This window comes from Candoia aspera, chromosome 4 (assembly GCF_035149785.1).
Source record: "Candoia aspera isolate rCanAsp1 chromosome 4, rCanAsp1.hap2, whole genome shotgun sequence".
Taxonomy (NCBI): Eukaryota; Metazoa; Chordata; class Lepidosauria; order Squamata; family Boidae; genus Candoia; species Candoia aspera.
Genome location: NC_086156.1, coordinates 39139299 through 39383091, shown reverse-complemented (window position 1 = coordinate 39383091; position 243793 = coordinate 39139299). Strand labels below are relative to the sequence as shown.

Here is a 243793-nt window from a genome sequence, read left to right as displayed (position 1 = left end):
GAGATTTAAATCAGCAACCATGTCCGGGTGCATTAGGCACCTGGAACAGCCCGAGTCTATTAGGGCCCAGACTTCAGCCGACTTCTCAGTGGAACTTAACTTAACTTTTATGTACAGGGTGGGACAGTTGGCACTCACCACGTCGCTGTGCTCATTCTCCTCCTCCACCTGCCCTCTGGCGCTTCTCAGGGCAGGTGGCTGGCATTTCCCGCCGGTTCTTCCTGGTCGTTCTCCTCCTCTTCACTGGAGTAAGGTAGTTCTTTTGCTCTGATCTCTCCCCTGGCCGCTGGCATCTTTTTGGGCGCTACGGGTGGTTTGCCCGGCATTTTTCCTGGCCTGTCAACTACCTTTGTTTTCGGGCACGCCGCCGCTTTGTGGTCCTCTTTCCCGCATCAAAGTCACTGCCCCTTGGTGAACCGTTGTTCCCTCTCCTCTCTCCAGGGTTGGGATGTTGGCCTCACCGGTCCTGCAGCGGTTCGGGGTCCCTTTACCATCGCCGCTTGTTGCGCCGCCCTCTTGGCTTGTAGGAAGGTTTCCTGGGCATTTTCCGCCTTACCGGCCAGCAGTATCCACTCATGTAGAGTGTTTGGGTCGTCTCTGAATAATGCCCACCTCAGAACGTCCAAGTTCAGGCCCTCTTTGAAACGTTCAATTAGGGTAGACTGCGACCAGTCCACCACCTTTCCAGCCAGTGCTTTAAACTCCATGGCATAATCTGCTACAGATCATTGCCCTTGGCTGATTCCCCTTAGGGATCTCTTCGCTCTCTCCTTTTCTAAGGGGTCTCTGAAGAGCAGATTTAGTACCCAGAGGAACTCGTCGAAGTTATCGAGCTCTGGGGCTTCTGCCTGGTATAGCTGCACATACCAGTCAGCTGCCCTTCCTTTAAGTTTGTTAGCAATGGCATTAATTTTGCCCTTTTCTGAGTGGAAATATGGCCCAAATTCTTCCATGTAGTTCTTGGCATTTGTTAGGAAGAAGGATAATGTTGCTGGGTCCCCGTCGAATTTGACCCTGAAGTCTTTCACCCCCGCTCCTGGTGGGCTCCAAACCACATCTGGTTATCTGGACGTACCTCGGGCTGCTGGGGTTCTCCGGTCTCAGTGTGGGGATTCCTCAAGCCGGACTCCAGGCGGCGTTGCCTCAGTTTCGTGCCAGCTCCAGTCTCTTCCCAGCGGTCACGTCTCCAGGGTGGGAGGGGGGGAAGATGACCTCCTGGCGGATTCTGCGAGGTGAACTCTGCCTGGCGCTGCCTCAGCCTCCTGCCATCTCCTTCCTCTCCCCGGCTGTCGCGTCTCAGGGGTGGGAGGGGGGGGGCGATGAACTTCTGGTACCTGTTTCCACCTCACCCCTTCCTCGGGATTCCCACGCCACCGACCATCGCAGGAACAGCTGTTCAATTGACTCCAGCCTCGCCTCCATTATCCTCAGCTTCTCAGCTGTCTGGGAGCCTTCCTCGGTTCGTCCGATCTGGCGCCTTCCTTCGGCTCCTGCGATCGTCGAGGACAGCCGGTCCCGTGGCTCCCTAGATGCCCCGAGCGTCCCTGGCAGGGATCCTGGCATCTCGTCCAGGGTGACCCACTCACCCTGCGACTCTCTGGTGGCTTCAGGTGTCCTGCTCCTTCTGGCCTCCTCCTCCTCCGAGCTTGATCTCGAACCCTCCTGGAGTCCATACCATCTGGGAATGGTGTTCTCACTGATCGCCTGTGCCGTGGAGTTGGGTGCCCCGTCGCCGGTCCTCTGGTAGCCACCTCTTCGTGGGTTGAGTCTTTCCATTGCCAGCTTTGATCCCTCACAGACGAAATCTGGAATGGTGCTAGCGGAAATTTTTTTTTGATTCCTGTCTTTATGTGATGGTTGCCTTATTCAAAAAAAACACAGACTCACCAGCCAGGGCTAAGGATATCTGGTTTATTAAGAATAGAATGCAGACACAGAGAAAGATGGGAATGAGCACATGACATGCGTGGTAGCCGGTAAATACCCGCGGTGTGGATCTGATCCTTCCCCACCCCCCATTGTCCCAAAGTCTTGACCGACGGTGAACCCGGAGTCTCGATGGGTGATCAGGGGGCGATTCCGGAGTCTCGATGGGCGATCAGGGGGATTAGCGCTGATTACCTCTGTCCTCTTCCTGTGTCCAGAGCAGGTGTGTCCCCCGTGGTAATGCAGAGATGTCAGGGAGATAGGATAATGGTTTCCCGGGTCAGGGCAAAGGTATGGCTCCTTTGTCCTTTATCTGTTTTGTCTTTCAGTGCTTATGGGATTAGCACTGATTCTTTCCTCCCCGCTCCCCTTCACCGGAAAGGCATGTTCCCTGTTGTGATGTATGTATACATCGCAACGGGGGACATGACATGTACATTCCACTAGGAAGAAACCTACTTTGGAATCAGTGGGTGATTTACTATCAACCCACATTTGATAGTCAGAAGTATTTTTTTCAAGATCCAGTAAGGGAAGAAAAAAGGAAATACCCTTTCCACATCTGCAGTGATCTGGAAATCTATCTACTGCCCCTGGTGGATGTCATTTTAACATTTTTTAAACATTTTTTTAAAAAAAATCCTGAACTTCAAATCCATATGTGATAAATATGGTTTGGTCCACAGACATAGAGGGTGTATTTCTCCACATGCTTCCTTCCACCTCCAGTTAACTGAGGCAGACAAGTTAGGGGTCATTGTATGCAGAAAAACTTACAGTACTTTAATTACTAAGGCAATATTATGGCATATCCTTTTGCAGACCACAGATCATTTCATCGGGTTCACCTATTCCATGAATATGCCAATATTCCATAAATTAGAGCCAGTTTGGTGTAGTGGTGAAGGTACTGGCCTAGAAACTAAGAAACTGTGAGTTCTAGGCCTCCCTTAGGCATGAAAGCTGCTGGATGACTTTGGGCCAGTCACTTTCTCTTAGCTCAATCCACCTCATAGGGTAATTGCTGTTGTGGGGAAAATAGGAGGCATTAGGAGGTGGCATTAGGTATCTTCACCGCCTTGAGTCGATGATATATACAGTAGATATAGATACAGATATATAGATATAGAGGGATAATAATAGCAATAATAATTGTTAGCCATTAAAAGGACAGAAGGTATTTGCAGCAGTAGATTAGCATGGTTGGTCCTTTGCATATTATACAGCATGAAAACTAATGTGGTATAATATTTTTAATATTATATTAGGACTAAAGAAACTCAGGTTCTATTCCTTACTCAATCATGAGCTTTATTAGCTGACTTGCAGTCAAATAACTCTGTCAGCTCAGTTTAGCTCACATGGAGGATTACATAAGGGCAGACCATATATACTGCCTTCAGTTCCTTGGAGTAAAAGTGGGGTATGAGTATAATTAATATAACAACAACAACAACAACAACTGTACTCCTTCATTCTAGATGCTTTAAGATTTGATGGTCAATGCATTGTCTTTGGGTACATTCAAGTCTAATGTTTTCGAGAAAGCAGGAGTATTACCAACAGCATGAGATTATCTGACCACATACTTGTTTTAATGCCAGAAGATTTTAATTTTTTAAATAAAGATTGGAACTATCTTTGAGAGAGATAAAAATATTGTGCATCTCTATGGCCAGCCATAATGTGTAAGTTATATGACAATTTCTTGATTGTTTTGGACCCTTCACTCTAAATCACTGGTCCTATATTACTGATAAGGGACACTAGATTAGCTTTAATTCGCTTGCAGAAATTACCATCTCAGCGAATCTATCCTGAGGTTAATTAATCTTGGAGTGAAGTTGAAAAGAATTTTAAGAGTATTCCCATTTGATTGCTCTGGCTCAGCTTGTGGCTTTCTCAAAGCCAAGGAAGAAAGATGAAAAATTGTTAATATCTCTTAGAAATTTGTGAAAGGGGTCTGCACAGTGGGACAATTTCCACAGCTCTGATGATTTAGAGTTGTGAAGGATCCCCTCTAGGGGATTTTGTGAACCATGCCATGCTAATTAACTCCATTGTTATGTTTTGTTTTGAACATTAAAGTCCCTCTGGGATTATGGCACTTCTGTCTCCAGCAGAGGATTACATTTTGAACCACTGTATAACATCCATTTGACATCATACTAACAAAAGAGATTAACAATAAGGGGAAGCATATATGTATAATTTGATGATAGAACTGATGAGAGGCCAAAACTACTACTTCTGTTACTACTACTACTTCCTTTTCCTCTAACTAGTCCTTGTCACAGGCACCTTTCACATGTTGTATTTTTCTTTTTTACTTAGTCAAAATGTTGGAATGCAATTTAGATACATATGCAAGCATTTATTTTGTAAACAGCATACAAATAAGGAATATACCCAACTTCTTGTTTTGGTTCTCTAGCTCTTTCAGTATTTCTGAAGGGTGCCAAAAGGCTGGGAGATGGTCAGAGGAGAAAATGCATCCAGATTGCCTTCTTTAGAAGGGCAAGATGCTTAGGAGTACAAAAAGTATGATCTCCACTTCAGTACTGATCTTTCTAAACTGGGATATTTCCAACCAAAAGTATGTACAAGGAGCCTTGGCTACCATTCTCCTGAGAAATAGTCTGTAGTTCAAGTCAAAGAGAGCTGAGTTTTGGCCTCTACAAGGTGACAAGAGGATAATTCATTACTTCTACCATAATTCTTGTATGGGAATTAAATGAGGGTATCCTGAACCCTAAATAGCATGGTGAATGCTATTTGATTCTATTTACTTATTTATTTACTTTTATTTTTATACCGCTATACTTTACATAGGTTCTTGGCAATGACAGTTGTGTTCCAAACATATTTTTGGAGCATGGGTAACGTACTCCTGGTTTGAAGGATATAAGGTTTGACAGAACAAATCCTCTTACAATTAATAAATTCTGCAGTTGTTTTGAATGAATCTTGGATGGCGGACTATTAATACAGTATTTCAACTCTTTAAGCTTCCTTATCAGAAAGTATCTTAGGGGAAAAGAGGATGTTGCATATTCTAGGAGTCCTGGTGGCCATGAGCCACTGGTATATCTGCCTATGAACATTGTACACTAGACATAAGCAGTCTTTGGAAGAGAGATGTCATTGTTTGCCCTTCATGCCAGGAGAAACTACACAGAAGTTGCCTGTCTTCAGTGAAATGAAGCACAGGATTAGGCAAAGTTAGATCAATTTAGTTAGAGATTCAGTAGAGATGTATATCAATAGCTTTAGCGTTAGGTGTGGAAAATCAGTCTCCTACACATACACACACGGGGGGGAGGGCAGAATGGTGGAAGATGGGGATTAAGAGCTGTTACAGCTCCTACTCTCTTCTTCTACAGTATATGCTAGGCTTTGCAGCAGTAACAAAAACTCCCTAGCCACTTAAGAATATACAAAAATGTTTATGTCAAATCCAGCCTTCCCCAGCCTGGTGCCCTTGCAACTTGCTGGATTCAAACTCTCACAATCACCAGCTTTTGGTAAAGCTGGCTAGGAATTCCTGTAGTCCCAATGCATTAGGAGGGTGTCAAGTTAAGGGAAGCAGCTGTAGTGAATCAGAATATTACATATAAAGTTATTTCTTCTCAAGAACTATGAGAAAAATAAGATTCCATGGCAGAAAGTTGGATAGGAAGACAGATGGAAATACAGCTTCATTCAAAGCCTAGTTGTTGGAATTCATTGCTGGAAAATGTGAGGCTGATTGTGGTTATTTTAGAACAGCCTTCCCCCATGTGGGGATGGGTGGATTTCAAATCTCAGGATTCCCAGGAGGGTGTCTCAACTGGGAAAGGCTGTCCTTAGATGGCCTTTTTAAATGAGTAAGTCTTAACTTCCCAACTGGTGCTTTTCATATATGTTGAACAACAAGCCATATAGCTATTCATACTGAGGATTATGGAAGCTGTAGTCCAACACGGATGACACTGGGTTGGAGAAGGTTGGGATAGGCTAATCGAAGAGATCTTTCATAGGTTATTTGCCAAGATAACTAAATAGAACATTCATATTCAAAGACCATATATCTATAAATATTTGAAGCTGAGAACATAGAAAGGCTACTGTTTGTGGGTGTCCAATCACCACTGAAAACTAGGCAGAAGCAGCCCATTTTGGCATAGTCAATTGAATGCAATTAAATATAAACATGATAAAAAATTTTGGTTAGTGTGATGCATTAACTGTCTGAAAATTTTTGCCTTCCTTGGCAAAAAAATGTTTATTTTTTAAAAGTTGTATTTGAATTATTTCTCTATATCCCACAAGTTTTTATTTTAAAGCCCAGTTATTAAAAGTTAAAGTCAAGTTCCAAGACACTTGAAAATAAAAAAATTAGAAGAAAAAGAAAGAGAAAATAATAGATTCCACTATGCCTGTGGATGCTTCTACATAACCAACTTTGGTCTTCCACAATTTCAAATGCAACAGCCTCTGGCAGATGAGCTCCATTTTATTCTCAAAGTGGTATCATTAGTTGACCTTTTGAGTTGGTCTATGATTATAATAAAGTACCGTATCTTGTCATTAACTGATGCCCCAAAACTGATCAATAAGATTTAATTTAAGCTGACCTGATGAGATAATGCTGTGCTTATAAATATGATGGCCACAAGAGGTCATAACAAGTTCTGTGAAAGGCCCTCTTGCAACAGATATGCCCTGAAAAGACTCTGTGCCTGCAAGAAAGTGTTTAGTCCCACATGCTACCAAACATCATGTGGGAAAATATTTATGGGAAGTGATTGTTGTACAAAACTTTTTGTTGTGAAGTGTATCGGTGTGTCAAAAGCAGCTGCAGAATGAGAAGAATGTGCATACTGAAGTGTAAAGCACATACAGAGAGAGAGCGAGAGAGGTCAATATAGATGACGACATACACTAGTCAGTCCATTGTCATATCAGATCTTCTTGGCCAGTTACGATACTTTATGATTAAAGACAAAGCAATTGAGAATGAAGAACAGAGTCAGTAGTTCTGATGTGCTCTGATTGCAAAGACCTGGATTCAAGTTAACTTGTGCTGAAACTGCAGGACTGTGTGTGTGTAGTCTAGATGTATATTTATATTTTTACAGCCAGTAGTCCAACATAAATAGTCCTACAATGCTATGATGCAATTGATCTTCCAGTTCTCAAGAGTTCCATTTTTTTCTGCTTTTCAACCTAACTTTGAGCGTTAAAAACAATATTTCTGGGGCGTATTTTTGACTGGGCTTTCTTGTGTGATGATGACTGGTGCTACTTCTGGCTTTCTGATATCCATCTCTCCATCACCTTGCATCCTCTTGGCTTCCATCTCTCCTAATCAGAAAAGTAACTTTTGGGAGAGTTCCCTCATGCTGTCTTCCTGCCTTTGGGATTTAAATGAACCAGGAGAAGTGAGAGCAGGCCTGCACAACTTGTAGAAGGGAAAGGGCCAGATTAATACCTTAAAAGTAATTGTGGGCCACAAAGGTATAGGTGGCCCGCTAATCAGCTGTTTAGCAGCTACCAGCATGGTGGCAAGGATGGAGATCTGAAGGCATTGGAAGCCCTTGGCAGCATGCCTGTTGGGGAGGAAGTAGCTATGAAAACCTAGGCGGCGGTGGATCCTTCTTGTCAACAATAGATTGGTTATTTTATAAAAAAAATGATGGTGGGCCGCATGTGGCCTGTGGATCATATGTTGGGCAGGCCTGAGTGCAGATTAGGGCTGTGCCAAGCTTTTGAAAGAGGATTTGAAAGAGGTGCTTTCTCTTGAAGTATTCAAGCAGCCAAATCCTTTGCAAAGTATGCATGAATACTTTGAAGGCTGTCTTCAGCTGTCTGTGCAGGACAGCTGTTTCTTTCTGTTAGTGACTCCAGTGGAAGTGTTGTGCTTGTGTGCGCATGCAAGCCCAGACAGCTAGAGGAGACAGCCACATGAACCTTCCAGAGGACACTGTTGTTTTAAATCAGGTAGAGATCCATTTTTAAGATTTGTTACATAGCCCTATTACAGAGTATCGGAGTGAAAAAAAGATTCCCTTTGAGCATCTTGTTACTAACCTAAATGCAAGAATTGCACTGACATTTTCTGCTCTTTGGGGGCAAACATGAAACAACGTGTTTTCTGTGATCCTGAAGAAGCAAGCGGAAATGAAATGCTTTTCATGGCATTAGTGGACTATCTCCTCAGACACTAAACTGAGTGATTTTTTCACCTCTTGAAGCTTCATCTAGCTGAAACCTAACCTGGTTTAGGGATTTCAGACAGAGAAGAAATAAATATCTAGGGCCAAGTTCCAAAGGACCACTTGCGACAATACTGTTTCAATCTCATTGTTCTCTTGCTGTCTTTAAAGATTAACATTAGATACTTTTTAAAAAATCACCACCATATTAGTAAAATACTTTTAAAAAAAACCTATCCTTTCATTTTTAATCCTAGTGCCACAGGGTGTAGCAAGTTGCAAATGGTTTAATGATGGAATTGAAATTCAAACAGCTAAGAGGACAGGTAAAATGCTGAACTGCCCAGTTGCATACAAGCTCCAGGATAAATTTAGGGAAGGTGTGCCAATGTGGGTTGAAGCCGAGAGTTCAGGGATCTAGAGCCAGAGGTCCACAGAGCTCAGTCCAGAATTGCAGCCATAAGAAACAAGAGCTAGAAAGCAGTCACCCAACAATGTGCAGGTCCAGGAAAATGGAATGAGGCATCAGCAGCGAAGCAAGAATGTGTGTTAGTCTAGGATTCAGATGCCATAGAATTCCGCAAGCTGGCCTGAGTCATGAAATCTAGAACCTGAAAGCAGAGCAAAGATACTATCCTGTTTCAAGCTAAGCAAATACCCTGGCTCAAGTGGTTTGCTGATGAGTAGTATTGCAGTCAATTACAAAGATAGGAAGAGTTGGCTGGGCAGATGCATGCATACAGGAAAGTGAGGTCTTTCCTGAAAGCTGGATGCAGCATGGGTGGTTTAGCATTCTGTCCAAAGTCAAGCTGTAGGAGACAAATAGAGTACATCTTCTGGAAAATGGAATGTGGCAGCGATAGAGAACCAAACATGGTCTGCAATAGTGCAGAAGTCAAATGCCCAAGAGATTAGTCAACCAGCCCAAGTCACAGAGCTGAGAGACAAGAAGCAGGGCAGGAAGTAAGGACACAGGAACACTGATCCAAGGTTGGTAAGTTGTTTCCAACAGGGTAGTCACTGGCATGACTAATTAAGAAATTAGGCTGTTCTTAAATAGGCCAGATGCAGGTGTGACTTAGTTACAGGCATTGGCGTTCTTGCTTCTTGAGGAGCCAAGCACAGGGTCAATGCTTGGCTCCCTGAAGCTGTTGATGTATGCTGGGGCTGGTCTCTCATCACCTGCCTCCTCCGGCTCCCAATCCTGCTAATTTTCTGCTGAGTAAGCTTCAAGTGATAGGTTGTCTGCTGACTCTTGGGGCAGATAACCTTATGGATCAGGCCACTCAGCCTCTGACTCAGAGGAGCCCATGGCAGGTATAAGAATGCAGATATGATATTGGAAAGTTGTTTCCAGTTGAGTGCAAGGTCCTGGCTGCTGCTCCTAAATAGCCCCAGCTACAGGCATGGTGAAATTGAGGTGTGGTTGCCTCTGCTTCCTGAAGGACCAAGCTAATTGCCTTGGCTCTGTCCTGGGCTTAGGTCCCCTGCCAGGATCTGGTCCTTCCTTATCTGAGTCTGCCCTCATTGTCTCCTTGGTCTTCTGGAGATGATGGGTTGCCTGCTGGATTGCCATGTGAGGCTGACAGCTTGTCACATTGGACCCTTCAGCCTCTGACAGAGGAGGCAGAGGAGATCCTAGCAAATGGCTTAATATTTCTGTTTGTGTAGGACATTAACTGTGCTCCTCATGACCCAGTTAAGCATGTTGCATAAACAGGACTTAGAAGTAGCAAATCCAGTGTCTATATACATTCTCTCTCTCTCTCTCTCTATGTGTGTGTGTGTATATATATATATATAATTTAGTATATATATTATTTATGCCACAGTATATATAACATACACAAACACATATAATTTTTATGAAAGATTTTTAAAAAGGAAGATAAAGACTAATACAAACCAATATAAACTAAGAAAAATAAAAATAAAAGAGAAAGCTAAAAGTGCAAGAAAGGAAGAAAAAGAAAAATAGAAAAGAAAGAGAAAAGATATGAAGATCTTCTTTATAGCAGTTATAAGTACAATTATAAATTTACCTCTTACTCTATGGTTACAACATAATTCCCTTCTTTCTATATCCTCAAATCCAGTATCTCACATAGAAGAGAATAATCCTATTGGCTCAGTTATAGGTGAATCCAGTCAACTGTGGCTTAGTCAGTAAGTCATGATGCAAACTCAGAGTCATTAGCCTTACACATAGGAGAAAGAAAATCCCAGTGAGAAGCTTCTGGATAAAATGGGAGATGGCTTGCTACCTGAGATCCTTCCATATTGACATAGGAAAGATTGTATCAGGGTTTATGACAATTGTTTTTATAGCCATTAAAAATAATCTTTTCCAAATCTAATGTGAGCTTAACTGTGTAGGCAGCCCCAATTGCTAAAGTAAAATTTGAAATAACTCTGCTGTCCCATGTGAGATCTTACTTCCTAACCCCTTGAATGGTGGCCATTATTTCACTTGAAATACAAAGAATCAGGTCTTCTCATATTTTTTGAGCCCAAGTCAGTGGTTGGTGTCCATGGCAGATAGACCAAGGGAAAGAACTACTGTTAACTGTAATCTTTCATCAGCCTTCCCTAACTTGAAAAGGTGAAGGGTCCCCTGTGCAAGCACCGAGTCATGTCTGACCCTCTGGGAGGCCGCCACTTTCGCGGCGTTTTCTTGGCAGACAATAGCAGGGTGGTTTGCCATTGCCTTCCCCAGTCATCACCTTCCCTAGCAAGCTGGGTACACATTTTACCGACCTCAGAAGGATGGAAGACTGAGTCAACCTGAGCCGGCTACCCAAGAGAAAATCCAGCTTCCGCTGGGATCAAACTCAGGTTGTGGGGAGAGTTTCGGTTGCAATACTGCTGCCTACCACTCTTTGCCACACGTTTTCCTAACTTAAGCAGCATTAAATCTATCAACGGAAATACTTGGTTTCTTTAGAGCAGTGTTTCTTAACCTTGACAACTTAGCTGGCTGGGGAATTCTGGGAGTTGAAGTCCACATATCTTAAAGTTGCCACGATTGAGAAACACTGCTTTAGAGGGTACAATGTAAAAACAAAGAACATTCAGTTTCTCTTAGAAATCCCCTTGTGAATTTTTACTGTATGTATGCTGTGGAACAGTTACTCAGTGTGCAGCCTTCATCTGCTGGGGAAATTGGACAGAAAGAGAGAATGCTCATTCCTGCTTGCAGCTCCCTGGTACAAATCCAGACTAATGTGTCTGTAACCAGTGAAACGGTTTCATTGGTTCCAGATTTAAAGCAGCATGACTGAGAGCCAAATTCAGCCCTGGATAGTGAAGTGTATCTTAAGTGTTGCAGGTGATGTGGATACAGCTGTGCCTGCAGCTATTCTAATCCTTTTAGGGTAGACTACAGCATCAGAAAAGAGGGGAGAGGGAAGAGATGGAGGAAAGGAGGAAAAGTATTAATCCAGAGGTATGCCAGTAGTTTCTCTCTCTCTCTTTTTTTTTTAGGAGAAGATAGGCCATTAGCAGAGTAAAGGATTAGAAATGCAGTCTACTAAATATACTCCAAGGGTTGCCTGGATTCTTGGTTCTTTATAAATATTTAGCTGTTTGCTGAAATATTGAACACTTGGATTGCAGGTTGAACTAGAGCTATCTATTCAAGGCTGCAAACCACTAGTCTAACCCTTTGCTGCCATCCAGTGGTCATCTGGGGGTTGCACCTCAGATCTGGAAGCACTAGCTAAACAGAATGTGCTTTTTAAGTCTCATAGATGCTCATTTGCTCATCACTGTAAGCCATAGCATGTTTTATTCATGGTTACTGAGCAAGCCAAGTGGACTACTTCATACATAGGTGAATTCACACAACTCTGATTTGTTTGTTTGTAGCTAAGCATGTTGTGCAAACCTAGCCAGGTTCTGAATTAAAAACAAACTGGTGCTATAATTTATTTATTTATTTATAAAATTTATATGACTGCCTATCTCAAGTTTGTGACTCTAGGCTGCTCACAGCATACAAAAATCAAACACAACACTTCATAAAAAATAATAGAACCATATCCCAATCATAATCCCATGCATGCCAGCTCAACTAACAGTCTCATCACAATGCCTGAGGGGGAAAACCAAGTCTTCAAGGCTTTCTGGAAGACTATCATGTCTGGATCTTTGAGTGGGGGGATTGTTCCATAGTGCAGGTGCTGAGTCAGAGAAGATACACTTTCTAGATGACACTGTTTCACAGAGGGGACATGGAGCATGCCCACACTCCCATGTCTAGTGGAATTAACAGACACTCTTGGGGAGATGCAGTCTTATAAATAATCTGGCCATATGCTTTATAGGTGACCACCAACATCTTAAATTGCACTGGAAGCCTACTAGAAACCACTGTAGCTTGCAAAGTAATGGTGTTACATGGGTGCAGTGTGGTGTGCCCAAAACTGACTGCACCATTACATTATAGACCAGCCGCAGCTTCCAAACACTCTTCAAGAGCATCCCTATGTAAAATGCATTGCATTAGTTTAAATAGGAGGTGATTAAACCATGAGTGACTTGAACAGAGCCTCCTGTTTCACTAATGAGTGCAATTGGTGCACAAGATAAAGTTGTGCAAAGGCCAACTTGATCATAGCTGCCACCTGGTCACAGCTGGCCATTTAGTTGCTTTGAGTCCAAATTGTGCACTTACTCTGTCTGGGGGACTGCTAACTCCTTGAGAGTCATAGATGGTAAATCTCTGGAACAGGGGTCCCTAAAACACACAGATATTCAGTCTTGTTAGGAATGAGTTGAAGCCTGTTCTTCCCCATCCAAACACTAATGGCCTCCAGGCACTGGGAAAGAGCCTTGATGGCATCACTTGGACAGTCTGGGAGCAGAGATATAAAAATAGTGTTATCAACATACCAATTGTACTTAACCCATGCTGCTGGATGACCTGGCTCAGGGGCTTCATATACAGGTTAAGCAGAAGTAGAGAGAGTAGGGAGAGTGGAGAGCCCTGAGGGGCCATGCAATGCAGCAATCTAGGGCAGACCCCTTCCACTCTACCAACACCAACTGAAGCCACCCTTGGAAAGAGGAGAACTACTGTAAACCAGCGTCCCTTATTCCCAACCCCCTAAATCAGTCCAGAAGTTTACTGTAATCAGTGGTATTGAAAGCCACTGAGAGATCAAGGAGTACCAAGATGGATGCGCTATCCACATCCTGAGCCCACCAGAGCTCATCCAGAAGTGCAATCAATACCATCCTGGTACTATAAATCAATCTGGAACCTGACAGAAAAGGGTTTAGATAATCTGTTTCTCTAAACGTCCTTTCCGGAAGATTGTTGGAGCTGTCAACAACCTTCCCTAAAAAGCGGTGGTGGAGATTGGATGAAAGTTGTCCAATTCTGTTGGATGTGGCAATGGATTCTTCAAGAGAGGGCATGCCACTGCTTCGTTCAAAGTGGCCAGTACTGTCCCCTCCCTTACCCTAATCCACCATACAGATCCAGTCTCATGTTGGATCTTGGGAGACCTTAACCAATCAGGTGGGACATGGGTCTAAAGTATAAAGGCAGAGCTCAAAGCCCCAAGGACCCTTTCTACTTCCTCAACCCTAATTGGTTCAAACTCTTCCCAGAAAATAGAGCAAAGCTTATCAGTTCCATGGAACCTTTGCAGCCAGAGTCTAATTCTGAAGCAATCGACACGATTTTATCCACCAGATGCCTGGAATAATCCTCACAGCAGGACTGAATTACTTTAAACAAGGTCACCTGCTTGTTGTCTGTGGATGTGATAAGAGCAGAAAAATAAGCATGTTTTGCCATTCTTATCACAAGGTAATCACAAGGTTGCGGAGCACCTGAATTTCAATCACGTGACAGTGGGGATGCTGTAATGGTAGTAAGTGCAAGGACCAGTTGTAAAGTTACTTTTTCAGCGATGGTATACATTGCCTCTTGTACAGATAGTCCTCGCTTAATGACTGCCCTGTTTAGCAACTGTTCAAAGGTATGCCATCGCTGAAAAAGTAACTTTACAACTCAACTGGTCCTTGCACTTATGACTGTTGCAGTGTCCCCGCAATCACGTGATTGAAATTTGGATGCTTTGCAACTGGCAGGCGTTTATGACCATTGCCCCATCCCATGGTCATGTGATCGCCATTTGAGTGCTTCACAGCTGGCTTCCGACAAGGAAAATCAATGGAGAAGCCAGCAATAAAATTGCAAGTTGTGGTTACATGATGTTTTGCTTAATAACCACATCACTTAGCAATGAGTTGTGGGTCCCAATTGTGGTTGTTAAGCGAGGCCTACCTGTACTATTTCATTCCTGTGGCTCCTCTGAAAATCAGAGAGCTCTTCAGGATCCATGCATGCAGAGAGTCTGCACAAGTGTGATCCAATTCAAGATCTTTGTCACCTGCTCATTCTAAGCAGCAACCAAGTCCTTGCTCAAGTTGTGCAACATAGCTTCAGGAACAAACTGCCTGAGGTGGACTAATCAAACAGGTCCTTCCTCCCTGCACTGGAGAGCAGCCAAGTGGGTGGCAAGGCTAACAGGGAATGATCTGTTTATGACAAGGGACTGATAGTAACCTCTCCCAACTCCAGATCACATTGCCACAGTCCCAGAACAAAAACCAGATCTAATGTGTGACTTGTGCAGTGGGTTGGGCCATCAATAACTTAAGACAGATCCATGGTTGCCATAGTGGCCACTTCTGACCCTGGAACAGAGTAGGCAGATAGAAGCCTCTTAGTACCACAAGTCTAGGGAACTATACCACTAACTTAGCCCAGTGTCAAGCAGCTCAGGCAGGGAGGCCACTAGACAGCAGGGAGGCTGGTACAAGCTCAGTAAACCCATCTGTTCCTTCAAAACCAACTTCACAAAATTTCACATCTGGTTATTTGCAGAACAGTGCCCCTGGCAGCCACCCAGAATCTCTTGATGGCAGTAGCTGCTCAACCACCCTTGCCCTGGAGTCACAGCTAGTTCCATACATGAAACCTAAGTGGGCACATCTCAGAGGGGAACCCCCCCATGCCCAACCAAGTTTTCAGAATGCATACCAGGTTGGCCTGTCATCCAAAATTAAATTGTGGATCAGTCAGGCTTCATTACAGACCAACTTTATTATTAAGAAGTAACAGTCGGACACCAGGGGCACTGAAACTCTGAAGACCAGGCATGGGGGCCAAACAGGGGCAGGAAAGCAGCATTGATAAGAAACACTGAGGCCACCTTTGCCCAGAGAGCCCCCCTCCCCGATTCCCATCATCTCTCTCCATGCCCATCATCACCATGATGTTATTGCCTCCCCTCTTCCCACCGCTAAGTACCACACCCTCTTGTCCTCCCTCCCTTAGATCAATGGGCCTCATCATACCAACCCGTAACACACTCTTCCAAATGGCCAGTCAGTGCAGACCTTCAGAGTGTTTCTGCACAGCACTCAGCATCCTAAGTCCAACCAACAAGCCTTCTTACCCTGCTCTCACCCAGGTGACCCAAAAGAAAAAGCACAGTCTCCTGCTTATGAGATAGGGCACAACCAGGAGCATACTTGACCACTCCTGTCTCCCACCCAACAAGGAGCAAGCAGCCCTTGCCCCCCAACACCTTCCACCCAAACTAACGAAGTTCCTTATCAAGAGTGTGGCCAGATTTCTCTTCTGTCCTGCAGAAATAAAAATGTAAACCCCTCAGAAGTAGCACCAGCTGTAATAAACAGACTCTGGTCCCTCCAAGTCTAATGGCTGCTGAGCAGCAGAAAGAAGTTGGCCCACATGGCAGCTGTGCAACCTGGTAGGCCATATAGCAGCCACAAAAAACTGGATGGTTCTCATGCAGGGCCACTATTCTACTCCTGCTCCTGCACAGTCCCATTGGGGAGCACAAACCCTCTGGGGCTCCTTTAATTTTTTTTAAAATTCCAAATTGCTATAGATAGAAATTTCAGACAACTAATTAGATGAAATTACCATAAAGCAGTAATAGTAATCTATACTGTCACAGCATATAAGGCTATGAGATTCTCTGATCATGGTGTAGTCTTTAACAGACTGGTGCCTTCTTGAGTCACACTGGCTGGGAATTCTGGAATTATAGACCTAATATATTTGGCAGCACTGGACTACCATAATGCATGTGTAATAGAATATATACAGAGGTATCTTGCAGTATGATTACGGTAGCCACAGAAAATAATTAGATACACACACATATATATACATATACATACATACAACTTCAGAATTAATTATTTTGTAAACATAAATCTAGAATTTATTTTGTTTTCTAATATATTCCATGTGGGATTACATTTTCAACAATGAATCTATTTCAAGAGGGAAGTAAGTCAAAATTGAGCTTCAAAGTCAGCCATCTAAAGAAAACCTTGCCTGGGATATCTCTGCATATTGCATTCATTAATAAGTGAGATTTTATGTAGCAGAATCAATTTGTCTGGCACTTTAAAAACCTAATTTAACTAGACTGTGTCTAAAAGCATATCCCCTGAAAATGAAAGTGAAATAACCATTTACATCATTTCTTACAACCAAATTTCCATAACAAGACAGATAACATGCACTAAAAGAGTTATCTCTTTCATCTGCAGGCTGAACAATTTTATGGCTTAATACCCTTCTTTTAATTGTCCCTTATTAGTAACCCAGCTGGAATTAGCCAATTTCCACTCTTTGACCTGCAATCTCAGACCCAGTTCAGAATTAAATTTATGGCTAGGAAACTAAGTGGGGATATTTTCTTCCTGTTTAATATCTAAAGCCATGCCAGAATTTAACTGCCTGAAAAACCAGAATTGGGGACAGTTATCATAACGACTTCACGTGGACAGAGTTTCAGTATAGTAAGAGAAAGATTTCTAGGATGGTATCTTTTTGCAGTTTAGCAAACTAATCAACAACAACCAAGCATGTAAGCAAACAAAAAAAGAGTCTGAAAATGAATCAGTTCTTTGGAAAGCTGCTTTAATCTGGAGAAGCATGTTTTTAATTGGAGCCCCATAACTGCTTTTTCTTCAAAATAAAAGTAGAGATAAAATAAAAGCACACTATTTAAAGCATGAAAAAGTAACATGTAGTTTGGCCTCAGGTGTATGTACATAACTTGTATAGGTTCATAGTTACGAGTGGAACTTTTGTCACTTAATTCAACAGTCTCACTTATGTACCACAAGATGCCTGTCCTTTACAAGTTTTACTGGTGACAAAACTGCAAAATCATTTTTATACATACCACAATAAGGCTTCTATGGTGGGGCAGATACTAGTTTAAATATCTAAATTAAATATCTAATTTAAACTCACTTTGTTAATATGTATATAACTGTTCTCCTTTACTGGTTCTGTGAACATGGTGATATGGACAAGAAGTTTCTTAAACTACTCTTTAGTAAAACATACAATTTTTTTTTGTAAAACTAGTTTAAGGTTCAGTGAATGCTAAAACTTGTGGTAGATTTTCCACAGATGGAGGTAACATACAGCAGTTAAGAAACTGCCATATTCTCTTTTTCCTGAGCCTTTACTATATTTTAAATATTTTCATGAAGCATACATTGGCTTCATGTTCCTTAGATCAAATGCACTTTATGATTTAAAAATAGCTGTTTTCTTTTCTATCCTTCATTAACAACATTCACATAATGGGCTCAAAGACAATTTAAATCCTGTGTGGGAAACAGCCACTGAAGGCATCAGGCTGAAAAGAATGTCATTCATAGTCCTGAATCTCATGATTTACCAAATATATGTTTGAGAGAATTTACCAATTCTCTCAAACATATATTTATCTGGGAGAGGTAGCCTTAACACTGTCTCCTGATTCTCTTCTGTGATATAATAGTTTAAATAGGTGACAAACCAAAACACCACAGGTACAAATGCTCTCTGAAAATGCTGGTCTCTCTCTCTCTTTTAAATGAAGAATGAGTTTGGGAATGGTTCAAGAAATCATACAACTGGATTTGTTTACAGGCAATGCTCTTTCCTGTCACCTCTTGAATTTGCAAATAGTTGGCAGCAACATCAAAGGATAGGAATTTGGCATGAAGGTTCAGTCCAGGATGTCCTTTAACTGTCTTTTAACGCAGATTACTAGATCCTTTTACCAGAATTGAAATACAATGTGTAATATTGTGAGCAACTGGAACAGTCTCCAAGCCACATAAATAATAAACACATTTAAATAAATCTAAATAAATAACTTTCAAGAGTTACTTCTAAGTAGGCCTTTTAAGGTATCCTATTCTGTATTGTTACCTCAGTGTTCTAGACAGAATTCTACAGTTAATAAAAGGTACAGTTGATTGGTATGTAATCACTTTAAAATGAGTACTGTATGTACTCATTTTAAAATGAGTAATTTTAATTCCCTCAAATGATTATTTTTTTACATTGATTTAATTCTTTAAAATGCTTTCTGCTTTCTATTAAATGACTCATATAGGTTTCACCAGCTCATAACAGAATTTGTTCTGCTTACTTAGCTGATATGACCATTGCTTACAGAGGAAAGAGTATAGGAGGTCCTTCTCATTTGAGGAAAGTCCAATTCCCACTTCAGGGCTATGGATAACAAAACCACAGGCAATGAGACATTTAAAAAACATTCTTTATGCATGTACAAAGGCCTGTCTGCCATTTTGTAGATGTGTGAGTAGAAAAATCAAGGCAAAAATCACGTAAGTTGAAAAACCCTTAATGTGTATACTGAAGTCTGGTCCACTTTTAGCAACGATGGATCCATGGAACTGCAGATAATGGAACAGCAGAAAAGGACTACCTGCACTTTTTGTAATCATTGCATACATGAACATTACTTACATTAAAGTCATAAAAACAATGAGTCCATGCAACTCTTGCTCAACTTCAAACTTCAGCACACAAACATCCAGAACTGTGGGGACCACAACAATCAGAACATGGTAGAGTCAACCATTTAAAGAAGTGGACTTGTTTCTCTCTTGGAATGTCATTTAGAACTTTAGAAGATCAAGCTATTAGGATTTTCAAGATGTTAACCTGATGGAATGACAAAAATACAGATAAAAATTACACTGATAAGATTCAGTTTGCTATAGAGGTTTACCTGGATTAGGAGTAAAATTGTTTGTATGAAATAACTTGCTGAATTTACATGGTATTCAAATCTTACAGTTGAATTGTTTTTCATGACTATCAGTCTCATTATATTTCCCAGAGGCTAATAATGGGACAGCAGGAACTCTGATGAACTATTGCAAAGGTGAAGTAGATAGCAATGGTACAACACATTGCTTCCATAATAGTTTCTCTTACTACTCTGCCTCCTGGTGCATGCCTGAACATATTACCTTGATGCTATTTTAAATGCTGACATATCCTTTTCGATCATCACATAAAATAATGAAAGTGCAGAGATGAACTGTGAAAACCTGGCTTGTAAATGTGTTTATAATAATAAATAAGAGGTAAAGAATAGCTTTTGAAAAGCAAGTATAAATACTGAGAACTAATCCAGCTGGAATATTTAAAAGTGCATTTCTCTCTCCTAATGCCATTCCAAAGTGTATAATTTACAGCAGTGAAATGACAATGATTCCAGATCTCTTTTAAATCAGGAAGTTAAAAAAAAAATAGACAATTACTTCTTAAATGATTCAAATTTTCATATACATACACATATTTCTATACTCCTAAATACAACATTTTGCCTTTTAGAACAGTGGATTTAAAATTGCAAATAAAATATTTTGTTCCTTTGAAACCACATTTTATGGAAAGGATATAAACACAGAATATATATTTGAACAGAATCAAATACATGGTTTTAATTAGCAATAAAATACTACCACACATATGCCTGGTACAGTTTCTAAAATAATCTTATTTAATATGAAACTCTGTTGTTTGTATAATACATCCACATATTTTGATTTGGAAGGAAATTTCAGAATTCAGTGAAGTATACTACCAAGTAAATCTTTACAGGATTGCAGCTCTTGGGTGAGGCAATATTGTGCAATTATAAGTTGCAGAAAACAATGTCAGTTTGAGTAGCAGAGCTAGAACCTGTATTTTCCAAATCATAACACGCGCTCTGCCTTGGAAGAGCAAAAGTCTTTCTTCTAGTTCAGCGTGTCTAAAATTAGCTTGATGGTCAACTCTGAGCAGATATACTCTGATACGATACATGTTGAAACGTTTAAGTCATGATTTATTTTATATAATTGCATAGCACAACCTGGACTTATAAAGGAAAAATGTTGGTTTCAAAACATAATGTAGATGGAAAACATAACCTGACAGATAATTTTTTAGTATATGTTACGTGAAATGTTCACACACTACATCTATTTGAATGCTAGTGAGTACAGCTACTATTCTGGAAGTGGGGTGGGGGGTATAATTGACAGGATCTTTATTATGCGGTAATTATAATGCCCCACTATTTAGGATAGTTGATTTGTGGCTATCTGCTGAATTAACCTGCAATTTAGCATATATGTGACTTGTAGGATATAGTTTAGCAGCCTGCACTGAGGAATTAACTGAATGAATTATATATAATTTCTCCTACTTGGCATTTGTGTCTCTCTCTCTTTTCTCTCTCATTAAATGCCCAGGTTCATGGACAAGATCATGAATATGATTAACTTTTAGATTCCTTTCCTTTATCTGGCACGGAAATGGTATATTCCCTATTACCTATAGGTAATATTTTGCTATGGCCCCCGTTTATTTAAAAGTTCTGCTGCAAATATACCCAGTGTCTATAATGCTTCTGAGATTTCCTGGAGGTCTTCTGTCAGCTATTTAGGTATATTCTCAATTTCATTTTCCACCAAGAGTTATTCTTGTATTTTGAGATCTGCCAACATCAAGTTCTACAGACTTCCTTAGATAACTGCTATTCTTGGGATGATCTATCCAATATTAGTAATTCTTACAGCTGAGTGATTCACAGCACTTGTATCCTAAACATTTTTTGCAGTAGGGTATACTGAACAAGAAAAATGCATGTCTTCAAAACAACAGAACTTTACTCATAGCAACACCTGCCCTCATGAGTTTGTATGAATCTGAAATGTGCTGCAATGGCTTCAAATCATACTGACGTGTGATAAATAAGTGATACATTTTAAGAGATGACTGAATATATATAACTGATACTGTAAATAAAAAACTATAAATCAAAGTGCACTTCCCTTTACAAATGCACTGGCATTAATATTTTGTCTGGCATCAAAAGTGAATGATACAAGCCAGTCTTTATTTGAGATATTGTTTTCTATAAAAATGGTTATTCCTTTCTTTTTTTTAGTCCTACAGTAGTAAACCTAGATATATAGTATAGACTGTAAGATCAAGTTTTTTCCAGATTAAGAAACATAGGTGACATATAGCATGAAGATTTATAACAGCATTATTTATCCATCCCAATGTTTCTAAATGCTAATCAAACAGATACTATTTCAGTTAAAATCAGCCTGCACTTACTTTCATATGCATTTGCATTTTAGAATAGCAACTTGTAAACTGAGATTTGTAAAGCCATGAAGACTGCTAAGATGCTGAATCCTGCTAATATCCTTTAGGTCAGGGGTCCCCAACCCCAGGCCGTGGACCGGTACTGGTCTGTGGCCTGTTAGGAACCGGGCCGCACAGCAGGAGGTGAGTGGTGGGCAAGCGAGCGAAGCTTCATTTGTATTTACAGCCGCTCCCCATCGCTCGCATTACCACCGGAGCTCCGCCTCCTGTCAGATCAGCGGCAGCATTAGATTCTCTGTTAGAATGCAGTCTGAGTTTTGCAGCAATGGTGGGAAAAGTGCTGAGCTCTGCAGCAATGGCAGAAATAAAGTGCACAATAAATGCAACGCGCTTGAATCATTCCGAAACCAGTTCCCAGTCCGTGGAAAAAATGTCTTCCATGAAACCGGTCCCTGGTGCCAAAAAGGTTGGGGACCGCTGCTTTTGGTGATATACAGTGGTGCTTAAAAGTTTGTAAACCTTAACTTTTCAGTATTTCTGCAGAAATATGACCTAAAACATGATTTGTTGTCCACACAAGTGCTAAACTAGATAAAGAGAACCCAACTGAACAAATGAATCAAAAACATTAAAAACCTGGTTAAAAACCTGGTTCTGCCGCCTCGCTTGGGGTGGGAGGGGCACCAGTTCATCTTGGGGGTGGCTATTATAGATCTCTCCCCAACAAACAAGATCTATACTGCTGGATTTTATATTTTCTACTGTATATTTATTTTATTTTATAGAGTATTTATATTGTAATTTATGTGTTTTAATTTTGATTGTAAACTGCCCAGAGTCCCCTTTTTGGGGGAGATGGGCAGTGATAGAAATTTGAAATATAACCAAATAAATAAATAATACTGGTTCATTGATTTATTGAGGAAAATGATTCAAAGCGACAGATTTGTGTGTGGCAAAATATGTGAACCTTTGCTTTCAGTAACTGGTGTGCCCCCCTTGGGCAGCAATAACTGCAATTAAATGTTTCTGATAACCATTGATCGGTCCTGCACATTGGCTTGGAGGAATTTGAGCTAATTTCCCCTTACAGAACAGCTTCAACTCAGGGGTGTTGGTGGGCTTCCTTGCACGAACTGCCTGCTTCAGACCCTTCCACAATATTTCTACAGGATTAAGATCAGGACTTTGACTTGACCATTCCAAAACATTAACTTCTGCTTTAACCATTCTTTGGGTGCATGACTTGTGTGTTTTGGGTCATTGTCTTGCTACATGACCCACTTTCTCTTGAACTTTAGTTCATGGACAGATACCCTGACATTTTCACGTACAATTTGCCAGTACAATTCAGAATTCATAGTTTCATCAGTGATGGCAAGCCATCCTGATCCAGAGTCAGCAGAGCAGGCCCAAACCTTGATACAGCCACCATGATTTTTTACAGACAGGATAAAGTTCTTATGCTGGAATGCACTGTTTGCCTTTTCCCAAACATAATGCTTTCCATTCAAGCCCAAAAGTTCTCTTTTGGTCTTACCTGTCCACAGAACATTCTTCCAATAGCCTTCTGACTTATCTACGTGGTCTTTGCAAACTGTAGACAGGCAGCAATGTTCTTTTTGAAGGGTAGTGGCTTTCTCCTTGCAACCCTGACATGCATACCATTACAGCTTGGTGTTTTACTGATGGTATTGAAATTTGCCAATGCAAGAGAGGCCTTTAGTTCCTTACACATTATCCTGAAATTCTTTGAGACCTCCCAGAATATTACGTGCCTTGCTCTTAGTGTGATCTTGCTTGATTGACCACCCCTGGGCAGGGTAACAATTTTGAATGGCCTCCATTTGTACACGATCTGCCTGACAGTGGACTGGTGGAGTCCAAATTCTTTGGAAATAGTTTTGTAACCTTTTCCAGTCTGGTGAGTATCAACCACTGTTTTTCAGAGGTCCTCATAAATCTCCTTTGTTTGAACCATGCACACTTCCACATATCTGTGTTGTGAAGATCAGATAGTGAATACCCAGAATTCTATTCTTTAAATAAGGAAGGACTTCCCACACTCCCACCTGATTATCATCCCATTGAATGAAACACCTGACTCTAATTTCCCCTTCAAATGAACTGATAATCCTAGAGGTTCATATACTTTTGCCAGGCACAAATCTGTAGCTTTGGATCATTTTCCTTAATAAATCAATGAACCAGTATAATGTTTTTGACTCATTTGTTTAATTGGGTTCTCTTTATCTAATTTAGGACTTGTGTGCAGAACAGACCATGTTTTAGGTCATATTTATGCAGAAATATTGAAAATTCAAAACGGTTCACTGACTTTTAAGCAACTCCGTAAAATTAACCAGGAGTTGTAACAAAATACACATTTAAGAATTTGCTTGTGAGATAATTTTCTACGATGAGTCTGCAAATGCCAACACCGGAGTTTTATCTTCAAAAAATGAGTAGCTCAAAAGAAAGCACAAATGAAACACCCTTTAGTTATATCTAGGCTCAGATAAATGCAGGGCCAATTTGGATCTATTCCACAAGGAGCAAAAGCACTCCCTTACAAGAAATGCATATTATTAGCCACAGTGTTTTTATTGAGTGTTTTAATAATACAAGTGTACATCAACTAATCTGTAATCAAAAGTGGCAGGTCCCTAAGAAATTTACAAGCACTTTTTAATATAAGTAAATCAAAATACATATCACCTGGTTCAATCCAGTAGCCTTGTGTTAAAACATAGTCTTAATAATGCACAGTGATTCTTGATTTTATGCTTTTTATAGAAAACCTGTTCCCAGTAACATGCACCCACCATTAGAGACTTCCGTAAAAAAAAAAAATCTTCTAAACACTACATTTAAGTAGAAACAATATATAGTTCTGAGTTTGCTTGCTTTTCCCAAAACACACAAAAGAAAAAGTACATTAATACAAAGCTTTGTGACAAAGCTCTATACTATTACAGATTCAACATTCCTTGCACTGTAACCCAAATTCCCAATCTGTATTTTAAAGATACATTTTTCAAGTTCAGCAGAAAAATAAAATAAAATAAAATAATAAAATAAAAAGGGAAAGGGGAAGGGGAAGTATAATCGACTTTATCACAAAATACTTCAAAATTTAATAAAAATTAAAAGGGAGGGTTACTGATGCACTTAGTGAATGTGCTTGCACAGGTCCAGCATGTTCTACAGCAGTTTCCTATGTGGCATATCTCTTGGTCCACTGTCTGGCCATTCTGTCATGCTCTGCTCTGTTTGTCATATACTGAGTAGCAATACTTCCAACCAGGGGATCAGCTGCAAAGAAAGTAACACAGTCAACCACTTGCCATACTTTAAGTTAATTGCTCATTCTGACCATAAATTCAAATTCAGTTTAAGAATTAAAAGAGAATATTGATCTGCATCCTGATCCTAATCTGTAACAAGGTCAAGTTTCAGGATTTGTTGCATTCTGCTGGTGCATTTTGCTTTTTGTTTTGCCAGGTGTCCAGGCAGTGATCAGAGGCCCAGACAACTGGTTCTTTCAGATTCAGAGATAATTAATATATCAGTAAGTAAGGAGACTTTAAGCTTTATTGTTTAACTGTGGCAGGCAAATTAATCAGAAACACAAGAAAGCATACAAAGCCAGATGATAACCAATCTCCCTTCAGCTGTTGGGAGCCCCAGTAAATGATCGGGGAGACACCCCAAGCCAATTTGCACAGCACCCAGTGCTAGGTCTGTGCCCAAGCTCAAAACTCAAGAGGCAATCTTTTTTTTTTTAAATCAAAGTCTGGCACTAAACTTCATGACCCTATTTCCATGGTGCTGAGACTGCAGGGCCTGACCTTGACTATATGGTGCACCTGCTCATCATGTGACCTGACTGAACCCTGCAATGTCTGGGAACTATACAGATAAGCCAGTGCTACCCTAAAAAATCTTGAGGTCTTCCTACAACCGTGTGAAGATTCCTCCCCCTTTTCAAGCAAGAGTGAAAAACAAACAGGTTAAACATAGCTCAAGATGAACTCTAAGCTTCTCAAATTTTCTTAATATGAAGGAGAAATTAAAAGATGTCACTTAAACTCCTCGAAATACAGTGGTCTTCCGCACTGCCACTACACTCTTATAACTGATTGCTCATTGAAACACCCCATCCCCTTGATTCCACTTCAAATAACATAAGGAAGACTAATGGTATTACACAAATGAGTTCCTACAACAAAGTACTGAAGTATATGGTACTGTGCTTCTATATGATTCTGATTACTCTATTCACCTCTCTTTGTGATTTTTCCATTTTCCCATTTGTCCAAATGAAAAAATCCCAGAGAGAGTTGAATGGAGTAATTCTATTTGTATTAAGCATGTTCTGTCCTCACTGGGCTATTTTAGATTTGCTCACTCAAGCTTTTCAAGGATGGAGACTAATTAGATCAACTTTGCTTTAATATAATATCCAAATTCTCTTTTGATGTCTATGATAGTTTTTTTTTAAGATCCTCAGTGTGATCCAACATTCTATTCCAGGTTTCCCAGATGTGCTGAAATGATTAGGGAATTCTGGAAGTTTCAGTTTCAATATATCTGGAAATTATCTAGGCTTAGAACTATCCAGACAATGAGGTGATTCTTAAAAAAAAATAGTTACATGGATATATATTTTACTTGTTTTTGTCTCTCATTATTCTATTATTCTTCCCAGTAATCATTTTTATTTCTTTTACTCAGCAAATTTTCACGTCTTTTCGTTCTTGTGGACATGTTTTCAGAGTCCTCCAGATTGTTTTTTTTTAAAGTTTGTTTGGTAGATTTGCTAACCTCAGAGCTGCTGAAATCTAAATACTTATTTCATATTTCAAGATGCAAACATCTGATACTTCTCAGTAGTCTTAGAATTTACTTCTGATAACTAGAAAATGGCATTAGGGAAGTGAGTAAGCAAGCATGGTTATTTCACTGTAAGCCTAATTAAAGACTTGTTACATCCTGTGAAAAATAATTCTTCTAATAGGACACACAAAGTTTAACCTCACAGAAGGAGCTATTTGTTTTTCTTATTCATTAACCAACATTCACTGGATGGATTACAAAGTTACTAAAATCAATGACAACAAAAATAATAACAATAACAAAAATAATAACATTAGGTAACATGTGAATTGTAGATTGTAGACTCAATCTGCACTCAGACCATTATAAATGTGCTTTTATCCAAAGATATGTAAAGGTGATTATTTAAAGTAATTCATAAGTTTGTTAGTTAGAACAGCTCCCATGGCCTAATCACCTTCAGAAGATTGGTGTGATTCTCAGAATTCTGGAATTTTTCTGCATGGATATTCTGACAGTTGTAAAAAGCAATGCATCTGAAGGAGGCTAGGTTGTTAGAATAAATGGCCAGAATGAATTAGAATTCTTAGATGGAAGCATAAATGCTAACTGGCATGCTTAATTAATTAACCCTATTCACCACAAACAGTGGTATGCATAATTATCTGTTATTGCAACAACCTTGTGAAAAGGCCGATGTAATGTCTTCCACTATACCCAGTTTAGTTATCTGGACCTGGTTATGATATAACTATGGCTGTCTGTGTGGTAGGCGGGGGTGTACTCAAACCAGGCAAGATGGCAAATACGGTGTCATGATGCAAGCCCTGCCCATTTTATATGTGCATCACCATACAAAATAGGCAGAACTTCCATTGCAATGTCACATCCTCTTCTCCCCTGATGCCACTGTAACTACTTTTCACATACCCTAAGAATTTCTTTCTCATGTGAGATCAATTGTAAAGTCTTTCAATGCCTTCTAGTAAAATTAATTCCAAAGTCCCCTGGGAAAGATATCCTGAATCATAATAGATAGACCCTTTAGGCATTATAAATGATTGGTCCCTGTGGATAACTTTTCCAAAAGCTCCCTGTGGAAGCTTATACAAAACTGAGGGAGATCTCCCTATTGATATTCTGATAAACTGATAAATAGGAAAACAATTTATTTTATTGAACTACTTCTGTTAAATCTCAATGTTTGTTGAAATATGAACAGAGATCATTTAAAACCAGTGATAAAATATGGAAATCAATTCACTTAACAAAGAAAGAAACTATTAAAACAAACATACTGGAGTAAACAAGCATCACTGCTTCCAAAGAGATTTTCTATTCCATGCATAGAAAACATTAAGAAACTTTGATTTTGCTAATTATATGTACTCTAAGAACTTAATTAAACCAGCTGAGTACTCTAAAGGGAAATGCCAGTATCAGTTAAGATCATGGAATAGGGCATGTCACATATTAAATTCCTTCTTGCTTATATCATCCTGATCAGATTAAGATCCATCTTAGAGCCACATACTGTTTTGCCCAGGGGATCACTAGATGCCTCTGGGATGCTGAGACATACCCCTCTGTAGCCATAGACACAACACAGCCAAATGGGAAAAGGTAATTATTGGGGCGTGGGGTGGGGAAGTAGGCTAGAATACTAAAATAACTCCAACTGCTCTTTGGGTACACTTATATATCAGTGCCTGAGACTGATATAACAACTAGATTTTTAGATTCTGTATTCAACAGTAAAAATATTTTTGTATCTCTCTGATGAATAGTAATTAAACTGGCTATCTATTTTTGTTTGCTGACTAATCTATAAAATATCCATGCTTGTATTTGGACAAATTTTGTTTCAGTTTGGCTTGATCTGCAAAACTCAAAGGTATCTGAAATGATGTTAATTAAATTGTTGCTAGGTTTTCCTGGCAATACAGATCCTAAAAACACTGAACACTGCAATTTATTTATGATGATGTTCCTTTATAAAAAACAATACACTCTTTTAAGTATATTATTTTAATTTATTAGAAATAGACTTAATTGCAAAGACAGATTCCAAAACACATGTATCTACTGATCAGGTAGCAGCCCTTCTAAAACATGCACACCCACTCCTTGTTTAGCAACCATTTGCACATATGACAGTAATAAAAAATTCAGTTTCTTTATGACCAAATTTTGGGCGCCTGACAAAAATGCATGAAGGAGTGAGAGTAATGCTGGCGTAGCTGTACAAGAGAACTTTATCTGAATGGGATGGCAGCAACCAGTGATCTTTGCAGCATCCCTCTCTCTCTGTCATGTGTTCAGTTAGTGACCATTTCACTTGTCATTAATTTTAGTTCCATTTTTTTTCACTGTGCTCCTTGACTTTTCAGGACTTCAAAGTGATTCCTCATGTTCTCCTTGAAAATGGTGGGTTTGCTCAAGATCATATTGTGGAAACTGACTGGCCTTCTTCTTCCTCTTTAGCTTAACTAAGCTGGATTATAGGCTGTTGTTATTTTAACAACATAGAAATGCAAAAACAACTTCACCTCCAGATCTGATTCATTTAGTACAGCAAAATTCCTTGAGTTTGGATTCAGTTGTAAAAGAAACTTTTCCTTCTACGTTCTGTCTAGTTAGGTTAGAGCTTTTGCTGGTAGAGGGAATCAAGTGCAGTGTATCAAACTGCCTTCACTATTTTGATGTTAATGACTAATTAGCTGGGGATCTCAACCACTCTGACTTATCATTAGGTCTGAACATATGCCTTACATCCCTTAAATTGTCTTAAGTGGAATTTAGTTTTTATTTTTGAAATTTTTAAAATTCTACAGTGTGAAATTTTAAGGCTGAAATTCCAGTGAATGCTAGCCCTCCAGTAGCTTGCATAATAGGTATAACCTAAATAAATAAAAATACTGCAGCATTAATATAATAATAATTTATTAAACTTGTATGCCGCTTGATTATCAATGATTCTGGAATTTTATTCCTCTATTTCTATCTCAATTGTTTCATTAAATCCCTTCCCTGCAGTACCATGCATTCATGTATGTATATCTTCCTCTCCCATCACAGATATAGTCATCCAGTTAACACAATTCAGGTAGTCTGAAATTTACTGTCTGAAACACAAAGCACAAAACAGGAAAGCTGAGATCTATTTAGAAGTCAAATCTCACACCAGTTGTTTAAAATGGGAGATGTACCTATCTTCAGTGATCAGAAGCAAAGGGCAATGATGTAACTTTCTTTTCAGTATCTTTTGTAGATTACTAATTACTATTCTTTGGTAGATTACTATACACATGTCAGAGGAGCAAACACCTCTTTTCATTTCTTTGTCTTGTTTGTAAAGAAAAGCACTGCTTGCCAGTGAAGCTGCAGCTGTGCATGAAACTGAGATTAATCATTATATATGGCTGGAAGTTAATTAGCTGCCATCCTTATTACAATTTGTTTTATTCTAATGAAAAATTGTATAAATTTAAGTCTACCAGGTAATAACACTCAATTTTTCCTTTCATAGGGAAAACCTAGTGTGCATTTTTTTTCTCATGGAAGAACTCACAGTTCCCTTTCAATCTGAGCTGACTTGCTTCTCCCCATTAAATGGGTGGTGACTATACAATAAAAGATTGCTTATGATCCCTGCCAGACTTCTGTCTTCAAAATGGGCTGCAGTAGGCTAAGATGAAGTGAAGATGGAATGCACTGATAATTGCATCCAGCTGATAGCAAACAGAGGTGTGTGTAATTTTTCAGATGTGCCTGGGGTATTTTCAAAGAATTTCACTCATAGAAAGGTAGTCAGTTTTCTTCGCCATGATCAAAAACAGATCACAAAGCATGACTAGCAGACAGTTTCTTAACTTCTTCTGGGTCTAAAAGAATTAGGTCTAAATTCATGAGATAACACTGCCAGAAAAGAAAAAAAACTCATGACAACTTGTATTATTCTACTGAAATAAAAACTGAAAACAGTATTATAATTATCTAGACACTTTATGAAGCAACTTACATACTTGTTCAAAGATAACTGGTGATTTACCACTAGCAATTTATGAAAGAGTATATTCTTGGATGTTAAATAGTGGAATTCTATAACTCATGCAGCTTAAAATACCATGAGTTATCCTAATATGGTATTTCTTGAGGTCAGTTAGGGTAGAGAGAGGTTTATTGTCACTTTCTAAAAAGTTATAAACAGAATAATCCTACAGCTAACATAAATCTAGATTCCAATATCTTTTGTAAAGTTCTTTTTGTCTTACCAGGATTGCAGTCTGTAAGAAGTGAACAGATGGAGAGAAGGACTTTAGATATAGTTAATGCTGGGCTCCAGTTGTCTTTTAAAATGTCCAAGCAAATCACTCCTTGGCTGTTAATATTACAGTGATAAATTCTTGTCCGAAATGTGACCTGGAAAAAAGAGGTCTATATTACTCATATTTTCAATGTTCAGGCTGTGAGTAATGTTGCTTAAATATCCAAAAAGGATCACCCACACAAATTAAGCCAGCATTAGGTAGCTTGGAGGAAACACCAAGATTTATCAAGGTTTGACTACTAAAAGGTAGCAGTGGATACACACACACAAAATGTGAGTAAAAAAAAAAAATGAAGGAGCTCAACAGCTTGCTGAAGTGACACACAAATACACCTCAGAGACAAAAAGCGAGGCAAGTCAATGCAACTAAATAAAGACAAATTAAGTGCTGGATGAGAAGGAATACAGAAAAGTAGAGGGAACAACAGGACAGAAACCCTGAGAGGTTGATATTGTTGACATATAAACAATCTACAATAATGTGTAATACATTAAAAAAACATGGGAGATAACTTACAAATAACATTATAAAATTACACTTTGAATAAAATAATTTAGGATGGTCAATAGTAAAACAGGGTAGGCAATCTTTTGATGGCCAAGGAACCCAAAAATCTGAAGGAGGGCTGACGGTGACAAAATAAATGCACGCTTTATATGGGTTGGATCTGGGGGCAATTTTCAGTTCAGCTGAAGTTTATTCTGATCATTGGCCAATTTTTCATACAAATCTAAAATTGTAAAATGCCAAAAGGAAATGAAGAACCAAAGGGAAAAGTAAAACAGATACGTGAAGATATAAAAAGAGTTTAACTGTAGTCCTTAAGAAACTAAAAAGGGAATAAAATAATAAAATAAAATACAATAGTAACAATAGCATATTAACAAAATAGAATTACTTGTGTATTAAGAGCTAAATTAAAAATCCCAAAATATTAGTATGTTAAAAAAATGTATAAACCATAATCTCCCAGAAAATCAGAGTTAACCATCCATAAAATCAGACGTATTCAATTAATGTGCAGAAGGGTGGATTTAAGCATAACTAGATAAAATCTGAAAGGTATTAGTCTCTACTGCAGTCCATCAATGATTGTAGTAGTTCATAATTAAAAATAGATACAAATAAAGATAGAAAAGTGGGATTCTCAGTGAGTTAGTTTGCCATGCCCAATACCCTTAGTTATCTGTCTATAGATTTTAATTGCTGCTACACAAATCTGGAGACATTATGTGTGATAAATGGTTCCTTATCTGAGATGAGGAAATCAAGAAAACTTTCATTATGGCATATAAAACATGTCAAAAAAGGCAGAACAGGGCCATTTTCTTTATTGTTAAACAGTGATATCCCAATTTTTTAGATTAACACCAGAGTTTTCATAATACTTGCCACCTCAAGATAGTGAGAAATGATCATGTAAGTTTTTAGAAATCGTAATGAAAGAGTCCTTTGGGTTCTGTAAAAAGGGAACTTGAGGTTATAGTTGCTTTACCCAAAATAATGAATGAATGAATGAGTGGATAGGGCTAAGTAAACCACTAGGTTCATAGCAAAAAGTACCACATATTCTAAATGCCAAGGGATCTTTACAATTTCTTATTTATTTATTTATTTATTATTTATTTATTATTCAAATTTTGCTACTGCCCATCTCCCACAAAAGAGGAACTCTGGGCGGTTTACAATAAAATTAAGACTATAATAATAAACAATTAAGATCTTATAAAAACAATTTACAAATATAAAATACAGTATAAATAAGTATAAAACCCAAGAGGTTTATTTAATTTCTATCCCGCCTTTATTATTTTTATAAATAACTCAAGATGGTGAACATACCTAATACTCCTTCCTCCTCCTATTTTCCCCACAACAACAACCCTGTGAGGTGAATTGGGCTGAGAGAGAGTGAATGGACCAACGTCACCCAGCTGGCTTTCATGCATAAGGTGGGACTAGAACTCGCAGTCTCCTGGTTTCTAGCCCTGTTGCCTTAACCATTAGACCAAACTGGCATTAAATGTTGTACAGTGATATCTTCATAAACTCAGCCCTCAGAGGTTTTAAAATGGAGTATGACACAATGAATTTTAAAAACAGCACAACTGTACTGCTGGTACTCAGAATTTAAGGCCCTTGAGTTTTGGAAAAAAAAAGTTTAATTTGTTTTCCAGCTTGGGAAAAAAACCAGACGTTTCCAGAATGAAACATGGCATATTTGTTTAAGAACAAACTTTATACTTCAAATTATTTCAAGCCTGAACGTGTCCCACGGAATCACATTTAATAGCATAGTTCAGCTGAAGAATATTTAACTTTAAAAGAATTGTGACTGAAAATTGGAATCATGGGTAGTCCTCAACCTATGACCATTTGTTTAGTGACCATTCAAAGTTACGACAGTGCTGAAAAAAGTAACTTACAACTGGTCCTTGCACTTACAACTGTTGCAGCATCCTTGTGGTCATGTGATCAAAATTCAGGCACTTGGCAACCAACATGTATTTACGACACTTGCAGCGTCCCAGGGTCACGTGATCACCATTTGTGACTTTCCCAGCTGGCTTCTGACAAGCAAAGTCTATGGGGGAAGCTGGATTCACTTAACAACCATGTGATTCACTTAATGACTGCAGTGATTCACTTAATGACCACTGCAAAAAGTTGTGAAATTAGGTGTGACTCACTTAATGACCACCTTGCTTAGCAATGGAAATTCCGATCCCAATTATGATTGTAAGTCAAGGACTACCTGTAAAGGCACCAGTTATTTAACAATGAACTGATGTACATTGGTATTAATCACAGAATTATGATTAAGAGTAAAGGAGAGAAACTCTAAGTCTTTCAACAGGATGTGCCTGCTTTCACCTGCCTTGCTCCACCTTTTCTACTGTATAAGGTTGGACATTTGAAATATTTTGCACGTATGTGGAAATGGCAAGGTCTGAGGTCTGACATGGACGATCTTTCCCCTGGCCTTGCTTCTATGCTGAGTGAAACATCCGAGTTGCTCCCCTGTCCTTCCCTCACCACCCCCTGCCATTAAGAAATTTCAAATTTCAACCTTGGTTCCAAAGCAGCCAATTGCTGCACGCCCCTTGGGCCTTGCCGCCAGCCGACTGCGCGAGGCAGTGGGATTGGGAGCTGCTTACGATTTCCCCATTGATTTTGCTTGTGGGAAGCTGGCAGGGAGCATCAGAAATAACTCCTCCTCCTCCTTGGCTGACCTGCAGAACTACCTGCCACTTTGCTGGGGGAGGGGAACAAAGAAATGACTGTGGGTGGGCAAAAAAGCAGTAGGAGCGTGAGCAACGTTGGACTTCCTGCTGGCTTCCCCATTGACTTTGCTTGAGGGAAGCTGGCAGGGAGCGGTGGAAATCACTCCTCCTCCTCAGCTGGCCTGTGGAACTGGCTGGGGGAGGGGAACAAAGGGAGCTGTGGACTATGAGGAAAACTGCACCCCTGGTCCTCATCCCAGCATGTCCCCAAGGAACCCATCCCTCTAGGGAGGAAAAGGACTCACCTGTCTATTGATGACAACCACCAGCCAGCCTACTTCGCCAGCTGGCATCTGAGTCACCCCCTCGTCCTTCCCTCACCACCCACTGCCATCATGAATTTTCAAATTTCAGCCTTGGTTCCAAAGCAGCCAATCACCGCTTGTCTGTCAGGCCTTGCCGCCAGCTAGTTGGGTGCAGTGGCCAGAGGGAGGTAAGAACATGGGCAGGGATACACCCCTCTAATCTTCCCTTGTGCCACACAACAAGGGCATTGGGAAGTGTAGTTGAAAGGCACGGTAGTGCTGAAGCAGCCACAACTTCGCCAAATTTCAATCCCATGGGAGTAATGGGTCCTAGATTTTGGACACATTCTGTAAGCCAGCCCATTTGAGGTACCTTGGTTCAAAAATTGTTGCCCTAGGATGCACCATTTCCCCCAACTGAAGGTTACAAACAGACATGAGAGTTTTAGTGGTATGTTCAGTAGATAATAGCACCAACTGCTGCTCAAGTCAAGCACAAGAATGCAGTCCAATTTATTACATATACCACTCTTTTTTTAAATGTTTTCTACTGCCAATATGGGTTTGAATCAAATGGACTATAACCGCCTTTCCATACTCTCAAAATATTACCCTTAATATTTTATTGTTTTATTACTGGGCATATGGGAAGCTTACGTATATAAGCATTACCATTATTTATAATGATGGGTAAAGACAATTGACATAAAAATCACAGGTATGAGAGAGATGACAGTATATAGGTAATTCTGTAATGAGCTCCTCTATGATAGTTCTTAGGCTTTAAATTACTGTGTATCAGTTATGGATATCAGTCATCCTACAACAACTTACAGCACAGTGGGATGTTCACATTGAAGTGCTTTTTTCCAGTGCATGAACCAGCTGTATATACTATGGGTAGAATAATCCATGTAAACAAACAAGAAAACAAACATACAAATGAACAAGTTGCTCTGTCCTTGTTGCCAATGCATATTCAACCTCAGTAATAAGTACTGTTTTAATGGGGCGGGGGTGGGGAGTCAAGGAAAAGAATTGGTGGATTCTTCTGTCTTTGTTTCTTCTGCTATGGAGTGTTACTGGCTACAAAGGAAAACAATCACCAATTGCTCTCTTTCATGTATGCCTGGTTGGGGATGAGTGAATACAGACAGGAGCTCAGAATGTATGGTATAGCCACCTGTCAATTGCCAACTAAGACTACATAGGTAAGTTACTTTATAAGTGTGACTGTCAATTGGGCTTTCTCTGACCTAGTGGTCTTCTAAAAGAGGCATAGAGTGGAGGAGGGCCACAAGGTGAAGCAGAAAAAAATGATAACTCACATGTGAGCTCTGTCCCTGGCTAGTACAGCAGGCTAATGGCAATGCTGGTAGTGAATGGCCATGTGAATGGCCATGTCCAGCAGAATCAGAAAAATGCCCAGCAAAATGATTTTTTATTTTTACCCACCATATAATCATAGGGTTGGAAGTGTTTTTCTAGTTTTCTAGTCCAACGCCCTGCCCTGTGCAGGTATCCTCATAACATTCCTGACACTCTTTTCTTGAAAACTTTCAGTGATAGAACACCCACAACTTCAGGAGGAAGGTATTCCACTGTTTATGTAGAGAGTAAGGAACTTCATCAGATTTACAAGCCTAAAAAGATCCTAGTATGTTGGCTTACTGTGTGTGTGTCCATGGTTGTGCTACTGTACATGTTATTGCCAACGATACCTGCAAATCAGTGGCAGAGTGCCAACATTTTAATGGATGACCAAGAATGTTTTTTCAGCTCTTAGCCCCTGAAGCCTCTCCTTTACTTGAGATTCATTGATGACACTTTCATCATCGGGATATTTTTATCATGTGGACCCATGGGAATGCATCTCTCATCATGACTTCAATAACTTCCACTCCACCATCAACCTCAGCCTTCACTTATCTACAGAACAAATCCACTTCCTTGATGTCACAGTAAAACGACACAAACTCTAGTGATTAATACAGAAGTTCAATTTGTTCACATTAGTATAGAGTATAGCTTCAGTCAGATGTATTGGTGAAATACAAATTTCTAACTGAAATTTATGGGATAAGTTATTTATAAGTAACTTAAATCCCACTGACTTCTACAGAATATGCTGTGACCAGATTAGACAGCCATGTTAATTTTACTTTTCTTCCTTACCTTAGGTGGTTTAAATGGATAGTCTGGCGAGAAGGTGATATCAAGGAAAAAAACTCCTCCCTCATACACAGAACCTGGAGGCCCAAGTATAGTTGATCTCCATTCATAAATGTTGTCTCCCTTGGGTCCAGCACTGTAATACAAAGTAGAAGATATTTAGCACAAGAAGATTTTCATTAGAACTGAAAAAAACTCTTTTCCTTTCTAGTTTACCATGTATCTGAATTCATTTGCTGTTCCTTTGCTTAAAGTAACTTTTAAAGACACAAATCCTTTTCAGACAACATTTAAAATACAAACAACGTTCATGAAATAAGACGTATGCACCAAATAACAGAGGCACCCATTCCTCCAAATCCAGCTAATGACTGCAAGGATATGGCATTTGCTTGGAAATTAATGAATATAGAACTGTATGTTTCCTTCATAAAAACATTGAGTGCTATGTTCAGATGGCTCTAGAAGAGTGTTGTCATAAGTGATACTAAGGTAATAGAATCGAATTGCAATAATATTGTTTTCTAGGATATATTAATCAGAGTGAATTTTTTTCAAAAATTGACACATTATAATAATGCACTTTAAAGCCAGGATTATCACAAGAAAACAAGTTTACATTTTATGTCCTATTTCCTATGCTATATGTTACTGAAATGTTTTTCTTCTAGATTCTAGTATTTTTTTAATTCTACAGGTATCTCATTCATCTAGAGAACAATTATTATTGGAAGGACTGGAAAAAAATAAAATCCACATACATTAATTTATTTACACAGACATTTATCGCTCAAGCAAATTATGCATGATGTTTACAATATGACCCAGAGCTTGTCGATTTTTCAAAAAGAATTTTGATTGCCTTGAGTTATATCTAAATTCGTACTCAAAGGACTGATCTGGTTGAGTAAAAACTAATGATAGAAAAATCTTAAAAACTAGAAAGTATGTTTAGAAAAGAAGCAAATCATTTTTACACTTGTCATCTCATAATTTCATTTTGGAAGCTTTAGTTCTTGCCCACAGTTTTCAGTTTTGGGAACATTAACTTAATGCCATAAACTGCTATAAAGTATAAATTAATATTAATTGTATGCAGCTAAAATACTATGTTCATATGCCTCATAACATACTTTTCTTTTAAACGCCCCTCTTTGTGTTTTATAAACATAGTCATAACATTTTATTTATAATAATGAGATACTTGAAAAATGAAACTAAAACCCCAAATGGGCAATTTGTAAAATGCCTATAGATAATAAGTCATTATGCATTTCTAATGCTGCCCTTATTGTTGATAAAACTGCCCATATAGCTGAAGTTATATATTGCTTTGACTGTTTAATATAATACTATTTCTAATATTTAAGAATAACTTTTTGATAGTGATTGTTAAATAACTTTAGATGTTATTTTTTCATGTCTAGACCCTCAATTAATCCTGAGCAGCAACACCAGACCCTTTTCGTTCTCTTTTGACCTGATGCAAAAGAATTTAATATAATCTACCTTAATATAGTTTACTCTAAAAACACACTTTTATTCAATGGGCAAAATTAATTAGTTTCTTTTGCTGCAGTAAATAAATTATTTGTTTTTGTTGTCCCTCTCTGCTAATTTTGTTCAGTCAGGAATGATAAATAAAATAGTTCTCTATTCATCAATATTAAGCTTTGTACTTGAAAACCTAGTATTTGAACGATTTACAGTATGCCTCTAGGTTTGTACTGCACAAGATAAATTAACAAAATTTAATATCACTATCAATTCCAACAGTAATAACGGATTTAAAAAATGCCACACAGTATTTTTTCCAGAGTATTTCTTATGTTTCCTACAATTTCAATATTGCAGTTAAGAAGGCATGAAAAATATCTACAACAGACAAAGGCTTTACTAATACTTCATGCCTCACACCCAAGGCATTCTATTATCATACTGTTTCATATTGTGTTCAATACTTAACTATTCATTTTGTTCACTGAATGTTAATAAAACCCCTCTTTACCTGTAACTCCTTAGGGTTCTTTTAATAAATTAAGCAATGCTTGATTCTTTCAATTTAGCTGTATTATGACTACTGTTTAAAGCAGTCTATCAGTTTGTTAGCCACAGTATCAGCATTAATTTTTTGTCAGAATTCATATTGTTTCATAAATGTCCTTACAGAGCAAGAGAATAATCCTACTATAGTATCAAATCTTTTAAAAGAGAAATGATTTTCTTATTTGGAAGGAGAAAAACTGGCATATTAGACACTGAAGCAGTGAAAACATTACTGCTCAACTGCAACCCACAATGTCTACATCAAGTCGCTAGCTGAAAATGAACTTAATTTACCCAGTTCTGTTTGCATTAACCTTTGAATAATGCAACACAGCTGTGACTGCTGTAGGGAATAAGCCAGAAAATTAATAATTAAAAGCACTACTCCTGTCCATGGAAATGTTGTTCTGAGGAATAAAACTGAAGAGCAGCATAAAACAAAATTATTATTAATAATAAATAAAATGATTATAAATCCCAACTTGTTTGAGGAAGTTCAACTGGCATTGAATTAAGCATAAAACTGATTAATTGCATTCTTTATCAAATGGAGAAGTGATGTCCTTATCATACTTCATTAATGAACAAGGAATACAATTAGCCACATACATATTTTCTAAAGAATGTAAGACCTTTTACAGCGTAGTCTCCATTTAGTAGAGCTTAACTTCTGGTGACCTCATAGACACATTGCACAGTTTGTTTTCCCTAGCAACAGTATGGATATGGCCTGCTATTGCTTTCAACTTCCCAGTCTAGCCTAGAGCCCTGGTATTCCCTAGAAGTCTCCAACCCAAATACTAACCAACCCTGAACCTGCCATAGACTGAATATAAAAGCAAGTGAGCAGGATGAAAGTAGTACTTTCAGATGGCTGGCTCCTACAGAGAAAAGATTATGAGGACTGAATCACAAAGCAAAGAATAAATGGGCTGAGAAGATAGTTGAGCATGAAGTTGATGACATCCTGAAAAAAAGTAGGAAGTTTGAAGAACAAAATGAAATGTATGAAGTGATGTATGGATATGATGGAAGCAAAGATGGTTTGCATGGATACTGTCCTAACAGTCAGGAATCACGCTGAGACGAGGAATAGGTCTCTAGTGTTTATTACTGCTACATAAGACAGAAAATCCTAACAAACTGAAGCAGCGTGGGAAAAACCCAGATAGATAAACCCCAAAAGTTAAGGCGGGTCTGATCTGTGTCTCTTTGAATGGCTGCTTAACTCCTCAGTACTACACACGCGTTTTCCACCCTGGATAGAGGCCCCCTCCTGCTCGCCATCAGTACTCATGACAGATACGTGCAGTATAGTGTTGGTTTAAATTAGTTTGAGCTATGTTTTCTTTTTGTTTTTCTCATGCCTTTTAGATCCTTGGTGTACTATTTCTTACTCCTTTTATGCGTAACACTGTTTACCATAAAACAGTTTACCATAAAAGAGCATGATGGACATGTATGCATGACAATCTAGATAGTTAGGAAAAAAAAATATTAATATCAGATGAAGAATTTGGATCTTTAGAATGCTTACTGATAAGCTCTGTGTTGGTCTCAACTCTTTGGGTATTCCAAGAGCTGATTATGAGATGCTAGCACTTATATTTTACATCTGTTACTACAGCATTTAATTTTAAATTAATTGTTATATTTAGTAATTTAACTGCTATTTCATTGTGTTAGATTACAGTTTGTTTTTGTTTTATTGTCAATAATTTTGAACCCATATGGTGAAAAGCAGCATATAATCTGATTGGTTAAGAAATAAAGCTGTTTTTGTTATGATACTCTCAGTTCCAAGGCTAAGCCTCCCATTATAACTATATTTTATTCTGTTAGTTACTATGCTGACCCATATTAAAAGTTACACTTTTTCTTTATAAACAACTGAGCATGTTGTTTATGTTATCTATTTGTTATTTGTTTTTATTGAAATGAATCACCCAATCCACAAAGGTTGGCAAGGGTTGTAATTCAATGAAAGAGCATATGCTTTTTAGTTCAATCCAGTTTGATGTAGAATTGCTGCTATCAGCACAGACAGCATTAAATGCCTCAGTAGTCTCAACTGGTATAAGGCAGTTTTCTGTTTTACTATATTGGATGTTTCTGATGAATACACTTAATAGACACAGTGAATAACTTCATAATGTACATCAGTATAGTAATTAAGAATACAGTGGGACAATAGGAGTGTGATGTTTTTGAGTATTTACTTGGGAATAAGTTCCACTGAAGTAATGACTTTTTTTCTGGGTAAATATCTATAAAATTGTGGTTATATTTTCCACAAACATGAACAAATGGGTGAACAATAAAAATTTATTAGAATTGGACCCAAGATCAATCATAACTAAGTTCACTTAATCAGCTTTGTTGATTTCAATAGATACACTGAACAGAGATCCAGCCCAGTGGCTCCATTCTAAAAAGCAGATAAGTAGCTCTTCTTTATTTTCATAAGTAGCCATTTAGGATGATACTCTAGAGGTGATGGGCTCAACCTTGGGGGAGCTGGGGGTGTTGACGACCGACAGGAAGCTCTGGCGTGCTTCCTGTCGGTGGGCTGGTCCATGAAGTCATGAAGAGTTGGAAGCGACTGAACGAATAAACAACAAGCCATTTATTTACATTAATAAGCATTTATTTTCTTCTTTTGTGCTTCTCCATAAGCGTTAAGCAAATTGAACACCTACAGTCCTTAAGGCAATGACAATTTATTGGGCTTCTCCAGAAAAAAATGTTCTTATTACAATCTTCAGCAAGAAAATAATTGTGTAAGGTTTACAACCCAGAAGGCATGTCTTTTCTGGGTGGACGTCTGTTGAATATGCTGTATTTCATGAGACGTAGATTGTCATTCTAATCAATTATGCTGGCATATAAACTGCAGACCTCAATGAAAATAGAGAAATCATCTCAGTATTTGAAATATCATCTTTCATTGGACTGATTCAGAGAGATACTAATTTTGAAAAAGGGCAGGCTAATGCTTCTAAGACTGAACTGCCCACGTGTGCTGCTGCTCTCAATCTTGCTAAGTTAATGTGTTTTAATATCAAGATAATATTGCCCATTGTAGATCCATTTAGAAATAGTTGAAAAATAAAGATTTATGTAAAATGGTTTATGTAAGAACTAATTAGTTTACATGTCTTTTTTCAGTAATTTATAAATTAAGTTGTTTACAGCAGTAAATGGAGTGTGATAGTATCTGATAAGATTAAGGGCATGCTTATTTCAAATTTAAGGAATTCAAAAAATAATACAGGCTGTTGTTCTCTATGCTTGCATTCTTGTGGAGATGCCTACAATGAGAGTCACAGTGAGATGGCAGTGTGTTCATGCTGTATGAATTTGTGAACTTGCTATAAAATTAAGACATGAATTAGCAATTTGATGCCAGACCAAGAATCAGAAAAAGAGATGTAAAAACAAATACTTTCACTATTACAGAAACAGCCAGTGTTGAATATATAAGGAAGGGATAATATGTGATTGGGCTTATTTAAGAGATTTATGTAACACTAAATAAAAATGAAAAAGTATACTTAAACAAAGTATTTAAGTCTGTCCAAAAAGTGTGATTCGTTTGTTTTGCTTTTTATAAGTGGCTCTCTACCCGATTATTTCACACACATTAATATATTTATCTGGCATAAAATAATTATGGTTCCCCTGGTTAGCATAAGATATAAAAACATACTATATATTTGAGAAGGCCCAACTTATCTTTCCAGTGTTCAGCTATGGACGTTCTAGTGGCACTCAACAAAAATATCACTAATTCTTTACAGTAAATATTTTCATTAGTCCCCAAAAATATATTTAGCATTGCAAGTTGTGGACACGTATTAATTAATTGATTTATAACTTTATCAAACTCTGAGTCTACCTCAGATCTGAAGGAAAATTCATGATCACCACAAGTTAAAATAAGTTTTTCTCACAACCAAAAAGAGGAACTTTTTTGTCCATGCATAGATGCACAGATGCATCTGAACTATGCATCTGATGTATAGATGAAGTTATATACCATCTATGGAATAGTTTAATTTTTTTTCTTTAATTTGGGATGAGGATGACGACATATTTTATTCTACTCTTAATTCTTAATTTCTTGTTGGAAATCTTTTTTCCCAAGCCATTTTCAAACCAATTTGAGGCTGGTATGTATATTCTGTGATAATGTTATATAATTTAGAGATAAATCTTTTAGATGAATCTGAAAGATTCAATACCACTGTTTCAAAGTTTGTCAAAGGTCTATTTGCTTGAGCTTTTATTTCTGAATTAAGAAGGATCTAAACTGTAATTAAAATACCCAAGCCCATTTTGAAGAAGTTAACTCATTAATTATCAACTCTAAATCAACAGGATTGTCATAAAAATCCTGCACTCTGTATAATCTTTGGCTTATAAAAAGTAGTAACAGATATAAGGAATTTAGGATGCTAAAAATAGAAATAAGAGGAGAATAAGAGAGAGCGATTTATTTGTTAAGGTTTATAGCCATTTCATTTATCAAATTTTAAAATTAGCACTCCAAAAAGCAGTCATCAGCTTTAAATCTTTTAACAGTGTCTGGGACGAATAAAGAGTTTTTAGTATCCCAGTGATATTTTGGGGCTTCCATTTCAGCCTAGATTTTGGTTTCCAGTTTTGCCAAAACAAAACAAAACAAAACAAAAAAAAACCCACAATATTTTTTAGTGAAAAGTCTCATAATAAAAATATAAATTTGGAATTCTAAACCCACCCTGAGATGTTTTTAAATATATCACTTAAAAAAAGTCTCAATCTTTTCCCAGCAAGTAAAAAATCAATGATTTTTTGCAATCTTCTAAGAGTGAGTGAAGATAAATGAATTGGTAAAGCTTGAAATAATAAAAATAATAATAATAATTTAAGGAGTAAAACCATCTTAGAGGCTGCAATTCTTCTGAGCCATGCTATTTTATATTTTCCCATTTCCTGACTTTCATTTTAATAGATTTTATTACAGTGAAGTACAATTTACCAAGCCTAGGTAGTTCTTTTTTTTTTTTTTTTTGAAAGAGTGACTCCTAAATACTACTTTTTTTTTTTTTTTACAAGTTTTGGAATACTAAGAAGTTTTAAAAGTCTGTGGGAAATTCCTTTCCTTTTCTGCTAACTGAAACCACAAGGGCACTTAGGGGCTTATGAGAGAAATGACTGACTGAAGATGGCTCTGCTTTTTGCAGAGCCGATGGCTGCAACAGATAAGAAGAGCCAGAGAAGCTTTTGGCTCTTCGGAACCCTCTTTGGATCAAGGAGAGGACTGGATTGCCCACACATATTTCATACAGAAGCTACCTGCGTAGAAATCACTCAACTGCAATCTCCAGTGGGTTGAGTGCTCTGGAAGTTGATGGAAGAAAAATCCTGCCAACGCTGTGGTTTGGAGCCTTCACAGGGACCCTAGATTTGCTTTCACTTCTTCTCTTAATTACTAACAGATTAAATTATTAAAGTTGCCTTAGATATTAGGAATCTTCCGAAGGGCAAGTTCCAGCACATCAGGAGAATTTCCTTCGATCCTTGCTGTAAGAAGATTTTTGTAAGTTTAAAGATTAAAAAGAACAACTCCGACTTCTGAAAAGAGCAAAGGAAAGTTAGAATTGGCTTTGAATAGCTATAGAGGCAGAAGGTTTTGTAACAAGTTTTTTATGGACTGTTTAATTTTATAGAAAAGATACTTTAACAGTTTGAAATTAACTGTGAGAACTCTCTCCTGGGAAAGTCCTGCAAGTGAAAAATAAACGTATGATAACAGTGGACTTTGAAGCTTAACTAGAGGGAACCAGAGAGCATTTAAAGGGGAAGATACCTATTAATAAATGGAACAGCATTATCTTAAGTTTAAGAGAAATTAAGTCTATTTGGGAACAATACACTCAGGACTTACTTTTAAAAATATCTGCTACTACAAAAATGGATTTAACAGAGGCTAAAGAAGAACAGATGCTACCAGATCAAAAAGAGACTGAGGCAGTTTCAGATGTGGATTTGAAGCAGAATTACAAAAGCGATATGAAAGGAGATGCTGTGGTTTTGAAAATTGATTCAGTATTTGATGTGCAAAAAGATGTAAAAATGGAGACTCAAAGGAAAGGGATCATACAAATTATAAATCAGAAGAGTGACTTGGAAAGATTTTTGTCTTGGATTTACAAAAAGAGTGTGGTAAACCAATGAAGTTGTTTCTGGGAGGAGACGAACAGAAATTACTGAGACTGTTCTTGAAAGAAAACAAAGACATGATAAGAAATGAACACGGGGGACATTATTCAACAGGGTTAAAGATTAAGCTTTTTAAAGGTAAACAGAAGCTTTATAAAGTGAATTTACTTGAACAGGGTTAAATTTTATGTGTTCTCCTGTCTGGTAGTTATTAAATGTTTTTTTTTAAATCAGGACTGTAGAACAAGGCTTTAAGGATTTGTCTATAAGTGAAGAGCGTTTTCTTTTGTTTTACTTTTTAGAGAAAGGGATTAAGTTAGATTATAAAATGGTTTTATTAAGGTTAAAATTTGTATGCTAGCTCTTGTAGCTTTTAATAGATCTTTGCTAATTAAGATTAAATGATGATTTCTTATAATTAGATTATGCGATGTGGGAAGAAGATATTAATTTTTTTCTTAATAGAGGAGGTGTTAACTTACTGAAATTGTTTATACCTCTCTGGAGGAGGGGGGGGTCATCTTTTATATATTTTCTTTTTTCTTTTTCTCTATTTCTTTTCTTTACTTTTTAATATTTTCTTAATTTGTATTAGTTTTTTATCTTTGGATATGTAAACTTTAATAAAAATTATTATTAAAAGAAAAAAGAAAACACAAGGGCACTTTAAACCTGGTATCTGGTAGTTAACCTGGAGCAGGTTAGACTGGCTAAGAAATGTTATCAGATTACTGTCCCACCAAAACGCAAGTCGGCAAAAAATTATTTGCTTAAAATTGTATTTAGAATTTATAACGAACAAAAGCAGCAAAGAAAAGCTTGGACTGGTGTGATATTTAAAGAAAAGGATTAGGTTTTAAAAGAGGAAATATGAACAATCGATCAGCACATCTGAAACTGAGAGCTTAAACTAGTTTTGAAGGAAACAGGTAAGATTTACAGTGAATACATGCGAAGTAAAATTAAACTGAAATGCAATCTTTTCTGTAGTTATTCACAAAAGAACAAAAGCTTCTAGCCTCTTCACTATTTAACTACAAGGTATGGGAGATTTTCTTGCTTAGGGGTTTAGCTAGCACTCACAGACTTATCTTAGAGAGAGAAGGGATTAGTCTGTAGGTCAGTTATAAGTGTGTTCTGACCTAAAGAGGCTTGCATTGCTACAAGTGCCTGTAATAGCTACATTATTGTGGGCAGTTCTGAGTCTGCTCAGGGAGTGCTGAATAGGTTTTAGCTGAAGAAGTTATGGGCAGTCAAGCCTTTGAAGCCAATCCAGCTGGCAATCGTCAGGAGCAGCTGTGCCCACAGAGGATAAGAAAAAGGAGCTGCAGGGTCTGCCCAGTCCATGAACATGCTGTGTGCTGCAGCAAGAACCGTGCTCCACACATCTCCTTATCCAACAAGGATGTTCTCAGTTTTGACTGGCTTCAGTGGCGTGGGCTGTACTTAAAAGCTCCCACTAGCCTGGTTTCCCTTGCTGGAAAAAACTGACCAACCTACCTGGACTCTGTACATTTGAAATTGTGATTTTCTGGAATCCTGAAACTGACCCTGGACTGGCTGCTGACATACTCATGATGCCTAGACCTCTGGACCATGACATGATTATACTTCTGCTTGCTACTTTGGGCTCTGGATGCTTGAGTACTTGTTACAGGCAAGCTCTCTAGGAATTTGAAACTTTTGCTTGTACTGTGAACACACTTGGACACATACCCTGCCCACTGCTGCCTGTATCTGCCTGATTCTAAGTAAAGCTTCTTGCAAACTACTCCTCTCTGTGTGTGTATGTTTGGCCTGGAACTGGACACGCTTATTACCTTAAATAACTCTCTTTACTATATATTATTAGATCCAGATTTTATCAGAATAGCACTACTGGATTTAAGTTGGTTGTTACTAAGTCCCATAGATATTAATGAGTTTACTGTATGACTAAGTCTGAATCTAAACCAAAGTCAATAATCAATTAATAATATCACAGAGAAGCTTTTTAGTATTAAATTCTATTAGTGTTCCACAGATGGGAAGTCTCTGCAGGAAGATTAACAAGGAAAATGGAAAGGAAGGTATCAGCAAAAGTTGCTATTTTTTCTATTTGACAACAGTCTTCTTAAACGTTTTGACAATAAGCTTGACTTTTAAAATACTGCAGACCTTCAAATTAGACTGTATCAAAGCTCTGGTGATTTCAAATTATAATCTGGACTCCCTCTAGAACTGTTGGGATATAGATGCAAAGAAACAATTTGTAATCTTCCCTTTTGGAAAATATAAAATCCAGATGATGCTGATGCTCAGAATGATGTTAACCACATTTGTTTAACATCCAGCCTGAGGAACTGCTATATGAAACTTCAAAGCCTCTACTTGTTTTGTGACACTGAACTTGTAACAAAAATTTGAGTTCCTCCCTCCAGTACCTCTGAGTTTTATATGAAAAATAATTAAACTACTATATATAGTCCTGGTTGATTATGATTAATTATATAAAATATAATGCTCTTCATTGACAGTATTGTAATAAAACAATAAAAACAGTAAAAATAAATGCATGAATGTTATTTTTAAATGAAAATCTTTATTCTGCTTTAAAACAATAACTATTTGCTGCTTCTAAGTTCTATAGTAGAACTTAGTATAAAATAAATTAACATCATGGTATCTATGTTGCTGATATTTTACAAGAAAGAATTATCTAAGGCCAATTAAGCCAATAGTTGAAATGAGGCTTAGTTCAGAATCTCTTGAGACTATACTGCTCTTACCTAGCAATCACACCGAAACAACAAACTTATATTAAACCTCTATTATTAGGGTCAGAAGTAAACAATAAACTTATCCAATGCTCCTTGTAATTCAGTGAAAATGTACTGCTTTTCATTGTATCCTTCGACATGTACATACATGAAAATAATATGTAACTGAGTATTTGTGGTACAATTTCTTATATGAAGTGATATCTAATTAGTGATATCTAATTCCTAATTATCAGGGATATACTATCAGGGATATACTATGGAAATACAGTTCCAACCTAATTAAAAAGCTTCATCTTAGCATCAAGCTTCTGTTTTCAGTTTTAAACAGTGGGATTTTTAATTGAGAATGTTCCTGTATGTTTTCAAATCACTAGATAATAAGATTCATTTCAATGATTTAAAACATGATTTATTCACTAGTCAAGAAAATTCTACAATAATCACTTCTAGTAGAAGTCAATATTTGTTGCTTCATACAACCTGAATACTTTGGAAATACGGAATTCTTTGGGGGGAATTTATATATCCTGCCTTTCCTCCATGTGAACATGGTGCTCCTTCCTCCAATGTTTTCCCGCATAACAATCTCTAAGATTGGATTGCAAGCAGTTAACTGACCCAAAGGAATCCAGTGATCTTCCACAACAGGGTGGACTTAACCTGGATTTCCCTAATGCCTGTTGAATCCTTAAGTACTATTTTTTAATTTTTTAATGTTATTTATTTGTTATTCGATTTCTATAGCCTAACAGCTGACTGCTACAAAAAAGAGGCACCTGCATACAACCACAATTGCTATAACTTTTCTCAGTAAGAAACCATTATAATTTTCCAGTACAGCCATGCTGGAACCTGTATGAAGAACCTCTTTTCAAATGGTTAAATCAGTCACATCTTTTCCATAAACTATTCCCATCTATTACTACATATGTGTACATGCACTGCAGAGATAACTGGGAACAGCTTTCAAAGGAGGTATTAGAGCCTGGAAAAAACGGTGGCATTTACAGTTTATCAAGAGGTGCCTCATATGTTTTCAGAGGATTTGCCCTGCCTTATTATCCAGAAGCTTATCAAAACACAGTCTCCTTCTTCACTGCCAGCAGCTATCACTTGATAGAAAATAGACAGATTTTCTATCCACAGAGCTAATTCCAATGGAAGGTACTTCCAAATAGGAGTGCTTACTATTCTGGACTTTTATTGTAATTCTGTCATGTTGCACATTTTTATCTTAGTATGACACTGATAGTATCTTCCTCATTAATAAAATATTGAAATGGCAGTTACTTACACTGAATATTTTTGTAATCTTGTTTATTGCTTTTAGTTTCCCACAATCACAAGAGATGTCTACTCTTACAAATAAACCTCATCACATTGATAAATTTCATGTAAGGGTTCAGTAAACATTTTTTTCCCTAATAAATCACTTAGATAGCATCTTCTGTTCATTAGGGAGGAAGGAAATCAGGGGTCTTTACTTGTGAATTTGCACAACTCTTATAAAGAGAAGATGACACTATCTCATCCTTATATGTAGCAGTAATGAGCAGCCAATCAAGAGATTTATCTATTATATTATCTGTATTGTCAAGAGAAGCATGGCAAAAATAACTTTTACTAAGCCATATTAATTCTTACTAATGCAATCTCATAATGCCCACCTGAGAAAATAAAAACATAGCTGGATTCAGATGTGCCTTTCCAAATGTTCGTTGTTTATTCGTTTAGTCGCCTCCGACTCTTTGTAACTTCATGGACCAGCCCATGCCACAGCTTCCTGTCGGTCGTCAACACGCCCAGCTCCCCCACGGACGAGTCCGTCACCTCTAGAATATCATCCATCCACCTTGCCCTTGGTTGGCCCCTCTTCCTTTTGCCCTCCACTCTCCCTAGCATCAGCATCTTCTCCAGGGTATCCTGTCTTCTCATTATGTGGCCAAAGTATTTCAGTTTTGCCTTTAATATCATTCCCTCAAGTGAGCAGTCTGGCTTTATTTCCTGGAGGATGGTGTCCTGACTCCCAGGAAACACTCTGAGACAGGGAACTGTTCTCTAATGTTTATTTGCTAATACATAACAGTAATCCTAACAAACTGAACAAGCGTGGGAAAAACCCAGCCATATAAACCCCGCAGGTTAAGGCGGTCCCAATCTGTGCCTCTTGGAATGGCTCACCAATTCCTCAGTGCTACGCATGCGCTTAACAGTCTGGAAGGGAGCCCCCTCCTCGCCATCCTTACTCATGACAGATGGACTGGTTTGATCTTCTTGCAGTCCAAGGCACTCTTAGAATTTTCCTCCAACACCACAGTTCAAAAGCATCTATCTTCCTTCTCTCAGCCTTCCTTATGGTCCAGCTCTCGCAGCCATATGTTACTACGGGGAACACCATTGCTTTAACTATGCAGACCTTTGTTGTCAGTGTGATGTCTCTGCTCTTGACTATTTTATCGAGATTTGTCATAGCTCTTCTCCCAAGGATTAAGCGTCTTCTCATTTCCTGACTGCAGTCAGCATCTGCAGTAATCTTCGCACCTAGAAATACAAAGTCTTTCACTGCTTCTACATTTTCTCCCTCTATTTGCCAGTTATCAATCAAGCTGGTTGCCATAATCTTGGTTTTTTTGAGGTTTAGCTGCAAGCCAGCTTTTGCACTTTCTTCTTTCACTTTCATCATAAGGCTCCTCAGTTCCTCTTCACTTTCAGCCATCAGAGTGGTATCATCTGCATATCTGAGATTGTTAATGTTTCTTCCAGCAATTTTAATTCCAGCCTTGGATTCCTCAAGCCCAGCATGTCGCATGATGTGTTCTGCATACAAGATGAATAGGTAGGGTGAGAGTATACAGCTGTGCCGTACTCCTTTCCCAATCTTAAACCAGCCCGTTGTTCCGTGGTCTGTTCTTACTGTTGCTACTTGGTCGTTATACAGATTCTTCAGGAGGCAGACAAGATGACTTGGTATCCCCATACCACTAAATGTACTTCCAAATGTACTTCCTGATAAATGAAATTATGCCTTCTTTTCAGAGGGAAATGGAATCCCAGGGAGGAATCCAGTGAAGGAACAGAATACTCCAATCCCACATTCTGTTGCTGCCCACAGTACTACTTCTTATATAGAACACCATTCTATATTTAATTTGTTAAATATATTGAGATCAAGGAAGGAGCCTGAATTTCTTAAAAATGTATGCTTCCCTAATTCCACCAAGAACTTGAATTAACATGCCACTTATTTCTCTAATCCTAGGTATATTTATAAGATACTCAGAATAACAAAATAACCAACTACATTTTAGCTTGATAAATTATATAAACCCCAACCATAATTAATGGTTCAATGAGAAAACTGTGGACAAGTTAATTATGAGTCAGTGTGTCATGCAAATGCAACCACTTCCTCAGTTCCGATTATCTGAAAACATCTGAAAATGACTAATGACTCCTTGTTATATGCCATAGTCCTCATGCCTGGACATTATTCAGTAAAATGTAGATCCAATCATTTGGGATAATTACTCTCCAGTACCTTATCTTATTCTTGGACAAAGTAAATAAATACATTTTTCATTTCTTTCCTTTTCAGTAAAGTTTTAAACTGATGCCTAGAGGTGGTCTAGGGATAGCTGAGTGTAAACCAAGTGAAACTTAATCCAGATAGTGAAAATGCTGAAGATAGTGAAGAAGCTGGCTATTCTGGATGGAGGCCTACAATGAGATCTCAGATGTGACTACACTTCCCTGAAGAACAATTATACATCTGAAATCAGAATGGCAAATTAATTAAATTTATCGATTTAATTAATTAATTAATTAAAATTAAGATTTATACAAATTCCTGGAAATTTCAGATTAGGTTTTTCTTCCTCTAATTAAAATTAGTTCCTATATAGCTCAGTTCTGAAAGAGAAAAATGAGCTATCTGCCTCTTGGATATCATTGCCTCTGGCCACATACAAGGACTGCTGGATTTATGCTATTGTCTGAAAACTGCCTTAGAACTACTGGCAATCTAAGCAGCAACTGGCTGATTTGTTTTTGCTTTTTTACCAATTTCAAGAGAAGATACATCCTGATGAATAAGGAGTTGCAGTGTCAGTGTCGGCAGGATTTATTTATTTTATTAAAGAGACTTCCTGACTCCAGATGCTGCTGCGTGACTTACGTTATAAAAGACAATAAAAACACAAAAGAAAAATAATGAAATATCCTAAGAGTCCAGGGGGATTAGTACAACATCCCAAAACACCCCAACGAAAAACTAGTAGGAGCTCAGGATGTGGTGAACCATGGAGAACACAATTCTACAAAATACAATAGGAGTCCATTGCTGACATTGTGACAGGGTGAATATGGTCTGCCTTAAAAATCCAGACTCATTTCTCAGGCTGCAGGCAGCAATAGTCTATACTAGCATATGATAGAGTAATTTCTACCAGGATTCAAAGATGGCTAGTCAGTTTCATTGTTATTCAGGGGTAGACATCAATGATAGATGTTGATGAAGTATTCAATGAATTCTATGAAAGGTTATAACAAGAGATCAAACACCAAAGAGAGATAACTTTAAGTCAAAAGTCCGAGAAGAACCCATGTTGGAAAATTAGGAGATGGAACCTGTAATGATGCAGGATAATTGATAGACTTCTTAATAGAAAGCGGGCTGTGTGTTGCTAACTCGTTATTTCAACAACACAAAAGCTGGCTCTATACCTGGATTACAAATGGACAACATCATAATCAAATAAATTACATCTTATGTAGCAATAGATAGAAAAGATCTATGTTGAATTGCAAAACACTCCAGTGCTGACTGTGGATCAGACCATCTGCTACTTTCCATAGGAATACACATCAGACTGAAAAAGACTTAAAAAAAAATAATCCAGTCCCGATTATGAGATATAACCTAAAACTCATTCCAGAACAAAGTAAGATTGAGGTTAGAAACAGATACAAAGACCTGCACCTACCTAGATGACAGAGTTGAGAAGTTAAAATGATTGTAAGAAAGCCAGAAAACATATAACAAGAGCCAGAAGGAAATGAAGAACACAACTAGCTATCAAACTAGGCCACAAAAACAGTCAAGGGGGGGAAAAAACTGTCAAAAGCCAGGGGAGAGCCAGAGAAACTACAATGATAGGTGAGAACGTATTTATTAAATATATTTCTGTTCTGCCACGATTTTAAAAAGGCACTAGGGAGCTTACATTGGATAATTTAAACATGCATTATAGATCTAAAACTTGACAATCATAAGTAAAAACAGTAACAAGCAACATAAACAAAAAACAACAATACTGTAATACCATAAAAGTAGAAAATAATAATAAAGATGTACCATATGAGGGACAGCTTTCCAAAACAGTTTGGCTTTCAGCAATTTTTTAAAAAATCAACAAAGGGAGGGACAGCTTAATTGTCAAAAGGAAGCTATTCCACAGCGTCAGCTCTGCCATGAAGAAGCAACACCTTCTTGCTTCACCCCCACCCCCAACCTTCCAGAAGTGAGAGATTTGTCGCAATTTCTCCTTAGTAGATCTAACCAATCCAGCCAAAGCTGGCTGGAAAAGAGATAGAGGTATATTTAAACTCAGAGTGTGGACAGACAAATAAGAGAAAATAATAGATCTATTTAAGAAAATCAGAGAAATCTCAGGAACATTCCAACCTTGTGTCAACGTCATTAGGAACAAGCATGGAAAGGAGTTAACAATGTAACTTAATGTGAAAACAAGATGGAAGGAATACATGGAAAACCTGTGCAAGATCAACTCAGATGACATGGTATTTGAGAGAAAATAATGTAAGGAAGAACCAATGATAATTGAGGAGGAAGTCAAGCTATAAAAACAACTGGCAAATAGGAAAAGGATTTGTATGAGGTCCCATATGGTTTTTAAGAGAGACTGAGAGGGAAATAATAAAATGACAGCCCTCTGCCAACAAATATGGGAAAAAGTAGCATGGCCTTCAAATTGGAAAAGTCTATCCATATACCAATCTCTTAAAAGGAAGATTTAAAGGAATGTTCTAATTGCAGGGCAATAGCTCTAATACCACATGTCAGTAACATACTACAGTATAGACCATTCTGCAGAAGAGGTCAGAGCCCTGTTTGAAGAGGGCTCTCTTTAGAAGGAAATCTTATACTGTAATAATTTATCTTCACAGCAGGATGATTTATCACCTAGTTTTCTGTAAAGAGCTTTTCTTTCATGTAGGTACCTCATTCTGAAGAGTCAGACACAACTGAAAGAGATTATCTTGCTACAGATTTCTGGTGTTTGAGAGTAAAAAGAAGGTAGACAGAATACTGCTTTGTTACCTTTTCTTCATAATGTTCTTCAGGCACATTCAGAGTTGCAAGATTCTGTTACTGTAGCCCTATAACAAAAGTAGTTTTAGTATTCATGTCTTTGGTGTTCAAGTCTGGGCTACCCTGAAAGGCTGACATCACTCTTGCAACTCTGAATGTGCCTCCCCACTCCCTGCCTTCACCCTAAAGAGAACTAGGGAGGGTGAAGTATGAGGTGCTTTCTCAAATTCCATTCCTACTTTGGACTCAAATTTCTCTTATCGGATTTTACCTTGGCTGTAGCTCTTCTTCCTGTTCCTCAAGGTTATTCTCATAGTTCATTACAGGTGCTCATAGACAGGATGAGGAGACACACCCATCTCCTGCTATTGTTTCCCTACAACTAGTATTAGGAGGCATGTGGCACCTAACTCAGAAGTAGTAAGTCTCTAGAATAAATAGCTCTTGACAGACCTGTCCTCCACTAATTCTCCAATTTTTCTTTAAAACCACGTAGAGAGGCCATCCACCACATCCTGTGGTAATGAATTAACCTGTGGCCAAAAGAGTACTCAACCTAGCTCTCTATTTGAAACAACCCATTGAAGGAAACAAAATTGCTGAATCTTTGTTATTGTAAATTCAGAATCTTACTGGATTCTTGAACATTGACCCATATTTTTTTACCCATTTCTATACTTACTCCTCTAAATCTATATTACCTCAGGTATTTTGAATCTTGACTGGACTAACCTTGCTATGTTCTCTTACCTATACCCCTTGAATTGAACACTGAGTACCTAGGAATTGCAGTTTGGAACAAGAAATTTATTTGAAGTTCACTTGGACTTTTTCAGTTTCTTGTGAATATTAGAAATATCAGGGATAATAAGTTTTACTCAATTACCTCATTCTCCTATTTCTCTCCTTGAATCACAGGAAATATAAAATTCAATTTCAGAATATGAATCTAAAATAATTGAATACAATTTGATTAAAATATTTTAAAATACACACTTTTCATAGAAAATCAACACTTTACTGACTATTTTTAGTATGCAAAGCTTGAACTAAGGCAACTACAGTTGTATCCTCTGTGATGGAAAACTCTCCTGAAAAGGTTCACTGTGAATTGCACCCATATTATGGTTCTGAAATCACTTTAATATAGGTCAATATAGCTCAAACATATAATTTATTTGTAACCTTTGCAGAACAAAATCCTCATTTCTCATGACAATAACTGCAAGTGATGCTAAAAATATATTTGATGTTGCTACATTTAAAATAAAGCCTTAATCTTCAATGCTTTTAATGAGAGGCAGGGTACCAGGAAGTAAAGTATTTTCTTTATTTTCTTTTTAAACTTTTTTTACTGTAATGTTGAACAAATATTTAAGTATCAGCATGGAACAGATTATTGTTAACATGTTACAAGAAAACTGCACACTGCTAAAGCTTGCAATAAAAATGAGCAGAACAATCACTTTTAATACACTGTAGTTAAGTGCATTTGCCACCTTAAGAAGCTTTAACTCCCACTGAAATAGCAATAATATTTTGTCTAATTTATTACACAAAGACAACAAAAAACCACAGTTGGGATTATCTTAAATCTTTAAGTCCCTGAATAGTATCCTCAAACAAAATTGTTTTAATAAAATTGAAAATAGTCTATGTGCAGTATTCCTTATTTGCATAAACCAGGGCAGATAAAAGCTCAAATATTATACATCTCTTTTAAGATTCATATATCATTTATCTCGTTTTTTCCCCAGCTTCTTAAGTATATCATGCCATATTTTCTGCCATACCAGGGTTTTTCAGCCAGGGTTCTGTGAAACCCTAGGGTTCCATGAAAGGTCACTAGGGATTCTGTGGGAGATCACGATTTATTTAAAAAAAAATATTTCAAATTTGGGCAACTTCACATTAAAGAGGTAAGTTTCATTCTTTATTTTTATTTAAGAACACTGTTAATGCATATATACAGGCCTATGCATGAAACAAATATTATAATTTTTTAACTTCTGGTGCCTATATTTGAGCCTGAATGTGCAGGGGTTCCCCGAGGCCTGAAAAATATTTCAAAGGTTCCTCCAGGGTCAAAAGGTTGAGAAAGGCTACTCTATGGCATGAGAGACACATGGCAGAGGCATTCAATGCATGCTCTGAAATGTCTCTGATTTATTAACCTGCTGACTTAGTAGTAAATGCAGCCCTCCAAGACTTATGTTGCCTTGGTGCCACAATAATATCTTGCTGCCTTCCCATGTCAGGAGTTCTCTCCTTTAATATTCGTTTTTCTTGATTGTTTCCCATTTTTGTATTGCCTTGCTAGAGAAGCTATATATACACATATACATATACATACATAGTGTATGTGTGTGTATGTTTATACTGTATGTGTGTGTGTGTGTGTACAAACACACACATTTTTTCTCTGATGTGTCTTTTGAGTAGATTGGAAGTTATCCTTGTTTATCAGAGATATCAGCCCCACTGGGGTAAACATCAGTTTCAACCAGTACTTGAAAATGTCAGTCCAGATCCTGGATTCTGTCCTTGTGGTTCCTAATTCTAAATTGAAAGCTGCACTGGAGACACATCTAGGAATTTGTATAACTGTTCTTATAAACTTAAACTGCAACCTTTCTGTTAGGCTGGAATAAGGCCTTAATTGAGTACCATACACTAATTATATGACTGTGGCACTCCTTTGAGCCACTTGAGATACACAGACCTTCATACCTTATGAAGGAAAGGTGATTCTTAGGTAATTAAAGCATTTAACTTACTGTATGTAACAACTAACAAACACACTGCCTATCATTTTCATGGCAAATCTGTTGAAGCAATCTATAACTCTTGGAATTGATTTTAATCTTATTTACTACAATATTTAGTGTTGTGCGAGCACTGGTTCTCACTTTGATTATAAGGTGCAGGTCGGCCAACCTCTCAAAAGACAGGCCTCCTCATTCTACACTGAATTTGTCTATATTCATGTTTCTCATTTGGAAAGTAAAGATCATCACCAGAATTCCCATGTTATTATTTCAATCCTTTTCCTAATAAATTACTAATTTAAGACTTATATGGTTTTAGCCATTCGGCGGAGTCTGAAGACCTGGTTCTCCCGCCTCGCTTGGGGTAGAGAAGGGAATAGAGTTACATGGGCATGGTTGTTATAGACCACTCCTCCCACACTTTTTTAGATCTTTCATCGCTTGGATTTTTATTCTTTATTTTTATTTCTATTTATAGTATTTTTATTGTATTTTATTCTGATGGTTTTAATCATTTGTTGTAAACCGCCCAGAGGCCTCTGACGGGAGGAGATGGGCGGGGATAAATTAGATAGATAGATAGATAGATAGATATTATGATATAGGTGATACACTGTAACACTTCCAATAAATCAATTAAAAATCATTCCTAATACAAGCCCCAATATAAAGAGGGTGACAAAGCATTGCACAAGTTAAGCTTGCTAAAAGTAACCCCAGAAATATCATGGGATAAGGCAAACAGCAGGAAATAGAAAAAAGAGAAGTTGTGGCTAGAGAAGCTGATGGAAGGGGCACATATATAGTAAATATAGATAGGCTTAGATTGAGTACGTAATCCAAATATGTTAAAATGTTGCTGATCGTTACAAAATATGTATTTGAACTAGCAAAACTATGTATGTGAAAAAGCTAACCTAGCAGTCAGCAGATCACCGTATAAGGAAAGGTCAAGTGGTGACTAAGGAATCAGGTCTCTGTTTTTTTTCTGCACAGAATAAAGCTTTGCTTTAATCTCCACAAAGTACCTGCTTCTGGGGGGAACTCAACCCCACCCAGGGTAATTATTGGCACTGATGTTATCAGAATGCCAGATGTTTACTGACTAGGAACTCCACCTTGGTAGGATTTAATTTGAGCTTCTCTTGCCTCATCCAAACCTTCACAGTCTCTGAACACCAGTTCAAGATTTCCACTGTACTTCTGGCTTTGATTCCTGGGAAGTTGGCATACAGCTCACAGGCTATGCGTTCAGCATCCATGCTCTAAAACAAGTATGTGTGTACATGTTTATTATGAGATGTGAGAAAAAGCATTCATCCATTCGCTTGAGGTTATGTATAAGATAACCCAAAATATCTTCTCCAGCTTCACTGGTGCCATTTATGCTGGAAAATGGTTTGTCGGTTTCTTTTGGCTGAGTTCACATAACAGGAAGCAAAGCAATCAAATCACATTATAGATGAGAGTCTAATGTGTTTTACGAACCTAGCCACTGCAGTTTGTACAGCATGGTTTACAATATAACATGTTGTGTGAACTCTATAAATAGGGGCTTATTCAACAAAGCATGGTTAAAAAAAAGGTCCTAGCATGGTGTCTTATTAATAGGTAAATGCTTTTCTTTCTTGTTTCTAAAATTGTATTGTACTCTTCAGTTTCCTCTCTACCAACATTCATGTAATCAAGTTTCACGTATATCAAAATAATGTGTCTTTTATCTATAAAGTTGAAGACAATGTGAACTAGAATGCAGATGTTAAAATCCTAGCAGACAATGAAAAAGACAGAGAGATCATGACCTACAGATCTTGTTCTGTGCACCATGGCATGAATATCAAGTATTCGTTTTATCAGCCATCTCTCTTCTGAAAATGGCATTAACTTTAATGGAAAATCTATTTTTGCAGTATAGTTCCTGAACAATATATTATTCCTATGCTGGCAGTAATTTACATTCAGATATTCTAAGGCACCATTCTGAAGTATATTAGACTATTGTCTTGAAAGATATAGACTACAGTTCCTAGCAAGTCCAAAATGCCATATACATCTGGAAATCAGTATTATTTGTAATATTTATGAGTAGAAATGGGCAAATCTAATTTAAAAAAAAATCAAGCACCCCTTCCTAATTGGCCCCCAGTATTAGCAACCAAAATAAGAAAACTCATTAGATTTTTTGAAGCCAGGCTAGAAACCAGGAGACTGAGAGTTGTAGTCCTGCCTTAGCCATGAAAGCCAGCTGGGTGACTTTGGGCCAGTCACTCTCTCTCAACCCCAGCTCGGGAGACAAGCCAGTCAGTCGATTCCTGTTGCAACCAATGGATCAAGATTTGATCTGAAAAAAGTGGACCCTGCACATGCAGGAAAAATGCTGGGAAGAAAAAAAAATGGGTTGAATAAATAAGGGGAGAGTAGGCAGCCTTGTTGCACTCCTTTGTCAACCTGGAGACGGTCTGTTTTGCCATGTTCTGTCCATACTGTGGCTTCCTGATCTGTATGTAAGTTTCTCATGAGGACAATGAGATGTTCTGAGATTCCCATTTTTCTGAGCACTTTCCACAGCTTGATGCGATTGCCACAATCAAAGGCTTTTCTGTAATCAATGAAGCACATACTGACTTCTTTTTGGTATTCTTTGGCTTTCTCAGTTATCCAGTGTGCATCAGCAATAAGCACTCTACATATACCCAAGTGGTTTTTCTTATTCATCCCCATCACATCTGTCTAGCATTACTCTCTTGTTACCTATATCAAAGCATTTCCCTATGCAACCTCTTTTCTTTATTGTGATTGGATGAATTATTATTAGCAAGTTATAGCTCTAACAGATACCTTTATACTAGCTCCTCTTCAAATCATAAAAAATCTTTATATCCATAAGCATTTAGAAAATTTCTGATTAAAAAATTTCATCATTCATAATACATGTGGTGTTCTATCAGATACTTACGATTTGCACTGATCTTCCTACAAGGTCATTGGGGAAACAGTAATGGGTCCAGGGAAAATAAGGCAATTAAGAAGAACGTTAAGACTTTAAAATAAATGTTAAGCCTGTTAAGTCTTAACAGAATTAAGCTGCTACTATAATAATGATAACAACAGCTTGACTGAATACTTATTTTGACATATAGCACCAGTTTTATTGTAAATGCATCATAGGCCATTTAAAAGGATTCTGTGCTTCCATTTTATTAACAATAATAGAACATTGGAGGAGGTATTTAAGCAAAATTTATATTAAGTACATTACCTGCCATATTCCAAAAACCTTATCTGAACCCTGTGAATGCTCTTACATAAATATTATTGTTATAGGATAGTGATTTCTGTGCCCCATATGAAATCCTCTTGCTCTTTTTTTTAATGACTTTTTATGTTCCCTTATCTGCTTCGGTGACATTTTCCTTTCTTCTTCATCAGATGACTCCAGAAATCAAGGTCATGTAATAAAAATGATGACATTGTGGCATAAGGGAATAAAAGAAAAACAAATTTGACTGAGGGAAAGTTTTCTGTACATTCTGCACATTACATTCATCCTAAATGGTCTTTAGGAAAAAATACAGTTCATCAGAATAGGCTAACATAGTTACTTTTTCACCTGAGGATAACAGCTATGTGCTGGTAAATGATTCTATTATATGGTTGAAATATTGCTTAAAGTGACACAAACAGATCTCCAAATCATGGCAAATTTTGTGGATGCTATAGGACACAAAGACAATTACTTCTGTCTCTCTGGGTTCATAGATTAGCTATATTCCAAGGCAAGTATTTCTATTATTTTCATCTTTTATTAGAATATGAAGAACTTTCGATAATCTCTTTATCTTTATTCTGTAAAGAAAAAGGTACACACATAACTTGGTTACTTTTGGGAACAGGTCAAATCAATTTTGTGGGAAAGACTGGTTCTAGTGTGGAGAATTTTTTCTTAATTCTCTCCTGTTTATCATATGGGGTGCTGCTCAAAAAGTCATGCAATTTACACAACAATTAAATCCAAGGTGGAAGAATGATAAATATAAAATATCTGATAGACATAACTGAATTTGTATGAATACTAATCCTTTTAAAACCCTGTAATTAAAAAGATTATTTGCCAAATATTGTTTCTTTTTTAAGCATAATGAAACATCTATGATCCAATTGAACAATGAGTGCTGTCAATTTATCTATCCATCTAGAACTGTCACAGCATGCAGGTTTTGAAAAAAATATATCCAAACACATAATTTAGAAAGGGGTTTCCAAAAGGATAGTTAGGAAATTTAAAGTGGCAATCATGCCAAATCATTTCCTTTGCAGTACATGTTACTTTACATGGCATTGGTTAGATCACCTCTTGAATTACACTTCTTGTTAGTATATTTCGGAAATCAAAAAGCAAACTGAAAATTAACCAGATGAGAAGCACAGATATGATACCAATTTTGGAAAACTAGCACAGGATGAATATCTGACGTAACTAGTCTCAGTTCTGAGAAAAAGATGACCCCCAATCTATAAAATTTTAATAATTAAGGTGCATGACAATATTTCTCTTAATATTAGTACTGTATTTAATATTGATACTATCAAATTCTTCCTAAAATCCACTAAGACGAAGTATGGCTCCAAATAACACACAATTAAGAGTTAAATATATAGAATTAAATTTTAAATAAACTAATTAAAATATAATAATTACAATTCAAGCTTAGTATTCTCTACCACCTCCATGTGCTGTTTACTATGACAATTATTTCAAATTGCAGTAAAACATTTAAATATAACAGCCATAAAAACTATCTACCTTCTTGTATATTGGGGGAAAAATGATTAAGACAGACAGCATTAAGAAAGATTAATCTTTTATTTACAGCAAAGACCTGGATCTAAAACGTGTAACTTCTGAAAGTATTTTCTATGTTGTTAACAATAGGAAAAATAGGAATAAGAATCTGCTCTGTTCAGATACTCCTAAAAACTGAAATGATGTCACATTTCCCTGAGACTTTACTGCTATAAAAAACATTAGCTAAAACAAAATGTCTACTACTACTTATAATTGAATTAATATTATAAAAAGGAAAGTGTAAAATAGAATTATAACTTCTCAAAACATATACTGGTAGTAAATCAAACATAATTGCTACCTGCCACTGAAGAGTCCTTTGATTTAACCAGAGATCTTTCATAAATAGTTGTAACTAAATGCTAACACTGTATTTTATTTATTTTAACAATGTCAAAGACATATTAAGGATATTTGAGCAATTCTAAATAAATTTGAGCCCTTCTAAATAAAGCAGTTAAAATTGGAGAGATTTAAGCACATGCTGCTTTTTCCTACTGAAGCTAATGAGGCTTAAAAGTAGTGAACATTAGCTGGATCATTCCAACTAGATTAAAAGCAGTTTTATATATAAAATAATTAAAGCAGGAAAAAGCTGTAACAAGTTTAAGCAATATAAATAATAATATATATTAGGGTACTTAAACTATAAAGTAACTTGATTCCCTTAAAATTAACGTGTGCAACCCCCCCCCCCGCCCGAATAAAATTAATGATTTCATTTTGAGGTAGGGATGGACAAGAACTAATTCTGACCTCCCATCTAAGTTTCTTGTGACTCCTCTGTAGTTCATAATACTTGGTAATACTATCCATAGTAAGAATATTGTACCAACCAAATACTTTATTTTTAAACAGATTTGATTCTGGGAACTTAAATTTCAAGTAAGTGCTCTTGGTCACTGCTTTTAAATATTAGTGGAGTACTCCTATCCTTATTTTCAAAATTTCTAAGCAGATGTAAATAATGCAGTATAAGGACACAGGGTTCATCCACACAGCTTGTTACCCCAATGTAAGAAGGCCCATTTATAGTTTGCTGACCACATGTCTTCACATAGAGTCTTGTGGTGAGTCTGCTACTGAGACCAACTGAAGCCAGTCCAAGATGTTCCAGTTTTAAAACAGTACGTTCCTTGAGAAAAACAGAAGGTCCCCTCCCTTCTAGACAACCAATGGAGCAGGTGGTACACAACTGCAGGATGGGGGTGGGGAAGGAATCTGCTTGCCCACAATTGGCTTGAGAGGTCTGCTCTGGGAGAGACTGAAATTCTCACTTCCACAATCAAATTATTTTTGTTGTTGTTGTTTAAATAGGCTGGTTGACCTGTCCACAAATCAGTGCAAGGTCCTATAGTTATTAGTTTAAGACATGTAATTGAAAGGACTTGGCCAATATGCTTCTGCAGCCTGCACAGTACGGAATTCTTTTCCCAGTGGCAGCTGCTCTTAGGGAAAAGGTATGGCTTCTCATGTCCTCTCTTCTTAGCATGCAACCTGGTATAGATATGGCATCAACTTACAGCCAAATTTTTTCCTCACCTCCCTTTCAGATAATCAGAGCTGCATGTATGCTGTGATTTGACACAAGAATCAGTAAAATGGTTCCAGCTTTTCAAAACAGTGGCTGCATTTTGGCTGCACAAATCCAGTTGAGCATTAAATGGCAGCCAAGGGACACAAAAATCTAGGTCTCTGCCATCACCTTGAAACTGCTATGTCAATAGAAAAATTGGATAACCGGACAAAATTTATTTCGGGGAAATTATGTTGGATGTACCAAAGAGTACCCCACAGCTGAAAACCTCTCCCTCATATACTAAATTCCATTTTTAAACTTCATCTACAAGAATGCTTATGCACCAGCTACATCTGTGCTAGAGGAATCCAGGTGATGACTAAGTTGCTTTTAAGACAAACTCTTTCCAACTACAGCGTTATGTGGGGAGTTGAATGGAGAGTAGCATAATATAGCTCCATTCTGGATGTGTTAGGCACATGCTGTGGGGATAGCACAATTTATGCCAAAGTAACATCCTTCCAGCTTTAGGATGGGAGGAAAGCACAGTGAAGCAGCTGTGTGGATGAGTCCATAACTGCATAAACAGAGGTTTCCATGGTATGCTCCCTAGTAGCATAGAAAGTATACTAAATTGCAGACAGGATGTTTGGTTTGGTTTTGCCAACTAATTAGAATGCATGCTTAATAAGAAAATATATGGATTATAAACTACATCTATATCAGCCATTTATGCTTTGTTTTAACACCAATCCACCCTGCTTAAGCTTCCATTTAACTAGCATAACTATAATGAATTTAACTTGCAATGTTTTGAATGTAAGACTATAATTTACAATTGACATATAAGTGTTACCCTGTATTTTAAAAGATGCATCTCTTTATGTTTCCAGGAAGAGCTTTATTCAGTAACCGCTCTATTTTTAATTGGTGATTAGGATATTTATCAACTATTGCTTTCAGACTTCTCTCTGGCTTGGCAATGATTCATCACAAATTACAGGATGAAGATCAGATCTGAAAAATGAATTCAATCTGGTGTACAAATACCATCTTTATAGACTATATGATTCCTTGAACACAACTACTATACTGATTTTGTAACTAAAATTGCCAAATTGTTCTTTGATTCGTTCTTTAATATTCTATCAAAGGACATGTCTAGTCAATACAAATTTTATCATAGGAGTTTACATTTACTGAATGGATGTATGATTTATTGTGGACAACACTACAGTCACTAAAAGTTAGAGCAAATGATCACACCAAGTTCAAACACGTATTTCCAGCCAAATGTATCATGGATGACAAGAAGAGTGCACAACAGCATGAACTGTTGTATTTGGGTATCTAAACTTAATGGGTCATTCTGCTGGATGTACTTTACACTTTTAAATATACTCTGAAGTCTCCACAAACAAAAGGCTACAAGACAATGCACAGATACAATGTTGAACATCAAAGTCAGTAGCCAACCAAAATTATTCTTTTTACTTTTTCACATGTGTTCAAAATGAAAAAGAGCTAATATTCAAGCAGCAATTCTAACCAAAGCAAACACTTGAGAAAAAAAAACAGATTCTTCTAGAATGTACAAAGGCACTTCAGATGTATGTTGGAAATGTGAAAAGGAACATTTTATCATGCTTGGTGGACATGTAAAAAAGCTAAAAAATTTTGGATTCAAATACATATTTTGATAGAGAGGATTTTAAAGATTAATATTCAATTGAAGCCAGAACTTTTCCTTTTAGGACTAATGGATAAACAGGAAAAAAAAACCAATGGAAGATTATTCAATATATGATTACAGCGGCGAGATTACTATATGCATAGAAATTGAAAGATTCGACATTCCCCACTACATGGTTGGTGAAGTTGACGTCTTTTGCTGAAATGAATAAATTGACTTCTTTGATTGGACAAAAGACATTATCTACATTTATTGATGACTGGAAACCTCTTATAGACGTTTTGCGTAAAAATGAAAAAAATGAACTTGCAATTTATGGTTTTGATTATTAGATAGAATAGATTATAGAAAGAAGAGTAATATGATATAACTTTAGAGAAAGAGGTTAAAGTATATTTGTTCTTATAACTGTTGTGAAGAACATCGGAAGCTACTTCTTTATATCTTTTTTCTTTCTTTTCTATTTTTCTTCAACTTTTTTCCTTTTCTTGCACTTTTTGCTTTTTCTTTCTTTTTCTTTCTTTTCCCTACTTTGTATTAGTTTGTGTTAGTTTTTATCTTCTTCCTTAAAATTTTCAATAAAAAATATATTAAAAAAGAGAAAAAAATAGATTCTATGTTGAAATGTTTGCTAAACTTACTACTGCATGGACTCTGTGTGCATGCTCTTTTGTTCTGGTGATTGTGGAGTTTTCCAAGTGCCTATGAAGTTGAAGATTCACTGCATTTATAAAACTGACTCTCAAATCTGCCCATGCACACACTTAAACAGCAGGCCAATGAAATCAATACTATTCCTGGTACTTTTTCATTTGTATTCAACTAACTTTTATTTTGAAATCCCTTTTCCCCAAACTGCGGATGAAGGAATAGGAACACACACACACAGCAAGTGTGGCTTACCTTCTAGGCAGTCAGGCAATGGCATGATGAATAATGGAATAAATAGCTCCCTCACTGTGCCATACATTTCTTAAAACATTGCCACTTGTCTCCAAAACTCTAGCACCAGATTATTTACCATCATTATCCCCTTCTAAGCCAATAGTAACTAATGGTTTTTCTTGCTGTATTGGCTCAAAGATGAAAATTCAGTAGATGGCATTTTAATTTTAAGAGGCAAGACAAAAACAGAACACTCCAAATTTTGTATTCAAAATAAAACTCACTAGATATGTTTTAAGTCTGAATCATTCTGCACAACCACAGATCTATGTGACATTAACACAGCTTTTTAATTTCTTGTTGAATGGCAAGAGTGACTGAAATAATTTGTATTAGTGTAGATAGACAGCAAGGTACCATTTATGTGTTAGAGTAGGCTAATACTCAGGGGACCAATAAAAATTAGTTCTATTCACTGTAATAAAGTAATTGATTTTTTGTTCAAGAACTACGAACATGCTTTCATCTTCAACCAAAGGAGTGTGTTTTGTGTATTTGCAATATTATTTGCTATATTTAACACTATTCCAAAAAATGTAATCAGGCTGTTCAACAAAATAAAGGATTATGAGCCATTTTCACAGCAATAACGATTGAGACCAATAACAGGATGTTTCACTAGCCATCTGTTACTTTAACTAGTGGACACTTAATGCTTGCAAATGCATTCATTTTCAGGAATGTTTTAAAATAATTGCGCATATTTTAAAAATATGGCAAGTTGCCATGTCAAACTCTTTTGACAACTCTTTTATTAGATCATGCTTAGTTCTAGGATTCTTCAAAGATACTTGCAACATTAACAGTAGGTATTCCAAATATAGCAAATTATTTCACACAGAGTATATGTGGAAGGAGAGCCTTCCAGCATGCGGAGTGACCTCTTCTTTCCTTTTTTTCTTTTCTCCCCCTCCAGAACTTTACGGCAACATGAATAGCTAGACCATTCTGTGGTCCAACTATAAAAGGAGGATAACTTTAGCACCTGAGTGTGGGTATGAGGGTTGAGAGGAGATTGGTGTCATGTGGGAGAGCAGGGGGAATTGCAGGGGAAAGTGAAAGAAACAAGACAAAGTGCAGTGGGTGACTGGTGGTATGAGAAAAGTGGGAGTAGAATTTTAACGAATCAGCAGCCAGAAGTTGAGTGTAGCAGCAAAGCCTGACAGCTACTTCACCTTCTCCAGAAATGCTGACAAGCAACAGCAGGCTCCTAGACAAAGACTGAAAGACTAAGAGATGGTAAAATTCCTTTTGTAGTTCGGGATGGCAGCTACTAATATTTGGTAGAAATATTAAAATACCAGTGAGCAACAAAGCAAGCTAAAACTAAGGTGGTAAGAGGGTGGTGTAAGAGGGGGCTAAAGAAATGGCTTAGGAGTGTTCCCCAAAATTCTCAGCTGAGAAAACAGCCAAGGACAAAGCTAACTAAGCCTGTTACTTTATGCAGGTGTAAAGAGTTCAAGTCTACCTGTAAGAGAATGGGGTAAAAGACCTGTAAATATGAATCTTTAGAATTTAGACACCTAGCCACCTAGGTCAATAGTACAGGTATAGTGATAAGAGTTAGGAATAAGTCAGTACTTTAGGTAAAAAAGAAGTTAGTTTAAGCATTTTGCACAATGAAATCTCCCTTGTAACAAGGGGAGGGGATTTTTCTTCTCTGTGATTTGTATCATTCTGCTAAAGAGCCTGCCACACTAAATAATATGTATTCAAAATAAAGTGATGGTTGGTCTAGTGTACTGAGTTATTATCATGGAATAGGAATCCCTGAGATCTTATGATGTTATTTGATTACCCTGGGCTGCTCATATATGCTGTAATTCTTGCAAACTTACTGGAATTAGTTCTTAACAGAAGTTTCAGTAAAGCAAGCAGCAGAAAAACCTACTCCTTAACTCAAATACCTTTTTGTAGAAAAAATACAACAGGAGTGACATTCTAAGGATGGGATCATAAGAAAACAACGCTTCTCAGACTGAACTGGCAAATAAAGACAAAGCACAGCTTTACCAGGAAAATTAATGTATTTGATGGAACAGAGAGACTTGAACAACTTTTTTGAACCAAAAATTACTTCCTGCAAAAGGATACCTATTTAACTGAGTGTTATGGCAAGCAAAGTGTATAGCTTATTAAGAAGTTTACTCCATAAAAACCCTCACAATTCAGGTTTGCAGAATGAGTAAAAATAAAGAAGTGTTTGGTGCCAGATCCATTGTTGATTTGCGGAGCATTTCAGATTTTTCAAATACAGACAGGAAGGAATGCACCATATGCAGCTGAACTTTAAAAGTTGTGTGATCATTGCAAATTTGATGAAGGGCTAAACACTATGCTGAGAGATCAGCTGCTCTGTGGACTTTCGAAAGAAAACACTCAACATTTTTTAACAGAGGCAGGTTTAACATTTAAGAGAACGTTTGAAAAGGCTGTCTCCATGGAAACTGGTTTAGAGACACTATAGAGCTGTAGTCAGGAGTAAAAGCAAATATGAATAAGCTTCTAACAGCATACAAACAGAGTAACAGGTCAAAATGAACTCTGCTACTGTTGTGGCAGAGGCTCGTGCACACTAGCTCAGTGGAGATTTAAGAAGAAAATGCAATAACATGCAACATACTCAGCCCTATTGCTCAGGGAAAAGCAAACAATTTACTAAAGATAAACAATCAAGCCACTAATTAATAAGGAGTGCAGTGGTACATGCCACAGATAATCTGAGCAATACTTCTTACTTGGAATTGAGAACACTTTTGCTAACCTCACTAGGGACATTTCAGCAAAATAGATTTAGTGCATACTCATTTACAGATGAAAATGGAGGAAAATTCTAAAAGCATTTCTCACCATAAACATACACAAAGGATTATATTGTTATAAGAGACATATTTTTGGATGCCAGCACTTTGGCAGACAGCCAGATACTGCGCTACACAATTGCCCAGGGACCCAGTACTATTTAAATGACATCACTGTCCCTGAAGAATACACACATGCACACCCACACCCATACCCACTGTCTGGAGAAAATGGAAAAAAAGAAGTCCTTATTCCTGTCTTACAACATTTGAACCTTACATCATTTTATGAAGCTGAATGGTAAGAAATTTAGGATAGGCAAAAGGGAGTGCTTCTCCACATCTGTAATGATTAAAAAGAAATTAGTCAAAAGATAACTGTATAAATTCATGGAGGACACTACTGAAATATATAGTCATGTAAGCTATATATATTGCTCCAGAATTAGAAGCAGCAGCCTTCAAAATACCAGCTTCTGGGGCAACAGCAATACCTCTATTGAACTCATATCCAGTTTGTAGGCTTCCAGAGAAGAAAGGACACCATGTGAAAATAGAACGCTGAACTAGTAAGGCTTTGGGATTGGTCCAGCACAGATTTTTTGAAATGAAGGTTTGAATAAAAGTTGATCATTCTCATAGTTCGCAATACTTTGACCTCCTAAAGCAGGGTTTCTCAACCAGGGTTTCGTGGAGCCCTCAGTTTCTGAGAGTGGTCACTAGGGGTTCCCTGGGAGATCACGATTTATTTAAAAAATTATTTCAAATTCAGGCAGCTTCACATTAGAAAGGTAAGTTTCATTCTTTATTTTTAGTTTAAGAACACTGTTAATGCATATATACAGGCCTACACATGAAATTAATAGTTTTGTAACTTCTGGCCTATATTTGAGCCTGAATGTGCAGGGGTTCCCCGAGGCCTGAAAAATATTTCAAGGGTTCCTCCAGGGTCAAAAGGTTGAAAAAGGTTATCCTAAAGTGATACAAAACTGTGAGACCTTCTCATGAATAAAAATGACTAAATAAACTGACTTCTATGGTTGACAGATACTTCTGACTGCTGGTTCGACTCGTGTTTTAGCCGTCTTTCAAAACAAGCTCTGCACATTTTTCCTGTTTGCCTGAGCGAGCCTCAGAGGGTTGTGACCTCCAGTTTGAGAAACCTTGCAGTAAGGCAAATAGCCCCATTGTATAAACAGCATAGTAAACATGACATATGAAGAGAACATCTTCATTTCCTTGATCCCTCATCCACTATTATTTTAGATGTCAAAATAAGGAACACCTAACTCCACAAAAATTGCAGAAATTACAGCCAATAGCTGGTAGTGTTCATCAGGCTAAAGTGGTTTAACATGATGTGCATAAGTCCTAGAGGTTCCAGCCTGCAGATTATCTTCTCTTTCTGCCTAACTGGAAGGCTGCAGAAACAATTGCCTCAGCTTTTCATTTATAAACATTCAGATTAATTTATTTATTACATTTAGGTATGCGCCATAGCATCCCCTATTGATTGTGATGCTATCTCCTCTTGGATTTTATATTTATTATCTTATTTATATTTTTAGATTGTAATTTAAGTCTACATGTTTTTACTATTACTTTTATTGTAGACTCCCCAGAGTCCCCCATTGGGGGGAGATGGGCGGTGATATAAATTTAAATAATAAATAAAATAAATAAGCTTTTATGCTGCTTCATTTGTTCTGATTCTAAACAACCTTGTGCATCTCTGATTATGGTTAAAGACAAAAAAAGTTCAAGAACTGGTCTCTGAAACCAACTTTGGGCATTAAAAAACCAATTAAATTAGTATTAACTACAATTTGCCATGCCAGGCAAAACAAAATGCAATCAGTTAAAGTTAAAGCAAATACTGCTGGAATATTGTTTCTGGCCATGCTAGAAGGGAGAGTATATGAATTTAAGCTCATTGGAGTTCTCTTCTGCTCATGTATATTGTATTAAATAATGCACTCCGAACTGAAAATCCAAATATTGAACTGGGAAAGATAAAAAGCATTTACAAATATTTCAAACAATCTCATCTGTGCCATATTTCCAAGGCTGAGAAATGTACATTTAAAAAAAAAAAAGTATGATAGAGTTTATTAGAGTCTTTAAGTAATGCACAAGTTTTTCTCATAAACGTAACCTACAAATTCCACATTTTATTGCTACAAAATTTAATACACCAGCAAATCAGCACATGTTTGTCTTTACAGGTAGCTGCATGTACAGGAAAAGGTAACACAAAATTTAGCTACACTGCTGGAAATGTCTGGATAATAATAAATAATCCACATAAAAATCAAATTCCTTTCCTGGCAAATCTTGTAGTACAGATGCATTAAGTTGGAAGGGACAGTGTAAAAGAACATAACACTAATTTCACCTCTCTGGACTCACAAGGACAGGTACATAGAACAAAAATGGTGTTATATTTTTGCCCATTAACACTGCTGAAGGAAAAACTTTAAGTTAAGTCAACAGAAAAACTTGACAATATTTCACCACTGTAACACTGCACAAAAATGAGGCAGGAGTAAATTTGTTCTTAGTAATTGCTTCATAGTAATAGCCAGAAATTGAACTTCGTAAGCCCATGTCCCAAATTTTCTGGATCCAATGCAATGTCAAATACATATTTAGACATTATTTATCCTTTCGTGGTAATTTAAATATATTAGACAGAATTAGCATGGCCAAATCTAGTGGAGTAAAAAAAAGTTTGAGTCAAAAATTAAAGCAAAGACTTCAGTGAAAAAAGATTGGGTATATCTCTGCTACTGCAAGGATAGAGCATCAAAACCTGCACTATACTATTTCAACAGATTGCAATTATTGTAGGATCTAATCTATACTCCATAAAGCAGCTGTGATAGTATCTTCTCTTCAAAAACTTTTAAAGCAAGCAGCAGAAACATACTGTTAGTCTGTTGTACTTTTCTAAGTGCATTCGACATATATGTAGAATGTATGTGTGCTATCCCAGACATGAGGGCCAGGTAATAACTAGGGATATTTTTCCCCAGGTATTTGAAACATCTCACATGTTCAGTAAATTGCTGCCTACTTGCCATCTATGAATTTTTAGGAAGAAGGCTCTTTCAAAAACTGCAACTATACTGCAAGGACTTGCACTTTTACTCCTTCTCAGCATGCAGAAAAAAATCGTATGTCATCCAAATACTTTGCTATATATTTGTCTAAAATGTCACAAAATATGGAGAAGACTGCCCTACAAATCACTGTGTACTCAAATTTATCATACCTAGTGTCAAATGCTATATAGTATTCATGTCCTTCTTTCATTCTGATCAAACGGTATGTCCAGCTTTGTGAAACTGTGGGCCTTTTGCAGATTGTCTAGGAGATCTGAAATAAGAGGTGGTAGGCAGTAATGCCTAACTTGGTTCAAAAGTTCAAAATAATGAACAGCCCTAAGAGAATTACCCTTCTGGGGCATCAAAATAGTAGGTTAAGATGTTGGAGATGTGGAAGGGCAAATAAATCCTTTTTTCAAATTATGCAATATTAAGCAACTGAACTCCTACTATACAGTGCTCTTCTATCCCTCTATCCCTAATTTGTTCCAATACTATCAAATAAAAAACAAAGCAACAAAAGAATTATGGAAATGGGAGAATATTGAGAAACTTGACTGGATTTGAAAATCATAAAACTGAACATTTGTTAGGGACAATTTATAATTTATTAGGGAAAAAAACAAATCATACCCAAACAAAGCAAAGACTGAATGATTAAATGGATGCAGAATTTTAATATAGCTAGAGATGGAACAGTGGGAATTTCAATGGAAAAAGAAGATTAAATTTATCTTGAATATTATACTCAGAGAGAACTGGCATAAGATGTTTTAGCAATGGTACATCTTTCTAGTCTTAATTGCTAACATGAGTACTATAATTCCTTTTCTGAAAAATGCTGGAAACGGAATGAACAGATTGGAACCTTTTTCCATATGCGGAGAGAAGGTTGTAATATCAAACAATACCAGAAAATAATCTATCACAGAATGGAACAAAGTTTGAAAGTCATAATCCCACTTCATTCCAAGATATTTTCACTAAATTTCACTAAAGCATACATTTCTTCAAAATATACTGAATTGGCATTGTATATGCTAACAGCCGTAAGAATTTTATATGCCTTTTATGGGAAATGATCTTTGATTCCGTCTATGGGAGACTGGCTATCCAAATTATAAGTGTATGCTTCAAAGTCTAGAATAATTTTATATTTAAAAAGTAAATCTGATGTAGAATTCAATTCTATTAGGAAACCAGTTTTAGACTACAATTGTATACATGGAATTGGGCCACATCCAAAATTTGGGTTTTGGAGTTTATATTTTAACTTGACATATAATCTACCTATCAGTTACAGTTAATGATTGTTTATCACCAATAATCTAACTTTTTCTCCTTTTTAATGACTCCAGTTGTGTTAACCAAGGATCTTTAGAGACATATTTTGATTAGAAAACAGATCTGAAATGTCTTATAGTAGTCGCTGAGAGCTGGGCAGCATATAAATTTAATTGATAAGAATGATTTTTAATGATATATTAGTAATATATTTTAGATTTGTTGGCTATCTGCTCGTATTTGTATTATCTATTTTTATATTCTTTTAAACTATACAAATAGTTCAGAAATCTATTCATTTGGCTATAGAAATCAAATAAAAATAAATAAACATATACATATTTGTATTATTTTCTTCCTTTATTCTTTTAAAATTTATGACAATATGTTCTTTGTAAAAAATACAGCAATAGCTATTTAAACAATTCGAGAAATAAAATCATGCACATGGATTCTTATTTCATCATGGTTTAATATTTTGTCTCTTTAACAGGCATATAGATTAACAATTCACTTTGCAAATGACTATATATAACAAACAGACTTCAGCTTTTCAGTTAGTAAATATTATGTAAGATATGTAAGAAATATTTATATAACTTGTCTGGTGGATCACTGGAATCAGGGATATGTGGAAACCTGAAAGCCAATATAGGAAATGATAACATTTCACTTGGCTTTCTTGAAGCACTGTTGTATGGCCCACGAAGAAAGTGACCACCTCCTTCTTGAGTTACTAAACTAAAACATTATTAAATTGCAGGAAAGACAGCGTTTGAATGATACTATGAATATTTCGCATCAAACCCACTTAGGTATGGTGTGTTAAAGTACCAAAGAGAGGGATTTTGTTTTTTGTGTTTTTGATCCACAGGAATTCCTTGCATCCACAATGTTAAGAGCCATAGTTGAAAGACTCTGAGATAGTACTAGTCCAGTCTGAAAGCTGTAGTCACTGAATTGTTAGTATTCACCTATATTTCTACAAATGCGATAAAATTAAGATCATCATGACTAATCTTTTATTTTTCTTAATTGACTTACATCATTTCCTCCCCATATTACCATGTGATTTAATGCAAAGATGGGGTTGGATGATGTCATGAGCACTGATGGTGAGCAGGAGGGGGCCCCTATCCAGGGGGGGAAACGCATGCGTAGTAGCGAGAATTTGAGCTGTCATTCAAAGAGACAGACCCGCCTTGTCTTTTGGGGTTTATCTGTATGGGTTTTCTCATGCTTCTTCAGTTTGTTAGGATTTTCTGTCTAATGTAGCAGTAATAAAACACTAGAGACCTATTCCTCGTCTCAGAGTTGTTCCTGACTGTTAGGACAGATGATGTCACCCGATATATGAAATGTATCTTCCCCAGGAGAATCACTTCAGAGTCCTGCCCTAAACACTATAATGACAAGATGTACAAGTATGATTTTTTTTCTAGCTATCATGAATTATTAAAGGAAAGGATTTCTGTAAGTCAAGGTATGAAGCATATTTAGAATGGCCTTTGTATAGAATCAGAATGCTATGTTATGACACTGTATTTCAAATCCCTCATCCTCTAAAGCACACACATATGAGAGTGTCCCATGTTCCAGAACCATTCACATGACTTTCAGTAATATCTCATCATCAAAACGGTACATCTAGAGGAATGCCCAGCTTACATTTCTTCACTTCTTTTGTGGAAAAATACACCATGAACACTAGTTAGAGCATATTCAGTTGTGGAAGTAATATAGACAATGTAACATTTCTGTTATTATTTGCCCAAATCAATCCACTGCAGGATCAAGCCCTCTTCACTGACAGTTATGGACTATAATCTACCATGCTGGTCCAGTGCAAGTTGGTAAATATTTGCTGACCTCCCAGTCTCAGGCTGAGAGAGAATGACTCATGGAAAATCACCCAGTTGGCTTCTATGCCCAAGGGAGCACTAAAGTCTGGCTCTCTCCACTCCTAGTCCACCACATTAACCACTATACCACGCTGGCTCTCATTTCTGTATATATGATTCCTTAAGTTAAAAAAAATAGATATGCCTAAAGAAAAAAAGTTCCTATCATTTTCTTCTTTTAGAAACCATTGAAAGAGCATTCGATTTTATTATATTGTTATATTATACTCTAGTCAGCAAAACAGAGATAAAAGAGGAAAAAATCAAAATAGATAGACACACATAAGCATATACAGAGGTCTGTCTTAATGCCTACTATGGATCCCCTGCAAAAAAACCCTGATGGTAATTAACAAAACTTTTCAACATTGTAGGTTGTATAAAAATTTAATTAGCAAGCAGAAAATCAATGTAGAAACTGCCTGATTGTCCAAGGACTGCTGCTAAAAGGTGAAAAATAAGGCTTTGACTTAATGTCATATGAACCCTGCAATATGAAAGATCATGTCTTATTGATTCTACCTCTTGTGTGCCACAGGGACAGAGACAATGAGCCATAGGAAGTTTGTGATATCTACCCGGTAACAATGCTGAAAAAATGGTGTTAGAGCAAGCCCTGGTAAAAGCCCAGGGAAGTTTTAAAAAGTCAGGGAGTAAATATAGGGAGCCATGCCTCTTTGATTAATTGTTTTTGGTAAAATACAAATGCTGGGTAGTCAATTCAAATTATACTGCCAATCAGTTTTGGGGAATTGGTGGGCAACCAGGATTTTAGCCTGAGACCAGCCAAGTTTACATAAAATGGTCTGAGAAAGGCCACATGAAAGGAGTTTCTGCTTAAGGAATTTCTTCCAAGCGCATTGGAAAAACAAAGCCCAGCAGTCCATCCAGCTTGCTGAGCCGTTCAAATCCTTGACTGTTTTAGATGGGAAGTCAGTGTTTGTTTTTGTATCTTGCAAATTGTTCTGAGAGAGTAAAGAGCTATACTTTGTAAATTTTACTTTAAACAACCATTTGCTTAGGACCTCATGATACAAAACTTTACAATATGTTAGTTTTGAAAGGCATTTTAAGATACATGCCAAATAGAAAGATTTGGGGGACAAAGTTTCAGCTAAAATAATGCATATTGCTGACTACGGACACTTAATATTCAAACAATTACTAATCAAATACATGTGACATTAATTATAACATAGTTTGGAAACAGTTTGTTTTTCATTGATTTTATCTGTACTGATTATTCTTGCTTTCCACCTTTTTGTTTATTTTAAGTTCACCTTTATAGGCCTTGGGAAGAGAATTACATGATAAAGAATGCATTTCAGTTCTCTGTAATTTGAATAGCTTCTATGGAAGTATAAGACAACAGATTTATCAAATGCTACTAGGGACAACACAATTTAGCCAAATGAAAAATATAACCCAGGTTCTTAAGGTGAAAAACATTTTCATCCCACTTATTAGTATTTTGTACATATATGCCCATCACAGAGAGTGATAAATATGGATTATATAACACATAAAAATAGTCTATGCTGGAAAATAACTTGCATCTTTTTAGGTCAGCCTTCCCCAAACTGATGCCCTAATGATTTTTTGAACTGTAACTGCTATTTGCCCAGATGTCATATTCAGTGATCATGCTGAGTATTGTAATTTATAACTTGAAAGGCACCAGCTTTGGGAGGCTAAACTAGAAAAATAGTATTTACAGTCAATTCCGGTTATTTGTGCATTTCTGGTCTAGAACTCACAGCAACAAAATTTATGGTAAACCTACACACACACAAACACACACACACATACATACTTTGGAGAATAGGCTGGATTCTCTTCCATACAAAGTAAGACTAACACCCCCTGCCCCAATAACAGTAATAACAGGGGAGAGTGATAGCATAGGCTGTCATGTCACAGTAGATTCAAGGTAGATTTATAGTTCCAAACCAATAAAACACAAGTACCGAATTTAAAATACAGAAACACCCATAAAACAATAACAAGAAGTGGATATCACTCAGCTTCTGCAAGCCACAGCTACTGCAAGAAACTTGACAACCTTTGTAATGGTTTTCCAAGTTAGGCATTGCAGAAGGAAGTTTGTAATTTCTTGGTCCGAAAGACAATTAAACAATCAGGTTTATGAGTGCCAGATGCCATGAGTGGTACAATGGGCAATGTAGCAATACATAGATTACGGACTCTACCTTTGTTAGAAAAGCTTATGATTGCTGTACAGAAGACTAGTATATTTATCTACAGCCTCCATGGTAGGTAGTGAGCCAATTCAAGCCTAGGTAAAATGTCTCCTGTGTGAGATATTCAAAATGTTATAGAGGTAGGGATCATTCATGGAAAATCCAAAATAAAAAATATATAATAAATAATTGCACCATGATAGAGATGGATAATTTTGGCCCTCTCATTTTGTAAATCTGAATCCGAAATCCTCCATTTGAGTTTGATTAAGGCTTTGTTTGGGCCAAGAGATGATATTGCCTGGAATGAGATGCCACAATATACTAGTTTGGAATCAATCTGCCTCCTCAGTCATGAGGAAAATCTATCCAGTAGGGTGAGGTGAACCAGAGACTGACCCCAAAGGCTTTGTTTCAGCCATAACCTCAAGCAGCAATGTCTCAGGTGGGCCCCAAAAGAAATGCAGCCAAGCTGTAGCTGAGCATGGGACACAGGTATCACTTTCAGAAACAGACTAAAGTAGGAGCATCCTTATATACACAGAATTGTGCAACATGTAACAACAAGCTCAGGCCCTTTCTTTACAGTTTTATTGCTGCAGGATTGTGATTATTGTTGTGGTGATTAGCATATTTTAAAATTGTATTAGAAACTTTTTGAGCTCTAACAGAAAGCTCATTCAGTTGGTTGTTCCAGCGGGAGGGGGGGTGTTGGAAGTGGATGCCTAGTTCTTGAAGTCCTTTACCTGATTAATTGACCTCTTGCTAATTTCCATGCCCCTGCTGGCCCTGAAGATGTGGTTCTGTGCTCAAGCCTGTGGCCCCAGTTTTGGGTCAGAGCTTGTGGCTTGCTTATGTTGAATGTTGGATTGTGTCTTTGTATTTTTTTTCTGGCTGTTATGGGCTTAATGTTTTTTCATTATTTTTAATATTGTGAGCTGCCCAGAATCACTTAAGTTTTTAGTGTAGAAATCAACAACAAAATTTACTATTATTGACGTTAAGGTAATTGGGCAATACGTTAGTTGGATTTTGCCTATCACCTTTCTTGTATAATAGGAGAGGATAGAATTAAGCCATTCTTTGGTGACTAGTAAAGAATTATTACAGCAGTAAATAGGGAGGCTAACACAGAAGCCTAAAATCAGGATCTGTTTTCAGCAATTCTGGCAAAATCTTATCTTTAGTATGTAGTTTACAATAGAGGTTCCTCTGGAGTCCCAAAGGTGAGTTTTTACACTGTGTCACCTAGAGTAGATACAATGAGGATCTCCAGGCCAAATTTTGCCACCAATTGGAACAATCCCCATATTGATGCCTTCATCTTTAGATGTCCAATAAGCCACTCTAGTTAGGGAGAAACATGAGATGTTAAAATGCTGGAACAGGGCCTAATTGTCGGGTTCCATCCTAGCATCAAAGTCACCTGTGATTCTTAATACTGAGCTTAGAGACTGGGTCATTAGATCGAAAAGTCAGTTTTCAAGGCGGTCTCAGTCCTCAGTGATTTGACAAATTACTATGTGGAAGAAAACAGATGCTAATAAAGAGGAAATTAGTAGAACTACTTGATAAAGGGGAAGCTATGGCTGATTGCATATTAAAGCCAGTGAAATGTGAGTATGCAATTTAGTAGTGATTAAGGTGCTGTGATGATTGCCTATTCTAATGCACATCAGACTCATAAGCAGGGTTTCAAAGATATCTGATTTACTGAAGAATAGTATGCAGGATCACAAAGAAAGCTGAGAATGGTGAAAGTGTGGCAAATTCAAACTAAAAACCCTCCGTGCAAACGAAATCCCTCCCCCCTTAGAATCTTCTCAAGTCCACAACCACAGGTGCTCCTAATGGTTTCTGATGGTCTGCGGGAAAAGACCTTGAGCAGAGAAAATAACCCAAACACATTCCATTGTCCTGATTCCACATACAGAGCTTGGTACAAGGTTTCACGGCAGCTCCCTCCCAAACAGAAACACGTGTCAGCGCCATGGCATGAGAAACGTTACGATGTTTGAAATACATTGAAACAGTGAACATGACAGGTGCTTATACCTCCAAGAGCTCGGCCTTCTTTTAGAATGGGTCTAGCTGTGACAGAGGAAGAGTTAAAACCTTGAAGGTCTAAGGGTTCTAAGTCCCAGAGTCTCTTGTAGAAGAAGAATTTCAAATTGATGTAAAAAAGCTAGCCTGCGATGTTCCAGTACAGCAGGCACGTACTAGAAGCTATATGGGAGGTAGAAACAGTCACTGGCATTGGATTTCATGAAGTATATGCAGACACAGGGCAGAAGCTTAGATGATGGAGTCTGTTGACTTATAAGAATTTAGAATAGGATCCTTGATAGAGATAACCACCTTCCTGTTGAGAGAAGTCAGTATTCCTCATAGGAGCATCAGTGAAGGCTGGTGAGTTAGAAAGTGAAGGCTTTGGAGGCAAATGTTCAGAGGAGGATATGATGAAATCTTTGCTTCAGCAGAAATGAACAATGGAAGACCACATGCAAGCTTGGGGAAGCTTGAGCAGCACTTAATAAGTTGCTGGAGAGAGAAACTATATAATCATTAGAGTGGCAATGTAGATCAGACAAATTATAAGGCTCTTTATTGGATAAACTGGGGTCCGTAGATAGAGCTGTAAGACTATTAGAGATCAGGCTAGAGTGATTCTATCTTAGCTCCTCAAGTGTTCAGAGGCAAGATCTTGTTCACTTCTGCTTAGTACCAATTCCTTACTTCAATTTCTTCTGTCAAGGCGGAAGAAGAAAGAGGAGTTTGGACAGCCAAATGAGAGTCTATATTTTCTTCTTGAAGGTCAGATTATCTGGATTTCTTACCATGCTGTTTGATAGACTTGTTTTTTCAGTTTTGCTCTTGGCAGTAAGCCCAGAATCAAAGCAGGGCAGTAAATGTTTGATTGTCAGGTCTCTAAAGACCTGATTGGGGTAAATCTGAAAGGATGCCAGATAATTTCTCATCCTAATTAACATTAGTGAAATTGTGGGAAAATTAAACTTTAGTAGAATCCTTCAAATATCCCCTGAGCTTTGGAGACATTAAATCCACCTGAGAGGCTGGAATGCATAATAGCAGACTTAAAGAAAGTGCAGCATTTTTATAGAAGTCCCATCAGTGACTGTTTATACTATTATTCTAAATAGTGAATATGTCATGAACCAGCTGTAAAATATAGCTTGATGATAAAAGTTCTGACTCATAGGAGTTGTTCCATGTCATTCCTGTCTGTTAATATTCCTTTTAGTGATTATTTTAAAAGCCAGAGAAATATGTCTAATTTCTCATTGATGGTGTTTATATTCAAATATATTAAAGACACAAAGGTAGCTATTAAGAGACACTATTTGCCAACAAGTCTGTCTGAGAAGGACCTTTAAATGATTACTTATTTCCTGAATTGTCTGTCTGTTGATTTATAAAGGGAATTTCCTCTGAAGAGGGAGCAGCAGACATATTATGGTTGTTTACAATTTCTGTCTCTAATTCTGGCTCCACTTCCGAGGCTGCTAAAGGCTCAAATTGACTGGATACAACAAACGAAACTTCTGTGCTTATTGGCACTAAGTCAGGTCCAGGAACTAGTTCATTGATCCTTAATTGTTTCAATGTTTTGTTGGGGCTTGCATAGCCAGAGTTTGAACCCTTTTCGTCGTCTTCTCCATTGGAAGGAATATATAAAAGTAAATTTTAAGAAAAAACCTTACTAAAACAAACCAAATGATAATAGCTAAAACTCTAATTGGCTTAAAAGTCAGATCAAAACTAAAAGGGGAAAAAAACAAAATACTGATTAGAAAACTAGAGGAAGTGGAGATAAGAGATCTTGTTTCACTGCCCCACCATTGTGGGCAAAAAAATGAAAGGGTGACCTGCTGACTTGGCTGTGACATCTATCATGTCACTAATGTATATCATATTTTAAAATACATATTTTAAGAAACATGTTAATTCTTACATACTGTATATCAATAATTAACAACTAAAGAATGCTGGCCAAACCTGTCACTGAAGGTTGTTATCTGGTGAGAAAAATATCAAGATAGTGATCTAAGAGGAATATGGAGAGCAGGCAAGATAGTTGTGCTAATAGTAATCCTCACCAGACTAGTTTGATTTGATGTACTAGCCCTATGTTAAAACATTTCAAGACCATAGATTACACATTCTTTTTACAAAATGACTATTTCCTAAAAAAAAGAAAAAAGTGTATTGAAATAAAATTTGTTTTTATAATATTCTTTATTTCTCTTATATTTAATACATTGCTTATATATCTTAATAGGGTGTAGTAATAAACATTTAACACTACAGGTAGTCCTCAGTTAACAACAGTAATTGGGATAGAGAACTCCGTCGCTAAATGACAGGGTCATAAACGTCACATGACTACATTGACTAATGATGGCACTTTCAGCAGTTCTAGTTGTGGTCATTAGGTGAATCCCATGCAGTCATTTTTGTGTGATGTCATGTGATCGCCACTTGTGACCTCATGCTGGCTTCCCCATTGACTTTGCTTGTCAGAAGCCAGCAGTGAAGGAGGCAAATAGTGATCATGTGACTGTGGAATGCTGTGACCGTCATAATTGCAAGCTGGTTGCCAAGAGCCCGAATCACAATCATGAGATCATGGGGATGCTGTGACAGTGTCAGGCCCAGCCCAAGAACTATGAAGAATCAGTCCAGTAAAACTTCAGTTCTTTATTTGCTCACACCGTAAAGACAGAATCTTGCCAGACTAAAGCTACTCTACCTAACCCAAGGGGGAATAATCTGGGAGAGCTCTAGGGCGGGGCTATTTTGAACTTCTTCGTTTTCCCACTACTGCTTCCAGGACTGTGCCTCCTCTTATCTCTTCCACTTTCTTGGAATGTGCTCCTTCCTTCCTGAGAACCAGCGGCACTGCTAAAATCCACCACAGACAGCTGTAACTTTGAGGACCAGCCGTAAGTCTCTTCGTTCAGTGTCATCAAATGGTTGCTGAATGGTCATTAACCAAGAACTACCTGTATATGAAATAATTGTACTAAATGTGTCATAATCTCTCTATCATGTTTGTTACAGTGGAGTTAAGAGAAGTTATTTATAAAATTTATAAAACTCTTGCATTACAGCTATTAGACCTCAGCCTCTGAAGTGACTTCCTAGTTTGAAAAACATAGGAAACCTCCATCAATATTGGTTTATTAAGTTTCAATCATATCTCTTCAGATAACAGTTTCAGCCTGTTTTGATATTTGGTCTTGGTTGCAGTGAGTGCTGAATATCCACTTTCACAAAGATAAGAAAAGGTAACAGAATTTCAGTGCCCTTGCACTTAAAAGCCATGAACATTTTATATTAACATCTACTAGTGAATCCCCTCTCCTATTTTTTCCAAAGTGACATCTTAGAAACAATCTGACATCTACTCTTCAGTCATGGATAGGTATTTGTTTAGTGACCGAAACTGAATGGACCCAAAATCCATAAAAATTCTCTTGGAACTTGATCTGAAAGAAAATATCCTTTGAACTGGAGTGACATTTTCAATTAAATCATAAACAATTTAAGTAGAGAGGAAAAAAACACAATCTTCATTCTTCTCTTTTGATTTGTTTGTAACTTCCAGTACAGTTAAAGTAAGTCAACAGATCAAAACAATCCTTTTCAATTCTTTTTAGTGGCTCATGAAAAGAATGAGAACAATTTGCTGAATAACTTCTGAAGGACAGTTTAAGAAATACTGTTATAGCTTTCCTTTTCAAATGCTGATTCTCTGGCAAAATACTGCTCTCCATAAAGGCATAGGTAAACAAAATGAATGACATTTTATTAAGGGTCTGACAAAATGAAAATATTTTATTTAATTATACATTTCTTAAAGAGCAAACAGGCATTGCTGCAGAAAAATTAAAAAGATCTTAAGTATGGTAGAGGAATAAGCTTATGAGCAAATTACAGCTTAAAGCTATTAAGGTATATTATAGCTGTTAAACGCTACTGTACTGATTAGTGGAACCAAGCCTCACTAGAAATGTAAGATCAATGGAGATGCCAGCTGCCTAATATCCACTCAGGATTTATTTGTTTTTGAGTCAATATTACAGCTTTTAATAATAATAATAATAATAATAATAATAATAATAATAATAATAATAATAAAAAACACTATATACAGTCTTAGTTTATTACATACTCTACCACTACCCCTCTATCCCAACAGTACTTGGCATCAAAAATAATGTTTAGAGTTTATTAACAATAGATAACAGCAAAGAAAACACAGACAGGAGTTAACTTTAAAGAAAAGGAATGTGCTTCAAAAGAAGACACATGAACAAAGGAACAATCAGTATACCGATCTAAAATGTAGATGGCTTTAGACAAAACCAGCTTTAAAAGAAACCAGGCCAGTCTTGCCTTAAACATATACAAAATAAAATCAAACCCTAACATTACTTTCTCTCTAGTTCTTCTCTGCATCTGGAAGTCTATCTGGATTAAATTCCTCCCTGTGTTCTGGGAGATCTTCCCTCCCAAATTTAGCAGCTTACATTCCTTATTCGTTCCCTATGGCCAGATATTGCTCTCCTGGGATATTCAAAAGAACAAAAATAAGCATCCAGCAGATTCCCCCATCTCTATTTAACTTCAAGGGAGGAGGGGTTGCTCAAGTGATTTAGCTAACCAACTCCTATAGAATTGGTTTCTAGAGATAGAAGATATTGACTTCCTGCTCTAAAAACAACAAACCTTTTTTAAAATAATTTTTATTGAGAATTTTTATTTGAATAAAATAAAAATAAAAAATATATAAAAGGAGGGAAAAAGAAGAAAAAAGAAAAAGTGCAGGAAACAATACAGTTAAAAGGAAAAGAAAGAAAAAAAGATAATTAAATAAGTGACTTCCAACCTTCATTATAGCAGTTACAATCAAATTAAAAACAACGAACTTCAAGCTGTGTCCTTACAGTCATATTATACCTCATACCGTAAGTAGCACTGTGTAAAAAGTTCAAATGCTTTACAAAATACATTGGTGACAAAGTGGCTTTCCTCAAAAAAATTCAAAGTTGGCAAAAATTATTCCTTACCTTCATACATGTAAATAAAAATCCAAAGTTTACATGCTATAAAATGCAAACTAATGAAAAGATGCATTGGGTATTCCCAATCTTAAAATGTATCATGAAGCTGCATAGATGAGAAATATTGTAGGAATGGCAACCATCACAAAACCCAAGTCATGATTTTCTATGAAACTTCATGGCAAATTAAAAAAAAAGGATTAAAAGTTTACCTTTTTGTGTTGATTATACTAAAGAAATTATCAGTTCTGCATTCATTTCTGAAGTCAACTACAGAAATTTAGGAAAGAGGACAACCTCACATTTTCCCCTTTGTTTCACTACTTTTATTAGTTGTAGATTATCCTTTACGGTGAGGAAATACTTGGATAGAATGAGAGGGCAAAGGATAACCATGTCAGAATGAAAGATACATATATATTATAAGAGAAATTTATTTTCCCTGGAGCAGATAACAAACATTTTCAGTCATGCCTGATTTAACTTGCTACAAATGTGTTTTTTCTCCTCCCAACGTATCAATCAAATTATTAAAGGCAGCTTACTAAATTTGAAAAAGTAATTCAAACTATTAAGAAGTTAATGACGACGTTAACACCTAAACTTTATACTCCTTGATTGAAGTACAAGTTCCTGCACTTAGGTGGCTTAAAAATAGTTTGGGGAAATAACCTGCAAATGGAAGGGGACTGAAATAAAGTTTGGATTTCCAAGCCTATATTCTCATCCTCGGTTCAGAATAAAGAAAATTATTTTAAAATAATCTATAGATGGCACACATTCTGGTGAAACTGTCACATATAACTAAAAATAAATCCATCCTCTGCAGAAGTAACTGCAATGAAAAAAACTGATTTTCATTTGACATATGTCCAAGGATTAGAAATTTCTCAGTATCATCAACCCGGAAATCTAAACAAATCACAGTTAGCTTTGTTAGGAACATTCAAAACAATATAAAATTAAGAAGATTTGGTGATTTATATGTTGATAATAGCAAAGTAGTGATAACAAAAAATTGGAAGCTGGGAATTAATCCTTAGATGAATACTAACTTTAAATATTGCAATGACAGAAAAATTAACCCATTTGTGACACCTTTGAATAGGGCAATCTAAACCATATTTTTTTGAGATACATGTAATCCTTGCTTATCAACCCTAATTAGGACCAGAATTACCATTGCTAAGTGATGAGGTTCATAATCAATCTTTAATACGGTCACAGACCAGAATTACAAATTAAAAAAAAATACATTGAAATACGTTAAAATACATTAAAAATACATTAAATGAAAAGAACAAAACACGGTAATATATTTACAGATTAATAGAGTCGTCAATGGGCAGTTGAGGTCTGCCTAATCTGCAGACAGTATAGCAAAATTTAGCTACGTTCAGGGAAACTAAGTCATTCTGATCAGATAGCAACAACTGAACATAAAAGAGATCAGAATTTCCTGGATATTTTATCAAATGAAGGGTTATTAAATGGGTTTGTGAATCCTTATAAAGAATATAGTATAGCAGGACATGTTCTATAGTTTCAATAGCCCCTTGTCCACAGGGGCACAGTCTCAACTTGTATGGGACTTTTTTGTAGTGGCCCTCCAAAACTGCTGTGGGAAGCACATTACAGCGTGCCAAAGTAAGTGCCCTCCGAAATTTGGAGACAGGTGTATGATTTAGGCATCTCACTGGCTTACAAGAAAAGGCTTGATCGCCCAAAAAAACACTCTTAGGCAAAGCTGACTGGTCCTGCTGGATTTCCAGGTCTTTGATACGCTGCTTGAATTTGCTAAGTGCATGCTCATAGCCCATCAGTAGGAGTGCCTCACTAGAAAAGCTGAGATGTTGTAGTTTTTGTGAGATGGTCCTGAACCATACTGATTTATAATTATCCTTAGAAAGGAAAGAACCCGAACCCGTAGGGAAAAACAGTAGTTTCAGCCAATGTGCTATAATACAAGTCCATGCACCTGTTTCAACTTTAGGCAACCCTGCTTCCCTGCTTAATACTACATTTGGGGTACAGGGAGGTACCTGAAATATGGCCCTTAAGAATTCGGATTGAACCCTTTCCAATGGTGTGAAAGAAGGATAGGGTCCTAGCTGGGCACCGAAGAGTAATTGTGTGCGGGCCTTAGCTGGATATAACTTCAGTGCTACTGGAATGTGCTGTGCTCCTTTGGTAAAATGAAAGGATTGGATTGCTGCCAGTGTTTTTTGAGCGTTTTGTATAACATAGCTTTGGTGCGCACTGCATTTAGTAGAGCTATGAAAAACCATGCCCAGATATGTAAAGGATTTAACTTGTTCAATGTTCTGGCCGTTTATCCTCCAGATGTGCAGTTTAGATCTCTTTGCAAAGACCAAAATTTTAGTCTTGCTATAGTTGATTTTGAAAGCTTCTTCAGAGCAGGCCAGAACGCTCATGGCTTGTTAAGTGATGAGGTTGTTAGGCGAAACTTCATGTGACTACACTACTTATCAACGGCATTTTCAGTAGTCCCAGTTATGGTTGCTAGGCCAGGACTGTGCTGTCATTAGGCGAGGACCTCATGCTTCTCCTGCCCTGCCATGCTTGCCTCTACTTCAACTCCCCCCACCCACCTATTTCCCATCTCTGCCCTTCACTGCTCTGCCCTCTACCACCCCTGCCACTCTGCCTTCCACCCTGCACCCCTCCCCACCCTGCCCTCTTTGCTGACCTTCACTGTCTTCTTCCTCCCCCTGCTGATGAGGTGCACCTAGTCTGACCCTTTTCAGGGCAGCTGCTGGCCATGCCCAGCCTTCCTAAAGCCTCGAGGCTTGGGAAGGCTGCACGTGGCCAGCAGCTGTCTTGCAAAGGGCCAGGCTGGGCGCACCTCATCCTCAGCAGGAACAAGAAGACAGCAAAGGTCAGATGGGGGCAGCAGAGTGCAGAGCAGTCAAAAGAGTAGTGATGGGAGGAGATAGGTGGGTGGGGAAAGTGGAAGTGCACACCGCGGTCGTAAATGTGGGTGGGCTGCCAAATGCCAAGAATTTTGCTCACTTGACCACGCTGCAGTGGCGATAACTTCAAAGACTGGTTGCAAATACATTCGTTCAGCACCATCATAACTTTGAATGGTCACTGAACAAATGGTTGTTAAGCAAGGATTACCTGCAAATTTTATTTATGGTATCAGATCAAAAGAAAATGTAAAATAGCAGTACAATTTTAGAAATGAAACAAAGTATAGCACAGTAATAAAGTTTAGCTATCCCTAAATAGATTGCAACTTAACTAAGTGCCTGCAAGTTTTGCATGCATATTAGCAACAGGATAATTATTTTGCATGCAAAATTAGCCTCAGTATACTTTTTAAGGTATTTATCCAATAAGATATATTAAGCATAAAACTGAACTGGATGCTTGAGAAATGTCTTAAGTAGAGATTCCAATAAAACGTTTCTAAGGTCTCTATAAATGTTGCAGTGTAGCAGGACATGAGCCAAGGAGTCAATGGCCCCTGAACCATACAGACAAGCGTTTTCTGAACAGGGGTCATTGGGGATCTTCCTACATCTGCCTTTGAAGAGTGCTGATGGTAGAATATTAAATTCCAGGGATTAAAGGCTCATCAATATTTATAGATTGTTAATAGGCCTAAATATCTTGCTGGTTTGAAGAAATATGCATGGAATATGTATATATGAATAGTTTAGGAATATGTATAATTATCTAACACTGTCCTCAAAGTTAGTTTGCTGTACTCCACTTGAACTTCTACACAGAGAATCCTTTTCTTAAGAATTAACATTTCCTGATCCTGTCCCAGGACCAGTGATGTCTAAAGGGAGAATCTATAATGGTGCAGCTTTTCTTCAATTTTGCAGGAGCAAAGAAAATTTTCCATCAATATAAGCAGAGCCAAACCCTGCAACCACGATGTTAACTTTAGTCAATATTTCTAGAGTGCAACGTTTGACACACAATGGGGCACTTGTATTAAGTTTCCTTAAATTAAAAAAAAACAAAAAACAGATTCAACACACTCTGCTTTAGCAGGGTTGACACCAGGGCTTAATTGAGCCCCATATAGAAGCATGCCAATACCTTAGTCTCAAATAGTATTAATGCAGCTGGACTACATACTGTTCTTCTGGCATGTAAAGGGGATATAACCATAGCTGAAGACCTCTAAGCAAAGTAGGTAGAGCAATGTGGTCATTCCATTGTCCTGAGGACTAACTTACAAAACCTAAAAATCTAAAGCAGTTTACCAGCTAAATGCAGTGTCTGTCTAAAGTTCAGTACAACTTTTGGAGACCTTCTGCAAAATGCATTATTTTTTTCCAAAATTGATTTATAACACTGTTTTCTATAGAAAAAGGTTGAAGACTTCAAAGCACTCTTTAGGCCTACTAAAGTCAAAGATAAGGTTACTGCATCATCTGGATAAGCAGGGATATTACTGGCCTATGGGCCAGCTTTGAGGGAATGATATTCCTCATTAAGATATCCTACTATTATATTAATATAGCAGTTAAATAATAGTAGAGCAAGGATGTGAGCACTAAATCATAGGCAAGGTCTGCAGTACTGATTTCCTTTCAGATAATTTAAAATTTTCACTTTCACAAAAAACTTAATTTTAATCACCCCTCCAAACCTCCCCTTCCCACACACATATATCAAAGAACTGCCTGCTTGTTACACTTGGTTAAGGAGTGATATGCACTATGTACAAAAAGTTTTTTATAATGAAAATCCAAATCTTGATAGGAGGAAGGGTATACTCTCTATCCCAAAAAGGGAAACAGGAATAAAGGTATACGTTTATCATATAGTACCAATAATCACAATGTTCAATTATTAATACCAATGTTCAATACTCCTTGAACCCAGGGAGATGCAATCCCAGAGATAATTGATTCTCATTGATCTAGAACAACACTCCTGTTGAGTGAGGTCCTACATTCCAGATAAGCTTATCAGTTAAATGGATGGCCAAACAGCTTCTCAGATAGGCTGGGGAAAGAAAGGCTGTAAACAGCCCTGATTTATGTACCTCCTGCCAGCATTGGCTTTCCCTCCCATAGTTAAGGGAAAGCCCAGCTGTAATAAGATTTACATATTTTTGGAGTAGAAGCATCAGTTAAATACAAATTATTTGGGAAGAATCAAGACATCCTCATTCCTACACCTCAGGAGGAGGATTTATTGTAACTTTCCTTCAACGTCTAACAGGAATATCTCAGACTATTTAAAAAAGAAGCGAATCTCTCTGTTTTGGATGCAGATCACAGAGAAGTGTGATCTGACTCAAGAACTTCTTGTGTATAGTTGGTACTGAACAGCATAGCATGGCTGGTACTGAGGAGGCAGCATAGCTATGTCCCAAACAGCGTGGTCCGTTTTGGAGAGTTTGGGGGCCAGACAGTATCTAGAACCCTTTGAGGCATTTCCTGTTTAGGAGGAACTTGTCAGAGTCAAGCCTGCCTCTGATTTGGAAAGTGAAACTCTTTCAGAGTCAGAGAAGGAATTGGAAACTTACTGGGCTGAAACCGGGAAAACAAAACTCCAGGATGAGTCAGCAGCATGGGAAGAATCCAAGGCACTGATTGGCCAAGACTTGGGGGACGATTCGAATCCTCCAATCAGTGAGCGCCAATGATGGGCTGAAAAGCATGCGAAGGAAAAGGCTGCCTGATTGGCTGCAGGAGGGTCCAAGTGCGTCAAGGATAGGGATAAAAGGCATTTTTGAAACACATTCCCTATTAAACCGCTGAGCTGCCGATCGGAAGGTCGGTGGTTCGAAACCGCGCGGCGGGGTGAGCTCCCGTTGTTAATCCCAGCTCCTGCTCACCTAGCAGTTCGAAAACATGCAAATGTGAGTAGATCAATAGGTACCGCTTCGGCGGGAAGGTAACGGCGTTCCGAGTCGTCATGCTGGCCACATGACCCGGAAGTGTCTATGACAACGCCAGCTCTAAGGCTTAGAAACGGAGATGAGCACCGCCCCCTAGAGTTGGACACGACTGGACTTTACGTCAAGGGAAACCTTTACCTTTACCTTTACTTACTCAGCAGATGAACTCAGTAGAAAGGAATAAAACAAATACAAACATATTCACAAGAATCACACTGGGCTTCATTTAATGTTTCTGCCTGCAGAACAAGCAATATGTCATCCCATTTAAATACAACTGATCTTTTTGACAGTAAAAACTCCTGCAGCAGGAAAAGTTCAGTTCCATACCAAAGCCAAATACTGCCATCATAAGATCTAAATTAAAAGAGACTAAGTACAATGAAATAAATCTAGTTTAACAGATTTAGAAGAGTAAGAAAAAGAGGCTTAATGTCAGATAGGCAATATAATACCTAATATTATGACTGGCCAATGTAATCTCTTTTCTGACACTGTTAGATGGTGTTAGACTGTTTTATCCTAGATTAAATTTTATTTCAAATAGTTAGAAGAAAGGTTTTGATCAATGGCTAGCTGCTTGTGAAGAATACATAAGCAGTTAGATAAGCCGCCCAGAGTCATTGTGTACAAGATGGGTGGCAGAGAAATTTAATAAAACAAACGAACAAATAAATAAATATTACTATTCTCTATTCTCTGAAGAAGAGATCTATCTTTATCTTCTAATGCCTGATTGTGCAAAAATGTGAGTACATGTTATAATGACTTCCTGCCTTGTGCAATACTGCGTTTTTGAAAATCAAAACTGTTTTCTCCTTCAATCCCTTAATAGTAGATTCTGCCACAACTACTGCAAAACAGTGCCCTACAAGATTTCTCCAGATTTGTCATCTTCATGAAGATTGCAATTGCCCCTGGCAAACATTTTAGTGACATGTCTGAGCAGGCAGGGAAGCAAGTGAGCAGACATAAAAAACTGGTTTTGTCCATATATTTTCTTTGTATTACTATCTTCAGAGAGAGCACGCTTATCTTTTGATCAAAGCTAGCAACAACACTTATTATCTGGAATGATAACCAAGTAATAGTAATTACATAGAGATGTACAGAATCACTTTACCATATTTTTCTTCTTTTTATCCAAGCTATTATAATAAAATTAATCAGAAGAATGGATGAAAAAAGAGCATAATTAAAATGTATGCAGCCTCCACTTCAGTTAAATTTGGGCAACTGAAAGTTTACAATTTGACTATTCTGTATCTTTTTTTTTTAATATTTTAAATCTCAAATAGTTTTAATAAAAGTAGACCAATTTGAAGGTAATACTGTGGACTGTGAAAACAACACAGTATTCTATTTTCCAATTAAAGTAATCTATCAGTCAGTAATCTTTTTCAAGCACTGGATGTACCACCTCACTTTTAAAAAAAAGGAAACAAAAATATCACATTGTGGTAAAATCTAACAACATTCTACATTCTAACAATCATACTCCTGACATCTTGCACTTCGTCATCTGAAATCTTGTAACTTCTCATGCAAAAATATAATGGCCTTGTGAAATGTGCTGCTGTTATAATATTTGGACTGGTTTTTAATTTTATTTTAGCTGCATTTTTATTTAAGGTGTGTGTGTGTCTGTGTGTAAATGCTGCCTAGGATGCCACAGCGCAGATCCTTGAAAGACTCTAAATATATGGCACCATTTTAGAAGCCTTTGCTAATTTAAAAAATCTACCCATTTTTCTACCTTGACACACAGGTATGTGTCCAAAAGCATCTCCCACCCCCCCACCCCCTTTTTTTTAAATTACAGAGATTATTAATCCTCCTCAACTGCACAACTATACCAAATCAGGAATGTGGAACTAGGCAGCTTTTTGGGGACTAATTTGATTTCCATAAGTAGGTGATTATTTTTATAATTTAATTGATAGCATATCACAAAGAATTAGTGCTAAATAAATATTGGAACAATAGTATATAGAGAGGAAAAAATATAGTGGCAGTAATACATATGTTAAACTTTTTCAAAAGAAAATAATACTATGAGCAATAATAATTCACATCCACTGTAAAAATTGTTTTCTGTACTGAACAAGTAGTAACACTTCCAACTTTTTTGTATTTATGTTATTATTTCTAAAGAGACATATAAATTAAGGAAGTATGAATACTCTACAATGTATTACTTATATATAATTTAATACTAAGTATATTTATGCAATTCTCTATTTTTTAAATTGGCATGACATGCACATAGAAGATTTGGGGTTAGAGAAAGATTTAACTCAGAAGAAGCAGCACAGGGCCGAGGTACTAACTCACTTCAGTATGCCCATGTTACTCTCAGTAGGTTTCCAGGTGCAGTTCTAGGCTCTGGTTACAACAGATAAAGCTCTTCGTGGCAAGTGGCCAGGTTATTTGTTGGCCCGCCTCTCTCTAATTGTTGGCCCAATAGATCCAGCAGGGTGAACATGCTCTGGGTCCCGTGTATTAAATAGTACCATTTGGTTGGACTCAGGGAGTGGCCCTTCTCTGTTGAGGTGTCTGCTCTTTGCAAAACATCATGTGATTTGAGTTTGACAGCCCTTGGGTGCCATTGTGCTATTATTGTGTTATTGTGGCTTTGTTATTATTTATTCCTTTGTTCTGTTGGTTTTTAATCTTGTGTTTGCTGCCAAGAGTCATGATTGCAAGATGGGCAGCAAATAAATAAATAAATAAATAAATCTCCAAACTATTGTCCAAATCCAACTTTTCATTTTATTAAAAACAGTTATCATTTAAAAAACGACAAGCAATCTAACTATGAGCCTCATGTAATCTTATTTATCTAAGCTAGAGCAACCCTTTGAACTTTATTCTGACCTACATATATCCACTAAACTTGGACTAATTTTTGTGGATCTTAATGTATATGAAAATTAAACTAATACACATTTGTGTTAATATAAAAATATTGTACTTATTTCCTACAATATATTCTGCATAGTAAAGTAGAAATGTCACTACTTGCTACTATGTTGTTAAGTAAAATTATTTTCTAATAAATACTTACTGCTAGATTCCTAAAAAGAATACAGCTATTAAATATGATCTGGGGTTATGAATATCTAATAAGCCATGTAATTCAAATAAAGATATATTCAATCTTGTTACGTGTTTTCTATATTTAGAAGCATACAGTCTTGTATTTTTCTTAAAAGTATGCTACAACAAAGGGACGCGGTGGCGCTGCGGGTTAAACCGCTGAGCTGTCGATCGGAAGGTCGGCGGTTCGAAACCGCGCGGCGGGGTGAGCTCCCGTTGCTCGTCCCAGCTTCTGCACACCAAGCAGTTCGAAAACATGCAAATGTGAGTAGATTAATTGGTACCGCTTCGGCGGGAAGGTAACGGCGTTCCGTGAGTCATACTGGCCACATGACCCGGAAGTGTCTATGACAACGCCGGCTCCAAGGCTTTGAAACGGAGATGAGCACCGCCCCCTAGAGTCGGACACGACTGGACTTTACGTCAAGGGAAACCTATGCTACAACAAACGTATTAAAATCTAAGGTACTGTGGCAGAACAAGTTTATTTCCAGTTCTATTTATAAAATTCCAAGCAGATTGAGATCACAGTGTTGCTAGATCTCAATGGCCTATCTAGCTGTCTGCCCTGAAAAATTGAAGAATTAGAGACAGCAACTTTTGTTTGCTGTAAAGTCATTTGTGCATTCTGTACTCACATAGACTAACTCTGCAAGATTTTTGGCTGAAAGTTCCTTCCCTAGCCTAATAATCTGATCAAAGGCAAATGCCACCACTCCCTTTAGTTCCTAAAATGAAACAAAACTCATGAGTGGAGATTAGAATATTTGCATTGGAGTGGTGAGAACATTCAGATGATCATTTAAAGAACCATAGTTTTGTTGAGTATGACTTATCGATAATATTTGTTGAGAGAGAGAGGACATGCATAAATTAAACTGTATGGCCCATATGGTCTAGCAGCCTCTGAGGTACCTGCAAATTTAGGATCTTTAAGAGATGTAGCATTTGGCTGGAAACCAACAATTCAGTTTTATAAAGAATTATAAAATAAAATGAATATGTGTTTGTGTGTGTGTAATTAGAATATCCAATTTTGGGGGAATCAATCAATCCAGGTATTAAGAAATGTTAAATATACTTACAATTTAAAAATGAAATTAATTCACCAGCAAATATTAGTTCATGTTTATTCAACCCCTCAAAGATTGTTCAAAAATAGATGGGCATTAACTTTTTTATGTTGGTACTGTAAGAAAATTGAAGTCTCTTGTCCAGCTATAGGCTACTTTTGGTTTAAAATCACTACATATATCAATACAATCTTGGGAAGAAATATTAAAATTATGGATCTTAAAGCAATGTTGAACTATATTCTTAAAATATGGAATTTGTCATCTTACAAAGAGCTTTGGTTCTACTAAGCTTGGGGCACATCTAAGAAGATAACTATATAATTAGCAAGAAATTTACTTTCCTGATTTAAGGAATGGTTCCATGATATGAGTTATCTATTTTTGAAAAAAAAAAATCTGTGTTCTAAAATGAAAAGATGATGCAATAAAATGCTATACAGTCTACATTAAATGAGAAGCTTGGGAATTGGATTGTTACATTGTCAGCTGTAGTTATTATACGTACTGTGCCTTTTATTCTGCTAATTAGTTTTCTGTCACATTTAGTTTATTCTAATCATTATAATATATTTAGGTTTCTTTTAATTTAATCACTACTTGTTTTTTGTTAATGATGTTGCAGATTTTTGTCTTTTTCTATTTTAATATAAAAAAATTGAAAATAAGTATAGCTAAAGCTAAGCAACATTCTTCACAATGACCTCTGTACATCCTACATACAGTTAAGTACCACACTGTAATTTCAAGAAGTCTGACAGATTATCTTATCCGTACAGTAATGAACAGAGACTAGAGAAGCATCTGGCCAAAGGAAGTATCTGTCCTGGCTTTACCATCCAGATGATAATGCCTGACAAATATAAAAAGCTATGTCCGGGATGCTGCTCTGCAAATATCAGATGAAGAAATAGCACTCATAAAAGTTGTAGCCAGAGCCTGAGTACAGAGGAAGCTGACTGAGTGGAAGAATTCCTTGATTGAGCTATTGTTGAGAGGCTTTAAATCCTCAATTTAATAATTTAATGGATCTCTAGTGAACTTTGGATATAATTGACAAAATTGACAAAACTGCTGGATCCAGAGAGTTTTTCAGTTGAGGCCACCCAGTGCCTAATCTGATGTTGCCTCTGCTGATCTCTGTTGCCTTAGGAAGCTCCTCTGGGTCCTGGATCAGCCTGGTTCATAAGCCTGGGCAATCACACTGACTCCAATTCTTTCAGGACTCATTCTCAGTTTCCACATGGTCTCTTGGCTGTGACCTATCTTTGGCCTGTTATGGCAGATTTCTGATTGCTGGGCTCACTTTTGATTGTAGCGGTGGCACCTGAATCCCTGTGGCTTACACTGGCTCTTGTTCCTTGGCTGCAGCTTAGATTTGTTTTTGGGGGGGTGTTCTGGTTACACTAAGAAGTGACCAGAGGAATTAGAATAGAATTCTTTATTTACAATATAACTATATACAATTGGTAATTGTCCTTCATATGAGTTCAGTTCAATTCAAGCCCAACCAGGCAATGGCAGAGTGCTAGGCAGGACAGTGAAACCAGGTGCAGTTGTAGAGCACAGCGAAGTGGCTGGAATGGGCTTGACTGGGAATCACGGCAAGGCAGAACTCAACTGCAAGCTGTAGCAAAGCGGCTGGACAGGATTCGACTGGAGACTGTGGCAAGGAGGCAAGACAGGACTTGGCAGGAACTGGCAGCAAGGTGACTGGGCTAGGTGTGACTGGAGTTTGTGACCAGGCAGTACAACAGGACTCGGCTTGCGGTGGCATCAAGGCGAGTGGGCAGGAGTTGACTGAAGATGGTGGCAAGGCAACTGAATCAGTCTCGGCTGGGGAACGCGGTAGAACTGCGAGACAAAACTCGGCTATGGATCTCAATGAGGCGACAAGATTAGGCTCGACTGGACTCCATGGTAAGGTGACTAGATTGGACTCAGCTGGACCTTGTGGCAGGGAGGCAAGGCTCAACTTGACTGGGTTTCGTGACAAGACAGCAGGACTTGACTTGTCTGGACTTTGTGGCAAGGTGGCAGGACTTGACTGGATGGGACTTCGCGGCAAGGCAGCAAGACTCGATCTGACTGAGCTTCGAGGCAAGGCGGTAGGACTCAACTCAGCTGGACTTTGTGGCTGGACAGCAAGGCAAGATTCAACTGGGCTTTGTGGCAGGGCAGCAAGGCAACTCGGCTGGGGCTCACTGCAAGGTAGCAAGGTAAGGTCCGGAAGGCTGGGCAGGTTCTGGTTCTGTGGAGGCTACAGGGCAGGGCTCTGAAAACGATTCCGGCTTTTCTTCTCCGTTGGAAGCTGTTAGCTCAATGGAATGTTTGTCTCCGGCAGCCCAGTCCTTGTGCTGGGTCCTTTTTATTTTGTTCCCTTCATGACGTTTTTCCTCCGGAGCCAATCAAGCTACATTTTGCTTGGCACACCTTTCGGCTTGCCTTTCCCTTGCGCTGATTGGTGGCTTTGAATCCAGCTCCTGGTTTTGTTCAATCAGCTGCTCAGGGCTTTCTCACTCTGCTGAGTCACTCTGAGTTTTGATTTCCCCGATTTGCCTAGCACAGGTTTCGATTTCCCCTTCCTCAGCCTCAGAGTCAGACTTGATCATTACAGCGGGTAGGGGGGGGTAAAGTATTGTTTGAACTTGAAGAAAAAATTCATTTACCATCTACCTGGCATGTAGCTTTTAGAGACACCCCCACACACTATTGGATTAAGAGTTTACTATAAGTAAAAAATCCTTTTATCTCTCTCATCTGATTACTGTGGTCAAAACACCTGCTATAAATGGAAGAGAATATATAAAAGGATAGGTGGTTATTAGACCCAGTTCAGGTAAAACTGAGAGGCCCATTTATGGAGAGAAATTAAACCTGCTTGCAAACCTACCCAAATTTTAAAGAAATGAAATAGATGGTCAAGTTGCAAACACTAATTCACTTGCCTTATGGTAGATATAACAGCCAACAAGAAGTCATAGTCAAATCAATTACTCAAAAGTCCCTGTAAATCATGTGAGAAAAACTGAAAGTTTCAATGTGCAGATAGATAACATCTAGATTGGTACAGATTTTGGACACCCTTCATAAATTGCTTTATGAGTTAACCAAAAAAAAAAGGAACCGGATCATCATGTAACTAGAAGTGGTAAACAGAAATAACAGCCAAATAAACACGATGAAAAGTGAGTCCACTGAAATAAAATAAGTTTGTTCTAACATAGAACACCTTGGAATTATACACAAGAAATCTGGAATATACTTTCCAATTAGCAGCATATGAGTAGAGCTTTTGTACAGCATTAAGAATACCAAGAATTTCAAGAACTATCTAGCTTAGGATGAATCAACCAAACTGTTTATCTGAGGGGAAGAATCAGCTGGGATGAAGAACTGCACTATGCTATACTGAAATTGGGTTCAAAACTGAGGTGTTTCTAGTACATGTGCACAAACAAACGAACAAACAAAAAATCCAAAACTGGTGAGGACAGAAGGATTACCTGACTGATTCCTTTTGGTTCTGGCAACAGTCTAAGTCAGAAGAAAAAACAGGTAACTTCATATGGCTTCAAACCCAAGCTATTAAGGGAAGACAAGAGGAAGTATTTCTCAAGAGCAAAAGAAATTGCATTCAGTATTTTGGAGAGATGGAGATGTCTCCCAAAGCAAGGTGAATAGAGCTGCCATAATTAGATAGAAAACAACAGCAAGCTGTTCTGAAAATAAATAGTCACTGATGCAGTTTTCAGTTCTGGCAGAATGGACAGAAATATGATAAAAAAAAAAACACCACTGTACCTAGTGCCAGACAGAAAAAGAGTGGATTATCGTATTTTTCCTAGCTTATTGACTGAGAACAAAACAATACTATCCACTACTCCTTAATATACTTGGCCCCTCAAAAATACTGCAAAAGAATGAACTGTCTTAAAAACAGCCAGGATCTCCAAGACACAAATATGAAATAATAAGTCAAGCCTTTACTGTCAGCTCATATACACAAGGTGAACTCTATGTTGTATGAAAACTTAAAATGCCCATTCATGTGAAACATGATTTAAATGCGCAAAATTATGATAACCCTAACAAATCACAGTATTTCTGTAAAACAGCAGCTGAACATTTTAAGTTCTGAAACTACAGTTCATTCCATGATATTTTCAAGGAAAATAACTCTAAAACAAAAGCAACAATTCATTAAAGCAGAATTTCTCAAACTATGATACAGCAATACCCTAAAAGGATAAATGATTTTATGCAATTACCTTCATGAACAAAATGAATGATTTTATTGGGGCTGGGATTGGATAGGAAAGAAATACACTATTTATTACAAGACTTAGATTTATTTTTATCAGCACTACTGCTAGATTTTCAGTGTTTGTCTTACCAACCAACAAAATGCTTCGATTTTGAAAGGCTATAAATTTTAAATAACAAATAAAAATACTTAATTCTGCAAATGCATAGACTTTTATAGACATTCCAAGACTATAAGCCACACAGGAAGTTACCACATGGCAGCATGCCAGTTTGCTTGCACAAGTTGGCAAGTGAACCTGTTTAGTTGAAACACTATGTCTAATACAGTTAATTTTTTGTAGTAGATAAGGAAAAAATCAGATTTTAACATTTTAAATTGTATATTTTTTTAAAAAAATGAAATATTGTTGCCTATACTGGCTCTTGTTCCAGTGATATCGTTTCCAGGATATCATTTGCTAGACATCATTTGTTCCCTGTTAAACTTTACCTATGTATTTCGTATGTGTGTGTATATATATGTACATGTACATGAATTTGTAAATAGACAAATCTGCCTGGCAGTATTAGGGAAGTCTCTTGTGTTAAGTCCTTTTGCCACTTTGCTTCTATGTTCAACGATTTCTGACAATAAAGGATTCACAGATAATTTAAATATCAGCTTGCGGAAAAGTATCACAAATATATAACAGATATACTTCTGCGGGTCTTTGATGCTGTAATTGAGCTTCTCCACCTCCTTTTAACAATAATATAGCCAATTTTATTTCTGTATACTCCATCTGGTGATGTCCATGTGTAATAGAAAGTAATTGTGCAGTATCAGCATAAAGAATCTTGACTATTATCCATTGAAGGAAGTTGAAATTCACATATGTTTATAGCACTCAGATAAATATTAAAGAAGAATCAAAATGCAGCCCTGTTTTACCTAGCTAGGTAACATCATCAGTGCTAGTAGTGCAGGGTTTACTCACTGTTTATATACAGTAGCTTGCCCTGCCAGTGTTGGGGGGGTGGTTCTCCTTGGTAGTTCCTTGATTAGGGCATTGTTTTCTGCTGTTTGTCTGGTGTTAATCCCTGTTTATCTGGGTGTAGACTGCTGGAGAGGATGTGTTCTGGCCTTTTTGTTTCCTTCTTAGTTTTTTTTATTGTCTCTTTTTTGAATGGCATATAAATATGGTTAATTTCTTTGTGTCAACTGATGGCTGATTTGTCTGAATGCCAAGCTTCCATGAATTTCTTAGCATTTTTGGATTTAGCTTGATCTAGGATGCTCAAAGTTTCCCAGTTGAAACTGTGGTTGAGTCTGTCCATGTATTGTGAGATTAAGAACTTTTCATTGTGTCTTCTGTCTGCTAGTTGGTGTTCATGGATGCACTCTGCTAGTCTTCTGTTTGTCTGTCCTGCACAGTGGCTGTTATAGTCCTTACACTGTATGTTGTAGATGACTCCTGTTTTTTCTTCTTGGGCTACTGGGTCTTTTGGTTTATTTAAGAACTTTTGGGGGGCTTACTTGGTTTGTGTGCTACGGTGATGCTGTGTGGTTCTAATAGTCTGTTGGTTGCTTCACAGATGTTTTAGATGTATGGTAGCATTATCCTTTTCATAACTTGTGTTGGTTGTGCCATAGTGCGTTGAGTGGTCAGGCACTTTTTAATAAAGTTGCGTGGGTATCCATTTTGTTTGGAGATGTTGTATAGATTGTCTGTTTCTTTTTTCTGGTGTTCTGGGTTGCTGCAGTGTGTTTGTAGTCGTCTGAATAATGTTCTTACACAGGTCCTTTTGTGGGACGTTGGGTTGTTACTTTGGTAATGGAGCACTTGGTTAGGGTGGGTTATTTTTTGATAGACTTGTGTTTCTAATTTGCCGTTTCCTCTGCTGATGAGGATATCCAGGAAGGGTAGCATGTTGTGTTTTCTTAACAGCACCAATGACTCCTGGCTGTGGATTAATGGCTCCTTGATTTCTGGGAAATTGTCATCTTTAGTTCTGGATGGGGTTGCACTGCCCCCGAGAGACCTGGTGCATAACTTGGGAGTCCTCCTGGACTCACGGCTCCTGCTTGAAGAGCAGGTGGCAGCCGTGGCTAGGAGGGCCTTTGCGCAACTTTGTTATCTCCCATATAGACTACTGCAATGTGTTCTACATGGGGCTACCCTTGAAGAGTAACCGGAAGCTACAGCTGGTCCAAAATGCAGCCGCGTGGGTGATCTTAGGCATTCCAAGATCAGCGCATGTCACTCCTTTGCTCTGCGAGCTGCATTGGTTGCCACTATGCTTCTGGGTCCAATTCAAGGTGTTGGTTATCACCTTTAAAGCCCTACATGGCATGGGTCCAGGCTACCTAAGGGACCGTCTCATCCCCTTAACATCGACCCATCCCACCCGGTCATGCAGAGAGGTCATGCTATGGACCCTCTCTGTAAGAGAATTTCATCTGGCGGGGTCCAGGAGGTGGGCCTTCTCGGCAACAGCTCCCGCCCTTTGGAATATCCTTCCCCTGGAAGTGAGATTGGCTCCCTCCCTCCTGGACTTTAGGAAACAACTAAAGACCTGGGTCTGTCATCATGCCTGGGGTGTGAGGGAGAATAGTCATTTCTGGGGATGGCTAGTCTCTTGGAAGGACCCTGCTCTGCTTGCAAATCACAGAGAACTTTTAGCCATCGTGTTCCTATTATATTTATTGTTATTATGTATTATACTATTTTATAGTTTTATATTCCTCTTATTTATGTTTTATTGTAAACCGTCCAGAGTCCCTTTTGTGAGAGATGGGCGATGATAAATTTGAATAAATAAAATAAATAAACATGTATATCTGTGAGTGAGTGTCTGTAGGAGAGAAAACATTCAAATGCATAATCATACTAAGAATTCTTCTATAATTTCCAAGTTGTGCTTATACTGGTCAATATAGATTCTTAAAAATATCAACCTGGTGGATAAAATTAGTCATAATTTTCTATTATATACAGGTAATATTTTTCCTAAAGCTTTGCAACAGTTTTCTTTACCCGTGATGGCAAACAAAGATCAGATTTCCAGCCTTTTGGGTTCCTACAGCTGTTTCCTTACTAACCTTGCATTTTTTATTTCACTAGGACTCCACCATGGGATTAGCTAGCAACATCTTCCCCATCTTAACATATTGTGTACAGGGGATAAGTGTAATGTATGTGCCAAACATCTTTAAGAAAAGTATTTTTTCAAAGCTATTGACCTTTTCAAAGATGCTTTGCCTAATTTTATTTTTTGTTTTTAGGAGCTATAATGGAGAGAAGCATTCAGAAATATGATTAACAATTGTCACATGGTGACAGGGTTCTCTTTTTGAACTGGGGGTATATTGTTTTGCAAGAGTGGCAACTGACACAGAAAAACAGGACAGCGAAGGATTCTAAGCTTTTTATTATATACAGTGACATTATTTACAGCAGGTATTTACAAAAAGTATATACAACACAATACTGGTGCTTACCAGGAATCAGGTTTCCTCCCAGAGACTATCCCCCTCTATCTCTCCTGCTCCCTCCCCCGTTTCTGGGCTTGACAAGAGAGAGAGAGAGAGAGAGAGAAAAGAAAGGAATGGGCTGGAATTCCCTGCAGTGTGCTCAGCGTGGCTTGACTTCCTCTTGGCACTGCTCAGCTGACTGGCTGCTTCTCTGTTGGAGGAAGAACCTCTCTCTCTCATGGTCTTCCCAGTCGTTCCACAGGGGCCAGGGCTTCTCCACCGACAGCCAATCCCCCGTCCCCCTCTGGGGTCTTGGGTGAAGCCACCCCCTGCTGCCAGCCGGGTCCCTTCTTCCCTCCTTTTCAGGCCTTGGGTGGAGCTCTTGTCCCACTGGGTCTTCACTTCCTTTCGTCCAGGGAAGCCTTCTCTGGGCCTTTCTTCTCCCTTCCTGACCAGGGACCAACAACTGCTCTGCACACTTCACTTCCCTCACCAACTTCTTTCTCCAGCCTCTCTGTTCACTCCATGCACAGACTTTTTCTCTCCAATTTTTAGGTTAGACCAGCAGCATGCCCCTCCACAATTGAGGAGGTGGGTGTCCCCCCACCCCCCAGCTCTAGTCCCCGACACCTATATAGCAGGCTGGACCAATGGGACTGCTGGCTCAACATCTCACTACACCAGCTGTGGCTAGCAGCCAGGTCAGCTCATCAGCCCCAGTGCAGCTGCCTTTCAAAGCCAGAACTAAGCTGTTTTTTTCTTTCCTTTTCCTTTTACTCACTGCAATGGCTGACTCATGCCAGCAGAACAGCAGCCATGCCAGGCTACTAAAACCCATAAGCCACAACAATATAAAGCAATTCAGTATGTTTCTAGTAGCTTGGATTTTGCTATCTCAGTCTGTACATTTATTGATTTATTTTTCAAATTTTGCCACTGCCCATCTCCCCCCAGACTCCCACCAACTCTGGGGAGCTTACAATAAAGCTAACAAGTTAAAAACAATAACCATAAATCGTATATAAAATATAAATACAAATATAAAATACAAAGAATGAAAAATATAGACAGGCTTGAAATGGTTTGAAAATGGATTTAATATATTTATGGAAAACTCTTGTTCATTCTCTTTTCTTGCAGATCTGCATCCTTACTCTAAAATGGTAGATATAATCAGGATAACCTATGCTCAGATTTACTATGTACAGTTGGTAAAAAGGCACAGGAGACCCAAATTATCAATTTCTGTCTCATTCAAACAGTTATGGCCAATATAGTATCACTGAATTTTAGGTTATTTTGAAATAGTGGCTGCTTCCACAATGATGGCATAGGTGCTTTTCTAACAGTTTTATGGACTACCATTCCATAATATTGCGATTGTTCATATTATTCATGGAAGACAACACATCTTTAATGTAAAGATATGAAAGTTACAGCAACAAAGAACTAACCATTTTAAATCATCATATATAATACACAGGCCATATCTATTTAAAAAGAATATATCTCACCCCAACTCTGATACACACACACACACACACACACTCATACAGAGACTAATTAAGGTTATGAAATTATACTGATGAGCTTAAAACTATTTCATGTGTAAATAATTCAGATTTATTTTATACATCAGTAAAAGCTGACAAGAACTATAGGAGTAGACCATTCATTTTTCAAATCATTTCTCAGGAAATCTAATCTTCCTGACTCGCTACATGATCAGAGGCTGAAAGAATTACAGATTTATTACAACTGCTAACATCAATTATACTGCCAAATAAAACTTACTGAAGCAGCCCTTTAAAGATTAATAATGGACATCTTGATAACTTTTGACCAGCTTATGAACTGTAGAGCTGGAAACAAAGCTTCTGTTGAAACAATGTATTACTAAATGAAACATTTCATTATCTTTGTTATTGTTGGAAAGTATGTATACTCAGCTCAGCATGGCTGGTCTCTCTGATTACTTGAATAATTGATTAACAGTTATTTTTTAGTTTTGTGAAGTAATGCAAATTTCCATTATATACCCGTTAAATTAATAGCAGTCATTATTTCTGCGATGTTGTATGATTAATATAGAAGATAACCTGGAAATTCAATGGAATTTGCTGAAAAAACATGTTGCTTTATATTATCAGACATGATTGAGTGTGAGGAAAGGAATAAGAAATATTGTCCGTGCTTTATTTTTGGTTCTGCAGCAATTAAAATATAGTGTGTGAGAAAGGAAACTGGGTTTATAGTTTTGCAGTACTGCATTCTGGTGTAGAAATAGGTGGCATCTCCTGTCTGAGCCTGGAAGATTAGCAGGATCAGCCCTAGTTAGTAATTGGATGAGGACTATGTGGAAATTCTAGGGCTGTTGATAAACTGGAAAGTCAGAAAAAATGTCCCAGAAGTATATAATGGCAAACCACTTGTTTAAGCCTGTGCAGATATGGTCATCAAGAGCTAAGTTTGATTTGAAGATGCATTTATTTTTTTAGTTAGAAATGCCAAAATGTTTCATTCTCATTTGAAAGTTAAATAATTAAAGTCTAGCAAAAAGCCAAGTGTTTGAATATGCCTGAATATCTCTTCCTCCATCTGAGTAAGGGCTCTCTCTTGTTAGATCTTATGTAAATATTCACCAAACAAATAATAATACAGACATGAGCTAGTGATACCCATGAACATTCAGTTCCCTTATCACTGTATACAACCATTCAGTATATGCATTGTAGCATGGACAAAAAAATCAGGGGTTCTGGATGAATGGATCATATACAAACTAATGTGAAGGTGAGAGGTCCCCGGTGCAAGCACCGAGTCACGTCTGACCCTTTGGGGGGACACTGCTTTCGCGACATTTCCTTGGCAGACTATAGCGGGGTGGTTTGCCATTGCCTTCCCCAGTTGTCACCTTCCCCAGCAAGCTGGGTACCCATTTTAACAACCTTGGAAGGATGGAAGGCTGAGTCGACCTGAGCCAGCTACCCGAGAGAGAATCCAGCTTCCGCTGGGATCAAACTCAGGTCGTTGGGAGAGTTTTCAGTTGCAATACTGCCACCTACCACTCTGCGCCACACGAGGCTAATATACAAACTAATAATGGAGTGTAAATAAAATAAATAACCCTTGGTTTATTCTTATTTCACAGTCTTGCCTGCATATATGACCAGTTGTATTTCTTTCTATCTATCTGTCTGTCTGTCTATTTATTGTTGTTACTTTACTGTAAGCCTAAAAAGGTTATAATAAAGTCATAATGCTCAGTTTAGGAGGGCTAATAAGAAAAGCTGTATACAACAATATAAATAGCAGAGATAAAAACAGGAGACTTACAGCTAGGTGGCTGACCAGCTCAAGATAATTAGAACCAGAGACATGGGGAGGGACAAAGTATACATGAAGCATTCTTATACAGCCTGTTGGGAAGGACATAAAAGAAAATATAAGATTTTGCCTTTTTATTTTAGAATTAATCTTGTCCTCTTATTTTGTACTATGTGGGGGGAGAGAATTCTAGTTTGCTTAAAATTATTTTGGTAATTAATATATAATTCAAAGATGATAAAAGTTCATCAAATAATTACCTACTGCAGATGTGAAGGAAGAGAAACATTTTTCACAAAAATAGTAGAGTATGGAAAGAAGGGTTAAACGGAGTAAAAAAAAAATAAGACAGCTTGATAGGTATCAAGGGACTTTTACCTAAGCAATCAGTTTTATGAAGACCCTAAATAACCATCATGATACTATTTACATGAACTGGGAACACATGAAGATACCCTAATGATGGAAAATCTGGGCTAATTAAAGTTCATTATATACTATAGAAATTACCCCAACAAAATTTAAGCCATCTTTCAGGCAGTTTTCACTTAATGACCACTTGTTGAGCGACTGTTCAAAGTTAGGATAATGCTGAACAAATGGTAGTTTTTGCCAGTCCCTGAAGTTATGGCCGTTGCAGCACCCCTGTGGCCATGTGATCAAAATTTTGGCCCTTGGCAGTCTGCCCACATTTACAACTGCAGTGCTCACCTCAACTCCCCCCACCCACCTATCTCCCTCCCTGCCCTTTTGGCAGCCTTGCACTTCTCCACCACAGCCTACCCCTGCTGCCCCCTGCTGACCTTTGCCATCTTCCTTCCACTGCTGAGGAGGCATGCCCAACCAAGGCAGCTGATGTCAGGCCCAGCCCAAGAACAACAGAGAATCAGTCCATTCAAACTTCAGTTCTTTATTTGCTCACACCATATAGACAGAATCTTGCCAGACTAAAGCTACTCTACCTAACCTAAAGGGAAATAACCTGAGAGAGCTCTAGGGAGGGGCTATTCTGAACCTCTTCATTTTCCCAACATTGCCTCCTGGACTGTGCCTCCTATTATCTCCTCCAGCTCCTTGGAATGTGCTCCCTCCTTCCTGAGAACAAGCAGCACCACCAAAATCTACCACATCTGATGACACTTTGCAAGGCTGCAAGAGGCCTCCCCAAGGCTGCAGGGAGGCCTCACCTTGGCATCGTGAAGGGCCAGCAGGTGCCTCAGCTGGGCACACCTCAGCAGTGGGAGGGAGAAAACGATGAAGGTCAGCTGGGGCTGGCGGGGCAAGTGGTGGCAGCAGAGTGCAAAGTGGCCAAAAGGGCACAGATGGGGCAGGGAGATAGGCAGGTAGTGGGAGTTGAAGTGGAAGCATGTGTGGCAGGGCAGGAGAAGTGTGAAGTCCTTGCCTAATGACAGTGTGGTCTTTGCCTAATGAAGAATTCTGGTCCCAGTTAGGGTTGTTAAGCAAGGACCACCTGTATATGAATGTAAAACTCAATGTGCACTCATAACTGTATAACATTTTGGATATTTTCCTGTATAATCATATAGCTACATATGCTACTTTGTGTGTGCACTGGAGAATTCCCAATTTATCAGTCCAGAGAGAAACTGAAAAAGAAAGATGACTTTTAGCACCTGAAGTAATAGACTGGGAAGACAAATACTTTTATATATTCTTCCATAAAATATAAATAAAAAAGAAATTATGTTTCCCTAAACTAACTGCCATTTAACTTAACATGAGCAGGCAATCCGTGATTGAGATGTTGTTGAACTATAACCCTTAGCAACCCTAACCAGTATGGTTTACAGCAGAGCTTCTTAACCTGGTTTCATGGGGTCAGTGAATTTGGATGTAAAAATATTACAACTTAATTTTCACTAAACTCTAACTGAAATTTAGCTTTTTATTTAATAAAGAATATAAGTAATGAAGTACTTTATGGTCTACAGACTCCAAAAATATTCATTAATTTCAAAACATCTCACTATCTAAAATTATTTCAATTATATTTTAATAACTGTATGTGAGCACAATTAGTTTCCTTTGCAATACAATTCATGTATTTATTTTATGCATTTTTTGAGAAGTGGTCTGTAGATTTCAAAGAGGTCCATGGTCTAAAGTTTAAAAATGCCTGGTCAATGGTAATGGATGCTAGACATTTTTGTTCAGCAACATTTGGAGATTCATACATTGCCAAACCAGTCTGATCTACTTCCATGATGATTTCTGTGGCCTTTTTTGAAATGAACCACTACAGCTACATATACTTTAATGCAGTTTATTTTTTTTATAAATTAAATAAATGTATTTCTAGATTTTTCCATGATCATCTCCATGGAAGAAAGAAAAAGGAAATAAGTAAATGACTGAACGGATCAGAAAATCGCACAGATGAAAGCACAAAACAAATAGCCATAAAGCACTTAGAAATGCATTGATCAACAATATGCAACTGTTAGAACATTTTTATGACCTATCTTGATAACAAGGGTTTTTTTGTTTTGCTTTGTTTTACCCATGTTTGTCCTCTTCTGGAACTGACATGCTATGCCTAAGTTTTCATCTAAAAGTTATGGGTTTTGAAGAAGTGTAACTTTGGCTGTATTGTACTTTAAAGCTTTCACCATGATGTGATATATAATATCCTTATTCATAACTCATAATCTATATATAAATTCAACTTTCTCCTACAAGATTATGCAGTGAAGTTACTGAAAGCTTTCCCAATGCCTTAACAGCTTCTTATAGGCTGTAGTTGGCAGTATGAATATTGCTTAAGAAACACATACATGACTGAAAGTCTAAGCTATCCTCCAGGACTTTACAAAACACTTCTCCTTGCAGGAGAGAAAGTACAGTTTATTCACATAGTTATCACAGGAAATTGCTCAGCAGACACCTTAAAAGAAACCTGATTTCACCTTTCTTTAAACACACCTGAATTTAACAAATCCATGCTCAGAAGACCTCAAGACAGCTGTGAAGCAGCTGGGTTGAGCTTTTGAGCAGCTACAAATAAATGTTAAAGAGTTACTACTTATTTTAGTAGTAACTATGCATATTAGATAGCTATAGAATGCTTTCCCCCCTCCCCAAAGGTGCTACTTTTATTTTAAAAAGAATATACTTAGAGAAGGGCATATGTGCCTCATGCTCACTCTAGGTGATCTCTTCTCAGTTTCTGACAATGGTTGCAGAAGGATAGGAACATTTAATGACATATGAGATGGGATAACCCTTATATGCATAGTATTTGCTTTACAACAACAGGATTACCCTCCAAAAATGCAGCTGCCACATGCCTATCACATTAAAAATGTGATTAATCAGAGCCCCAAGGAAAACCTCTAAACTTAGAGTGCATCTATCTTAATTGCTTCTCTTCTTTTCTGTGTAACCCAATTGATCTGGAGTTTGATTCCATTATTTAGGGTGGTAAATCTTAACCCTAGGTGCCAGAGTAAGAGTGACTGCAAAGTAAAGAAAAATCCTCTGCCAGATGATAGCTTTGATATTCATTTTCTGCCAGCATGCAGAAAACCTTTTCCCAACAAAACTAGACTAGACACTAGCTTCTTCTGCTTCCTACCACTTTCCTTGATATCTTACTTGTGTTTGCCATTTTGAATCTTTGGTATAATATATAAATAGCAATACTAAAAGTTAACCTTTTCAGTCCTCAGCTCCAGTGCATCCAGTACGATCAAAGCTTGAAGAAGCAGGAGGCATCATAATTCAAACAGCTATCCTAAGTAACTGCTTTCCTTTGGACTTAATTTTGTTTTCCAGTCTTTTTTTTTCCCTGTCCTGGTTTTTTCTGAAGTTACGAAGTTTTCATTTTTGAAGGAAGTCCTACTCTGTTAATATTTGCACTTACACAAGTGCTTGTCTGATCTTTTTTCTATCTGGCATGGAATCTCTCCCAAATCCAGATTGATGAGGTAGTTACTGTGATTCCTTAGCTGTAAGCTGATATTATTTGTTTATTTGTTTGCTGGAACTCAAACCAGCTCTGGGCTGTGTACAACTAAAACCAATACAATACCTAAAGACAACAAAATAAAGAAAAGGAACATCAGGTAGTAGGGGAAACACATAACAAGCAAAGAATGGGACAGACAAAAAATAGAATCAGCATTACTTTATGCCTCTTTGAGAGAATGGAAAATCAGGATAAAAGTAATACACAAAAAAATATATTAGGATTTCCAGTGATTTTCCATCATCCAACACTGCCCAGATGTGACCTCTGCTAGCTTTTCAAAATCAGCCAAAAGTTACTTTGGTGCTGTTGCTGTTGTAGGCAATTACTATAATGTTAATGCATTCTGGGTAACAGAAGGTAATCTTTGTCCCCTTTAACTTCTATTTTTCCCCTTTAAATAGTTCCATGAGACTCATCTTTTTTGAAAATTTTCAATCATTTTTCAGTTCCAGAAAATGGAAAGTTGGCATCTAACTGAACAATGATCTCTAGCTTAAAAATTGAAAGTGAAATAATAGTATCCAGACAAAGATGCTTAGAATAGGCAAGCCAATCTTGACTCTTAAGTCTTACAATTTCAATGGGTCCACTATAACTAAACTTAATCCCATCTTTGTATAACTAAAATGCTTTTTATATTAAAATATTTGCTACTAGATTACTGACAAGCTTTATTCGTATTTCAAAGTATGATGTTCACATAAATAATACAGAATTCTAACATGAGCACTGCATACTAAGAACATCTGCTTTGAGTTCCAACATCAACTTGGAAGAGAATTGAAATGATACATCTGGAAGATACTTTATGTTCCAAATCTATCATTAGCAACATATTTAATTCTGCTGTTATATTTCAGTACTTCTTATATATAACTGTTCAATTTCTTAACCTCAGTTTTTCTTATAGACTTACATGCACATTTTTATACTGTTCTACTGTGCTGAGTGCTCCTACATCATTATCTCAGACACAACAAAAGGAATAGCATGGAATCCCAAAGTAAGACTAAGTTCAGCAGTGTGGAATTTAACTAAAATGCATAGGTGGCACAATATATCAATAAAAGAAATGTCCAAGTAGATGTTTTTTCTCATAACTGTGTATTTGCATAAAGCTTTCATACAATCTAAAACATTGTATTCCTTATACCAAATCAGGTATAAGGAGGCTGGTGTACAGTCAATTAAAAAGTATAGAAAATACATCAGTCTAAAAAATAAAACAGAAAGTATATATAAAAACAAAAGTCTAAAAGGAACCTAAAGGGAGGGGTAGGGGCATTAGATGGGTGTAGGGGAGCATAAAGGTTAGTATATGGCAGACTGTATCTATCAAATTACAGAGCACTAGATGCTCACTAAGACTAGTTTATGGCACAGGTCATCATCTCATGAATTCTAAGCACTGCTGTGTAGAACGTGGCAACATTATATGTTGTAGCAGGGTTGGTATTTGAAGACAGCAGGGAGGTGCAGAATTGTCCTGTGCGCCCTGGATATTTATGCAATAATGGTGAGATGAGGTTAGTACATGTAATACAGCCACTGGAGAAGCACACGCTCTGCTGTTTCTGTGTGTCCAGAGTCCTAAGGGCATTGTCTCTCTGGGTAAGTGTTTCTTATACTTGTGTAATACAATCATCACAAACAAACACATACTTTCCTTTATTGCATTTCAGTTCAAATAGCTAGTTATGGCATAAGTACTGTAATACTGAATACAGGTATTGATGTATTCACGTAAATAAGCAAGCTATAGCTCTTTAACAATGCAATAGCTACACATAAAGGCAACACTGCATTATTTGGAAATCATCTTTGCGGACTCCCTCTGAAAGGTTGGTATAATCCAAGATGGTGACCAGACAGAGGTTGGTAAAATCCAAGATGGCGACCGGGCACTAGACGCTGCTCTAGGGTGGGAGATTCCCAATCTTTTTAGATCCTTATCCCCTAATTTTGGCCTCACGTTGGGGTAACGGGGGAGATTGGAAGAGCTTGGCCTCCATTCTTGAGGTGTGGGTGGCGAGAACAGGGATGGGTATAGTGGAGCATAAAGGTTAGTATATGGCAGACCGTACCTATGAAATTACAGAGCACTCTAGTATGGTGAACTAGATGCTAAGACTAGTTTACGGCACAGGTCATCATCTCATGAATTCTAATCCTCCCAGACAGAGCGGTGGCAAATGGCGGCGGCAACGGCGCTGGAGCCTGGTCCTGGCAGCGCGACAAATGGTGGAGCAGCAGGCTGGTTCTGCTGGAACTACTCCCGAGTAGCTGTGTGGCTCAGGAGCAAGTCGTCTCCCCCACTCTGGCGAATTCTGGGATGGAAGATCAATCCCAGCGGTGCAGTATGTGGAGGGGCTGGCCCTGGCGGGGCGACAAGCAGCACGAGTGGTGGAGCAGCGGGCTGGCCCTGGTGGAGATGAAGCGGCAGACTGGCCCCAGCAGCCAGGTGAGCTCTGGGATGGCTCTGGCTTTGATCCTGGCATTAGCTGGGATTTCGCTGAGACCTTTGGAGGCCTCTGGTGGTTACATCAGTGACAATGTTGGGGGGACTACCTGAAGCCACTAACTTCTAGACTATAAAATCGCCTTTGATCTCTGGATTGTAAATCTCCAGAGTAGTTGGACACTGTATGACGTGAGGCCTGAATTAGAGTTTGGCTATCCCCTCTCAATTCCCTTATCCTCCCAATTGGGTGCGGTAGGGGATTAATAAGCTCCCTCCAGTGTGAATGGGAGCTCCTTCCCTGTGTGTGAGAGACAAGGGGGGAGCCGGGCTGTGAATGTGGTTAGAGCTCTCACCCCCTAAGTGAGAGACGGGGGGGTGGTGGATGTGATGCCCCATTGCCTAGTGAGAGAGGCTGGGGGGGGGCATAGTGAGTATAGTGAGCGCCAGAGTGATGGTTGGGCCTATCAGCACCGAGAGTGAGAGCTGGTGCACTGGGGGCCCCACCATCCCCTCGTGGTTGTGGGAAGTGTGTATGATTGTATGATTGTATGAGAGGATGGAGGGATCCTTACTTCAAGCCAGGAATTCTGGAGGTCCAGAACTGGAGACAGCTGGACTGGTGAAGCCTGGGGGATATAGGGCGGGACATTTCATTGAGGTAGTGACGGGCAGGGGATGTTATGACGAAAGCTGGAGGGTGAGTCATCATAGAGGAAGACACTCCAGGTGTTTATTAGCTGTAGCATGTTCCCACTCTCCGGGCTTAAACCCAGGCCCTGGACAGCAGACTTGTGGGGGCCCTGGCCTCTGACTTCTGCTGCTTAACGCCAGGTCAGTTAACAACAAGGCTCCCCTCATATGTGATTTGATCACAGAGGAGGGGGCAGACCTGGTGTGTATTACCGAAACCTGGCTGGGCCCAGGAGGAGGAGTGGCTTTGTCAGAGATGTGCCCAGTCGGGTTTCGGGTGTGGCACCAGCCAAGATGCCAGGGCAGGGGAGGAGGGGTGGCAGTTATCACCAGAGAGTCTCTAGTGGCCTTCAGGGGCCCTGCTCCACAAGTAGCTGGTTGTGAGACCCTATTTTTCAAGTAGGGCGCCCAAGAACAGTTGGGAGTGTTGCTGCTGTAGCCTCCCTGCTGCGTAGCAACCTCTCTGCCTGAGCTGCTGGAGACTGTCTTGGGGTTGGCGGTGGAGTTCCCCAGGCTTATGGTTCTGGGGGACTTCAACCTGCCGTCCCTGGGGAGGGCCTCGGAGGCAGCCCAGGAGTTCATGGCCACCATGGTGGCCATGGTCTTGACTCAGATTATTCCTGACCAGATCTGAGATAGTGGCCTCACTCCAGACTTGGTTTTCTTGTTGGAGCAGTGGCAATGTGATCTGAGGGGAGAGTTACATCTTTCCACTTTGTAATGGTCAGATCACGCCCTGGTGACATTGAGATTCTCATATGCCACCCCCCTCTGCAGGGAGGCAGGACCTATTCAATTGGTCCACCCCTGGCGACTGATGGACCCAGTACGGTTTCAGAGGGAGCTGGGGGTTATACCTGAGGACCTGCTGCATGGTACGGTGGAGTCCCTGGCTGCAGCCTGGAATAGGGAGGCAGCTGGGGCCCTGGATAGGATCATGCCTGTGCAGCCTCTCTTGCCTCATTCAACCCGACACTCCCCTTGGTTTATGGAGGAGTTGAGGGTTTTGGAGAGGCTTAAGAGACATCTAGAGCGCTGCTGGAGGAAGACAGAGACTGAACCCGACCGAACACAAGCTAGAGCCACAATTAAGGCCTATTTTGTGGCGGTAAGAGTGGCAAAATGTCAGTATTTCTCCACTCTTATTGCATCCGCAGAATGCTGCCCAGTGGCCCTGTTTAGGATCACACGATCCCTGTTAGGGAAAGGGGTCCCGGAAAATCATCTACAGGGCCATGCTGAGAAGTTTTCGGAGCTAAAATCGCTCAGGTTCGCTCTCAGTTGGACTCCAAGGATAAAACAGGGTCTGGGGAGATGCCTAGGGAACGTACTTACCCAGTTATCTGGGAACAGTTTGATCCTGTTGGACCTGAGGAAGTAGACAAGATCCTCTGGACTGTAAATGTCAGTTAGATCCATGCCCCTCCTGGCTGGTGAAGACAGCTTGGGAGGCGATGTATGGTTGGGTCCAGTTGATGGTAAATACATCGAGGGAGGGGTGTTTCCGATGACCTTTAAGGAGGTGCTGGTGCGCCCCCTCCTCAAGAAACCATCACTGGATCCTACCGTGCTAGATAATTTTCGTCCAGTCTCCCACCTCCCTTTTATGGTAGCACTGCAGCTCCAGAGGATCCTGGAGGAAGCGGATTACCTAGACCCCTTTCAGTCAGGTTTCAGGCCCAGATACGGGACAGAAACAGCATTGGTTGCACTTATGGATGATCTCTGGCGGGAGTGGGATGGAGGCAGTGCATCCATCCTTGCTCTCCTTGACCTCTCAGTGGCTTTCGATACCATTGACCATGGTATCCTTTTGGGGTGGCTCAGGGAGTTGGGGGTGGGCAGCATAGTGTTGCGCTGGTTCACCTCCTTCCTCCAGGGCTGGTCCCAATCGGTGTTGATAGGGGAGGAGAGATCGGCCCCATGGCCCCTTCTTTGTGGGGTGCCGCAGAGATCAGTACTCTCCCCTCTCCTTTTTAACATCTACATGAAACCTCTGGGTGAGTTCATCCGTCACCATGGGATGAGGTATCATCGGTATGCTGATGATACTCAATTGTATATCTCCATCCCGGGTGAAGTAAGTGATGCCATGACTACCCTCTCCAAGTGTCTGGGGGCTGTGGGGGCCTGGATGGGGAACAACAGGCTTCACCTGAACCCTGGTAAGACCGGGTGGCTGTGGGTTAATGGTTCTTCCGTATCTGGGACATTAACATCTCTGGTTCTGGATGGGGTCACACTGCCCCAGACAGACCTGGTGCGTAACTTGGGGGTCCTCCTGGACTCACAGCTCCTGCTTGAAGAGCAGGTGGCAGCCATGGCCAGAAGAGCCTTTGTGCAGCTATGTGCTGTGCACCAGTTACACGCCTTCCTGGATTGGGAGGCCCTTCAAACAGTCACTCATACCCTTGTTATCTCTCATATAGACTACGGTAATGTGCTCTACATGGGGCTACCCTTGAAGAGTATCCAGAAGCTACAGCTTGTGCAAAATTCAGCCGCGCAGACAGTTTTTGGTGCCTCAAGATCAGCACATATTTCTCCCTTTCTTCACAAGCTGCATTGGGTGCCAGTTTGCTTCCGGGTCCAATTCAAGGTGTTGGTTATCACCTTTAACGTCCTACATGGCATGGGTCCAGGCTACCTAAGGGACTGTTTCATCCCTATCACATCAACCTGTCCCACCCGGTCATGCAGAGAGGGCATGCTATGGACCCCGTCTGCAAGGGAATTCCATCTGGCGGGGTCCAGGAGGTGGGCCTTCTCTGCAGCAGCTCCCGCCCTTTGGAACATCCTTCCCCCGGAAGTGAGGTTGGCCTCCTCGCTTCTGGACTTCAGGAAACGGCTGAAGACGTGGTTTTGTCATCATGCCTGGAGTGGGGAGAGGAAGAGTCACTCTTGGGGCTGGTTGGTTCCCTAGTCCTGCCAGGACCGGTTCCAGTCCCCTTTGGGGGGAATTAGATCTGCCATCACTTGGATTTTATTATATTTTATATGTATATTTATTGATATTATTCTGATTTTATTGTATTTTATACTGTTTTATTGTGAACCGCCCAGGGTCCCCCGAGTGGGGGAGATGAGTGGTAATAAAAATATGATAAACAAATAAATAAATAATAATAATTCTTTGACATAACAAATGTGACACAGTTAATTATGTTGTTTCAGCAGCCATTACAATTTGGCCCCATTCTAAATTTGCTAGGGGTGATTTTCATTTATCATAAAAAAACAAACAAAAAAACTATATTCAGACAACTTTAAAACAAGTTCCGCCTAACAATATCTCCTTAAATAAGACTGATATACGAGGCAATATTATTAATATGAATCACATCTTGGAATCATACCGATAGAAGGGTCATTTAGGCCACCGAGTCCAACCACTGATTTGTTCAGAAATCTAATTTACAGTATCCATGACAAATGATTATCCTACTTAAATTCATCCAGTGAAGGGGATTCCCTATCTCCTCTTGTAGTTTGCTGTACTGTCAAAATGCTCTAGTAAATTTTTTCTAATATCCAACCATCATTGTATATCTTATACTCATGAACAAGTGATCTTGACCTTCTGTGTGATAGTCCTTCAAGAACTTGAAAAATGCTATTGTACTCCCCTTAGTTGCCTCTTCTCGGTATTAATCATATCTAGTTCTCTGTCTCATCACTGGACTTTGTTTCTAGTCTCTTGATCATCCTCACTGCCTTCCTTTGAGCCTGTTCCAATTTCTCTTTTTAAAAATGTGAGATGCAGGACAGGACATAGTATTCAGGATGGAATACTATGCAGTAAAGGCCTAGCAAAGCATCTTGAGGGAGGAAACTCAGCATTTGGTCATGTCCATGTGTTCCAGACTTCAGGCAGTCATTGACTGCAAAGGATTTTCATCCAGGTATTAAAGGCAATCCTTATGTTTGTAATGATGTTGGTTTGTTCCATTACTTATGAGCCACCATTGATCAGTGTGTGTGTATGCCACTGGCTGTACTTCCTGAATGGTTAGTGCCCCACTTTTGTCAAACCCCTTGAATTACAGCTGAAAGTCCTGACTTTGCTCCCATCTGGGTGCATTTCCTTTCAACTTCAATGTGGTGGTGTACAGAGGCCAAATGCCAAAACAGTTATCCTTGTTTCAATATTTCTGGTCCTGACTGTACCTATGATGTGAAGATCGACTTTGATAGTGAATACCCTGGCAGGACCTCTCACACTCGCACCTAATTATCATCCCACTGACTGAAACACCTGACTCTAATTTCCCCCTTCAAGTGAACTGATAATTCTAGAAGTTCACATACTTTTGCCACATACAAAGAGAAATATAAGGTGGAATCTATGTATTTTATAGATTCTAGACATTCTAGGGATGGTTAGAAAATCTGATTCACTGAAAGGGTTACGCTGAGTCAGAGGACTTGGGAGAGGGTTAAAGATGTCCACATCCCACAACTAGATTTTTCCTGACAGACTTGTCCATTGATCTTGGCAAGCTGCTGGGCCTATATCTGTGCACAGGATGGGGAAGTGACTTGGCCCTGGGAATTCGAAAGGAATGAACAAACTATTAAGGGAGGTCTTTTGGAAATAATTATTCAGTTCTGAAAGAAAGTGTGAGAAAGAAATTTTGTATACTATAAGATATGGCACAGAGAAACTCTGACAGGCTTTCAAGATTGTTATCCTTTATCAACAGTAAAAAGTCTTCCTGAAATCCCTGCTCCTGTTTCTTGACCTTGCTGTTTTCAAAGGGTGGACAACACCTAATAGTTGTCCATACTGCAGGATTTCTCAAAGACAATGGAAGCCTCTGACTATCAGCATGTTATTTCAGTATCCTAAGGATGTAATTCTAATGGCCCTAGAGGTTTGAACTTAGTAAAGGTTACAAGCTATTCCCTGATGATATTTCTATGAAGCTTAAATTTGAGCTGGAATCGTGTTGCTTCAACCATCCTTTGCTAAATTCAGTTCATTCAGAGCTTTAGCTACTCTGACCCGATCATTACAAATCTAGGGTACTGTATGTAATTTTCTTTGGTCATTTCTCCCTCTTTCCATCTTCTGTAGGTATCCTTTTTTACATTAACCAAATTTATTGTATATGTCATGAGCACTGATGGTGAGCAGGAGGGGGCCCCTATACAGGGGGGAAAATGCATGCGTAGTAGTGAGGAGTTGAGCAGCCATTCAAAGAGACACAGAACAGACCCGCCTTGACTTTTGGGGTTTATCTGTCTGGGTTAATCCCAAGCTTCTTCAGTTTGTTAGGATTTTCTGTCTAATGTAGCAGTAATAAAACACTAGAGACCTATTCCTCGTCTCAGCGTGGTTCCTGACAGTATAGATACCCAAGATTCTTCATCTGCCTTCCATTCCCCCCCCCCCATTGGAATTGTTTGCATTTGTGCCTTTAGTATCTTTTCTCATATAAACTCCGCTCTAGAAAAAGCAGATATAGCATAATTATTCAGATCTGCAAACACAGAATAATAATATTTGTATTTGGAGCAAATTTTTATCCCATACTAATCAAATTGAGGCCAACTTGCTCTGTATAGGAATCCATGACAGAGATTATTCATCATGTGCTTAAATTCATCCAATAAAGGGAAGCTTCCCAACTTCCTTGATAATTTGCTGTACTGCAAATTGCTCTTGGTGTTAATTTGTTTTTCATAATATTCAACAAGGATGTAACTAGAGACAATTATTGCATATAATCAGAAACAACAGAAATCTTCTGTGTGACACTTCTTCAGGAGCTTCAAGTACTACATTGAAGAAGTTATTCTGGCCCATTCCTCTTTATAGAACTACTTCAACTCATTGGTATTTTGGAGCCATCTTGCATGAACTATTTAGTTCAGATCATGCCAGAACAGTTCAGTTGGGTTAAGGTCAGAGCTTTGTCTAATCCAGTCCAAAATGCAAAATGTTTCACCCGTACTGTTATAGATTTATTTGTGGTTTAGGAACATTGCTGTGCTGCATGACCTACATTCATTTAAGATTCATCTTAAAAAGACAAATACCCTGACAATCTCTTGTGAAATTTGCTCATACGAACGGAATCCATTATTCCCTGAATGGGAAGCTGTGCAGATCCTGAAGCTACAAAGCAGGGTGAGACAATGACACCAGCATTCTAAATAGCTGGAAGGAAGTTCTTTTGTTGGAATGCAATGTTTAATTTTCCCCCAAATACAGTATTTTTCACTAATGCCAAAAGGTTCCATTTTCATCTATTCTGTCTACAGAACACTATTTCAATAGCTTGGTGGACCATCCAGATAGTTTTTAGCAAACTTGAGATGGGCAGCAATATGGTTTCTGGAGAACAGTGATTTCCTCTTGCTGTCTCAAGCACACAACTCCCGCTTAGTGTTTTCTTTATACTGGCCTCATGAATGCTGACACCAGATAATGTAAGAGGGCCTGCAGATCTTTTGCCATTACTCTGGAGTTTTACAACCCCCTAAGATCCAGCACCTTAACCACTATACCATATTAGATTTCAATGTACATGAAATATTTTTGCAGCTTAAATTATAATAGTTAATTCCACAGAAATCTATACATTTACATTTTACTAATACCAAAACAATTTTCCATTGGTGAGGATGGACCAGACATTCCAAATCCCTATCCCATGCCTCCCTATTCTTTTTACTATATCATTTGGTATAATTTAACAACCACTTCTAAATGGCATTTGTAGGCTTGTTATTTTGCTCATAGACTGTTAAATCCACTATTAATAAAGGGGGTTCTCAATTTGTTGGAACTGCAGGACCATATCAACATAACAAAAAGTGTTTTAACTGGAAATATGGCACTATGTGCTTTTGGGGAAATGATATTTATGTTGCAAGCTCTTAAGTGGCAAAATTTCATTACCTAAACGATAATTGATGCTATATAATTAATGAGTGTTCTATTTTCAAATTTGGATTGCTTAATACAGCACAGTATCGTTAACTTACAGCAAATAAATCATAATGATCATATCATAATGATCAAACTGAAAGTAGCAGGCTTCCTTAGCAATTTTTTTGTAGGCTAAGATAGAAGGAGAAATTCCGTATTTGTCACAACAACGGGATCTTAAGGCTCTTCAATTTATTAGAAGTGTCAGATATGCTGATTCCAAAGCAACCCATGAGGGGATGTTTCCAGCAGACATGATTTTTTGATAGAAGAGAGGCCTTATGATATAAATTCAAATATGGAAAATTAAGACCTCCTTCTCTGACAACTAGAGCTTCCTGGCTGAAAAACAAAGAATTTCTACAAATAAAATTCCAAAACAGAACATGATGATACTCAATTCTATATCTCCATCCCGGGTGAGGTAAGTGATGCTGTGACTGCCCTCTCTCGGTGCCTGGGGGCTGTAGGGGTCTGGATGGGGAACAACAGGCTTTGGCTGAACCCTGGTAAGACGGAGTGGCTGTGGGTTAAGGGTTCCTCCGTATCTGGGACTTTGTCATCTTTAGTTCTGGATGGGGTTGCACTGCCCCAGATAGACCTGGTGCATAATATGGGGGTCCTCATGGACTCATGGCTCCTGCTCAAAGAGCAGGTGGCAGCCGTGGCCGGAAGGGCCTTTGCACAGCTTCATGTTGTGCACCAGTTGTGCCCTTTCCTGGATTGGGAAGCCCTTCGGACAGTCACTCATGCCCTTGCTATCTCCCATATAGACTACTGCAATGCGCTCTACATGGGGCTACCCTTGAAGAGTATCCGGAAGCTTCAGCTGGTCCAGAATGCGGCCACGCTGGCGATTTTCGGTGCCCCTAGAAGGGTGCACATAACACTTTTGCTACGTGAGCTGCATTGGATACCAGTTTGCTTCCAGGTCCAATTCAAGGTGTTGGTTATCACCTTTAAAGCCCTACATGGCATGGGACCGGGTTACCTGAGAGACTGCCTCTTCTCCGTATCATCAGCCCATCCCACCTGATCATGCAGAGAGGGCATGCTACGGACCCCGTTGATAAGAGAATTCCATCTGGTGGGGTCCAGGAGGCGGGCCTTCTCGGCAGTAGCGCCCACCCTTTGGACCATCTTGCCCACGGAGGTGAGATTAGCCCCATCGCTTCTAGCTTTCCGGAGGACGTTGAAGACCTGGCTCTGCCACCGGGCTTGGGGCAGGGAGGAGGATCGACATACTTGGGGTTGGCTAGTGCCTTGAAGTGCCCCTCCTACATAATGACTGAAGGAGATCACAGCCATCTGGATTTTATGAGCTAGGGTAGTTAAGAAATTGTTTTAGTGGGTATTTATTAGAATTTTATTGTATATTTATTAGAATTTTATTGTATAATTATTGTTCTGTATTGTAAACCGCCCAGAGTCCCTCTGGTTGGAGGAGGTGGGCGGTGACAAATTTGGCAAACAAACAAACAAACAAACAAATAAATAAAACAGTATGTTCAATTTCTGAACATATGTTTTAGGAATATGTATGCTGTGTGTAACATATAATCATTACACCCTAATCTATGCTTCACAGTTGTTTAGATTTTTGTATAGATTACTCAAAGCAAAACATTAATTCATAAGATGCTATTTTTAGCTCAATACTTACTGCACGTAAAGTCCATCTATCCAAATCTACTGTTATTTCTGATAACAACATATTTAAATTCAATTAAATATTCTGAAGTATCTCTCTTAAAATTTTAAATCCAAGAGAAGATATTGCCTCCACGCATCATGAAAATTTCCAAAGGAAACCAATTTTGACAAGGGTCTTTAATATTTGTTCTGCATGACTAACCAGGTCAACCTAGCTTCTTCTTGTCACTTTTCCTACTTTTCCCCGAGGAAGCCAGAGGCTGCCTCTCTGTGCGAAGCTCCAATTACAGACTTGCAGCTTTCCCCTTATTGCCTTTCTGCTTGTTATAATGTAACTGCTCTCACTCCAACAATTCAATTGGTATCTTGCTCTCACTAGTCACCTAACCAACTTCCCGTTCTCCTGGATTGATTTCCCACATTCATTGTAGGGAGGAGGAACTACATCCCATTTCCACATGTTTTCACTGATATGTCAATGTTGTGATTGATTGCTCTAATGCTGGTTTCGGTGCTGGACTGGGTGGGTGGGTGAGCCTGGGGATATAAATGTGTTTACTAAAGACCCCTATGTGTGGACTTAAGTCATGATGAGTGACCTCTCCCGCCAGTGTCCATCGCAGATGAACGGGATGAGAGCTCTCTTGTATGAGTACATTGCTTTTATTAATAAGGCTTCATGTATTACTTTTGTTTTGACATCTGTTATTCATGTAGAGGGCAGAGGGAATGGTCTTGAAGAACAGAAGGAAGTGCCACTACCAAGGCAATGGTCAGATAAAAGGGACCTCCAGGGAACCCAACAAGACAATTTTTTACCTTTCATATAGAGGAGGGGCAGCTGTTGCACAATGTTTGTTTGTAGGTTCCTCTTCATCTAAAAGAAGGAGTATTACAACTCTGCCATGACAATAGAATGGCAGGGCACTGGGGTGTTTAAGTCTCAGCATTGACTGCTTCAGGACTTCTGGTAGCTCAGGGATTATGTTTCATCTTGTCATGTCTGCCACAGAGCAAAACCTGTTCCTGGAAAAGCAGCTGGCTTGCTGCAACCTCTACATACCCCTTTACGGTCCTGGGTCACAGTATCACTAGATTTTATTATCAAACTATCCCAGGGATGTACCAGCAATCTGGTAGTAATGGATTCATTTACAAAACTGGCTCATTTCATTCCTTGGGAGGGCTTCCTGACAGCTCAGGAAACAGCACAGCTCTTTCTGGATGTTTTTAGATAAAGAGTGTTAGTCAATCATGTCATATTGGACAGAGGCATGCAATTTACAACAAAATTTGGGAAGTCCCTTTTCCAGATATTAAATATTAAAATTCATTTGTAATCCTTGCATCATGCAGTGCGTACCAGAGAAGCTCCCAAAGTACAGCTGCATTACAGGACTTGTCAAGTGGTTTTGGGGAGGAGGGGAGCAGCACATCTGCACTTGATTTCCATGGCCCAGACTCAGATTTCTCTGGAAACACAGGAGGGGGGACTGAGGCTGATGGGGGAGGTAATGTAGAGGGCAGAGTGAATGACCTTGAAAGAAAGGAGGAAGAACTGCTACCAAGGCAAAGGTCATATAAAACCGCTAAGCCTGGGACAAGAATGTGAGTAAACATCTCAGTCAAGCCTCTCCCTAGTTCACAAGAGGATAAAGGGAGGGATGGCTGGAGTGAAATACACTAACTGGTTTTACAATAAAAGCAGTACTGCTCCACATGGCACTGGTTTCTTACTCTGGCCTAACTTGAAGGTCTGACAGTTCATTTCTTCTTCAGGACCATTCCTGTGGCTGCCACTACTACCACACTCACATAACACTGACCATATATACAACAGAGTCTACTTTCCTCAAAATTTTGGATCACATGTCCTGTGAAGATATTTATGATAATTATTAATAAATTCCTTCATTCCACTGTCAACTAATCATATCTATTTTGTTTTTTCCTCTTTCTGTTAATCTAAACCTTAAATGAAATTGATATTCTTCCAATACCTTCAGTAACATCTCCTTTAATCTTGAAAAAGACTACACAGTTTCTTGGCATATCTTAAAGATATGTCCTACTGTAGAAAGAAAAGGTTCTCCTAGAGTACCCTCCCATCTTTTAACACTCTAAATTTTTTTTATCACAAGAAATTTCACCAGCCACTATTAATTGTATTGTATTTATAGCTTACATAGAACATTTTTCCATTGCCTTTTGAACATGGAAAGTTCATTCATTAGTTCGGTCCAAATTCCTGAAAACTCTAGATGAATGAGAAACAATGTGATGCCTCCCAAGTTTTGGACATAAACTCAATCAGCCTCTACTAGTATAGCACTGGTTTAGATGATAACTAGTATCATGATAATCACAGATGGATTAAAAATATGAAGAGGCAACACTGCTTTTAAATAATACTTCTACTTACACTAGCAGTTGAGATAATTAGATATAGAAATGAACTGATCACTTCTTACAGAACTGAAGATGACCACTAAAACTAGAACTGTGATTCTGTTCTGGCTTTGTTGTTGTTTATTTGTTCAGTCGCTTCCAACTCTTCGTGACTTCATGGACCAGCCCACGCCAGAGCTTCCTGTCGGTCGTCAACACCCCCAGCTCCCCCAAAGTCGAGTCCGTCACTTCTAGAATGTCATCTATCCATCTTGCCCTTCGTCGGCCCCTCTTCCTTTTGCCTTCCACTCTCCCTAGCATCAGCATCTTCTCCAGGGTGTCCTGTCTTCTCATTATGTGGCCAAAGTATTTCAGTTTTGCCTTTAATATCATTCCTCAAGTGAGCAGTCTGGCTTTATTTCCTGGAGGATGGACTGGTTTGATCTTCTTGCAGTCCAAGGCACTCTCAGAATTTTCCTCCAACACCACAGTCCCAAAGCATCTATCTTCCTTCGCTCAGCCTTCCTTATGGTCCAGCTCTCGCAGCCATATGTTACTACGGGGAATACCATTGCTTTAACTATGTGGACCTTTGTTGTCAGCGTGATGTCTCTGCTCTTAACTATTTTATCGAGATTGGTCATTGGTCTTCTCCCAAGGATTAAACGTCTTCTCATTTCCTGACTGCAGTCAGCATCTGCAGTAATCTTCGCACCTAGAAATACAAAGTCTTTCACTGCCTCTACGTTTTCTCCCTCTATTTGCCAGTTATCAATCAAGCTGGTTGCCATAATCTTGGTTTTTTTGAGGTTTAGCTGCAAGCCAGCTTTTGCACTTTCTTCTTTCACCTTCATCATAAGGCTCCTCAGTTCCTCTTTGCTTTCAGCCATCAAAGTGGTATCATCTGCATATCTGAGATTGTTAATGTTTCTTCCAGCGATTTTAACTCCAGCCTTGGATTCCTCAAGCCCAGCACGTTGCATGATGTGTTCTGTGTACAAGTTGAATAGGTAGGGTGAGAGCATACAACCCCGCTGTACTCCTTTCCCAATCTTAGACCAGTCTGTTGTTCCGTGGTCTGTTCTTGCCGTTGCTACTTGGTCGTTATACAGATTCCTCAGGAGGCATACAAGATGACTTGGTATCCCCTAAGAACTTGCCACAATTTGTTATGGTCCACACAGTCAAAGGCTACTGATGTATAAATACATACAATTTGTATGTTTTTTTAAACTGTTGCACTAACTATACTTCTGTTATTTAGCTGTATTACATCTTTAAAACTGGTTTTAGTTTTAACAAATAATAATGTCTTCTCCAAACATAATGGATTTCCTCAAAATATTACCTTCCATAATGTGGTTTCTTTTGAGGGAATCCCAATTCCCCAAAGATGCCTGCAATCTGAGTCAGAAATGCATACCTAGCAAGCAAAAACAGGAAATCAATCATGTATAAAATGGTTCAAGACTTGAGGGACTGAACTGGTAATTCTAGATGCTATGTAACTTTGATACCAATTCTCTATCTGCATGTAGACCATACTGTGCCTGTGCACACTAATTTTGTTGTTTATTTGTTCAGTCGCTTCCGACTGTTTGTGACTTCATGGACCAGCCCACACCAGAGCTTCCTATCGGTCGTCAACACCCCCAGGTGACACGAGTCCGTCACCTCTAGAATATCATCTATCCATCTTGCCCTTGGTCAGCCCTTCTTCCTTTTGCCTTCCACAAAAGAATATTAGCTGCAAACTGAAATCCAGTTGTCTAGCAAACACAGCACTCAGTTCAGCTTGAGTAAGTATTTGATACATAATAGTACTTCAAAAGTGAGTCAAATTCATAGTCCATTTGATCTTTACACTGAGCAGTTATTTTCCTTTTGAATCAAGCAAACATCCAGGAAGAGAAAGCACAAATAACATCTAAATGTTTCACATCTTTAAGTTTGATAGGACAGGTAGCCATGAACACATTCATAGCTCTTTGCATACATATTTCCGTGTGTGTCTGTAGGCACATGTGTGTTTTCTGTGCCTGCTGCTACTGAAATGGTAGGAAAGCAAACACTTCCTTTTAAAAAAATGAAATGGATTTTAAAAAAAAACTCTTGAAAATAAACAAGACAGTTAATTTTTTTTTCAAAGCTATATATATATTCTTTGAGTTAGAATATGATAGACTGAAAAGCTGGGCCATGAAGCAGTTAAGGAAAATAGGCATCACACTCTGTTAGACTCAGTGACAGTGTTCAAAAAACAGCAGGGCTCAGGCTCATTTTTTTCTTGAAATCAGCCAACTAAAATGCCCTTTCTTACTGCACAGCATATGTTACCCTATCTTCTTAGACAGAAAAGATGCTGCATAGCAATGAATCAAAACAAGCATCCCCTCGGGACTCCTGGTGCAGCGAGACCCCTATGTTCTCCTCCAACAGAGGATGCTGTTGAGGTCATGCCGCATGCTATTCAATTAATACACTAATTAAGGAAGGCTATGTTAGAGAGAGGCAGAATGAGAAAAAACAGACATCAAGAAAGGCCTATGGCAGAGTGGCCACATCAACCCAGCAAGATTAATCAATATCCTATAAACTACACCAACATCCGGATTTCCACACAACTATACCTAATTAGCCCAACAAACCTCAACTGTAGAAATGTAATTTGAGACAAGCCAGAAAATCAAGGCAAATTGCATATTTAGTAATTATTAGAAATACCATCTTACAAGCAAAATCTAGACTGAACACAGCATATGTTCAGCACACCTACTACAGCTGGTGCAAGCTGAAGCTAAGCATAATCTCTGGCTTTTTAAGGAATTGTCACATTTTTTCACATTCATAAGACTAGACCCTGAAGATATCTGGTTTATAGCCAGTTATTTGAAAAAGTAAGGAGACATACAAAGGCTTCTGATGGCTCCACTTATTTATCTCCATCACAGCTACCCACTTGTAATATGGTAGTGTCAAGGCCTTGCTTGACATACAGAAAGACAAATTTCTTGGCATTCATGTAAAAGCTTATCAGAGGATAGTCCATTTATACGAACATATATATATATATATATAGTGTGTGTGTGTATGTGTGTTGTGTATGTGTGTGTGTGTGTATGTATATGTATGTGTGTGTGTTTATGTATGTATGTGTGTATATATATATATATGAAAGGATCATATGTAGATTTTTCAGAAGAAGTCCAGAAATAGTATGCAGGTAACAATGTTACACCAGAAGTGTATTAAAATAACTCATTACTATAATCCTAATTTCTTATTTTTAAAGATCAAAGGCAATACCATGGAATTCTAGAGAGCCATTTAATATATTCATTTGTAGTCATTAGTAACAGAAGTCTAATAAATATACATAATTACTACAAATCTACATATTATTGCTTATATTCATTGTCACTCAGGGCAGTGCAAACAAGCTTAAATCGCAATGCATTTCCATTATTTAAATTTCCATTTTCATTCAGTGTTGTAAAGCAAGAACCTGAATCCTTAAAATGACAGGATTGGCAAAATGCATGAACAGGGCTAAATGAAGACAATTATCAATTTAAGAGTTACATCAAATATTTCAGATCACTTTCTAACGAGGTAGTCGCTCCAGACAGTTTTGACATACAGTTTAGTTTAGCTTAGTTTCATTTAGAGATTCAAAGCAAGGGAGACAGACAGACAATTCCAGGAAGAAGACTGTTTCTCTCTCTTCCCTGCCCCTCCATGTTTCTAGTTTTTTTTTAGTCTTCTCATCACTGATTTTAGTAGGATATTTTATAGTCTTATGCTTACCCTACTCCATATCATAGAAATAGTGTATGAACTTATTGTGATTCATTAACTGTGAGGCAAACCTAACTATAAAATCACATTAGTACTTAAGGAGATGTAAATCCTCCTATACATTATCAACTCAGTAACATGAATAAGTGGCTAAGACAGATGTGTCTCTTAACATTTGAGATTGTGTTTCCCATCTTTTCTAAAAATGCAAATTTTAGAAACTAAATATTCAGCATTTTTCAGATAGCAACTATTATTCAAAATATTTTATTGCCTTGCATTTTTCTCTTAACAAAACGCAAAACATACGGTTGTGTTTTTTTCCTTTTCCCTTTATATTTTATATACACTATACAGTAAATGGCAGAATAGCTATTTCTTCTGCGAACAGAAGAATCCTTTGCCCACTTCACACAAATCGATACTTCAATTCTCATAGGACTTTTCTTAAAAAATATTTTTGCCACTAAATCCCTGTTTTCAATACAAATCTCAAAATCTATTCTTGGTTTATAGGGGAAGCCTGAGGACTTCAAGAACTAAATGCCAGTTGTAAGATAAGTGAAAACCACATACTTACCAGATTTTGGTGACCTCTGTAAGCACAATAGTTACCTCCATGTAGATGAGGTCACCTAAATGGTAATTTTGTGCAGAACGCACTGTAAACTGCATACTAATGGCTTTTCATTCAATGCAAATGAACCTGCAACATATTTCTCTTGAACATTTTTATTAACCTTAAATCAAATGAATGTTTTCATTACTGTATTTTAAATAAGCTTATTTAATGGTACATAATAAGCTGTTATGTTGTATGATGCATGGTTTTAGTTAAACTGGCAGCAACTGGCTTCTTGCCAAGCAGCCTGGAAGTATTTTTAAAACCTGCCTAATCCAATTCTACGTTTCCAAGAAAAATAAAGTCAAGACTCTAGAAAGTGTTTGTGAAAAAAAATAAACACAGTAAAAAGTAAACTGAAAACTGAAGAATTAGAAAACAAAGATAATTCCATATAGATAACTTAATTATAATTAATAAACATTTGGCATGTGTTTTGATATAATTCAAAGCTGTAGCAAATTAGATGGCTGAATGAACTTGCAAAGCCACAACATTTAATTAAAACAAAGATACTGTATTACATATATCAAGATGCCCAAGTAATGAAGAACTTATTTCACTTTTCAATGAATTTAAAAACCTTATGGGCATGTCACCCAAATTAATAATTAATTATCAATTAGCATAATTAATAAGAACACATAATCTAGTTCTCCTTATGTGTGCTAAAGTTAAGAACATGTATCCTAAATGTTTAGCAGTACACAGGAAATCTTTAAAGAAAGCTTGTTTTCTTAAACCCCAGTAAGTAGGCATTAGATGGATCCCTGTGAGATGGCATAATAAACCATTTACAGTTTTTCAATTTCGTAACATTTTAAGGACTTCAGTTCTAAAGTCCTGCCTGAACTGGACAGGAGCTGCCAAGAGGTTTTGTTGCCCATGAAACAAATTACCATGATGGTGACTCAAATTAATTTAATCATTAACATCCTGGGTAGAACTGTACATATTGTATTGGTATACAACCTGGATTGGTTCATTCACCCTGCCCCAAATACCAGGATAAAAAATCGTGGACACAATGGATCTGGAATGCACCAAGAAGAGTGAGAGAAGTCTGAAATTGTCATAGTGAAGGCTTCAATACTGAACATGATCTTAATATGACATGTTCTAAGAAACAGAGACTGATTCAAAGTGGGTGCATATGCGCTAACTGTTGACTGCAATTTTCTCCAATACACTATTTTTCATTTTTTTCATCCCTGGATAGTATTTTCTAAACATTTTCATTTCAACTAAATATCACTACTGTATTTAGAAAATACTGCTGAAGCATTGCTACTTTTTATTCATTGCATGCAGATTAGCACGGTTTATGTTTGCTTGGAGGATTGTTTATGTTTGTTTTAATAATGAATGAATTACAAAACAAAAACAAAAATGATGTCACCTCATACTGAAGAGGCTTTACAACTAAGCAGAGAATAAAAACAATTTACTCTTATGCTATCAACATATCTCAGCCTTGATAAAACATTCAAGATAAACTATAACCAAAATCAGTGGGAAGGAAATCATTCACAGAGATACACACTCATGAAAATGTAATACCATAGAAGAAAAACAAAAGCTATAACAAATGCAGAAAAAAGATCTGAAAATGTAAAGCTCAGTTTTTGAGAATGAGCAACTATATGGTATATATGGAATCCACTTTTCATATGGGAGATAAAATTTACACTAGGGACATCTTACACAGTACTGATAATCTTTTCCCATGAAGCAGAACTGCATATTGTAGAAGAATTTACTATGGACAGAATCCAAGGAGCATCCAGGCTTGTTCCTTTACCCACTTACTTAAACTGGAAGAGATCTGTGTCTCTCTATGTTGTTTCTCCTGCCACTCCAGTTTAGAATCCTTGTTCTTCAATAGGAAAAGAAGGGTAGGGCTGCTAGAGGCAGAGCTTCTGCATGTTCCCTGGCATTTTGCTGAAAATGGAGGGTAGTGTAACGATTTCATCCAAGCTCTTGATATTATACAAGCTAGTTTTTGGAGAAGTAAACTGGTACTTCTATCAGGAATTACAGACACCCTTCCTGGAACACAAGCATCAGTGAGCTCGCCAAGTCACAAAGCCTTACTATAAATGCATTTCATCAAGGGATAGTAGATCCCTGATGACTGCTGACATATTGGAAGATATGATAATTGATATTCAGTGGTCTATTCCACACAAGTGGGAAATCTGTGGCCTGCAGGAATTTCCTTTGAACCTATTTATGGACTTCTATTACCCAGAGATTGTTACTAATATGTAACAGCAGTGATCAGATTTCAACAGTGCTATTTTACATCGTTTTGGGAGCTTTAGAGGGCATTGAAGTGACATGCCTTTGAGGCTTCCTGCTGCAATTTCCACTCTTAAAACACTGAAAAAGCTGCCCTCCCTGGCCCAAACCAGATTAAAACAACAACAACAACAACACAGCTCCATTCCTTCATATGTTGTCACTACATTACAAGATAGTGCCTTGTGGCCTTCTACAGCAGAGGCTGAATTGTAGACCTTGACCACTCTGAACTTGTTCCCCTAGACGTTTTCCAACTACTTTCTTGTTGAAATTATCAGGAGTCAACTGAGGGGTCAATTGTCTCATAAGCATAAGGGGGTCGCTCTAGCAAACACATCTCTATTGTGCTTGTGGGATGTCACATGGATCATCTGATTTCCACTTCCTCCTCCTTCTTGGGCTTGGGGATTAACAGCCTCCATTACCTCGTGGGCAGACATGCAAGCAGGAGCTGCTGCAGGAATGCAGCCCTCCCCCAACCATCCTCTGCTACCAAGAACCAGTGATGATTATGTGCTTTCTACTATGAACCTACCTGTATCCAGATCTACTGACTAAAAGTAAGCTATCTCTATTTTTCTTCATCTAACTACAGTTTGAAGACTGAATTTATTTCTGAACATAATTAAGCTTAATGTGTAAGTTCTCTTTTGGTTCACACCTCTACTCTGCAAGATTGCTGTTAGTTGCATGGAGTTCTTTTATTAACCTTTAAAAACTCCATCATTTCTCTCACACTGTTGGATTTGTCTGTGTTGAATCATCTGGGGTGCTATCAAGAGACTGGTGTTTTGTTTTATATCTCCTTAATTTTATGGTTGGCAGGTAAGCCGTGATAGTCCTGATACTTCAATTGTATCATTATCTGGAACCAAAGGAACAATTACCTAGTTAATACAACATACTAGCAAAATTTCAAATTTGCTAACTGTAAAGACTGATGAGAGATATTACAAATTCCCATGGGCACAAAGGTTCCACATGTACTTCCAATCTCAGACTGAAGATCTGCCTCATTATTTGCTTCACTTTCTTTTATATGTATCTGTTTTACTATTCCTTCTATTCATCTGTGCAGAAAAAGATCCTCAGATGCTGGGCTTCTATCATCTAAATTCAATTAAGGACAAAACAGCATTTTTTTGCTATCATTTTCTTTTGCCAAGATATATCATATATGGCTTATTTTGCAACAGCATTAAAGCTATGGTTCAATATTTGAAGGTTACCAATAAGACACAAAGGAGATTTACTTAATTAACATGGCAAATACTCTGTATGTAGTATCTCAAGAAACACTGAATTGATTGTTTGGCTGCTGCTGGCCTTCTTTTTATATGCAGAGTTTATATGAATGTGAATGGGATTCAGTTTTAAAAGCCAAAATATTTTTATTCCCTAAGGGAAAAATAAACATCCATTGCTAAGTTCTTTTCAATAATAACTTATAAGGCCCATCCATAAATGGTACTTGCAATATAGACAGAAAATCTAGACTTAGTATCTAGATTACCAATTTCACTGAAGTAGTACAAAATCACACATCTCAGCAAAGTATGAATGAACACTGATTTGTGCCTGAAGTCATTAATCTGGTGTGATTAAATAACACTGATGCTTTCAGTACTTCCCTGAATGACACAAGCACATAATATCCTGCATGATTTAGAGAATCATAGTTCTTTGCTCAAAGGTACAATAAATAAGAACACAGTCTTTGTATGTATGTTTCCACTGTTTACCATGTACCTATTTTCTATTCTCAATGTAATGCATTTAAGACACAGAATTTTAATAGTTTGTAAAAAATAATTGATAGCAGTTAACTGTTAACAGTTAATCAGACAAGGAACAAGTCCATAATTTAATATGCAGTTTTCAGATTTGTCTTACAAATTATTCTGCAAAGTGTTTCTGTAAAATAAACTTCGTTTATGCAAAAAAGTATAACATGATTTCTTAATTATTTAAAATAACACATTGTATAATTATAAAAATGAAAACATTCAAACACTTGAGAAATTGTCATTCATTTGAAATTTACTGTCTAAATCAGCATCTATTACATGCAATGTATATATTGTAAAAACAGTCTATTACAGAAACACATTCACGTTCTTTGAAAACATTTATGTAGCAATAATGGCATGGAAACAAGGTGAGAAAACAATCTGATATACTCCCTCCCTCCAGTTATGAGCCTGATGGATTTCTTCATAATATATGGAAACAAAAACAGCCATGATGTAATGGAAATGAATTGTGGTTTCTTATGGGGATAAAAGAATAAGATAAAGCTGTACAAAGTGACAGTGAAAAACTGTGACTTTCTGACTTCACTGATCGTGCACATCCAGTTTTTCCTGTTTTATTCAGGCTGTTCATAGCAGAACTGGGCTGAAACACTATGAATGAGAATCTCACTACACAATAACCTTTCTTGCTTTTGCTGTATCTTTTCCTTCAGCTTGACAGTATATTGAAGTTGGAACAGAAGTAGTGTGGAGAGGAAGAACCACACAAGCTACCCTCCTCTGCTCTGACAGTTTCACGTGAATCTTTCCCATACAATTCCCCACACACCACCTTCTTCACCATGCAGTGCTCCTGCAACTATCTTATATAAATGTTATGAACTGAGACAAATGTCGGGTAACTTTTTCCAAAAATACATTTACTTTTAAGAATCTGTAATGGTATGTGGGAAAGGGCCTGGGAGAAAGGGCCAAGAAACGCTGTGTCATGTTCCCCGTTGCAAGGCATCCATGCATCACAATGGGGAACATGCCTTTCAGGGAGGAAGGGATAACCCTAATCCTTTAAGCACTCAAACACTAAAAGCAATCACAAGGACAAAGGAGGCACACCTTTGCCCGGACCAGAGGAGCCATCAACAGATCGGCGGAACTTCCACACATTACCCTGGGGGACGCACCTGCACCGGACAAGGAGAGAAGACAGAGGAGATCACCCTAATCGCCCATCAACAGACCGGTATCGTTTCCAGATCGCCCATCAAGGATCCAGATCCAGCTTGTGGGACAATAGGGGGTGGAGGAGGACAAAGTCCGCCATGCGGGTATATACGGGGTACCCCGCAACCACGCCCGCATTCCCGTCTATTTGCGTGCGTGCACTCTGTACTCAATAAACGGAAATCCTCAGCCCCATCTAAGTGAGTCCGTGCCTTATTGGGAAACGAGGCACCCATTACACGCTGCCTAGGCAACAACCAGAGACAGCATAGTCTGCAGCTGGATAGTGGGCGGGGCAAGAGGCTCAGAAGGCACCCTCCCTAGTTTCTCGGGCTGTAAAGAAGATGGCAGGAGAACTGTACTTTCAGACCTGTAAGATTCTTTTAATGTAATTTTACAATAAAGTAGAATTAGCTCATCTGGTCTACCTAGTAAGGCTAACAGAATCTAACAAATCTTAAACTACATAAGATTGGAGGGAAATTTAAAGATTTTTCTGTACTATTTGGACTGTTTTTAAAAAAATCTATGTGGTTGATAGGAGTTGCCAACGACTTGATGGAACATAATCAATAATCAATTTGGACTATTTAAAAGTTCAGTTTTACTGAAATCTTTATTTTTTGTGTTTTATTTTTGATGTTTCCTTTAAGTTGCAGCATCTGTAATGTTGTGAATGCATGAGAAACACATTTTTGTTTTTATTTAGTACAAAATAAGGCAGACTGTAAGAATTTAAAATTCAAGAGATAAACAATCATGAAAGTAGAATAATGTATTATTTCTTGAATTTATATAGCCTACATCATACATAAAAACAACTGAATGATTAGTCATTTCCTAATCAAATTTGTACCTCCCAGAAATGGTTTAAAATACTGAAAAAAATTGAAATAACTTGGTCATACCCCCATTAATTGCCTTTGACTTATACTATTATTAGCCAAAGCATTTTAAAATGCAGAGTAGAATGTGAAGAGTAAAGAAGAACATATTAGTGGGATTCAAATGATCATACACCTTCAAATAATTTTTCAGTCAGAGTTGCAACAACAAGAGGCAGATTCACACGCACATTTTGAAGTAAGTTCCCTGGAAAACATATAGCACCATAACCCTTCCTCTAAATCAGAGCTTTCCAAACTGTGTGTCATGACACATTAGTGTGTCAGCTGCAGTGTGTAGCTGTGTCACGTGGTCGAGGGATCATACAGGTACTGCACATGCACAGTATGTGTAATCGGGTCAAAACAGCTGATTCTGCATGACTTCCAGTGACACAGCCACACCTGCAGTGTGTTAGTGTATCACCAACATGAAAAATTTGGAAAGCTCTGCTCTAAATATTTCAGCACTGTAGTAAATCAGTTCACTAAGAGGAGTCATCAGCAACAACTGGGTCAAGATCTGCCATTTGCCTTTGACATGCACAGTATAAAACCTTCAGTTGGAAATTACAAAATTACAATTGAAATAAAGACATTTTGTTTTGCAAAGCATTTCTATCTAACTTGCCTGAGACAATTTAGCATCAATATTCCATGACATTCTAGAATTATTTGCCAAGACTGAACATATGACTACTATTTTAAAAATATCAAAAAGTCAGCTTTTATTAAATAATATATTGTATTAAATTCAAATCAGATATAGACTTAATTAAATAAAATATCCATCACACTCTGACATATAACACTTCTAAACAAACAATACTTCTAAAGAAGCAACCTAAATTTACTACTGACTATATACATTTAACTCTCATGGTTAGAAATACTTGTAAAGATTTAAGTACAACCTTGGCTAAATTCCAAAAGTGGATGGATATTAAGTTGGCAGACATGTAGTTCAGACTAGCTGAAATACAACGGAGCTTTAAATGCTCTCACTATTTACGCAGAATAAAAAATGGAAATGGCAAAATCTCAATCCTATAAAAGTTCAGCATTTGACACAAATTTATTATGCTTCTACAAGAGCTTCATGGTGATGAAAAATAAGCCCCCCAAATATGCAAGTATGTCTTTAATACGAAATCTGCCAGCCACACAAATCAATGACAACCAAAGCACTACACAAAAGTGAAGTATTTCCTGCTCCAAGGCTTCCTTGACCAATATGTTTAATTTTGTTATCATTATCATCTTTCCAGGATAACGTATGCAAAAATTTAGCCACATGAAAAACAACTCTAAATAATAACCAGACCTTTTCATCTTAAGTCTAATGAAACTGAAGAAACATTTATGTTGGATAAAATATCATATGTATTCCAGATAAATAAAATTCAAAACTCACCTACAGTTTGGAGGAGGGTCTAATGTAATTTCTGCAAGTTCCTTCTGAATCCTTAAGAGAAAAGAAACATAAATTAAAATGATAGAACTATTTAAAAAAATATTTTCCTTCCAATTTTATTAAAGGTAATTAATCCCAGGGCATAAAAGTAGGCTTTTAATTGCAAATGAAAGACTATGCCACATAATTGTATATTTTATTTATTTATTCATTCATTCATTCAATTTATATAGCCACCCATCTCAAACCAGTGAGTCTGGGCAGCTAACAATAATAAAAGCAATCACCAATAAAAACAATACCAAAAAATTAAATATAAATACAGCTGAGAGATCTTAAAAGCCATTGGTGTTAACACAACCATGAAACAGGGCCCTTCACACACTCAGGGCCCCAGGCCTGGGCACACAGCCAGGTCTTCAAGGCCTTCCAAAAAGCCAAAAGGGTCAGGGCCATCCTAATCTCAGCAGGGAGGATGTTCCAGAGGGCACGTGCCACAGCAGAAAAGGCACGTCTCCTGGTCCCTGCCAGCCAACATTCCTTGGCTGATGGGACCTGGAACATGCCCATCCTGCTGGACCGGATTGGACGGGTAGAAACAACTGGGAAAAGACAGTCCCTTAGGTAATCCAGTCCCAAGCCACTAAGAGCTTTAAAGGTGACAACCAGCACCTTGTATTGCACCTGGAAACACACCAGCAACCAATGCAGCTCCCAAAGCAGTGGTTTATGTGTGCTGACACTATTTACAACCCCGGCAGCTGCATTCTGTACCAGCTTCACAGGTATGTGCAACCCAGTGGTTTGCATGTTTATTCTGAGTTAATTCTTAAATGTACAGTATATATGATTGCAACTAAAGCCATATAACTAAATTCACACATGCATTTTAACGTCTTTATTGGCTATGAAATTGAAGGGAAATGATTACCTAGTCAAAACATTTTTGTAGTTTCCATTCCAAAAGACAGTCACAGAGAACATAATTCATTAATAAAAAATGAAAAGTAAGGTGGTCAGCATGTCATATACAACAGCCTAAACAGTTCTTGACTCAACCCCATTATGTCATCAAAAAGGGATGGGAAGATTAAGGGGGGTTGACATTCTTGGTGGCTGATGGAATAAAGATGAAATCCTAGAGAAGTCCCACAAAATGGGGATTGAATATTTTCTATGACTCAGTCTCTCCATCTCACTTTTTGTTGTCCTTCTTCCCATTGACAAGTGGTGGGTGGGAGTGGTTTAGGGTAGATGAAGAAAGGGCTCAGTAAACCCTCCTGACTTTATCCATGGTGGCACCAACTGAATCAATAGTGTCATGCTAACACATTCCTAATGTCCACTAATGTACATGTGGAATTCCTCGCAAATTATGTCACTGTGTGGCTTTCTTGCCAATAAAACACCTCCTCGATACAAAGTAATACATTTCAATAAGAAATAAGCATGTAACAACATATATATGGAAACAATCACACAGACACAAAGGTATTTTAAATGTGAAGAATAACTGACTCACAGGGATTGCTGTTACTTAAATTCTGGGTCTGTACATATAATACCCATGTTATTTACTGAAAAGAGTCATGCTTCTAAATTTCACATGTTTACCAAGAGTTTAAAAATTATAACAAACCTCTTCCTTTCCAATGATATCCAGATAAAATCTATGTTTCAAATGAAAACATATCTTTGTTCCAGAAGAGCTTTCTCCAAAACATCTTTAACATAAGAATATTTAAATCTTCCTTGTTCTGTTCAAACTCTTCCACTGCTAGAATTAAAATAATACCTAGTCTGCAAATTATGGTACTTTAATATAATTATATAGGAATATAAATAAAGGCAATCTATAACTATTACATTCATGATGAAGAATTTCTTTCATAAATACATTTATACCAATTACAAGGATTAGCAATCAGCCAGTTACAAGGATTCTAACACTCTGTAACTCAACCAAGAATAAGATCCCAGAACATTTGTATTGCTGACTAGAAACCCCTTATAGACTTTTTGCCTAAAACAGAAAAAAATGAACTTATGATTTATGGTTTTGATGATTAGACAGAATAGATTACAGAAAGAGAGTCATGTTGTAGCCATACAGTAAGAGGTTTATTTATTTTCATTTATTTGTCAAATTTTTATCACCACCCATCTCCCCCCAGAGGAGGGAGGTTAATTTATAATTGTACTTATAACTGCTGTAAAGAAGATCAGAAGCTACTTCTTTATATCTTTTTTCTTTCTTTTCTATTTTTCTTTTACTTTTTTCTTTCTTGTATTTTTAGCTTTTTCTTGGATTTTTTTTCTTTTCTTCACTTTATTTTAGTTTTTATTAGTTTAAACAGTTTCTTCTTTAAAAAAAGATTTTTAAAAAATCTTTAATTAAAAATTATAAAAAAAAGAATTAGATCACAGAACGTATAGGAGCAAGGTCCAGTGCACCTTTAATTAATGATTTCAAAACATAACACTTTTAGGACCATGTGAAGGTGGCTGAAAGTATCCTGTTCAGTGCATACTTAATATCAGGAAGTAAGCTTTTATATAATGTTTAATTCAAAACCTTATTGTAATCTTTCACCAACTTGAGGTACATAAACAGAGAAATAAGAAACAGTAATATTAAAATATAAATTAAGAGCTATGGATTAAATTAATTCTTACGATTATGGATCATACATTTAATGTGTGGATGCCCAAAAGATTGCCACTTAGTACAAAGAAAGAAGTTGAAACTGCCCAACATCTCAGCTGGATTCACCAGATAGAGATAAAGATTCTACTTCAATCATATTTTCAAGTAGTTGTCATTAATTCTTACTGAGAGAGAAGGAAAGACCACATGTGTGATAAGCTACCATAAAACTGCATATTTGAACATATTTTATAGATAATGTATGTCCACCTCATTGTTTCATACAAATATTAAGAGAGCTTTTCTTAAGGAAAAAGAAAATCAGATTTTAACCCATTAATTTTACCCTCATGCAAAATTCTCATTCAAGAGACCAAAAGAAATGTTTTCTAATGTTTTCAGCACTGAATGAGGCCAATATGGCACAGCATAATGGAAACTATTAAAACAGAATATTACTTATCTGAAGACTAAATCTGTGATTATATGCAAACTTATTTGGATTTTTTTTTAAAAAAGGAATTATACTGTAATCAGCTTTAAGAACATTTCAGCAGCTGTGCCTGCATGCTATATGACATAATAAATACGTACGCTATAATGCAAACTCTATACTCAGAGTAAAATATGCCTGCAGGTGGTCCTTGAGTTATGACCATTTGTTCAGTGACTGTTCAAAGTTACAGTAGCGCTGAATGAACGGTACTTACACCCAGCCCCCAAACTTGCAGCCGTTGCAGCACCCCCAGAGTTACATAATTAAAATTCAGGTGCTTGGCAGCCTGGCCGCACTTACGACCACAGGGGTGCTTTAACTCCCCCCAACTGCCTATTTTCCTCATTTCTGCCATTTGACTTGCACTCTGCAGCCCTTGCCGTCCTGTGCTCTGGCTTCCCCAGGGAACTTTTGCTGTCTTGCTCCTGCTGACCAAGCACGCCCGGCCTGCCCCTTTGTGAGGCAGCTGCTGGCCGCGTGGGGCTTTCTTCCTGAGGTCGTGCACAGCAGTTTTCTCACGAGACCTGGGGAAGTAGGCCCCATGTGGCCAGCCACTGCCTTGCAAAGGGCCAGTGAGCATGCCTTGTCAGCAGTGGGAGCAAGAAGACAGTGAAGGTCAGCTGGGGTACAGAGTGCAGGGCAGCGGGCCCTTGGAATGGAGGACAATGAGGGTGCCTGGGGCTTCGCACTGCTGGGCTAGGGCAACTGGGGCTTCCAGGGTTCATCAGATACAATTCCCTATCTAAGGGTGTTTACTTACAACTATGTTCGTATAAGATTTTCATTCTGAGAGTAAAGGTGCTGTGCAAACTGGATATGCACTGATTTTTTTCCCCCATAGAAATACATGCTTTTAAAATGTTAAAATGGATTATATTATACAAATATATGAGACTGTAACTGCACATTTTTTAAAAATCATGCTCTTCAACATAAAAAGTCTTGGCAATTTTTGCTAATATGAGACCACCAAATGTCAATGTTGGATCTCTGCAGGTTTACTTATTTATTTAAATAATTTTGACCCCATTCATCATCCAGAAAGAGCCCTGGAATGGTTTGCAGAGTAATAAAAAGAAGGAAAAGGATGAGGAAAGAAATACAAAGAGAACTAGGTGACAAGTCTTAAATTTATTAAAACCAGATGTAATTTATATCATGCTGTAATGACTTTTGTACTGCTATAAATTGTTGGGCTTCCTATCATAACTATCTTCAACTACCACATTATACTTTTTTTTAGGTATTTTAAGTCTTACTATTACAAGGTTTGAAAGGAAAGTAATATCTCCAGTGTTATAAGTTGCAAACACACGACAAGTACTGATGTTCTGGAAGGCCTGATGTATTTAACTTCTCTTTTTTCATTTTAGTTTGTGGGAATTGGCTAAGAATAAGAAAAGGTTGTGTTACTATTATTCATGAAATACAGTACAACTTTCCAGTGAGTACTTGCCAGTGCATTTTAAGCAATGGGCTGTGATTGAATTTTTGATTGCTGAAGGAATCCCTCTAATTGAAATTCATTTTTGAATGCAGGTATGTAGAGATGACTATGTTGACGTGAGTACTATGTGCTACTTGGCCAAAAAATGTAAAAATGATGAACTGGGAAAGTTGATTCGTGTAAACGAGAATGAAGTGGATGATCTGTGACAGCAATTAATGAATTTCACATGGGAAAGATCAATGAGCTGATTAAAACAATTGGCAAATCACTGAAAGAGAAACTGCTGTCAACCTCAGCATCTCACATATATATGAGGTCACATTACTGATGATCTTCAATATCAGAAAGTTTGTGCAAGATGGGATTCATCAGTTGTTGATGGTAGAAATGAAAGCTTCAAGAGTCAAAATTTGCCAGCAACTGTTGTCATGCTACCAGAATGAAGGTGAGGAATTTCTTCACAGCATTGTAACAGCTGACAATACATAGGCTCATCATTATGATTCAGAGGCAAAGCTTCAAGCCATGGAATATCCAAGGGGCAACTGAGTAGTTGGATCTCACTATCTTATCCCATCTACCACATAGTCCAGACTTGTTACTATGTGACTCCTACCTTTTCCCAAAATTGAAGGAATACCTTTGTGAGCATGTTTGACTCAAATGAAAAGGACTGTCAGGACGTAATTGAAGAGACAAAGCATGGAGTTCTTTCAGGACAGCTTTAAGAAGCTTGTCCATCATTGGCAGAAGTACAGTATGTTGCAAATATGATTTACTGTGCATAGTTAACAAAAGAACTCATTTCAAGGATTATTTTTTTCTTTCAGACCTTTCACCAACATTATTTCCAAAGATGAATTTCATCTTTATCTATACTTAAAATCTGCAAGTTAGTATTATGTAACATCTACCAGATTCAAAATCTAATTACCTATTTTAATTTTTTTTTCAAAAAATCTCAACAGCAAACATGCATTTGTATACAAAACTCATTTTATTCATTAATAAATACTTTCATTTGGAAAATTACAAGCAAAAAAGACAGCAAAATATGCCAGTATGAACTTGGATCTAATCAGAGAATGTTCAGTGATGACTAGCTCAGCCTCTGAGGTCACAAGTGTTTTTCTATACAGCTAGCTCATGATTAGTGTAAGTTCAAATAATGCGATATTCAGTTTAGTGAGAATTATAAATTGATACCAGGTCACATTTAATGTGAACCAAATTCAGTTAATGCAAGGCTAGCACATGAGCAGTTGAAGCTAGTGCATGTGCAGTTGAGGTTATCAGATTACGATTGGGGTTTTAGATGTTGCTACTTGTTTATCTTTGTGTGTGCAAAATGGGCAAAAGGAAGATTCCTTCAGATGAAACCACTACAAGCTCAAAAAAGAAGAGGCTTTTTATTACATTACAGAAAAAAATCTGAAGTGACTTAACATGAATGTGGTCATAGGAACTCTAAAATAGAACGAGATGTTGGAAAGTCTGAATCTGCGGTAAGGGGAAATAAAAGAAAAATATAAAGTTGTATACAAATAAAGTTTGTAAATGGCCCAGAATCCCTCTTTTGGGGGAGATGGGCGGTAGCAAAATTTGAATAAATTTAAATAAATAAACAATAAAGTTGCATCGGCTTTTTGTGGTTTGCAAACATCTACAAGGAGTTGAAGTGTTACAATGATAGAAACAAAGTATGTTTTAACTGTATGGATTGAGGATTGCAATAAAAAACACATTACCCTTAGCAGAGCAGCCATTCAGACAAAAGCTTTACATTTGTTTAAGAGAGTGAAAGAAAAAAATAATGAAGTAGAAGAAACGTTTAATGCAACTGTTGGTTGGTTGGATTCATTTAAAAACCAAGTAAGCTTACCTTTAGGAATGATATTCAGATTTTTTTTTCCCTTTCTATAACTACTCTATGAATTTGTTAACAATAAATTTAAATTATAAGTATATACCTTTTATCCTTTACGGTAATATTTCATTAATAAACATATAAAATGTTTAAAAATTTTCATTGCCTATTTCCATCAAGCTGGAACCAATCACCAAAATTTCCCTAGCAATGTAACTTTGGATAGTGCATATTCAAAAATGCAAACACTTTGTGGGATTCATTATGTGCACTAATCAAGACTTAGCTGTACAGCGATAACATAATGTAGCTCTTTCAGTTTATCTATGCTTTATTACCTAGTCTGTTATAGAATGTGTGCTGTTCACATGATTGCTACAGAAGTCTATTCAGATAGTTTATTAAATAGTTAGTTATTCAATAAAAATAGTTAGCTATTTTTATTTCAGCAAAGCATTTGACAAAGACTCTGTAATATTCATGCTCAGCAAGCCGGTTAAGTATAAATGGAGTAGCATGTTTTTGGCGTGTATTGACAACTCACTTAAACAACTCTAGTCAAAGCATCATCATATTCAATCTTGGATCCTGTAATTCAGGATTTTTATTCCTTATTTACTTGAAGGGTTGGAAGGAATTCTTATCAAATTTGCAAATCACACAGAACTGAACGGTATAGCTAATAGCCTAGAAAGCAGAAATAAAATTCAAAATATTCCTGGTAACTTAGACAAATGGGCTGAAAATAACAGAATGAAATACAAAGAAAAGCATAGATATAGGATGGAGGAATTAGTTTGAAAATTTCTAATACATTTAGTTTGAAATGTATTCAAAATACATTTGAAAAAGATATTGACATAATAATCAGAAATTGCATAAGTTGGCAGTATTATCTGGCTGCAAAAAAGTCATTCACAATCTTAGACTGCATCAACAGAAATATAGTTTCCAAATCATGTGGTTTGAAAGGTCCCCTGTGCAAGCACCAAGTCATGTCTGACCCTTTGGGGGGACGCCGCTTTCGCGATGTTTTCTTGGCAGACTATAGCGGGATGGTTTGCCATTGCCTTCCCCATTGCCTTCCCCAGCAAGCTGGGTACTCATTTGACTGACCTCGGAAGGATGGAAGGCTGAGTCGACCTGAGCCGGCTGCCCAAGAATCCAGCTTCTGCTGGGATCGAACTCGGGTTGTGGGGAGAGTTTTTGGTTGCAATACTGCCGCCTACCACTCTGCGCCACACAAAGCTCTTCCAAATCATAGGAAGCCATAATTTCAGTCTTTTCAACACCAGACAGACTTCATCTCTAGTACTGTGTCCAGCTCTGAGCACCACATTTTAAGAATGTTTCAGTGGAATTGGAACAAGCACAAAAAAGAGAAGGATGATCAGGGAATTGAAACTAAATGAGTGAGGACAAAGTGGAAAAAAAAAAGTGGGGGGACTGAGTCTTAAGAAGTCTGAATGGGGCCTTGAGAACACTCCCAAAGACAGTTGTTATATAGAAGAAAGCCATAACCCATCTTCAAACATCTTAATGCATAGGACATGAAATAATTATCTTAGTTTTAAGAAGGCAGTTGTATCTTTGGGGGAAAAAAACCAGTAACAATAATTTGATAGTAGAACTAGTTACCTACAAAATTAAGTAATTTCCTAATTAGGTAACTAGGACTTATCTACATTTTGCTGGACGTCCTCAAGCAGAGGTTATATACACAGTTCTAAGAAATGTTTTAATTTGAATTTCTGTACTGAACAGAGGATTAAAGTTAATGGCTTACATGGCCCATTCCAAACTTTTTATTCTACAACATAGCTCCCCAATTGGCACTAGGAGAGAACCAATTTGGTGTAGTGGTTAAGGCATCAGGCTAGAAACCCAGAGTCTGCAAGTTTTAATCCTGCCTTAGGCACAAAGCCAGCTAAGTGACTGGGCCAGTCATTTTCTCTCAGCCCTAGGAAGGAGGCAATGGCAAGCCACTTTCCAAAAAAAAAAAAAAAATGCCAAGAAAACTGCAGGGACTTGTCCAGAAAGTTGCCAGGAGACAAAAACTGACTTGAGGGCGCGTGCACACACACACACACAAAACTGAGAATAAGTCCCATCAGTCATAAACAGCTATACTGGTTCCTGACACAATTCAATATGTAAGTGATTACATTTAAAGTTACACACAGTTAAAATCATGTATCTCTACCGCAGCTGCCTTTATGTTAATAAAGACATCAGAAGCACTATTTCAGGTAACTCACCAACTGAGGTAGGTGACAAGGAGAAAGAGGTCTTTTAATTAGTAACACCCAAATTGTGGAATGCATTCCCTAACAATATTTGTTGGCATCTTTTATTTTACCAGCAGAAAGACACTATTGTCCTTAGTTTTAAAATTAATGTTTAATTATTGATGGAATTAGTCTTTTATTTCTTTCCATCAATCACTTACATTATTCTTTTTTACTCCTTCTTAAATTATATTTAGACTCTGCTTCTAAATATAAAGTTTCCCTTTAGGGAAATGCTTTGAAAGGCATAATAAAAGTTTTCAATGAATAAATTGTGCAATTAATGGTGATAGGTCATATTAGCCAATGTAAAACATACAAACTGAGTCTCTAAAACAGTATAATATAGATATTTCCAACCTTTTTGTTTAAATGGATTACTACATCATCTAAATGGTTTATATCTTCTTGAGAACCTTCACATAAACTTGGAGTCAGCAAGTTCTATGGCTGCCATAGCACACATGACACCCCTGTCCCCTCATGGTTTCTGGGGAACTAGAAAATTAAATAAAAAATAACATTACAATATCATCAGATCTCATGTGATATTGTTGTTTCAGCTGAGAACATGAAATTTGGGGCAAGAACCCCAAAATCTCACAAGACAGAGTAAGATTGCCCAAAGTTTGCAAAATATGGTGATCTCATGGGATGTTGAATTTATATTATCAGTACTTTGGCCTGCACAAGGGGCTACCTACACAATCTTTCCAAAGTATCACTTGTCCCTAGACCATGGAATGAAACCTCTGGTTTAGTATATAAGGTGAACTCTATAATTAGTAACAGGAGTATACCAGGAAAGTCTTTTTCTTCCATTAATCAAAGCCATATTTTCCTTTTAGAAAATTAACTCTCTTCCTAGTGATAGTTTCTTGACAATTACAAATTGTGGTTGAAGCTGTTGATGATACACCTCTAAAATAATCAAGAAGAATTGCAACTTGGACTTGTTAAAAGACCAATGGTTATTAAATTATATTCCGCATTTTTTGTATTTTGCATTCAGAAACTCTCCTAGACGGTTAAATGCTGAGGGAATATTTTGGATATGCAGATCATCTCAACAACACTGTAACAAATTAACAGTACCTACTCATGATAGATTCACAAAGACAGTGGAGTACATAAACTGAACAGAGAAGAATAGAATTATGGCATGTCAAAATGGTGTCGTCAGCATGAGGTACAATTCAGTAATGCATAAGAACTGAAAGGAAAGAAAAAAATAGCTCTACTTAATAATTATATTTTTGGCAGTTCCACATTAGCCAGTCAGAGATTTACTGATTAGGTACAAAATTGTAATGGTGAAGCAAACAATTGCTCTGAATTTTACACAAAAAACACATATAGTACTGTATTCTAGGAAGTTTTCTGACTTTAATAGGTTGTGAATGTCCCTGTTTAGGCTTGTAGAGCCATGAGCTTTGGGGAATCCTGTTAATGCAAGCTCCATCTGTACAAAATCTAAGTACAGCAGTCATTACATTGAAATGACTGATGAAATGGCCTAAAACCTCTAAGCGTTTTCCCAATTTCTCTTACCTCTTAGGGGCAAGAAAGCCAAAAGTGCTAAGACATTCTGCCATTCAACACTATCAAATTAAAAGTCACGCTGACATTTTATCTAACCAACTGAGGGAAAAAACACTGAATTTTATAGCAATAAGAATTACTGTATCCTTCTATCATGCTAAATTACTGAAGTGTCTGAAATATTTAAGGCTAATTAACTATAAGTTACACTGACAAATATAAATAGTCTGTCTCTTACTCACTCACACATAGATACATTAAACATATAAATATGGCCCAATTTTAATAACAGTGAGGTCAGTATATTTATTAAACAAGCTACCATTATTGCAAGTTCTACAGAATCAGTTGTCAATCAACCAGTGAGCACTATAAATATGTTAAGACTACCAATGATAGTTATTGAAAGAAAAAAAAAAACTGAAAATTAACCCAAAGAGCAAGTACCTTTTAGCACTGGTTGAAAGTTTAGCTGCTGTTTTGCTAGAGATTTTGCCCTCCTTTTTCTTGGGTTGAATTTGTTCTCTTTCTTGATCTTGTTGAATACTTTCTCGCTGATCTCCATCAGAGCTGCCTCCACTGGTACTTGGACTATCATCAACTCTTTGCCCTTCAGTGGACATCTTATATTCTAAATGGAAAGCAATAAATATTAAAAACAGTTTTCATTTTTACTTCAATTCATCCTGTTCTGGTTTTATTATTCATCTACTTCCAAAAGATTGTGCCTTAAACTTCTGATTTATGAAATGCTGTACCCAGTTTGACAATGTGAAATTCTGACTGAACAAGATTCCTTTATATTCTTTCAACTACATTCAGTCACTACTGCCCTGGTGTGTTTATGTCCTCAGGTCTTAATATCCTCTTTGTTGCTTTATCTAAATGGTCTACTAAGTCTTCTAAAACTTCTTTAAGGAAAGGCAAATGCTATTATTTTACCAATCATATATCACTTTTATCTGATTATACATTTGTTCATGTAAAATGTACACAGAATGTATGCTGCTGCCTGTTTTAAAGATACTAAATAAAATATTGTAGGATAGCCAATTAAATCACATGTATTTGAATATTCTCACATGTTAATTCTAAATACATTCATTTGAGGCTTTAGACTATTTGACTCTCCGAGTCCCACCACTGTAATGCACTCTTTCTTATATTAAGATCCAATGAGACTTAGTTCCAAAGAAGTGAGAGTTGAACTGAAGTATTAAACTCTGTTCCTGTCTTTGTGATTTTGGATGACCTTATACATTTCTAAAGTAAAAATAAATACTCTAACAAAGGGAAAAATATTTCACAAAAGAACCTCATGGGAAAACTATGAGAATCTTACATTGTTTTAGTCATAAGAAAAAAAATAATATGACAAATATAAAGCACGAAGCTAGAACTAATCCAAAATGGACTGTAGAAATATTGCCTCTGTACCTAATTCAAAATAAAAATTTTATCAATCACACTAATAAACTTACTACTTCCTTCCAGAAAAAAAAGCAGCAAAATTCATGAATTCTCTCTTCTAATACTAGCAAAAGGAGAACATTATATTGAACTCAAAGACATCTATTATACCCCATAATCTTTCTTTAAATTTCTCTATAAGTAGAGCTGCCTTGAAAATTCTTTTTAATAACAGGGCATAGCCCTTTGAATATCCTGAGTAATAAGGAGAATTATGGAGCAGCTCACTGACGTGAATTAGAAAGCTTGGCTTTTAGGAAAGTTAACTTAATCACTAGCCTACAACTTACTACTGTATGCAGTATGTAAGAATTAGCATTTCCACATTTCTTATTCTCAAGACTGTCTTCAAAGCATGTAGTAAAAACTGTGGAACTCACTACTACCAGATGTAATAATTTTAATTGCTATAAAAAGGGATTAGCCAAATTCAAGAAGGATTGATGTTCAGTGGTGTTTAAAAGTTTGTGAACCCTTTTGAATTTTCAATATTTCCACATAAATATGACCTAAAATGTGATCTGTTCTTCACACATCTGCATGCCGTACGACCAAAGAATGGTTAAAGCAGATGAAAGTTAATGTTTTGGAATGGCCACGTCAAAGTCCTGAGGCATAAGCTGTATGCTACCAATTACAGTAGTTAGGAAGCAAGCGGGAAATGCCACTACACTCATAGGTTTCCTTAACAATCTAGTTAGCCATTGAAGAATGGAAGCTGGACTAGATAGGGCAAGAATAAGCTGTGTGTGTGTGCAGCTTTCCAGTATTTCCTGTACTCTCATTAGCTGTAGTCCCTTTTTTCATTTCATGTACTATATCTTATATATTTTAAGTCAGAAAAAAACCTTTTCATTTTTCTTGCTCATTGGAATTGCTTGTAATTGTGTCTTCAACATCTTAAACTCCATTCTTTTTATTTCTAACCATAGGATCCTATCCTGTATTTCCTCAAAGTAACAGAAATGCTATCAAAAGCATAAGAATCAACAGGCTGTCTTTTTGCTTAGTAACTGCCTCCTTAAGGACACCCAAGACACTCCTTTTCATGAAGAATATACCAGCTTCCAGATCCAGCTGGTTAATTCCTCTATGCTATAAAACACCAAGAGAATAATGTGTGGTTAAATACAGTAACTTGTGAATGCTACAACATATGTGCCAACTGATACTTATTTAGCTATAACAAAAAGCATTGATCAGTCAGTGAATGGTGAATGAGTGGAGATTTTTAAAATGGGTAAAACAAGACTGGAGAATCAGAAAAAAACATGCAAAACCATGGATGTGAATATTAAGAGCAAGACTGAACCAATAGGCTACAACAGCTGGATAGAGGAAGCTGTATACCTGGGAAAATGATAGAATGGAATGTCAGCATGAAACCTGTCTGAAATTATTTGGAGAAAATCTGGATAAAATAAATATCAACAAGAAGATACTCTTTCAGAATATTGTGAGAAAAAAATGAACAAATATAGCATTCACATAACAAGACAACGTTCTTGTAACAAAAGACTATAGATGAAGATAACTGTCTTAAAACTGTGACAAAGAACAATGAGGAGCAAAACAATAGAAATGCTATGCAAAGCCTACTAAAACAGGGATGTTCCTATGAGAAGATTTTAGAAAATGGCAAGGCAGAGTTCTATAAAATTTCTACCTAATAGAGATCGTCCCCTACAGCTTGTGCATATACTCATTTTCTCCATCCTGTCTCATTCTTATGCTGGCATAAAGTAAAGGTAAAGGTTTCCCTTGACGTAAAGTCCAGTCGTGTCCGACTCTAGGGGGCGGTGCTCATCTCCATTTCTAAGCCTTAGAGCCGGCGTTGTCCCTAGGGACACTTCCGGGTCATGTGGCCAGCATGACTCACGGAACGCCGTTACCTTCCCGCTGAAGCGGTACCAATTAATCTACTCACATTTGCATGTTTTCGAACTGCTTGGTGTGCAGGAGCTGGGACTAGCAACGGGAGCTCACCCCACCGCGCGGTTTCGAACCGCCGACCTTCCGATCGACAGCTCAGCGGTTTAACCCGCAGCGCCACCGCGTCCCCTTTTATGCTGGCATAGTTACTGAAAAATATAGTGAAGCAAGTATGATGAATGATCAAATGAATAACAGCAAACTAGCATTTCAGATTATTTAGCCTTTTAGGAAATTTTGCTTATTCTTCATAACTGTATGCCATCTATCTCACTTATATCTCTATGCTTTAAATGAGAGCCAGTCTGGTGTAGTGGCTAAGGTGCTGAACTAGAAACTGGGAAACTCAGTGAGTTCTACTCCTCCCTGAAAGCCAGGGCATGAAAGCCAGCTGAGTAACTTTGGGGCAGTCAATCTCTGTCTGCCCAAACCACCTTACAGGGTTGTTGAAGCAGGAAAAATTGGAAGGAGCATTATGTATACCGCATTGAATTTTACAAAATAAAGATGAGATATAAATCTAATAATAAATACAAATATTTCGCAATAAAAGTTACATAAACATTTCTTTATTCCTGCAGTGCCAATTGATTTTTCTTCCCTGTTGGAATTTTAAATAGAATATATTACAATTACTTCTTCACTTTTTCGCTAAGGTGAAGTATAGAAAACATTATAGTTGTGCATATAAAAATCAAACTATAGAACAAATTGGGCTCAGGCAAGAATGTTGCCTTGAAGTGCTAAGCTTCAGTCAAAAACATGGACTAGAAAAGTTCTGGAAACACCTCTTGATTGAATAGTGCTAACAGTACATCACACACACACAAATCACATCAGTCTATTGTCTGGGATTGGGTTGTGTTTTACATCTAATAATGGACAACTATACCTACAGATATCATTTAACATTATCAAAAGAAAAGAATTATAGGATTTAAAAATTGAAATAAGAATTTAAAGGTGTCTAGCTGCAAAAATATGGCATCTATTTTTCTGCAACCATGCATGCTTCAACCGTTCAGGAGGGACAATACGTTTTTAAAAATCTGTACTTTTTTATGCTATTCAATGGGAAACACAACATTAAACCCAAATGCTGTGTTTCCCAAACATCCGTTTGAAATCAGACTGCCAAATCATGTAGCCCCTAATTTGTTCCAAGTCAAAAGAATTATTTTCTGAATCAGGAACTAAAACTTTCTGAATCAGCAACCAAAACTATTGGGGGGGGGGGGTAAGTGCATACCCTAACCTAAATGCAATCAAAAGAAGTTGTATTTAAATTAAATCATTTTATTTCTAAGAAAACATATAAGGATCGAAATATTAATCACAGCATCTTTTCTAAATAAGGTCATGTTTGTCTCTAAATGAGATTGAGTCATCACAGTCCATAGCAAAGGACTGTAGGAATTGTAGTTGAAAACATCTGGAGGGCACCAATTTGCCCAATACTGATTGGAGTTTGGATCACAATGCCTTCAATACAGTGGCTGCAACTCCCAAATTTACAAGCAACCCAAAAGGAGCTAATGTTATACTCCTGATCTAAGTATTGCCTTGGAAATAACTTCTATAAATAATTCACACAAAGCAGTGTGATTCCTGAAAGTCACTATTTCTGATCATTTTGATACTTATTTTATGATTTTAACATGCTACTTTAATTGGGAAGTACTTGAGAATCTTTTATAAAACTGAATCACAGGGGGAAAAAAACCCTAAAAAAAAAATGAAACCAAGCCACTCTGTCCAAGCAAGCCAGTACTTAACAGTGATCAATACTCTTATAAGATTTAAGGCTATAAATAAATAAATCTTGCTGTTTCATGTATTTTATTTAATTTTTATCCCGCCCTTATTATTTTTATAAATAGCTCAAGGTGGCGAACATATCTAATACTTATTTAATATTTATGCATTTATTTATGCATTTATGTATTAAATTTGTATACCTCCTGACTCCCAGCAACTGTGTGGTTCACAAAATAAACACACACACAAAGAGAAAGAGAGAGAATAAAAATAAAACCATGTAACAACAAAAACAAAGAAGCAAAAAGATGAAAAACTGGGCAGCAATGAAAGCACACACATCCTACATGGTTTCAACCATTCTAGCCAAGAGAGCCAAATCTTCAAGGCCCTGCAAAATATCAGTTCCTATATATATTTCAGTATGTAAGCTGATACAGTAGTTCTAATAAATTAGAGAGTAGAATAATATAAACAATATAATCAAATGGGTAGATTATTCTCAGTTATACCAGAAACAACAGTGTTAATCAGCAATTATTTCTTATGAATATGTATTTCTTATGAAACGAACCCTGCTTTCTATAAAGCACACTGCTTCAAAAACAAAAGACAGATCATCAGAAAAGCCCCTTTTGATTCTACTGCTGAACAGTAGTACTTATTTTATTTTCTATCCCGCCTTTATTATTTTTATAAATAACTCAAGGTGGCGAACATACCTAATACTCCTTCCTCTTTTCTTCACAACAACCACCCTGTGAGGTGAGTTGGGCTAAGATTAAATCATTACAATCTGTCTCACAGAAAAGCCCCTTTTGATTCTACTGCTGAACAGTACTTACCAGCACTATGGCCTTGAACTCTGTTCTCACGGCAAACATGATCCAAGGCACATACTCAGGAGGTAAGTAATTACTACTGACCTGTCTCATTAGACTGCTGACTGTAAGGCCAAAATAGTCTAAGACTAGCACCCATGTTCCCCCCCCCCAAGTGAACTGGGTGGTATTCCTGAAGTGAGATGGGAGAGAACTCATCTCTCTCTTAGCTTTGTTGCTGGCTAGCCCCTATTTGTAATTAAAACTGGTTTAGAGGTTTAGAATAATAGGATAAAACTGATGAAAAGGTGGAGATAAACAAATCAAGTAACAAATTTCAGCTATTTGCTAAAAAACAATGTAAAAGTATTAGACTTTTTCAGATTAAACCACTATAGAAATTAGAATTTAATCTTATATTTGTAATGATTTTCCAGAAGTAAAAAGCAATTTATTTTTCCAGAGACAATCACAAAGATAGTAGAGCAATATCTAAATAATCATTAAAAAATAATTTACTTCAAAGATGTCACCGATTAAGCACATTTGTAATATTAATTTTTTCAAAACTTGGCTTTGGTCCCAGGCCTGGGGTTGATGTTTATTGTTAGTCTAAGACCACTGTTTTATTTTGTGGATTTTGTTGTTTATTAAATCATTTTAGGGTGGGCTGTCTGATTTAACGTTTTAAGCTGTTTTTATGTTTTTTCCCCCTAGTTTTGTATGCCACCCGGAGTTGTGCGGCCAATCAGTTTTTAATAATAATAACAGTAATATAATTATAAATATTGCAAATGATAACTGTTGTTTATAAAAATATATAACTTCACTAAGACAGAAAAAAATTCTCAAATATTTACTCTATTATTACTGTTCAATATTTTAAACTACTATTCTGATGTGCATATTTAATTCATATGGATTTCGTGTTAAATTAAAAGTCCAATAAATAATGGCAATATTCTAGTGCCAACTGAATTATTCTTCCTTTTAAAATTGATCTTTTAATTAACACATTTTTTAAAAAGGAAAGCAAAACCTGTGCATATAGTACTTCTAAGTGGTTTGCCAGAAAAAAAAAAAAGTAACACTTTGTGTTCTCCAAGTTTATGCTTGTTCTAACAATTGTGTACTATAAAAACTATAGATGAAAAACAATTACATTTTGTTTTTCAAGGATTACAATTCATCATAGAAATGCATAACAGCAGCAGTCTGTAACATATCATTATTTCAATAAGTAATGACAGCTTTTACAACCAAAAATAAATGCTTAAATTTGTCATTAGCTGTCTATCTACTTTCTTATCTCTTTTTCCCCCACTTCACCCCCCAAGCAAAACACAGTTACACAAAGTTCATGTAGTATACTGAAAGCATCTGAAGTGATCAAGTTACATTTTAAGACATTTGTAACTAAATATAACTTCAGCAAAGGATCGTTACCTTGTCATGGTGCTGGAGCTTGAGCACCTCAATGATGCCATGAGCTAAACTGTGAAGGGACACCCAAGACGGTAAGGTCATGACAGAGAGGTCAGACTAAATACGATCCCTGGGCAAGGTAATGGCAACCCACCCCAGTATTCTTGCCGTGAAAACTAAATGGATCAGTACAACCAGAGATATGTCGGTATACCATTGGAAGATGAGACCCCCAGGTCGGAAGATGGTCACAATGCTACTGGGGAGGAACAGAGGATGAGTTCAACTAGCCCCAGACGTGATGACGCAGCTAGCTCAAAGCCGAAAGGACGGCTAGCGGCCGACGGTGCTGGTGGTGAACGGCGAATCCGATGTTCTAAGGATCAACACACCATTGGAACCTGGAATGTAAGATCTATGAGCCAGGGCAAATTGGATGTGGTTATTGGTGAGATATCAAGATTAAAGATAGATATTCTGGGCGTCAGTGAACTGAAATGGACTGGAATGGGCCACTTCACATCAAATGACCACCAGATCTACTACTGTGGACAAGAGGACCACAGAAGAAATGGAGTAGCCTTCATAATTAATAGTCAAGTGGCTAAAGCAGTGCTTGGATACAATCCAAAAAACGATAGAATGATCTCAATTCGAATTCAGGACAAGCCATCTAACATCACAGTGATCCAAATAGACGCCCCAACCACAGATGCTGAAGAAGCTGAAGTAGAGCAGTTCTATGAGGATCTGCAGCACCTACTGGACAACACACCTAAAAGAGATGTTATTTTCATCACGGGAGACTGGAATGCTAAGGTGGGCAGTCAAATGACACCTGGAATTACAGGTAAGCATGGCCTGGGAGAACAAAATGAAGCAGGACATAGGCTGATAGAATTTTGCCAAGACAACTCACTCTGCATAACAAACACTCTCTTCCAACAACCTAAGAGACGGCTTTATACATGGACTTCACCAGATGGACAACACCGAAATCAGATTGACTACATCCTTTGCAGCCAAAGGTGGCGGACATCTATACAGTCGGTAAAAACAAGACCTGGAGCTGACTGTAGTTCAGATCACGAACTTCTTCTTGCACAATTTAGGATCAGACTAAAGAGATTAGGCGAGAGACCCACAGATCCACTACATATGAGCTCACTAATATTCCTAAGGAATATGCAGTGGAGGTGAAGAATAGATTTAAGGGACTGGACTTAGTAGATAGGGTCCCGGAAGAACTCTGGACAGAAGTCTGCAACATTGTTCAAGAGGAGGCAACAAAATACATCCCAAAGAAAGAGAAAACCAAGAAGGCAAAATGGCTGTCTGCTGAGACACTAGAAGTAGCCCAAGAAAGAAGGAAAGCAAAAGGCAACAGTGATAGGGGGAGATATGCCCAATTAAATGCAAAATTCCAGAGGTTAGCCAGAAGAGATAAGGAATTATTTTTAAACAAGCAATGCGCGGAAGTGGAAGAAGACAATAGAATAGGAAGGACAAGAGACCTCTTCCAGAAAATTAGAAACATTGGAGGTAAATTCCAGGCAAAAATGGGTATGATCAAAAACAAAGATGGCAAGGACCTAACAGAAGAAGAAGAGATCAAGAAAAGGTGGCAAGAATATACAGAAGACCTGTATAGGAAGGATAACAATATCGGGGATAGCTTTGACGGTGTGGTCAGTGAGCTAGAGCCAGACATCCTGAAGAGTGAGGTTGAATGGGCCTTAAGAAGCATTGCTAATAACAAGGCAGCAGGAGACGACGGCATCCCAGCTGAACTGTTCAAAATCTTGCAAGATGATGCTGTCAAGGTAATGCATGCTATATGCCAGCAAATTTGGAAAACACAAGAATGGCCATCAGACTGAAAAAAATCAGCTTATCTCCCCATACCAAAAAAGGGAAACACTAAAGAATGTTCAAACTATTGAACAGTGGCACTCATTTCACATGCCAGTAAGGTAATGCTCAAGATCCTGCAAGGTAGACTTCAGCAATTCATGGAGCGAGAATTGCCAGATGTACAAGCTGGGTTTATAAAAGGCAGAGGAACTAGGGACCAAATTGCCAATATCCGCTGGATAATGGAAAAAGCCAGGGAGTTTCAGAAAAACATCTATTTCTGTTTTATTGACTATTCTAAAGCCTTTGACTGTGTGGACCATAACAAATTGTGGCAAGTTCTTAGTGGTATGGGGATACCAAGTCATCTTGTATACCTCCTGGAGAATCTGTATAACGACCAAGTAGCAACAGTAAGAACAGACCATGGAACAACGGACTGGTTTAAGATTGGGAAAGGAGTACGGCAGGGCTGTATACTCTCACCCTACCTATTCAACTTGTACGCAGAACACATCATGCGACATGCTGGGCTTGAGGAATCCAAGGCTGGAGTTAAAACCTCTGGAAGAAACATTAACAATCTCAGATATGCAGATGATACCACTCCGATGGCTGAAAGCGAAGAGGAACTGAGGAGCCTTATGATGAAGGTGAAAGAAGAAAGTGCAAAAGCTGGCTTGCAGCTAAACCTCAAAAAAACCAAGATTATGGCAACCAGCTTGATTGATAACTGGCAAATAGAGGGAGAAAATGTAGAAGCAGTGAAAGACATATTTCTAGGTGCGAAGATTACTGCAGATGCTGACTGCAGTCAGGAAATGAGAAGACGCTTAATCCTTGGGAGAAGAGCAATGACCAATCTCGATAAAATAGTTAAGAGCAGAGACATCACACTGACAACAAAGGTCCGCATAGTTAAAGCAATGGTGCTCCCCGTAGTAACATATGGCTACGAGAGCTGGACCATAAGGAAGGCTGAGCGAAGGAAGATAGATGCTTTGGGACTGTGGTGTTGGAGGAAAATTCTGAGAGTGCCTTGGACTGCAAGAAGATCAAACCAGTCCATCCTCCAGGAAATAAAGCCAGACTGCTCGCTTGAGGAATGATATTAAAGGCAAAACTGAAATACTTTGGCCACATAATGAGAAGACAGGACACCCTGGAGAAGATGCTGATGCTAGGGAGAGTGGAGGGCAAAAGGAAGATGGGCCGACCAAGGGCAAGATGGATGGATGATATTCTAGAGGTGACGGACTCGTCCCTGGGGGTGTTGACGACTGACAGGAAGCTCTGACATGGGCTGGTCCATGAAGTCACGAAGACTCGGAAGCGACTAAACGAATAAACAACAACTAAATATAAATGTTTGGAACAAATGTTTTCAATATAAAAACATGTGAAATTCAGTGTTTTACGTGTTGCCAAAAGAAAACAAAACACAAACAGTCAACCGTGGAGAGTGACGCAATAGGAAAACATTTTATTGCTGCTATTAACACCACATACAATCAAGTAGCCTCAAGGTTAAGTCACAATGCAACAGTTTTTAAAAAAGAGACACAGCCTAAATCCCTTCTATTAAATTGCTCCACATGCAGGGAAAGGATTTAAGGATCTGCTAAAAGAAGCAGGGATGTAATGTGATCAGAGAGGTTAAGAAGACAAGAGAATGAAACAAACTTGGGTATCACAGAATCTGGGGTCTCTATGAATTTTAATAAATAACTGGAGACCTCATCCTTTTTCCCAAGTCTGCCCTTTCAACACCCTCCACAAGAATGAGCAGAACTTGAGGAACATGCAACTGTGATTTAGTGGCAACAGAAGATAGTGATGTCTTCCTCAAGCATCTTTAATTTCAAGGAAGCAAAAATGAATTGAACATTTATTCCAGGTCCTTATAGAGCAGCAGCCAGCCTATCCACTTCTTTATTGGGAGCTAATCAGGATAAGAATGTAAAAACACTGGTATATGGGGAGGAGGAGGAGAATAGGGGACCTTGGTTTATACTCAAGTAGGCTAGGGTTTGAGATTCTGGAGGTGGGAGAGAAAAGAGTAAAGCAGCTGACACAGGGAATAGATTCATACAAGCTGCCTATTTTTCTATCTCCCTAGAGGGAATGAAGAGCCACATGTCATAGACATAATTATGCAGCACTGGAAAGAGCAAGAGGTTAAAATGCACACTTTTTAAATGTGGCATCTTCCATTTTTCAAGCATATCTTTTGGAAAGGCACAAAGAGAAAATGGGGTAAAAAAAGAAAATGGTATTTAAACTACTAACAAAGGATAAAGGAAATAGGTGGAAATAAATAGTGGAGCATGGCAGGAGATGAGATTAAGAGGCCTGAGGCTAGCCTGGAATACATATCATGGGTATATCAGAAAGGACATCAGTAAAGTGGGGGTGGGAGGCAAGCTTAGAAATTTCCCATCACAAAATGCCATTATACAAAAGCCTAAACTGTGTGCTCTCACACTTCTCTGACCTCTGTGTTAAAAAGGGGGAAGGGGAAGTTGTTTGACCTTTTCTTCTGTTTGAGAACTTAAATATCTATCACAGATAGTTCGGTTCACACACCATTTCTTACTAAAATACTTGTTTCACTTAACTAGAAAGGAAGAAAGGATTTATTTTGTATTATGGAGATAAAAGGTGATTACCGACATATAACAAGTAGTAAGATAATAAAGGTTAAACACTAACAGGATAGTGATAGCAGTAGTCACAGATTATCATGGGAATATCATTTTCATAAATAAATCAACTAATTCCCCTCAGTACATGATAGAGTAACAGAACACAGGGTTATCATAAAAATGTTTAAAATTTAAAAGACATCATTAAAAAGGGGAAAAATAAGAATGACGTAAAAACTGAAATGAAAAATTTCCCCCTTTTTAAGGGGGAAAAACTTGTTAGGCTGGCTGAGTCGCTTAAAAGAAACAGTGAAGAAGCTGCAGGAATGCTGGTGCTGTTGATGAAAAATGGTCCACTGAGAATGTAGGAATGATTGAGAGTGATGTGGGATTTACTGACAATAGATTATACAGACTGAAGGATTGTCTCAGGAAGAAGAAATCTAGTACTAGGTTGCATATAATAAATTTTCTACATCAATACCACTTCTGCATAAGAAGCTGCACACCAGTGGAAGACTGTCAGATAAGAAAAATACATGAGTATCTATTATTTTATATCAGAGTAACATAAAATTCCTGTTACAAAGGGCAATACAGAGTCAGGTATTTTTATAAAGAAATAGTTCATATGGAAAACTAATCAAATGAAAAACAATCCTAAGGTCGAATTACTGTATTCCTTACCTTGAGGTGAACCTCACTGTCGCTTACTTCTTAAACAAGTTTGGGTTGCATGCGCTGTTAGTATAGTGATCCTATATATACTGTTATCCTAAAATCACAGATCAGAAGACATTTTGTGTAACTAGCTCAAGTCAGAAATTAGGGTGATTTGGTATAAGAGTATTTCTTTGTCATGGTAAATTATGACATTTGGAAGATAATGGGCTATTAGCATCGAAGAGGGCAATGGAGTGATTTTGAGTTTAGGAAGGAACTCTGTGTTAGAAATTACTTGTTAGAATATCTAGGCCAATGACAGCATTGCTCTGGAAAAGGTTATAATTTAAGAGGACATTGAAAGATTGGTTGTGATCCAATCTTTATTTGACAGGATTAAGAGATAAGAAATGAATGTGTACTTTTAAAAATTGGTTTAAAAAAATTAAATAAAAACTAAAAATTGATAAGCTATTGTTTGTGAGGATTAAGTAGGACAGCAAAAACTATTTTAGGAGTGCATTCCTTGGTGCTTTCTGAGCTTGGTTGTTTGCTTGTATACATTTTATTACCCAACTAGGTAACATCATCAGTATTTTAGGAGTGTTTGCCACAGGAAGTTAGCAGGCCAGAGCAGCACTGTTTGATTGATGGAAGTAGACAGAGCATGCTATATGAAAAAGGATTGCACACTTGACATGCACAAATCTATCCAAGAAGCACTATTTTTTTTTATTTTTTGCTTTACAAATGTCCTACATACGTTAGTCATCAGTGATACCCAAATAGCCCATTATAATATGGGTCAGAATTTCCACTTCAGTGTGCATAAAAGCACTGGGAGAATCAAATCCACCTTTCTCTCTTGCGAGTACAGAAGGGTGATGAAAGGGCATTTGGTCTTGGATAGTATTGGCAGCCAGCTGGCAATTAAAGGGATGGCACTGGGGTACAGAGGAATTGATGATGTCTGTGGGAGAGACGAAGGGGTGAGAGAGAACGAGGGAGGGAAGAACGACGGAGGGGGAGGGTAAATAGCTGCTGTAAAGATTGGGCAGAAGGAAAGAAATGGGGGCGGGAGGAACCAGAATGGAACGGGAACTACTTGCATGTTATTGGAGCCCTGACTACATTAAGAGGGATGCAGAAAAGATTAACTGGGAGCTGAGGGTCGTTTTAGCCTCAAGGAAAACACCAAGTGAGTGGGGGCGGGGGGTCCTGCCTCGTGGGCAATCAACATCATGGAGCGGAAGGGGGTTAGCTCTGCTTGCTGCGGTAGGCGGGGCCAGATTAATAGGGAGCGATTGTATTTGAGGAGGGGGCACTTTCAGGAGTGGGAAAGGGGGGAAGCGAGCGCTTTTACCTGTGGGAGGAGGGGCAGGCGCGGGTCTTTCGCCCTCCAGCTTCGGTGCGCTGCGTGTCAATCCTTAGCCAGGGGAGGGGGCGCCCAGCAGGGGGTGAGGAGTGCCTCTTCACGGCCGGTCACGGAGACATACGCGCCCGCCACTCTTTCACCCACCCTCGACGGTGACTTCTCCAGCTACCGCTTTCGCCGCCGCCTGAAGAAAAGTAAACCCGCCGCGCGGACGCGCGTTCCCGACTGGCCCAATTAAGCCAAGAGTTGGGCTGGAGCTGGGGGAAGGGAAGGACGAGGCGGCGGCGCGCCTGAGCACGCGGGCTGGCAGAATGACGGCGCGAGGAAAAGTAGCTGAGGAGTCGGGAGCGAGTGCGCGCGGCCGCGAGGAAACGAGGCGGCCGGGAGGGCGGGGGCAAAAGCACGAGTTTAAAGGGAAAGTGAGGCTGAGGTAAGGCGGGAGAGAGGAGGTCGATTTGGAGAGAAACGGGTAGCGCAGGGAAGGGGAGATAGACGCTGTTCCGTGGGTGAAACCGAGGTGAAAAGGGAGGGGGTGTGGCAGAGTGTGGGGGAGGGGGAATGCCAGGGTGGTTGCTTGAAGGAAAGGCTGACTTCCGCAGGCTCTATAAGCTGGTTTGGGTTAACAGCCGAGAGGAGACCAAGTTTAGGAGTGAGAGAATAATAGGGCTAACACTTGATCTTGTGAAGGGGAGAAGATCACTTAGCCCACGCGAAGAGGGCAGAAATCCGTGACTCCCTGTCCCGTTCTCTCTGGGGGGCATGGAGGGAGAATGGGGCCTTATGGGGCTGACTCACCAGAGCTGCCACCTGCGGATTTTCTCCTGCCCTAAGAAAGTGGAAGAGGTGCGGCCAGAAACCCAGGGCTCAACACAATAAAAGGAATGGAGAGCTCCGGGAGGATTCCTCCAAAGTAACAAAACTTGCATATTGTATTTTGGTCTCATCCCCAGGTCCACAGCTAAGCATGTTCTCCACAACTATTTTTATATGATGTATCTCCATGCTGTAGCTGTTGTTTCATCCCCAGCTCACAGCTGAGATAGCTTGAGGTCATGTTTAGTTGTGCAGTCTTAAAAAATGTTTTCCATTTCTCTCTGTAATGTATTTTGCTATGGACATGATTTAGTGGGTATCATCAGTGGTGTGGTTGATGACATGGTCAGGGGATCTGTCAAGGCCTATCAGCCAATTGAGGCTCCTCTTCCTTCTGGTCACTGGTGTCTTCCCTCCATGGCCGTTTTGGCTTGGTTTCTCTGAGAGACGGCATCCAGCTTCCACAGAGATGAGTCTCATGCAGTGCCTGATCAGGGCTTTCCAAAATGTTTGCCAAGTCTTAACAGGGTCCCTTTATAGAGGGGTTTAGAGTTCTTTTTTTAAAAAGGGTGGACCTGTTTTTTAAATTAAAATGAGTTGAGTTTGGCAATAAGCTGTTGCTGGTTCTGTCACCAAAAAGCATATTACAGACTTTCCACTGCTTCTGCCAACATGGCTATACTTTTTATTCTCTTATTACTGTGGTGGATCTGTACCATTTTGCCATGGGCTACTTCTGGCCATGGCTCCTTACTGCCAATTCTTCCACTCTGTTGCTGGATGCAAATGTGGAGAAAAGGTGTTGAATTAAGTGGGAGGAAGTTTTCCCAATTCTCCTCCCTGCTGCCACTTAATCAAATGCCCCTCCTTTGATCCAGCAACCTGACAGTTTACTACGCTTTAAAGAAAGTGCTAAACCAGAAACTGCCTGACTTATAAGTCATAGGTGCAAAGCAGCTCATCATCTGCAATTTGTTAGGCAACTTGAGAGGTGACTAAACCTGCTCTTCAAAGCACCAGGGTATACCCATTCAGTTCTGTCCCATCACATATGAAGGTAAGTGATTTGGGTTGCTTTTCCTGCAGGTAGGGGTTGCTTGCCAGAAGAGAAAAGGGAGCCAGGTGAATCCACCAATCATTTTCTTTTAACTTGTCCCATATTAAAACTGTAAGGACAACATTACTCACTGGACTTGTGAGGAAGAATACAATTTATCATTGAGATAGCAGATGTTACCGCTGGTATACTTTTCTACAGTCTCAGGGACGATTGGATTATACTATAGTGCAGCCATTTTGCTGTGCCCTTTGAGGTAAATGAGCTGATGAGCTTTAATGTCGAAAGATGAGGTAAAGTCTGGAATCTAAAGTGACATAATTTACACCACTGTTAGTTGGGTTGTTGAGGCAGGCAGAGGTTGCTGTTCTTGTAAAAAGCAACCATCTCATCTTCTAGCTCACTGGCAGAGTCTCACTTCTTCCTGGTATAGTGTGCAGGAAAAGGTTGCTGATCACTAGTGATTTATTTGTTACTCAAACATCATTGTGGAGATATAAAGCCTGTGTTCATTACTGCTATAGTGGTGATGGTTGATGATGTTTTAAGATGCTATAACTCACAATGAAGAAAGAGAAATAGCAGCTCCAATTTTCCCTATTCTGTAACCCAAACAAAAGGGATGATCAGATAGAACATTCCAAAGAAAGAAAAGACTAACTAATTAATAGAAGCATTGTCTCTTATAATTATCACTTGTGCAGTACTTCTTGCCATGCTGGTCTGAAGTAAGGTGTGAATAGCCAAAAGGAGGCAATACTGTACCATATCTACATTTCTCTCTGAGGTGGTTGCCTGGGTCTGATTCCTCCAGTTACAAGGTGGGCACAGACAAATTAGAGAACGAAACCTCCACAGAATTACTTGTCCCAGTTTTGGTTTGTGGATTGACTGTCAAGTAGGAAGAAGAGCATACAAGACTGTTTTGTCATAGGTATGTAGTTAGAGCAGCCAGTGGCATTCCTTGCAACTTTTCCAAATGTGGCAGTTTTAGACATGCAGTTAAGATAATCACTCTATTATTGGGCAAAACATTAACATAATTTGTTTATTCATACTCGTACAGACAATTACTACAACATACTAACCTGTGATATATGTTATTGACCACGTGTGGGATCATATTTCGTGTTAGGTCACAAAACACATTATTTCTTACAATGATGTATAAACTTGCATGTGTTCACCTCACTTTACCATCTGTCTGGTCCTTGTTTTTACAGTAAATTGTTCTGGAGTTAAAATAATATTCAAAATTATTATGAACAATGCATGAATAAACATTGTACTATATATATAATAGTACAATATATAAAAATATGGTACATCACTGAATAGTAATGATGTGTTTTCTTGTCTTCATTTTGGGCCTCTAAAGTTATGACTCCGTTATTTATAATATGTTCATAGATTTAAAAGCCTAACCCTACTGTGAGATAGGGTGAAGGGAGGATGGGTGTGCTATTAAGCAGTTGAAATTACAAGTGCTTTGCTTGTGAGATAATAGAGATATCACAGTTTTAATTTTCTATTTTGGGGGGAATGTGAATGCAGAAAGGACAAAATCTCATACTACAATATGCACTCTCATGGCAAGTATGTGTTAATTGACCCCTTTCACAGTTTTGAAGGCATAACTGATTTAGCATATTGCATAGTTTTTCATATTGTCTTGGCTTATACAAGTATGGAAATGAAGTGTTTGTGCACTGCTGGCTCAAATAGCCATAGCCATGCCTAGAAAAATTGGAGTTATTTTGTGAGTTTTAAGTAGATTCTGTTTTAGGTAAGATTTTGGGGGCATTGTGGACATTGTTACAAAATGGCTGCTATTGAGGGATGTTTCCTATTCACTAGATTACCGCCAGGACAAGATTGGCAACTGAAAATTTATTTATTAAAAGGCAACCTGGTATGGTAGCTCTAGTATGTATGTTCACTTCTATCCTAACTTTTGCCTCCCACCCCCCCTCCAGGCAGATGTCTGCACTTCTAAACAAAGAAGTTTTGTTGTCTAAGGAATATTTGTACTGGATGTTACTAAAGAAGCCACTATTCTATCATTGTCAGGGTCCCAACTACAAATAGCAATCTACAGTACAAGCAATTTTAAAGAATTTCAACATTCAAAAGTATTATGGTAATGTTAAATTTGGATTAAATTAATTAAATTAATGTCTTGTTATATCTATTGGCAGCATTTGATACCATCAGCAGCTGCACTGGTTGCCATTTGCATGTAGTGTCTGTTTTAGGAAGAGAGTCTCTTTTGAAAATTCATATACTGCCAGAGGCTTTCTGGCATGCAGGAGAGGGCTTCCTTCATTGTTCCCAGGATAATAAAGGCCTTCCTCAGAAGTTGTATTTGACCTACACTTGCTCAGTGTTTGAGAAATCTAAAGAGACATAGCTTTTTTGCCAGTTTTTAATTGTTAATTAATTTTAGTATTAATTTTAGCAAGATTTCACTCATGCTTTCAACTTATTAGTTTGTTTTTTAAAATTGTGTTAGCTGTCTTAAGATTTAAGGCCAGATTTATATTAAAAGTACTTTAAACTATTTTTTGAGATTAATAATTGTTTTTTACAATGGCATTATGGAAGCCATGTTGTTTACCCTTGTGCAGAGGCTGTCATTCAGCATGCTACAGCTGGTGAGTTTCTTCTTGAGTGGTTCATTATATGTTTGGACAGGTATGATTTTCTGGTATGTCTTTAACCAAAATAACATTTTTGGCTTTAGGACAGTAAGGTATAGCGGTAGGACAGTAAAGCATAATGGAAGGTAGCTTTGTTGGAAATCCTTGATATAGAGTGTTACAGATGTCTTCCTGTAGTAAGATGTTTGAAGTCTACGATTTAACCTGCAGTTGACATGAACTTTGAAAGCGTTAAAAACTGTATCTATTTCCAATGATCTTATGTCTCTTTTAATGTAATTCTGATTCTAAGAACTTAAATTCTAAAGAAGCACCACCAATCTATGAACCATTAAGCCACAGTCCCTTGGTGTTTATAAGTATGTGATTTCTATCCATATTTGCCGTTGCAGGCCGTGGAGCGCTAGAGAACAATCTCTCTATATGCCTCTAACTTATAAAAATAGACAGGCACCTTCTATAAATATCCTTTTCCTGCTAAGTAATAAGCATCTTCATTTCCACTGAAAAATAGCACTAGGCAAACTATAATGGATTTAAATAATTCACATGGATAAAAACTTATATTTGACTTTAATTTATTCTTTGTTTTGAAACAAATATAATGAACAAATGTAATGAAAAGCATTAATGATACAAAAATGCCAAAACAACAAGCTGACTTAACATTTTTATAGTTATCTCTATTAGGTTTTTTTTTCAAGTATTTTCAGTTGCTTCTTGTTCCCTTTGAAAAATAGTAGTTTTATCCAAGTATCATTTCAGCAAATCTACAAGGAGGGGAAGGGTTATCATTCAATAACAATGTGAAATCAAGTGACACTTATTATGTGTTGTATAAGCAAGCTGTATCATAAAAAATAAAGTAACATTACAGATCAAGTGGAGGGATGAATTGTTTCTGTGGCTTTGATAAAATTTTGAGTTGGAAAAGAAACAATTGCTTGGTGTCAGAAATGAAAGCTTCTTCATATGCTGTTAGTTCAAAGAGATTATAGTCAAGGTAATTCCAGAATTCTAGGGTAATTTGTCTTCAAATAATCTTCTAGTAGATGCCCAATTCAGTACAGTAATTAAAAGTTTTCTGCTTTCTGAGCAGATGGAAAAGAAAAGAACATATCCCGGATTGGGTATATTATCTCTATATCCATTCTTCTGATTTTGTAACTTAAGCAATGCAATCAGAGTCCTTGGTTAAAATACAGTCCTTATATTTATCAATTTTATATTATAGTTGATTCCAGTACTGTAATGCTGTTTTAAGAGACTATAGTTCTAGAGGAGATAAAACAGATTATAGTTAAGGACCAATGAAAAGTGTTAAAAATAAACCTTTTTTTTCTGGCAGCAAGACAAATACATTAAAATAAAGAGGAATCTTCTCTGTTTGTGAATAATTATTCTACGCTGTTTGTACCAAGAGCAACATATAAAAGCTGCACTTGCAACACTTATTTCTTTGTAAGTGAAAGAAGCCTAAAGCACAGGAACATATTGAATCTGTAAAGAAGCACATGGAAAGATGCACAATATTTATTATGTGGTGTTAAACACCTATGTGGTTGGTACCATTAAGATGAGAGGATTTATATATTTTATGTCCTGCTTTTTCTCTAACTGCAGATATACTGATTGCAAAATCATAGTGAGTGATCCAGATTAGAGAATATATATTTGAAGTAGATTTAGACACTACTTTTCTTGGACATCCTCATCAGTAGGGGAAGTGGCCAGTTAGACATACAAGTCTGCCAGAAAGCTACCCACACTAACCAAGTGCTCCATTACCAAAGCAACAACCCAACCTCCCACAAGAGGAGCTGTGTAAGAACATTATCCAGATGAGTACAAACACACTGCAGCAACCCAGAACAGCAGAAAAAGGAAACAGATCATCTATACAGCATCTTCCAGCAAAATGGATACCCCCTCAACTCCTTCAAAAAGTGCCTTACCACTCAACCCACTACAACCCAACTAACAAGCTATGAAAAGGATAACACTGCCATATATCAGAAACATCTCAGAAATCACCAACAGACTGTTAAACCACATGGCATCACTGTAGCACATAAACCAACTAAAACTCTTCAAAACATCTTATGTAACCCAAAAGACCCAGTAGCCCAAGAAGAAAAAACAGGAGTCAACTATAACATATAGCGCAAAGACTGTAACAGCCGCTATGTAGGACAGACAGGCAGAAGACTAGCAGAGCGCATCCACGAACATCAACTAGCAGTCAGAAGACACAATGAAAACTTAATCTCACAACACATGGACAGACTTAACCAAACTTTCAACTGGGAAACTGTGAGCATCCTAAACCAAGCCAAATCCAAAAAATGCTAGAGAATTCCTGGAAGCTTGGGTCTCAGAAAAAGCAGCCATCAACAGACGTATAAACAACATTTACATACCATTCAAAAGAGATAATAGAAAAGCCAGAAGACCAGAACACCTCCTCACCAGCAATCAACAACCAGCTATGCAAAGATTAACACCAGGATTAACACTAGATGAACAATCAAACAGCACAATATACCCTAATCAAGGAACTATTAACTCAGTCAGTCAACCAAGCAGCAAACAACAGCCCAGTCAAGGAACTCCCAAGGAGAGAACAACATCTCCACCAACACAAGCTGGACAAACCACGGTATATAAACAGAGAGCAAGGCCCACTCCCTGTTTGCTCTGAAGATGTTGCCTAGTCTGGCAATGAAACGTCTGCAAGAAAACAACAAGGCTCAGAGAGCACTAAGGACTCCACAGTTCAACCCTGAGCTAAAAATATTTACCTCGATTGAAGTAGATTTAATCAGATTGGTAAGATTGTGTTGAGTGTTGTATAGAAGTAGGCTCTTTAGTAGATAGAAACAGTGCCTCTTCTCGATTCTATGAGAAATATTGGAAAATTATGAGAAGACGACTGGTTGACTATAGAACTACCTTGTACAAAGCACAAGTGAATAATTTAATATGATTGAAGGATTGTAACTGTGGGGAGGGCTCAGGTTCTAGGGCTAGAATCAAAAATGGAAATGTAATGTACTTTAAAGAGAACATAAAATCCACATACACAGAATAATTATATGTACATTTTCTGGGGTACCCTGATTAGCAATGTAAAATGAAAAATAGTACTTCAAAGCCTTTTTTCTTTAGTAATTACAAGTAAGTTACAAAGTTCATTTTAATCATTGGAGTTGGTCTGTGCTCATCTCTTGGGGCACTAAAGGAACTGACAGCTGATCACAATTATTTTCATCCTCATCTTCTTGGATTATGTAGAAAAAGACAAATCGTTGTGACACTCTTTGTCTTCTCGTAGTTCCAGGACTACTTCAAACATGTCCTTTTCCTTTTAAATTTTTAATTAGTAAATACAGTATCACCGTATAGCTTCATTATGGGAATAAAATTAGGGGAGACTCCTTCATAAGCTGCCTTGCACACAGGAAAAAAACAATATAAATGCAGTAAATAATAATTCTTCCTTAGTACATTCTGTTATTTGTGTCTGCTTCTTCACTCAATCAATGTGAATTTTTTTTAAAAAAAAAGCTGCATGAAAAAAATAGACATGTTATACTTAAAACACTTTGCCTTAATGCTGATGTACAGGAGCAGTTGTCTGTCTATTGATCAATCTATGTTTTGAGTTGGTATAGGCACAGTGTCTTAGAAACACCAAAACAGTTGGCATCCTGCCCTGTATTATAGAATCATACTGAACAAAGTGCAAATGTATTTCAGAGTTCGGTGAAGGGTTAGTAGGGATTGCTTGTTAACTAACTGCAGTCCAAACCACATACAATCTTCTCCTCATCCCAATCTGTGAATCTGTTTCTCAGTTTCCAGAGTATCATCCAGATATTGCCATTAGGCCAGCAAAACCCTCTTGGGAGCAGTTTTGAGAGGGCAGTTCTTATGTTCCTGTCCACAGCTGATGAGTGCTTCCACTGTAAATCTTAGAAGATTTTGCCAAATCTCAGTAGGCACTGGTGAGCTTGTGGGAAATATGGAGGTATATATAAGGATGTTTCATTCAGTTCATACATCACACTAAATGTGGTTTCTTTGGTCTTGGCTTAGTGTGTTATATAAAGCAAGCTGTTGCAGTATAACTTGATTTATGGCTTAACATGTTGCACTTGATAACCCATGGTTAAACAAGAGGGGCTGCTGCCAAGATGGATGCTTCAGCTGCTGGCATGCTCAGCTAAGTGTTGGCATTGACTGTTGAAGCCCTTACTTCTTTAAAATATCCAGGAATGGTTTGGATGTGCACTAGGAAATATCATTGGAAAAATGCTCTAGAGCTGTTTTTTAAATAAAATGTTAAATTACCAATTTTTTATAACCATGAAATGTATCTGAGTTACACTTGCTCATTTTGGCACTGTGGGTGGCTGCTTATTACATATCTATTTACTCATTTATTTTAAATGGCATGCCTCTGCTTCTCATAAGTTGGCAAAGAAAGTATGCTCTATGTGGGCTGAAAAGCAGGGGATTCTGCCATTTAATATAGTGGATACAAACAACTGTGTAGTTTCTTAAAGAGGAAATGGTTAGCATAAGGAGGTTGTTGTGAATATTTCCTTATTTGAGAGGAAATGGAGGAATCTGGAGAAAATGAATCTGAAGAAATTAATATTCTAGTTCTGATTCACATATCAATAATGTTGTTTGGTTTTGTCTTAATCTTGTCATCTTGGACAAGTTGGCTTTGCATTGTTGTAGTATTTACTTGTTTGTTTACATCATTTCTATACAGATGACTCCCCCAAGGACTCCTGGCATAAATTATCCATATCCATATCCTATAAGGAAATCCATAAAACAAAAAATGAACAATCCCTACCTGTAAAAATAAACAGATACAGTTCTCTAGAGGTAAAGCATTCCAAGATACTGGGGCATATCATTGAGTTCTGTGCCTCTCATCTCTGATTTCTCTTAGGCACTCTGAATATCCCCATTCTGTCCAAACACATTGGGTGCAACCCAGGCTTTAAGCAATAAAGGATCTTATAGATGTAAACCAGCACTTTGAATTCAACTTAGAAGCCTATGCAGTGCTCGCAAAACTGGTGTTATATGGCACTGGCAGCTCTTACTACCAATGTTGAATATTTCCTGGATCCAATTTCTCACACCCCTTATGCTTCACAAAAGAGCTAGGTGGGCATGGATTTAATCCACAAGTGGCAGAGCTCATATTTACTGCAGATTACTGTATCCACTTCCCCAGAATCAACAAGCCAAAACAAATCCTAGAAAAAGATATCACAAACTAATACTCCAGTCACCTTTTCTGACTTACCTATCCAGAATCAAGACTAGAGTGAATTAGAGGGATGTTACCCATAAATTGCTGCCCCAATGTCTCTGTACTGCCAAAATATATATAGGACATTGGATTGGGAAAAGGTGATTTATAGTAGGTAAAGGTAAAGGTTTCCCTTGACGTAAAGTCCAGTCGTGTCCGACTCTAGGGGGCGGTGCTCATCTCCGTTTCTAAGCCGTTAGAGCCGGCGTTGTCCATAGGATGGTAAATGGTCTATTTACAAAATCCTAGTATAGAGTAAAATATTCCAGAATTAAACCATAAACTAATTTTCAGTTCACTGAGTGACCAAAATGATGCGAATTGACGCAAGTATCAGTGGTTCTTGGGAAGATCTCTCTGCTTCCTATCCCCGAGAAGGATGGAGTTCACCCAGAGTAGGGCTGCATGGGCACAGATCTGCCCTATGGAACAGCATGTTCTCCAAGAACCACATGGCTCCAACACTACCTAACTTTCAAAAGGCTCTGAAGACCTGTTTTCTCCCCAGGCAGTGGGTCAGGAAGTCTTGTGTGCTGATCTTGAGTGATTGTTTTCAGTTGTTTGAAGTGTTGCACAATATGTTTTATTATATTGCTTGATTATTGTTTGCAGTGTTTATTTATTTATTTTATAATTGTGTATGCTACCCAGAGTCACAAGTCGAGTGGGTGGCTCTATAAATTGAATGAATGAATAAATGAATAGATTGTTCTAGATACCTTCTAAATAAAGGTTTACTTAACTATGGTTTATTAAATAAGCCATAGTAGCTGGGTTCATAATATGGTAAGCCAAAATCAGATAAATCACATTATGGCTATATATAAATCAGATCAGCCTTTTGACTATGGTCAGAAAAATTAGTTATATCAGCATTTGAACAGGGATATTTTTGTTTAGTTAATTTGGCTAATTGAGAAGTGAGTGAAGTTACTAGGGGAGAAGCTCTGAAAGCGGGTAACATTTGCAGCATCCATGTTTTTTACAGTAACCAGATGCTAATTGGTTTAACAGTAAATAATTGACATTATTTACCCATGGAATCAACAATTGTTCAGACTAACATTTATTTTATCTTGAGGAAAAATGATAGTACATTTTGTTCTTGAATGAATTTTGACTATCTGATCTTGTTGTTTTACTTACCTATGCGAGGTTTGAGTCTGACCCTGACTCTGAAAACAAAACTTATCTTGAGCCAGAAGAGGAAAATGAAACGTATCAGGAGGGAATTTGGGAAATAGAAACCAGGAGTGACTAAGCAGAGCGAGAGAAATCGGAGACGCTGATTGGACAAACTTCAGAGGGAGTTTGAATCCTCCAATCAGTGCTTGAGAGAGTAGAGCAGAGAAGCATGCAAATCAAAAGGCAGTGTCAGGATGGAGGCTGAGTCTGAGGAGGAGGAGGATCAGCTGATTGCAGATAAAGTGAGAGAAAGCCTTGAGCAGCAAGATCCAGAGGCACCAATTGAAGACAGACAGGAGGCAGATTCACCACCACCTATCAGTGTGCGAGAAAGGCTGGAAAGACAGGCTGAGCAGTGAGAGAACTGATTGGCTCTTGTGCGAAAAAGGCGGGAAAGCTGAAGATATAAAGAGTGCCAGAAGCCAGAGCCAGTTGTCAGAGACAACCATTCTCTTCTCCCTGCCTTGCCCTCAGAACGCACTGCCTCAGCTGACCTCCTTACCTTGTCCGCCAACTCTGAGCCTCCTGCCTCTGCTGCCTGCCCTGCTGCTGCACCACTGTCTTAGAGCTACTTGCCTTGCCTTGCTACTGAGTTCCACCCTGCCTCAGAGTCTTGCCTTGCTTCTGAGTGCAGTCTTGCCTCAGAGCCCTGCCTTGTTACCAAGCTCAGCCTTGCCTCAGATCCTTGCCTTGTCACTGGGTCCAGCCTTGCCTCAGAGCCCTGCCTTGCTATCGAGCTCAACCTTGCCTCAAGGTCTTGCCTTGCTACTTAGTGATTCCAGCCTTCCAGTCCAGCCTGTTTTCACCTTGCCTTGCTGCTCTCTGATTGCAGCCTCCAGTTCAGCCTTGCTTCTCTTGCCCTGCTGCTGTACAATTTCCAGCTTCCCAGTCCAGCCCTGCTTCACCTTGCCTGCCACCTTACTGACTTGGGAAATAGCCTATTCCTTATTGCCTTTGAGTTAATGTGTTTAACAAACTGTAAATAAAGAACTTCATTGCACCTCTTCCATGTCTAGTCTAGTTGGTGAGGACAGGCAGCCCGATTAGCTGCAGAGGAAAAACAGTGCAGAAAGGAATGCTTAAAAAGGCAGGTGTGCCAAGAGCAAGCTGCCGGAGACAACCGATCCTTTGAGCTCACAGCATCTGCAGAAGAGTCCTTACCAGAGCTGGGAGCCTCGCCTGTAGCCAATGCAGAATCAGAGCCAGTTCCTCCTGCCTTCGCAGACCTGCTTCCTTCACATGCCACTCCAGTTGAACCTATTCTTGCCATTCCAGCCAAGCACAGTCTTGCTTCCAGTGCCAAGCCTCATCTCGCTGTTCCAGCCAAGTTCAGCCTTGACTCCAGATTCGAGCCTTGTCTTGTCGCTCTAGCCAAATCCAGCCTTGCTTCCAGTTCCAAGCCTTACCTTGCCATTCCAGCCAAGTCCTGCCTTGTCTCCAGACCCGAGCCTCACCTTGACACTCCAGCCAAGTCCTGCCTTGTCTCCAGATCCCAGCCTTGCCTTGATGCTCCAGTCAAGCCTTGCCTAGCCTCTGCTGTCCAGCCTAGTCTAGCATCCGCACCCAGTCCAAGACTCATGCCTCAAGCCTCCTTCTTGCCACATGCTCTAGCTACACTGGGTCTTGCTGCCTCATTGAGAGGATTAGCCGAGTTCTGCCTTGCTGTTTTGCCACAATCTCCTTCTACATCTGAATCTGCAGTCTTGCCTTGTTATCCTCCACTGCCTAATCTATTCTAAGGACTTTCACTGTTGTAAATAGTTATTTGTAAATAAAGAATTTAATAGTAATTCTGCCTGGCCGTCTCATAGTCTGAACAGGACAACCTAATGCAATGAAGTTCAGCTAAATGCTCTGCTCTATGACATTTCCATGAGGTATGCTGTCACAGAATGATGAGTATAACAGTTGCGTATGCTTCTCCAGTGAAGTAATGCAAATGAGTGCCAGCAATTCACGTATAATAGATTGCTCAGAGCATGAAGATAAGACAGTCACAAAAACTGCCTGATACTTCCTTCTCCATCTTTCTATAAAAGCTGTAGGAAAAGGTGTGCATTTTTTTCTGTAGTTAATCCAGCTGAAGTGAATGGAGAAATTCCTACAAATTTCACTGAATATTTTTTTACATCCTAATTGGAATGTTAAAAAATATATACAGTGCAGACTTTGCTACTTGCTAAGACTATTCTCAGACATGCAGAAGGAATACCTCTTAACTTTTTATGTTGGCTTCTTTCTTATAGTTTAATTCTGTTTGGAGAGCCAGTTTGGTAGTGGCTAAAGATACTGGGCTAAAAACTGGAACGCTATGAGTTCTAGTCCTGCCTTAGGCATGAAGCCAGCTTGCTGACTTTGGGCCATTTGTGCTCTCTCAGCCTTAGGAAAGAGGCAATGGCAAATCACTTTTGAAAATGTTACCCAGAAAACTGCAGGGACTTGTCCAGGCAGTAGCCAGGAGTCAAGACTAACTCAGAGGCATCAAAACAAAACAAAAAAACCCCAACCAACTCCTAAAACCTGAGCAGAATATAAAAGTGCTCTGTTCCTTCTATATTCAAGATTTAAAATGTTGGGCTTCCAGAATGCTGTTGAGCTCCAGTGTTAGCCAACTTGGCCAAGACTGAGAGATGATGGGAGTTGGTACAGTACAAAGAACCAGTTTGGTCCAGTGACTAAGGTGTTGGTCTAGAAAGCATGCCTCCCTTAGGCATGAAAGCCAGCTGGGTGACTATGGCTAGTCATTCTCTCTCAGCCCAACCCAGTTCACAGGGTTGTGGGAAAAATAGGAGGCAGGAGTATTAAATATGTTTGCTGTCTTGGGTTAACTATATGTTTGTATATATGTATGAGAACATTTGTATGTGTATGTGCATGTGTGTGTATACACACACAGACACACAAATATACATGTGCACGCACACGCACCCATATGCATACACACACAGAGGATAAAAATGTAATAATAATAACAGCAACAGTAATATCTAGAGGGCCACTGGTTATTCATTCCTTTTTATTTAAATAAATGGCAAAATATTCCACTTCACTTTGAGAATTAGAGAAATAAGCCTCATTTGTTTTCTTATTTCTTGCCATAGTTTTTGAAGGGTATTTTTATTATTTGTTTCTTATGTTTATTAATCTTACGTCATTTTGTTATGAAGATCAATATTAAATACTTTTTTTTAGTGAAAACTGAGGTCAGATCTTGCTGCTCTCTGCTCCTTAGCAGAACTACTCTTAAGAATGGGAACAGGATTGAATAGTGATGAGCATCATTTCTTACATAGCAATATTTCAAGATCAAAAATAGGGAATAGCCTAGTAAAGCACAGTGTATACATTTTTTTTTCCTCCATAGCTGTAATGATTGCCTATCCTGATATACTCAGACTCACAAGCAGGTACTTAATGATATCTGATTTATTGAAAGAATAGTATGCAAATACAGAGAAAGCTGAGAATGACTAAAAGCGTGCCAAATACAAACTAAAAACCCGTGGCTCCAAACGTAATCCCTCCCTTCGCCTGGCCATAGCAACCACCCCCCTGCCAGGTGCTGGTAACCGTTTTCCACCCATCCTGGGAAAGCAACCTTGAACACATGAGATAACCCAAACACATTCCAACCCAGCAGCCAACAGATAACAACTCCCCGAAGAGGAATCCTCCTCCCTCCCAAGATCAAACACGTATCAGGTAAATGACATGTGAAACGTTGCGATGTACCAGGAACATTGGAACAGTGAACATGACAATAGCATGAATTCTACCTCTTGAGTCCTAGAGAGAGATTCAAACAAGACATTAATAACTGGGGCTGAAGTATGGGATTACTATATAGAAGTAGTCTTCTGGACTTCTGGTGGGGACAGTGGTGGCTTGAGCTGTTTTTTTCTGCTGTCTGCGGACTGACCGGTCAGAGCGGCTTTTTTTCTTGGGCTCAGGCAAGCTTCCCTGGAGCCCAGAAGCATTTTCCGGATTAAGGAGAACCCCAGAAATCACCCCATGTGTTCTCCGGATGGCTGGTCACAGCCAGAAGACTGCAAAATGGCATTTTGCAATTGACCAGTAAGCGATCAGCTGGGAGGTGAGGCCATCATTTTCCCTAGCCTCTCTGAAGCCAAAATGGATCTTAAAGCTGCCCACTCCATTTCTCTTGCACTAAGTTGTTTTGGGTGAATTTTACCAAAGGGGCTTTCTACAACAAAGAAATGTGGAATCTCTTGGTGACTCTCATTATTTTTGAAAATTATTAACTTGGTACTCTGGCTTTCTGTATATAATTTGTTAAATTGAGATTTGAAGAATTCTGGTGTTTTTTTTTAATTAAAGTGATTTTTGAGGAATATAAAACTTTCTCTTCATTGAATCTGTGCATTGGAGTTCTGATCTATTTGCTTTCATTTTCCCATGGGAAATGCTGTTTGTTATTACTTTTTATTTTCCTGATTGGCCACACTGGAGATAAAAAGGCTGGAGAGAGAGTTCAGTTACAGCATTAATGGCTTTACCTTCCTGAGGCACTAGAGGGCGCCACAATCTAACTTACTGTTAAGAAATATGGAGGAAATTAATTCCATATTTAAAAATCTCTACAATGCTGTTATTCAAGTCCTGGAGCATTTCTCAGAATTTGTGAAGTCCAAATTGTCACAAGAATTGAGAGAAACTGATAATGCTGAAAATACCTTAAGAGTAAAATAGTTTCTCCAAAGAAAAAGATGAGAATTGGTGACTTACATTTAAACAGTCAAAGGAAATTTGAGTTGTCAAAAGTTGAAGATAGGAAGATTGTGTTGCCACCACACCATGATAAGAACAAGAATTAAACTCTAGAGGCTGGAAGATTTTGGACGAATATTTGGGCTTTTTGAAGCAGGTTGTAGAATATGAAATTGATAAGAAGAAAGCTCTGTATATAATACTGAGATATGTAAATGCCTTGGTTTACTTTGAAGTGGGATAATTGTATAAATGTGTTTATCAGGACAGTTTCTTAAAGGTTTGGTTATATAAATGGTTATGTGGGTTTGAAAATTCCTACATTTTTGGTAAATGCTTAGGTTATTGTTTAGATGTGGTTATCAGGATGGTTTTTTAAGGGTTTAGATAAATGTTTATGCTGTTTGGATAATTCTTAAATTTTGGGTTAATTTTAGTTTAGTTGGCAGATAGGAGCAAGTTATAGTGAAGAAAAATAGTGTTTGTTACTATATTAGGTTCCAAATTATGTTTGAAGGGTTTATATGTTTTTCTTTAATTGGGAGGATAATTTTGTTTTAGAAGGGAATGTAGTAATGAGAATTTAAATGCTTTATAGAAATGTTTACTATAATATGAATTGGAGTAAGAGATTGATATTGATTTATGTATATCTTTGTTATAGAAAGTCAGAAGTCACTTTGTAGCAGTTTGTTTTGTGTTTTTTCACACGTTTTTAGTTCTGTTTCTTTTTCTTTGTAGGCTTCTTTGTTTCAGTCTTCTTAGTTTTTATGTATATTTTGAAAATGCTTTAATAAAGTTTTCTAAAAAAAAAAAGGAAGAAGTTGTCTTTCCTAGGCCAACCAAGAAGAAAGTCTAAATAATTTAGAGCTAACAAGCTATTCTAGACTATATCCTACATCAGAACGCTATTTTTTTAATAAGCCTTGGCAGTATTTTAAATATCTGCAAAATTTAAGTGAAAGTTTCCAAATGAATCCTAAGTGAATCCTTTGTGAATCTTCAAAGGTAGGAAGAACTTGTCAGAACTACCATATATCCTTAGTGAAATTTTTTTAAATCACCAGAACTTTGTCATAATTGCTTTTGATTGACACCCTCATTCTCCTTTCTAATGCCACAAATAAGGCAAAGTTCAAAGTTACGGTGGCACTGAACAAATGGTACTTATACCCAGTCCCTGAAGTTACGGCTGTTGCAGCATCCCCGTGGTCATGTGATCAAAATTCTGGCACTTGAAAACTTGCCTGAACTTAGAACTGCAGGGATGCTTCAACTCCCCCCACCCACCTATCTCTACACTCATCTCTGTCCTTTCAGCCACCCTGTACAGCAACACTCGGCAGCAGTGCCAGCGCTGGGGCTGAAGTAGAGGCCCAGGGCCTTCAGAGTCCCAGCTGGCTGCTGCTGCCCCGGGCCTCTACTTCAGCCCCAGCACTGCCACCTCCACCAAGGAATGCCGCCTCAAGCCTGCCTATGGCTAGTCACCACAGCACAAAGCCCCAGCCAATCCTGCTGCCCTGTGCTCTGCAGGCCCTGCCATGCTGAGCTGACCTTTGCAGTCTTCCTCCCGCTGCTGATGAGGCATGCCCAGCCTAGCCCTATGCAAGGCAGCATATGCCATCTTCTCAAGACATGTGTGCCATTCTTGTGATGCTTCAGAAGGCTTCTGAGGCTCCATGTGCACCATTCTTGTGATGCTTTAGAAGGCCTCAGAAGCTTTCTGAAGGCTTTCCAAAGCATCACGAGAATGACACATGCAATTTGGAGAACTGTGGGTGTGGACTTCTTGCAAGTTCTTTACTGAGTCCCTTACAGAGGCTTGGGGCTGGAAGGGACCAAGCAAGGAATAGCTTGGATTGGAGTGACCAGTGGGATTCATTAACAACAGCAGTGGGAACTGCTGGGATTGTTGCTAAGTGATGCAGTCACATGACATTGTGCTTTATGACTGAATTGCTTAGGAATGGAAATTTCAGTCCCAATTCCTGTCATAACCTGAGGACTACCTATAGCTGGCTTTTGTTTATGTGCAGTTATTTCACTTTCACTATCAGTTTAGTGAACCTGACATTCACAAGAAATGGCAAATTGTGCTGCAGTAAAAGGCCATGAAAAATAGTTATGTGTTCCTTGCTGGTCCTGTCAGTGGGTTGTATGGATTGAACCCAGCACTTAGGAGGATTTTAAATATCTGAGGTTCTACATTTCTTCTGTGCTTGACAGTACCTATATGTCCCTTACTGCTTCAGTGCCACCATGAGATTTAAAGAAGAGGAATGGAAGAATGTTTTTCCATTTGCAGATGGCTTTATAAATTCACTACCCTTTGCAGAATATAAGGAACTCAATTTGTTTTAATTAATTAATTAATTTATTTTTTATCCCGCCTTTATTATTTTTATAAATAACTCAAGGCAGCGAACATACCTAATGCTCCTTCCTCCTCCTGTTTTCCCCACAACAGCAACTCTGTGTGGTGAGTTGGGCTGAGAGAGAGTGACTGGCCCAAAGTCACCCAGCCAGCTTTTGTGGGAACTAGAACTCACAGACTCCTGGTTTCTAGCCCGTTGCCTTAACCTCTAGACCATTTGTTAGGATTTCTGTTTGGATAAACTGGAAAAATATGTTTTTGAAAATGAAATTACATTTTGATTGAGAAAGCCTCTTAACCGGAGCACTTTCAAAAAGTATAATACTCTTGGATAAGAAAACGTACATTTGAGCCCAGGTACTTAAATCCCCTATTATGCTCTCTGGTGCCTCACAGTCAGTAGATTCTCCTCTTTAAAATCCTGGCTAAGCCTACCCCTTTATTTTGATGATTCAACTGGGTAGGGACCACCACTTCCTATTGTGTTAAAGGTATGCACCAAGCCCACTCAATAGCTGATTTTAGAATAATGTCTTCCAGTGGCTTCATTATCCAGCAATAGCTTCCTCTCACCTGGCTGTCAAATATAGCTGTTAAAACAGACAGTGGTGTAGTTTTAGTCAGTTTGATGTAGTGGTTAAGGTGCTGGCCTATAAACAAGGAGATTGTGAGTTCTAGACCTCCCTTAGGCATGAAAGCTGGCTGGGTGACTTTGGACCAATCACTCACTCAGCCCAACCCACCTCACAGGGTTGTTGTGGGGAAAATAGGAGGCATGTTTGCCACCGAGAGAGAGAAGGCAGGATCTAATAATAATTTTAAAAACCTTGGCACTATCTCATCTGAACTCTGAGAAACGCTGAAGGAGGCAAATGCAAGCACTGCTATCATCTTTATTTTCTCAGAATACATGAGACAAGATAATGGAGAAAGTCATAGCTTAATGTTGCCTGGCCAGACATTTCCTGGTGGCAAGGTCTAACTTTTTAATGAAGAAAGACCAGTATGAATTACAAGGGACATTCATGAGGTAGTATATTGCATTCTTATTGATTAAACACTCCTGTAATCTAGTATTATTACCTGATTACTTTAGCCTGTCTGTATATGTTTTATTTCTTACAGACTCACTTTTCACATTTTCCAAATCAGAAATGACATAATTATTAAAATATCACTTAAGTATGAAATTATTAGAATCTAATTTGTAATTTTTCTTTTGGCTGTGCATATTAATATAATTTGGATAGACCTGTTACAGAAGCAAAACCTTTAAGCAAAAAATAGGACAATGGGGAAATTATACAAATTAATTGTCAAATATTATCCAGTGTTCCAAATATACATTTGTGGCAGAATAATAACATGGAAATTTCTGATGAGTTTTTAAATTAGTTTGTACTAGCAAGGTCATCACAGACAGGTCCACTTGCCATTCAAAGCATGGAAAATATTATTTATTTTTGTACATAAAATTGTCTCATTTAGAACTTCTTAGGGTTTCCCTTGACATTAAGTCCAGTCGTGTCTGACTCTAGGGGGCGGTGCTCATCTCCATTTCAAAGCCGAAGAGCCAGCGTTTGTCCGTAGATACTTCCGTAGTCATGTGGCCGGCATGACTCAACAGGGTAGAATTATAATTGATGTAACTGGATATGCCCTTTCTTCCGTATCCCATTCCAACAAATTGTACATAACAGTGCTGTGCATAACTAGTTTTGGAGCAGGGAACTAAAATATTGTTATATAGCAACTAAAGGGCAATTAAACCATTATTTCAGCATAAATCAGAGAGTATCAGCCTGGTTGCCTGGGTAACAGGAAATTGTTCCCTCTTTCCTCACTTTCAGAGTAAGGAATGTGAAATTTCAGTTACTCTCTAACAAGCAAATCTGATTGGCTCCATGGCTACCCTGATTACATAATACAATTATGTCATCACCTTTAATACATGGTGCCAAATTGGTTGGGACTGCAAGGTGAAGAAACTCTTTCAGTTGCTAAAAAATGTTATTAGTAACTCTGCATCAATAATAATTACTGTAAACATGCAGTTAATTGGTATAAAAATAGAAGGTAGATTCCTCTAGCATGAAACAGCAAATTCAGCACCCTCTACTTCTTACATCTATGCTATTTTTTGCTTTTTTTGCACAGTCAAAGAAAGGAACTTATAGCCATCAACTTGTGGGGAATAAATATGATTTATTGTAGAAAGCAGGAGAGCCAGATTGGTATAGCGGTTAAGTCTTTTTTTGTTAATTTACCTCACTCTTCCATCAGCTCCATTCATTAGAAATTATCTCAGGTATAATGAAGGAAAATGACAATAGAAGCAAAATATAGAATGATTGTCAAAAATTATTATTGGTATGAGATTTTATTAAATATTCCAACAAATGTTCCAAGCATGTGGGAATAGAAAGTGGTCTGCAGTTGACTTTTTGTTTCCATAGAACTATCAATGTATATTACACACTTCATAAGCAAATAAAAAATACAGAAAATGTCTATTCTTGTCTTTATTGTCTCTTTATCATATGAAGAAGTAAATTAGTAGTTATTCTTTCAAATATTTTACACTGAAACTTTGCTAGTAATTATAGGTCTTTTAATCTAAAACTTCAAGACGTAATAGGCTGCAAAAACGTAGGATTGTATTAATAGAACATTGCACTATTACATTACAGTGGAAGCTTAGTGTTTGTGACCTTGATGCAAAAGTTTCCGCATGCGGTGGACCAAATTGCATTGCAATTTATGTCATTTATGTAATCTCATCAGTATGCAATTTGCTTCATACATATTGCTGCAACGATATATATTCTTCAATTTACCAGACTTTGGGAATATCTGATTCCCACTCCTATTAATCCATTAAAATGAGGTTTCACTGTATGGTTTTGGATAAGATGGCTGAGTAAATTAAATGAATAATTTAATGAACAGTAGTTTTTTTGGATAATTTCGCCAATGTTGTACTAATTCCAGGCAGGGTAGTTGCTGGATAATCATACTATTTCCCCTGTATTGGATAATCCAGTGTACCCTCTCCTCTGTGAGCTTAATGGGTAGCCTGACAAGCAGGAACAAAATGCAGGGAAGCAGGTACAGAAGTGCATAGTGCAGTGAAGGTCCTTTAAAGGAAAAAAAATATATGCCAGTCCAGGCAGAATTCTATTTAGGCCAGCATGTCTTTTTCAAATATTCAAAGATCCACAGTGAAAGATACACCAAGATGAATGATTTCCATCTACTTTTCCCAAATAACCCAAGGGCTTGCCCTAGGTTACTTTATAAAGAATGAAGACAGCTGCTGCAGAGCACCTGCTTTGTTCCACCTCTTTTAAATGCTAGAACTTTTGAAAATCATTTCATTCTGTTGTCAACTCCAATGGACTTTCTGAAACAGAGTACCATTGTTTTTACTCAGTGCAACTAACATATTTACAAATAGCGAATTACAAATTAATGAACAGTGGATGTGATTATCATACAGTAGTTTTATTATAAATATATGCCAATATATCAGCAAATAATATTCCAGGGTAGTTGTTTGGACATTTTTGTACCCCCCCGCAAAACCCCCACCTGACTACATAGTTCAAATAAAAATGATTGATACAGAAAAATTAAGTGGCTGATGTATCCCATATAGCCAGTTAATACTGAAAATAATTATAAATGCTAATTATATTTGTATAAAATTGTATATGACTCTCAGAGCACTGCTGGACGAAGGACTCTTCAATGGAGATTAGGGACTGTAATCTACCACTCTGGCCCAGCATGTGTTGGTAGATAGAACTTTTTTGACTTCCCAGAGACAGAGTGACTGGCCCAAAGTCAGTCAGTCAGTCTGTCTGTCTTACATATTTATTTAATGGATAAAAAATTAATACAATCTTTAAAGTTAAAAAAAAACTTTTTAAAAAATTAGGAAATATAAGTAGATTTTTTTTGGTTAGTTTTAGTTTGTTTGGGGTTGTCTCTTTTTAAATTGTTTTTTAAGTGACTGGCCAAAGTCACCCACCTGGCTTCTGTGCCAAAGGGAAGACTGGAATCTGTGTCTCCTTGCTCCTGGTCTAGCACATTAACCATATACCACACTGCCATGTGTGTGTGTGTGTGTGTGTGCGTGCACCTTCAAGTCAATGTTGAGTCCTGGTGACTGCCTGGACAAATCCCTGCAGTTTTTTTGGCAAGATTTTGGAATGGGTTCACCATTGCCCTCTTCCTAGGGCTGAGAGACAGTGACTGGCCCAAGATTATCAGTTGGCTTTGTGGCTAAGTTAGTACTAGAACTCACAGTTTCCCAGTTCCTAACCTGGTGCCTTAACCACTATCCCAAACTGGCTCTTATGTACAGTATATCAAAATTACAATTTTGGTCATTCTGGAAATGTGTTTTTAACTTTTTGTTACTTGAAGACTGAATGGGCCCTGTCATACCTCATGGCAGCTCACAACCAAGAAAGCAAGATTCTCACAGATTCATAGTAGGCAATCTTACTGCATTGTAAAAAGTTACAGAATCTTGAAAACTAGACATGGCCCTCATTTATCAATAAGTAAGTTAAGACAGGCCTCTTAGTGCCCCTTGATCTTCTTTCTTATTGAGTCTTGCTTTAATGGAGAGGATTTGCTTATTTTGTTTTGTATTCCGGTATTTTGGAACATACGTTTTCATTCCTAGGGTCAGAGAATTCCACCACTGTCCTTATGTTAGGATGGTCAAGCATTGTTATATTTGCTGAGAATTGTTAATTAAATCCATATCTGAGTTTGTCCATATTTTCTTCTTTTTTTCTGTTTTGGGAGTCCCAGTGAAGAATTACAGAGAACATGAAAGCTTGCTCACTGTCGTCATTTTTATTAGCGTTTGCCCCACATGGTTGCCTAGTCCACTTGTTTCTGCACTGTACTTGTCTAGTTCTCACAGCAGAGCTGTCAATGCATGATGTGATGAAGGGTTTTGTGTATTAGCCAGCTTGTTGCAAAACCTGATGCTCATTGGGACTAAGAGGGAATGACTGACCCAAAGTGGCTTCTATGCCTAAGGGAAGATTAAAACTTGGGTCTCCCAGCTCCTAGTCCTGCACCTTAATCAGTACACCATGCTGGCTCTTGAAAGAGTGCTCACTATTCTGTAATATTTAGTTGGTCCTAATAAACACATTAGGACAAAAATAGGCAACTTGAGGAGCAGTGTCAACACCTAGAAGAAGCTAATATAAAGCAGTATACCAAAGCCGTGTTTGCTGAAGTGAAAATGATGTGATCCAGCTTCTCTTCATGAAAAGGAACAGTCAAGGACTGCAACAGAAATGTATTAACTGACCAACAGAAGATTAAGAACAGGTGGAAAGAATACACAGAAGACCTATATGCCAGCTCGACTTACCACCAAGATGATAATGACAATGGGCCAATGGACAAAGAACCAAATATTTTGGAAGAGGAAGTAGAATGGGCCACGGTGAAATTGCCAAACAAAAAAGCCCCAGGTATTGATAAGATACCTGCAGAACTACTAAGACCGGTGCCAGCCAACATCATCACTGCCTTGTGTCAAGAGATATGGTCTATATCTCTTGACACAATGGTCTATATCTCTTGACACAATGGTCTGTATCTCTTGCAAATGGCCTTGGGACTGGAAAAGATCAGTTTTTAATCCCATTAGTAAAGAAAGGCGATGCAAGAGATTGCTCCAATTATCACACAATTGTGTTGATTTCTCATGCAAGCAAGATTCTACTAAAGATTATACAACAGCAGCTACAAAATGTCACCAATCAGGAGCTACCTGATGTTCAAGCTGGCTTTAGAAAAGGGCATGGCACTTGAGATCACATTGCCAACATCAGATGGATTATGGAAAAGGCACAAGAATACCAAAAGGATCTATGTATGTGTTTTATTGATTACAGCAAAGCTTTTGACTGTGTAGAACATAATAAGCTGTGGGCGGCTCTGCATGATCTTGGTGTCCCACCCCACCTGATCAGACTTGTTAGATCACTGTACACTGACCAGGAAGCAACAGTGAGAACACTCTACGGTGACACAGATTGGTTCAGGATCAGCAAGGGTGTTAGACAGGGATGCATTTTATCCCCACTCCTTTTCAATCTCTATGCTGAAGTGATCATGCGGAAATTAGACCTTTTGTTGCTTGATATTGGAGTGAAGATTGGTGGAAGAACCATAAACAATTTGAGGTATGCAGATGACACAACATTATTGGCTGAAAATAAGGAAGACTTGGAAAATATGATTCTGAAAATCAAGGAAGTGAAAAAATGGGTTTGAACCTTAACATCAGGAAAACAAAGATAATGACAACAGCAGCAGATGGACAAGGGACATTTAAAATTAATAATGAGGAAATTGAATCAGTCCAGGATTTCATCTTTCTCAGATCAAAAATTGTTCACGATGGCAAATCTACACATGACTCAAATGCAGGATAACTTTAGGCTGCTGTCATGAGTACTGATGGTGAGCAGGCGGGGGGCCCTATCCAGGGGGGGGAAAATACACGCATAGTTTAGAGGCTTTGAACTTTCCTTCAAAGAAACTCAGAGCAGACCCGCCTTGAGTTTTGGGTTTATCTGTGTGGGTTTCTCATGCTCTTTCAGTTTGGCAGGATTTTCTATCTACTAGAGCATTCAGTCAACACTAGAGACCAACTCACTGTCTCAGCCTGGTACTTCGCTCTAAGTTAGGACAGCTGCACTGCAATGGTCAGCATGAATAAGATCTGGAAGAGCAAAGATATCACCCTAAATACAAAGGGCAGACTAGTTAGAGTGATAGTCTTTCCCATAATGATGTATGGGTGTGAGAGTTGGACAATAAGAATGGACAACCAAAGAATTGACACATTTGAATTGTGCTGGTGTAGATTGCTACGTTTACCATGGACAGTCAGAGTAACCAACAGAGAAGTGCTGGACCATATAAAACCTGACGCATCATTAGAAGCCAAAATTGTAAGACTATGGCTGACTTACTTTGGCCATGTCACACATGCAAACTCACAAGAGAAGTCAGCGATGCTAGGAATTGTTAGCGGAACAAGAAGAAGGGGCAGGTCAAGAATACGCTGGCTCGATGCCATCAAAACAGTATCAAGATGAACATCCAGCAATTGAAAGAAGCTGTGGTTGACAGGGCTGCATGGAGAGCTCTTGTCCATAAAGTCACCAAGAGTCGGACACGACTGAATGGTTAAAGCAGCAGCAGCAGCAGCAGCAGCAGCAGCAGCAGCAGCAGCAGCAGCAAACATATTACTTATTGTTATAGGCATCTGATACAAATTGTGATGATGAAAAAAACAGTAAAAAGTGTGTTACAACTTCATGACACAAGGCTTGGTCTTTTGTTCTTGTGTCCCAACATTGGATGCAAGCATGTATGTCATGTCCATTGATGTTGCAGTGTCACATTTCAGCATTTGCTCCTCCCTGCCTGCTCCCCCCCCCCCCAAATCCTATACTTATTACGGGTTTTTTAATGTGTTTGGGTTGTATTAAAATAATATGAAATGTGAAAAGGTGAGCCTATCTACACTGATATCTTTTAAAGTTTGCATCACTGAGAATACATTGGAATTCCATTATCTGAAGCTTATTACATGGCAAAATAACAACGCCTGTGATTTTTATTTATCACAAATCTTAAAACAGAGTAAGCATTTTCAAAATGAAGAAGCCAATCTCTGTTCCATCAGAACTACAACAAGCTCTTGGGGAGACAGGAGATAAACCTTTCACAGAAAAGCATAGTATGTAATACACAGCTAGATCTGGAGAAAAGAGTAAAGTTGACCTTGAAGCTTTTACAGTTAAGGTAGGGAGCCAAATATTTGTAGGCTTGAAGGCCATAAGCTAACAAGGCAGGTTAGCTTTTGCAGACCAAGCTATGACAATGACAGTGCTAACTACAATTAAAAGCAAAATACACTATTGCATAGTTTCCAAATGTGTTTATGTTCCTCTTTCTCAAAAAGCTTTAGTGAAAATCAGGAAGCATTTCAATATTCATAGAAAACAGTGTCAAGGCAAATTAGATGGAACTTAAAATGTTTATAGATTTGCATTATCACAAAACTGCAAAATTACATGCATTGTCAAATGTAAGCCAATCACAGTTGTTAAAAATGTAATTTAGTTGATAAACATATAGCATAATAAACTCACCAAAAGTATGATTTCAGATACACTTGACAACTTCGACCCAAATTAATTCCTGTTATAAATAAAGTTAATTCTTTTTCTTTACTCATATTGGTAACTGTAAGTAAACAGAAAAATGGTTTTCCATCATACAGTGATTGCGATCTCTGTTGAATCAAATAAAAAAAGTAACAGATAACTCTGTGGCAATTCAAAATTGGCTCCAGACCTACCTGTTCAGATGAGGTTGGCTGCTTCTGAGAGCTGAGTCAGCTTTTTTCTGGTTCTGTGCTGATTTATCTGAAACCAGAGCAAAGTTGGCTTTTCTTTCATAATGCAAGGACTGTTTACCTACTGGAAGAAATTCTTGCCTTTCTCTGTCTTCAGGATCTTGGACTCAAGTCATTTTGTTTCAAGGCAATCATTTAAAAAGCTCAAGCAGCCTGGCTGGCTAGCCTCCTGCTGAAGTGAAGGAGGAAACAGAAAACTATTGTCAATTTCACACCCTTCCCTCTGTCATTGTAGTCTGGGTTACATGTGAAAGGAGTTACAAAGATCGGCAGATAGTCAAAACATTGTGGATTAATTTCAGTTTAGGACTTTTCTCCCTCATCCAATCACTCTAGCAGCAAGCAATTATAGTTAAGAGATTTTGGGAAAAAACACTAGGTTGTAAAATTTTAAAACTGTTGATATATTATTACAATTATAGATGCTTTTATATGTGACACAGTTACATTATCACCAGTTTGGGGGAAGAGAGAGAGAGAGTGTGTGTCTATGTATGTATATGTGTGTGTATCTATCTCTCTGTCTCTCTGAATGAAACTGCCACCAGCCCTGCAAAGCAAAATTGTGTGCTTGGGGAGGGGGGCATATAGTAGCAGTTCCTTTTACTTTCTTTTTGTATGGAAAGGGGGAATTTGCTTCTGCAAACTCATCAAAGAGTGAGGAATTGAAATTATTATTTTATTATTTTGGTACTTCCTGTTGGTCAGCGGAGGCAAGTGCTTATTGGCTCATGATGATCTCAATATTTTCCCTATTTTTGAGGTCAGCGTAAGTAGAGACTGTTGCAGGATGGTTTTGTGCTACTTTTGGAGGGAGTGGGAAGGAAAAATGTGGAAGTCCCCAGATAATTACTGCTGTGGTATAAAAAGTTTCATTAGGCAGGATAGCTAAATTACATGGCAAAATAACAATGCCTGTAATTTTTATTTATCACAAATCTTAAAACAGAGTAAGCATTTTCAAAATGAAGAAGCCAATTTCTGAGCATTACAGTATAATGTCTGAAGGAACTTTTAACATATTAACACTAGTATGTATATTTTAGGTTTATGGTATATATCTCAACTTTCTGCCTATAGGACACTTAAGGCGGCTAACAACAATATAATAAAACATCTCTTCCATGTGCCCAACAAATGGATGTTGGAAAATAAAGTTTCTTGTATTTCTCTTACCTCCCAGACAGTTCATAGAAAGGTAAGTGCTGTGTTGTCTCTGTCAAGCTTTAATACATAAATTCTATTCTTGTTGAGTTAAAAGGACAGAGAGACAAATGCAGAATGGAGTTTTATTAATGAGTTCAGTTTGATCAAAACATTTATTTAAAAATATTGTAAGAGTAATGTGCTGAAACCAAACTTTCATGCAGTGGGCTAAATCCAGCCATATAGGTCAGCTGACAGAAACAGGTTTGCCTGCTCCCTACTTCTTACCCCTTCCCAACAGCTCATTTAGTCATATAAAATGTTACAGATAGTGTTGGTGTTAAATTAAGCTATAATAGTGGAATGGTGGAAATTGGTGGTGGAATGGTGGAAATTGGACAAAGATCCCTTTTGTCAGTGGTGCATTGTCACTGTAGAAGGTGTCTTTGCTCAGTTTTCAGAGATTTCCATCCTTTTCCCCCTCATCCCTGCCAAACTATTTCACTGGCAGGGGCCTCAGCCTTCTGTAATATTTTGGGAAAGTTGGAGGGGTTGCCATAGGGAAGAGGAAATGAATCTATTTTCACCAGCCTATTTCCAAGTGCCTCAGTCTGGATCCAACTCTATGTCACCATTATGGATACTACTGATAAAGTTAAATAAATACAATTTAGACCTATGATACTTTTTAACCATTAGTAGAGCTTTTAGGCAAAATCCTCTGCCAGCTGCAATAGTCTCCAGCAAAGAAATATGAAGGGATAGGTTGGCTTATTCCCATCAGGGCATCAAATCTAATTTTATATTCAGTTGGATAGAAAAGTATTTTCTCTCTCTTTTTAATTCCATAAAATCTTCAGCCTTGTTTTTGTTCCACACAAGAGCAATGAAATTAACTGTAACATTAAAATTGTACTAAAGGAAATAAAAGATGAGCACTTATGTTTGCCATTGTTGATATTAATAATATCAGCAAATCATTCCCTTGAGAACAAGGAATAAGCACAAGACACTAACTTTTGTTTTACCATTCTTTTGTACCAATTTAGCTGATAATAGAATTTAATGTTAACAAAATATTAATGTTTACACACATTTCCCATTTATCTGTGGTACTGAACAAAACAAATTGGATGCATGCTGATATGCCTACTAGTCCCTACATCCATTGGCAATTCCCTTTAAAGTTCCTTGCATCATAAGGAAGAGAGCATAGGAGGAGCAACTCCTGCTGAGCCTTCAACTCCACTTAACATTTTTATCTCCAACTAATTACTTTTTAATGAGGAGAAGTGTCCAAATTTCGAACAGGAGGTCATAGCAATTTCTGGAAGTATACAGCTGATGAAAGATTAGCTAGTTTCATAATTTTCATACAGAGTAAGTAATTCTCAAAATATAGAGAATTTTGATAGATAATTCTTAAACATGACTTTTAAACATTAGGGCATTACAACACTTCGTATTTGATTAAACTCCCTAAACAAATAGGCCTGTACTTTCCTAGAGTCCATAGACATACTTTTTGAAGACCTATTGCACTTCTTGTTTTTTTCTCCTTTATCTCTATGAGCAACTTTTCAGCTCTCTGCATCAACTTGAAGCTTCTACTCTCTACTCCTAATTATAGCTTAACTTAATTACAGCTGTAATTACATTTGCATGCAGCATACATGATACTTTCATGTCTTGCTGGTGGCAAATGTTGGTAGGGAAAAAGTTCTGCTGCCTGCTGAAGTTCCTTGAGTTTGTTGATAGATCCTTGCTTACTACTTTGAGAAGTATGTGGGTTGCCATGATATGACTAAAATTAGGGATCGGTCAGAAAGTGGGATTTATTATTTCATTTAATAACCCATAGTGGGGAAGGCTGCCCCATAATTTGAACACTGTTAAATCCCGCCACTGTAACCCACTCCAGCTTACATCTTATCCTTCCTATTTGTAACAGCTCTTCTTCATGTAAAATATAGCCCAGTGTATGCAAGGATCCATGTTGCTTACTTTGAAACTAGTAGAAGCATCTGAGGAAAAAGTTGGAGAAAAGGCTTTTAAACATATTTATATATTAGTGGTGTAATACACTTTTTGAATTCAAAATGCCCTATTTTAAGCTTGAAACAGCTGCTTTGCATTCGGAATTGTCTATCTTGATTGTTTTGGAATTGTTTCAAGCTTGAAACAGAGTGCTTCAGAGCCGTTACAAGCTTGAACGATTTCTAAAATGATTGAAACAACCTGTGTCTAGTGTGAAACAGCTATTTCAGACTTGAAATAAGTGTTTTGAATTCAAAATGGTTTGAATTTGAAATGTTTCACATGCCATTGTTTCCTATGCTGCAGCTCATGGCCAAGTCATGTTGTTCTGCTTTTACCCATGGTTGCTGTTTGCAGATTTTTTAAAATGCTAAATAATATATTGATTGTCCTATATACAATAGTTTAATTTTGTGGGTTAGATAAAGTGATGGAACGTAAGTTTAACAGTGCTATTAGCTCTCGGTGGTTAAGCAGAACCTCCGTATTCAGTTGTAGCATATCTAGATATTAGCTGTGGCACTATATTTTGTTGGGAAGCTTTGCAGAAATATCTTGCAAGATTGCATTGGAAATGGGAGGCTGAACTAGATGAGCTCTTAGTCTGATGCACCAGAATTCTTGCTCATGTGTTGTTAATGAAGGGTACCAAAATCAGAAAATCAGAAAATTCATGCAGGCTGAAGCAAGGCTAAATATGCAATTAAACTAAGGCAGAGAAAGCGACTAGATTAGTCTAGGCCGTGGAGACTTCAAAAGGCTTGTTCATTTTAGCTTCATGAGCAGCTATTGCATTTGGCTTTGCAAAACAGAGGGTGAGTAGGTGCTAACAGCCAGGATTCTGGCTGTGACGTCAGAGCTGGAAGAAAACAGTCCTATGTAGAAGGAACTGGATTGCTTGAAAAATTAAAGAAGGTTGCTAGTTTCCATCAGCTGTATTTCCTCTGCTATTCTTCTTTATGAATACAGAGAGTACTGTCTCTGAGACTATAGTAGAACCACTAGTATAAATAACTAAGATAGTTTTGCTAGTACCTGAACTAGATCTTCTGGTTTGGAACCATGAAAATATTTTCCAACAGAGCTGGAGGATATCAGTTTTGAGAGGACATTTATGGGGTTAATATACTTCAGAGAAACAGCATCTGATTTACGTAAGGGGTAATTATTAACATAAATAATATAGGCTCTTGTTCCTTTTTGGCCTGCCAATGAGTTTTGGTGGCTCATTTTGGCTGTATTGCAAGTGTAATATTTCCAAGGCCGCTGTAACTTTGAATGGTTGTTAAACGAGGACTACCGTATGGGGGAGAAAGGGCTGAATTCTCTAGCTATCATTATCTCTATGCTACATATAATTTCAATATTACTGAAATTATTTCACATTTTGCGTTTTATCTTTCCATTGCTAGAAAGGCAGCATAGGGTTTGAGAGCCCTAACTCTCTTATATACCGAGATTATTGGTGAAGCGTCTTCTGGAAAATGGGGGGAGGGGGGGAGTAGGAACTACCAAGCCATTATCTCAAAGCAAGAGGTAGAATGGGGATGAAGACTCAGAAGGATTCTGAAAGAAGAATTTTGAGAACCCCAGAGTTCCATTCAGTGGGTTCAGCTGTCTGCTACAATAATACATAAACTATATGCAGTTGCACTTCGTAGAATATGCCCACAGCAGGTCTCACCACAAAGAATTGCTATGGTTAGTTATGGTTGGTATGTGTTATGGCTCTTGTTCTTTTCTTCTTGCCACTTGTGATTAATAAAAGTTCACAGAACCTGTGTGTGCAAATTTATCTGCCATCAGGCAAAAACTTTTTGGACATGAGATTTTTTCACTAATGGCAGGCAGGTTTTGTGAACTTTTATTAATCAACTCAGTTACATGAATATTACACTGAAAATTTGAGCTCTGCTCCTGCAGCTCCATGAAGGATTTCCCCTCCATGCACAGAGGGGAGGGGAAACCCTTCAGCGGGCTGCAGGAATGATGCTCAAATCCTGAAGATTTCAGCTGTGTTCTTGCAGCCCCACAAAAGATTTCCCTTCCGTGCTCTGTTTGAGAGCGAAAGGGCTGCCTGCCAGGAAAATTTCAGCTCCATGTGGAGCTGAAATCCTTCAGCAGACAGCTCTTTTGCTCCATCCACTTAATGACCCAAGAGTTCACTTAACAACCACAACTGGGAGTGCTGGGATTGCAGTCATTGAGCAAAGCAGTCACGGCATCTCACATAACGATGCTTCACTTAACTACTGAGATTCTGCTCCCAACTGTGCCTGTTAATCAAGGACTATCTGTACTGGGATATAAACCAATCTCACAGGAGATATACAAGATCAAACTTTATTAAAATAAGAAAAGATTAAAAATGCAAAACTCCTTTTTAGCTTTAAATATTAAAATGCAAACATTCAGTACTGAACAGGAGAAACTTTTCTTTCTCCATCTAGGGCTGCCTAATCACTGTAGCCTCTTACAAATCAGTTTTTAAAAATTCAGAAGAAAATATAATGTCCAGACAGATCAGAAGATCATTCTTTGCCAGAATCTTGCAAGAGATGCTGGGAGAGGATTTCAGTTATTATTAAAGAAGTTGTTTCTGGGGAAAAAATGTCATGATCAAGGCAGAGATATGAATAAAAAGCCAAATTTATATCCAATTTCATTAATGGCATATAGAGACTGAGACTAAATCTAGCAGAAATTCCTGGTTAGATGGTTTATATATTTTGACAGAAATTTCAGTTTTCTGAAGCAAAATTTAATCTTTTTTCACCTTAACTTTCTCCAGATCCTTGGAAATTTTAAACTTTCTTCAGAGGATACAATTAACAATAGTAGTTCCATGTTTTTCCCAGACTTAGTCCAGAGACTTCATTGGAGTCCTGCTATTTGTTTTAAAATGACCAACTCTTTTCTATTTCTAGCAGAAGTAGCTGGAGTACCTGAATGCGCCCAAACTGTATCTACTTATGGGGATATAGATTGTATGCCTCAATCTGCTGACTTAATCTGCCATGCAATCTACATTCATATCACTTTGGTCTCCTTTTTTGTTTGCTTTTAAAAATAATACTTCGTAAAGCTGTGCACATTCCAGTTTTAAGGCAAAATGTGACCCAAAACACTTCAGTAGACTAATCTAAAACATGCATTTGTTATGAGAAAGATTCACAGCCATGTGCAGATTTGTCTCATTGCAATTTCTCTGAATATCTTCATTTGTAAAAAGAAAAAGAAAAAAAAGGTTTATTAGAATATTTGTGGCTTTGCCACAATGATGGAAGATATATTGCATCTAGATAGCTAGGTTACTCACTTCAGATTTTTTTTAAAAAAGTTCTTTCAGTGCCATAATTATTTTTTTATTACTTCTACAACAAGAGGAAGAACTTGAAAAGTAATTAAAATACCTTGAATATAGCAGGACTTTTGTTTGCTAAAGTTAATGAAAACAAAATATGGTTGAACATGCAGGAGAATATAGGATGATTAAACCATGCATTAGTCTAAAAGCCACAGGACAACAACGGTCATGGCTGATTTTGTTCTGTTTCTTTAACAGTGAGCACTAGAAAAATATGCCTGATGACTTTTGGCTCAGGTCAAAACTCAGTTCAGAACTAAGCCAAACAATATTTTTTTATATATCCCACCTTTATTATTTTTATAAATAACTCAAGGCAGCAAACATACCTAATACTCCTTCCTCCTCCTATTTTCCCCACAACAAAAACCCTGTGAGGTGAGTTGAGCTGAGAGAGAGTGACCGGCCCAAGGTCACCCAGCCAGCTTTCATGCCTAAGGCAGGACTAGAACTCACATATTTACATATGGACCAGATAGGGGCCCAGTAGTCATTCCAAATTTTAATAAAGTTGTAGTTTTTTAAAAAGTTGTCAAGTTTTTTATCAGTAAAAGCATGTTTAATTGTAAGTGATAAAGACAAAACACACATGTTAATATTTTGTCTTTTAAAATATTATATATGTGCATTTTATGCAAAGTCATCAGTTTGTGAAGAATAGAATGGTGATTGAGAATACAGAAATTGCCCATCCTTAATACAGAGCAGATGAAAAGCCCAACATGTATGAAAGAGGCAGAGATATTGTCCAATACTTTTGTTTCTTCAGTATGCAAAATTAGAGGAAGGATCTAGCACAAGTCCCTTATTTTCCAAATGCTGTTTTAGATGTATGGGTTAAACAGTTTGTAATAGTCTGACTGTAACCTCTTCAGCAACATTTTGTGGTAGCAGCAGAGACAGGCTGAGGCTAACAAAGAAGTCATTGATAAGTGTTGCTGTTTTTACAACTTGATGCCTCTCTTGTTAAGGGTTTCCTTATCTCCTCTGCCCTCTGTTCCTGCTGCTCTGCCTCTCCCAACCAGATGCTGGTTCATTAGCACTTTCTGCAGCCAAGCTTGTCTTTTAACATTTGTTTTCTACTAAAAAAAAAAAAAGATATAGTACATAGGGAATTGCACAACCTGGCAGTTTAGCAGTTTTAAATGAGGCTGAATAATTTACTGGAAGAAAATCCTAAAGAAATTAGTTTAGTTTTTTGAAACTTTGATCTTATTACTACGTACACGCTGAAATATACTGATTTCAGTTGTTTTAGATCTCAGATCTAAAGTTTGGAAGGCTGCACAAGGAACAAAATGAGTATAATTAAAATCACAAGGTATGCTTAATAGTATGATGCTTTGAAATTGAAGGTTGAACTGCTGTTTCCTACTGAGTGATGCTTCCTGCTGTCTAAGCTAAATTGGTTAGTGAGAACTAACTGACTTGATATAAGAGAGAATGGCTATGATTGGAATATCTTTAGGCTGAGCTGTGCTTCTAGCTAAGGCTTCATCACAAGCAAACTTTCCAACTCAGTCCCTATTTTTAAGTCCATTGGTCAGGCTACTTTCACCATTTTTGCAATGGTGCTCTGTGAGTGGATTAAATTGCAAGATGTGTTTGTGATAAAGCAGTCATGTGCAAATATCAACAAAAGTGAATTAATCTAATATGTGATAACAATCTGTCTGCAAAATAGGAGCATAATAGTCTGTCTAAAGTTAACGAAAGACTGAAGTATGATGTTTAACTCACCAAGTAGAAGTACAAGAACTTAGCTTTGGTTGGATCAGGTTAGTAAGATTTCTTGACCAATGTCAAAAAGCAGATAGGAAGCCCAATCAAGGAAAATACCAGCATGTGGTACCATATTAGAAAGCCTTAAAAGTAAAACATAATTCTCATTTGTTAAAACTTGAAAGTGGAGGATTCTTCATTTAGTAGCTCATATAACTGTGTACATATTTTCACTGCATAATTACCTATTTGATGAAAGCAAAATTGCCCTTGAGGCAAAAAGTTTCCCAGAGCAGCTTAAATATGATTCATAAAAGCAAGACTGTCCCCACCATGGTTATGACTGGAAAAATACAACCGCCCAGAGTCCCCCTTTGGGGGAGATGGGTGGGGACAGAAATTTGAAACATAAATAAATAAATAAACATATGCAAAAAAAGGTTCAGTGAAGAATTACTCATCCATTGATAACTTCAAGTCTTCGTTACTTTAATATTTGCTATGTGATGTTGTCCTTATGCATGATTGGAGCTGCTTTTAATTGCAAAATGCAGTAACAAGATTATTGTGCCAGGCACAAAGCCACTGTATATAGCACCATCACCGAAAGAACCTGGCTGACCTGGTTTAAAATTTTACTTTTTACCTATTAGGCCCTGAGGTTGTTTAAGACCAGTCTTCTCCTGTATAGATCTGCCCAGTGAAAGGTGGGGAAATACTATCACTCATAAATAAGAATTTCTAGAAACTCCAGAATGCTGGTGGTAATCAGTACAAACAGTACTGATTTAGATGTACTAGTGGCTGGTGTTGATACGGGCCTTTTTCTTATAGCTAATTGCTGTGAGTCTGGGGTAGAACATGTCAGTCTTGAATGCCATCTTTTTGTTAAAACAGCAGTTTCATTCTCTAGGGCAAGAGCTGTCATAAGCAATTTTTCAGGTGAGACCAAGTGATGGAAAAAGAGCTTATCTTCTACCAAAAAAGAATTAAGGATGACTGAAACAGATGAGAAAGTAAATACCATTAAGGGTTCCCTCTGCCTCAGAATGTGCCTTTTTGTTGTTGTTTTTCTCTGCTCCTATAGTAATTAGTGTCAGTAGTTATTCATTTGAAATCCAGTTAGCCAAAATTGTAAGCAAGTTATCAGCTGCTGCAAATAAACAAATTAAGCTGACAGATCTCTTTACTAGAGTACGCAAATTTATTATTAATACAAGCCATTATATTTGCCATGGAATCATACTATTAGATTCATTATCATTTAAATATATAGCTTAATTATTATGCATTAAATGTTTTCATTTGCATAGCAGCATGACATATTTTACACAAACATGTTCATATTGAAACAAGGTAATTTACGTAAGTATTAAAAGATCCCATTGGGTTGGATTGCTAGTTCTACCTTAAGCATGTAATTTCATGGCAAGATATTGCATGGACTACTTTGATTTCTTACAGACTAGGGAAATATCACAGTAGTTTTATGAGATTTGTATAAAGATAATCTAAACCAGAAGTAATTAGTGGCCTATTTCTAATTTAAAGGATAATACTGTATTTCTTAAAGTCCCAGGGCACCATAAATCAATTAAAAATGTGATGGTATTGATTATATTCCATAGAAACTCATATTCTGATTCAGCAACATATATTCCAGCATACATTTCAGTTGTTTATCTAAACAACTAGACTATTAAATTATTATTCCTCTCAGGACTATATTAAACTATGAGGTCTCCAGCCAAGTGTATTCTAAGCCCCAAAATAAAAATAATTATTAACCTCTGTTTGGGTTACACATGGTAAGAAGATCTGCACATTACAAGGAACTAGTGTTATCCAATTGTGTTGGAGTTAGTATTCTAAACATCCTTTAACATTGTCGGGCTAAATATACTTACAAAATGGAACAGCATTTGCAGAACAATTCACTTGGCCACATCTCTATGTTTAGGCATCAAAGGAAGATTTTTCTGTTATTTAGACATTTAAAAGTCAAGTGGTTTCAGCCTTTCAGTTACAGATGGATGGATGGATGATGTGCCATCAAGTCAATGTTGACTCTTACCAACCACATAGATTTTCTCCATAACAATCTGACCCTAACTTGGTCATTCAGGTCTTCCAACAGGGCACTAATTACCACTGAACTGGGTCCATCTATCTTGCTTCTGGGTGTCCTCTTCTCTTTCCTTCCACCTTTCCCAGCATTAAAGCCTTCTCCAGAGAGCTAGGTCTTTGTATAATGTGCCCGAAGTACGATAATTTGACCCTGGTCATTTGTGCCTTGAATGAGAACTCTGGTTGATTTGTTCATTAATCCATTTGTTCGTTTTGTTGGTTGTCTGTGGAATTCTCAGGAGTCTTTTCCAACACTAAAGTTCAAAAGCATCAGTACTCTTTCTATCCTGTTTCTTCAAAGTCCAAGTTTCACTTCCATAGAATGTCACAGGGAATACCATTGCTTACACCATTCTGATTTTTGTAGCTATAGACATCACAGATCTGAATCCCTTTTCCAAGGCCTTCAAGGCTGCTTACCAAGTGCTAATCTGCAGTGTATTTCTTGACTGCTTGTTCCTTTATTGTTGCTGGTTGCTCAAAAAAGGCAGAAGTTATCCACCACTTCAAAATCTTCATTGCCAATTCTAAGGCTGGTTTTTGTACCTGGTATCATTAGTTTGGTCTTTTTTATATTTAATTTTAGTCCCATTTTTTCACTGGGCTCCTGATTTTTATTACTAGAGGTTGCTCCTTTGCATTTTCAGCTGTCAGGATAATGTCATCAGCATAGTGCAGGTTATTGATGTTTCTTCCTCTAATTTTAAAACCAAGTTCATCTTCTTCCAAGTCTGCTTCCCTTAATATATATCAGTTATAAATATGTATGTTTAATTTTGGGTACTTTAACTTTATTTTTGCTTCTGTATTTTACCTTGCCTTGGATTGTAAAGTTTATATTCTGATTTATTTACAATCTTTTATAAAGACATATTTGGTAAAATATTGTCAATATTACCTTTTGCTCAAATACCTACATTAGGCAGAGGATAGACTTTTGTTGTTTATTCATTCAGTCGCTTCCAAGTCTTCGTGACTTCATGGACCAGCCCATGCCAGAGCTTCCTGTCGGTCGTCAACACCCCCAGCTCCCCCAGGGACGAGTCCGTCACCTCTAGAATATCATCTGTCTTGCCCTTGGTCGGCCCCTCTTCCTTTTGCCTTCCACTCTCCCTAGCATCATCATCTTCTCCAGGGTGTCGTGTCTTCTCATGTGGCCAAAGTATTTCAGTTTTGCCTTTAATATCATTCCCTCAAGTGAGCAGTCTGGCTTTATTTCCTGGAGGATGGACTGGTTTGATCTTCTTGCAGTTTTGCCTTTAATATCATTCCCTCAAGTGAGCAGTCTGGCTTTATTTCCTGGAGGATGGACTGGTTTGATCTTCTTGCAGTCCAAGGCACTCTCAGAGAGGATAGACTATATGGTCTCTAAGTTATCTTCCAACCCTTACATTCTGTGATTCTGTGCTTTTATGCCTCTGTTGTATCTACCCAGAAAATTAATTTATGGGTCAGCACATAAATATAATCAGTAAAAAAGAGTAGGCACAACTAAACTCAGTGGGAATGATTTCTAAATTGACATGCATAGGGTTTTGCTATAAATCATATAGAAATGAATAGGAATTCAACATGCTTAACATGGTAGATATAATAAATCAGAATATAAATTTTAATTTATACCTGGACTATAAAGTTCTTACACTAAAGTAAATGATTCTGAAAATATACTTACAATAATTTGAGAAAAGCAGATATTCAGTAATATTGGTGATGGATTTCAGAAGGAAGAAAGAGAACATGCAACAAAATATTGCAGTATGGAGTGTTCAGTGTTCCAGCCTATCATGCCCCTTTAGGGTACTCATTTCCTCTCCCTCCCACTTACAAGGCAAACTTTGTTTCTTAGAAGTCCTGTTCTGGCTTCAGTCCTGTTGGCACTAACCAAGGGAAAGAAGGAAGAAAAGGCTACTGTAGCCTCATATGCTCAATAAACTTTTTGTCAGTTTTTGCTCATGGGAAGATGGTAGAGCAGTCCATTTCATATGAAGCAATTGTGGCTGAAAATCAAAAGGAGATAACAGCTCAGCTTCATAAACAGAGCAAAAGAAAGGGTCAAAGAAATACATTTTATGTATCCTTTGGCATGTTCTGCCCCATCTAGTTGAGAAGATTTGATTGGAAGTATAGAAAAATGAGTTGAATTTCTTCTTATCCTAGCAAAATATATGTTTAATTAGGATGCTATTGCCTGGGGTTGAAAAGATTAGTTGCAGTGTGGAATTTTTGCTGCAAGTTTTGCTTATCTTGTAATTTATCCACATCTATAGGAATGGTTAAATGGTTGGGATGTTATAGATTACAGATTTATAAAAACATGAAGTGCAGATTTAACAATATTTCTTTGTTGAATAAATTATTTGCTTATAATTACTATTTCAGATAAAGTCCTGAATTTATTCTGCTGCCTGAACAATAGAGAAAGTGATTGCTATTTTTATAAAAGAGTGTGACTAACCTTTATTGACTTAATTTTATAAGCAGAATTAACGTTTTTCTTGGTTGACAAGGAAAAAAATATTCTCACTGTAGGAACAAAAAATGTGGCTTTTTTCACTCCCTGTTATTTTATCCATATGAAAAATGGATAGGTCGAGGAAATCTTGTGTTACCACACTACAATGTAAATGCAATTAAAGTCTCTTGTGCTTTTCTAGTTCCTATAAATGTATTGTTCTCAAGATTCTTTGTACTCCAATTTCCATCATCCCCAGCCAGAATTACTAATCCTTGTTAATAATGTGGTTATGGTCCAAAGGAGGCAACTAGCTTGGGGGAGGTTAGCACTTAAGTAAGCAGAAAACCAGTATTGGTTTCCTGAGAAACTTGTGTCTTTAGACCAGGTTAATGAGTATATTTAACACCTTGCTATCTTATAAATCTTATTTTCTTTACTATCACTGTTATAGAGGGAAATCTGATATGTATTGGCCAGTAAACACACATGAAGACTGAAATGTCCATTGCCCCAGGTCTCTTTGAGGGCTCATGTACATATGTGTTCACATGCAGATGTTAATCTTTCACATTTCTACTTTTTTATTGCTATTAGCACTACCATGTAACATTTACAGAGCTTGTGTTTAAAAAAGCATGCTATTAATTGTCCATATAATGAATAAAGAATAAGATATACTCAGCCTTGTCCCATTACTTCAGCTTCTTTTCCTTTTCACCTTAGTTTCTTCATTCCTCTAATAACATTGTGAGTATGCCTTCAACATTTTGCACGCTTGCATTGATAGCCTTTAAAAAAATATTAAAGCAAAACTATGGGGTTACAAAATATTCCAGTTATTTAGGCTCCCTTGGTCAGTTTTCTATCATACTATTCCTGTGTTTTGTAACATTGAAAGAACCTGCTATTGGTAATGTACTACATTAAGGAAGACTAATATATAAAGTAAATGTCCTTTGGGAACAATGATTTTTATGACTTTTTCCTTTCTCAAAATTAGTTATTTTATAAGCATACTAGAATACTTTTTGTACAGAATGCTATCTGGAGGTAGGTCATTGAGCTGAAAGTAATACAGAGTCCATTGCAGTTGGGTGGCTAATAAATTCAAACAAACAAATAAAAAATACTTTTCATTTGAATATGAAAGTTAGGTAAAGATGCACAGCATAGAGCTGATCCTGAAAAAGTGAAGTTGAACTATTTTGAAATTCTTGTATTCTAGTGGTAGTGGTGATGGTGAAACTAAAAAATAAAACAAATCCATGTGCAAGTTTACAAAGCACTTGTGCACATTCTCAGACTGCTCAGAGAAGCACGCAAAGAAGGGCTGGTGTAGGTACTGACCATCACTCCTGGTGCTGAGTTAGTTATTCCTTCCAATATATGTGAGAACAAGGTACCATAGGACATCCACATCTTCAGAGACTTACATTTCAGGATCTGTCTAAATTGATTATTCACATTAAGAGAAAAAATGGATGAAAGAGATAAAATGATGATTAAAGGTTGACAGAGATCCCCAGATGCCCCATGAAATTGTTTAATGAACTGTGCACATTGAAAGGTCCATCTGGAAGTGGCTTATGTCTGGGTGAGTCATTACAAGGAACGAGAATTAGGTGTAAAGCTGTTAGCATTCTTGACAAGTTATTCTTGCCAGAGTTTGATTTCTGTGTACAAAAATCTTGTCACAGTGAGCAAATATTATGTGCATGAAAAACTATGAAGTATGTATCACTCATAAAATGTGGTTTAACTGAAATGGTAGAATATAGTGTGTAAAGGAATGTATATAAAATGAGATATGCAAAAGTATCAAATAAGAGGAAATTATGTTATGTTTGATTACATGTCTTATAATACCCTGCATTCCCAATGGGAATTTTGAGAACTGTGCTCCCAGGATTGGGTAAAGCTGGCATGTATGCTGTAACTGGCAATGATCTTCCTATTATGAACATATGTAAAATTAATTTAGTGCTGTATTTGGCCAAAGCTAATGACACAAATGGATTCATGGCTCTTGTCTTCCAGCAGTGAGTTGGAGTTAGTTCTGGGAACAACTCTGTTCTCCCTGCATACTACAGTGCCATTGCTCTGGCAAAGTCCAACATGCCAACCTGCCTTTGCACTCTGAACTGGAAATTGGTGGCACTATCTTCCTGTTTCGCTCTTCTCTCACTGTCTCTCGTACCCTCTTTCCCCCCCATTCACAAATTTGGGGAGCCCCTTCTAAACATCATTAGAGGAATACCACAAATTGAGAAACATTGGTCTAGCTTTTGGCTGCTTGTCTTCTCTCTTTTCTTTGTGCCCTATTTAAACATAATGTGGTAATACTTCATAACATACTTTTCTGTCAGAGTATAAAGCTGAGGAGGTCACACTCAGACACATACATAAAATTATAAAATCTAGATTTGCATGTAATGCATAGAATAATCTGGATTGTGTCCATTGTATCCACAGCCCTGGAATGGAAAGCTATGTGTATACACATAATAGCTTTGCAGATGAGTTCAAATGGGAAACGGCAAGATTATTTTCTTCTAAAAAGATGTGCAGTCTTTGTCTCATGAGGATGGGATAGCAGGTTTTATTTTATGAGCTTCATTGGTGGGAAGCTATAACTTTTTCCTTGTTTCTTGTTTCAGAGATGAGTGTAGATGTTATTTTGTAGATGTTATTTTGGATCTTTCAGTATTAAAGAAGAGAATGGGAACGGTTGCCTCCTGGAGGTCTTCTGTTCCTATTCCCTCCTTCAAAACCAGAATAAAATTTCTCCCCTACCCTTTTCAGTGACACCACTAGGTTGTCTCCTATAGCCTTGCAAACTCTTAGAAGATTCCATTTTGAACCCTAACCCTTCAAGTATTGCCTATCCCTGCATTACTCACATCATACAGTGGTTCTTTGTAAGGAGTATGACTTCTAGTTATATCTGCTTTACAAATAGATTTTGCTTAAGACTACAGTTTCATATTTCATATTTGTAATTCCCTTTGGGACCCAAATTAAATGTTATTATGTAAATGCAAGTAATGAGCTTAAATATTTTATTGCTTTTAAGATTTGAGACATATGAGTCCATGTGGAATGGGAATAAGTTTTTGTCTCCTGGTTATGATATAGACACAAAAAATAATGTTAGTTCTGTTTCAAGATACAGATTGGGAGATACAGCACTGGAGGCAGAAGTTAAGATCATGATAAATAGAAAGAGGTAAAATTTCACGCATTTACTTCATCTATGGCCATGGTCAAAGTTTGTTCAGGTTCTCTTGGCAGTTATTTATATAATAACTATGATAATTGCATTGTACAATGAATGCATAACTTTAGTTGGGTCCTGAGTACATCAGAAAAATCATATTCATATATATATATATATATATATATATATATATATGAATTATATATATATAAAGATAAAAACTAATACAAGCTAATATAAAGTAAGAACAAGAAAAGAACAAGAAAGAAATCAGAGAAAACTAAAAGTGCAAGAAAGAAGAAAAGAAAAAAGAAAAAATAGAAAAGGAAGACAGAGGCAAAGAAATAGCTTCCAATCTTCTTTACAACTGTTATAAGTACGATTATAAATTTATCTCTTACTCTGTGGTTACAACATAACTCTCTTCTTTCTGTAATCTATCTAGTGTAATCATCAAAATGATACATCATAAGTTCATTTTTTTCTGTTTCACTTGAAAAGTCTATAAGGGGTTTCCAGTCAGCAATAAACATCGATATTGTCTTTTCTCTAATCAAAGAAGTCAGTTTAGCCATCTCAGTAAGTTCCATCATCTTCACCAACAATTCCTCTGTTGTGGATAGTGCCAAATCTTTCCATCTTCGTGCATACAATAATCTCACTGCAGTCATCATGTACAAAACCAAATTTCATAACCTTTTTTCCAATTGTTTGTCCATCAATCCCAAAAGAAAAACCTCTGGTTTTTGGATATGTACCAAATTCTTCTGATGAAGGGACACAAATGAGGCAGTTTGAATTGGATATTAATCTTTAAAATTCTCTGAATCAGTGTATGTATTTGAATCCAGAATTTTCTAGCTTTTTTACACGTCTGTGTCATAAAATGTTCCTTCATCTTGTTCACATTTCCAACATAAATTTCAAGTACCTTTATACCTTCTAGACAATTTCTTTGATGAACTATAGAGGAAATAATATTCCTGAGTATGTGGCACTTAATATAATTACACTAATTATAAAGTTGAAAGCAAGCAAGCAAAATGCTAAGTTGACTAAATTGTATGAATTTGGAAATTGTCAGATGCTTTGTTGGTGATTAAGCAGTCATGATCTGCATGGATGTACTTCTGAAATTATTTTATATTGATATAGGATTATGTCATGCTTTAAGGAACCGGATGGAACAAAACCATCAATCATCACAATAGAAGCAGAGAGAGAGAAATTTTGTTGCCAAGACTTTCTGCAAAGCAGAATTTATACATGCAAGACCACAGGCCAATATCTAAAACTCACCAGAGAAGATTTTAATAATTTGGAGAGCCATGCAAATTCTGCTTTTACCAATGTGGGCCTAAAGATAAATTCTAACCCCTTTGAATGTAACGTGTTTAAAGCAAGGATGAGTGATCCTATAGAACTTCTAATTATGAAATACATCTTCATTGTTTCTGAGCATTGGCCATGCTGAGATGGATAGTGGACTCCTAATCTGTAGAGTCACAGATTTCACATTTGTGTTACAAACTTTCCCCCTCTGAACTATATTTGCATATTTATGGGACTGGTTCAGAAACATGGGCACATTTTTATCCAAATACTTTGTGAAAAAATCCTGTACACAGGACCTACACTACAGGTCGCAGTTATGATCTGAGGTTTTGTATGCTTAAGCACAACTAACAACATTCCAGGAATTGCACAGTCAATACTGTGCTGGTTTTGAAAGCTTCTGTACTTGTCATGGCATGTTTGTATGCCTTTTGGTGTCAGATCACTGGGTCTTACTATTTTCACTTTAATAATTAAAACACAGTACCGGTCTGTTGGTTTGTTTTAAGGAATCAGACTTTGTCAAGCTCTGAGGTACAGTACAAAATAACAAAATCCCATTATTTATACTTGAAATAAATTGGAGATCTTAATCTCTTTCTCATAGGATTGCTGCCTCTAAATCAGAATTAGAAATACATGAACTAGTGCTTCCAAGATGATGCCCCGTTACCATTAGACTGAGTTCTGATTCAGTTCAGCAGTATGAATTCATATGACTACTGGTTTTACATTGCAGTTCTATGGCAAAGTCGTAACTTGTTTGATTTTATCTGTGGTTCCTGTTTTTAGTTTGCAGTTTTATTGCACTCTAATTCTATTTTCTCTGTTTTCATTCTCCTGTTCCTCTCTGTCTAGTTTATAAACTCCCTTAACATTCATGATTAAAGAATTAGATTACCCTTTGTAATCCTTTATCTTTATAATCATTGTCCCATCAGTGAAATGTCAGAAAGGTTCCTGGGTATGCAAGAAGTTTGTGTGTGCCTCTCTGTGCATATATGCATTTACAGTTACCAGAGGGAGGACAAATTCTCAATATGCCCAAATTACTGAGAAGGATTTACTGCAGATATTCAGACATATAATAAACACAATGTCACCTGATCAAATAATTCTCAAATTTTAACATTAAATAACTTGTCTGAATTGGTTTGTGAGGTAGCATTCTACTCATATTTGAATAGAAAATAGTCCCACTTAACTCTTTGGAGCTGATTCTGGGTAGCTTTGCAGAAGATCTTTCCAAATGTCCTGTGTTTTGTTGGCTAATCTTTATGTAATACTTTAAAAACGTTGGTACTTTATAGTTAAATAAATAAATACAATGGCTTAACCCCCCACCCCCAAACTGTACACTTTAAACCCAAGAACACTTAAGGAAGGGGGGCAACCCAATGTTATGCAAATAGATTTTCCCTCAATTACGTCCATCATTATGTGCTCAAATTCAATTCTAGAAGCCTTAGGGACCCTCTGGAACAGATTTTGTGTTTTAGTGTGTAGGAGACTGCAGATGGGAGAGAGAATTACCCTCTTCCTTTTCCTTAAATGGAAACTGTTTGTATTAGTAGACTTGATTTCACTGAGTCATTTTCTGTGTGGAATTGGCAACTGCATCCCACTTCACATCTGGATGTGTGTGATGCATCGATGTTTCTAAAGCTAATCAGTGCCTGGAAAGCCTGTTTATACAGTCCTAAGTTCTATGGAAGGAAGACAGGAGAGAATAAATCAATCTTATATGAAGTTGCTTCATGAACAATTTACACCATCCCCATGCCAGCTGGGAAGGTCGCAAATAGCGATCACATGACCCCAGGATGCTGCAACCATTGTAAATACATGCTGGTTGCCAAGGGCCAAAAATTTGATCATGTGACTATGGGGATACCACAACAGTTGTAAGTGCAAGGACCGGTCGTAACTCACTTCTTTCAGCATGGTCGTAACTTTGAATGATCACTAATGGTCGTAAGTCAAGGTCTGCCTGTAAGACTGACCTACGAAACCATCACTAGTAGGAGGCAGTATTTTATATCAAAAAAATCCTTTCCTGTGCATCAGAAGGTCTCCTTAAACTGCATGCACACAATGCTTTATATATCATAAAATATAATTCATGTGCCTGAATTCATGAAATATTTTGATCTACTTTGAAATTTGTCATTATTTACTATTCAGCTGGATTCAGTATATCGGGTTTATTATATCCCATGGGTAGTGTTGGTATATTACATAAATCTTACTCTGACAGGAAAATCTTGGGAAGACTGTTTACTGTTTACTGTTTCATCCCCACAACATCGACCCACCCCACCCAATCATGCAGAGAGAGAATATAAGAGAATTTCATCTGGTGGGGTCCAGGAAGCGGGCCTTCTCTGCAGTAGCCCCCATCCTTTGGAACATCTTGTCCCCAGAGGTGAGGCAGGCGCCTTCACTTCTGACCTTCAGGAGGGCCCTGAAGACTTGGTTCTGCCATCTTGCGTGGGGTGGGAAGATAGGTAGCCATTCATGGGGGTCGCTCGCACCTTAGAGCACCTCCCACCAGATTAGAATTTTCCAGCCTCTTGGATTTTACATTTATTTATATTGTATTTTATATTTGTAAATTGTTTTATTTTTATAGGATTTTAATTGTTTATTATTATAGTTTTAATTTTATTGTAAACTGCCCAGACTCCCTCCTTTGGGGGAGATGGGCAGTAGCAAAATTTGAATAATAAATAAATACTATGGGTAGAAGCTGCAATGATCACAAAACTATAGTCACTCTTTCTCCTCCCTTAGTGTCATGAGTAAGGATGGCGAGCAGGGGGCTCCTTTCCAGACTGTTAAGCGCATGCGTAGCACTGAGGAATTGGTGAGCCATTCCAAGAGGCACAGATTGGGACCGCCTTAACCTGCGGGGTTTATATGGCTGGGTTTTCCCACGTTTGTTCAGTTTGTTAGGATTACTGTTATGTATTATCAATAAAACCATTAGAGACCAGTTCCCTGTCTCAGAGTGTTTCCTGGGAGTCAGGACATCAATCCTAACAAATTCCTACTCCCATCGAAAGAGGGAGGAACAAGAAATTAAGGAGAGATTTTTAGAAATGTCTGCAGAAAACCAAGAAATGCGGCTCGCCATCCAGCAATTGGCAGCAGCCCTACAACAACACCACCAACAAGTAGATCTCCAGATCAACACATTACAAGCTGCCATGCTACAGCAGTTACAACAACCAGCTCCGATTAACCCACAACCGGCACCAGCAGCAGCAGCAGCAGCAGCTCCACCAGTAATGTGGAGATCCCAGGGCAGTCTACCAGAGAAATTTGGAGGAGAAGCAGGACAGCTGAGAATCTTTCTCACACAGTGTACTATGTTCTTCGATAGCAGACCCGCAGAGTTTCCCACAGACAGAACCAGAGTCACTTTCATCCTAGGCCTGCTGAAGGGACCAGCTGCCAAATGGGCTATTCCCATGGTGGAGAACAACGACCCGATTCTCAACGACTACCAGAACTTTTTGGCAGGGTTACGAGCACACTTTGACGACCCGATCAGAGAAGCCACGGCCAGCCGGGAAATTCGGAAGCTCAAGCAAGGTAACAAGAGGGTGGGACTCTACATTGCGGATTTCAAGTTATTAGCAGGAGATCTGGACTGGAATGAGAGTGCATTAAAAGACCAATTCAAACAGGGGCTGGATGAAGAGATTAAGAATGAATTAGTACGCCAGGGAACACCAGCTACGCTAGAAGCCCTATATCAGTTATCGGTGGTCATAGATGCCAGACTAGAGGAGCTTAGGCAGATGCAACCGGGGAGAAACAGAACCCTCAGAGCGTTTTCAGGATTTCCAACTCTCCCCGTAGCAGCCGCTCACTCAACACAAGAGGAGCCAATGCAGATTGGGGCAAGCAGGAGACTGATTTCCGAAGCTGAGAGGCAGAGAAGGAGAGAGAGAGCCCTTTGTTTCTACTGCGGAGCCCAGGGGCACATGGTGAGAGCTTGCCCAGCGAGAGGCCAAGCAGCCTTAGTAAGACCCCCAGGGCAGGCAGCTGAAACAAGACCCATCCCCACCTCTGTTTCCAATCAGGGAAACTCCGTCGATCTCCTTCCACAGAGCTCAGCAGGGAGACCATCAATCAATTAAGAAGGGCTCAGTCCAAGGATTCCAGACAAGCCTTTTACTACTTACCAGTAATAATTCATGTCAACCCAGAGCACCAGGTCAAGCTAGAGGCCCTCATGGATTCTGGAGCTTCAACTAATTTTATTGATGCGCAGACTGTACAAGACTGCAACATCCCGACCAGAGAATTACCATGCCCCATAGAAGTGGAGACTATTGACGGCCAGCCCCTCAAGGCAGGGCCGATTAGAAGGCTCACAGAACCGGTGCAACTGACAACGGGAGACCACACTGAGTGGATCCAGCTTTATGTTACTGCATCGCTTAATGTGCCGGTAATCCTAGGCACACCTTGGCTGAGGATCCACAACCCCTTGCTGAACTGGACTACAGGAGCAATCTCCTTCCCAGCTGAGGAATGCCAGCACCACAAGATTCAAGCTGCCCCACGCTTTCCAGCAACCAACACAGTCACTGAAGCAGGGGGGGTCCAGTTGCCAGCCAAGTATGCGGATTTTGCAGACGTTTTCAGTGAACAGGAGGCCACAGCACTACCCCCCGATAGGGACTGTGACTGTACCATTGAGTTACTACCAGGAGCCAAAGTTCCAGCAAAGAAACAATATTCCATGTCTCCCAGGGAACTCGCCACCTTAAAGGATTACTTAGACTCCAATCTCCAAAAGGGATTTATCCGACCATCTACTTCCCCAGCGTCTGCTCCGACCTTCTTCGTACCAAAGAAGCCTGACCCGTTGGCACCTACACCCCAGGAGACACCCATGAGAGTAGTACATGATTTCAGTCCCCTCAATAAGGTAATAAAAAGAGAATCCTATCCTCTGCCATTAATCTCGGATCTGCTAGATCGCTTACAGAGGGCACGCATTTTTACCAAGTTGGATCTCAGGAGTGTGTACAATCTCATCTGGGTGAAAGAGGGCCACGAATACCTGACTGCCTTCGACACCAGGTTTGGCAAATTTGAGTACCTTGTTATGCCCTTTGGCTTGTCTAATGCAGGAGCCATATTTTCCAGATTTATGAATCACGTTTTTGCTGATTTATTAGATAAGTATCTGGTCGTTTATCTAGATGACATATTAATTTTCTCTGAGGATGCCACAACTCACGTAACCCATGTACGTAATGTTTTGCAAAGACTGAGAGAGAACAGGTTGTTCGCCAAGCTAGAGAAGTGTGCCTTTGATTTAACTGAAGTACATTTCCTGGGCTATATAGTATCAACAGAAGGCATATCCATGGATCCTGCTAAGGTCCAGGCAATTCTCTCTTGGCCACCTCCCCGAAATGTTAAAGAGGTACAAAGGTGGTTAGGATTCTGTAATTTTTATCACCGTTTTATAAAAAATTACAGTGACCGTACTAGACCCCTCACACAGCTTTTGAAGAAAGGCTCAAAATTCATCTGGGGGGAGAGACAGCAAGCAGCCTTCCAGGAATTTAAGCAGCCCTTTGCATCCCAGCTGCTCTTAAGGCACCCTGATCCCACAAAGCAATTCATAATGTATTCAGATGCTTCAGATATTGCCATTGGGGCAGTGTTATTGCAGTATACAAACAAGGCCGAGAATACATTGCTGCCTTGTGCCTTTTTTTCACGCCTGCTCTTACCAGCAGAGAGAAACTATGATGTTTTCAACAAGGAGTTGCTGGCAATTAAAGCAGCATTCCAAGAGTGGAGGCACTGGCTCGAAGGGGCGACCTTTCCTGTGAAAGTTTGTACTGATCACAAAAATTTACAGCTTCTACAAAACACCAGATCCCTCACCCCACGCCAAATCAGATGGAGCCAGTTTTTCTCCCGTTTCAATTTTGTCATTTCTTATGTGCCCGGGTCGCAAAACTGCTTGGCAGACGCCCTGTCTCGATCCTTTCAGGCAAGCCCCACCGCTCACCAGGAGGTACAGGCTACTATATTACAACCTCACAACTTTGATCAGTCTATGAGGGGGAGCCAGACAGAGATTTTAGCAGCAGGCAGACAAGCAGAGGACCTATTTACAAGAGCCAGAGCTCAGCAGCAACAGGACCCATACGCCAGGGCCCGGATGGATGACCTCCAGAGGGCCCCGCAAGACAATGCCTCACCATTCAATGTGGAGGCAGGAATACTCTGGCATAGTGGGCGGTTGTATATTCCCCCTTCATTAAGGGAAGAAGTACTGAGACTTTGCCATGACCACCAAACGGCCAGCCATGGAGGCGTTTTCAAGACTCTCCATAGAGCTCTGAGAGACTACTGGTGGCCCAAGATGGTTGCAGACATAAAGGGTTATGTTGCCTCTTGTCACACTTGCAGACGAGCCAAACCTCTCCCAGGGAGGCCCACAGGCCTTTTGCAACCCCTACCCACCCCCAGTCAGCCTTGGGATACTGTCTCCATGGATTTCATCACTGATTTACCACCTGTCCAAGGGCTGACTTCCATACTGGTGGTAGTGGACCTTTTCACAAAGATGGCACATTTTATTCCTTGCAAGGGCCTCCCGTCTGCACCAGCCACAGCACAGTTGTTTATGGACCATGTCTTCAGGTATAGAGGCATGGTTAATCATGTGGTGAGCGACCGAGGCCCACAGTTCTCTTCCAGGTTCTGGAGGGCCCTTTTCCAGTCATTAGGGGTCCAGATCCACCTGTCATCAGCGCATCATCCTGCCAGTAATGGGCAAGCAGAGAAAATTAACCAATGGTTACAGCAGTATCTCAGGTGTTACACCACTTATCGGCAAGACAATTGGCCAGCCCTGCTACCCATGGCAGAATTTACTTGAAACAACTCTGTATAGTCATCTACCCAGATGTCTCCGTTCCAAGCACTCTACGGGGTTAACCCTCAGGTGTTGCCCACCTCCTCCCAGCAGTGAACTGTCCCAGCCGCGGCTGATTTCCTTAAAGAGCAACAAGCCACACAGGAGTTGTTAAAGGAGCAGCTGAACAGGGCAAAGAGTGTTTACAAGAGAGCTGCAGATGCTCACAGACAGGAAGGGCCAGCGATTGCAGTAGGAGACAAGGTGTGGCTCTCTACCAAATTTTTGAAATCTACCAGACCATCCAAGAAATTGGACTCTTAAGTTTGTGGGGCCTTTCACTGTAGTACAGCAGATAAATCCAGTGGCTTATCATTTACAGCTGCCAGCATCCATGAAAGTCCATCCAGTCTTTCACAGATCATTGCTAGCCAAGGACCCTCCCCCAAGTGCCTTACGATCGCAAATGCCCCCCCCCTCCAGTAATTGTGCAGGGGGAGGAAGAATACGAGGTTGAGGACATTCTGGACTCTAGGAGGAGGGGAAGGGGCATCCAATATTTCATACACTGGAAAGGGTACCCTGAGGAAGAGCGCATGTGGGAGAATGCCAGGGATGTACATGCTCCAGCACTGGTTCATCGATTCCATCAGCTTTTCCCTCACAAACCCAAGCCTCGCATTTTCCCCGAGATTCCTCTTTCGGCTGAGGAGGCCGAAGAAGCCCAAGCTGAGGAGTTTGTGAGTGTGTACCTCCCCCCCCGCCTGAAGCCTTGACTCCAGTTACAGAGGAGGTGGGGGAACCACAGCCCTCCACCTCGGGCTTACAGTTCCCAGGGGGGAGGGGGGCTGACTTTTCTAACTCTTTAGATGTTTTCCAGCAGCAGCCACCTGGCCCAGAGGCGTTATCTGACTTGGAGAGCAGTACTGTGTCGTCCTTGGAGGAGTTTTCCTTTGAAGACTTTCCATCGTTGCCCAGTTCCCATGGGACCTTAGAAGCAGATGGCGAATCTTATCAAGACTCTGGAGGGGAGGGAGCTGAAATGGAATGTGAATCTGGAGGGGAGGGTGATGTCATGAGTAAGGATGGTGAGCAGGGGGCTCCTTTCCAGACTGTTAAGCGCATGCGTAGCACTGAGAAATTGGTGAGCCATTCCAAGAGGCACAGATTGGGACCGCCTTAACCTGCGGGGTTTATATGGCTGGGTTTTCCCACGTTTGTTCAGTTTGTTAGGATTACTGTTATGTATTATCAATAAAACATTAGAGACCAGTTCCCTGTCTGAGAGTGTTTCCTGGGAGTCAGGACACTCAGTAATGTCTTTTTTGGGAAAATGGTCTCTCTGATTCTCCAGAATCACAAAGGAATATTTAGGAGAATTCACATGTAGGCTTAGTTCACTCTGGAGGAGCTCTAATTCTCAATTTTTCTAGATCCAGGATTCAGAATGTACAGTCTAATGTTGTCTTATGCTTGCCAGTTGTTAGCAATTGACTAGCTTCTTTTGGCATAAAGTGCCCTGCTTGAAAAAAGCAGGGAAATTGTCAACAAAGATAATAAACAAGTTCTTCATCATGCCGTGCAATACCCAAAGTGATTCACTGTACCAAAATCAGATTTTAATATGAGACCTCTCTGTTGCACATATATTTATGGTAATTATTTTTCATTATTGCTATTTCTTTCTTGCCAAGATCAGCAAAACAACCAATCTGGAAAACCGATGAGTGTAGCAGACAGAGGAGGAAATTGTTTCTTTAAAAGTAGACAAACATTATTTTATTTGATTTTAATTTTTAATTATGTATTTATTTAAGCTTTAGCCTCCCTTTCTACCAAAATGAATGAGTAGCAGTCACTGATGTGAATTATAGGATGAATTATACAATAGCCCTATCTTCCTGGTAAACCCCTTCATTATATCTATAACATTACCCATTCCTGTTGATGAAACCATGTAAAGAGACAAATAACTATATTTAAGCTGTATTTTCCAGTGTGGGTTACTCCAGAAGTTTTGGACTATTGCTTCTCTGTACAGTGATACTAATTAGGGAATAAGGGGAATAGCAGTTTCCAAACATCTGGATATATGATGGATGATCTCTGGCGGGAGTGGGATGGGGCTACTGTATCCATCCTTGCTCTTCTTGACCTCTCAGTGACTTTCAATACCATTGACCATGGTATCCTTTTGGGGCAGCTCAGAGAGTTGGGGGTGGGCAGCATAGTTTTGTGCTAGTTCACCTCCTTCGTCCAGGGCCGGTCCCAATCAGTGGTGATAGGGAGCGAGAGATCTGACCCTCGGCCCCTCCTTTGTGGGGTGCCACAGGGTTCGGTTCTCTCTCTGCTCCTTTTCAACATCTACGTGAAACCGCTGGGTGAGATCATCTGTCACCACAGGATGAGGTATCATCAGTATGCTGTTGATACTCAATTATACATCTCTGTCCTGGGTGTGGTAAGTGATGCTGTGACTGCCCTCTCTCGGTGCCGGGGGGCTGTGGGGGTCTGGATGGGGAACAACAGGCTTCAGCTGAACCCTGGTAAGACAGAGTGGCTGTGGGTCAATGGCTCGTCTGTATCTGGGAAACTGTCATCTTTAGTTCTGGATGGGGTTGCAATGCCCCAACAGACCCAGTGTGTAACTTGGGGGTCCTTCTGGACTTAAGACTCCTGCTTCGTGTTGTGTGCCAATTACGCTCCTTCCTGGATCAGGAAGCCCTCCAAACAGTCACTCATGTAAAAATTTGAGAAATAAATACAAATAAATAAATAAAATATCCAGATTTGGGAAAGGCTGTTTCAAAGCTATTTCTGCACCTCAAATTTTAAACCAAAATCGGTGCTCCATTTGTATAGACAGCCAATTATTCTTTCTGTGGTAAATGTAATGACAGTAGGCTAAAATATTATTGCCAGATTTATATGTTCTCTGTAGATATGCTTATTTTTGGAGATTCTGGCAAAGAGAAATATGAAGAGACTGTATGTGGGGAAACATTGCCGTATATATTAGGGCTGTGAAATGCCTCATATTCAGTTTGGAAGAGAGCCTGGATCTCTCTATGCAGTGACAGAGTTTCATGTAGCTTTTCACTTACCACAGTGATGAGATATGCAGAGGTTTCCAAGGATATTTCAAATATTTATACAGTCCAATTTGTCATTCATCTTGACAATTCTACTTTATTTATCTAGGGAATCATCTACTCAGAATGTGATTTTGTATTACTGCCATTAATTTCACTAGAGGTTGTACAGAATTTCCTAGTGCTACAGGCACATTTGTGAATATTTTGAAGCAAAGCAGACATTTCTGAGCTCGATCATTTGGCTAGAGAATATGTCACAATGCACTAATTTAGCCCTACTGCATATTAAAAGCAATTGTGTGAAGAGCAATAACAGTAAGAGAGAACTGTGTAGGGTACCTGTAAGTCTAAATATCAAGTTGGCTGGAAGATTGGTTATTGGGAAAAATGGTACATACGATTATAATCACAATCCAAATTGGGCTTCCAGCTGATTTTTTTATTTTAAATTTATCAATTGTGGATCTCCTTATAACTAATTTTCCCCCAAGTACATGAGATTCAACATAAAATTAATTAAATACTTAACTACATCGCTGAAGTTGTTGGGTAAAGATTTTCCCCTCATGGTGCTGCATAGAGCGGTGTGGTATTAGCAACAGATCTTATAACAACATGTTTCACCTAAGGATGCAACCATTTTAATGGCTGACACTGGCTGAGCTTAGTGTCAACCTTCACTCAGAAATCTCTGCATCCAGCAAATGGAACACTGGAATTAACTGCATGATCAGTGTTATAAACAATTATATGTGTCATACAGTAATAGACATTGAATCATAACATTTTTAATTGGTTACAGTCTGATAGTTAATCACCTGTATCTACCGGATATTGCATTGTGGTATTTTAGATATTATTCTGAACATCTTCTTCAGTATTCTATAGAAGATAAACTTAATTATTTTTTGTTTGTGTGTTTCTTTATAAAATGTGCCTGGTTCAAATCATACTCCAAAATAAAATTTTACATGGTATTTTAACATATATGAGATCAAGTTTTAACATACCTATTAAGGGAGGTTAGGATAAATGGACAGGCATGGTAAAGACTAGGGATTATTATTGATTACATCGATCAGTCATCATTTCAGATAATTTCAAATTTAAGGTATGAATACAGAACTTGGTGAAGATTGGAATCATTTTCAGGGATGGGAAAAGCTCTTGAGCAAATCATCATAATAATATGTGTACATGATATGTTTCTGAATTACAGGTCCCGAAACTACAGTTAATTTAATGGAGACTTGGTAACTGAAGTTGTAATACATCCATAATCATTGAAGTTGAGCTAATTCAAGTCCAATTTATCAAGAAAAGCAATTAAGTAGGACAAATCCACAAATGGCCTCCAGCTGTTAAGGCCCGGCTGCATACATCATCCAGATAAGCTGGTGGAAGAAATTAAAGAACTTCAGAAGCCAAGGAACCAAACCCAATACTAGCCAAGAGAGTGGAGGCTGTACTGTCGCTGCTCCTGAAATAGAGGATTTGTAGCTGAAAGTGGAGTCAAGCTCCCTTTGTCCTTGGGAATGCTGTAGGCAGCATGTAGAGAACCAGAAGTCTGCAAGGCAAAGAAATGGCTATTTGCAAGTAAAGGTACTGAATTTACACCAAGGCTCCCTCTGGATCAGAACCCATTTGTTACATAGAGTGGCTAAGTTCTTACTGGTGCTATCTCCATCAGAAGGAAAATCCAGGTTTGCCCTGATGCTGTTGATGCCTTGTTACCATCCTTGGTTATTACCTAGTTTCATCTTTTATAAATAGGAGGCTTCGCAATATCTGACTCCAGTAAATCAGGTCTGTACAGTTTCAAGTATGCCTGGCTGGGGAATGAAGGAACACTGGATATAGAAACAACTTCTGTGACAGCCCTAAACTTGTTTCCTTGTACCTGCCTTTCATTGCATTGTAAAGCAGTTGGACCCAACCTAACATCATCTACCATCTTGCTCCTTGAGCCTGACCATCTTGCTTGAACTGCACACTGATTCTTGGCTTGACTCAGTACTTTGCAATTGCCTGGCCCTCAGCAATGAAGATGGAAGGCTGGAATGAGATTTATGTCTTGACAAGCAATTACATCAGTAAGTGTCTGTGATTTATGAACAGCCTATGTACATTCAACTGAAGCTGAGTTACAGTAGACTGTAAAAGAAGAGACAATAGTCAGAAAGGTCCAAGTGTACCAGTTTCTTACTCTTGGCAAAGGCAGGGACTGGGCAATAGAACAAAGGTGAGCTGCATTGGATATGCTGAGACTTGCAGGCTACTCATGTGACACAGTTGCAAGCAACTTGGTAGTTGAGGGTAGTTGAGAAATTGTTTTAGAGGGATTTTATTGGGATTTTATTATATATTTATTGTTTTATATTGTAAACCGCCCAGAGTCCCTCTGGTCGGAGGAGATGGGCGGTGACAAATTTGACAAATGAACAAACAAATAAATTTGTCAATAGGAGAGCCTCCAGTATAGTAGGTCTGTGGGTCCTGTGTTGCCTCTGGATTAACTATATCTCGGACATGGACTTTAAGAAGTCATCTTTTTTTAGGACTCTAGGACAGGACTTGGGCAGTTATATCACTATCAACTGCTATATTCTCTGCAGCACTATTTGAACTAGCTCTCTCCTCCAAGGGATGCTGTGAATCTTCAGACTCCTCCTCTTCCTCCAGACAAGGAGTCCTCTGGGGAGAGACCCAGCAGAATAGAATAGAGCTGCCAAGAAAAAAGTAAGGTTAAAAAGTTAAATAATTAAAAATTTTAAGGGGCCTTGGAGATATACGTTGTAAAGCCCCTCACTGCAAGATCTGTAATGGAAAATTGCAAGATCTGCAATGCATTTCTGACAGATTTTTGTTTAAATACCTCCAAAAATAAATTGGAGGTATTTTCATAATTTTCCAGTCTCCTAGAAGTTTTTCCTACTGCTTTTCTAAAATCTGCTTCCTTGCTATTTTTGCCTGGTGGTTTTATTGCTGCCTTCTGCAGCAACAGAAAATATGCCTGTTCCATCTTATGCATAGCAGACTTTCATATATCTGAACATCATTGCATCGTCTTCGCCCCTCCAAGCTGTATGTAAAACTTGCTTTTTAAATTATTTCTTATATGTCTCATCACCAGGCCCCACACTATTCCAAATGCTCTCTTTTCAAAGTTCCCAAACTAGAAGACTATTTTTAAATAAAAGGATAGAAGGGAGCAGTGTCCATTAAACAGCAATGAAACAATTACAGATTGTATTATAGCTATGACTGGACTTCCGTAAGGCTTTTCCATCCCAAAATGAAGGGAAAATCAAAACAATCCAATGAGGACAGTATGTTTTATGGCATAGAAAATTCATTAAGTGGTAGAAAAATACAAGGGTGGAGAAATGGAAACCCTCCACCTTGCAATATGTGTTGCAATGCTGTCTTTGTGCTTAATAAAGGTTAACTATATGTATAATAAAAACAGATTCTAATAATATGTAATTCACTACAAACATTGCAGCCAATATCTTCTTTTCATGCTTCAAAATCCTGTGTGTTTGTATAGCATAGAATTTGCTTTTTAATGCTGGTTAAATGCTTTTCAAGGATGTAGATAACTGCAACTTCAAAGTTTTTTGTTTCGCAACAGTATATAGTAGCTGTGATGCAGTATATTATTACAGTTCCTCAATTATGAGCAACAGTTTATTATGATTAATTAAAGGAATACATTTTGGTGTCCTTGTGTTAGCAGCACTCAGTGATAGTTGTCAAAACAATAATCTGAAATCTTTGAACTCAACTTTAGGCAATGAACTATTGTCTGCTTGACAGGGTTTCCCCCCATCCTTTATGTGGATAACCACTGTCTACAAAGTTAAGGCAATGGGATCATGGTTCAGCTGTAAATATTCTGTGTAATCAGTAACTTTGCCTATTGGGTATAGATGGAGTAATAGCTCTAAACCTCATTCCTTCAGTTTCTCTCTAAAGGTTTTTATCCTGGAAATGAGCCACTTTCAAATAACAAATTGTTCTGTCTATGCTCAGGTTCACTGTAACATCATAGAGTAAGGCCGAACAACATTATGTGGCTTTAACAGCACATGGCAAAGGTTTTATCTTTTATACCATGTGTTCAAAGCATTTGGCCTTGTTTTTCCTGCTACAGTTCCTGCATAGATAGAACTTAAAACTCTCTTCTACTGGGGTTTAACCCACCTATGAAATTGGATTGAGGATTTGCAAAAGCAAGTAATTATTCCCACAAAGTATGATTAATGTAATGGAAAAATGAAATTCATTGCTGTAATGTAGGAGTAGGGAAGCTGCACCCCTAGGGCAACATGCAACTTTCATGGCATGCATTCATGCATTCCTCAGCCAAATTTAAAAAATTATCTGCAGGAGATCAGTTCCTTGCTCTGGAGAATAATATCTATCCTCGTCCAACTGCTTGCTGCTTGGGAAACAGAAAACAGCATGTAAAAAATAAAATATTGAAAATGAGATAGGGGAAGGGGTCAAAAAAGAAAGGACAAGTTAAAAAAGTATGTATCCTCACACACATTCAACTCGCTTCTTATTCACCAGTCTATTACAAATTATTTCTGAGCAATTCCTACCCTTGATGGAAAAGAAATTGCATACCTTTGCTATAAGGTAAAAAGGGATAAGGAACATGTGGGCTTCTGACACTGGTGACTACAACTTTCAGCAAACCGATTTGGCACTGCCAACTATGACAGATTCTAGAACTGACTTAGAAGGATAGGCACCAGTTTTCTAGGATTCATGGCTATGTATCTGATTGAGTTTTACAGCTATCTGTTTCATTACAGTACTAGCAAACCTGGAAGATGAAAGTTATAAAGACTGCTGCTGTTGTTGCTTAAGATGCTCAGATCATATTAATTTTAGAAATTATTGATAGGGAGAACATTTAGATAAGTAATATTTTAGCAGATATTTGGAATATGTTCCTACTTTATTGGGTTGTAGGTTTTAATATTTAATGTATAGTTGCTTAATCTTAGTGCATATGAAGATTTGAATGTTTATTTACATTTTGCTTAGTAATGATCATTTACATTTTATTTTGCAATTAATTCAATTTGTTTTGTAATATGCTATCATAAAATTTTCTGTTGCTGCCTTAGCTGAACATAGTTACGGCAGGAAAAGAGCATATAAAAATATGCTGATGTTACAATTCAGTAACAATATGGCACTGAATAGAGTAACTGCAGGTAGACAGCATTATAAAATGATGATTGCTTTTGTATTCAATTGTGGGAAGCAGGATATTTGAGTAGAAAAAGCTTTGATCCAGCAAAACTTTTCATTCATTCCTCCTTCTACCCTCTCTTTCTTAGATAAAGTTATTTCTGAGGAACCAATGTATAGCAGTTAATTGCATGTTATTATACCTTTCCTAGACTAACCAAGATGGCATTACAGGTAGTCCTCAACTTAAAACCATTTGCTTAATGTCTGTTCAAAGTAATGACGGTGTTTCAAAAATAGACTTGCGACTGGTCCCCGAAATTATGACCCCTATGAGGCCTCTGCCATCACATGACCAACACTTGGCCACTTTGGAAGTGGTGGCCATTTTAGGCCATCACAAGGCCTCTGCATTCACGACTGACATTTGGGACCCCAGAAGCAACACACACGACCTTTACTTTCACCTGGTCATGTGAGCGAGCAACATCCAGGGACTGCACGGTTGGCGTGTGTTTTCATCGTGCAGTCATGTGAGTGAGTGACATCCAGGAACTTTGCAGCCAGCGCACATTTTCTTCCTGCATTTTTGCTTGTGTGCAGGACCAGTTGAGCAAAGTACCTGTGTGTGCATACTGCTGTTAGGTAAGCTGTAAAGTCGTAGTGGCTATTGTTGGTCTAGGAGGTTTATTTTGTTTTATTTTTATTTTATTTTATTTTGTTTTTTTTGTTTTTTTTCTGATACTGTATGGAAGTATTTTAACTTCTCTTTAAAATAAAACAGGAAGCGCGATAGTAATGTGAAAAATAATATTGGGAGTTTTCAACACATTCCCATCTGCTCTTTTTGTGTTTTCCAACAGCAACAGAGAACCAAATACGCAGCTATTTTTTTGAAAAATAAATGCAATACATACAGTAGTATTATGACATACTGTATACTGTAGCTTACTAAATCCTGTCCTGGCTGATACTATTTAGACAGTGTGGAAATTTTGGCTTGCTATACAGTCTTAGTGGCTGTTATTGATCTAGGAGGTTTATTTTATTTTTATTCTTTTTTTTTATTTTAACTTTTTGAGACTTTTGAGTGTGATCTAGATTACTGTACAGTATCTAAAACAAACATGCATTTAGCTGAATGCCCTTATGTGCAGTAATAGTGTATTCAGTGATATCTGCCTTCAGTATGAGTTTGCACATGTTCAGGAAGTTTCTACATTTAAGTTAAGTTGCAGGTGAGATATCCAACTTTATCTCTACAGTACGGTAATAAAGTTTTTCAAGTTTGATTACTGTAATACTGTACTGTACTGTAAAAAATCCTGTTTTCCTCAAACAGCTGAATCCAGAAAAAATTAATCTGCTTCCTAATGCTTGAGCATGGCTCCCTCCCTCCCTTTCTTCCTTATCTCAATGTGTCTGCATGTGTGGCAATGATTTCTGTGTGTGAGAGAAAATGACTAAGTCATGCAGATGGCAGAGACCCAACCTGAGGATAAAATGCTGGTGAAGCAATATTAATTAATTTATTTTGTTCCTATAGCTGCCCATCTCAACACCGCCACTGACTCTGGGTGGTGTACAATCATAAAAAACGTACAACAATTTAAACAATACAAAATAAATATATTGGTTGCCAAGTAAACAATTGCCATAGATGTTAATATAGCCATATTATATATATATCTCACCCAGCAAGTTCATGTATATGTTAAACAGGATAGGAGAGAATGAGCCCTGGGGCACCCCACAAACTAGGAGGCATGGGCTGGATCTCTCCCCCACCCCCCAGTGAATTTAGAGAAGTTTAGAGTATGTATTGTCTACAATATCTATTCTCTAAACTCCTGATTTCAGCTTTGCAAACTATTTTTATGAGTATTTATCCCTTCCTATGAACCCTGGCTTTTCCTCACAAATGGACTGCATGTAGAGTCTGGCCTTCACAGTTCACTCTCTCCAATTGTCAAGAATCAGATTTAGTCTTGTGAGTTGGGACTTCTGGTGGGGACATGGCAGATTGAACAGCTGTGCTTGCAGGCTCCGCGGGCAGAACTGACAATGCAGCAGTCTTTTTGGGCTCAGGCAGGCTTTTCCTGAAGCCCAGGAGTTTTACTGGGAAAGGAAAACACTCAGAATTACCCCATTTGTCCTCCAGGATGGTGGCTTGCAGCCAGGAGATCATAAACAGCATTCACACTCGACTGGTAAGAGCTGCCGGGATGTTGGGACATCACCATTTTCCAAGCCGCACTGTAGCCTTAAAGGGACGTTAAGACTGGCCACCCCATTTCTAAATCACCCAATCTATATATTTTTAAAGCATATATACCCTAAGAGAGGCTTTCTACAGCAAGGAGAAGTGGGCTCTCTTGGTGCTTATTGTTATTTTGGGGATTAATTTTTTTTAAAAATGTTTTAAGTTTTGGTTTGTTTTCCATCCAAATATTAAGGAATATTGAGAGTTAATAATTGTATCTCTGTTATTATCTTTGTACTAAATTTGAAGGAATTAGCATTTTAAGGTATAAAAAATAATGTCTGGTTTTTGGTCTGACATGATTAAGATTATTAAAATTGCTGTACTATCAAGTATAATGGTAGACAATATGTATGTTTTTTAGTTTGATCTTTATTATAGCAGACAGGAATGCATAGAATACTAGTAGGAAGGAAATAAATAAATAAATATCTTTGGGTGGGGAGTTGATGAGGAGCTTTATATATACAGTATATATATTCTTTTTTCTTTTAATATAAGGGGAGGGAGCAGCTAAGTGATTTTTATAATGTACCAATGGTATGATTTGTAGAAATAATGTGATCTTGGTCTAATATTGAATAAGGGATTGATTATGGATTTGTTGTATATCCTTGCTGTTAAAAGTCAGAAGTCACTTCTTTTTGTAACTTTAGAAAAAATAAATTTCTCTTGTGTTTCCACACTTTTTTTTAGTTTTCTTTTTTTCTTTGTAGTTTTTTGTTTTTCTGTAGCTTTTATCTCTGTTTGAAACTTAATAAAATTCTTATTTTAAAAAATCAGATATATTCTTGCACATGCTGCACATTAAAGGAAAAAAATGACCAAAAGGAGTGGGGTGGGGAGCCAATTAAGAACAAAGATGGAATGTATAAACAAATATTTAATATAGTAAATAAATGCATTTAAAATATGTTGCTGCTAGCAGTAACCGTTCATGTGCTTTTGTCCAGGGAAGGAAATTTTTAGCAGACAAGAAAAACACATTCTTGCACTACAGTACTGCCTCCCCCCACCCTAACACTGAAGATAAATAATTCTGAACCACCCTCTATCTGTCTACAGTACTTTGCAACTGGCTCTTATTTTGGCCGGCAATGTCTTCAAAGGGAAGGAGAAAGAGCTTCACTTTAGCTAAGGAAGGAAGCAAGAAGCAAAGGAAAACTATCAATCTTGATTTGAAGATGAAGATCATCAAAGTGCATGATGAGGGGAAGAAGGTGAACATCTTAGCGCAAGAAGAACGGCTCGCCACCATCTCCACTATTCTGATCGATAAGGAAAGGATCAGAGAGGCAATTAAAGGAGCATCAAGAACAGACGCCATTGTAACAAGACACTGAACAGGGCTCATCCACAAAACAGAAAAACTGCTTGTACTTTGGATTGAAGATCAAATACAAAAGAGGATTCCAATTAGCCTTCTTCTCATTCAGGCTAAGGCACACAGCATTTTCACAATACTGAAGGAAAGAGCAGTTGAGTGTACTGAAATATTCACTGCCAGCTGTGGCTGGTTTATGGGGTTTCAGCACAGATTTCATTACCAGAACATACACACATCAAATGAAGCCGCAAGCACTGACCAAGAAGCTGCCCAATGTTTTCCGGATGAACTTGATGAAATCATAACAGAAGACAACTATTTGCCTGAACAGATATTCAATGTGGATGAAACTGGGTTATTCTGGAAGAAAATGCCAGAGCAGACCTACATACACAAAGAGGCCAAAGTAATACCTGGATATAAACCATTCAAGGACCTTGTTGGGTGGAAATGTCTCTGGATTCAAGCTAAGTTATTTTTGATCCACGACAGAGAGAATCCCTGTGCGTTCAAAAACATAAGCAAGCATACTCTGCCTGTTTATTACCAATCTAGTCGAAAGGCTTGGATGATACAAGTCCTCTTCGTGGATTGGTTTATCAGTTGTTTCATATCTCAAGTAAAGACATATTGCTTGGAAAACAGAATTCCTTTTAAAATTCTCCTGCTCCTTGACAGTGCACCTGGACATGCCCTGTATCACGGCAATCTCCACCCAGATGTAAAAGTAATTTATCTACCCCAAAACACCATCCCTCTCCTTCAGCCTATGGACCAGGGAGCTATTGCAACATTCAAGGCCTGCTATTTATGTGCAACGTTTGCAAAACCATAGCTACAAGGGAGAATGAGACAGTAACATTGTGTGACTTTTGGAAGGGCTACAATATCCTCCATTACAGCACAAATGTTGCAGTAGCATGTCAGGATGTCACAGCAAAATGCATGCAAAGGATTTGGAAAAGCTGTCTAAAATGTTTTGCTGCTCTTGTAAATAAATTTGAAGGATTTGTCCATGATGAAGATTTGCGTGAAATAAATCAGGACATTTTGACACTCATGAAATCCCTTGATTTAGAGGTTGATGCTGAGGATGTGAAACATTTGATAGCCCACACTAAGGGAGAGCTTTCAAACAAAGATTTAATAGAACTGCAAGAATTGGAAGGATGAGGGGTTGTGGGGGAAGAAGAAGAGGAAGATATTTTGAAGGAGGAGGAGAAAATGTAGAAGTTCAGCCCAAAAAGTTCACTGTGAAAGAATTGGCTGTTTTTTTCTCGGGCAAGCATGGATTGAAATGTGCAGTGTTTTGGAAAAGTACATTGAGAAATTGATGACATCTTAAAAGTGTTATCATGAAATATATGAAGCAAAAATGAAAAAGAAAGTTACTCCTTCCTCAACTCTACTTTCTTCCCTATCCACAGGAACAGAAGACCCAGATGATCCTCAGCTATCAACTAGCTATGCCAGTCTTACTCAAGACACAGAAAAATCTTACGCTGTATTGATGTTTATAAGTACTTGTAAGATCTGATTTTGCAGTCTTTTAAAAATTTTTGTACTGTAATGCAATATTATGCCTATAATAATACTTATGTAAGTATTGTTATGTTATTAAATTATGTATTATGTTATTAAATTATTAAGTTATTAAACATGTTTTATAATGTTAAAAATGTTCAGTTCATTGCAGGATAACAACAAATTGATTACTGAATTAAAGATGGTTTAAGGGGGAAAAGTGTTCTCAACTGTTCAGATCAGCCTTCTCCATCCTGGTGCCCCCCAGAGAAGTCTTCATATCCTAGAATTTCCAGCCATTATGGATCTTACTACTTGTCATGGCCCAGGACTGCAACCATGTTGTCTGGATTGCAGCCACATAGTTTCTTAATATAATTGTGCTGTTTAACTTTGGAGGCCAGCCATCTTCTTTAGGGAACTGTTCATTTTTCTGTTGTGCATTACAGTACAGTATGTGGAAATCATAAAGCTGTTCACTTGCAGTTCCAGACATATCAATTGTCATGCATGTCTGACTCAGCTCAGTGGATAATATTCCCTAATACTGTATTGTATGTCACAACAGTCTTGCTGTAGTTATTTAAGCACTGTCCTCACTGTACTGTATGAATGACGCAGAAGTCCTGTTCAATTCAAGAGTGGGCTAAGTCCATGTAAACACTGTTTGCAATCCTGTTGGGGCATCACATTGACTCCAACAAAAACATTTTTCTCATACCAAAGTGAGGGGAAAAAGTTCCTTAGAAGGATTCTGGATGTGAGAGAGTGTTTTATTAATCTCTTGTAAAAACATAGCAGTCTAGGAAAAAATGCAACTATTATATACACTGTTTTAAAAAAAGCACAGTATAAAACTATAGTCCATTTTATATATACATAATGTCAACAATTAGAATAGTTTCATTAACATGCACTCATATCACTTTTACACAGTTCATGGAAATACAGTGCCATGAACCAAGAAAATTTGGGAACCTTTGCATTAGAGTACAGTAATATAAATTGGACAGTAACAGATCATGGATCCAGCTGATTTAATGTTTGACATACCAGCCAAACCTGGTAAAGAAGACTCTGTGCAACAGAAGGCACCACATAACAAATACTGCTTATTGTCAAAATAAAACTATACACTCAGTAATCAGAACTACCAATAAAAAGCAATAGCTGGCAAGCTTGTATTGTTAGGGCCATTTCTTGGGTTTGGGAGATCTAAGAAAAATGCCCTGTGATAGCCTTTTCCAGGTAGCCTGACAGTAGCAACTATAATCTAAAGGTGGCTTACAGCTGCTATTCCTAACCTTACATGGTACCATATTTAATCTTAGATACAGTTCTTAAGACAATCTTTTGCTGATGAAATATACTTTCCCTCCTCCCACTGAAGAATGGTACCTCTGTGCCACCAAGAGAAAAATTTCTTCTGTTAACTTGTATACAAGACATCCTGATTTTAAGATGGCCTATCCTTTGTCAGTCTTCATATCTCTCCTAGCTGTGGCTATTAAGTTTTTCTTCCTGCTGTAGTAAACTCTGCATCTTTTGTTATATAAATCTGATTTTTATTAAGCTATTAATTCAAATTGTTTTGAGGAAAACATATCACTTCAGTATTACACTGCCCACCCCCCACCCCCCAGTACTGTACAGTACCTCTTGTTTTACTTAATGATGGAAGGAAAATTGCAAGCCCCAGTCACAACTCACTTAATGACATCAGTGATTTGCTTAACGACCATGGCAAAAAGTTTAAAATCACGTGATGCTCCACTTAATACCCCCACCGCTTAAGAACAAATTTTCTGGTCCCAATTGTGGTCATAAGTCAAGGACTACCTGTACTATATTTTTGTGCCAATCTAGTTGATTCTAATGAAGATTACAGAGTGAGTTTATTGATGTTCTTGTTTTTTATGATTGTTTTTTATGATTATAGTTGTGATTTCATGGATCAGTTGTTATCTTGCTGTAATGATTGCTATTACTTAAACAGAATTTTCCTTAACTATAGACCCATAGATTCACTGAAATCAGTAGGACAAGTTAGAAATGACTTCAGAGAGTCTAGTCTAAATATGTCTGAATCTAAAGTCACAGATATTGTAAAGGTGATTAGATTGCCATAAGGAGCTGTTAGAGTGAAAGTAGTTCATTGAAATTAGTATTGTCAGTACTTGAAGCATTTAATTGGTATTGCCTATGTTTCCTGCAGTTGCTACTTTCCATTTAATTTTCCTCTGGGCCTAATTGGCACCACCTCAAAGAGAGAGGAAGAAGATAAGAAATGGTCTTTATCCTTGCTTTTCATGCTACTTAATTTCTTAGGGTAGATTAAGAGGAACAAAACTATGAGAAGGAACAGCAAGACCTAGAAGCACTAGAGATCAGTAATGGTCTCTCTACTGAAGGTGGCAAGGGCCCAAGACAAACTCTAAGCACTACAGTTGGTGCTTTTTTATTTATTGACATATGTGATGTGACTAGGGAGTTTTACACCATGAAATTCTAGGAGAAAAAATGCTATATAAACTCAGGGAATATGATCTAAAATAATAATGAGCCAATCTAACCATGGCACAAGTTTCACACTCAAGCAGGTGGGGGAATCCCTCATAATGGAAAGGATTTCTTAGGATCATGGGATGGGTAAGGGTACTGAAACTACAATGTTTTGCCTGCTACTTTCCCTAACTTCAGCTAGAAATCTCTGCCCCCCTTTTTATATTCTTTTATTGTATTATTGTAAAATGCAAGTAGTATATTATTTGGGTGCAGTGGTATATATACAGGGTTGACTGGAGATTATGAATACTGATGTTTAAATAACTTAAACCTTTAAAGATAAAGAAAAAAGTTATATCAATATTAACTATGATTTCTAAAATGTTAATGTTGATTAGCATAAGGTTGCTTAAATTTTACATCCAAAGGGGAATGTGGCATTAATAAACACCAGCAAAATACATTAAATTATTTGTCATATAATAAAAGTTTCTGTCTTAACCTTAATACTAAGATCTCCACTGTATTGTTACTTATTATTGTTTATACATATTAAAAAGAAAAAAGAAAAGAAAAGGTAAAATAAGTTTAAAAAGCTATTTGGTTTCTAACTTCCCCCTTCTTGTGCCTCTACACATTTTCAGTGTTTATAAGCATGGAGGCCCCTTTACAAACCATACACTAAGTGTTTATATTTGCCATGCTGTGTAATATATATATGGGAACCATTCTTGCTTGAATTTGGTCAAAAGTCTTGTGAATATATGCTGTTATTTTGCCATTGCTGCATATTCTCCAAATTTAAGTTCCCATTCAAGTAGAAATCACAAGATTGGAGGTTGGAATTAATTTAGGGTCTATTTGTCCTGTCCAGTTGCTCCATACAGGCAGTTATTTCTGGAAAGCAGAATGGACAACATCCTCTCTATTATGAATAGTCATCATTATACCCTCTGCTATGTTTTTTGTTGGCCTTTTATGTTTTTATCCTGTTTTTATGTTGTGAACTGCTAGGAATCATTTTTGTTGAATCTGGGGATATATAAGAAAAATAAATAAATAGTCCCCTATTCACTTTCAAATCAAAGGTCTACAGAACGGTAGTGCGCCCAGTCACCCTCTATGGATTGGAGTGCTGGCCAGCAACAGCAAAGCACGAGCAGGCCCTGCACGTGATGGAAATGTGAATGCTCTGATGGTGCCTTGGATTAACACGATTCGACCACGCCATGAACGATGATGTCCGATGACAACTGGGAGTCATGCCAATTGTGGCAAAACTGTGGGAAGGAAGGCTTAGATGGTATGGATACATTGTACGCAGCAAAGAAGACTCGGTGGCAAGAACAGCCATGCTCCTGGCCCCTGGTGGCCGGCAGCCCCGTGGTAGACCCAAGAAACTGTGGATGGACTGCATTAAGGAGGACATGGAATGCATGAATGTCCCCCCTGAAGATGCCTTGGATCAAGTCAAATGGAGACAGATATGCCGACGAGCGGACCCTGCCATAGCGCGGGAAAAACTCTAAGAAGAAGAAGAAGTCCCCTATTCACTTTCAAAGTGACCTCTGGGCACAAGTTTTTGGTCTCTTTCCAGAGTACATTTTTCTTTATTATGTCACCTTGAGTGTTCCTATCCATTTGGGATGGTGCACTTCAGTTTTCTGCAGGTTAAACTCAGCAGTTCATTGACTACTTTTGGCAGCCCTTAAATGTACCACTTCCAGACACCACAAGATATATTAGAACTCTATTTACATAGGCTATAATCTTGAAAACATGATAGCATTTCTTTTTGGCTCTGTCTTATACTAAACAGAGTCAAGATGGAGGCTTATCTTGAGTTTCTTCCTCACTGCTTCCTGTCTTTCCATCAGGTTTATGTATTCTTCTCCTTTAATTAAAAATTTAGTGCCCTCTAGTTACCCTAAACAATTTTTAAAATTGTTTATCTCTTTTATGTCTTAGAAAAAATTCAAAACAAGTCAACTTTCCCACAGGGAGGATAATTAATTCCAAAATCTTACTTTAAAATTATCTGGACCCTTAATCCGTTTATAACTTTCTAAAATCAAAGTCTTAATTAGCCTTTTGCTTTTATTTCAATTTTTAAAAGTTCTTAAGCTTGTGGTTAAAATTTTTTCATTAAGGATTGAAGGCAGTCTCACCCAGTGTTTTCAGACTTGTCGTTTCAAAGGTTTCTAATAACTGAAAACTAGTTAATAAGCAATTTCCAAATGTGATTAGAAAAGGAAGTATGTGAACTTAGTGTCCTTTTAAAGGTGCCGATTACGGTTTGAGCAAGATGGCTATTCCCTCACCTCCCAGTGCTCGAAACCCACTGGAGACCACTGTCCTGTGGCCTCCTCGTGAGGAACAACTGTCTGGAGCACTTATGGGTGATCTTCTGTCCTCTCTTTGTCCAGAGAGTTTTGAAAAGCTGGTCTACTCACTGACTCTTTCTTTTTCGTTGTGGTTGTTGGCTCCGCTTTTTGTGGCGCCATTTTCAGTCCACCATTTCTTCCTCCTGAAGTCCTACAGTCCATAATCTTCAGTGAACAGTCCTTATCTTGCAATAGATTTATTTGGGAGGATAATTATTATTTCACATATGTGTGTGTGTGTGTATAAAATTATACATGAATGTCATTATGCAAATATACACACAGAGTATGTCAAGGAAAACACATCAACAAGAAGGAAAGTGATTGGCTGAAAGCTGGGAAAAACCAGTATTATTGTCCAATGAAAGGATCAGGTAACCTATAAACTGGACTGAGTTGTTGCCAAAATATTTGACCCTGGACAGGATTTTCTTAAACTGGTTTAGACAGGAGCAGCTTAAATGATAAGTGTGGGCATGCCTTTAATTAGCTAACAAAGGTACCTCTTAGCATAGAAGTAAGTAGAAGTATGCAGCATTTGATTTCTATAATTGGTAAGCAGTTTATTCAATCTTTCAGTGTTGGTTTCTCTATTTTTTTTTGGTTTGTTTTTCCTTGTATATTTCAACCAGTTTCTACACTGATTTGTGATTTTAAAGAAACTGTTAAATATTTGTTCATATTTTTGTGTACATTACTTTTGGAAAATAATTTTGCCTAATACATTATTTCATTAATATACACATTTTGTGCCTGTTTGTCAAATGTTTGTGGTTTTCTGAGTTTTTCTGTTTTTTAACTTTAAATGTACTGCAATATTTGAATGAATAAGAATACCAAAGAACAGAGGTTCGGGTAATGGAAAGTAATAGGTTTTAATACATATTATGCAGGGCCCAATAGGCAGGTTTCTTTTCTGTCCTTATTACTGCCTCTTAACATTTCAGAATTCCACTTCCTAAAGTTACTGAACTCAGTGATCCTAATTTTGTCAAGATACCATCTAGGGGAAGTACAGGTCCTCTCCAGTGGTATCTGCGGGATGACAGGTACAGCATTATGATCCAAGCCCTGCCCCTTTTTGTAAATGTGTCAATGTCACACACACGTACAAAAGAGGCAGGGCTTGTATCAAGACAAAATGACCACCGTCTCGCAGAATTTGACTGCTGATCCTCTCAGCCAGTGTCATTACTGAACAACCAGTGGGAGAATTTTTGAGAGGTCGTTGTGTAAAAATAAACTGCCTTGACATAAAATTTCAACTGTTACTTGGTTGTGAAGAGTTAAGCAGTGGTTTCCTAAACTAACATGTATCTTTTTTATAATTCAGAAGTGAAATATATGGTTTAGAAGTTGCTATATATATGTAACAGATGAATTTACAAGTATTGTTACAGGCAAACTTGTTCATTATAAGAAATATCATTGTTTCAATTGAAAGTAATACTTTATTTGACTCAACAGTACCCTTTGTTGTCAGGGATTTCTGTACTATATATTCTCTCTAATTTTTGTTAAGGTATGATGTAGATGGTATGCATACTATGTTAATGTATGGTGTAGGTGGTATGCATGCTATGTATATTACTGTTGGCAAAGTTTCTGACCTGTTTGTGGTGCTTTTGAAATGGTAGTACTTCTCCTTCGGCTTGATAAAACAGCATTATGCAATTATTATTCTTGTTATTCATCTGTAACATTAGGCAAGAATTATGTCTTTGGACAGCACACAGTTTGGCATGGATTTCATGAAACTGAGTACTTCAGCTAAAAATAGGCTACAGCATCTGAAATGGCACACAATATGATAGTTGTTTCTGGCCAGTTATTATAATAATAAACACTATATCATGTTATGACAAGTTGTTGGCATCCATTCAAATTGCACCAATACATTTACTGTCAGCTCATGTCATAGCTTTGTGAATAATCATGTGTTTAGGCAGGAAACAACACAAACATTTGCAACTCTTGATGATGTCTGTAAGCAGCATTCCTATCCCCCCCACCCCAACTTCCTCTACCAGATTACACCATTGTCTCTGGTAACCCATATCAAGAAATCTTTCTTGGGAGGAAAAGTACAGTGAGAAGAATTAAGCAGGTGTCAACCAATAATTTATTGCTTACCTTAAATAGATGGGTGATGATTATGATGACGACGGTCCATCAATCTATTTAAATTAAAGTAAACATCTTGGTGTCTGAACTGAGTGCAAAACCTTCATGGAGTCAAGCCTCTTAATGGAAGAGAACAGTCAGTATAGCAAGATTTGTGTAGATTTCCTCTAGTGAATTTTAACACCAAGAATTAGGAGTTGGAGTACAGAATCTTGAGAACTGATATAGGAACCCTCCAGCTCTACTTTATTAGTTCATTAAGGCAGGGGTCTCTTCAATGTTTTTGAATATATTTTTCCCAGTCTATTTTCATGACAGGCTAAGAATCTGTTTGAGAAGTCTGTAATGACCTCTCCTATCTGCTGGTTCTTTGTATCTATAGATACCCTTCCTTGTTTTTCTGCCTCAGCATGATCTCTAATACATGGGATTGCCATGCCTTCTGACATAAGTAATGAAATGCACATCAGCTCCTCCTCTTAACATGGGTACAATCAATTGTATGTTTATAATGATGATACTTGTAATGATCATCATCTTTATTATGGCCTTACAGCAAGAAATCACAATGTACATTTCAAATATGTATATAAAATATATACAGAAACTCACACCCCTATAATCTATGGATATAAATAAAAAGTAAGCATAAAATACAATAAAATAAAATTTAAAAAATTATAGCAAAATTAATACTGTTCTTCACTCACAAGTGAAACAAATAGAACCAATGGAAGCCCAACATCGAACAACCTGGGAGGAAACATCAGAGTGCTGGTCAGACAGAAGAAGTGGGAAATAAGCTTTGTACTCAGACCCAGGGGGATACTGGGACCCAAACCAATGGATGACCTCCCCCAGTGCTGTCTCTGTACTGAATCCTGGCCTGAAACCTGACTGAAATGGGTCCAAATAATTAGCTTCCTCTAGGATCCTGTGCACCTGCTGTCCAATTGGGTAGCAGAGCAGAGTATCTTAGGAAAGTAAATGGCTGATGGGCCAATATCAGCCCCACTAGGTAGACCAGGCCAGGAAATCAGCTCCATAGGAAGACTAAAACTACTTTTATTGACATTGGTTATTACGACAGAATCTTGCAAGTCTGATTGTGCTCTACCTTCTTCTTTAGTTCAGTGAATTAGGAAAGTGTCTGGCTGAACCATTTCTGAATGTTATTTCTTTGCTCTCAACTTTAAAAAATGCTTCAACCCCTTTTGCTGAGATAATGGTTCCTGCATATCTGTATCAAGGTAATCTTCCTTCCTCTCTACAGACAAATCTTGAATTGAAGTGTTCTGTCTGAACAGTTTGAAAAGCATTTGGCTATCTTTGCCTTCTTTGTCCATCTCAATAGAAGACTCTCCTTCTTTCAGCCCAGAGGTGTGTGTCTAGTTGTATATATCAAATAGAAAGGCAGTCTTTAAAACAAGGGTAGGGTCATTAAAACTTTTTAATGTGCTCATTTCCTGCCTGACATGAATTTCATTTGGAAAGCTTAGTTTGTTTAAAAAGCCAAACTGATTTCTTTGGCATTATTTGCTGATGTTGGTTTAGCTTTTATGTAGAGCCAAATAAATGCTGTTTTCCTTTAAAGATATTTGGAAGTCCCCTCTTTCTCCTTGTCATATTTCAACCATTGTAATGAACAACACATGCATCCTTTGTTATAACAAAGTGACATATTTTGACAGCTTTCATGTATGATATACTTCATGGACAGTCTTTCAGATCTCACTCATCTTTATGTGCATGTATACACACTCATATACCCAAGAATTTTAAGAGCAAACTCTTCACTCCAACACTAAATGGAAGAAAATAATTTAGCATGGGCATTAATAGTTTTTTTTTTAAAAAAACATTAAAATACCGGTGAATATTAACCCTAATGTTGAGGGCTTTCCAAGCCAAGGGATTTTAAAAAGTAATATCCTGAAGAATAATTGAAGGCTGTATTTTTATTTCTTTTTACTCTTCACAAAGCCTGTCTGTTGTGGCAGAAGGTACTTTGCTGGTGTTTGGCTTTGGTCCAAAGGATTTTTTCCTTCTTTATCTGAAGTAGAAAAATGTTTGATATGGAGGCTTACTAAATATCGTACTCAATTTCAGAGTTGCTGTTATTGTCAGGTGAAAGGGAAACCAGATCAAGATGCAAAGAAAAAGCAGTAGTGGTGATGGGGAGAGAAGATGAAACCTATACACCATTGTTAGACAAGTTAATGCTCTTTAAAAACTGTAGTAGAATTAAATCCTCAACACCAATTCAGAAAAGGCTTACAGAAATACAAGAATGCGGATCATTGAGTGTGACTGAAATGATGCTCCTGGTGTATATGTGTGGCACATGAGAGCACTTACCTGGAAATTTATTACTCAGCTTTGAGGAAACAAAGCATGACCTACATTTCACTAAAGTCAGCTGTTGCTCGCTAATCCTATGGGCTTCTTTTTATTAATGTCACTATTGCTAATGTGGTATAACATTGTCATTACTGAACAACACAGTGGGATAAGCTGCAGCTGTTATTTTTTCTTCAATATCTACCAACTCATTAGCCTCTGAGTTTTGGGAAATACAATTAGCGGAGATTATTTGAGGAAGATTTTTCTTCCTCTCCATTTTATACACATTAAAATTTGTCCTAAACTTTGACAGACTATTTTTCATTTTCATTACATTTGATGTAGAAACATTTGATGAAGAAATATTTGTAGCAAAAAAAGATTGAAATAAAAATACAGTGTACTATGGGGATGATTCCCCTTCTCAGTGGGATATCAAAAGAACTATAATGTTCATACATAAAATCTAGAGAAAAGGTATCAATTTTACTTCTAAAAATATCTATCAATTATCACATTTTAATTAAGTAATTATAATACCATTAAGATATTCTTTGGAAAATATGCATCTCCAACTGTGTATGCAGTCGTTCATGCATTTTTATTTAATATATGCTTGCTATGTTAAGTTGTTTAAAATTACTTTCCCCCTTTTTTACTCCCTCTCCACAGATTTCTTCTCATGTAAATAGATCTTTTCTTATTGAAGTATTAACCTTTTCAACCCAATATTGCTTTCAATTGTATCAATGATAAAAAAAATAGTGCTAGGTGAAATCAGAGGAACTGTGTTCAGACTTCCTTCTTTGCTTGCCTTTGTAGAAATGAAAAATTATATGCTTCTTGAGGGGCTATCCCGAGGCCCATATGACTGAACTCTGAATTATTTTGTAATGGATAAATGTCCACACTCCTGCCCACTCTATCTGCAATAAGCACACTTTTTCAGCCTGGAGGAGGGCACCTTTTTTCTCTGCACCTTGCCTTGGGGTTGCTAGTGGCATGGGAATATCAGTGGAGTTGAAGCTTTTGCACCTGTTCCCCTTCCCATTTGAGATTTGGGGAGTTTAACAAGCAAAATTAGTGTATAAAGCCTTGCAAAATCTGGCACTAAATTCACCTCTTTTTCCCATCAAAATAAGAAAAATTAGCCCGATAGTTGAGGGGAGGGAGGGGAGGAAGAAGTTCTATTATTACAGAACCCTCTCACATGTTCTGTGTTGCTTCATTTGGGCAGGGGATTGTTCCTGGGAGGGACAATGGAAGAATGTGAGAATATACCAGAGTACTCCTAGCAGAGTTACCCAAGGCATGAAGGTCATCCCAGGTATCTGGCTAAAGCAAGTAAGATCCTATATTAGGCTGCAGCAATATAGGAAGATGTTGCAGGTAAATAACTGATTTAATGACAGTAGCAAAGGCATAATTTCATACTGAACAGGAGAAGGCACAGCCTCGTGTGGCGCAGAGTGGTAGGCAGCCGTATTGCAACTGAAACTCTCCCCACAACCCGAGTTCAATCCCAGTGGAAGCTGGATTCTCGGGTCTCTGGCTCAGGTCAACTCAGCCTTCCATCCTTCTGAGGTGGGTAAAATGCGTACTCAGCTTGCTGGGGAAGGTGACGACCAGGGAAGATGGCAAACCACCCCGCTATAGTCTGCCAAGAAAACATCGCGAAAGCGGCGTCCCCCCAAATGGTCAGACATGACTCGGTGCTTGCACAGGGGGCCTTTTACCTTTCTTTTTTTTTCACAGGAGAAGGCAATGGTAGATGATAGGACTGACTATTAACAGTCAAACAACCATCAGTCAAACAATACAGTGCAGACTGGCACTTGGTAGAGTAGCCATGAAGGCCTCAGAAAAGATATTCAGATGCTGTGATGTCTTATACCTACAAAGATCAGAATGGTGATCTTTGCAAGCAATGGTTTGCTCTGTGACAGTCTATGGAAGCAAAAGTTGGACTTTGAAGAGGCAGGATAGAAAAAGTATTGATGTTTTTGTAGTTTGGTGTCAGAGAAGACTCTTGAAAATACCATGGATGGCCAAGAAAAAAATAAATCCAGAGTTCTCACTTGAGGTAAAAACAATATTATATTTTGTTAACAATATAATATTTTGAACACATTATGTAAAGACCTAGGTCTCTTGAGAAGTCTATAATGCTGGGAAAAGTGGAAGGAAAGAAAAACAGGATGACCAACAGCTAGATGGATGGACTCAATTACAGCACTAATGGGTATACCATTGGAAGTCCTGAAGGACCAAGTTAGGGACAGGTAATCCTGGAGAATATCTATATGGCCACTAAGAGTTAACACTGACTTGCTGGCACATAATCATGATTGTTAGAATCTTCAGATTCAGAATTTTTTTTTTAAAAAAAACACCTTGACCCATCCAAGCCTCAGCCTGCACCACAGGAATTAGCTGAAGACAGCACAGCTGAGGAGACATAGGTTCAGGGCAAGTCAGCTGATCTGGAGCCCAAGCTGAGTAAGGTCCCAAGCCCACCAACATATCACAAATTAAGAAGAGAAGAGCAAAGGAAGTGAAGCCATTTACTTAAAAGAAAGAAATGTGACCCAGCCAGTTAGTCAAACTGATAGGCACAGTTGTATAAAGATACAGCTTTTGTCAATGGCTGTTTGTGACGAATAATGTTTATATTTCCTAAGTGTGACTCTAATATGCTGTTCTTTTATTGCCTGGAACTTTGGACTGAAAATGGACTTTTCTTAGATCTTTCTGAACTTGATATTGTTTTTCTGGACTCTTTTGCTAAAGTAAGCCCCCATACATATTTTATACCCAGAAATCTGAGTCTGCATTATGATTTGTTACCTTGGTGAAAGAATTACAACTGCAATGAATATCTTGCATTCATTATCAAAAGCTCCCTGTCTGTGGTGCCACACAGAACAGTTATTGTTAAGGGCCCTTTTGCTCTTTAAAACATGCACTCCCTCCTTAGTGAGGAAAGATCCCAAAATTTCCAACTTTGAAGTTTTTTTCACATTGGCACAGAGCTACCATAGATAGAAAAAGCTCTTTCTTGCCAGTGGTCATTGTGATTTTTGCAGCCCACATCTGGTAGCCCTCTTCTAGCAGGCCTGTATGGGTTTTGTGGACTGCAAATGGGGTGCTAGGAGGCCAGACACAAAGCCTGGTTTTGTTTCTCACAATGTTCTAATGAGATGGCATCGGTATAGCCCAGTGTGAAATGTGGGAGATCTCAACCCTCCTCTTCCAGAAATCATTCCAGAAATATGCATGCAAAAACAGTGAAGGTTGGAGTGCTGATAAAATTACAGATAGCATATTATAAAAATATCCCATAGAATACTATAAAAAATAATATAATTTGGAACTTTACCTTTTTTCCCCTGAAATTCCAAGCTTTAATTTGAGGTTGAAGATGATGTTAAGGACACTCTTTCCAGTCTCTTGTCCAGAAACTTCTGATATTTTGTTTTAAAAAGACAAACGCCTTTTCTTTCTAGCAGAAAGGAAGAGGTTTGAATAATTTTCCTGCACTGATGTTCAGATAAGCATCTTTCTTCCAGAGAATGTGCATTGGGGAACCTGGCAGTCTGGAATTCTGTGAGGCAGGTTGGCTTTGCAAGGACAGGTCTCAGTAGGACTACCAGATCTGGACTTCAGAAAGCCAGCTGACCACTAAAAGACAGCAAGGAGGTACAGGAAATGCTCTTTGTTTAATGACTGCCTGGATTTTGCAGCCTGGAGCTAATGCCTGGGGCCACAGTCCATTGTAGAAAATTGAATGGACACCCTACAATCACTGTAGTGTTTTGGTTTGGATGATAGTGCCTCTTTGAAAATAAGCTATTCCTTTTACCTGCTAAATATGTCATCCAGCCTCTCAAGTAATTCTTGTGAGGGGAATCCACCATGTTCTAAGCAGATGATTCTATTGCTTAACAGCTCTCATCATCAGAAAAGGAGTTACTTATATCCGAGCTAAAAATGTCCTAATGTCTAACTGCTTATTCTGTAAACATTTTCATGTTTACATACTGTACATTATGATTTTACTGGCTTTCTATTGGTCTCAAATTGGTTGTCACTGAAGATGATCATTTTCACTTCAGGTGTAGCTCTGTAGAATCTCTGGCAAATAGCTGGGCAGCAGCTTTTATCCTGATCAGTAGAATAGAGTTCAGAAGCCCCATAACTCGTTTAACAGATTCAGTGATATGCACATGATACATAGGTGCTGCTATACCTTAGAATCCAAACGTAAGGCAGTGGGGAATTATTGTAAATATATTAAAATGTGCATATTGAATTTTTAAAATAAAAAGTAGGGAAGCTAACTGACAAAGAAACAGAATCAGCCTATATGACAGGTTTTGATCCAGTCCCTGTTTGAAAACCTCCAAAATAGGGGTCTACCATTAGGCAGATAATTCCATCAGTTACTACTACCAAAAGGGACGCGGTGGCGCTGCGGGTTAAACCGCTGAGCTGCCGATCGGAAGGTCGGCGGTTCGAAACCGCGCGGCGGGGTGAGCTCCCGTTGCTCATCCCAGCTCCTGCTCACCTAGCAGTTTGAAAACATGCAAATGTGAGTAGATCAATAGGTACCGCTTCGGCGGGAAGGTAACGCCGTTCCGAGTCGTCATGCTGGCCACATGACCCGGAAGTGTCTATGACAACGCCGGCTCCAAGGCTTAGAAACGGAGATGAGCACCGCCCCCTAGAGTTGGACACGACTGGACTTTATGTCCAGGGAAACCTTTACCTTTACTACTACCAAATTCCTCCTAATATGCAGCCTGAATTTCCTTTATTTAGGGTCCTTGTTCTGCCCTCAGTTTCAGCAGACAACAAGTCCACTTTAGACATGACATTTTAAAATATTTGAAGCCTGCTAAGATAGTGTCCATTAGGCTTCTGTTTTGCAAAATAAACATCCCCAGTTCCTTTAACCATTCCTTTTAGATCTCCATGTCCCTTTTAAAGTGGAGTGGCCAGAACTGGATACAGTACTTCACATAAAAGCTAAGCAGTGCAGATACAATGGAACTATTTCTCCTTCTGTTTTGGATCAATGCTTCTTATGCTTAATACACCACTAGATTGCATTGTCATTTTTAGCTACTTGTTCATGTTCAGCTGGTGGTCCAATAATACTTCCCCATCACACCCTGCTGCCACGTTAGGTCTCCCCAGTCCTATACAGGTACAGCACCTTAGATTTAATTACCCATCTTCCTCCTGCCTTTGCAGTTCTCGTGTACAGTGTGCTTACCCTGGAGAAAGTCCCATTCCAAGGGGGTTTGAAGACAAGTTCATTCCTAATTTTCTTTATTAATTCCCACACAGTTCAGTGAGACTTAACTCATAAGTTGCCTGTACAGGTTGCCACCCTGCTATGCAAAGAGGGAGGACTCAAGGTGATTGCTCTTTTGCTGATAAGCAAATGAAAAACTCCTGCCAGATTTCTAGCTCTTTCTGCTTTCAACTCCCTCAGATGCCTTTAGAAAACACAGGCTGCCTCAGAGAATGTTTGATGAAGTTTGGGATGGGCAGGAAGTTGGTTTGCTGCATGTGAACATGTGAAGATGGAATGGTGGCAAGGGAAAGGCAGCCAGCCTCTACTGGGCGGATTCCTTGCAAATGCCAGTGACACCAATTGCTGATGATGTACAGCCAGTGAGAGCAGGTTGAGGTAGGAAGGAATGGGACAGCGTTGTGTGACCAGCATGTTCAAGCCTCCCCTACCCCAATGTGGATCCCATTCAAGTTTTCACAAAACCTTGGGGTTCTGCAGAATCCAGATTGAAAAATCCTGTTCTATAGTGTTAGCCAATCCGGCTAATGTAGTGTTACCTGTGCATTTGAAAAGTACCCATTCAACTCTATCCTTTGGGGCATTAATACAGATATTAAATAGCACTGGAGGACTTCACTTGATACTTCAGGTCAATGCAGAACTTTTTACAAGCACCTTTTGAGTGCTGTTCAACCAGTTGCAAATCTATCCAACCGCTCCAGAACAACCTTACACCTGCTCCAAGGCTATACTAACTGTACAAGGAAACAAGGAAACTGCAACTTAACACAAGTTATTCTATTTCAAATATCACTGTGCCCTTCTCTCTGCAGTCTTGGATAGTAGATATAATTAGACATCCTTTTCACCAGAAGATGCCCTGTGCCTCTCATGAAACTGAATTCTGAGAACATGTCTTCCTGAGGTATAAATTTTACAAGGAATTGCGCTCCCAACTAATTTAACCCTGAATAGACAGATTGCCTACTTATTCAGGCCAATGGTATGTAGAATTTTTCCTAAAAAATAAGCACCCAGAAATCACCTATACAATAGCTAAACTCTGTGCCCAAGCCCATAAGGCTTTGCTGTGTTCAGACCCAACAACAAAAGTAGGTGATTTACTTAATTAATGAGATTTTATTGAATTCTCAAATTGTATTTGATTGTTTTAATCTGGTCTTGAACTGTAATAAAATGTTCAATCATTCATGTTGTCTACACAAACACCAGGAAAGATGTCAAATGCTTTACTCAGATCAATGTACATTATGTGTGCAGCATTCCCCTGCCATTCTAAACTAGTCAGAGATAATGTTAGCCTGATGTGATTTGTTCTTGACTAATCTATGCTTGTTCCTGGTAATGCCAGCATCCTTTTTCTAATAGCTCACAATTATGCTGTTTGACAGTCAGTATCGTGCTGGGGACGTATGTTAGTTTAACTGGTCTATAGTTTCTAGGATGTTCCCTTATGCCTTTCTTGAGACTATGTCTGTTTTCTGCAGTCTTCTGGCTCCTTTCCATTTCTCCAGCAGTGTTGAAAGATTATAGTCAGCAATCTCTAGGTCACTTCTGCCAGTTCCTTTGATACTGTGGGAGGTAATTCACTTGGCCTCAGAGATATGAATTTGTTTAAGCTAGCAAAGTGGATTTTTACTATAACTTTATCAGTCATGAACTGCATTTCCCCTTTCTCAGTCATGTTAGAAAAGCTTTCTCCATCTTCTGTAAGAAGCAGATGCAAAGAAGTAGTTATGTAATTCTGCATTCGGTTAATTGCATTATTGTTGTTGTTGTTATTATTATTGCAATATTTATAGACTGCCCCAATCACTTAAAATTCTGCACAGTGAACAATAAAGCAAGAATAAAACAGCAGCAAAAAAAGAACAATATCAAGTTAGTAAAAAGTACAATGCAGTACAATAGGTAGCTGCCCACAAGCATTATGGGTTTGAGACATGGTGAAATAGAATGGTTTTAACAGCCTTTTGAATTTCAATGAGGGAAGGGACCAAATGTACCTCTGGGGGAAGTGTACTCCAAAGCATGGGGACTACTACCATTTGCAGCTTCTGAGCCATCCCCAAAGGCAATCTTACATAAAATGAATGGCAGTAAGCCACCTATGGGATAATCAGGACATAGTTACTACTGCCAGAGCATCCTGATCTAGCTAGTGTTGTAACTGGCAGCACACAGACGGCAAAAACTCCCTTGTCCATGGCTTTCATCAGCTGTTTAAATAGGAGGTATGAGTCCAGGAGGACTAAACCATGAACCAATTCTTTGTGAGGAGTGTGACCCTATTCAGAGTAACTACCAAGACTAAATGCTACCTGGATGATTTTTGAGGAATAGCAACTCAGTCCTGGTAGAACTTAATCTGAGTTTGTTTTACCCTATCCAATCCCTAATAGCCTCAGATTTCAGGCTTTCAGTAGTACTTTCTACTTGGACTGTATCCTGAAATCAACGGATGACCTCTATCTGCAGTTTCACGTGGATGTTAAATAATAAAGGGAAGAGCATAACTTATAAAATCCACAGTAGAGTAACCAAGGACTCAAGTGCTACCCACCCCCACTAATGATGAAAACTGCCACCTGGTATAAAATGTGCCCCCAACTCCCAACCCTTTGAGGCAGTCCAGAAGGATACGATGATCAATGGCACTGAATGTTTTTAAGAAATCTAATAAGAACAAGTGGGGTGCATACCCACATCTAGGTCCTGACAACAATCATGACCAAGCTGGAATCCTGACTGATATGGATCCACTTAAACCCTTTCCTTAAGGATCCTCTGTAGCTGATTCGCCATCATCTTCTCAACACCCATTTCTAAAAAAGGGAGATGAGAGACCAGGCAAAAGGTATAAAAAATGCCCAAACTAGGGAAGGCTTCTTAAGGAGAGGACACATCACATCCTTCAGATCAAGTGGTATTATGCCTTCCCTCAAAGAAGTGTTGGCTATCCCCTGAATCCAGCAGTTCACATACCATTTATCTGCTCAAAGGAACCGGGATGCTGCTATACTGCAGGCAGGAAGGTGTGTGTGTGTCCAGCTTGCAGGCAGCAGAGTTCATACTGTAGAGAACCCTATCTACTTCCTCTATGTAACAGCCTCCTTGTCTTTTCTTTTACTTCAGATCTCCTTCTTATTATATATTACATGCGATCCTTCTTTCATACTGCTAGTCTTAACCTTCCCAGCTCCATCCCTACAGTCTTCATTTGTTCTGAATAGATTTGATTTGATTATTTTATTTTATTTTAGCACACCCACACTGCCTGAGACCAGACTGACTGTGAAGAAGGCAGAATAAAAATACAATGTAAAATAGAAAAAATAGAGAACAAGATGGTGAATCTGGCCAGCAACACAAGCTCATACAGACAAATCCAACAAGGAGCTCCAACCACCTTAGCTCGGGGCCTGGGAGAATAGCCAGGTGTTAAGGTCTTCCAGATCAGGGTGGGATCCACACAGATCTCAGGGGGAACTTCATTCCAGAGGGATGATAGAGAAGGCATGCATCCTGGGTCCTGATAGATGTTTAATCAAAGAGACCTGGAGTGTGCTGATCCTGTTGGTTTGTACTGGCTGAGTAGACACCACAGGGGACAGGCTGTCCCTCAGATAACCAAGGCCTGTGTTTTATTAGCCCTTGTTTTCATTTCCTTTACATTTCCTTTTTTGTTTTACAGCTTGTCCCTGTTCAACCATACAGGCACCCTAAAGCTTTTCCTCATTTTTGTTCTCTCTTGGGGATTTTTATTGTCTGTGCTTTCACTAACCTGGTTTTCAGGATCTCCCATCCCTCTTAGGCTTCTTTATCCTTTTGGATTTTGAGCCATGGGAAATTATCCACTTTTCATTTCATTTCATCAAACACTCCAGACTTTTCTCAATTTTTTCTCCTAATTATTTTGAAGTTCACCATAAGGTGGTTGCTATTTCTCAAGGTGCCTGACACCTTCAATCCTCATCCCACTAGGTTCCATAAGATTTGAAAGGTCATTTTGGCTTTGTCGTATTAGGATCTCTCTTCCTTTTTGCTACAGATATTCTGTGCACTGGAATAGAAACACTGGAGATTGGGTGTGCCACTATTTTACTGCTTTCCGTACTGCCACATGCCAAGGATTTCTTAGTATCCTTTCCACCCCTCCATTATTATGCGAGTACTGTACTTTTCTATCCAGGTTTGTGCCTTTGCCTCCCTCCCCTTTCTGATTTAGTTTATAGCTCTTGCGATATGGTTCACAAGGCTCTTGCCAAATATATTTCTCCCCATCCTTGTAAAATGCAGCCCATCCATATCTTAGAGAACCTTATGCTTGTCGTATAGGCCAGGCTCTAGGATCCCAATCTTTCTCGAAGATACCAAGTCAGCTGTTCACTTGTATCCCTATCCAATTAAAGGATAAAGAAGTGGGTTTTGTACTTTGCACATATTGTAGCTTGGTTTGTTTTTCATTTGAAGAATTGGCAGTTGAAAAATTGAGCTGTTTTTCAACCAAGAAGCAAGGTTATTTTGAAATAATTGTTACTCTGATTTCTGCCATCTAGCTACATCAGAATGTGAAATTATTTAGTTGTACTACACAATACATGAATGCTACATATGCTTATTTGCATTCTTAGTATTAATCATAATTCCCTGAAATATGAACTTTTAATCAATGCGTATGTGTGTGTATGTACTGTACATAGATACATATGTAGTTTGATGACACAATCTAAAATTCCTAAATTTGGATGACCGATTTCTTTTTCAATACTACTTAACCAAAGGCTTGCCACAAGGAGGAGCTAAAGTATTGGACTGAATTTTTCTTACAGAGAAGAAAAAGGATCTGTAGAGATCCCTTTTTCCCATCTGGGAGAAGAGTTCTACCAAATTTATGAAGTAATAAAATGCTGGTGTTTGGGGATAATATGTTCAATACATCTATCAATTTTGAGTGAAAAACGTATTTTTTTGTACACAGAATGTTTAATTTGTTCATTTGTCACTAAGATTGTGATATACCTATAAATGTGTAGCTGTGCTTATCATAATATACTATGTTACAATGAGCAAAATACATTAGTGCATAAACATTGGATCACAGAATTGTTATACTGAGTGACTTAAAAGATAGGATGCCTACAGTCCTGAACTGAGACAAGCATCTCTGTGTGGGGTTTGTCAGACTTCACCAGGCACAGCAACACTATTGACTCACTCACTAGAAACTCAATCCTGCATTTGGTAATGAGCACCACAGATTAGATAAGCTGTTTTATTGAAGATAAGAAAGAAGACAAATATATACAGGTGAT

The 243793-nt window shown here is 38.2% G+C and overlaps 1 protein-coding gene across 2 annotated transcripts; it reads right to left on the bottom strand.

Moving 5' to 3' along the window:
* Positions 1–22936: 22936 nt before the first annotated feature.
* LOC134497897 (ubiquitin-conjugating enzyme E2 E2) lies at positions 22937–159745 on the bottom strand. 2 transcript variants are annotated; one of them, XM_063303896.1, is made up of 7 exons: positions 159433–159745; positions 158833–159039; positions 145949–146132; positions 135212–135262; positions 36481–36613; positions 30720–30867; positions 22937–24921 (listed from the first exon to the last, which is right to left on the bottom strand). In XM_063303896.1, the coding sequence occupies exons 3-7, from the start codon at positions 146122–146124 to the stop codon at positions 24824–24826; spliced, it is 606 nt and encodes a 201-aa protein (XP_063159966.1). In that variant the 5' UTR covers positions 146125–146132; positions 158833–159039; positions 159433–159745; the 3' UTR covers positions 22937–24823. The 2 variants fall into 2 exon arrangements, with proteins under 2 accessions (XP_063159966.1, XP_063159965.1); XM_063303895.1 differs by lacking the exon at positions 158833–159039 and having other exon boundaries at positions 159433–159744.
* Between the last annotated feature and the right edge of the window lie 84048 nt (positions 159746–243793).

Bases quoted from the DNA above. Each gene is read 5' to 3' on its own strand.
- LOC134497897 (XM_063303896.1), bottom strand. From the start codon at position 146,124: ATGTCCACTGAAGGGCAAAGAGTTGATGATAGTCCAAGTACCAGTGGA. The intron at 36,614-135,211 runs GTGAGTTTTGAA...TTTGTATTACAG, and splicing joins GACCCTCCTCCAAACTGTAG to TGCTGGACCCAAGGGAGACA. The intron at 30,868-36,480 runs GTAAGGAAGAAA...TCTTTTTTCCAG, and splicing joins ATCCATTTAAACCACCTAAG to GTCACATTTCGGACAAGAAT.